Below are 288,358 nucleotides of genomic sequence, written 5' to 3' on the forward strand. Positions count from 1 at the left end.
AAGTGTTTAATAAAAAAACTGTATTGGTGTAAAAACACAAACTTTGTATTTAGTGTTAAACATTATTTACTGGTTTTTGTTGTACTGGTGGTAGGGCTTAGTGCAAGATTGCCTAGGTAGGTACCAACCACTCATCAGATATTCTACCGCAAAACTTACTTGGTATTGTTATGTTCCGGTTTGAAAGGCGAGTGAAACAGTGTAATTACAGACACATGGGACATAACATCGTAGTTCCCAAGGTTGGTGGAGCATTGGCGATGCAAACGATGGTTAACCATTTCTTACAATGCCAATGTCTATTGGCGTTAGTTACCACTTACCATCAGGTGGCCCATATTCTCGTCCGCCGATCTATTCAATAAAAAAACCACTGTATATATTATATCTTCATTATATAAAACGTAAAGTTTTTAAAGATTCAATTGTCATTTAAAAAAAACTTAATTATCCTATATTTTATTATAAAAAAAAAAAAAGTTAAAGTAACAGCCTGTAAATGTCCCACTGCTGGGCTAAGGCCTCCTCTCCCTATTTGAGGAGAAGGTTTGGAGCTTATTCCACCACGCTGCTCCAATGCGGGTTGGTGGAATACACATGTGGCAGAATTTCGATGAAATTAGACACATGCAGGTTTCCTCACGATGTTTTCCTTCACCGAAAAGCACGAGATGAATTATAAACAGAAATTAAGCACATGAAAATTCAGAGGTGCTTGCCCGGGTTTGAACCCACGTTCATCGGTTAAGATTCACGCGTTCTTACCACTGGGCCATCTCGACTTTATTATAGTTTGATGAAAAATATTCTACAGCACTTTTATGCATGTTTTATATTATGACAGCGATATAAATATTCTAATTGTTTAATTTTTTCAGGCACTTTTTTTACTTTATCAACTTTGTAACATAATATTTACATAATATAGTTAGTCCATATAGTACGAAGAATAACCAATAACACTGCAATGAATTCTTCGGCTACTCGAAGTGAACTCTAATTTAAATCTAAAGATATTTAAACACATCGCCCTCGCTCCTCTCTCCATAAATAAAATAAATACAAATATTCTCACGTAAACGAGTAACTCGAAAGCGTTCATTTACATTTGTGAATGTAATAAATGGGGCATACTCTAAATACAAAATTAATTTAAACTGGAAATAGATCGTATTTTGTTTGAGTCTATCTAAACTGATTCAATTAGAACAGACACAGACCTAAATACTTTATGAATAAATAAATTCGTCATCTGTGCGCTTTATAAAATAGTAAACGGATCGAATACAGGTTTCCCAATATTATTATATTAAAACTTCGGCAAGCGAAATATTTTGTCGAGCATTTATATTTTATTTTGGTTTTGATTTACTGGCAACAATTATATAACGACGTTCATTTATATCTAAATAAAACTTTATTTCACTATTCCATAGAACTATTTAACGATCTTTATATATTTAAATTCTTAACATTTTTCAAACGAACAGTTTTTCTTCTAACTTGTTAATTTATTCACAGCCATTTTTAACATTGTATTACGTATTATAAATACAAGACAATATGAATATTTTTTTCGAATAGACCCTCTATTTATTGCCTCAAACTCAACCTAAAAACTTTTAAAGTACACCTTATAAAAAGTACAAAAGTAATAAAGATGGCGGTTGAGATTGTATACGCAGGAGATGAGGCATGTACCAAAATATGTATCAGTGGAAAGGGTTGCCACACCTGCACATATTCTTTCCCATACCCTTCAACAGATTTACGACCAGGTATTGAACCAACAAATAAGATCATCCAAAAAATGCCTCCAAAAAATATAATAAGAGCAATACAAAAAGCTCAGCAAGACACGTCAACGTCGGCCGCGCTCCATTGGCTGCGCGAACAAAGAAATATAGCCGCACATTATATTTGCTCTCCAAACTTAAATTGTTTAACTTTCTCATTTTAAAAACGATAAGACATTTCATTCCATTGCTCTCAAATATCGTCATTGCAATAAATTAATATCGAAGGCTCATCCAAATAATGAAAACAAAATGTATAACATATAACCTAAACTAATAGTTATAAATAAATATAAATATCATAGGAGTAATTATTTGTTAGTTTATTTAGATTATATTTATCTACTTTATAACATATTTTAGTGCACCATAAACAAACATAGCAAGAGTTTTACAACTCCTGACGGTCTCGGCTCACATTCGAGCCATTGTGCCTCTTATAATTTTTATTAGGGGCAATCCGTCCGCCTTGATTTACTCCTTCCCGAACTGATGGATCTTTCATTTAATTTACGATTTAACCCTAGTATTCTGAACGTAATAAAACTTAAAAAAAAACGAGAAAAAAAATTGCCACGACAAGTCCGAAGTTCCATTTAAGAAAATATTTGAATACGAACAAAAATTATTAATTTGTTTTAAATATAGGTACGTTTTTTATGGGTATTTATATCGAAATGTTTATCATTTCAACATCAAAGTATGTTCAAGTGTATATCCACTATTTTGTGCTAACATTTCGTATAGCTACATATCTCATTTTATGAATGCAAATAAGGCAATTTAATTTTGATTGAAAGTTGTAATAAATGTGTTCATTTAAAAACAATTTTGGAAACATGATTTTAATCACTATGCCGGTAAATATTTCGTAAAATTTATTTGGAAATAAGCTGTTAATCGTAAAATACATAAATGACATAAAAATATTATTTCAAAATTATTTAGCGAGGAGGTATGAAACATATTTAAAAACTTTACACAACAAGTAAATAAAAAAAAACTGTGTTCCTAATTTTAAAATAAAAAAAATTATATGATATTACAGTGATATCAATTAATTTTATAGTTTATAATTTATAAACAACTTTATTTATTATCTGTGCTTCTAAAAAATATTTTTTTAATAGCTTCATAACATATTCAGAACGATTCTTGTGATCGTACAACTGCGTCTTATCACCCTGACAGTCACTTGGCAAAATATCAGAGATTGTTATTATTGCAATAGCTCTGCTACTCATAACACTACTGCCCTGGCAAATGTCTTCGTATCCTCTATAAGCTATAACTCCTGAACATTAACGTCAAATCTGATACAAAATCGTCTAATGTACTTTTTGATTTATTCTCGCGGTCGAAAGAAAATAATTACCATCGTGAAATACAAAAGCATAATGAAGCGGACGTTAATAAAACAATAAAATACATTCTTCCATTTCGATAGTTCGATTTCTGTTCCAAATCAACAAAAAGTTAATTCGAAGCAAAAATTTTAATTATTCCTATGTATGTCATGACCGAGCGAACCCAACACGTTCCCGGTGCGTCTCATTTGCAAGTAACAGGACGGGTATTATAGACCCACGAAGGCAATAAGATAAAAAGACGCTCAATAAGGCGCGATCACAGGCAAAAATGAAATAAATTGCCACTGAATAAGAGTGCTGTGTGCAATTGAGGCGAACACGGTCGCTCATTAGACGGGCGACGACGACGCACCGCCCGGCCCGCACTCTGAGCAGCCGCAGTCCCGACACGGGCCTAGCAGTCGCCATAAACTTTTTTTACATCAAAAACATAACACTGACATCATATTCACCAAATTCAGATTCTAAGAGTGCTACTTGCGCAAACGTTCTTAATAACACTAGTCAACAATGACTAGTTGTCAGTATGTCCTTTTGAAATAAAGCTATAAACGATGTAAATTAGCATAACAAAGATACCGATTTAGAATAACAAAGCAGTTGTTTCTGACAAGATTTCACTTTCAGTTATTGCTGCTATGTGTTTTATAAAAGAATTGGTGATGTTGTTAAAAATTATTGAACAGACTTCAAGTCGATATGGAAATTGTTCAAGCCGCAGTCTGCAGTGAAACAATGTATTAACGGCAGGAGCCACCGAAGCACGTCGTGACGAGACAAAAAGTTATTTCTCTCGTACATGAAATCGAAACCGGAGAATAATGGAAGGAATGTCGTAGTTTGCATACGGCGGAAAATTAAAAGATTTTTAGTTTTACTAAACGGGCGAATATGAAATCCTTAGAGTCGTGATCGCTTTTTAAATAATTTTTTAAATGATAAATAAAAATAATACCTAATGTTAACATTTTAAAATGAAAGTACCTAATCTAATTAAAAAAAGAAATAAAAGAAATATCACATCTACTCTGAAACGTATCAACTAACTAACTTAACAGTAATAAACATGTTATTAGTATACACATCAGTTAACGACACTTTTTGTTTGCATATAATTTAAAAATTATTTTCTAATAAATAATATTTACTCAACGATAAAACCGACTCCACAACATACTTTGTGTTGGTAACAAGGGTGGTAGACGAGTGAGCGTAGTGAACGTCACACATCTCCACGCACCATTTGCATGCACCCGAGCGCAACCCGTCGCATCCCGCCGCATCCCGACGATCTCCGCACAACAGAAATAGTATAATGTCATATCAAATGTCTCTAGACGCGTGCCGTTTTACGTGTCTCTCCACCATCGCTACGCAGAACACTCCGATATCGTGTCTCCAAAATACGGAACGGAATTGTTTTTAATAAAAGTTTAATGGGTATATGCGTGAAATTAGATTTGTATGAAATTAATTTGCGAGATATAAGAAACGATTGTTTTAAGTTCCAAATACATTATTAACAAGAATATTCTAAATTACTTTTTTGTGCTATACTAAAAACAATACAATATAGAAGTGTTAAAATTTTATTAAAGTTCAACGTGCAGCAAAAAATAAACATTGGTCATCGGTTAACTCATAAATCTACATCTCTCAAGCTGTCATTTTTTTTTTGTTATTATAATATATTTCCAATAAATCTGATTTTTTCTTATCGCCCCAATAGTCATGACTAATTGGCGTTGCTATGGCAGGGCCGCTCCGGGGTGCAGGATATAATTGTTAAGTTGGGTTTTGCTAATATAATAATACAATTTTATTACCCCGTTTCTCAAAGGGTTTGTTTCACGATGCTTAAAGGATAGTCAGTGAAACTTTGCTCAGTGCCCATCATAAGTCAATATGGATCCTTTGTTAAATTGCATATCGTCATAAATCACCTTTAGAAGAATAACGGATGAATGGAAACCGTAGCCTCAATACAAGATCATTACACAAATATAGATTTTAGTTATTTGTGCACGTACCAAAGTTATTGTGGGTGGTGACAAAAAATAAAACTGTCTTTCATTTAAAAAATTTCGCATTGCGGAAATTTTCTACGAAAAGAAAGCTAATTATAGAGATGGCTTTTTATTTTTATTCTTCACCTGCTGTTGATTTATTACCATTTCGTTTCTTAAAAAATATTTTTGTTATTTATTATGTAAGTTAGAAATATTAGTGATATAGTTGGGATACTCGGTAAAACTATTATGTAACCAAATTAATATTCAGAGACGTGCTAGTGCGCGAAGTAGCTATGAGATCGTGTTGTTGATCAAAGAGCGAAGGAGCGGGTCAGAGCCGGGGTCAGCGGCGCCATGCGTCATCGCTAACGACGACAAATGACGTGACGTGACGCGACTCAGAATATCTGGGGCCGCGTCACTAGCCCTCGTTCCTACTCACTTAATTGTCGATGTTTTATTTATATAAATTACGCATGTTTGAAATTTGAAGAATTTTAACAATTGATTTTTAAAATAAAATACGTTGAATATAAATCGGAATTGGATATATATTATCAATGTACGTTAATAAATGACATTAAAAAATAGAGGTGAGTTGGCCTGTTGCACTAAGTGTACCCGATGACAGGTGTGAAAGTATTGAGGGGACGAAGCATATTTTTTATTAACCAGAAGGAAAGTGTCAATCTTCGCCACTATCCGTCACGCTATTCGTTTCCTTTGACTCACGACATATAAATAACGTTTTAAAATAGTAATACCTTACGCCGGTAAGTTTTTTATCGAGAAATCGGAAACATGTAACATATCAACACTTACTCACTTATACGTTCAGTCTCAGTTACATATATCTATATATCTATACATACATTTATTTCTGTATTCAATAGTCGCAAATCTTAATGATATAAATAGATCAAATGTAGAATGTGGTGAGACGTTTTTCCCACAGAGATTTAGCATCGAGACGAAGCCGGCTGCACGCGACACAAAAATAGCACACATTTGTCGAAAAATAAAAATTTCCCCAAATAGACGGAAATATACAAAAATGTGAGGCAAAGAGCGAGGGGCGAACGTGCCGGCGCGCGGCGCGCAGTAATGTGCGCCCCTAATTAAAATGTTAAAAACCGACCGCTTCTGAAAAACGTCAATTTCGAAGAGATATGTGCCATCTAAAGCATCTCTTCTCATATTGTTTTTATAATTTGAGCGTACAGTAACGAATGTTAAAAATATGGTAGAAGCAGTGGGAAGGTCGTTTACACACGTTATACGTTAATTTCTTCTAATGTTAACTGTTGTTGCTTCTTCAACAAATTCTTTGAAATTTATGATATTACGTTCGTATGTGTATCTTTAAAACACGTTTTTAAGTTATTAACATGGAAAACTTTACAAGTCCTTTAAGAAATCTGTTCGCACGAAACAAATTAAATGCAGATTAAGAGAGCCGATGGCCCAGTAACCTATCCATTAGGTCTTAACCGCAGATCACGAGTTCAAATTCAAGCAAGTACTACTGAGCTTATTAGTATACATGCTTAATTCGTGTTTATTGTTTAATCGCTTGGCGGCAAAGAAAAATATCAAAATATAAGGAAACCGGCGTGTGTCGAATTCTCCAACATGTATCCCCCAACCCCAGTGGATACTTGAATAAACCCCAAACCTCCTTAACAGCAGAGGAAATTCATACATTTGATTTAACCTTACAAGGTTTGATATTTAAGATGTTCTATTCAGGAGTATGTCACACATCTAAGTTTATATTATTGTTGTAAGACGACTGTTACCAATGGTTTGTTATATAGTTCTAGTACTTACTGGTTAAGTGTACACGCTCTATATTTATTTTTGTAAAGTGGCAAAAGTTTAATCTTGTGAAGATGCGTAAGTTTTGAAATTACAACTATATTTGAACACTATTCTCCACTTAACTCACTTATAATAAATCTCAAAATATTGAGAATTAAATTACATCTGATCATTTGTATTGCAACTAGCAACACAAACATACAACGTGTTTACAATACACAGGATTATCTTGATCAGTGGTTCGTATTGCATAATATTTGTTTAATCAGATCTATCGTACTCGTGTATGCGTGTCTAAATTCAATAAATCAAGAATTTGCCTAATATTCGAGTCGGACAGCAAACGAATTGATAAATCTAACCGTTCAGGCGATATGCAGATCAACATCGACATTCATTACCTAATTAAAATCGCAAGCCCCTTCCGCTCGCAACATTTCTCCAACGCGCTGCCAATAAATTTCATCCGCCAGTCGCCCCATAACGATAACCAGTTCCTCGGGAACTATCGTTCAATCTGCCGTCGATGCCGTATGTTGATCCGGTCGTGTACCCGCCGCTCTTTGCAGACGAGCCTGTCGATTCCTATGTATTATTTAGTACCGCCACTAGAGTGAGTGCGGCGCGACACGGCCTGTGCCTATGTGTGCCTCCTCACACGCACGCACACCGCCAAAAGCGCGAATGTCTCGAGCCACGTCAGCTCAGAGATAACGAGCTCACATATTCATAAAGAATAAAGAATTATCCAGCGACGACAACGGACTCCCCCTCCCAACCCGCTCGCCCTTTGATTGTAATGCTCTCATTCACACTCTTCGGCCGATCTCGATCTATCCGTTCCCCTCTAAGAACCATTTTATATAGACTTTCGCGGCGACCTGATCGAAATTCGATTATAGACTTTAATTTATTCTATGGAAGAAATATTTCATTTCACGTCTCGGTTCGTTCATGAAACCCTTTAGCTTCTCGCGAGCAGCCATTGAATAGTTTCAAAACGATCAGTGTATGTTTTGTGATAGCAACCAGTTTTAATTCTTATGGCTTTGTAACGAAGGACCATTTAGCGACCGAGATTAGTTAGTACAAAGGCTCTATATGGAATTAACCGATCCGTGGTCCAACCCTCGAGACAACATCTTTATGGGCGACACATTTGATTCGAAAACTTGTTATGCTTCGTCCTAAATAAATTATAACGAGAAATTGTAATCATTAAAAGGATATATTTAATGTGTGTAGAGGTGGACGGCGCGATGGCGGGCAGCGCGGCCGGGCGGTGGCCGACCGCGGCCTATCTCTGCCTACATGAATGCCTGCTCTCCGGAGATAGCGCGCAAATCTTTCGACCTTTGTCGCCACTTCATTTTGCATTACGCTGGTGCATTGTTCGTTCAATGCTTTCAAGATTTATGAATTATTTTCGAAATATTCAATGGTTTGTCTCAAATTCAAAAATATAAAATGAAAATAAGTATTACTTAAAACGAAATAATAAATATAAAGGTAAATGCGCACGATCTACACCAAGGATGTATCGAGTTGCGTATCAGTGATTTGCTTCATGTGAACGATATCAAATTAGCAACCTTACTCATTAATTAGTCGTAATTCGAAAATAATGTTCGTAACCCACAAATAAGCAGTTGTAACTTTTATAACTTCAAGTGTATTTATTATTATAAAATTAACCAAATGTTACAAGAATATATGAGGGAGTAAAATTAATAATAATTACTAAAAAGTACGTAGTTGCTGTGCGCTGCGCTGTACTCTGAATTCAGAACGGGTTTACTGAACACGGTGATAAAGTTAAGCATTTCAATCACATTCCTTGATTTAATTTATTTTTGACGCAATCAACAAATATATTGCAAAGAATTTTATGTTAACAGTATCTTTACGCTTATTTATGCCAATATTTTTATTAAAAAATTAATTTCAATTATTTTTTAACAAAATAAAATATTTAATTGCCGAGACGACGCTTAGAATTTAAATAAAATTGCTAGTTTTATATTAAATAAAACTGAACGAATAAAACCTTTTTCTTAAATGCTCAGTCAAAAGAAGTCGAAAAAAAGTTAAAAAAAACATATTCTTATCTTTTATCATTACGTTATAATATGAAATCCTAAATGTTTGAAATAAACAGCTCATTTATATTAACGAATGTGTGTTTCATAACACAAGCTAAACACATAAACAATAATTTACTTCAAAAGCAGTGATTAATAAAAAGTAAAACCAACGATGTGTTGAATACAAAAAAAAGAGAAGCGTAAGATGCGTTGAAATAAAATTTTATATAGTGATCGTTAACGCGACCCGTGTCCAATATTAAATGGACAGCGGGGAAAGAGTAAAAATTAAAGACAAAGATAAATTTAGATGAAAAAAAAATGATTCAACATTGAAACTTTCACACATTCGATTGATGATCGGAATGAAATTCGATATTTCTAAAATTAAACGTAGGCGTTGCACTGTCAAATAGGAACAAACGATACTATAAAAAGGTTTTATTTAATGTGTCGTCTCAATTAAATCTTTGTTCTAAATATGTTTGTTATATACTCTTAACAATGTCATTCATACATTGGCACTGGTTGAATTATTGCCGACTGGAACCGCTATATCGACTAAAGCAATAAAAGATATAAAAAAATGTTGTTTATACCTATATATAAAAATGCTGCTCCTTAAACAGAACCTACAGATTTTATTTAATATTTATACTTGAAAACATGTTTTTATAATGAATGACATGAAGTTTATGATCTAACTAAAATAACGTTCCGTAATCTTTCTCGACGTCTCTACTCTAAGTATATATATATTTTTTTCTAAATTGTGTATAATTACGGATATTCAAGGTGTTAGGGATGGTTGTAGAGAAACTGGATTCGGAGTGGAGAAGAATAAATTAAAAGTTAAGTTATGAGCGGGCCGATCTAACAACATGAATGAAACCGCACCCCGCCTCGCCCCGCGACGCGACCGACCGCGTGTGGCCTTACCATTGCCCCGGCAGAGACGGACTTGAAACGGGAAAAAAGAAATCAAAATAATTTATCATATATTAAATCCAACATTATAGACATCGAAATCAATTATTATTTTTCTTCAAATTAAATTGATAAATTACAAAATAAACCTAGTCGATAAAGAACTTTTACATATTATATTTTAATAAACAGTTACAAATTCAAATCTTTCTTCATTAAAATGTGAGCATTGTCACGATATCTATTGCAAAAAATAATATTTCAATCATACAAACAGAAATTTAAAAAAAAAACATAAATACGTCCCTGAGAAAAGGTGAGACGAAGCGTTATCGGCGCTGGTAATCAGAACCCAAAATATTACGATTCAAAACTTGGTCAAGACCTTATATCCTGAATATAGTAACTTTGGGTACCATTAAAGGGAAAAGTGGCCATTTATAACTCGAGCTCGAAATACTTTATTTGTTTAGTCATAATAAACCGATGTTAATTAAGGAGAGTTGAAAATTAATGCGCCGTTTCTTTTTTGTATCGACCGAGGTATCATAATCTTAAAGGACCTCAGAGCTGTGTGACCGTACATTTTGAACATCGTATTGATTTATAGAAGGTTGATATGGACCGCCTGTTTATTATAGTTAGAATTTCATCGTTATATTTAAATGATTCCAAATACCAGAATGATTTCGAAATGAAAAGATTCTATTATCTGTCCCGTGTCGCACATGTTTTCGAGACAGGGAAATAAATATATTTATTTGAATGAGTACCAGTACAAAAGTGGCTTCTCGTTATGTGTCGCAATTTAATTGAGATCTTATATTAATTAGGGTTCAATGTGAGGCGAGGAGGCGAATGTGTCCGCCGCACGCAGCTTCTGCACGCAACTCACTTGCTACATAAATATTGACTCATGTATGAGCTGTAGACTGTCGAAGGGAGCCTACGCCGCATGAGGAACATAATATTTAAAAAATATATATTTAAATTAGATAATATCAATAAATCAATAAAATCAAACAATAGCCATCACTGTTATTAAAAATAATTAAATATACGTACGACATAAATTCTATAAAAATATAACTATTACCTTAGTTTTTATCATAAATCGTAACGAAGAAGTCGCAGGATCTATAATCGTGTCGATATGCAAATATAGTTGATATTAAACTTAGTTTGGCAGGCAAAATTAAGATGTCAAAGATCGTTAATAACGAGTGGATATTCGCGTTTAAAAGTCGAAGTGTCCGATGGGCGATGGCGATGGCAGATTTATTATTACAGGGAGTCATCGAGTCCTCGATGTAGGCTCGCGGCTCGCGTGCACGATGACGTGATACCACGCCGTCACGCGTGTTTACAACAACGTTATAACAAGTTGTAAGAAGCAAACTAACAAGCCACTGCAATATCTCTCCTCTGACATTAGTGAACGTAGCATGCAAGAATTTTATTATACGCCGAAATAGGATTGTACTTATTTTATTCAATTGATCAAATATGTACGTAAATATCGAATATTGTCGTATATTTTCAAATCTCATATTTTACGAAAGATGATCCATTGATATGCACTAACGAAAGTTGGTCAATTTTCGTCACGGAAAATGAGATTTTGTAAAAATAATTGCTATACTAGCACATACATATATCACTAGTCATTTTAATGTACGAATAATTGTAAAACGTAAAGGTAATGACAAATAAATATTGGACCTATGAGTATACCAGGACAGTCCATATCATAAGCCACAAGCCGCAAACAATATGAATTACAATTCAAACATTCTGTATAACAGTATTTAAACAAACATCAACTCAATCGAATTCGTGTTGCTGCAATAATAAAGTTTTCCTAAATTGATTCCGGATGAGACTCCAATAAACAGTAGATATAAAAGCAAGAACAATAAAAAAATCTAAATGAGTTAGCGATAATCTTATTGTCGTAATAAAACTTAACTTTAGGCGATTATACAACGGCGTCGTGGAAAAAATATCAAAGGTACACGAGTATTTTTTTGATTATTTTCTCAAAGATATTATGTACATATAAAACATAAAACTATCGGTTATAAAGTAATGACAGCTTAACATGTAGGTAGTAAATGATCATTTTTAAAAAAAAATTATGAAACTATTCCTGTGACAAACAGCCGAAATCCTTGTGGTTGTAACAATATTGTATATTAGACAAACTCGTTGGGTTAATGTTATATAATATAAAAAAGTGTTTTTCTTTGCAGAATATGAAATTGGGTTAATGTGTGAAATATATATAATTATTAAATCAATTGTTTGTCAAATAATATTTTATGTTATAAAAATGTTGTCTGCTAATTATTTGTCAAATCTTTTTATCTTTTTTTTTTATGGAACAAATAAAAGTGAGTGAATTATATTGTTGTGTAATTGACAAAAATTGTTTTAAAAAAATGTCATTGGTTTTTTATCAAAACTGTCAGCAATGCATCTCTGCTTGTAAACATCAGTAATTTTGAACATTAATTGAAAGGTCAAATATTTACCTTAGTCAGTTTCTTATGAATAAAATATTTTGAAGAGTGTTTTCAAAGGTTCATGTGGATTGTAGTTAAAAACATGTTTGTTAATTTATGGACAGACGGGCAAGTAGACACCCGAACGTAAGAGGTCACCTCTGCCAACCAATGCGCTGCCAGCTGTGGAATCTAAGATCTTATTCCTAACCTCTAAATGTCAGCTTAATGACATAATGTTAACTATATTAAATATATTATAAATGCCTTTTGTCGGACATTGCCAGTATATCGCTTAATTTTTTTTTCATCCATTAAAAAATATAGGAAATTGACGCAATATTTTTTAAAACAACCCAATCTAAAGAATCTATTGAAAATGTATATTGTTCATTTGAGAAAAAAAAACCTTAACAATTTACATGAACGACGTAAAAAACCGTCATTGTCAAAGCCGAGTGCGTTTTTAATACTTAATTGTGGTATTATTTCCTTTTTATTGAGTGCCATCTTCGGTACATTGGATTTTTCTGTTCTTTTTTTAAATAAGCGATGAAAAACTTTTTCAAAAGGGCTCCACTTGCACTATGAGATACGTAACGGCTTCGTTTTTACGCATAACTAACTGTACTTGTGATTAACAATGACGTTTTTTGGATACACATTTCCTAGTTTTGATCTAATCTAAAACATTATTTCTTATTTTATTCTTTTTTATACTTATGTAACAAACTAAAAACGGGAATCAAATCTATAAAATTTTGTAGTATTATATTATAAAATAATTTTAAATGTATTTTGTAGAATTCATTACTATTACAAATTTTAAGTTTTACTAGTTTGGAATACGCTTTCTGAGAACTCAATCATGTCACCACAACTTTTGTATATTGTAGGTCTACTGGTGGTAAGGCTTTGTGCAAGCTCGTCTGGGTAGGTAATAATAATATCATCCAGACCGATTTCAACCACGGCGGCCAATCTCGAGAAAGATTAGCCAACTGCGCAAGAGATAATATAGTACACAAGTGTGTGCCCAAACACAGGTGCACTCTCTATTCCCGAACTCTCGTAATCCGATGGGTCAGCAATGCGACACGACCGGATAGAGTTCAGGCGTAGGGCCAACGGCTTTACGTGCTTTCGAGGCACAGGAGTGTACATAATTCCAACTTGCGACTCCGGGTTGCTACTGAGAATTTTCTGACAGAAAAACCCAATAATTTTTTATTGGCCCGACCTGGGAATTAAACCCAGGATCTCCGGGTCTGCGGCCTTACATCAAACCCCTAGACCAACGAGGCAGTCTCGGTAGATACCACCCACTCATCAGATATTCTACCAGATATCATTCTTCCTAAAAGATTTATCAATACATTTATTTTCATAAAATCTATTGTCTTATTTAATCTCTACAAATTCCGTATTAAAATATGGAGAAGATGCATTACAGCTATTTTTTCTATAAATGCTATTCTCTATTTTTTCTATAAAATTATATATTACAAGTTGGTAAGTTACTGCTAAGCGTCGCGCATATTAATTATACGAATTAATCGATTTAAATTCGTCTACTAAATTCAAAAGTCGTTCAACTATGTTTTTTTTTAAGAATTTACTTAAAACCAGCCAGGGAAAAACAATACAATGAAAAGATTTTTGGAACCAAAAATATAATTAGTTGTAAGTTGAGATTTGTCGTACTGTGCGTGTAGTAGTGTGTATGACATAAACGGTAAAGAACGACATGAAATGACAGACAAAAAACATAATAATGTCCTTTAAATATAATATTATATATCACGAAACCAAAGCTTTATGAAACCTGATATTTTTGTCATATCTTGTTTTCTTGCTTATGAATAGAGTTACTGGCGTGTTCAGAAAAGCCATTCAATGTCTGCACAAGAGGGTAGACTGGAAATCTCTCAGTACTACTACAATATTAAACGTAATTATACAAATACATATTCATTTATAAGCATACGACTTTTGACTTATTTCACAGCCTAAAAAATAAAAATACTTTAATATAAAGACATTTACTCTACATACATTAGATTATGTAGTCTATGGTAAATAATTTCACATAAATTAACATGGTATTGCTCGTTAATAAATTAATAATCAATTTTATTATTTTATTTATATATATTATTTCAATACATACGCTGACGCTAATTTTCTAAAAATGAAAAAAAATATATCACAAAAAGCAATTGTAGAATATTATTTCAAAGGACATATTGTCAATAATAGAACAAATTAATCCAATAAATTCATAGAAAATCACTGAGTGTAAACATTTAAGATTTTGCACAAATCTAGTCGTATTTAAAGTATTGTGTTACTTGATGTATTAAATAGCCGGTCGACAATGTCGTGCGGATATTAACCCACAAAAAACGTCCTCGAATGTCCCCAGGATTTTCTGCTTCACGCTGTAGTGCACTCTCCGCGGCCGGAGTCGGCAGTTGACAAAATATTGCATTGTTCCTATTATCTACACGGTATTTATTTAAAAACGTTATTTAAATGGATGATTTTAAGCCGATGCGACTATTGTCCTCGTCTAATACGTTTACAAACGTTGCGACATCGAACGTTAACAATCACATTTAATAGCAATATGGTTACAATATTTTAATACATGTAATTTTACGGTTATAATTCTCATAGAATTAATCAATGAGAGTAGTCGTTGTCGGTCGGAGTCGATTACAATTGGTATAAACAATGATAGGTGGTAGACGATAGCGTGCAACAATTTATTACCATTATTGCTTTATTCACTTCGTTATAGTCATCAAGCTATCGAGGACCATAAATTTGAATTCTCTCTGTGACAATCTATAAAGGTAATGAAGGCAATCATCGACGGCCAGACCAATAAAATAATAGAAATAAATTTGATATGACCGACATATGTTGGCTCCAATGCGTGGCGAACCCTGTTATTGCTGTCAAGCATGCGATAAATAGTCGAATTCCATTTAATTTCATCGAACCTCTGATTATATAGTATTGGTCCGTTGGACGACAATGTGAAACGAATAACAAAAACCAATATGTTCACACCCCTTTCTGTTTTTGATTCACTCTGATGACCAAAAAGTAAATTCCAGTTTATTATTATTCCATTACCGGTCGCCCTATTTTAAAAAAATATGTCAACTGATGACGAGTGGGGAAGCGAGAATAATCTGCTACGAGCTCGGGTCGGGGCGGCGGGGAGGTCGCGACCCGAGAATATTAAATGTGTTTATATAAAATAATTTTCATGTTCGACAACTCACGACACAATGCCGTATATTTTTTGCTCTGCCGATAAATTGGAGGGATTATCATTTAATGGAGGGCTCATGTTCGTTGGGCTTGTCCCGATTCCCTATGACTGACATGATTTTATTAAACATAAAAATGATGTCGATACAAATTTATATTATTTGCGATCAATGCGAGTTAAGCCTAAGTGAAATAAATATTTTACTTTAAACGATCTATCAGATCAACGAGATATCTATCGAATGATTTAAATCAAAATATTGTTCTAATTGGTATAATCTATCTTAAATATATATACCCCCAAATTATTAAAAAAAAATGTAGTTTAATCTCACATAGTTCATAATTATTATTATTTTTATTTAATTTATTTGGCAAAAAGTTGTAAATTGATAGTTATACCGACAGGACATACTATGCGAATACGAATTTAGGTACATTACTGTTAATCTTACTTTAAACCTAAGTGACTACGCGTCATCGTGGTGATCGTGTGTCATACACGACACATACAAACGCGTGTATGAATATAAATATAAAATTATTTTGGACTTTATTACTTTTTCCTAGAATATAAAATCGACAAACCTCCGGAATATTAACCGATATAAAATTATATATAATTTTAAAATTAGATACATTTTTAAAATATTGACTTATGTTTTGCTTAGCTTAAAAAACTATTTGTTAAGCAAAACTAATGAAAATATTTTTCGGAGCGCATCAAAGAATCGTGGCTTTAATACTAAGTAAATGAGTTTTAGTAATTAAGGTAACTAATAAACAACACACGATACGTACATACAACAGGCAATGAAAGTAATTCAATTATATAATTATGTAGATGTATAAATTGATTGATTAGAATATAAACTTACGTAGTCCCAAAAGACTAATAAAAGATGTAACAAATATAAATACTATAGATTTACATCTATAGTATTTATATTTGTTTCATCTATCTATGGATGTAAAGATAAATTTTATAATAATGAGCCGAGCTGGACTAGTGATTAGAGCGCGTGAATCCTAATCTAAGATTACGGATTCAAACCCTGACAAGCACCTCGGAATTTTCATGTTAAAAGCGTGCTCGTCGGAGAAGGAAAACATGATGTATACTTGCATATGTCGGATAAATCCTCATCTGTCCACCAACCCACATTGAAGCAGCTTGCAGGGTAAGCTCCAAACAGTTTCACTATTACTGTCGTTTTACTTTTTATTAATTTTATAAAAGAAATAAGTACATCATTAACAGAAATATATTTTATTGTATATTATATCATTCAATGTTTTTTTTTATATATTCAATAAAAATACACCCTAATTTCGATCGAATTTTTACCGTTAATGTGTTTATATAAAGAGCGGTTAATCTCTATTATGAAACCGCAAAAAAAAAAAAAACAAATCCCTTATTACTGTGAATATTCTTTGTGGCGATATGAAATCGCACTTTTATTAGCTGATACACGGAACACATTGAAACTATGAGATGTTATCGTATTCCGGCGGAGTCTCCCCGTTTGTTTGCTCTAAATATTTTGCGACACAATGAAATTACATGACATCTGTACTACAAATAACGGAGAATATCTTTATTCATACCGCGACTGCAAACAAGGTCCCCTTGCATTGTCGTCGCGCGGGACGTCTGCTTACTGTCTCTGCATGTCCCTCCGCATTATAATAATGCTTTTACTAATAACACTATCGAATATAATGTTTGTAATGAATAATGTATCAATTTAAATTTGTTTGAATTTATATCAATACATTAAAGAGTTACAACTGTATTAAAGGTGACATACAAAAAATAAAGAGTAGACTTTAATTTTCCCACAGCTGGGCAAATACCGAAGCATCTTGTTATGGATCTCAGTTCAGGTTAGTGGGTGAATATCTGTGCACCTAAATGATTTATGAATTGATTTTCTTTGCGATAAATCTTTATTATTATTTGCTTTACCGTTGATCAATTGGTATTAAAATTACATAAAAAATCAGTACTGCTTGCTAAGAACCCGAAACCTTCGGGGTGAACCATACTGAATAATAAATAATTATATTACAATTATGCTGAGTATAAACATAAAAACAGCAATTAAAATGGAATCTTTATTACTTAATTTAAAGATATAAACATATATTCATTCACTTCGATATATTTTTTGTCCTAATCAAATATTTAATAAGCTAATATTTCAATAATGGTTGGAAATATTTTTGCGAGCTCCGAGCAATGACAAACTACAGCGACGGATAGATAATATTATTTTATTACAAAGGGAAAGGAAGCGATTTACAATAAATAACTTCAATATTAAAGTCCTCCCCCACATTGATATCAATAGAGCGACGACAACCCATACGCTCGCGGCGGTTTCAGATTTGCTACACATTTTCATATTTGTTAACGATATAAATGGGCAGTTACTTCTCATGAATAAAGCTTTTACTAATTACAATTCTAATTTCACAGTAAGAGCCAGATAAATAAATATTTCTATTGAACATTCATAATGACTTACATAATGATAATGGTACGACGCAACGTCCTTCTGGCCGATTACGGTCACAGCGGCCATTCTCACAGAGCACAGCAAAATGCGAGACAGATATTATAGTGCTCCTTAACAGCCTATGAATGTCCCACTGCTAGACTAAAGGCCTCCTCTACCTTTTTGAGGAAAGGTTTGGAGCTTGTTCCACTACACTGCTCTAGTGCGGGTTGGTGAAATACACATGTGGCAGAATTTCAGTGAAATTAGACACATGCAGGTTTCCTCACGATGTTTTCTTTCGCCGTAACACACGAAATAAATTATAATCACAAATTAAGCACATGAAAATTCAGTGGTGCTTGCCCGGGTTTGAACCCACGATCATCGGTTAAGATTCACGCGTTCTTACCACTGGACCATCTCGACTAACACTCTATGTGCACTCAATTTTCCTAACAATTATACGCACATAGCAATAAATATACAAACACATAAGTACGTAATTTATTCAATTTGATAGTTTTTATCAAAGTTATAAAATAAACACTGATAAAACATGCCAATTGTTGCGAATACCTGGAATCTCATCTCTCAAACGGTGAAACAGTCGTATCACCGAGGAAACCTCTATTAGTTTTCTTTACAAGTATTGACAATAGTTTCGTATGTTCGTCATCTGTGACGCGATACCCCGCTTTGTATCGCCTACCTGCTTTCTCCATTTGTTTACAAGGCTACACATACACAACAGGTGTACGGAAATAGAATTTCATATTCCACGCATTTCAAACACGAAATCTTAAAATTTACGTGCCAACGTAAAAAAACGATATAAAAAATAAGTTATCATATTCTCGCCCACAGACCCGTTATATATTCGTGACAAATTTTTACGATGATTTGGAATATTTTCGATTTTATCATAATATAATTTATCATCTAATCTTACATTAAAAGTTTTATTAAAATATTTGAACAGTTGCGTCATCTCATGGAAATAAAATTTGCTGGTTAAAAAAAAAATTAATCGAACAAAAATGTAATACTGCAAGCCATAACAATGTTTCATTCACTTTATTCTCAATATTTATATGAAACATTTTACGTATATTTTTAAAGCGATTTTCACATTCCGAATCCGAAATAAAAATGAATCAATATTGTTAATTGTCTTACAAAGAATGATGCAGTTAAAATATACAGTAATTCAATATGGTTGAAATCACAGCATCCGGTTGCTGCTCTTCCGGTCGCAGGTTCGATCACAGTTACAGATAACTATTTGGCCATAAGGTTAATGTCTTAGTTTAAATGTTTGCTTGCTAACATAAATGTTTTCTTGCAATAACTTGCTTTTGAGTAACAATATCTATAACTGCTGGAAAAAGCACCTCCTCTTAAGCTCAAAGCGGTTTGGTGGACACGCATGTAGTAAAACTTCATCTATCCTATACAAGTTTTTTTACGATAATTAAAGGAAAGGCGAAATCAGCGTTATATGAAAAAGCTTATTTATAACATCTTATTCCACGGGGTCCACTCTGAAAGATACTCAACTGCAGGGGATACTATAGTGCACCAGTTCGTGCGCAAAACACATACTCTGTATTCCATCATAATCGGGACGGCAACCTGACACGACTGGAAAGATCAGACAGGCTCCATTGATTACGTGCCTATACTTTGCGTTCTGACGCACGGAAGTTGCACACAACTGCCAACTTCCTAAAAAGTACTACTAAAATTTTCTCAAAAAAACAACTTTTATTATCCCGGGATTCGATCGCAGGTTTCAAGATCTACAGCATTATAAGCCTAAATACCACCACGTACCTCATATCCTATCAGTTATTACTTACACCGTTGGTTGCCTGGAAGAGATCGCTATGTCGCGATAAGGTCGCCATAATTGTATTTTTATTTAGACTGTATACATGTTTTGTATTTTTCTCTTCGTGGTGTACAATAAAGTATAAAGTAAGTAAGTAAAGTAAGAATCAGAAATGTATTCTACATAATATATAACAATTAAAATTTTAATTAAAAGCAACAGACAGACAAATCATCTACATCATATCGATAGAAGTCATCTTTTACTCAGAGATATTGTACGCGGAATTGAAATATAATATAATATCAAAGAATTATGACGACAATAAATATAAAAACTCCATTCAAGGTAAGAAGAATCGTTCGCAATTAAGACATAAATCATAGAGAACGCGGCATTGTGTTTGAAGGACGTTATGACTGCAGGCTACGGTTCCGGGTCGAATCACTCGCCAGTGGACATTAGAAACGGTCACCAATTTATCATTAAAGCAATTTTTACAATAATTGTTTGCTTTTATCGGCTTGCTACCAACTGGATTATGCTCTACTTAGTTTACTTCACGTTGTAAGAATAAAGTAAGGATGTACGTATGCATCAAAATTATATTATTTCACATTACGTTATGTGTTAAAGATAAATAATACATTTTATAATGTTAATTTAAAATAAAATAGCATTATAATTCACACATTATTTAATATTTTACACTTAAATATGTTTTTCATTTTATTGTCTTTATTCAAATTTATTTTAATTATGTCGACTTTAAAAACAGAAGTTTAATTTAATATAAATAATTGTACAAGAGGAAATTCGCAAAATTTTAAAAATCATAATGTAGAGCACTTAGTCGTCGTGTCCCGACTGGTCAGCGGTCCACCCACGCACAAAAGAAGCGTGGGTGCAAAGATTATTTTCATTCAATTGAACCGCATTGTGCGCCGGCGCATGCCACTTTCAGCCACCTCTTAATTATCGCACAGCTGCTGACCCCCGTCCATCTGGAGCATCACCACCTACACCAATGTGCCTGCTACAGGATGATTGCTCTAGTTATCTAAATGCTATAAACTTTTTAAACAGCGGGATCAAACTCATAGCTTTATATATTCGTATTAAAATCAAAATCGCTACAAATCCAACAATTAAACTATTTTTTTAAGATTTTGATCTTTAGTAAAAAGTCTTCTAAGTGCTGATCCATGCGGTGTTTAAATGTTACCGCTCCGCCCACACAGGTCGTAGCATGCTGTTATACAACCTATAACCTTTCTCAGTAAACGAGCTATCTAATACAAAAATGTTTTTCAGATCGGACCATTACATACTGGTGGTAGGGCTTTGTGCAAGCTCGTCTGGGTAGGTACCACTCACTCATCAGATATTCTACCGCAAAACAGCAATACTTGATATTGTTGTGTTCCGGTTTGAAGGGTGAGTGAGCCAGTATAATTACAGGCACAAGGGACATAAAATCTTAGTTCCCAAGGTTAGTGGCGCATTGGCTATAAGCGATGGTTGACATTTCTTACAATGCCAATGTCTAAGGGCGTTTGGTGACCACTTACCATCAGGTGGCCCATATGCTCGTCCAACTTCCTATTCTATAAAAAAAAAAATGCTGAGATTAGTATGTTCAAACAAAGATACTCTTTAGCTTAACATATTAATATAAGCATAGTAGCTTTCAAATTTAACATCATTACAAAATCGAACATGATCTAGATAGTTACACGATCATCCTGTGCAGTACGATGTTCCTATGATCCATGTAATATAAGGTGAGTGTCCAATGACAATAGAGAATTGCTTTTGAGTGCCGCGTGTCCGGCAAATCTCATTTGTGGAATTATCATTAACCGTATTCCATTCACCCGATCTACAAAGCCTTTTATGCTGTATTAATTTTATTTCCGTTGATATCTTACGGTTATTTACTTCGGTTGTCCTCGAAACATAATACTAACTGCTAATATTATTTATGGCCACACTTATAATAATGTTTTTGATAAATTCTCACTGATAAATTGAGATATTTCGTTACAACTGGTTTATTTATCATAATATAATGTTAATTACGATATAGTTTATGCTAATTTTATATTATTTATAAATTTTATATAAAAATATCAATTTAGTAATATTTAATGTTAATATCATTTTACAAGTTCAAATATTTCCAATGTTCTGGTACATATCATTCACAATATATAATGAAATATTAATACACTTTTACACTTAAATGTAATTTATATTATATTTCAAAACATAGAAATTAATGTATCCGTCCGTATCCGTAACAGCCTGTGAATGTCCCACTGCTGGGCTAAAGGCCTCCTCTCCTCTTTTTGAGGAGAAGGTTTTGGAGCTTATTCCACCACGCTGCTCCAATGCGGGTTGGTAGAATTCACATGTGGCAGAATTTCAGTGAAATTAGACACATGCAGGTTTCCTCACGATGTTTTCCTTCACCGAAAAGCACGAGATGAATTATAATCACAAATTAAGCACATGAAAATTCAGTGGTGCTTGCCCGGGTTTGAACCCACGATCATCGGTTAAGGTTCACGCGTTCTTACCACAGGGCCATCTTGGCTTCTAGAAATTAATGTATACTTGGGGAATTATACTTTATATAATTACATTATGTTTTTATTTATTTATTAAAAGTGGATAATCATAGCTCAGTTTTTCGAATATACATATGTATGTATTACTGGTATTATTAGTATTCATTACTCCCTGATAATGAAGATTTGTTAATAACATAAATGAAAAAATACAATCTCAAATTTTAAACTTCACCAATAGTCATAGAATTGTATGTGTCATTAATCACAGGATTGAGTCGTAAAAGCAGGAAAAATATTATCCACGTCCGACTTGCATTGGAAGGAACAATGAGGCGTGCCCTAATCGCATGCCTTATCGACACTAGCTTTTGTCTTAATTTGATGACCGGTTATTTATGTCCCTGTGCGATCAGAACTCGCCATAAATTATACTAGTTTCGCTGCAACCTAATACTGCTGTGGTTCTGTCAAAATTCACATAAATAATGAGGAGCGACGCCGGGTACGATGTTATCTGCGATTCGTGACAACTCTACGAACGGTTATAAACAAAAGGCGAACTCTAATGACTGAATGAGCCATCGTAAACCCTTAATATTTACGCGCGACTCTTTCAGTTGACTCTTTGAAAAGGTTTTATACCTCGGCTGGGAGAAGTTCGCCCCTCGCTCCCCAGGCGCCTACGCCAGTCGCGTCGCTATATCTGATTTATTCATACCACCCGATACACATGATCGGTTTTTCGGATAGCGGGTATTTTGTTATTTTTTTATTTTATTTTGCTGCTACTGCCGCAATGTTTAATTGAGTCGAATATTAATTACTCCCGATGTTACTTTTTTAATAATCTTTTGAACTGATTTGAGTTAAATGATAAAATGTTTAATCTTATTCAAGTGTTATCGACTACTAGATTCTAGTGACCTTGACCTTTCAAAGTCGTAACATCGATGTATGTTAAATAGCTCTGCCTATATAAATAGATATTATTTTATATTGACAAAGGAAATGTAGTATAATAGGATGACAATGATATATGTGCAAATATTGAGTTGCAATTAAAACTGTTGCGACTTGTTAACTAAATTGTGCTGTGTGGGTGGACAACTGCAGCAGATGCGCGACCCTTCCGACCTTCACGCTCACCCCAATATTCGCGTTAACCTCTAAACTTTTATACCACCGTTGTTTTCACAGACGCTGAAATTTCAAACATACGATATCATCTTCGAAGGAGCATCAATTTGGGGGGTCTATTTTAGAATACTAAGCCGAGTGACGCAAGTATGGATAGGTACAGATAACGATTGAATATTTATTGTTACTCGACGTTCGTCATTAAGATAGTGTCAAAACTCAATGGCGCTCACTTACCGGGTCGAACGGAGCACTCATAATTATTACTAATGCCTTAAATATGTCAAAACAGGAATCCAGGTAAAAAGGCGTAATTTACGCGCGCCCGATAGAGAATTGGCAGTTGGCGCCGTGGAGCTCGGCCGGCCGGCTTCGCGAGCGGGCGCCGAGTTTTTGTCCACTATTGTCTTTGATATAAATTTTAAATAGGAAATGTTTCTTTTTATGGAGATCTAGTTTACGGCTGACAATGAAGGTAGTATAAATCTAACTTCAGCGTCACAATACCTTTGCGATGATCGATCGATAAACATTATTTATGAACTTCCGCTGAACACGGTACAATTCGATACTGACACGACACATATTTGTTTAATTAATCTCCTATGAAAATAGGAGAACGTTGGGTTGATGAATTATTTGATAATACTAATAGTAAATTATTTCTAAGGTACATCAACGAAATGCTCATTAGTTATAGCTGTTGCGCGAAATTCTTACCCACGATTATAGCAACATTTTAACACTTTGTTCTAAATTGTCAAACTTAATCTGAATGTCTTCTTGATTTAGTTTGGAAGAAAAGCTCAACCGTTTTTTTTAATTTTTTTTAATTTTGTCATACACCTGTCAGGTCACCAATAGGTTGTAATTTTTTTTATATTTTACAACTACAAAAAATTTATCCAATCATATTTTGTTATAGTAGAATATATACAATATATAATTTTTAACTGAATTGAAGTAGGCTGATACAAGCACTTTGAAATCGTCATTTTACAACTAACCTTAATATAAAGCTACCACCGTTCCGTATAGATTCTATCGATAAGAACCGGTAACAAACACAGTAGTTACTCCTTTTCATCAATCAAAAAATATACATGTAATAATTATAAACAATGATATTTATGTCTCCATATGAACATCGGCAAATACTAACTAATCTAAAGCTTCTGACATTTATATAAGCCTCAGGTATATTTACGATATAAAAACACACATACATACATGTACAATATAGTCAACCATAGGTAATGTACAAAATTTGCATTTTAACCGATATTTTAATAAACTATGTAATTATAAAGCTTATTAATAACTTACAAATATATTTTACACAAATAAACACATATTTTAAGAATACGATGACATTGGAGATATAACAATAAAATTGCTCACGAAAAATAATTTATTAAAAGTCGATGAACACGAAATATGTATGCGAAATATAAAAATATACGCGAGCATGCCGCGGCTAGTAAGTACTAAGTTTACAGGTACTAGGTAGGTTTACAGGTATAAATAGATAATAATTAATAATTTTGTCAAAAATCTCATTTGACACTACTGTACTGTACTGACACTAACAAACATTGAATTTAGAATATTATTTTATAAGCTTCTGGACCATAAACACCGTGATAACATCAACATAGTCCGCAAAAAAAAACAATATGCATATAAAACTAAATTCCCATAAGTGTTTTATTATTCGCCTAATATGGGAAAATTAAGTTCCTACATAGGCATACGTTTGTACGCGTCCCAAGTTATAACCTACCTGTGATCGCTCATTGAATTCAAATGAGTACGTTCTGAGTACGACCCACATGGCAACATAAATAGATACCAACTCACGCTTATGACACATATTATTTACATACTGATGTGAAAAGACCCGCTTCATGCCTACTTTCAAGGAGAAATAGCGTTTTATTAACTCTACACGCTATTGTAATAATAATGCGATGGCAATTAGTAATACAAGAATTCAAAGCGATAGTTTGAAGCCGGCGAGGTTGACAAACGACAATAACTCGAAGACACTAACTTGCTGAGGTTTATTTTTATTTTCGTCCCCTTCCAGTCGATCTCTAATGAATACGGGTTATCTTCAAGTTTATATAAAAAATAAATCGCTTTTAACTGAAGAATCACGCCTTAAAAAAGAAACGCTTATTAAAATTTATTTCTTTCTCTCCTCGCGGCGCTGTCTTGTACATCGCCTCGAATAAAATTAAAAAGTCAAGAATTCTTATTTATTTTAATACAATAAACCGCAATCGCTGAATAAAGATAAATAAAAAGCAATAAAAAATAAAATCGCATTAGCAATAAACAAAATACTTCAGCGGATGTGGGCAGAGCGCAGAGCACGCACACGGACATACATGGAGACGCGGCGACGCGCAAAACGAATATTGACGTTATTGCCACTAACTTGCTATTTATAAAATGTATCTTAACGTTAACGAGAAATAATAATAGCCATTCCACGTTGTTTAGTTGATTTATAGATAACGTATTTTATAATACTTGTGTACTATAATTTTACATAATCCGATGAAAGCCTCGACTATATTAAAGAGCTCAGGCTTTATCAATAAAAAATGTTCGTTAATATTTATGTCATAATGATTTTGATAGATGATAAATTCTAATGCTGTAAAATTTCTAAGTATTAGATACTCCACGGCGGTCTGTTGGCCGGGTGTCACGAGTGCTACACTCTCTGGCGTTTTCTTAATTGTGCCGAAATATTTATTTGATTGCGAACTTTGTGGCGCTGCCGTGCAACCGAAATGGTCATCGGCATCCATGCCACCGCCACAATGGCCCCCGGCGTGCTCTGCTGCAAGCGAGAATTAGACAGCCGTGCTACTTATATCTGCTACTTCATATCAATTGTCTCTGTATTTACCTATACGTACGTATGTACTAGTGATTATAACTTTCAAGTCGTGTACATGATGCGGGTTAACCAAATTTTATACGTATTGTTAAAAATAGCAGTGCGTATTGTTTATACTTTAAATAATGTTTCTCCAGCAAAGTTTTTTGGCCGTGAGATATATAAAATTTACATAAAAAGGTAGAGTCCTAGCAATATAATATAAATTTAAATATTAACAAACGTATAACGTATACCCATTTACATATAAACACTACAAGAAGCCAGTGAACATTCCTTTAAATAGAACAGAACGAACGCGCGAGCCTTGTCCATCAAACCGTTGTCGTATCTGTGATCTAAATGGGCCACGGAATCAATACTCAATACATTCGTAATGCTGTAACTACGCCTCGTGCATGAAGCATTCGCCGTGGACGAGAGATGAAATAAAGTATGAAACGGCCGGTTCGCTGCGAACACAACTGTATGGTGCTCGAGCCAACAATCCAGATGCGAAGCGGCGATAAGGATGTCAACTAGCGCACAGCCTGTCCTCGCCGTTCCCATGATTCGCGATGCAGTTCTAATCGTTATAATTACCCTCTATCCATCAAGTAGACGTATGATAAACATGCGACTCTAGAATTTGACCGGCTATTGGTAGACGCTATTGATCTTTCCGCGACGAGTGCATTTCTTACTCGTGTCAAGTTTGAGAAGTAGCAGAGGTCATTTTTGCACGATTGACGTGTTTATGAACGTTCCGTTACAACTTCACTTTGATCCTATCCAACTTGTCACACTCGCTTTTTTGTCTAGTTTTTCACGGATACGTTAGAAGTAGCGACGTTCGTCGATCACGAGCTCGTGTTTTTATTTTTATAGCTCTAATTTTTATGAAATAACTTTCGATTTAAACAAAATTCATGGATGGTCCTAACAAAGCTGACTAATTATCGTGGCGCGGCGTGTCGTAAAACAGTGCATATTGACGGAATATAGAGAGGCCGGCACACAGTGCTTAATGACATTAATCACATTGATTTATTGTGGTTCCGAGTTATTACAGGCCGGGCGTGGCAACTAGTGTGAGTGCGTGTGTACAGCAGGGATGCGTGTATCTGTGAGCGCATATTTCTTGTATAAATGTAATTCCCAATAGATACAGCATGATTTCTTTGCTATTTCATATAAATAAAAATGTTGAATTAAATGAGTCACAAACGATGTTGATAACGGTGCAACGAAAATTATAAACAATTAATAATTTCAATCAAGTAACATACTTTTGTTTTATTAATAAACTTAAGATTACTAAACGTATTTAACGTTGTATGATTATTTAAATGAAATACATAAAGAATATAACATATAATAACATAACTAACTAGAACATCCTGTCTAATGTACGTACTTACGGACGGAGTGACGCAAATGTGTGCGTGTACGGCATTAGGCAACAATTTACGCTGTTTGCGGCGTGTTAATATTGATTGGCTCGCTTTATTTCGACTAGTGCAAATCTATCCACGAAACTAGCTCATCACATTATTCTACGCAAAATTTTGCAAAACATAACAATAAATGTGTTGCAGAAAACAATGTTATAAATGAACTGGTCGATTTACATGAATACAAGCAACGTAGCTACCTTCCACGATAGTACGTAGCTATAGCTTACGGAGCTATAAAATTTCTACTCAAGTCTACCTATAATTAATTTGTTTCAGTAATGGAATCGAGAAAAGCAATATTTGATCAAATAAATAACTAATAATTTTGTACAAATTACACCTTACATGTGAAAAGACAAACTGGCAGTGGTGTACGTAAGATTATATTAACATGTAAGATTGAATTGAGAAATGAGATTGCGGCTCTAAGTTTCCCCCCATGCTTCCGCGTATGTGGAATGTCAGCGTTCCCGCAACCCACTTCAGCCATGGGAACCATGCTTGTGCGTATAGTTCCGAACCGTGTTTACATTGTCATTTTACGTGTCGAGCGTGATGACCACGTCTCGTAGTCGCGAGCGCGCCGGCCGCATATCAATCAAGACATTATAATTTCATAATGCACGCTTGTCAACGTAAATAATACGCAAAATTTATGTTACGAGGTTCTCACCGTTCGACACAAGCGTAATGAATACATAATAGACTATCATTAAGCATGGAACAGTCAGCGATCAACTCATATTCATTTGAAGACGTGGATATAAATTCAATTAACCATTTTGTACTGAGCTACGGTCGCGGGCGTAGCTTGTTTCGTCATCCGTCTAAATATTACACGCGAATGTCCGGCATACTGTAATATATTAATGTTCAAATTGCCGATAAATAATATATGCTTCAAATACTTGTTTCGCCCTTCGTATGCACCAATCATTTGTAAGCACTTACTTTTAGTCGTGATCGAATTTTCATTTGCATAAATCCTTGCATTTAGTTAAAGTCATAGGAAATGCGTTTGCTTATATTGTCTTATCTGTTTTATTGATCTTTATATATTAGACAATAAATTATAATTCGTACCATAATAATTTTACGTTACATTTAAAAAACGTACATAGAGAATCAAAATCCATGCACGTTATTCAGACGTGTTTTGATACAATTTTTCCTTATGAGCAATCCGTAATGGACTATTAAGGTATTATTTAGATTACGTCATATTCTTTTTATATTATACTAAGCGTTTTTCAATGGGGCATCTTGGGAAAGTATTATGTCCAGTGGTAGGCTATGATTGGCTGAATGATGTACTCTGGCCCGATATCGGCCACGGCGGCATATACCTATGTGCGCAAAGACAACAGACTATCCTCATTCTCATAACGCAATGGGATTTCAATTCCGATACGACCGAAAAGAGTTCAGGCGCAGAATCAATTTTACGTGCTTTCTGAGCACACCCTTACGTGCTAACACACACACTGCTAACTTTCAGACTCCGGGCTGCTACTGAGAATTTTTCGACTGAAAATGCCAATAATTTTTATGGTCTCGACCTGGAATTTGAACCCAGGATGTCGGGTTTTGCGGATTCGTAAGTTAGCTAGCAATATAAACATGATTGTATATTTTATTAATCATAGCTTACTACATATTAAATAAATGTTTATACGAAAATAATTAAAATCTACCAACAAATAGTATAAATATAAGACAAAGACCCCATTCAGGTTTCTTCATGATGTTTTCCTTTACTATCAAGCTGTGGGATAAATTATAAACACAAATAAAGCACTTGAAAATTCATCGATATATATTTTGACCCGCAATTTTTGAATAAGATTATGTTGTCCTAACCACTGGTCCATTACGACTCTAATTAGACAAAAACAATAAAAACATCTGCAAAAATTGCGTTTTGTGTCATAAAAATGGTTACATCAAATAATTATTTGAGAACTGTTTCATATTCAGAAGCTATTAGGTTCGATTTTTATTAAGTCCTAGAAGTACTAGAAAGTGTGGATATAAGTTTATAGTTAGGTAAGTTATTTTTAATTGCGATATTATCCTTGCGTCTTTAATTGTAATCGCTTATCTCGAATAATATTAATTCTAAGAGAAAGTTATATAAATACGTTTATTATTAACAATATAATGAGCAGCGGATAAGGAGGGCGCGACCCTCCGCTGGAATGATTAGAAGTGTCCATTGTCGGTCATCATTAGCGCTGCATTACTGCAACTATTATTTTTTACCCATTTTCTCGAATGTCGAGTTGCGTTTTTTTCTCTAACCGTCCCCTTCAATTGCGCAACATAACTACACGTATTTACTCATATAATTATAGCGATAATGGTTATCTGTGTTTGACGTTCGTATCATCGTCTGTCACAATATTGTCAACGACAATTTGTTTCCTTATAAGACATAATCCATAGTTGATTCTCATTTGGAGTTAAAATTACCACTTATATTTAGCCAATTAGTAAATTCCGTGGCCAATGTTACTTACATATTATTTATTGAAAACTGAGAGGTATAAAAAATTGCAACTTTTAACCCCCTTTTCCAAGACATAATCTACTTATGTCCAAAATGTGTATAAAATCGTGTCTTTAGCTTTATTATGTAACAGTTACGCAAACACAGAAACTATCGCATTCATATGATAGTAGAAGTATTTATTATAGGCCTAGAAATAGTTATAATATGAATCAAAAACAATTACAGAACTGGAACCGTTAATAAATACACGAGTAGTGGAAGCTACGTCGGAAGTGGGTCCATCCATCATCCGCCCTGGATAAAAACGCTCGTTAGATCCCGCCACCCCTCACCCCTCAACCCCCACCTTCTCTATTAATGTTATACTCAAGTGCCTCTATTACGCCTGCCATTTATTATATCCATTTTCGCAAATTAGTCGATCACGTAAAATGATTTTCCTTAGTGGTTAATGATTAAGATATAAGTAACTAGAAGCGAGGGAAAAAGTTACTTTGATATTTCTTTTAAAATAATTGGAATATAAAGATATTCATGATATAGAAATATTTTTAACAATACCTACATACCTAAGTTAGAAGTTATAATCGTATTTTAAGTCGAAAACTTTACGAAATTTGTGAAATGATAGTACCAATATTTATCCCGAAGTGTGTGTTATGTGGTATTTATCAGCATGGTATACGTACAAAGTTTATAAAACATCAACATACTCGAGGGTGTCTTCAAGCGGATCGCGACTGAGATTGACGCGAGGGCGACAGCGCTCTCTTCGAGACACGAAAAGCTTAAAAGTATACGGAACCTAGTTGCGTATTAAAATTATTATGAAACCGCCGCACCGCGATAAGGCGGGATGATACCGGCTTAACACCCCACCCACCCCCACTATCGCACGACACTCGAATGCCTTTTCAGCGTATATCTACATGAAAAGTTGCGTCTGTGGTTTATGCATAAGTTTGTCTTCTATAAATACGTTCTGTTATCTGCAGTTGTATCTAAGCAAAATGTTTACCTCGAGCAAATGTACTTACGAGTACTTTATTATATTTTCAACGTTACTGCATAAATTATGTATATAATGTTATAATATGTTTATAGTTAATTACGAATGTAATTATAATCGAAAAATGAAGTACTTACATTAAGTTCTCGCCTCTTGCCCCTTTCTTCGCCGTGACGTGGAATGGCGCGCTCTGCAACAAATAAATAATGCATTTTAATGAAAAATAAACAATAGCGTTACCAGAAAGATAAATTTAAGCATTTCCGCCAAATTCTTATTAAAATTCACATAAGGAAGTAGGGAAACTTGAAACATTAACCAGGCAAAGTTATTTCAACAATGTAAACGTCGCCGAGCAAGTTTATGCAGAAGCTGCAATGGTAGGTATGTCGAACGACAATTATAACTTTGGCCCCGGACGCGACAGAACGTTCTGCTGCAACAAATAAAATATGTCTACGAAAACGCGCGAAGGGGACGGCACAGAGAAATTTCGTATACGAGACAAAGATAAGCTTAACCAGCACGAAATTATGAGCGTTTAACTGTTTCTAGCTGTAGAATCTGGCACAAGCGCTTCGCCGGCTCGCCAGCGCGGGTTATTTACGATGGGGAGGCGCTGCGCCCGACTCCCGCTGCACCCGAGATAGTACCTTCCCCGGAAGAGCGCACCGTCGCCGCCGCCGCGATCGCCGCGCGACAGATCCGCACCGACCACCCGCACCGAGCTCGCTCTTCCCACCGCCGACACTAGCGACATGCCCTCATGCCACAGCACGTCGCCTCTACTTGTGCAGATTGCTGCCAACCCGCACTTACTGGCGCGCTAAACGTTATTCCGACTTCGCCCCTACTGTTACTCCGTATGACGGAATCGCACAGCCAAGGTGCGATGATCAGACACAAGCGTTCAATGGTTTGCGTAATGTTACACTGAACGCAGTCGTATTTCTCACTAATTGTAAATATTTTATTAAGATACCTACACTTATTTGATTTTTTTTAAATGGTTTTTTGATACTCCAATTGTTACTTAACTTTAAAATTGTATCCGTGAAATTTAATTAACCTGCTTAAGTTTTACTATTCTACAATTATGTTTAAGTAGCTAATATTACAAATATTATTTACAACAGACCGTTTCTAACGTTCAACCTACGTAGCGTGTGTCCAGCTGCTTCAAATAGTTCTAAGCAATACATCAAACCCTTACATTCAATGTATTGTAAGGACATTGAACTTTGATCTGAGCCCATTGCAAAATATATTTTATTTGACCATTTAATGTAGCAATAGTATAATATTAGAAAAAATCAGATTCAATACAAAAAATATATTCTTTTGTATCTCTAAGTACAATCGTTGTGAACAATAAATAAATTAGTGACTCACATTCAGTAGACATTGGGATTTTTGCCCAGTAGTGGGCTACTGGGCAAAATTCTTCTCCTTTTAAAGAAAAGTTTTTGGATCTAATTTCTCCACGCTTCACCCCTTGCACTGTATCGTCCAACACATGCACGTTGTTACGTTATATTCATTTACCGCCAAAGCCAAGCTATATTAAATTGCTTATAAAAATTAAGTACCAAAATGAATTGTTGTTTTATTTATTGAAAATTATCTTGTTAAAACGAACAAATACAAACAAAACATGAATCGTAACAGTTTCCACTTATTCAATAAAACTCATTACATAACTTATATGTATACAACATATGTGTTATAATAGACTCGTTAAAGTTTATTTTTTATATATATATATATTTGTTATAAAAGTAATTTTAAGTAGTGACTATTTGAAATTGTATTTATGGGGATAGCGAAGAAACAAAGGGACGCATTACTTTATCATTTAAGTGAAAATATACGACACAGGGAAAAGAGAAAAATGTGCAAAAACCGTCTAGAGTATTATACCGAGCGCGAACCATTACTTTTAATATAAATAAAATAACAAAATATGAGCGTCCGGCCGCTGAGTGCCCCTGGACACTTTTATATATCAAGACTCACACGGACCGCTACCAATTATTTATATTTTATACTTCGAATGGTGTTTTATGAAGCTATTTTTACACATTAGCTAAAACTAGCGAGACGGCCTAAGGCTTCGGAAATAGACTAGACACAAACCTGCACTAAGTTCCTACATGAGGAAGTTTTCCACATTTACGAAACACCTTTGTTTCGTAAATGTGAAGAAAAAAAAATCTTATAATATTTGGTTTAAAAAATTTCAAAAAAACGTAATAATATCTTATTTTGTTTATTAAAAAGAAATTAGATAACTCTTGAGGTTTGTGCAAAAATTGCTTCTTAACGGTTCGTTGTATTACAATACCTAATGGTGGGTTAACTTCAGTAAATTCGTACAAGCGTGTTAATTATGTCTTCGACAGGATAAGTAGCGGTAACAGTTGTAAGGATGCGAGAATGACATAGCATTTGTGCATAACTTACCAGACTTACAAATTACATCATTACCGTCACTTTCTTTGCTAGTGTGCGTTTACACACTACACGCACAATCATAAGACTAAAAAAATAGTTTTTTAGTAGCACGTTTCAGTGCAATTATTGTTTTTAAAATAATAAAAGGGACATTAGTAAAAGTTTCTTTGTTGATTTGTGTGACTTTAAGAATAAAAAAGCCGTGGCTTGTAACGACTTGTTACTTTAATGATTTTCCCAGAATATACCTAAAAATTTGTACTTTTTTATGCAAATTAAAGAAAAATCTATGCAAGCTACACACACATGCAGAGTACCGCTTTTTTATAATGTATTTTAGGAATGTAGCTATTAATCTAAATGCATATTGAAATATTAATAATATTTTATAAAAATATATTATAAAAACGAATGTAAAAATGAGAATAAATTTGACCTCATAGTGGCAATTATAAATATTATTTTGTATGTGGATATATAACACTGAGATAAATTATATCTACAACGTGATACATTATAAAAAAAAAATATAATATTTAGAAACATGTAAATATTAGAAAGTAAAGTTGCAAAATATGTGATAACTCGCCATCACATTTATTTGGAGACACGAGACACGCTAAATCTTAGCGAATTTTGTTCGTAAGTTCGCCTTGACGATGAAGTTCCGTGATGCGTGCCCTTCGCAACCTCCTGTCAATCAACGTCAAAGTTTGATAACTTAATTTTGACAACCTCGGCCTTCACATTCCTTTACAAAATCGCTTCATAAAGGAGAAAAAATACATGATTACCGTACGCGCTAACCCTCTCATTATTATCGCTTCGATAATCGCTCCGTCTCAGTCGACTCGATACTAATTGCAGTCGATATTCAGACGAACTTACGAGGCTTCGTCTACTGATATTGTTCAACGCGTATCGTTAAGCGCCTGCAAACGATAAACGTAAGGGGAATACGTATACGTAACACGTAAACGTATGTATTGGTATGTATATCTAGAGACCACAATAAAACCGCGTGAAAATGGCAATAGCTATTCAGAGGGAGATATTAAAATGCATGGAAATAAATTCGGCGTCGCATTCGGTCGTACGGCTCTGGGGGTGCAGTAAAAATAAACAGCGACGCCATTAGAACTCACTTCCATATTCAAATTTATGAACGCGTCCGCACTGCTCGGCCTCCACTCACGACACCGGCCCACCGGTCATTTCATACGAGCGCCATAATAAATTTGACGATCAATTTAAAAATTCACCCCTGTTTTCCCTGTATTGTATACATATACGTACTCAATACTTAATTGTACGTGAAATGTAGCGATTTACTTTATTACCGAAACGGACAATACAAACGGCTATTGGCTTAGACAATGTTCGGCGACGCATCTCGAATGACCCTCGAGCACTCGATCTTACAAGATCATTAATAATTTAACAAAATTAAATTAATAACATTGGGTTAGATTGTGTTGAAATAAATATAATTAATAGACAAGAGATCGTTCACATTTAACAGGAGCGGTCGAACGACGCGTGCTTTAGCTTAAATAAACAGACGTTTTCAAAAATTTGTGTATTTAAATCGAATGTGACTTGTGTTACTGGAGCTATTTTTGTTTAACAGCCGCTCTGACGGATCTGAAATAACACCTCCCGATAGTACCGTTCAGGGAACTCACATTAATTCATATGGGATTAGGTGTCATCATAAACAGGAATTATTTAGTCAACTGAGGTTAAAAACAACAATATATTTATGTCTGTTTACTAAGAATTCCTAGTTAACGTAAAACTAATGACTTTACTTTACATGACTATACTTATACACATTTCTATTACAACACGAATGATAAGTTACATAGTGTCTGTAACAAGAAAGAATTGAAAATATTGGCAAATGAATAGTATACTGGTGGTGCAAGCTCGTCTGGGTAGGTACCACCCACTCATCAGATATTCTACCGCAAAACAGAAGTACTTGGTATTGTTGTGTTCCGGTTTGAAGGGTGAGTGAGCCAGTGTAATTACAGGCACAATGGACATAACACCTTAGTTCCCAAGGTTGGTGGCGCATTGGTGATGTAAGCGATGGTTAACATTTCCTACAATGCCAATGTCTATGGGCGTTGGTGACCACTTAACATCAGGTGGTCCATATGCTCGTCCGCCTTACTATTCTATAAAAAAAAGTTTATAACTTGAGTCATTATTTTCGAAACATATTTAGCAATAAAAATAATCCAACGCATTTATAAAAAGTACATCTTAAAGGTTCATGTTCTAAAATGTAAAAAAGCAAGGGAAAACACTTCATAGAAATTTCTTACGGTATCGTAACGACTTACTAATTTCTATAAATAATCAATATAACATGAACTGTTTATCAAAATACGTAGTTATCTATGAAATTAGTAATAATTTCATCCCACAGAGTTGAAACGCATTTAACTATTTCATCCGTACATTGACGCCGCTGTAACGTCGATGAATATTCAACGGAACAGAACAATGATAGACTCGTGGATGCAACGAAGCCGCTTTCCTGACCAACTTTACTAAATTGTTTTATACATATATCGAGTTTTAATAAATTAATTTGTATTACATTTTTAATTCATATTTTAGTAAGAAAGTTCTAATCACAATAATCACAAATATTAAAACTATTCGTTTGTTTTATTGATAGTCTTGCAGGTAAATAAAGCAATTATTATTAATCCGACATAATTATACGTATTATATGCTTGTAACTCTGAAATATTGGTTTATGTCTGTACTCTCGTTATATTGGCATACAAAAGGTATAGTAAGGTGAAAAGGTGTGGTAAGTAAGATACGATGTTATTATGAACTTTAACTTCATTATTAACGACAAAAAAGACAAAACATTTTTTAAGTTTCAATTGTTTTGATCAAAGTTTTTTGAAGCTGAATGGATAAAAAGTTAAAATAAAATCAATAGACTAAATGTCCCATTGCTGACCTAAAGCCTCCTCCTTTCTCTTGAGGAGAAGGTCTTAGAGATTATTCCACCATGCTAAATAAAGGCGTGTGAAAACACGTGTCGCATTTCATACGATAGGTAAACCTATATGCAATTTCCCTTAGGATGATTTCCTTCACTCACTTACCTAAACAAATGAAAATTCAATGGTGCTTGCTCGGGTTTGAACCCGCAATCTTCAGTTGGGATTGACTAATTCTAACCACTGAGCTATTTCGACTATATATATTTATTCTTATATGTATGAAGCATAATTTGTCGAAGTTCCGTACAGTATCTTACATAAAAATAATGATCTACTTGAACATTAACTTACCTTCCCTATTATAAAGTGAAAACAGTTTTTTTTTTTTAATTATAGTAACTAAGCTACAAGTAAAGTAGTAAAAAGCGTTAACGCTGCTTAGCCCGTACAAGGCTCGCCGGGGAGTCTCGCACGGCGCGGGCACGCTGGCGGGCAGTGACTGGCAGATTCGGCTAAATTACTTCGATCACATTCATATCAGTCTCGGCCGGCGTCCGGAGTTCGGGCCATACGCGCCGTATATCGCTCCTATTTAATTTAAAGCACACAAAACACTCGACACGGCTCCCGGCCTCCGCTTTTTGATAACGAACGCGCAGTTTTAAAAATTAAATCGCTTGATCGAATGCATCTAGTTACGGATGTCAATGTCGAAGGATTTGATTCGGTTCGTTTTTATTATAAAATGGGTATGAGGAGTCCGGGCAACATGGATGTCAGTTTTATTCAAATATTTTTTACTCTGAGACCTTATTTACCAAACTTAATTAAGATTTTTTTTTAGCGAGTTACTTTGATAGCAAATTAATTTGGATTTAGTTAATATTGCTCCGGATGTTGAGATAGCCTATGACACACAATAAATACTGTTATTGATATCATGATATATTATATAAATAAACATTAGCTAATGTTTTAAGAGCGCTGTTGTTAATAAGCTACTGCAAAACACATGCTAAGGAAAGTTCTGATAAGACTATATTTTTTTCTCATAATAAAAAGTAATGTATCAATTGACAAACAAAGGATTATAACTTACAAAGTGTAGCTTCAATTAGCGAATGTGGGAGGCTTCGCAGGGCGAGTGGCGACCGCCATCTAGCGGGCGTCAGTGCCGCCCACCGCCGCCTCGTGGCGCCGGGCGCCGAGCTTGGCCACATATCACTTATAAATATGAGGCGTTATGATTATGAAAATATGCCCCGCCCCGAATATGGAATATGGAGAGGGGGTCCCGTGCAGCGCGTGCGAATGGGCGAAGTTTGATTTATGAGCCGAGCGCGGCCCCGCCTCCCTGTCATAACCGTATACCTGGTGCGCGCGCGCGCGGCCGCCCGCCGCCCGCCGCCGCCTCGCGCTCAGTCCCGCTTCAGATGGCGAGAAGTGCGGCCGGCCGCACTCTGCGTACGCTCCGCTCTCCGAGTCCGCAAGTCGAACGAGCCGAATAGAGCTCCGCGCGAGTGAACCCCGACCGCTGAACAGTCGACGCCGAGGGCGAGCGCTCGGCCGCCGCGACGCCGCCCTTGCCATGCGCCGGCCCTGAGCCGCCAGCGCGACTCATCATGCCGCGCGTGAAGCCCGCCTGCGTCCGACGCGTCTCCATCGGTACTTACTATTCCTCTACGACAAACTTCCACAGCACATCACACTCGGCGACGTTGACATTGTAGAGTGTGGAATTAGATGGAGTCGGGCCCGCCGACGTGATACTAGAAATGTTTTAGTTTAACCGACGCGGAAATGATTCGGATAACCCAAATAAAATTCGGCATTAATAAAAAAGTGAGCACTAAAATTCGCTCTCGACGCGGTGAGTAAACAGTGCAGTGATACACAACACAACCCTGAGCTTTATGTGGAAATGTGGCGGTAGGTAGGTGTAGTGTGCTTACGCGTAGGGACGGCTCATCTGTGATCTAGATTTGCACAAACGACTCTATATTTGAAAAAAAATGTGATTATTTCCAATTATATCTTCTGAAAGCATCATAATATCGACAAAACAAGGATATATCAATTGGAAACAAAACAGTACCTATAATCGTATTTAATTTATTACAAGTTCCATATTCTACTTTGTAGTTTAGTGACATTAAATTAACTTGATAATAATTGTGCTTACCATGTGATATGCTTGCATTACAATAAACTTACGAAAAATAATATTTCGACTTAAGCTAAAAGTTACTAAAAATGGTATACATACCATTTTTAGTATTGAATTTGATATTTGTGCGATATTTGTTGTCTTAGTACTTATATCGAAAAATCATTTTAATTTTTAACTTATTGTTCGTAAACAAAAAACCTATTTGGGTAATTGTAGACGGATTCTTTATTCGATATTTCCATGTTTAATTGTTAATAATCACAAAAGTGCACTTAACATTGGAATTCCTATCAATTAATTATGCATGGACTTGATATATTCTTGTAACCTTCATATATTGAGGATGATAAAGATACTTCGAGGTCTTTCCCTTCGAAAAACACATAGTACAATATATTTATATTCTCATGAAATAACTTATAACATAACTAAAATGTAGCTTTTATTTTGTTTTGTTCTCACTTTCAAAATAAAATTGTAAATTTTAAACATCGCATTACAAAAGTTTTGTATTTACTTAACATTGATTAAAATATCGAAGAAAAAATCGACTATGCATGTAAACAAACAGTCTATTTTAAGCGTTTCGATTATATATATAAAGCTCAGTTTAACATAAGCGACGGTTAAGTAACATATTATTTTAAAAGCTTTTAAGTGGCTCTATATTAGTAGAATGACAGGCCGTCAAACTTTATTCATCTAACGGCTTCACTGTTTTATGACCGTTCTATAAATTATTAAGTAATGTTTTATCTACTAACGATTAAAACGAGCTGCCTAATCATATTCTCTATGAAATATACTTAAGCAATCAGACTTTGTTTGTTCAAATGTAATGTTGGAACTCGTTCGGGGGCCGGTTCTATTTCGTATTAAAATGAAATATGGAAGCCTTTGATTATTTGCGTTCATTTGCCTTGAATGATGAATAATAATTTGCATTCATATATATGCTTTAATAATATATATATCAATATTTAAAAGAGAGTAGATTAATTACTTTCCATTTAAAAATTTAAGCCACATATATTTAGTTTAATTAGATAAGTTAATTTATTTAGCTACTTATTTGATTCGTTATACAATAGATATTTACATTATTTATTACGGGTTAAAGAAATAAATTGGTAGTCGAGTTCAAAGTAAAAAAACTGTCATATAAAATGTAATAGATACGTTTTACTATTGAGTCTATAAAATGCTTTCAGCGAATTTTTTTGAATGTCCGAATGGGCATATTGAAAAATTTTGGTACCGATTTAAAATTAAATATCGCATGGTATTGAATATTTATGGGCGGCGTGCTCGTCCGGGATTAACGCAATGGCAGTTTTTGTGTATTTCTGCGTAAACGCGCGTCGACGCGGGCGGAGCGAGCTGAAGCCTTTGATACGGCCGCACTCCGCTCGCCAAACAAAGCTCAAAGCCAAATTGCGACAAATAGACACCTCTAATCCTCCATCTTACAAACTAAGCATTAACCGCACCGGTATCTCGCAACAAATGAGACATTTAAGCCCTTACCGCAAGATAATCCCGGATTATTATGAATGTTTTGTTGTCAACGTTCACTTTCTGTTTGCATTCGATGTAAACATTCGAATCGCTACATCGAAAAGGGCATTTAACAATCGTAAAATTTGAAATTTTACTTTTAAATGCGACATAGAAATGTTTTTAGGTAGGTATATTTAATAACATAAAGATAACGTAACGCTATGTCTCTAAACTCGATGGTGAAAGTTGGGAAATCAACGTAGTTAACTTATTTATGTCGACATATTTAAACTTAATAATGTTAGGCTTGCATTTAATTATATTTCCAAATACTTTTGAATGAACATTCAAATAACGTAAAATCAACTCAAACTACTATAGTTTGTTGCAATACTTAAGTCCGTGGTATTCTTCAATTATCGACCTTAATAAATAAAGTTTTACTATACATTACAAAAGTAATTATAAATTTTAATTTAGTATTTTTTTACTTTAATTTATTTTGCCGATATTATTAAAATAATAAAAGGTAACTGGATTGTTTCACTAATAATACGGTATTTGCTTCTAACATACCTATTTGTACAAACTATTGACATTATATAGATACAACTAATTTGCACGACATTATTTTTTAATATCTTTTACTCATCTTAACCTACTGATCTCGATATAAATAATCAAAATACAACTCTTATAAACGAAAATACGTTTTATCAATGCTTTATATACTCTCCAGTTCATATAGCAAAATGTTCGCTGTTTAGATATTACCGAAAACTAAGAAAAAAATGATATTGCAACCCTCTAAAAACTATCGAACATTTAAAATGGTAGTTATATGATACTACAACGAATAATAAAAGAAAATTCAAGAATCTATACAAATAATTTGAAGAATAAAAATGACGCTGTTGGTATTAAAAAAATCGGTTTTAAAATAAATAGAAAAGGTAATACTGATAAGTATTTTTACCTATCCACAGTTTATGAATTGTAACAATGGATGATTAGTGATGCCCCAATACCAAAGGTTAAATAGATTTCAGTCACATTGAATATAATATACTTACTTGATAATAGGTAACATGAATTTTTAATAAACAAGCCATTATAAATACGAGACACTCAAATATTATACATGTTATTATACTTCATAATAAATATTGAAAGATGTTTCATTACAATGAAATGACAAATGTTTCTATATTTTATCTTTTAAATTTATTTACATTATTACAAGTGTAAAAGGATTAAAATATTTCCTTAATTCTTATTTAGAAGTTATAACGATAATTATGACTTAGGTAAAAACTACTTTGATTCGTTATTTCAAATATAATATAGGTATATTTTCAATCAGTTTCAATGATTAATATTAATAATTTGAAAAATCAATTTAATTTATAAATATTAAATACGTAGAATATTTTGTTTGCAAATGTTTAATTGAAAACGGCCGCCATACAAACATTCCACAAGAAGAAAAAACTTATTATTGTTAAACGTGAATGAATTTCTTGTAACTACGTCAATTTCATTCGTAAACAAGTATTATATATTCATTTAATAATAAAATAACAGGGTCTGAAAATAAAATAATTCTAAAAGGTATTGTAAATTAAAATATTATCTGTGAGCAATTATCATGAAGAAACACATAGGGTGGATTTTGATGAAACTTAGCAACGCGATAGTTATTATTCATGATTCTTAAGTAAAAAGGTTATCTCGGGATATTTTGGGTATGTAATAATCGATACTTAGGTCATTAAGACAATCGCCAATAAATGATTTATTTCAATATAGGTACGTATAGATGATTATACACTATACATTGCATCTTGATACTTATAATTTTAATTTAATCAAGTTGACTTATATATTCGTTCTTATATTGACCGTTGACTTATATATTTTTGTATATTCATTTTTTCTTTTGAATAATGGTTGCGATGGCTAGTTATATAAAATTTTGTAGTTCAATATTTATTTTTCAATAATTGTACATATTTCTTGGAACCTTAACGATATCAAGTAAGACTGAAGGAACTAAAAGACTTCTTCTTCGTCGTGACACTCTTGTCAGAGCGGTCGTGGTCGCCATGAAGACTTACATTACAAGAATTATCAAATAATATTCTGATGAAATTTATTGTCGATATTTATACATTTTTAATAACTCTATAATATTCGACAAATGAACAAAAAATATCTTACAGCAGTATTGTTGTGTTCCGGTTCAGTGTAATTACAGGCATAAGGGACATAACATCTTAGTTCCCAAGGTTAGTGGCGCATTGGTGATGTAAGCGATGGTTAACATTTCTTACAATGCCAATGTCTATGGGCGTTGGTGACCACTTACCAGCAGGTGGCCCATATGCTCGTCCGCCTTTCTATTCTATACAAAAAAAAAACTTTATGAATTAACAAATAACGAACAATTCGTTATTCAGCAATTCATTAAATATAATAATTTATTTAAATATACCTAAGAAAATACTGAAATAAATTGTTGTATTAGATTTACCACAATGAAATTCAATTTATACTATATATATATCTTATTTATCAATATATATCTTCAAAAGCTTGTTATAGCAAAATATGCAATAATATTTTTATTAAAAGCTTATTTTGCGGTCATTTACACGTGTTAAATCGTTCCGCCTGTGTTTATATAACCGAACCACTCTGTGGCTTTCAGTATTAAGTTATCAAAGGATCTTTAACGTTGAATTTTATTGAACTAACGAAACGATAAAGAAAATAATTTTTTTTCATATTATTATTCGATTTTATGTGAATAATATACTTAAATTTGTTTCGTTATGTATATTATAGTATAGTAACATTCCCTAATGTCTACCTACTTGACAAAAGCCTTCTCTGTTAAGAAATAGTAAGTACTGGTGGTAGGGCTTTGTGCAAGCTCGTCTGGGTAGGTACCACCCACTCATCAGATATTCTACCGCAAAACAGCAATACTTGATATTGTTGTGTTCCGGTTTGAAGGGTGAGTGAGCCAGTGTAATTACAGGCACAAGGGACATAAAATCTTAGTTCCCAAGGTTGGTGGCGCATTGGATATGTAAGCGATGGTTGACATTTCTTACAATGCCAATGTCTAAGAGCGTTGGTGACCACTTACCATCAGGTGGCCCATATGCTCGTCCGCCTTCCTATTCTATAAAAAAAAAAAAAAAGATTTTAAGATTGAAGTACACTTTCTTGTTAAAAATGTTCTCATTTATACTAGCAGTGGTCAATTGGTTGAAATTCGACCGTAATAAATTGCTAACAAAATGAAACTTGACATCATAGTAATATAAGTTACATTGTGTTCAATTCCAATGGACTATATTTCATTTCTGATAAAGTACAAAATTCGACAACAGTTTGGAGACTATCTGCTGCAAAGCCGATATGTCTCCGGTCATTTTTTCAATGCAACAATTTAAGAGTTAGTTAAACAATACGAATGTTAGGAAAAAAAAGGGTTATCTGAAACAAACCTTGTCTAATGAGTCTCAATAAAAAAAATAGTAAATGTCAAAAAAACACTTTATTGGTTTTTAAGTTTCACGTGTGTATTTTCATTGGCGGTATGAACGTAAACTATGAATGATTTATTTTATTTAACATATTTTATAACAAATATATACAAATAATATAAATACACAAATTTAGCTTTCTGCAAACTTTCTACGTATAAACATAACCGTACCGTAACAGCCTGTGAATGTCCCACTGCTGGGCTAAAGGCCTCCTCTCCTCTTTTTGAGGAGAAGGTTTGGAGCTTATTCCACCACGCTGCTCCAATGCGGGTTGGTAGAATTCACATGTGGCAGAACTTCAGTGAAATTAGACACATGCAGGTTTCCTCACGATGTTTTCCTTCACCGTAAAGCACGAGATGAATTATAATCACAAATTAAGCACATGAAAATTCAGTGGTGCTTGCCCGGGTTTGAACCCACGATCATCGGTTAAGATTCACGCGTTCTTACCACAGGGCCATCTCGGCTCGTATAAACATAAACTGTGCCAAAACTCCCAATCCTCCGTGCGCGCAACTTTTTTAAAAAGGGTTACGAAGCTTTTTTCACGAATATAGTACCTTTAGAATAAGAAAAACTGTCTAAGCAGAACTCAAGCCGACACAATTTGGTGGTTTGGTTGGATATATATAGTACCTGCAAGCTGTATCATTAGAATCGATATTAATACACAATCGCCATTACTTTTTTTTTAATGATCTACGCTAGTTGAGCGTAAAATATTCTGCCAATGTCATCTATAAAATAGATGAAACATGAAATTTTTAAGCGATCGGTCTTACGAGTACAATTTACAGTACAAAAAGAGAACTACATTACAAAAAGTTATTTAGCTAGTGATCAGTTAACTAATGCTTCGTGTTTCATATGTCAAATCAATATTGACAGAAGAGCGAAATCAGTGTTTAACTAAACCTTCGCTTAGCAACTTTACAGTAAGGCCGATATTCAATAGATTAATATTTTTTATATATTACTGAAAACAAATGAATTGATAAAATTTGAACCAATAATAACTCATCAAATGAAATGTCTAATTAAAATACTTAGTACGAGAAATAATTTGAAATAGTTAACCTTATGTATTCAATGATAAAAAATTGTGCCTGATAAATTTACTTTTGATTTACATAAGACGACTACTTTTTTGCATAAACCCAGCATCTTAAAAGGTGTTTCTAGATTAGTTAAGTTATCCAAGTCCAGTCGTCTAAATGGTCATTGGTGTCGTAACCAATATTGATTTCATACAGTGTTATAATCATTAAATAAATTTATTTATATACCTACATACAAACTAATGTAAGTTATTCAATATTGGTCTTTGAAGAACCAAAAATGGACATGCATAGAGAACCCATCTAATTAGTAGCCTATTTTTAAATTGTAAGGACAATAATAAGAAAGGTTTATTTTATTTAGGTATATTTTTATGTTCCCACATAATATCAGTAGATATCAGTAGTTCACTAGTAATATCTGTAGATTTGGTAGATTTTCGATTAACGTCGAAGATATATCAATTAGTGCTCATGTGTACTATACATATTTAAAATATTTAAAAAAACACAATTCAGAATCCCTGCACTTGTTATATAAAATGAAGCTTAAACTCTACAATTTGAGTTGTAACTTATCTCTCTCTATGTCCCAATTATTAGTACGTAAGCTTATATTAGTTAGTATACGATACTTAGGTGCTTATAAATAAGCCCTATATATAAGCCCTATCACCAATGAATACTGGTGGTAGGGCTTTGTGCAAGCTCGTCTGGGTAGGTGCCACCCACTCATCAGATATTCTACCGCAAAACAGCAGTACTTGGTATTGTTGTGTTTTGGTTTGAAGGATGAGTGAGCCAGTATAATTATAAGCACAAGGGACATACTATCTTAGTTCCCAAGGTTGGTTTCGCATTTGCAATGTAAGCGATGGTTAACATTTCTCACAATGCCAACATCTATGGGTGTTGGTGACCACTTACCATCAGGTAGCCCATTTGCTCGTCCGCCATACTCGTATATACCTAAGTTGAAAATAAAATCACAAACTACGCCATCGACGTGAGCTTTTTGGAGATGATTTTTGATAATTAATTGGACGATTTACGAATACAAATCATTGCGTCTGTGGGTAGGTATATAAATAATAATAATAATAATATCCTGGGACTTTATTCACACACGGCCATCTGATCCCAAATTAAGCAGAGCTTGTGCCATGGAAACCAGACAACTGATATACTACATATACTACTTTTCTTTTGTAAATACATACTTATATAGATAATTACACCCAGACTCAGGACAAACAGACATGTTCATGCACACAAATGTCTGTCCTGGGTGGGAATCGAACCCACAACCTTCGGCGTGAAAAGCAGGTATCTACCAACCACGCCAAACGGCTCGTCAATTTCTGTTACTCAACTAGGTAACAAAATAGTTTGCATGTTTTTTCTTCATTTGACTAATTATGCGAACATACTATCGGTGTAGGTGCAATTTATAATGAGGCTAAATGCTTGACATCACATGGCAATAAGCACCTATGAAAATATCTTCCCATCGACACACTATCGTAAACAATCTCTCATTTCCTTTTTATGTATATTTTTTACTCAAATTTAAATATATCTTATATAAACTTAAAAAATAAATATAAAAAAAGAATCAAAGCATGAATTAAGTGGATACCCATGCAATAAATAAAATATTTTTCTAATTTTGCATAATAATAAACTGATATAATAATATACATTTCAAAAAGTTCTTATAATATTACATAGACGATAAATTATTTGCAGATAAATGAATCTAAATCATACTTATATAAAAGTCTATATTTATTTGTTATCTAAAATATATTCTATTTCAGTTGAAATTTTTAACAATTAACGCTGATATTAAGCGCTGATTATATAAACCATAATTCTGTTTTGAATAAAATAAGTTGAAATCTAAAGAATTAACGTGAAGGTGGCCGGAAAACATGAAATGTTTTATTAAAAAAATAACTTGTTTTATATATTCATTTTTTTATCGTTATTAAATATTTTCTAATTGTTTCCTAAATATCAAACTAAAAATTTCCCATTACACAATTTTATATTTATAAACCAAATAGTATTTATTCATTTTCAATTATTTATTAATATTCATAAACTGATATATTAAAAACCTAACATTTATTTGTTACGAAAACCTTAAAATGATGAATAGATATATATCTATTGTTAAACTTTCGTGTAATTAATACTTATTGAATGGAATTTTCTATTGGGAATTAATATATATAATTAACATAAATTTGAGTTATAATTATATAATTAAACAGTTTGATTTTTCCATGTGTATTAAAGTATGACGCAGATATTATTATTTAGGTAAAGAATTTTTATACTTTGTCATAAGAATCTATTACTATGTACTTTACTTAAAACAGCTCGTTCAACGTTTAACTAATTGTATTCTAATCCTCTATGATTTTAAATTGAATATCTTCCTGTTTCCAAATTACAATTTAAAATAAATGTATAGTATTTATAATGCGAAAAATGACAAACTGATTATTATTGTTTTCATTTAATTAAACAAAAAACACAAACACCGTTGTAGAGTAGAAGTTAATTTTCATAATAAATATGACGTCGTTCAACTCTTAACGCGTAGCGACATCTAGCGATGAGTAGATATAACTTTATAAGCGTAGAGAATCGTTTCGTTTTATCTATTTTTGTGGTGTTATTTAAGCACACATGAATACATGACTTTAGTTGCAAATATGTATCATATTCTTAATAAAATAAAATGAATTAAAAAACTTGTCTACATAATTTGCACTAGGCGAAAAAGTTTATAAAAATAAAGGTAAAACAACTACAATACTTTAATAATTATAGTGTTACCTACATATCTAATTTAACGATATTTTTAACACATTTTTTATCTGAAAGTCCTCTTTATTAACAAGAAGATACCATCAAGTTATAACGTATTTAGGTAAATAGATAGCATTAGGTATTTTGTATTTCACACTGAACGGATTTCAAATGGAACGCCGTGAACCAAATTAGTTTATTTAGTTTTGTGCGTGTTTTTTTTTAATTTATGCCGTTTTTAAAAACATAATTTTAATAATGTTTATTTTACCAATAAATGTATGCAGTGAACGACTCGTTAAAGGATATTTGAAAAATGTAATGCTTCAAAAAGTACAATTTTTCGTGTCAACATCTGTTGTCACTCATATACCTAATACTTATTATTTTGTACTTCTCTAATCAGTTTTCTGCACAACATACATAACTTATATTTTTGTAAAATATAAATTGTTAACTTGACATTAAAAACTTTAAATTTGCAGAATGCACGTTGTTTCGTTTAATATATTTACACTAACAGAGGAATATTTTGTTCTAGGTGAAAGTTCGGGATCCTGTTCGGAAGAAGATATAAGCCATGCTCTACACGATGAAGCACGAGGACGACCAGAGGCGCATATGTGTCCACGATGTCAAGAACAATTTGAAAATCTACATGATTTTTTGTATCATAAAAGAGTTTGTGATGAAAAAGCAATGCAAATGGGTGAAGAGAGGATGCACTCCGACCCTGAGGATATGGTTGTATCAGGAGATGAAGAAATGGATGGACCTAACAAGCGATTAGAACAAGTAAGAAGGCATCGACAAGATGCAGAAAATAATAATAGCCTCGACGATGGAGAGGCAGAAGTACCTGAAGCTGACGTGCCTCCGGTGGGTCTTCCCTTTCCCGTGGCAGGTCATGTAACCTTAGAAGCTTTACAAAATACAAAAGTTGCCGTGGCGCAATTTGCTGCAACTGCAATGGCTAATAATGCTAACAATGAAGCCGCTTTACATGAACTCGCAGTGTTACAAAGCACACTGTTTACTCTACAACACCAGCAAGTATTTCAACTGCAGTTGATACGCCAACTTCAAAATCAATTATCATTAACTCGAAGAAAAGACGATCAACCTGCAAGTCCGCCACTGTGTGAACCGGAACCAAATGCGCCTTCAACACCGGCTCGATCTCCGTCACCGCCGCGTCCGCCACGGGAGCCCTCTCCTGTCGAACCTGCTCCTCCAACTAGCCAAAACTTGCCCTCAACTCATACACATCTTACACCTAAATCAGAGCCTATATCTATTCCGAAAATTCCGACCTCATCACCACCTATGATGTCGCATCCACCTTATAGTTCTATATCGTCCTCGTTAGCATCTTCGATCATCACTAATAACGATCCTCCACCATCCCTTAATGAACCAAATACACTAGAAATGCTTCAAAAGCGAGCACAAGAAGTCCTCGACAATGCGTCACAAGGTCTTCTAGCTAACAATCTTGCCGATGAATTAGCCTTCCGAAAATCAGGAAAAATGTCACCTTACGATGGCAAAAGTGGGGGCCGCAACGAACCTTTCTTCAAACATCGCTGTCGATACTGTGGAAAAGTTTTCGGCAGTGACTCTGCGCTTCAAATTCATATTCGTTCTCACACAGGAGAGAGACCTTTTAAGTGCAATGTTTGTGGTTCTCGATTTACGACTAAAGGAAATCTTAAAGTACATTTCCAAAGGCATACTGCGAAATTTCCGCACGTCAAGATGAACCCTAACCCTGTACCGGAACATTTGGACAAATATCATCCACCACTCTTAGCACAATTATCACCGGGACCGATTCCAGGAATGCCTCCTCATCCGCTACAGTTCCCTCCGGGTGCGCCAGCTCCTTTTCCGCCAAACTTGCCATTATACAGGCCGCCACACCATGATTTACTGCCACCTCGCCCACTTGGTGATAAACCACTTCCACATCATCCACTATTTGGCATGCGAGAAGAACAAGACGTTCCGGCTGATCTTAGTAAACCTTCAATTCCGAGCCCGCCTCGACCTTCGTCAGAAATGTTTAAATCTGAACCACAAGACGAAGAAAGTCAACGAGATTCTAGTTTTGAAGAGACTGATCATATATCGCCTAAGCGAGAACCTGAAGAAAATGATGGAGGGCATGATGCTGAACAAGACCGATACCCCTCAACATCTCCGTATGACGACTGCAGCATGGACTCAAAATACAGCAACGAAGATCAAATTGGCAGAGAAAGTCCGCACGTCAAGCCTGATCCAGATCAACCGGAGAATTTATCAAGTAAGAATTCATCGATATCTGGACCAATTTCAATAGCAACGGGACTACGTACTTTCCCTTCATATCCACTATTTCCGAATTCCCCACCAAGCAGTGTCTCATCTGGATGTCTTACACCTTTCCAAAGTAATCCCAACAGCATAATAGACAGTGACATAACTCGTGATCCTATATTTTATAATACACTTTTACCGCGTCCTGGAAGTAATGACAACTCTTGGGAGAGTTTAATTGAAATTACTAAAACTTCAGAAACGTCAAAATTACAGCAATTAGTAGATAATATTGACAACAAAGTTACTGACCCCAACGAGTGTATTGTATGTCATCGCGTTTTATCTTGTAAAAGTGCTTTACAGATGCACTACCGTACTCATACCGGGGAAAGACCTTTCAGATGTAAATTGTGCGGTCGTGCCTTTACTACGAAAGGCAATCTGAAAACACATATGGGTGTCCATCGTATAAAACCTCCCTCGCAATTATTACACCAATGTCCTGTATGCCATAAGAAATTTGCAGAAATATCGATGTTACATCAACATATTCGCCTTCACACTGGCGAACGATGCACTATACCTTATGATCAAAACCAACTTAGTGAAATGAGCAATAGTCAGACTTTTAGCAATGTTTCAGAAATTACTGATTTTAATTCTTACCACACCATCCCTCCACCAATATTCCCCACCCCCTCCACTCCCGGCGACCGAAGGGCGGACTCCCGCGGAACCGACGATGAGAGCGGCCGGGACGAGTGCGAGCCCGCTTCTCGGGAGTTCGATGACGACCCAGATATAAAAGATCGTCGAACTTCGCCGCTCTCCGTCTGCGCCTCGGCGTCCGAATGCGAAGTAAAAACCATCACCACAACGGCTTCCCTCCCATCGGCGACAGGTTCGGAGAGCGGGCGGAGTGCGCGAGCCTCGCCACCGTCGCCATCACCGTCGGTGCTGTCGACGCCGCCACGGCTGCCACAACATTCGCCGCTGCCTTCACCACCTACGCCCCTTGCTGCGCTCGGTGCTCTCGGTGGATCACCCTTCAGCCCACTAGGACTTGCTTTCCCTCCCGCAGGTATGCGATAGCGGGATCTTATATATACGTCCGCCCCGGTCGTCCGCTTTTCCCCTCCTTCATATTTTCCTAATACTTTTTAACCTAATAATACCCCCTTATACCGGGCGCTAGATATAAACAATAAATCAGTTATTCCCTGGAATTTACCTAAACATTGAAAATACTAAATGTATTTATGTTCGGACTTTAATAGTAGCAATGAACAGTCGATTTATTTATATGCAGTGCGTGGCAACACAACGTGTACCATCTGCTACAAGACGTTCGCCTGCAACTCCGCGTTGGAGATCCACTATCGCAGCCACACCAAAGAACGCCCTTTCAAGTGTACCGTCTGTGATAGAGGCTTCTCGACAAAGGTTTGAATATTTTCATAAACAATTTATTCATAAATATATGACTATATTTTTATAAAGAGTATGTATTCGGTCGGTATAATGATAATCGTGTAGCAGTCATGCTCCTTAGTATGAGCTCGGATCGAATGTTTCTGGCTCATTGCCAGTTTATATTTTATTGTTACACAAATAGCGACACATCTACGCTTTTACAGCATTTTTTACTAATTTTAAACAATTATTCGATACCTTATAATAAGTATTTTACTTCGAAAAATAGAAAACGAAATGAATAAACCTATATATTTAATAGTTAAATAATATATTAAAACTCTCAAGTCAACTTTCGACTCGTTTGGTTTATCGTGACCCTCGCAAGTTTACGAGACATCGAAAAGCAAGTTGCTTGTAGAGTGAAGAACTTTATGTTCTGGTTTCATTTCATCTAAGTTTCTGTACATTAATTTTGCAGACTGTAATTACAAGTCCCTAGTTGTTGAAGTTGACGCTTCTAGTTCGCATTAGTTTTAGCAGTTGTCTTTCCTTGCACCCTCTCAAATTTAGATATAAACGATTAGCTAAAAAAATCAGTCGTAATACACTAATAAATTTAATGCAAATATGTATATGTAAAAATGTAAACATTTCATTAATAATTATTAAATTTATTTTAAAATACGTACATGTAATTAACTAATTGTTTATCTTTTTCATTCTGCTTATTACTTTCCAAGGGTTTATTTTCTTCAATATTCCACTATTTATTTTACAACGTTTAGCACGCTTTTATAAACTCGCTTTGGCAATATCTGTGAAGTTGGAATTTTATCATTTTTAACTAGTTTCCTGACGAGTTAGACATTTGTAATAAGTCATTGAGCAAAATAATATTTCAATTCGGATTTTATATTTTCATTTCATAAATATAAGTCCTTAGGTAATTTTATTAGCAAACTGCTAAGATATTTCTACATACATAAATATTATTAATACTTGATTCTTAGAAAGCAGATATAAGCAAAGATAAACTTTTTTTGTATGAATGTTTATGTATCTAAGCTGTCTCTGTTCCCCCTGTCTACATATTCCTCGCATTAACCTTAAATGGTGGATAAGTCCTTTAAACGACTTTCTTAAATGTCTATTTAAGTCTTAAGTAACAAACTACTCGATGCTCACATCGCACGGCTTTCGCTGATTTACTGCCAATGCAGGCACATTTGACGCTAGGAGAAATACAACTTACGAGTATTTGCTACAAAGCATTGTTTTTAAAATTGTATATTATATTGTTTAGGCAATATATGTTTATTCATAACAAGATAAAATCAAATAACATTTCTTCACACTGACTTATTCGAAAGTATAACGTAATAAGTAGATATCATTATTTAAAATAAAATATTTTCAAATTCGACTTCTTTATATTTATACTAGTTGCTCCATGCGGTTTCACCTTGTGGTCCGTAGTGTAACGTAATATCTCTCTCTTAATAAAAAGGCAATCTAACCCAAAAATTTCGTCCTTATATATTAGTATAGAGATATACGAGTATATCACTAACTTATATCCGCGTTCGTTTTTTCGGGATAAAAGTATATAACACTTTACGGTCCATAAGCTTTCTATACAAGAAATTACGTCAAACGGTTGACCCGTTGCTTTGAGAAAGAAGAAAAGCCAATTTGACAATTGTAATATAAAGACTTACGGATAGTAAAAAAGAATATAAACTAATTACTTTAACGTAGTCCAATAAGATTCAAGTATCCGACAATATGTATATCCGAAATGACACAGGGGATAGAAAATGTAGACATTAATCGAAGGTTACGGGTTAATTTCCGTGCAATCATCACGGAGTACATATTCTAAGCAATTGAAGACATTGTGAGAAAATGCATGCGTTGGATGAAACTCTACCCCATGTTATAAACTCGTGGAGAAGAAGCCTGTTGAAAAGCCTTTTTCTTAAAGACAGAGTTCTTTTACTGGGCAGAAGCTAAAGGTTTTTCTGCTTTAGAATCTTCAAGAGCTGTTCCTTCGCTCAATCAAGAATGTATACGTAACTACTTAATAACAAACTTAATTCACAATTGTAATCAAGTCAACTCCACTATGTTTATGGATCTTTATATATATCGTCCAGTTTGATATGTCACGTGACAGCTGATCCAAAGCATTTCTGAACGTTTTGAAACCATACAACGCAACGGGCGGTATTATAAAAGAAATCCGAACAATGTGAGCCCTGTCTACTTATAATCAAATATTTGAAGAATAAAGCAACTCGAGATCCACTTAAATAATTAATTCAATATTTTATACAATACATGAAGGTTGTTAAAAGGATATCTCTTATTTTTATGGCAATTCAGGTTTTATAATCAGTTCGACCAATATTTCAAGCAAGTAAAGCTGTGTTAGCGTCGCGGTCCATCGTCGCCACAAAAATGATAAGTCATAAAAACAACGTCACGGAAAACGATCGGAATATTAATTCATGTCGTAAAATATTTATTGCTTATAAATCCTTGAGCCTTTACCTACGCTTCTCGTCATAAAAAGATTATTTATGCTTGATAAAATAACATTTTTCGTAAGTTTCTGAAAGTGACCATGCGGGTCTCTTATCAATAAAATATAGGTTATTTATGGCGGCGCCGCGTTTATATTTAAATGTTCTATTACTCATTGAATCGATACAATTAAGTTTATAATATTAATAAATATTTAGTCATTATATTTTTAATATGAACATCCGTCGACGATATTTCAATTAAAACAGATTTGATGTTTATTTTGCATTTTAGTATACTTACCTACACACATTTTAAGTAGCATCTTATTGGTAACAAAACATGAAATATTGTTGTCGACTTGTAGTATCGATTAAAATTTTTTAGTGTCCGCTTCCTATATAGCTAATTAGATCAAGCCTACCTAAGTTTTTGAGTTGACATGAAAATCCGAAACTGACGAAACGTTTCTAATTAGGACTGCTGTACTCTCTTGAAGTACCTACTCATGGTCAATTTTACTATTCGTAACTAAAACGAATCATTTTTGAAAAAAGTAACGGGTCATAAGTAAATTAAAAGTATAGATTAGCCTTAACATGAACACGTGTGTATAACTGCTATTATGAATTTGGAATACCACTAATGTTTAAGGGACAACACGACAAACATTTATTATTTACTTATTATTTTCCGAAGAAATTTTGAAATTAATTGATTAAATAATATCTCAATACACGTAAACATTATTAGTATTTTTGGCAAGTTGGCCAATTTCAGAGACTCAAATGCCCAAAAGATATTATAGTGCACAATCGGTGAGCAAACTGATGCACTCTCGCTTCCATCACTCTTATAGTTCATTGGAGAAATCAGACTTAGGACCAACCCTAGCAAATGAGAACAACTAGCCTATCAATAACAAGAATTCAGTTCGAGTTAGACACAAACATTATAATCTTCTGATATGCACCGCTAAGGTCTGGAATACCCTCCCGACGACCTATGGGTACCTTCAAGCCTAGAGTGAATAGGCATCTTCTAGGCAAGCGTGCTCCATCTTAGACTGTATCTCACTTTCCATCAGGTGTGATAACAGTCAAGCGCTAGTATAAAAAAAAATATATTTAATGACTTTATGCATATTATAATGAAACGTACAAATTAGTACTACATATATATAATTTTATACAAACTTAAAACACTTTCATTAATTAACAATATAACCTCGACTAATACTTTGTTATTTGATGCTACTACTATTTATTTTAATTTTTCATTATTATTTTTCAAATTATTTAATCACAAGAATAAAAATCATGAATACTTTAATGTAGATTTCGGCCACGGCGGCCAATCCCAAGAGATAATTAACCAACTGCGCAGGGCATATTATAGTGCACAAATGTGTACGCAAACACAGGTGCATTTTCTATTCGCTCACTCTCATAATCTGAAGAGACAGCAATCCGACACGACCGGAAAGATATCAGGCGCAAAACCAACGCCTTTACGTACTTTCCGAGGCACGGATTATGCACACTCCTACTTCCAAACTCCTTAAAAACATAATAACTTTTTACTGGCCCGACTTGGGGTCTGAACTAACGACTATCTGGCCTATAGTACGCCTGGTCTATCTTATATCTAGACCAACCAGGCAACTATAATATATTTGTTTATTAAAGGCTTAAGACTATTGCCTGACCTCGCGATAATCTAAAGCCCTATGTGAATATGAAAAGGAAATAGTTATCACCTTGGTTACTTCCGACGGTGGTAACAAATAAATTTTATATACTGGAAACAACTGTAAATTCCACCACTGAAAAATAAATAGGTAAAAAGGCATCAACGTCATACAGGGAGGTAATATCAATATCAAAACGTAGTTTTAAAATACTAAAGCTATAGGATATTTAGGTATTTTACTTTTTCTATATGACAGTTTTTAAATGGAATGCAGTTATATTTGTAGTTAATCTGAAATAAACCTCGAATTTATTAATTTATTATTATATTCAATTCAACTTATTATTGAATTAAGGTTTTAAAATATAATTTTGTAGCAAATGAGACATTTATTGGAAAATCAAGGAATTGTTACTTTGAATAATTTTAATATAATATTAAAAATCGAAATATACCTTCTTAAAAACTAGTAAAATACTTAAAAACACGTAAAAATGTCTAAGGTCTAAATTACGATTTGTGAGTTTGTATTCCCGCTGGGTGACAGAACGGGCGAGGAAGAGAGAGCTTAGCAATGAATAGTTAGGTACTATAAATTATTCATAGACGTATTCAAAATGACATCTAAGATTTTTAATAAACAAATTCACAATAATATGCATGGCTAAAATCCACTACTAATCATATGTACACTATAAAATTTACTTTTAATACTATACACATTGCACGTGATATATACCATATAACTAGTTATATACTTTATTTTTAAATATTTCATACATTGTCAACAGTTTTTTACCCAATTCCAGACCACAATACGTTTTAATTTAGGTCTATCATTTTCAATTAAATTACAATAGAGCTTTGAAACTTACTCTTCCGTCTATTAGCAACCATTTCGTGGAATTATATTAATTGATATTTCGAAGACTGTTTTAAAAAAAACCTGTGATAAAAAATATAAGCTCGTAGGTAGGAGGAAAATTTAATACCTATTTATTATTTTATAGAAGACGTATGTACATAATCGTAATCGATCTAAATAAAATTAATGTTTGTATTGTAGAATATATTATATTAGTTATAGTACAATACATGTTTTATTATTACATTACATTATATACATTATATATACATGTACATTATAATACATGATACCGACATGTATTATATAAACAGATTTTTTAAATTAATATAAATAAACACTTTATAAATTATTCCCGAAACAAAACAATTATGATGTTGCTTCCCCTTTAGTTAATGATTGTTATTCTAAAGTATGTAATGATAAAGTTAATAAAACTGACTTACATGTCTTTAATTGAAATCCATCTTGTCGATATAATAACAAAATACTGCATACCTATTATAGTTGCAAACAAACTTTATAGCAGTATTAATTAGGTAACTTTAATAGAACTTAAGTTTCATTCCTCATTAAATACCTTAACTAGTTTTAGACGCTTCCCTCAGATATTTCAAATTCTCTTCGAACATTATAATTTGAACTTTTAGTTCCAGTATTTAAAAATAAGTAATAGAAAAATGACTAAGGACTCGCGGCACGATGTACCTATTAGCGCTGGCTGATAACGACTGGATACGGCTGGATTAATAATGTCGTCCCACACGCAACGTCAAAAACCCTTTATTCTAGCAGCGCTAAGCCGACCTATTACAAAAATCTACCTTTACTTATATTCCAAGTTAAAATATAAATTATTATATAAATATTAAAAATACACCTAGCGATGTGAAAATAGGTTATAACTTAAATACAGCCAGCAAAAAGAAGAAATGTTTACCAAATAAACGCCACTGATTAAAATATTTAACATCATAAATAAACATTTAAAAAGTGCTTTGGAGCAAATCAGTTATAATATGTATAAGAGAACAAGTTGCATGACGCGAATAGAACCTTACAAGCACATTTAAAATTACAATAAGTGTTACCAGCATTGGCATCTACACCGAAAGTTCACGCGCTGAACTATATCGATTATTCCAATCTTCTGAGCCGGCCTATTGAATCAAATTGCGAATAACATTTACACCTTTATTCTCTTTGTGATTTAGCTTAAACAGCATTGTTAAATTTTATGTTTATCAATCCGAAATTCAATTAAATTTTCACCAATCTTAAGCTTGTCCAAATAAACTATACATTAGACTATATTATTTACATTAGACTTATCCATACTTTCTTCAATTAGGTTCTTACAACCATTTAAGTTATAATTTTACAACCCATTTCATTATATCAAATAAGCGTGTCACGTTCTCCTTTGTACTATTTACAAAACATATATTAATAATTACCAAGAACATTCATCACAGTATACACCAATAAACAGTCTTTATGTAAACTATATTATTTAACGCAATCCTTACGAGTTCATATGCAAAATTCTTAGCTATATTTATGAGCTATTTTATAAAATAATATGTATAACAATAATTTATCAATGTTATAATAATATAATAAAAAAAGCTTCGGAAATTACTAAACAAATTAATTCTACAAATACTTCCACGTTAATATACAAACAAGCAACAAGGTGTTGTTTTAGGGTGCCCTAATATCATTATCATTATATTAAAAGACCAGAGTCGTGATTTCATTGTGCACATAAATATTTTTGTGTATTGCCTCGCAACTGTTATATAGTAAACTAGCCTATGGAGTAATGTCAATAACTTTTATGAAAATATTTTGTATAGGCACAAGTCTATGTAGGTAACACATTAACAGCTTTACTTATAAACGGCTATCTAGGAAGACACTGATTTCCTCTTTTATTATTAATTTATTTAATAAACTATATTATATATTATCTCTTTTACATTATTGATTTGACACTTGAAATAAGACACAGTGTTGTTTCTAATCATTCGCTAAAGAGCGTTTATAAAGTAAGACCGCTAGTGATTAACTTAAAACTATACTTTGTTAATATTCAAATTAAATTTTTAATTTTTGAAGCATACAATTAAAATATATTGAGGCAGATAATTAAAATAAATTATAAACGTCATTTAACTCAGCTATAAAAAATAGATTACTAAAAATTTAAAGTTATTTTAAAATACTCCAAATATGATAACTACCTAGTAAGTATTTGCAGTCGATAAATACAGGTAGTAAAATATACCTAGTAATTAGAATTTAAAATGGGCATTTGATATCAAAATAAAAACTGGTACGTAGTACGTTCTAAGTTTCATCCACGGAAAATCAAAATAACCACCACCCACCCACTAATGGGCTAAGACCTCCTTTTTGACCTATATAGTTAAATAATGAAGTTATTTAAAAAATATATTTTTTATAAAGTACTTAAAACGTAGACATTAATATAACAATAAAACTATAATAACAATATATTTAATAGATTTTGATTACGCTTCCCTATTTTTTGCTCAAAATGTCTATTACGTGACGAATTGGTTAATGTTCTTGTGTAATAATATCTAATTAGATGCAAACAAAAATAAAAAATAAATGTAAGTACTTTATATAGGTATCTATTTTTTGTTCGCATCAAATTATTGAAAATATATTATATTAGCGCATTTGTTAAGGATAAGAAATATATAAAATAGTCGCAAGCAAACATTAAAAAAAATTAGCTACCTCTTAACATAGTATTAATAGATAACAAATGCTATTTGTTATCTGTGTATAAAAATTATACCGACCAAAGTCACATCATAACTATCACTCCTAAAATACCTATATTAAGCTATACCAATATAAAATAGTGTTTTCCCCATTTTTTTACATTTGATTTATTGTTTTATTTGAGTGTTTATATTTAGAGTTATTTTTTTTGAATTGTGTAAGCGTGTGCGTAAATGTTGCGTGTATTTGTGGTTCCAGAGCAGTGGCGGCGGTTGCCGGTGCGGTAGGCGCACGCGCGCACCCCGCCCGCCGCACGCCACTGCTTTGGACCTCTGGAACGCCTTCGTCTACCCGGTATGCGAGAGTGACGCCTGAGCGTGGACTCTGTATTTTATAAATCCCATGACCTTTTGTTTCGAACAAACTTTTTTTTTATCTACTAATTAATAATTCCTTGACGAGTCATCGTAACTTTAGACAAATACATTTTTGATTTAATTATGCAAGTAGATTATTGATTTATTTTAATCGAAACAAAATGGTGCTGCCTTAATATTTTATTGCTTAATTAGTTTATACATATACTTACACCATTAGTTACAACGTACTAGTCATATTTCATAGTGTACGGAACTATCTTGGTACAGATACGTAAAATAGGATCACATAAGGTTTAGAGACATTTATTACAAAATATTGTTTTTTTTTACATAAGCCTGGGGTCATTTTTTACAAGTAAATAATTTAGACGAACTGCCTATAAAAGACTTACAAAAGTGATTAATTATTAGCAATTTGTGTTATTGAAGTTAACGCTACGCCCCTAATCACATTGCCCAGATGGTCGTATTGCAATTAACTATCTACATACACTTGAATATGACTAGATGTGGTAGTCGTTTTACTTATAAGTACGATAAAAATGCCTTATAAATTACAAGCTCGTATTATAATTCAAACTAGTTTGCAAATATAATTATATCATTATAAACGATATTATTTTTTGATCTTGAACGTGCTACCGATACATTCTATTTTAAAAGATGTATTTTGCTTTGTTTGTTTTTTTTTTATTATAATTTAAGTTTCTTTATACTTGATATTTTAATAGAATTTATGTCATCGTTATCAGGGTAATATGAAGCAGCACATGCTAACGCACAAGATTCGAGACATGCCTCCCGGTTTCGATAAAGGCGTGAGTGGTTCGACCGGACCGCCCAGCGAAGAAGGTCGCGATCCCAGTCCGGACCGGCGTTCATCACCTGAGAAAATGGACCTAAAGCGATCGCCGCCTGCGCACCCCCCACCCCCATTGGCACACCCACCACCTATTGACATGCCTCCTTTACCCAAGAGACCTACGGGTAAGCATTGCTTTAAACATTCATTATTATTTGTTTAAAATACTTTTTTTAATTAAGCTCGTGCGCTCGACAGAGTTCAGCCCAATAGTGGGACATTTACGATCTGTTACTTTACATATGCATTAAATGAAATGAAGACTGAGTCTAAATATTGTACCTATAACTACATTATTATATTTTAATAGACGCCAAACGATTTACAATTTCATTGTTAATAGTACCCGTTGCTCCGAGCCATCCGCCGCCGTCGCAGTCCTCCAAGCACCTCTGCGGAGTATGCCGTAAAAATTTCTCCTCTTCCTCAGCGCTGCAAATTCACATGCGCACACACACCGGCGACAAGCCTTTCCGATGTGCAGTTTGCCAGAAAGCGTTTACGACCAAAGGCAATCTGAAGGTAAATATAAATATATAATGTGATAATTGTTAGTTTTATTTTTATTTCAGCCCATAAAATAAAAAGCAAGTTCGAACTTATAAAATAAATTTAAAATGGGTTTTATATTACAGAAGTATCTATTAATTAATACACTTTGTATTAATCTATAGATATTAGATATTATCATATATCACTTCAGTATATAACAGCACCTCGCTTTTGGTATAGGTGCATATGGGCACGCACATGTGGAGCGGCGGTGCGTCCCGACGCGGACGTCGCATGTCCCTGGAGCTGCCACCGCGACCGCTGCATGAGCCGCACGATCTGCTGCGACGCCCCGACCTCTTCTACCCTTACCTACCTGCGCCCTTCCTCAATGGCATGCAACAAAAAGTAAACTACATTCCACTTTAGAAGACGTCATCACTTTCGACTAATTTCTGTTTAGAGTTTAAAGTTATAAGATGAATTTTTATTTACAGCTGAACGAGATATCAGTCATTCAGCAGAATGCAGGACAGAACGGTGTAGCCGCTAAATTCCCGGGCTTGCTCGGTTTCGGGGCGTTCGGAGCGGGACGGCCGGGAGCCGCGTCTCCGCTCGAAAGGCCACCCTCGCTCGAGGGCGGCGACGAAAGACAAGCAGCAATGCGCGAACTCGCCGAAAGAGGACGTGAATTGGCCGAACGCAGTCGACAAATGCGCGAGGATAGCGAACGGGAGCACTACAGAGCTACAGGTGCGCTTCCGGCTCACGCGCCGAATGCAGCGCAGGCGTCGCCGCCGACGCCGCACGCGCACCCGCACCCGCTGGCTTCGCTGCCGCCGCCCGCGCGCACGGAAGGCCTCACCGTGTAAAGCCATCGGTACCTAAATTAGAGCATCCGAACACATTCCATAAGACGGCGAGTAAGACTTTCCGGCGCACCCGTGCGGCGTCGTCGACGAGTCGCGGTCGACGTTACGAATTTTATACCAATATACTTATTTTGTCCAGAAAACGCGGTACGTCAAAACAATGAACAATATAATTACGAAACAAGCGCCATGCAATCGATGACGTAATGTTTTGTGTTGAGTGTAGCGCTGTGTACCGATTCATTATTACGCATAGTATTATGTAGATAATATATATGCAGTACGGGCCTGGGGCAATCGGGGGCTCATCGAGTCCCGAGTTTATGTCATTACTCTGTGATAGTGCACGATACTAGGCTGCATCCGAAGGACCTGAGACTGTTTTCGAATGAGTCAGTAAGGAGCATTACTTTCTGGGATGCAACCTAATGTGCTATGACATCTAAAATTATTATAAATTATCCCAAAAATTAATTAAATTCATAAATCTATATATGTTTAATTGTATATAAAACTGTATAATAGTACTGTAATGAACGAATAGTTAATATTATTAATAGATATTAAATTAATTATACTATATTTATACTATACTTGTAACTGAAGTGCGACGTGCATTGCATGATTTTTTTCTAAGTCACATTCCAATGTGAGGAGATTCTTTAGAAAATTACATAGTTTTAACAATTTTACGTAGTTAACACTCGCATGCTGCCAACACAACGAGCAGAAGTCAACCACGAGTCTCCTTATGCAAAGAATTTTTCCAAATTGAAAGAAATAGAATGTAACAGTAACATGAGTCAAGCCACTGCAGCTCTATGTACTCCACATACTATATTTAATAATTGTAATAGAGTTTAATGACATATTCATATCATGTAAATTAAAAAAGTATTTGCATTTGAGGTCTACATAGATGTAAGTGTTTAGAGTCATAGCTATTATATTGCTTTAGAATACTTCGACATATCTTTGTAAAGAGTGAGCGACTGCCGTTTGAAATATATAAAGTCGAAATACTTTAGATTTGTCAGTTCTACGGATCAGACTGAGCCATAACACTGTTCTCGGTGTAACGTTTCTTTCCAAATATGCATTTTTCGACGCTTTCGATTAGTGAATTGATAGATCGAGATGTTACTAGACACGATTATGTTCGCTATAAATGGACGATGTATGTTTTATATTTCAACATTATGATATATGTAAATGTCCTCCTAAATTATTTATATTATTACAAATCATGCATACACTCTTAGTATTAAAGTGACGCTTGCGAGGCGATAGGCCTTGAAACGGTTTAGTTGTATAGAGTAAATTCTCATAGCACTACGAATTATAATTTTCAAGTTGCAAATAGTTCTAGAGTAGAATTAGCCATGAATATGATGTGTCATGTCCATGTCAGTATAAACAATCATTGTAAATTATTAAATGTTTATGTAAATGTCCAAAAAGTATTCAAATTATTTAAAAAAAAAAACAATTATACTAATAATTCTTTTCTTTTTTGTTATCCTTCACCTTCATTCCTTATCCTTGTTTATTTTATCTTTTTTTAATAAATATATATAAGGCAAAAAAAAGTAACAAAATATCTTATTCAACATTTAAAACTAATCACTCATATATAACAAAAAACCTCAATAAAAACATAATATTCAGTACAAATTTATTTTAATCGAAGTTATACTTAATAAACTACTACTGAACTCTTATTGTAAAAGAAATATTCAAAGAAAATTAATTCTAATCAAATAAAATATCATAAAATCCATTTTATTATAAAAACTATAAAGGTATTTTTCACAAAATTACAATATTTAATGCAACATTAAGAGTGGAATCTATGTTATTTATAAAAACATAATAATGAAACAGACATTTTTATTTACTTATTTATTTTAATTATACAATATTATTTAGATAATTATGACAAATGTACCAGGATGTCATGAACACTCAGAAGTTGATAACACTGGCAAGTTTCTTGACACGGTTAAGAAGTAAGTCCCCTTCGCGTATGGTCGCCTGGTACAGTTGCGAGCGATCTGCGTCTGCGCCACGACCTGCGCCCGTCACTACGCAGCCAGCGACTGCATCGATGCGACACTGTAGCCGACCCGCCGCTGTGAATCTGCAATGTCATATTATAATGTTGATAAAAAAAGTTAACGAACGTTTTAAAGCAGCCTGCCTTACTTATAAACGTTGTTTACGGGGTTATTAGTTAAACAATGCTCTCTTCTTAATTATGTCAAATCAATAATTAAGGAAAGAGCGAAATCTGTGTTTTAGTTAAACAGCCTTTAAGTAATGTTTACAAGTCAGGCCGAACCATCTTACTATTAAGAAGAAAGTAATTCCGGTTTCAAACTATCAACAACATTTATATTATTGTGTATACATAAAATAAAACATAACAATATTAACGCTTTTTGTATTACCCAAGTTATACGAAAAATAGTTTTTAAATTATAGTTAAGTATTTAAATTAATGCCGTAACAATAAGTATGTTAACTTTTAAGTTGTTATAAATTTTGATAGACTTAATAGTTTTTGATAGAAAAGGACAACTATAATAATAATATTATTATTTACAATTGTAATATTTACCACTTTTGAAAATTACCAGCAACAAAAAAAAGACTAATAGACACAAACAATGCTTTGTTTGTTTTGTTGGTTTTATTAACTTTAATATTCTAAGAAACAGTTAATTTTATATAGTATATATATTTAGTCACTATATTAAGATTTTCATAGAAAATTTTCTAGTAGACTGTAAGCAGAGTAAAAATAAAGTTTATAGTTTATAAAAAATTACTTGAATTGCTCATATAAGCTACATATAGAATAATGAAGTACAAATACAAAATTAATTTTAGGAAAGCAAAGGCACACATGACATGAGAGCCAGACCCAAACCCAAAGTCAGGGTGACGGTGATGGCGTTAGAATTATGCAAACTGATAAGCAAACTGGGTGGTACCCACCCAAATGGGATTTTAGTCAACCCCTACCTCTACCCTAGTAGTAGACTAATGATTTAATTGTTATTAAAATCCATTAACTTACGATGAGATTTCCTCCTCAACAAACTCACGGGTGACGCCAAAAGTATCAGCGATATTGTCAAGGCTAAGCGACCGGTATGCACGTAGTAACTGCACATATGCTTTGATACGCGCTTCGCGAACATAGTGCTGATAATGTGGTCTAAATATTGGGTCCACACAAATTTGAGTCTCCACCTGTAACATCAATTATTTTGCAACATAAATTTATAATATCTATAATTATTTCATTTCCTAAGAGACACTGAAACAAATGCAATACTAATTGAATAGGCTGTAATATATCTATCTATTCTTTATTTGAATCTCTTCTATCAAAATATTTAACACTAAATAATTAGACAGGACATATTATAGTGTATAAATGTGTGCCCCTAATACAAGTGCACTCTATATGGGGCAATGGAATGGCAAATCTGACTTTATCAGAAAGAGTTCAAAAGAAGACCAACCAAGCAAGCTTTACGAGCTTTCCGAGGCAGAGGATCGTAAAACTTTCCAGACAACATGCTACTATGGGCAATTTCTCAACAGAAAAACCTTTTTCTTATTGGTCCAACCAACAAGACCAACAAACAAGGTAGTTGATTATAATTATTAAAACATTTATAAGTACTACAAAATACTTTACCCAAGCTAAACTTTTCATAAAGTCAGCATAACGACACTCATGTAGTGACTCAACAAGCTCTCTTAATTCAGGGAAACGTGAGCGTAGTGCTTGCACTGCCGCCCCTTGTCTTCGCAATGCCGCTTGCAGCGCATGACGTTCAAGTGCCAATGCACATGCCAAAACACAATACTGTATTATTGTTCCTGTAAACAAAATATCTCTATGAATGACAAACACTATTTACACAGAATACTTATATAATAATATTATTCTGTAATTTTTGGTTGTTCATTGAAATGTACACAGTTCTAGTACATAATAAAAATACTGCTATACCAAAGAAAATTAAATCTCACCAAAATCAACTAATTCATAAGATTCAAATGTTGAAACACAGTCAATAAATAGTTCTGCAGAATGGTTGTAATCTCGTACAGCAAGGCAGTAAATTGCTTCATATGCCTTCAGTTTGTTTCTTGAACGCCAATCACCACCCTTATCAACTAATTCATGCGCCTGTAAATATAAAATATTACTTCAATATTTAAAAAAAATCTTTGTAATAATTTTCTTACAGTAAAATCAAAAATTGGTAAATTATTTTTCTGAGACTACTAAAATATAATTTTTTTTGTACCTTAGAAACTGCTTTGCCCATGTCCTTTACATTACAGCCGTGGAAATATGCAATTCTAAATAATGCAAATATAGCATCAAGACGTCTGTTTGTTGTTAATGTAGCATCTTCATATTTAGTTGTGGCTAAAACAGTAGCAGTTTCTTTATCACCAATTGAACATAAGTAGTCCAACCTGAAATATTAAAATTTTAATTAATATATATTTATTGAATTAATTGGAGACTACAGATCGGCAACTGCAGTGTAGTAGCTGCCACCCTTTTCATGTCCTCCTGAAGGAGGCAGGACCAGGCGTACTTTGGAGGCCTATTTTCAGCAGTGCATTATGATTGGCTGTAGATGATTACTCATATATATAATTTGATATTTATGTGGACATATATCAATTAATATTTTATTGTATTGTTTGTTGAAATATACTTGGATAATAGACATCAGATAAGCATAAAAAGATATACAAAAAAAAACATCAGATATTTTGATATTTACTACAAATAGTAATGTCTTTTACATACACATTTTTGCTGACAGACATAATTTCGTGGAATACTCATTTTACGATATTACATCTCTTACCGCACAAAGCCTTAGATAATAGCACAAGTCTAATATATTTAAGAAACAAGCTTTTGAAGAATTGTTACAAAGACTGAGAAAACCGATTGGAGGTTAGAACAAGAGAGAATTTAATATCCTTAAATCCTAAAACTACTACTAGAAGTAAATACAGATTAAGCCATTATCAAATTACCGATCCTGCCAGACTGGTGTTTCAGAATCATCATCTTCGAATTTAGATAATCGATCTTGGTTTTCTTTTGCCATGTCTTCATACAATTTCTGATCCAAATTCCAGCCAAGATCAGTACAAACTTCTTTATAATAAGGAGCCATATTTCCTGCCTTTATTCCTTGGAACAATTGATCTTTAAGTTGTGGGTCATCTTTAAATTGAGGTAATGATAACTTGAACTTTATGCCAGCTAATGCCATATATTCAGGTGTTTTCCCTTCAGCAGAGAGCTCCATTTTGCAAAGTTACCGATGCACTATTAAAAGACTAAATTTAAATTCTTTATAAGATATTATGGTTTAATCATAAAAAACAACTCATAAGAAGTTTATATGATTTTAAAATAATGACAAGTCACTATTCCTTGCAAAAGATATTGTTAGGTTTACACAGACTAAGCATAATACGTAAATACAGACTATTTGTAATTTTTACAATATCAAAAGGTCACAGACTCACAGCTATGCTATGCTCTATGTTTACGAGTTCATAAATTCATACAATTATTATGAGCTTATTAATGATATTATACATGAACAAGGAAGAAGTTCATTCAATCATACAGGAACTGCAAGCCATATTTTCATCGCTCCATTTATTTTGTGTTCACACTGCCATTACTATAAAATCTGATAGACAGATTTATATATAAAAGAAAATAACTGACAGAAGTAAAAAACAGTATTGTGTATATTGTATGTATTGTAATATAATATTTATGATACTCAACATTTTTCATTAGTTGAATATTGCAGTTATGTTTCTGTAAAAATGTAATACCTAGTAATAGAATCGTAGAACAGCGCGACCATCGCATCACCGTATCTGTTCCATCGTGCACAATAAACGTTTATTGTTAAGGGTTTATACAGTCTAATACCAAACAAACTATGATATCAGTGTAAGTAGGCATATTACATGCAATTTGAATAAAAAAAATTAAATAAAAAACGAAAACATTAGTTACTCTCACCGTCGTATTATAATTTCAACGTAATAAATTAGACAAAGTATTAACCCACAATAAAAACATAAAGTAATATCTAAACTATGTAAAGTTTATATTATGTAGCGCAGTTACATAATATAATATTTATTTCACTTGTACTATGAATGCGAATCGACTGCCTCGTTGGTCTAGTGGCTTGATGTAAGGCCGCAGACCCAGAGGTCCTGGGTTCAATTCCCAGGTCGGACAAATTATTGGGTTTTTCTCTCAAAAATTCTTAGTAGCAGTCCGGAGTCTGCAAGTTGAAAGTATGTTCACTCCCGTGCCTCAAATAGCACGTGAAGTCGTTGGTCCTGCGCCTGAACTCTTTCCAGTCCTGTCGGATTGCCGTCTCATCGGATAAGGGAATAGAGAGTGCACCTGTGTTTGCGCACACACTTGTGCACTATAATATCTTGGGCGTAGTTGGCTAATCTCTATTGAAATAGGCCGCCGTGGCCGAAATCGGTCTGAAGGACGTTATTGTTACTCGCATTTATAGTAACAATAAGTAGCTCTGTTTCTTTCTCGGTTTTGATGAAATGTGGTATGTACTAAGAAGCAAGCTTGACCACAAAAAAAGGACATAGGTTACTTTTTTATATGTGACAACCTGTTCTTTAGATCAAAATGTTCTACCATAAAAAATGACCAGATTTATAACATATATACCGATGATAAAAAAGCATCCACGACATAAATTTTAAATGCATAATAATTTTAGGAATATAACTTTTGAAATTATAAATAATTTAAAAAAAGTTTTATTTTGACTTGTGTTTAAACTTGTAAGAATGTATAACAGCAAGATTTTATAATGACATTGACAGACGACAGCTAAGAAATATGTATGAACTCTAAACTATGGAGATCTGACATTTACAAAATATGAAGTGGATATATTGCGATTTAGAAACTTAGTCACAACCGAAACTAAATAAAGTTTATCTTTACTTTACTTCGTAAGAAAATGTTTGGTTGTGTTCCAACAGTTGTTTAATTTCTTAAAAATGGATATCAATCTACTAGTTGGTAAGGATCAAGCTATTAAAATTGTTCCCTCAATTGAAGAATCTCTAAATAATATAGGTCTAAACACAGACATTGATGATAGAACTTTAATATGGCTCAACCAACTGAAATTAAAATGGAAATCTTGGAAGAAATGTCCTGCAACAGATCATCATTTTGATGCATTTTTTCAGTTTACACCAGATCCATATAGAGTTTCTTTAGTATGCATTATTAAATGTGAAGAGTTTACAGATTGTAAGCCAAAAAGTTTGCCCTATTATATATTAGAGACTTTAAGCAAGTGGTCACAATCAAGTGAAATTTTACCAGAAGAAAAAATAAAACTTCCAGCTTTTCAAATTGCTATACAACAAAGAAATATACTTTTTCTCAGTTTACTTATAAAGACTTACCAATTATTTACAATTAAAGAAACAATTTTACCTACTGTTAGGAATATGTTAAAAAATGATAATTGCAAACAAGCTTCCCAAATTGTGGTAGCTATGGAGTTATTTGATGAAATACCAGTTGAAAACTTACTTTTTCCTTTAATTTTGCAAGACAAAGCTAACATGATTGATGAATATTTGTCAGAATGTCCCAATCAAGTAAGACCTCTATTACTATTTTTAGATAACTTGTTACATAAAAACATTAATATAAGAGATTTTACACAGAAGTTTATAGATGAAAATAGAGTATGCAATGTTAAATATGAAAAAATCCATTATAAACCAATTGGCAAGTTGGTTGCTCGGTTATGCAATAAATTTAACATTCCCATAGAAACATGTCAAAATCTTAGCAAAAATCGAACAAGAGGAGGCTTGAGATATTTAATACATCAAAAATATATTCAACACAATGTAAGTTCATCTGCATGGGATGATATGGTAAAAGACTCTCTCAAAAATAACACTGAATGTGCCTATGAATTTATTGATATGTTAATAGAATATGATATAAAGGAAGCTCTTAAGTGGGCCACATATTTTGAGTTGCCTGAAATTAGTCTGCCATTAGCTTTAAAAAATGTTTCAATAGAAGAAGTGCCTGCTGAAGAAGAGAACTGGGATAAACATGATGAGATAACTCAGGAATATTTTAAATTACCACTTCCTGAAAGCAGTATAAAAATAATTGATACAGGTGAAACATTTTATGATCTTGTATCTAATTTAATAAATTGTAGCATTGTAAGTATTGATTGTGAATGGAAACCATCATTTGGAGCAACACAATCACAAGTTGCTCTAATCCAAATTGCCTCTAATGATTGTATTTATTTGATTGATACATTAGTTCTAAATAACAAGCAATATTCAAGTTTTTGGTATAGATTTAATAAGTCATTGTTAGAAAATGCAGAAATAATAAAATTGGGATTTGGACTTGAACAAGATTTAAAAGAAATAAAGTCTTCAATTAGTGGATTAAGCAATATTAAAGTTAAAGGTGAAGGATTACTAGATTTAGGACTGTTGTGGAAAAGACTTATTAATTTTGGTCTTACATTACCTAGTGATAGTGGAGGTAACAGTTTAAGCTCTTTAGTACAGGCTTGTTTTGGACTTCCACTAGAAAAGGCTGAACAGTGCTCCAACTGGGAATTAAGGCCATTAAGAAATACTCAATTACATTATGCCGCTCTTGATGCTTTTGTACTACTAGAAATCTATTATTATCTGCAAAAAAGATGTGTCGAACAAAAAATAAATTTTGATGATATTTGTAATGATGTTATGTTGGAACGAAAATTAAAAAGTGTTAAAGCCACAAAGAAGATTACAGTCGCTGACAGATTATTGGCATGTACATTGGAATTTAAATCAAATCGAAGCAAAGATATAAAAATAATTGTTGAACATGAATTATCTCATTTATTGGCATATTTCAGATATTGTGGCATTGATACAATTGTTGTATCTCCATCAAAGTTGTGGCATGATACAGTTAATTTAGCCATACTGGAAAATCGTTTAATTTTAACAAATAAATTAAAATGTTCGCCCACAACCCAATTTCCCCAAAATTTAATATTAGATGTAAGTCATGGTAATATTAAAGATCAAGTTAGAAATACATTTTCCAAATATAATATAGTTTTTACACAAAGTGACCTTTTAAGCAGATGTTTACATTGTAATTCTACTGACTTAAAGAAATTGACTTCAGATGAAGTGATTGATATTTGTAATTTGTATCAATTGCCAAGTAACTCTAACACAAATAGCAAAAGATATGCAAGTGATAATGAAGAAGAAGACCCATTTTATGATAATTTTCTCAGTGATTCTGATGGAGATGATATATATTTGTCCCAACCGATAACAGCACCAAATAAATCTTGTGTAACAAGTATGGGTGCTTTAATTGATATAGACAATGTTCAGAAATTATCAACATCTTCCAAAACAGCATCTCTTTGTGAAAGCTGTGGTAAATTGTATTGGGATGAAGATGCTTTGATAAAACCTATTCATGAACTAATTTCATCTTTAAAACATTTCAGTGATTAAAAGTGCATAAAGTATAAAAGTACAAAAGATAGCAATAAAGTTGGTTAATTCATTATTTTTTTTATTTGTATAAACATAATTAATACATACTAATTGTTTATATAAAGTGATAATAATTATGAATACTATAAGACAACAAGTATAGAACTATTTTAAGCAAAACGGAAAGTTTTTTTTTCCGCCTAATTTAAATATGTCAACTTTTATATAATAAGAAAACTATTAATAAAAGCAATATTTTAATAATTCGTTTTAATTTTTGTATGTACCTATCATTTGCCATTAGCATTTAATTTCGCTTAAACAGTAATAATTTCTTGTAATGTAAAATCTGTGAATACCTACTGCCAAACACATGGCTTGATGTTCAGCTAAACATAATTTATTAACAGTTCTAAAAAGATTGATATTAAACCAAGATAATGGTGGTAATTCTTTGGTGTAATTTTGTTATTATCATGTAACAGAAAAAGCAAGGTAAAAATATAATGATGAGATAACGGCTTATCCTTTTGTAGCTATACATTATTTTCAACTATCACGCGTCAGGCATAATCAGAAACTACAACGAATAGCGTAAAACGAGTCTCTGGGCTGATCTAAATAAATGTAACGGAGCAATTTTGTTTCGACTTTTTTTTTGTAACTTATGTAAATATTTTTCGCTATTCCTTGAAATTTAAGATTTGGCCTAAAACGTCAGTCGTCAACTTGAATAACTCAACTGTATATGCTTACGGCTAATCAATCCAAGAGTAATCTTAGGTCCTATTTTTATTTATATAAATATGTGTACAAAATACATAGAAAAATATTTACCACATATAATTATCTAAATTTAAGATTATGAACATATTGTGCAAATATTAAATTATATATTTTTTAATTTTACTAACTAAAGCCCCATAAACAATTTTATTTAATACTAGCAACATAAATAATGTTTATTGTTGTGGTTGTTGTAACTAAAATATAACTTTTATGGTTTTATGTTTTTCTTTAAACAATTCAATATCTTCTGAACTCAAATTGGGATTGTCTTGTAGATTTAATACTTCTAGTTCTAAATTAGGAAATTCTTTCAATGTCGTTAATTTGTTGCCAGACAAATCCAAGTCCTGAAAAGTTATAATTGTGTTGATTAAGTATTAAACAATTTCTTAAAATATCTTTAAAGTTGCAAAAAATATTGTCATGTTAAGTGTGTTGTATGTAAGTACAGTGTTAAACAAAAATAGGAACCTTTCATTTTATTAGATTGCTTTAGGTCAGGAATTATGTGCAATATTAACTAAACAATAAAAATATTGAATATAAGGCTATTAAAGTAATTTTAGATGGTCACTACTGTTATATGGGACTCCTGATGGAAAGTCAACATCACCGTCACTGGCACTGTAAGAAATATAAATTACTTCTTACAGCAATAATGCACCGCCAACCACTAGATTTAACATGTTGTGAGTCCATTGTACATGTAATTATACTGGCTTACTCACATTGTCCATTGTGCCTGTAATTACACTGGCTCACTCACCCTTCAGACCAGAACACACCATTACCAGTATTGCTGTTTTGCCATAGAACAGTAGGTGGTACCTACCCAGATGAGCTTGCACAAAGCCCTACCATCTTTATAAAATACAATGTTACTTTACCTTACAATGTTGTAACTTTACTAAAGATGGCAATATAATAGAAGTAAGATCTTGATTGGACAAGTCAACAGTTTTGCAATAACTATAATATTGCAAATGAGGTAAACTGGTTAACTTTTCCTTAAATCCACTTTTGTAGTGGAGACTATCACCCTGGTAATCAGTTGGTAATTGTTGCTCAATATTCCATTTAGATATTAAATCACTGTAGTACCCAGCTCTCAAAGAATCTAAATCTTTCAAAGTTTGCAGATTTTCTACTACTTCTTTATGATATAATTTCGCATTTATACAATGCAAGAATACAGTTGTTGTTAGTAGTGTCCCTAAAATACATACAATACATAAACATACATTTTCTTACAATAATAATTAATATTTTATAAATATTTAAGATGTTTTCTACTTATTTTATTTTACAACAAACTTTACCTATAATTATATGATGCAATGTACAAGTGTTTGAGAAAAAAAAGGAAGAGTTAACATTGTTCACAACCTGTTTAAGAGTGTTTATCAAAATCAGCACTCTAATACCTCGACATTTTAGCAGAAAAATCTTCCATAAGAAATATTTAATATGAGCAAAACTATGATACAGTAGAATGTAATAGAAATCCTCTATCTTCCAAAACATATATAATAAATTAGCAAAAAATATTAAGTTGGTATAAAGAAAACCTAACAAGACTGATACTATATACTTGTTATGCACAATACTTACACTTGTTATCAGGTTCCAAAACTAACAATTGACGACATGCATCCAGTTGCTCGGTCAGTTCCTGTACTACAGGCTCTGAATATTGGTTTTGGAAATTAATTTTACTTTTTCCAATAAAAACACAAGGTTCATGTTGTTTGCAATTAATGATTTCTTTTTCATCATCCAATTGTGAATGCTCCATCTAAAAACATAGTTTAATTTAACATTTTTTGTGTTAATAATAAAAACAATCAATAGTTTGAACCAACCTTTATATCTAAATTTTTGTTGATTTCTTCATTATGTAACAAAATCCATAAATCGTCATATTCATGCCCATTGCAGGAGATCCATTTACCATTAATTATCTTATTATTAAAATATACTTTTATGTTTGTATTTATATAATCAATTGAAATACATTTGTTCCAAGAAATGGATGTTTTTCTTGGTGTAACAATAAATGCAACAACTTGAACTGTGGCTTTGACTGCACCTGTGAATTTTAATTATTTCTTTAAATATCAGCTATAATTGCTTGTAATATTATTATGTGGACCATACCAAAAAACCCTATATTTATCTGTAAAATTTGATAATAAAAGTTAAAGTTTAGTCAAACATTAATTTTATGTATCTCTTTAGTTTTGTTAGCAATTTATAGTCAAGCCATTTAAGCACCTTAAGAGAACCATTATAAAACAACTTGAATATAAAACATCAAATTTCTCAACTATTATCAAAATAAATATTAATAAAGGATCTATATTAAATATATAATGGTGAAAATCACATCAAAATATACACTTTTTAAAAATTAGTGTACAAACAGACAGATGCAAAACCCGAATATGATTTCATCTATTAAAAGATTTGGACAGTTACCCAACAACCATCTCTGATAAAACCAGGCACTTGTATCGTCTGGGTCAGTAAAAGCTGCACTTTGAACCATTTTTAGTTCATGCTTATGATGATTATCTTGAATAGGTCTTCCTCCTGTAAAATAGCAAATTAATGTGGTTAAGTTTAACTATAGAATAAAATAAATAAATATTAGCGGTTCCGGCAGTACCAAAGACAAATATGAAATATTTTACATATTTGTTTTAAATAATTCACTTATAATAATGACTTATTTTAGATATATTTTCATATATAATATAATATAGATTATTTTAAATAAAATAAAAATATTATAGAATAATAAAAATTTAAGGAACTTATTTAGCAAAAGTTCATAAATAATATTCAAAGAATTCATCACCCTTCAAATCAGGATATAATTCTAACAACATTTTGCTTCTGTAATGCCAAGCTGAATAATTTGAAAAGTTGTCATATAATTTCTCAGTTGTAAAATCAAATTCTTCTTGCAATGGAGGTTTGCATTGACTAACCACAAAACGACGATAATCCCACGTATGAACTAAAAACAAAAACTCCTTTTGAATAGACATTGATTTTATTATATTATGTGCTTTGACTGCCTCGTTGGTCTAGTGGTTTGATGTTAGGTCGCAGACCCAGAGGTCCTGGGTTCAATTCTAAGGTCGGGCTGGTAAAAAGTAATTGGATTTCTCTGTTAGAATATTCTTAGTGGCAGCCCAGAGTCTGGAAGTTGGAACACTCCGGGCTTCGAAAAGCACGTAAAGCAGTTGGTCCTGAGCCTGAACTCTTTCCGGTCGTGTTGGATTGCCGTCCCATCGGATTATGAGAGTGAGGAAAGAGAGAGTGTATTTGTGTTTGTGCACACACTTGTGCACTATAATATATCATTCGTAGTTGGCTAATTTCTCTTGAGATTGGCCGTCGTAGCCAAAATCGGTCTGGAGGATATTATTATATGCTTAAACAATAAATGAAACTTTTTAATTTTATTTCTGCACAACAAATGTTGTTATATGAATAATTATAAATTGGTACATACAGTTTCTTTCATCTAACTTTAGGTATGTATTGCACAATACAAGTTCCTTCTTCCAGTCAGGATCTAGCCTCGTAGTAAGCACCCATTCGCGTTGATGCCACGAACAGTATGATTTGGGATTAATTTTTAAACAATATTCAGTTAAGCTTAGCTCAGAATCATATAACTTAGAAACATTTTCCTCACTATCTTTGTTTTTACTGAAAATTAACAACATTCAGACAGCTTTATATATGCTATTAATGTTTAAATAATCAAACTGTATATTATAAAAATTACCTTAAAACAATTAAAACTTCTCTTCTTATATTCCATAGAGTATAAATATCAGGATTAGATGACAAAACTTTTGCTGTAAGGTCTAATTGTTCTTCATCTTGCTCAGCATTTTTTCTCTAAAAGTGTAAAATTTAAATATTACGTTATTCTAAAAAAGTTAATTTGAGTTATATTGTCAAATTTATTTTTTATACTTTAGTAATTATCTTCAACATAGCATGTTTAAAATGTTTTAACTTTTCTTGCCTCTCCTTTTCTTTTCTTGCCTTTTCTTCTTCAGATGTTCGGACTTTAACTCTGCCGTGCTAAAATGATATAACCATAAAATATTCGTTACAAAATATTATAGATGTTTTATGGATTTAACAAAAAACCATAACACATAACATACCATTTTGATAACTGCTATTCAAATTATATGTCCGATGTTTATTAATGTTTTAGTTTTATTGAATTTTTTTATTACCTAAATAGTTAGTCTTTTTTAAATATAAGTAATAAAATTGTATTTATTTATAAAATGTGTTTATTTCCATATAGCGTAGTTATTATTCAGCCTTAGTAAGTATATTTTTGGAATCTTCTATTATTATTACTGAAAATATTTTTTTCAAATATAATGTTTTCGTCATAAAACGGAATCAAAATCTCATTTTTTAATTTTATTTTTACTTGTGATGTAGGTTATTTAAAAGAACAATGACAATTATGAATTTTGACAATGTCAATGTTATAGTGTGTACCATACTATAGAATACATATATATTATATGATTTTAATTCTATTTTAAATTGTACTATGTGCTTTTATTCAACTTCAGGTGAATAATGAAGTATAATATATAAATGAATTATAACAAGAAATTTAAGAACTAAAAAGTTTAATTTTATTTTAGGATAAATCTATTGCGATTGATAAAAATAAGTACATTCATTATATTCTAAGCTAATTTTATCCGATGACATACCAACATGTTATACTCCAGTCCAGTCAGTCATAATGTTATCAGACATCAGTTAGAAGAAGGAACATTCTTTCAACCAAAATTAGCTCTACGAAACCAAGAGTTTAGAAATAAGGAGATAGGATATCTTTCCGTACAATAGTGTCCATCAATATAATTAAATTTAGATGACGTTTCTGCAGTTATTTATTAAATTTGAAGGAATACTTTAATACTGGAGAAAGAAAGTTAGATTGATTAAATTTGAAAGAACGCTTAGTACTAGAGTGCAAAAGTAAGACATTCGCCTGTATGAGGCGCTATTTTCAATTATTTCGTTTAATAAAAAAACAACTAATAAACGCATTGATTTTAATTTCAATTCAATTGCCATCTGACAATTTATGGAAATAAAAACGCTTAATTTATTCATTTCAGTGGGCACTTTTTCGGGTGCGGATTTATTATAATTATTATCATACTCATTATTTAATAATAATAATAATGAGTATGATAATATTTATAATAAATCCGCACCCGAATATAATTATTATCATACTCATTATCCGCACCCGAATTATAATTATTATCATACTCATTATTTAATAATAATGAGTATGATAATAATTATAATAAATCCGCACCCGAAATTAATAAACCCGAAATTTTAAAAGGAGTAATTATACTCCTCTGTGGCTTTGAGTTTGAACTCTGACAGCCGTCAGCCAGTGTATATCTATATCTATATTGACATTTATTAATTTTATTATTTAGATAGGCTTAGAAGATTATAATTCTTATTTTATATAGACTTCAATGTAAAAGAATGAATAACGCACCACAGTTTTCATTACGTTGGAATAATTATGTTAATCACGTAACTGAAGCTTTTAATTCACTCAGATTTGAAAATGATTTAGTCGATGTGACCTTATGTTGTGATGGTGGCAAAATCCGTGCTCACAAAATGTTACTATCTGCGTGTAGTAATTATTTCAAACAAATTTTTAAAGAAAACCCTTGTCAGCATCCTGTGATTATATTTAGAAACTTCAAATATGAGGATCTCAATGCTATCATTAATTTTATGTATCATGGAGAAGTAAATATTTTTCAAGAACAATTAGAATCTTTTTTGATAACTGCCGAGCTTCTAGAGGTTAAGGGTTTGACTGATAATGCTGAGGATGAATCTTCCAAGGGCCAATTGAAGATCACCGAAAATAGTTCATTAGATCTAAGTTCTAAGTCAAGCAGACCAATTGAACTACCTGTACTGCCTTCCACCGATGAACCCATGAATCTAGCCACATTACCAACAAGCAGAGATGAAAACATTCCACAAGATAACTCTGTAGTTGCACAAGAAACTGAAATTGCAGTGAATGAGCCACAACCTGAAACATCTAAACTTGACACTACAAACATAAAGCCAAAAGTAACTACAAATATTAATGATGAAATGCAAGTTGACACTCAAAGTACTTCAGCTGAAGACTTATCTGATAAAAGTAATGCAGGTTAGTCATTTTTCTACTGTTTTGAACCTTAGATAAATGTGATAAAATTATGTGATGAAAAAATAATGTATGATTAATAAGCAATAAAAAATACATCTAAGGTTTTATATATTTACAGAGTCAGACCTGGCTAAGTTTAGATGTCAACTATGTCCAAAAGGCTTTAAGCATCCAACTTCCTTGACATTGCATAAAGACTCTCATGCTGGCAAAACACAGTGTCCAGTATGTCACCGGTCATTTTCAAGATCATATGATATGAGAAGTCACTTGCAGAGAATACATCAAGGAAAACAACTAACTATCAAAGAAATAAGATATAAAAATAATAGTGAAAGTGTGGCACCCAAGCAATTCACACATAATATTTAATAAAGAATATCTGGTAATTGAGATTACCTTATCGCACAGAGTGCACATTTGTTATTATCAAATATTAACTATGTTTATAGATTATACTATACTATATTATATTTATTTACATATAACACCTAAAGTCACAAAAATTGCTCAGTGATTTAGCCTTGGTTAATTTTATACTAGTCTTACAAGAAATATTGTTTTAAATATAATTGTTTATACATTTCTTGTTTCATTTAATTTCCTCCGCACAAAAACAACTTTGACATAATATATTTGTTCATTATAAAAATATCATTTAAGTAATTTACACAATGCAACATGTTCTGATTTTATTAATTATGCTAGTTCAATAATATTAATTTAATATAATTAAATAGTATACAGCACAATTGTGTAAATAAAATAATCAGTAAGTACTGCAGATTTACTATTTTCTAATAATAATAACTACTTATTCAAAACAGAAAAATCTATTTTAAGTAACCGTTTCATTTTTTTGCAGTGTTACTTTGAAAAATGTAGTGTAGAGATAAGAAGTATCTTTGTGTACAAAAGTGTCTCAAATTGTATGAAATTGAGATGATGCTGTTACAGACTCCTTGGTAGCTGCTAGGTATTAGATTGCTGTTCATTAATCGCCTTGCCAATTTTCTGTAATGTAGTTAATCAATTATGCAAACTAAAATATTTTTAAATGTTAATAAATGTTTAAAAAACTTCAAGATATTAACGATCAACTATACTATAATATTGAAAGTAAAAAAAATGGGCCTATAGAATAAATATAAAATAAAAAATATACACGCTGGATAAACCGAAAAAAGATTTAAATCTAGCATCGAAGATCGAACGCACTAAAACATTTGGAATTACGTTTAATTGTGTAACCTTTGATAAGATCCACGCGTTATTTCGTCTGAGCCATTTATACTCATGGTAATATAATAATCATAGTTGTACAGAAAGTATATCATCATATTTTTTTAAATTCTATATACTTTCAATATTGACCGAGAAAAATTCAAGTGAGATATTCTTATTCTGTCTACTTTTTATTTTAAATTATTTGATAAAACAAAGTTCATATTTACATTTTAATAGAATTTGTAGGTAGATTATATAGTAAGTAGTAGACTATCAAATATGAAAACTAGACTGATAATATGTTAACTATTGGAATTGTGAATTGTTGTTAATTTTGAATTCCGATTAAGACTCATAGAAGAAAATTATAACAGCAACATATTTTTCCTTAACTTTCCACGTCATGTCTAGCTTTATACGACATCCTTTTTGTGGAATTACTTAATTCTAATGAAATTATTGTAGTATAAATGTAAGCTAGGGCAGGGTTGTATGTACGTCGAAGTTCGATGTTAAGGGGAGTTCGGAAGACCTCGATACTACCGTACGGTACGTAGTGTAGCCGGAGCAGGGGCGGCAAAAGCGGGGGTGGCGGGGTCGGGAGGTACGTTCAATACGCGCGCGCGCTGCAGATTTTAGTCACCAGTCGCGTTTTGACGCCGCTTACATACGGGTAGTGACGTATGAAAGAGGGCATCCATAGAACGCTCCGATATCGCTATTTATCCACATCTTTAATATGTACGTATTTAGCTTTTATTAATGAATTTAATTAAACAAAAAAGTGTTGTTAACCAAAAAAATTAAGTGAAATTACAAAAACCGGGAAATAAATATATCTACTTATTTAATATTTTGTTTACATTTGATTCACATGTTTACTCGTATAGTAAATATATATAATTATAAAAGTTATCAATGAAAAAAATAAATGTGAAAATAAACGAATAAAGTGATAGTTATGTGTGCTTTTGTAATTTTATTTAGCATCCGTAACATTATTTCATGAATCAGTCTTAAAATTTAACCAAGTAACAAATGCATTATCAAAAATATGATTTAGTACACATTTGCGAATGAATGGTCATGGTATTAAATTGGTTTCTTTTCAGTGTAATAAGTAAGTGAATATTTGATGGTGTGTCATGAACTGGAGCGAATACAGTCTAGATTTGCTCGCGAAACGTTGCGCGGCGGCGCAAAGGGGGTATTGATCGGCGGCGGCGGCTCGCGAGACGCCGGCGTTACCGCCTGCCGCCTAAATAAAGCTCTGCATGTGTGCCGACTGCCGCCCTACGTCGACGCCGTCGCCGTCGAATCCGCGTGTCTTTCGTTTTCATGCTGTTACATATTATGATGTTTTACATATTGTTACTAAAATTTCGTCCGCAATATACCTACATCGATATTATAGTTTATTGATATATTTCATTCATAATTTAACAAAATTTCAAAGACTTAGAAAAGAAGGGCTACTACACTAACCGAAAAAAATTATTTTGTGAGTAGTCAAGTTATATCGATTCCTAATATAAAATAGTCGAAGAAATTAGAAATAAAGTGACATTACAAAGTAAATAGGCGCGGTCTTTTATATTTTATATAAAAGATAGAAATAAAATAGAAAGAAAAAGGCTTGATAAAAAAGATCCCATTTTACAACGAATTAATAGTGTTAGTTTACTAAAATAAATATTATAATACTTAAATGAAACGTGAAATTCATACGTAATTAGAAAAAGCAATGATTACTTTGACGATGAATCGATAGATTTTATATTGATCTTAATGTTTGTTACAGGTGGAAATGTTAGGATAATTGAAAATATCGTTACGGAGCAATGGCGCGCATAGTGTTGGCTGGAGGAGCATTGCTCTACGTCCTAAGCTTTGCGCTCGAGACCAGCGCACTTATCCTCTTGCCACACGATGTTCGGCCTGGTCACGCTATTCGTCACTTCGTCAGCAATCATTCGCGATACACCCTGCTTGAACCTGAATATGCTTCCTACTTTACTCTTCTTGATGACGGGCTTTTGATGACAACAGCTGATCTTGCACCACTACTAAATCAACCTCTCAATCTCGCTGTTTTAGAACAGACTCCATTTAGTAGCTCTGCGCATTCGGTGCATCTTTTGGTAATGGACCGGCGAAAAATGCTTCATTTCACCGACTCAAGTGGTTTGCATGGTGAAATACCGGAAAATTCTCCACCAGGAACTGTGGTTGAAATGCATCCAATAAAAGCCACTGCGCTAGCTAACGTTGGTCCTATAGCTTACAAGATCATACATGGCAATGAAGAGTTTATTTTTGCACTTCGTGATAAAGCTATGAACACTGATTCTGAAATAAGATCAGTAATAACAGACGGTGATGTAGAAATTATCGCGAAGAAAAGTTTAGACGCTGAAACTAAAAAAAAATACAATTTAATTATTCAGGCAACAGATCTGCATGGAATTAACAAGGCGAACCTTCCTGTTAGAATTAATATCGCTAACGAAAATGACCATGAACCCATATTTGAACAAGAAATATATTATTTCGCCGTGAATGGAACTTGCGATAATAGTTGTCATAATGGTTCAGTTCATTGGCAAAGATTCTCGAATATAGGAAAAGTAAACGCATTTGATATTGATGGCGATCGCGTATATTATTCCATTAAGACTCCTACAAACCTGGCAGTTATAGTACCACAAACAGGAGAACTGATTCTAGCTGGAGAACCGGATGGACGTGAAGTCGAATTACAAGTTTTAGCGCACGACACTGGAACTCCTCCGCGAAAAAGTCAACCTGCTCAAGTTTTTATTGAATTTATTATCCGCGAACGAAAAGAGTTTCCAACACTTCACCGTGAAAAGAGACGAGTGACTCGTGCTGTCCGTCCAACGAAACGTATTGAATTCACTGAAGCTGATGGAGAAGTTGAGGGACGTGCAGTGTTTACTCTTGAAAAAGAGACCGACAGAGAAACTTTTAAAATTCGGGACGAAAATCCGTGGGTTACCGTTGAACCAAGTGGTGTGGTGAAAGTTAAAAAGAAGTGGGACTATGAAGAGTTAGGTCCTGAGAAGACTATCGATTTTTGGGTTACTATCACCAACGCTGGAAATGGAGGTAAGTTACAATTGATACACTAAAATCTTTACTTTTTAATTCCAGTAAAATGTTTCCATTAGTAGTTGTATTTATATACATCTTTCGTATCAAAATAACTTTTGTTAAAGGCACAGTTGATTAAGTATATATCTCTCTCGCTTTACAAAAACTCAAAAATCAATCAATAGAATGTTCTGTATAAAAATATAAATAAAATAATTTGCGTATTAACGAGGCTGAGAAGCTTAAGTGAATTTAATATCCACACATTCAACGTTACACCTAAAACCAATTCACATTATAGTAAAATGCCTTTAACCTAACAATTTAATTGAGATGTGTAATTTATATAATATTTTTAATTTATCTTTTTTTAATTATGTTCATTCTATATATACTGGGTTATTTATATAATTTTATATTTTAACTACTAAAAAATATAAGTTCCAAGTGTGTTACTTTAAATAATCAACATTATGGTAACATTATGTCACGAGCCCTTAACATTAACACATCGTTTTAAAAGCCGCTTTAGAATCAGAATATAATTTTAAAATGTGATAAAGTGTATATTTAATGTAGTTGCCTTTAAATAGTTTGTTGTTTGTTAAGAAAGGTACTTAATTTAAAGATATAATTTAAAGACAAAACGTCGCAAGTTGTTCTCTCTTTCTGTCATCATTGATTTGACTATCGAAAGAAGAAGATAGCATTGTCTAGCTAATTATCCCCTAAACAAAATTTATAGGTAATGACATAAGTGATGATTAATACAAGTATTTGAGGGATTAACCTACCTAGAACATTCAGATCATATTAGCTCGTTTCCAAATGACTTACGACGTTTCTTATGAGATTTTTAATTATTAAAGTTTAATCAATTCAAGAGAAAATCGCCGAGTGCTTTCGAAGAGAACGTTGACACAGCTGTAATAAATACTTTAATACGATTTGATAGATATAGAGCTATTTATATGGTATCTATCTGTCATTTTATTATTAATAAGTTTTAGTAACATGGATAATATTAAAAATTTGAATACGTTACAAAATCCATAGGGCGTTTAATATTTTAATTGGTTAACAATTAGATGCTACTGGCGGTCGGAAATCGAAATGCTTAGGTACAACATTATAATATATAAAAAATATACAATTAAAAATTTTCATTATCTGTACTCGCGTAATAGTGAGAGCAAAATGCTTAAAGAAGATATACATATCTAATGCATATTTATTTGACTATTGTATTGAAAAACTTCAAATTCCAATTAAATACATATTATGTAGTTATTAATTAAATTATATGCAGTGTTAACTTGTTTAGTAAAAAAGACATTAATTTGTATATGGCAAACTTATGGTAAACGCTCACAAGTCGCACCTGACGTATCGAATGGCCCACTGATGCATGACGTATACACGGGACCTGCAAGTAGCCTTTATCACGATCTCATCACGACTAATACAATCCCAGAAAAATCGAAAGCAATTCTGAATAGTTTTTTATGTTTTTTGGGTAGTATTATAGTGGAAGATATTTTACTGTAAAACGTTTGAGTTAAAATGTTATCGATGTACCTAATAGTAGGATGATTTTCTTGATATGAAACTAATTTCAAATACTTTCATTTTTATGGGGATAAATGCTTATAAGTTATTAGACCTATTTTTTAAATGGTAATATTTTTTCATCTCGTTTTGATATACTTTTCTTATAATCATAATTTGTTCCTTTTAATAAGTCGAATACTTTTTTAAAAATACTGATACATGTTCTTTCATCCGTTATTATCATTAGCTCGAAGCGAATGACGATGATACAATGTATATTGAAAGTAAATATATACTTATTTGTTAGAGCCGATATAGCAAGCCCAAAGGATATATTATTACGTGATTTTAACCGAAGCTTGCGAAGATTACATCCTGGCAAGTATTGATTGTGTTTTTCTGTGCTTAATTCCCAATCCCACGCTCGCCCAGCTGTGGAACATTTATAGGCTGACTTTTTACTTAATCAAAATTATTAGGATTTCTACTCGTCGAAGCAGATTAAATTATAAAAATAGACAATCTGTAACTTTTTAGGTGTTCAGTTAATATTTAAAATTCATTTTACCCTTTATGATAAAGGGCATATTATGTGGATGAAGGAAAAAAATCATATCTTCAAACCCCTAGAAGCTTTATGATGCATTAAGCTGAATGTTTATCTTTAACAAGAATTTACATAGCAATAAATATTTAATAGCTATTATAGTTTTTATATCGTAACACTTTGCATTTACTTATGTATATTACGTAGATTGGATTAAATAAATCTTGTTTGAACAGAGTATCACTAGGCAATAAATATTTAAAATAAAAATAAAGTTTCATCTATTTAGATTAACATATTTGTTAAATCAAATAAAAACTGATGTTATAGTCAATAGGTAATTAAAATTACTTATACTATTACACATTAACTACAGAAATACTGGTCTGATTTGACATAAGCGATTGTCATAATAATATATCCTATTGAAGTGATTGATAAAAAAATATATAATTATTTTCTCAATAAAATTTTTGTTTTCTAATGAAACAGTCATAAGGTACGGTATTTAAAAAAAAAGATTGCTGTAGCACGAGACAGTGCACAGGTGTTCGTGAGGTTCCCATTATAAGCATAAATCGTAGTAGCGTGGTAGAGATGCGACAGGTTGCGACCACCGTGCAGAATGCGTTGATAATCGTGGACCTGTCGCACGGCCCCGGCTATCTTGTCGATTCTACACGCTATGATCATCACGACGCGATGCCAATCTGACTCTCTATCCTATAGATTGTTTTATACGATGCAAGGGAATGGCATGTGTATCGAAACGCAAAGGATTGAAATTACTTAATGCCTTTATGGTTTTTCTTATGTCAATTTATATAAATAATGGCAGCTTTTATAAGTGTACTTTATTTGAAATTATGGCTTATCGTTTGATGCTTAGTGTAGTTACATTCGCTCTAGAAATTCGATTTGATATTATGTTTAGTTAGTTTTAAAATATAAGCATCCGAAAACTGAATTAACTGGTAAAAAAAAAACAAATTGAAAATCTCTTTTTTTTAATTGGTTTTAAATGAGAGCTTACTTATTACGCTCACTATTTTAATCGTCTTACATAAATAGAGACAGTCGCTTAAGAACAATTTTTCTGCAGATAAAACGGTGCCTTAACAACCGAATAGCATATTGTTTAAAAAAAATATATTAAATTTTAAAGTTTTTATTGAATAATTTTTTTATAGCAATCCTACTACTTTACAATATGGTATAGCTGTAAAACGATGTAGTCATTTAGGATATTAAAAAAAACTTATTACAAAACTCAATACTCCATCAGAGTCTAATCAGACTTACAAATCGTATTTCGTTTTCGCATATGAGAAATATCTTTCACTACATTTTTATATTGCGAGTACTTCTTAACGCTACACAGACAATTTATTTATAGTAATTAATTATACCAACTGTGCAATGTATATTTTAATCAATAAAAGCTTACAAGCGTCAAGAGATTCGTCAAATTTTATATCAGACTGCCGATTTTGTTATTTTTAAGTCAATACTGTATTACCCATATTTACTAGACTCTGGTATTGAAGTAAAATGTTTCCTGCCTCTATTAAAGTTAACATGGCTATTTGCAATTTATACAAACCAAAACAACTATTATTTCAGGCTACTATCTACTAATTTAAATATTTTATACGTATCATTCAATTATGAATCGTGTAGGTATGTTAGAATGGCAGATTTAATTGTATTTTCGTCATAAATTGAATTGATTCTGATTTGCTAGTATAATAATATAAATACATTGTATATTACGTTGATTAATATTCTTGATAATATTTTCATTATAAATCCCCAACAGTAGCTCACGGCCATCTTCAATATAATATAAGCTTTTCATATAAAACATTATCATGCAATTAAATAATTTTTCTTTATGATATTAGTGACTGTTTTGAAAATTACAAACTATTGAATGCTGAACCAGGTTGCAATCTGGATTAACCGCTTACTACAAACGCTGCTGAGATCACATCCTATGATCCTCTCATATAATAGAGATCTCGGGGTTATTGTGCTGCAGTGTTAATACTCTGTAGGTAATAATACCTAACATAGATAATTCCTACTAAATTAGACCTGTTATTAACTTTGGCATTTGAAAATAAAACTAAAGATAATTCTAAACAATATTTTTTTCTTGCTGATCTATAATGGTATTTGTATAATATTTCACAATCTATACGTTCATTATGTCTTGAAATTTTGAGTAATGAACATTTTCATTTAAAAGTACATAATAATAGTGTTTATTGAAGATAATGTGAATGAAGAGCATACAATATCGAGCCTCGCAAAACATTCACGGTCCGTTTGACTAGCGTTGTTAGTTAAAACGCATTCATTCAATCAATGGCAATGGGTGCGGGCGTTGGTCGCACAACAATCGGCACTGGCCAATTCCCCTCATTGTGTCCAGTCGCCACAATTACATACGCACTTCCTATGAACGACCCCACAGCACATGATCTGATATCATCTGCTGTTTTTTTTATAATAAAACTAAAACTAATATAATGAGAACGCTTTTGAGACTAAGTTTTTTCTTTGTCATAATGTATAATGTTACGGTACTTTTGTCAATCAAATCAAGTTAAATATTAACATTTATGTTGAGTAAATTTATTTCAAGTTTTTTTTAAATTGCTTTATATTGTTTAAACGTTTGTTTTGTTTTATACAATACACAAACATTCTAATTAATTACTTGTTTTTTTTTATTTATTTCATGAGACAGATATTTTTCTAGTTGCTATAAGTGTGCTCTTATAACTTCATCTAAATAGATAAAGTATTTATTTTAATAATATTGAAAACGTGTGAACGTAGGACCGTTACAGTTTCCCTACATGGGTCAAGGTATGAGTGTTTACTGAACACTTGTAAATTGTTGAAGGTTGAAGTACCCTCCTCATTGTCCATTTTGGTTTTGTTTTCGATTACAAAATATTTTATTCTTCTAGTTTTATAGGGTTCGTGCGGTAATAATAAATAGGCTATTATTAATGTATTTTATATCAAGTACTAAGTCTAAAAAAAATACAAATAATTAAATTTTCTATTTCCCGTCACTATAATATTTACATTTTATTTTAAGTTAGTTAATTTTAAGCATTTATTTAATTTCACCTGTTAGTACGTATGGGAAAAAAATTGTAAATAAATTTAAACAGATTCTATATAACCGATTGAGCATATATGCATATCCTTCTTGCTGTTGGCAATACCGTCTACGATAGTAATTTTAATAAATACTTTTTAATTGCAATAACATAAATGTTAGTTTTAAAACAGTATTTAAAAAAATATTCCTATCCAAAACGAAATTCTGCAAATAATCTTTTTGTTTTAAAAGTTGAAAAGACAGTAACTAATGTTATATAGAAAACATATATGTGTTTAGAACGCAAACTTTATCGTACTTGATCCAGCTTGTATCCTTCAAAGCGTGTTTAGATGCGTCCGAACAGTATGGTAACAATAATTTCGTAGTCGTGACTAGTACGTGAAGTAAAAGCACGTTATATAATTAGATCTAACACGCTCTAAGATAAAAAGAACACGCATCACAGCGTCAGCGTCGATCTCAGACTCTCAAGATGTAGGCTTTCACTCTGATTGTAATTTGATTGCAGTTATTTGCTCATCTTCCTAACCAGCAAAACGATACTTTTATACTTACACGCAAAGCTGCAATAGATTCACAACATGTAATCATCATTTAAGAACTAATTTGTACCAATTGTTGTTGCCTTAACGTTTATTATATGTATACATTAACGTATACTAGTGAGAACTGCCTAAGATAACGGGCATTAGACAACGTATCCGTACAGCCGATGGTTAATAAATAAATACGCATTAATTTCAGGTCAACACCATTATGACAATATTCGTCGCTATTTTAACATCTTAAATTACTTTCATAAGATGAATTCCATTCAGTTAATAAGCCAATAAAGTCGGAGTCCAACTTCCAGGCAATGTGCTGTAGTTGCCTCCGCTGCACTTCATAACGCATTGTTCACTAAGGAAAGGCAACTCGAGAGTCCTCAGAACCCGATTGGCATTCACAGTACACACCGCATAAAGTTCTCCCCTCGTCTGCGTTCGACTGTATATGAGTGGGTATTGCGAAAAATATGAGCTTAGTCAAGACTGCCAGTGAAGACTAAGTAATTGCTAGGAATGGGCACATATTTTTTATATCCAATAGGATTTGTTAATAAACAAATTACGTTTAAATGCAGCTAGTATTCATTTTATACAAATTACCATGCGATATTGTTTTGTGGAACCCTTAAAGTAAAAGTAAAGTATAAATTTTATAACAACTTAATGTTCTTTAAGAACAGAATATGAATTAGGTATTAGAAACGTATAAATGTACGATTCAAACACAATTATATTAAAAAATTGAAAAAATAATATTACATTAAAAATACTTTATAAAAATGCTATACTTTATTTCAATGTCAACTGTAGTACAATTCATGAATAGCAAAACATGTTCTTCTTTGTGCCGGAATTTATTGCTATGAGAAAGTTGAATTACGAGAAAATGTTTGACAGCTCATTAAGATTTATTACAGCTCTGAGGGTAAGGTGCAATTGTTAGATTTTTCGCCCTTGGGGAAATATGTAGAGGGTAAACTATTACGATAATGGCGTGTCTGGACGTTGTTCTATCAAATTAACTTTACAAAGAAAAATTGCTAATGCCAATTATGTTCACTGAATTGAAGACATATATATATAATAGAATATTTATAGATATTGAGACTAAAAATAAATTGAAAATACATGCATATTTGTCTAGTTGTGTGTTGTTCGTGGGAAGCCAAAACCTTTTTTATGATGTTCGCACATTGTGCTGATCCCAGATAAATGGAATAAGGAAAAAGAAATGATGATGAGGCGATTAGATGATTCATTACAATATATATAAATATAAAGTTAAAATATAATATCAAATTTTCTTTATACATCTAAAAATTATTAGACAAAGAAAATACAAAAGTTTATATGACATTTAATCTTGACTTATTCGCAAATGAATCTTATACATATTTTTTTGGCGTAGAGGTCTTAGATAACGAAATAACAGTTTTTTTATCAACGGTATTTACTAGAGTTAAAATGAGTACATTTAAAACTTAACGGTTCTTGATGTTCGTATCGTGCTTTGACTATTTAGACGATTTGTCCAAGGTAATTATTTACATTTCTGTTGGCGAAAGCCGATGAGAACTTGACATAGATTGTGGTCGTCAAACGATAAGCAAATCATTAGGAAATAAGGGTAATTTTGATTTAGCTTATTCCTAAACATTTGTTTTAATTAGTTTTATCATTCATTAGAGATAGTTTTGGAGATATTTTTTTGGTAAACATTCGTAATAACAATTGACCCTGAAAAACATATTAAGAACCTTAATATATCTGTTTAATATCAGCTTATCGTTGTTATTATTTAAGATAATTATTCATTTTTATTTACTAATGTACCAATTCGAAGAAGAAATTCTTAGAATTATTTCGTTACGACATTTATTTAGTGTGATTGTCATCAAATTTTAGAGATACATAACGCAAAATAGAAAAATAATTAGGACGTCTTACAGGGTAACTGTGTTCAACATTTACTTATTTATGACTGCCTCGTTGGTCTAGTGGCTAGATGTACCCTTTGAGGAGAGCTCCGCCGAGCCACGAGCGGAGCAAAGCACGGGAGAGGCCGCGGATGCGTTATATCAACACGATCCCGCAGCCTCTCCGATCCGTGCCGAGGACGGCCATCGCAGTGGTTTTAGTGGGTAAGAATCCCACATAACCCAGTTACCCCCCTCCTCATGGGAGCTGAGTACCTTTCTGAAGGTTTCCACTGCGTGAAAAAAAAATTGGCTAGTTGAAAGTCCGCAGACCCAAAGGTCCTCAGTTCTCAGTAGCAGCTAGGCGTCTGCAAGTTTGAAGTGTATCCACTCCGTGCCTCGGAAAGCACGTAAAGTCGTTGGTCCTGCGCCTGAACTCTTTCCGGTTGTTTATTATGAGAGCTAGGAATAAGAGAGTACACCTGTGTTTGCGCACACACCTGTGGACTATAATATCTTCTGCTTAGTGGGCTAATCTAAGTTAAAACACTAAATGACATTTTGATTATATATTCACATCACACACATATTATATCACAAAGGTACTGCAAGTAATACTTACAAATGCAAATTAAACATCAATTTCAGCTATCAGTGTTTTGGTACAAACGATTAATTCCCATTTACGAATTGAGTAAATCTCAATATTATTTTCCGTGAATAAACAGAATTTATTCCAAATAATGGAACAGAACACATTGCCCCGTTCTGTTTTGCAGCTTTGAAAGTTTAATTGGTATAAGTGAAACTATGACGTCACTATATAACTATATATATGTTATTTCTAACAAGCAAACATGGTTGACAGTTATTTGATTTAGAACATGGAACCTGAATAGTTGTAGTTTGTCAGTTTGTATTCTACTAGAGCTTGTGTTTGCTATAAATTGGACAATTATAATACAATAGACTTGGACTTATGTAAGGTATAATTACATAATTCATGTCTAATATAGTTAAATAATAACATAAATAATATCCATTCATACATTAATTAGTATTTGTTGCATTGATAAATAATGAATTTTATATAATATATAAATTGGTACACTCATACCCTCCTACTAATACTATAAACGCGAAAGTTCATGAAAATGGATAGATCTTTTTACTCTTTTACGATAACACTAATAAACAGATTTGAATGAAGTTTATAATAGAGGTAGCCTACCACCTGCCAACTCCCGTCACACGGCAGAGTAGCTGCGGGCGGAAGCTAATATTTCATAAAAATATTAAATTTGACACTTTATACAATTTAACTTTAAAAAGTATTTTTTTAATTGTTTCGAAATGAATACGAGCAATGTATTACATCATTTAAGTAATAATTCAACTTTCTTGCACATTTACATTTAATTTTTTTCCTTGTTTTTCTTCTTTTTTTCCCTTTTCTACACGTAAGGTTTGCGTTTCTAATTGGAGACTTTCGAACCCATAACATGAAAATAAATATGAACATATTATTTATTCCATCATAAATATAAGGACAATATATTAGTCAAATTAAAGTATAATTTTCAGCTGACGAGTCAGCTTAATTTTGATAAAACTTAATCTGAGCAAAGCACTAATTTGTAATTTAAAAAAGTTTTTTTAAAATATTTTCGAGTGATCGTAATGACTTTCACTTACTCTTGCTATATTTTAATTATATGTTAATTTTACTATTAACATATAATTAAAATATATCCTAACCGTTATAATAATAATAATTTAATTTGATCTTGAAATTGTAGGCGCATCTTTTTTTCTTGCCTTATCCCTAATGTACTAATATTACATTCAGTATACATTTTGAAATTCTCGTCGATATTGATTGATAGGTCTTTATAAACTAACTATAAAGTGTTAATTGACTTTTTAAACGTATCTATTTATGTGTCAGCGGTATGTTATTTGACTGTTCATTTTCTCTTATCCAGTAAGCGTTATGCCGTGTCATCACACCGCTCAAATTTGAGTCGGATTGAATTCGTAGTGGGGTCATTTATAGTTTAGTCCCACTATAGAACGAATGAGATAGTTTTAAAATAATACGAGAGCGCGCATATAATCGTGTTTAATAGCCGATCTAGCGATGCGATGTTATGTGAACTGTGTTCGTTCGTACTGCGTTTAGAAAGAGATGCACGTGTTGATCGGATACTGACGGTGCAGCTTTTGATATCATAATTAAGGCCGAAACGAAGGCGGGGATTATGTTTATTTTTTGACTCTATATGAGAGAAGAATTTAACGGCGCGTTATTATAGTGATTTATTTAGCACTGTTATAAATATATTGGTTTATAATTTAGTTATTACTTTTACGTTTATTAAATATTGGTTTTCGAATGCGGCTTCGCCTGCGTGTTAGGTAGAAGAAGCGCCGGTGTTGGTTATAAAAAGTAAGTAAGGTAGTCTATGACCATCCTTGGGGTAAAAGCTTTAAAATATAACAAATTTTATCAAAATCGGTTCAGTGGTTTACCCGCGAAAGCGTAACAGACAGACAGTCAGACAGATTTACTTTCGCATTTATAATATATGTAAAGGTTTATTATATTCGATTTTAATTTCTTTATTATGTGTACAATAGTATCAAATATTAAAAATTAGCGAGTCCACTAAAACTTGCATACTATTTTCAACTATCGCAGTAAGAAATGATTTCTTAAAAATAACTTCGCAAAGTGGCAGGCGGATGCACGTGTGCGACAATCCAGCTCCCTTGCTCTGTCGGGTTTTTATTGCATGCCGACAATTACGCAGAGCGCTCGAAATGCGTTCATCTCATTCATAAAAAGAACCTTAACAGACTCCTTTTGTTTTAATATTTTGATATGGCTCCATCATAATCATATCTGAGACCAAATGAAATCGAAATCGAAATGCCGCGATCGCTATCATTCATAGAATTGTGTCTAGTAACGGATATCTGTTGTTCTTTTATGGGCTCTCCCTTTTAGAGCTTTGTCGAAATATTTACGCCCCACATTGAACGTGAAATTTCAAACAATGAGAACGTTCGGTTTGGTTCGGCCGAGTGAGCGCATATGCGCGCCACACGTGCGCTCCGCACAGATTGAAAGAATTGAATAAATAGTTCGGTCACGGGTATGTTTTCTTATGATTATCACGCCATTCGTTTACATAGTTTTATTCATATGTTTCCTAAATTGAATACTTGCAACTTTTTAAATTATAGAGTTACTGTCTTATTGATTCAAAGAGAAAATAAATAAAATATTTTTGCATGATATTGTTGAGTTTTAACATATTAAATAGTTTTTTGAATATATATAATTGTTGGCTTCGTATTAATACTCAAATATACGCAATAATAAAATATTGAATTGTGTAAATGTCTAAATATAACGTATATTACGGAGTTACACGCTCATGCTATTTCAATACAACTTCAATATTGGTTTTTGTAATTGGAATTTTAAATGACTTCGAAGCGACACGGGAACGAGATCACATTTGAATATATTATAGGAACACATCTTACACAAAGTTTATTTGAATATTAAATCTACGAGTTTTTAAATTTATATTTACATTGTTTGAAAATAGAACACAGTACATTCTTTGTGAATATTACCAGACTTAAAAAAATGCATTAGATTTAAAATTCAATTTTTTTTGTCAACTATTTTTGAGTACTCGGTGAATTAAATAATCTACTATGTCACGGAGAATAAATTTAAGATTAAACATTACATTATATACACTTTCACCGACTAAGGATTTCGCTTAAATGAGTAAGCTGTTCAACCAAAAACCAAAGATGGTTAAAACGAAATCGACTGGAACTGTGACTGCAACCCAATTTAATTTTAGAAATAAAAGATTAATTTATTTTTGTTTCCAATAATTGATTAATTTGATGTAAACATCTTGTAAATATTATTAAATTCTTAATATAGTACATATTACCTTCTACTTTAAATTCTTAAAATAATATAGCACATACTATCTAAAAAAAAGTTTATTTAGTTCAGTCCCTAATGTAAATAATATGTTTCTGTAAATAAATCATTTTATTGGTATAGCAACGTTAGAAACAATGTTTTTAAAACGATACAGAAGCTTACAAAGACGCGTTAGAAGGCAAGTGCGGGGTCACGAATCGATCGAGACAGTCGACCCGCACTGTCTGTAATATGATACTCAATGTAACATGTCGTGAAACTGAACGGATGTTTCTTTAGATTTACACATAACGAGAGTATATTTACAATACCGCGAACTGCAAGATACAAATTAGTTTTAACAAGGCGGAGACCTATGCGCATATGCGGGTACAATCATACGCATAAGTTGATGTATACAAAAAGTATCAAAGCAATGCACGCGTATGCATATGAATAGCAAATAATCCGATTAAAACAAAGTGAAAAAAATGTATATAATACAAAAATAGTGATGGCACTATAAACCCGAGTTATAGCAAATGTATTAAGTCGTATTGTCCGAGTCGATACTATTACGTAGTTTACCAAAACAACGAGGTTGTTCACCTACCTTGCCAATGTAATGCTTGCAATATAATGTTCCATTTTTTTTCTTGTAAAACATATATTTTAATATATATAAATGTGTATTTTAATTTGCAATCTACGTATAAAAGACAACTTGGTGATTGACTGACTGTTTATGAAAAGCTTAAACAATAACACATAAAGAGTTGAAATTAGGAGACCTTCGTTTCGTAATGTCGAAATTTTGATTTGATCAATGCAATCTTTAATAAGAACATCTACCGATTAAAGTTTCATTCTTTTCGGGGCAACAGGGCATCTTTATATATAAATATATATATATATATATATATATATATATATATATATATATATATAAATATATATATATATATATAAATATATATATGTTTGATGTTCGATAAATTTAGTTTACTGAAAATGCGCTAATATGTATATAAATATATATATTGGAATTAACGGTATTATGAAAATTTAACCAATAATAGTTTCCAATATTATAATAATATTTCAATGTTAATTTCCAATATTATAAATTATTTAAGCAAAAGAATAAACTACTGAGTTCCTTGCCGGTTGCTTTCGGTACAATCTACATGACGATTGAAAAGAGCTTGTAGTGCAAGTTCTGATATAGAAGTAATGTTTTAAATATTTTAAAACAATAAAGCATGTTATTTTCTATACTATCTCTACATGCTAGCGTTACGGTCACCAGTGCAGAGTAAGCGGAAGGATGCGAGCGACTCAATTACGACGCTGCCCAGCGGAGTGGTCACATGGAAAACAAGCCGGTCGATATTATCGTACCGGCAGTTGGAAGAGATAAATCAATGGGCTTACATCAGAAAATATTATTTAAGCGAATCCATTAAAATAAAAAAATCCCTCGAGAATAAATTCTATGAAGCGAAATGTTACATTTAAAAGCTATAAATATACCAAAAATGTATATACGTGATGAATAGATGCGAGTTTGCAATAGACATGCTGATTGGCTCTATCTTATGCATGAAGTTGACCTACTGTAGAACGAGTTTTGCTTTTAAAAATCCCCTTTAAATCACCGCACGCACAGTTTCCTGTGTCATTTAACTTTGCGTGCCGCATGCGGTTCCTAATGGATTTAGTTCTCGGAAGCTATTGACCGATTATAATGCGGTAATACAAATAGGTGTACTAGAAAAAATACAAGTTTGTACTTCTCCTATTTAATTTTATTACTTTCGTGTCGTGTTAAAGATAGGTTATCTAGGCGGGTTTGTGTATAACATTTTCACTAAGATACCATCATGTTGTTCCCACAATAGCGGGATCGTGACCGCTCTGATGATCAGGAGCAAAGATAGCACTTAAGTTCTCCATCCGCCAATCACTAGGATCAAGACTGAGTCGTGAGGAAATTAGTTTTTACAGAGCGTGCCCGTCCTACTTTACTTTTGTTCGAGTGTATTCTAGCTTCTTTCGTAACAAACGTTTATTCTGACAAATGCTGGGGTTGTTAGCTCATTTAATCTGAGAGCCTTCAAATGATTAATATATTAAACGCTTAGTTTTTACATTGAGAGTTTAGTTCCCTGTTTGTTATGTTATATTATTAATAAATCTATTTTTAAATTTAATATTTCAGCCGGTTTTATTTAATTAAGGTTAAGTATTTAAAGCGAAGTTCAGGGTTAAAGCGTTATAAAAGCATTTATTAAATAAAAGATTAAATATCATGGCGTTAATGTAGGTCGACCGCTAAGCTCGACTCCAGGCAGTAACAAGTTGATGCTATCAGCCCTGCGAGGTGTGAAGAGCGGAGATACAAAGGCGGTTAGTGCAGGCCGAATCTGAACTCGAATCATCTAACAAAAGAACAATTTTGACACGAGTGTGTAAAATATCCAATGTTGTTCCTTCATTATTACCATGATGATTGATTATTACAGGATGTTTTTAAGTCTCGCATAAAAATAATACTGTAACGTAGATTGTGATGCTGTCTGGTATTAAATTTGCAGGCACATAAAAATAACATCAAAAGTAATCAAAGATAAGATACACTAAAGGCACAAACAACGCGTCTGGAGATACAGATATTTAAGAAAAAATAAGTATAAATAAATTTATACACGAAATATCATTGTAAGTAAATATAGATTTTTCAACAAAATCATTTTTTACTCGCTTAAAATATCAGTTACTTTTTTTGAACAGACGGACAATGTTATAGAACATTATATCGTCATGATTTTCAATTATAATGATAACATAATAATTTAAAAAGTATATGAACTGTTTATATTTGTCCTGCTCGCACATCGTGTTATAAAATCAGATCAGGAAGATGTAATTGATAATAATATAACGATAGAATTAAATAATCACGAACAGGAACTGTCACACTTGTGTTTATTTCGTAATAGATTGATGAACTGATAACATCTATCATCTTCTTAATGTTTACAAATACGTGTCAGTTGTGTCAAATCGGTAGTTGTGTCAATTCTGTTTCTCAGAAATGATTTTAACAAAATATCAATAAAATTAAACATATCTATATTACTACAATGCATTTCGATAGCTTAGTTAAAATGATTACTACGAAATCTATTTATAAATATAATAATAGAGACTGTAAGGTATTTTTATATAAGAAATTATAATTTGGTTTGGGTAGTGAGGCAAGTGGATGTAGGTATTAACTACCGTAACCGTAACGGTAACAGCCTGTGAATGTCCCACTGCTGGGCTAAAGGCCTCCTCTCCTCTTTTTGAGGAGAACTACCGTAACTAACTACCGTAGTTATTAAATTAAAATAAATGCTATTATTAAAATTTTAATAAAGAAAAACGAAAGTAAACGAGCTTACCTTACCTTATTTTTTTAAGAAATCTCGTTTATGTTTAGAGAAAAATAATTAAAATTTATCATTCCTTGGTTATACCAACCTTGCTATTTTTAATAGTCAAATGAATTAAAACAAAGATAAATATAGTATTATAAATATATTAATTTATTATTATGAAAAAAATGTAACGTTTTCATTCTATGTACTTAGAATTTTATTTTGTGCAATGTTTTTTTCTAGTGTTTATTTGAAGATGAGAAATGCATCGGACTGTGTATCTAATCTTTAAACAAAACCATTCGTGAGCACACTGTTCACGGTAAACACATATGGAAAAAATCCATTGGGATAAACAGAATACCAGGGGATTCGTGTCAACGGCCGCGCATTCGTACCCCGCACCCCACACCCTCCGCCCGCACCGCCGGGGGGACGGCTAAAGGGTGGCCTCGCTACTACGCTACGGTATTACTCTTACGACGAGATATTAAGATCTGAAAGACGTACACACAGACTATAAAATGCTTTATCAGCTTTGATGACTTTATTTCGTTGATTTATTGTTTTTTTAGCGTTTCAAATTTTATTTATCGCTCGTTCCCTAATAACTTCATCGTTAATTTGTTTGGAGTTTTCAAAGTTTTATATAAGTTACTAATGATCGTGTAGAATGCTGGGAACAAAAGGCGAACAATGTGTTTTACTAACTGCACGATATATTTTTTTATATTTTCTCGTCATAGAAGGAAAAAAATATTGTTGACGATTTATATTTTATTTATTATATATGATTTTGGTTTTCGATTAAAAAGAATATAACAACTAACATTAAAATTAAACCTTTACATTGCTTAGCTGCCTAGGAACGTTAGAATTTATTACATATTATGATTTCAAGACGTCTATCACCATATAAATGATCCAATAACATTTAATATGCCAACGTGATTATATTATATATAATATGGTTAGTTAGATGTATGAAGAGTATAAAAGTTTAAATAAGTCCGACACGTGATCCTCAGTCCTTGGAAGTTATTAGACAAATGAAGCAGTTGTTTCTATGTATCAAGCAAGTGTTCATATAAATTATTGTTATAGTAAAGTTACATTCAAACAGCATACTCACAACACATATGATAGTAATTATTGCTTGTACACTTTATTCCTATATGGCGTACTGTCTATTGCAGAGATGCGAGTGGTTAAGTTGAATTTCTATTGGTTTATCACTTATCGAGACGGCAGCCTTTCATCTCTGCGTTCGAGGTTTAGGTTACTTTAATAGATCTTTATTCAAGTGCCAGTTATGACCATGAGTCGATCTTATGGTTAGTTTATAAACAAAGAAATTATGAATACAACAAATAAGTTTATTTTTTTACAATTAATAGGTGTCAAATTGCAGGTAAATACTAGTTATTAAAAATCAAAGAAAATTTTTATTCATTTCGAGCTGCTTCGCACGGTTTTACACGCGTTAAACGTTCTCGCTCCGCCTCCGTGGGCCGTTGCGTGATGTTAAAGAAACCCCAAGGATTGGGCTTTGTAATGTTAAAATAAATATTTTTTCAAATCCGACTTTGTTTTTCTTTCCGACAATGTTTTTCTATTTTAGATTTGTTATACATAAACAATTAACATTAGTTGCCTTGAAATGTTTAGGGTATTAAATACATATTACGTTTTACCAAAATCAATGTCATTATTTAAAATTAGATTAAATTTTGCTTTCTTGGTTTTTTTAATTTAATTCGATTTATTGATTTAATTAAGCACAAACGTTGAAAGCTATAAAAGCGTGATAAAAATGTTAAATTTTTAAAACTTACAAAAAATACCATATCCTTAAATGTTTAGTGTAAACAAAAAATAAAATAAGACTGATAAACTGAGAAATGAGACATGTATATGTGCGTTCACCTATATGTATGTATATAAATCGCTCGATGCCATATAAATCCCCCAAACGATCTATGACGGACCATTTCTTATCCAATATCTGGCTTGAGCATTCACAAGGGATGTAGACTACCTCGAGTTGTAATCGACGACGTCCAGTCAGCGGAAACGCGGAAACATGTTATCGAGGGGTACGGTGATATATCGCCGTTTTCTTTGAAAATATATTGCACGCACGGAATACTTGTATAGTAAACTAATAGAAAATAGGAAACCATTTAGATAAATAAGAAAAAAACTGAAAGAACTAAAGACGTTTATTATGTATATAGTTTTAACTAACGATTAATTTAGAATTAAGAATAAATAATAAGCACTCATTTAGAATATAAAAGCTGTGACGGGAGCTTCCCTAAATGAATTTGTCTTTGAAACAGTTTCCTATATAATATTTACCATAATCTCAGATCCAGGCACACGCTCTGTTAATCTCGTTATAAAATACCTTTAATACAATAGACGTGATACAATGGGAGTGTTTCGCATTCTAAAAATGAATTATAGTTCTGGTTCCGCAATGCAGTGGTGCATGGGGTAGCATGAGCCACCGCGGCGCGTCGTCGGTTACGAGTACCTATATACTGCAACCCTAGTTGTGCGATAAACTCGACAAATATCCCATTCCCACTCACCAAAAAATCACGTCATTTGTATTACTCATTATATGTTTTTATCTTCACAAATATAAAAAACTAGTCAACGATTTTTTTTATAAAAAAAGTGATTAGATTAAAAGAGTAATTATTATCATAAAAAATATCGCTATATACATATATATAACTATTACAACCTATTTATTTTAAAATATTCCTAGATTTCGCAGTTGCATATAATTTGATGGTATGGTGTAATGTATAGATATATATATATATTAGTTAATATAGATCAGTTAAAATCTATATAGACTAAGGGGAGTCGGACGGATGTCGTCGATTTAGTTGTGACGGCGACGTTGCTTTCGGATTGATTGTTCTCGACACCAAAATCGATAGTAACGATTTTATTATTGTTGGCTCCGAGTTGACCCCTTCAGCGTTATGTATGTATACATGGAAAAAGTATAATCACATGTTATTGTAGCACAGTTTATATAATCAACTAATAATTTGACTTAGTCTTAAAAATTAGACAATAACTTTGTGATATACAAATATTAATAATTGTTAAAAAATTAAAAGTAAAAAATGTGTTTAAACATGATTTTATTAATCTAACATCAGTTCATTTAAGATACATTAATTTAAAAATATACGCAAAATGTGTACAATATAAAATATGATAGCGATTGCTCTTACTTAGATTTTAATCACGTCGCTACACTTTATACTTACATACTTATTTCGTGAAAGGTAGTATACATTAACCGAGCCTTCATACGTAAAGCTTAAGTTACGCTCAAAGAAAAGCTTTTGCAAAATATATTTCGAAAATTAATATATAATAATGTTATAATATAAGGATTTGAATTTCCATCGTACTTAAGTTATCAACTACCGACATATTCGACTCACTCAAAGTCAATTTTATAATGCATTATTAACTTGTTTCAGTTAGCCAAGTCAGTTGGAATTAAATTAATATCGTGTGAGTTAAGATTCCATTTTGGGATCAGCATAACTTAAAACAAGTATGACTTCGCTTAATATTTTGCTATTCCGTTGAGTAAACGTTAAATGTGTTAGAAATATTTAAATGTATTTGAGAATACTCTTAACAAAATCTACTTTATTCAAGTACTCTAAAAGTCGATAACGAGAAAGGGCTAGAAACTCAGTGGTTTTTTTTTTTCATAAAGCACGTACAAATACATGTGTATCAAAATTTCATAACTATCTTTTGAAAGCGTAAAAGCGTGACAAAAAATAAAGAAATATATTTTTCGCGTAATAAGGGTAGTATAACCAAAAGTGGTATGAGAGTACACAAGAAAAGCACAAAGAAAAAATTTGTAAAATATAATTTGCATAATTGGAATTTGGCAGTAAATTCGAACTTGAGAGCAGGGCCTACTTATGCCTACGAAAGGCGATTGGAACTATAACGTTAGGCAATGTCAAATTACAGTTTAATGGATAAAATACTGACGCAATACTTCACAAATAAGTTTCAAATACTGTTGGCGGTTGTTATTAGAGCTCATTGTTTTTTTTTTGTATAAGGAACTCATTCTTACTAATTAACGCAATTTATTTTGCTTTTAGCAAGCCTTAATGCTCGGGTGAAAGAGCGTCTATGTGCAACTAAAGGCACATTACAAATGTAAACCCTATACACTGGAATATATTACCGTCTTACAAAATACATATATTATAAGCAAATAAGTAATACGTGAGGAATCGTTAAATATATGTAACATTTATTCAAATTAGTTTTAATGATAATCAAATAATATGAATTTGTTAAGATTCAAAAATTAACAAATTATTGAGTTGATATAGTCTATTAATAAATAGTCTAGTGGCTAGAGCATGTGAATTTCAATCAGAGATAGCGGGTTCAAATCTAGGTAAGCACCACTGAGTTTTTGGGCTCAGTTTGTGTATAATTCAACTCGTGCTCGGTGGCGCAGAAAAACATCGTGTAGGTTAAATTCTGCCCTATGCGTATGTCCAACCCACATTGTAAGAGAATGGTGGATAAAGCTTTGAACCGTCTCTTCAAAAGGCAGAAAACTTTTGCCAGACATTTATTATAATAAGCATTTAATAAATAAGTAAATATATGACGCAACAAAACGACTCCTCTTTTTATGTACATTTGTTGAAACATGTATGGGTGTAAACAACATACAGTAAAACAGTACAGTAACAGCCTGTTAATGTCCCACTGCTGGGCTAAGGCCTCCTCTCCCTTTTGAGGAGAAGGTTTGGAGCTTATTCCACCACGCTGCTCCAATGCGGGTTGGTAGAATACACATGTGACAGAATTTCAATGAAAATAGACACATGCAGGTTTCCTCACGATGTTTTCCTTCACCGTTAAGCACGAGATGAATTATAAACACAAATTAAGCACATGAAAATTCAGTGGTGCTTGCCCGGGTTTGAACCCGCGATCATCGGTTAAGATTCACGCGTTCTTACCACTAGACCATCTCGGCTTATAGTTGATAGTTTAAACAATTATAATAATAGTTGTATGTTGTTTAAACTTGATAGTTTAAACAACATACAACAAATAGAAAAGTTACGGATAGTCAAAACCTCATGTTCATATATATTTTTGGAATTCGGTCTGCACAATAACATACGATCGATAAACAATGAAACCAAAAGCAATTTTTCGTTTTGGACATATCTCACTTCGATGCGTAACGGATGTCAAAAGATGTGTTCTCTTGGAACGGTTCTAATAATCGGGCGTAACTTATGAATCTTATGATGTATGTGACGGCTTCGATATTTATATTCACGATCGAAATAAGAAAAAGAGAAATGAAATTCGATTATCAATTTGTTCAATACTTTCTGCTAAGTAATATCGATATTATGATATCCAAAACATTTATGTTATCGATATTATAATATATTATTTTGATATATATTTTATTTTGTAATATAAATTCCGATAAACGAGATGCCTGTGGTTTCACGAGTTAACAACTAAATACTTGAAGTTCTGTTTCCAATACTCCATTACATATAATAATTTAAATATTGTTTTGTAAGTTAATAATTAATTTTTAATATTTATTTTAACTTGTTTATTTATGGTTGGCGATGTTTCGATTATAATTGCATTGATTCTGTAATAGTTATACGTAATTTTACACGATTTAGGGAAACACCCGACGACGTTTAAAACCCAGTCGCCTTATGTCAACTTACGTTTTATTATCGGAGCCCTTTTCAGAGTAACTTGATAGTTTAAATTGAATTTAACAAAAACGATGGCTTAATAGAGTAGCCTAAATATAAAGTCACGGTTGTCTAAAAATAAAAATTATATTCAATTAAAATTTTCATACTTCGGTGAACAATTGGCAAATGATCAAATTTCATCTTGATCCGATAATACCGAGACTACATAAGAAAGAAAATACTATTGACTAGGTACCGATAAATGTTATCAACTGATTACATTTCATTATAAATGGCGAACGTATAATCGAATGGAAAGCACAGACAATAAAAAATATACATAATAAAATTGCGAATGCAAAGTCAAGTCAAAAGCTTGTTTACTTTTGGACTGTCACAAACCTATTTTAACGTTATATTATAACTTAGTATAAAGAATAATAAAACAAATACATTACTCAGATTATCTAAATAAGCAAACGTTTTTTTTTATACGTACAAATTAAAATTTATTTAATTATAAAACTATTCACATTTTCATATAATTTAAATAGAAGTCTTATCATCGCCGCTCTGTTCCTTCCTCTACTGCGACTAACGTGAAATCCTTTCCACGTAAATTGCCACCATCTATCGTAATGTACGTGAAAATGCATTTACTTTTGTCGGCCTCGATTTTATTTTTACACAATGAATGTGGTAATCACCTCTTTTTATGTTAAATATCATGGAAATAAGGATACTTTAAAACCGCATAGATATTTGTTTTGTCAATTTAATTTAAAACTGTTTTTCATTAAATACACATGAATTAAAATTCATATTGCTTTTCTAAATATCTAAATTTCCGACGCATTGATATTCGTTTACAATTTTTAATATTCCTAACTATTATTTGATGAAAGTTTCGTAGAAATAAATAATTTTCTATAAATATTCAAGCTGTTTAAAAAAAATTCGTGCCATAAATCTTTTATCTTTTTGGTTATATGTATGTGGGTTGGGAGATATTCTATAGTAAAAAAAGGGTTTTTTCAATCGTTCCCTCCGGCGTTAGAACGCGTACATTGTCTACGTAAACACCCTTTTGAGACGTCTGCGAGGGCGCTGGGTTGATAAAACACATTTACATATAAGTCGTAACTAGGACATGCATTGCTATTTCGTTGAAAAGTTTTCACAAATGACTCAATCAACTGTTCAATTCCAGATTATATATTTTTGTGTAACCAGAATAAGAAATTAATTTACAGTCAAACCCGTTATTTAATTTTATCTTATTTTATTTATTGGAGATAAAATACAGGTTACATTTTATTATAATACATAAAATTAATATCTAAAATAGGAATTATATCTTTTATCTTAAAACATTTATTATTAAGAAATATAAAAAAACAAATATAGTGATTCACATTTACCTGGAAAATATGTTGTGATATGTGTATATGTTTGTGAATAATAAATAACACGTTTAAAATGATATGGTTTTTAGTAGAAATTAAAGCTTTTCTGGTCTCTTATTTTTTCCCATTACATATTTCGTAATTTAGATGCTTCAAATGTATCACATATCACACACCAAAAACAGTTTTTGCTTGCAATAAACGGCTTTACTTATAAACGTTATTTAAGGCTGATTTGTTAAACAATGTTGTGTTTTCTTATACACATATTGTAACAGAACGATACAAAATTGCTTTTATGAGCCTATGAAAATAAATAATATTTTAATTTGCATTATAAATATAGTTAATAGAGGTTCTGCAGTAAAAATATTCTTTTGAAATTGCATTAATTGTTATTTTAATTGGATATTTATTTTACTTTATACCATGGGTAATTATTTATAACTAAAGTTTAAGGTTATGTTAAAATAAATACAAACATACGAACATTTTATATTGATGACTATTTTCAATGCAATGTTTATCATCGTATACTTAACATCCCTTTAGACTGGTGAAAAATAAATAAGCTTAAACAACCGTGGGGAGATCACTGTCTGAGTACTGAATCCTCGGAACTCTTGTATTGCTTTTGTTTATTTAAGGAACGTGATGCTCGAACCAAGTATGTTTTATTGTAATTAACGAACACTCTTGATTGATGATAAGTAATGTTTGAGGTATAAATATGTTTAGAACGACAAAACTTCCAAAAACATTCTTTTTACCGCTTTGGAATAAAATCCCCATTTATTTATCTTTTCAAAATCTACAATAAACCATGCAGTAGACAATTTTCTACTTTTTATTTTGTATAATGTACATAATTCAATGTTTTTTTTATAGAATAGGAAGACGGACGAGCATATGGACCACCTGATGGTAAGTGGTCACCAACGCCCATAGACATTGGCATTGTAAGAAATGTTAACCATCGCTTACATCATCCTGTCCCTTGTGTCTGTAATTACACTGGCTCACTCACCCTTCATACCGGAACGCAACAATACCAAGTACTGCTGTTTTGCGGTAGAATATCTGATGAGTGGGTGGGACCTACCTAGACGAGCTCTACCACCAGTAGAAAAATAAATTATTTTAATACACAACAAGAACATGAAATTCAGGTTACTTACGTCAGTATTATATACTAAAATCTACAAAACGCACTACATCTTCTGGTATTTGTTCAGTTTTCTAAATAGATTAGCTTAGTAGTATTTTCATTTAGGCATTACAAGTCCTCTCATTTATTTGTATACATTTGATTCATAGCAGTCACATTTAAACACATAAAAACTCTTATTTCGTAGGTACTACGTCGAAAATCGTAAGAACTAAACAGTATGAACGTAACTATAATGCCGAATTATTGTAATGTTCGCTACATTTGGAAAAGTTGAAACGATATAAGAAAGTTTTCTCACAAGTAATAGTAGCGGGCGTGCTCTGGACTCAGCTGATGAGTTTAGGAAGTTCTCCACCCCTGTGTGCTTTGTTTTCCATTTAGGTTACGTTGCTAAAACGAACACGTGCCAAAACTCTTATACGATTTTGATACCTTCGATATGTTTCCGTAACTTACGAAAAGTATAACCTATTATATTGTTATATTAGGGTCAACTGTATATAGTCTTTCTTGTGCTTAAAGTTGTTAATTTATCTTGTGCTCGACAGTGATTAAAATATCGAAGGGAAATCTGCATGTGTTGATGTATTCGTATTACAGCAGTGTGAAGTGAGAAAAGCCTTATCTCAATAGTGCGATACGTACATACTCTTATTATTTTACTTTTTAATAATGTCCATACATGTCTGTTTGTCCTGAGTCTGGGTGTAATTGTCTATATAAGTATGCATTTACAAAATAAAAATATGTAGTATATGTAGTATATCAGTTGTCTGGTTTCCATAGTACAAGCTCTGCTTAGTTTGGGATCAGATGGCCGTGTGTGAATAATGTCCCAAGATATTACTATTATTATTATACATATAATTATGTTTCCCTATTTATGCTACTTTTAATATAATATTTAAATTATTAATATCTAATACTAAATATCCTGTATAGTTTAATGAGAACCTATGAGGATATTAACCCTCATGACATTAACATTTTCAGTCAAAATGTCAATAGTTTTAAGATACTAAATATCATTTATTTATTTTTATTTTTAAATTATATATAATTTTTTTTTTCGACCTTCATTAATTTAAGTGTAGTCATTTAATTGTATTGTTGTAATCGCCTATAATATATCAACAAAAATATGATGATATAATATATCAATAAATTTAATATTTTTTTTCTTGTTTATTTTGTAAATATCTCGATTATGTATAGATATAGTATATCAGTAGAAAAAATAAATACATTTCTAAAGTATTTCATTTCTTGACTTGTGACTTCTTTAAATAAATAAGAGCGAAATACCCAGTTATACACAGTCTTAGTCTAGATATACATATTTCATGTATTTGTAGCCTTAAATTTACCATAACCATATATTAGATATGGTGGTTTTTTTTACAAAAAATGTAAGAAGATCAAATGATATTTTTTTATTAGGCTTACAATTTTCTCATATCTCTACGATACTGAAATGTTCTTGTTGGCTTCGATTTCAGTGCGAAATACATATAATATAATAAATAGAAATCTAATTTCGTTTGCGTCATATTGAGCACAAATCTTGTTCGAGTATCAAGTACAGGACGTGACTGCATACTCCGTGCGGATGGTATATAGATAATGAACAAGGAAATAATATATAAGACATATGTGCTTATATTATGCTTCTGAATTTGTATTATATATTATTGAAATAGTTAAGAAAATGTTAGTAATGAATTCGTTGCAAAGTGCAAAGAACTCTAGTCCGCTGAGAATGAGACGAAGTTATTGATTTCAGCGCATTGGACACGCGAAAATTCTCGTACTATAAAAGCTTACGATGGTATTATTTAGACAGATCAGTCTGTAGACATCAATTCGTAATATTTGTAATATTTGACGAGCCGGTTGGCGTGGTTGGTAGATACGTGCCTTCTCACGCCGAAGGTTGTGGGTTCGATTCCCATCCAGGACAGACATTTGTGTGCATGAACATGTCTGTTTATCCTGAGTCTGGGTTTAATTTTCTATATAAGTATGTATTTACAAAAGAAAAGTAGTATATGTAGTATATCAGTTGTCTGGTTTCCATAGCACAAGCTTTGTGCAAGCTTAATTTGGGATCAGATGGCCGTGTGTGAAAAATGTCGCAGGATATTATTATTATTATTATATAATATGCGAATTAATTAATGTAAATATAAAAAAAAATATTCATTAGATTTAAAATAAAAATCATGTAACAATATTATTGCCTTTTCGATACTATAGTTTAAATATACAGTTTACATGAAAAATTCTATTGTTAGAGAAAGTATTTCTCAATCTGTATATGAAGGAATTGTATTGCACGTGCAGTTTACGACTGGCGTTGGCTAGTGTGTGTTAAATATAGACTACCGGACATTGAACTGTGTAGCGCCGGACATCACAGTAATGAAAGTGTCCCAGCGTACTACGTTCGAGATTTCATGAATATCCCGTATAGCGAAATTCGGCTTACCGCCTAGTTTGAAATAGTTCAGATTTTGATTTCATTTCAAATTACAGTTAAATTTAGCTAATCTATCTTCTTTATCTATAAAAAAATAAACTATTTTATTTAATACAAAAGAGATAACCATCTCTTAATTAAAATAGAAAATATAAACTTGGTTAAATTAGTTTAATTATGAAAAAGTAGAAAAACTGTTAAGTGTCGATAAATGAAGTAAATGAACACATATGTATATCCAAAAACATTACACACATACAAAAACATTCACACTCAGACATACGCTCAATGTTTGGATTAATTGAAATTAAGTATGTTGTAGTGTAATAGTAGTGTAATTTTTATCTTTTATCCACCAACAACAATGTTAATTTATAATAATATAGATTAAGTATTTACTAATACCCACCCGTTCCATTATTTTTATATTATTTACATGATTAACGTGTATTTCTCATATTAAGAGAATTGTATTCGTTTTTGAGAAATAAATGTCTTAAACCAGTAATTGAAACTTGTTATTAGTGTACACTACGTGTGTTTGTTGTTGTTGTCTTATTTGAATTTTTTAAATAGTGATTGTATGAGGATCTGACTCCGGACGCATAGTTCTTACTAGTTATTATTATAAAGATGTCTAAAAATAATGTTCACAATAACGTTATTAATGGGCATTATGGTATTACTATTAATACAAGTAAAATATTTAGACATATTTACTTACTACTAATTCTATTTACATAAACTTATGTGTCTGTTTTCCGGTTTTTATGGTTGCGTTGTTTCGCTCGCAAATTTCATTTATATATAACTAAAATAATCAGTACATATAAATAACATCTGATATAAATTAAATATTGTTATTATTTTCTATATACTTTGCTTCTTTATATGATAGACGTGGATCAAACTCCGTCGATGCTTGCTTTCTTGCTTTAATATAATATGTATATAGGTGTTTACTAACTGCCTCGTTGCTCTAGTGGCTTGATATAAGGCCGCAGACCCGGAGGTCCTGGGTTCAATTCCCAGGTCGGGCCAATAAAAAAGTTATTGGGTTTTTCTGTCAGAAAATTCTTAGTAGCAGCCCGGAGCCTGGCAGTTGGAAGTGTGTACACTCCCGTGCCTCGGAAAGCACGTAAAGCCGTTGGTCCTGCGCCTGAACTCTTTCCGGTCGTGTTGGATTGCCGTCCCATCGGATTATGAGAGTTAGAGAATAGAGAGTGCACCTGTGTTTGCGCACACACTTGTGCACTATAATATCTCCTGCGTAGTTGGCTAATCTCACTTGAGATTGGCCGCCGAGGCCGAAATCTGTCTGGAGGACATTATTATTATTATGTAGGTGTGTACTTTTAACTACTTAAAAGAGGAGGAAGTTTTCAATTGCGCTGTTTTTTTCAACAACGTTTATTAATGTCATAAGTTAATAACCAATACAGAAGCTATGGAATAGATTGAAATTCTAGCTGGGATATTGTTGTTCAAGGAAGAAACCGACTTCCAAAACAATGCATCTTTATAGTGACTTTTTTGCAAAATGTTTATCTTGCTTCTAGCGATTTAATGCTCTGAAAAATACATTAAAAATATTTAGTCCATTTGACAGGATGTTTAATTCATAGGTAGTTGACTATGTACCTTTTCATTTAAAATACAATGGTTACGAACGGTTCGTATAGAAATTATTTGTAGAGATAATAACTGTTTGTAATGTGAAATATGTAGTTTTTAACGATTTTACCGTAGCTTTGAAAAACTTGGCCTATTATTTATTCGTTAACTATATTTTGATTGACTACTGTACTACACAGGGTTATTTGATTTAAAATGAATTCTTTAATGTATCTCTGTTCATTAAAGTTTACTTAATTACTAAGTGGAGTGTGGGCACTTAAAACTACTTACATGTGAAGACCCCGATGGTGTTTTAAACCTTGCCCGGATACTACCCGCACGTTTACCAATTTAAGATAAGTTCTAGAGTGCCCGGTCGGGTGGCAGCCGTAATTAGGGCAAACTGTTTAAAAGCACATATGCAGTTCTACGTAGGTGCTATAATATATATGTATATAACTTCTGTATTTAATTTTTGTTTGTCAATTTAAAATAAGTTCTCACTTAATGGGGTGTCAGTCGTCGTTAGGGCCAACTGCTTAAATGCACGTACGTACTGTTACGTAGGATCAACAATATATACATACATATATTATTTTATATATAACTTTAGTTTTTATTTAGTACTTGTGTAAACCAAGAAGAAAAGTGGAGCCGAGATGGCCCAGTGCTAAGAACGCGTGAATCTTAACCGATAATTGTGGGTTCAAGCCCGGGCAAGCACCACTGAATTTTCATGTGCTTAATTTGTGATTATAATTCATCTCATGCTTTACGTTGAAGGAAAACATCGTGAGGAAACCTGCATGTGTCTAATTTCATTGAAACTTTGCCACATGTGTACTTCACCAACCCACATTGAAGCAACGTGGTGGAATAAGCTTCAATCCTTCTCCTTGAAAAAAAGGAAAGGAGCCCTTTAGCCCAGCAGTTTTTTTTTTTTTTTTTTATATGCCCCGGGATGGCAAATGACTCCACTCCACCTGATGGTAAGTGGTAGTAGAGTCCAAACGCGACGACGGCCAGTACAGTCGGGAAGAATGTTCTGTACTAGCCGTCCCCGCCATGCCGGCCCGCAAGATGCCTCTTCACGCCTCGTTTGAAGGAACCCGGGTTGTAAGAGGAGGGGAACACGTGAGCTGGTAAGGAATTCCATTCTTTGGTAGTGCGGCAAAGAAAGGAGTTGCCAAATTTCTTTGTGCGCGATGGAATTGATGTCACAGTTAGGCGGTGACATCGAGAACCAGCTCGCGTGGACTTAAGAAGGAAGGGGGAAGCAGGAATTAGAGAGAATAAGAGTAACCTTAACAGCAGTGAGATATTCACAGGCTGTTAAGGTTACTTGTGTAAAAAAAATTAAAGATGCATTGCTATATAAAACAACACAATTTATAATTTCGGACACATGTTTTTGTTTTTTTTTTTAAATAACAATAACCGCATCTAGAATGTAAACGAAATTACGATAGACACAATTGACTGATAGATATCTTTGTTTATTTAACGCGGTATTTTCAACACTTGCCTACCTATGTGTGAATGCAGTTTATTTAACTTTTGTATGGCTTCAATTATCCTGTGCCGATAGCACGTTCAATCCTTAGTTCTATCATACTTGGCATGGTCTTATGACCAAATACGTAGTTTATTAAAATATATAGAAATGTTTAAAACATTGGCAATGTTTTAATGATTCTCATAATGATTAAATTTATTTCAGTTCCAAAGTATTTGGCGCTTATATTACTATGAATACCCAAAAAATATCTGAAAAATATTAGACTAAGTATGTTTAGAAGTTTGTATTGTACCTTCTATTGCAGTATAAAAACGGAAAATGTTTTTTTTTACGTCCGTTTGTTATGAATCCCTCGATATACAAAAAAAACATTGTACTGACTGACTGTAAACGCTGTCTAAACTATTACACGTAGAAATTTGAAATTTTCAGGAGACCTTTGTTTCGTAATGTAGAATAAATACTATATTTTTTAACTTGTTATTATTCTGCATTACCGAAGCCGGTGAATTCAGTTGTAAATATAATTTCATTACTTAATATGATGAAGAAATTATAAATAAGCAGAATATATGAACTATTTATCACACAATAAAAAAAAACTAAAGTAATTCGATAAAATTAATAAAATTTTCTATTTTATTTTAATCATTTAAATACTACCCTTAGCAATACAGTATATTTTTTATGAACCATCGGAGGTATATTTTAGTACTAACGCGATTTATTATATATACATAAGTAGAGCATAATATTTGTCAAATTATATTTTGTACAAACATTGTAACTTAAATGAACAATTCAGTTAAATCAACATTCAATTATAAATGAATGCTGCAAAGTGAGACGCGTTCCATGACCATTTGTGACGGATCGTCACAGACGTCAGTTATAACTGACTCAGCGTCGGAATGGTGTATGGGGGATAATAAACTGCTACCGCTATTAGTAGCCAACTAATTCTATATCATTAGTCGCTGTCGCAAGCCGGCGCGTGCTTAAAGACGAGTTCATATTGTCAAGTGTCGCTGGTGCACTGCACTTGTGGACTATGCCTTCTAATAAACTCGTAATCACTGTTTATCGCCATTCCATGACCAACATAATTGACTTATTAAATACGATAACTAAGCGTGAATGAAAACGATATGACAGTTTTAATATTTCTTTGTAGATCATTATTATTGTTAAAAATCATATTTTTTTAATATTTTTTTTTTTTTTATAGAATAGGAAGGCAGACGAGCATATGGGCCACCTGATGGTAAGTGGTCACGAAACGCCCTTAGACATTGGCATTGTAAGAAACGTCAACCATCGCTTACACAGCCAATGCGCCACCAACCTTGGGAACTAAGATTTTATGTCCCTTGTGCCTGTAATTACACTGGCTCACTCACCCTTCAAACCGGAACACAACAATAACAAGTACTGCTGTTTTGCGGTAGAATATCTGATGAGTGGGTGGTACCTAGCCAGACGAGCTTGAACAAAGCTCTACCACCAGTAATTTTTTATTTAAGTTTATATATAAAAATAGATATATCAATATATCAAAGTCATTAAGTATCTGTATCGTTCTGAATATACAATATAAGAAAAATTACACCACGTAAACAGACTAGCATCCGTCATTATTTTATGATAAAAACAATTCCTTACTAGTTAACTTTAATTTGGCTTTGTATTCTAGTCTTTATAGTTGTATTAAACATATTAAAAAAATGTTTATATAATATGTTTATGTAATAGGTTCTTTTATTTCGGAAATATCTCATACCTTATCTACAAAGAAAACATAATGAGCTGTATTTCTCAAACTAAATGGTTGTTATACACGCAGGGCTTACCTATTTAAGCACGGGTATCTATTAATAAAATGGTTTCAATTTTCAAAAATCCAGAATTTGGTTTGGAATTGTATATTATCAGAATAACACCTTTGTGCTTCGGCCACTACGTAAAACCTTTGTTTAGGTTATATGTTTCTCTTCGGTCATTTTTAGTTACTCCCTTCGGAAAATGAGATTTTGCACACACATTTATTCATACACATGTTTATTAATATCATGCAATGACAACACGTATCTGTGATTAGCTGCGGCCGCAAATTGTGTAGATAATATTTTATTTTATCATATATATTACGAGTGCAATATAAATTATAATTTAGAATAAAATTTAAAGAATGACCCCGGGTCAATATATTTTTTCTTGGTGTATTGTAAGGCAATATGGCTAATGTTAGTTGTAGGGCTCTCGGGTCGTAATGAAGCCCTTTTAATTGCCACCCTCGCACCCGTATCCAGACTACAGTCAAATGACCCGACAAATTGACCGCATCACGCAATGTTAACTTACTTAATTGTTTAGGTATGTGATTTTAAAATGTCTATGCATTACTATGTTTTTGATTTTAATTAATAAATTATAAAATATTATAAGTACATTTGTCTTTCTTACTTTTCACGTGTTGGGATGTCGTTTGACCAATGAACGACAACAATGCTTTCGCTCCAGCTTGAAGAACTTCTTGAACGTGCGGCGGCAGTGGAATAATAATATGTGAGAATTCGGTCATTAGAAAAAGGGAGTTTCTAATATTTCGAAGTTTAAAATTAATCTTTATGTTGTACTTTATTGATTACTTTCATTACATTATTGATATTTCATGTTAGTAAAATTGACCGATATAATTTATGTCAAATTAATATGAATAAATATTACTATAAATCTTCGCAATTTCCAGATTTTTTTAGGGCACTTAATGAGACTTAATACTTCAGGAATTTTGCAAGTACTTTATAATTATAGGATTAAAACTTCTTCTTAAATAAAGTTGATTGTTGTAAGAAGTCGAATCGGCAACGCATTAGAGCAACACTATTTGGTTAATACTCGAACTGTAAAAAGTAAAAATAAAGGTTTGGACAGACTATACACAGCCACATACACAACTCATTATAAATTGTCATAAGTTATTATTATTAATAGGCGCCAATGTCGTTGTTTCAAATTTAGGCCATTTTCATAACGATACTCGTGCAATTAACTTTATTGAAACTCATATTGAGCAATACGTACATACATATAGTCCGTGCTATTTCTACGACGCTATATTTTTTTTAAATAAAATATGTTCCAGAAAATTAGATAATATTATAGTGCCAACCATGGGATTTAGGATAGTAATTACACTGGCTCACTCACTCTTCTAACCGAAAAAGAGCAATACAAAGTGTTGATGGTTGGCGGTAATTATTGATCAGTCAGAGGACCACCAGTCCTATCCTAACCCGGCACATAACCTGCCAATGTCAATTCACCTAGTTAGTTTTTAAGGTTAGAAGGGGTTAATTGTTTATTTTTATTCCATTTAAGTGTGTGAGTATTTATTTTTAAAAAAAGTTAATTAAAAATAATATACACAAAAATATTGTTTTATAATTAACGCTATAAACTGTCGTCGTTTCTCCGCGCAGTAATTGCTATGGCGACGGTTACTTTGTCGTGTAATATTTTCGTTTAGAGACCATGCCATGTGCAATTTCAAAGCAATTGTTAACTAGCTGGTACCGTAATTTCGTACTCGCGGTATATTGTGCGCAGTTGCAAGTTATTAATAAAGACCTCACAGTCGACTTAGTGAGCTCCGTAGAAAAATGTATTTACTAATATTGTAACCTAGTTTTCAGAAATAGCAAATGGTCGTACATTTGCTACCTTTTTCTTATTTTTACTTAGTTGTATCTCGGCGCTTAAAACTAATAACTTATGAAAACTTTTCTAAAGTTAAGTATGATAATGTGACATTCAATTTAGATTTTCATATTTATTTATGGCAATTATTCAGTATTATGATTTATTCTGCTTTATGTTTTATATAATTGTCATTAAAATTTAATTATATTTGACCATGATAAAAGAAATCTAGAAAAACTAGACTACTACTAACTATTTTAAATAAAGTGTATAAAGAGGCTTATTATAAGAATCCTTATAAGAAATATTTTCTTTTAAAAATGATAACAAGCCGAGATGGTCCAGTGGTAAGAGCGCGTGAATCTTAACCGATGATCGTGGGTTCAAACCCGGGCAAGCACCACTGAATATTCATGTGCTTAATTTTTTGATTATAATTAATCTCGTGCTTGAATTTCACTGAAATTCTACCACATGTGTAATCCACCAACCCGCATTGGAGCAGTGTGGTGGAATAAGCTCAAAATCTTCTCTTCGAAAATGGGAGAGGAGGCCTTAGCCCAGTAGTGGGACATTCACAGACTGTTACTGTGTAAAAATGATTAAGTCTTACTAAAAATTTTTTAGGTAATAAAGCGTTAATAAATATGTTTATATCATAACGGATGTAGCCCTAAGACTGGTTTTACAAAACGGTCTCTACCATCGACTTTCCTTATGTCAATTAGTAGCTGCTCGCTTATTTTATGAGAGTTTTAATAACTAACATAAGTATATATCGTTTTCATTTTGTAAATAATAATAATGAATTAATTCTTTATACTACTGATACAATCATACAACCGACAGTTCTATAGCCTCATTGAAAAAAAGTTTAAAAAAACTGCTTCGATAGATTAAATTATTTAGCTATTAAAAAAAACTTATAAGCTTAGGTCTTTGTTGCTGTCACAGACTAGACGCTTTTTTCGCACTTAATCAAAAACGCATGTCGTGTCTACACCAAGAGAAATGTAATCATTTAAATTTTTTGATTGTCATTTTGTTTTGTAGACCTATGAACATAAAAAAAAAAAATCATGTCTACAATTATTTATACTAATGATTTATTTTTTCTGTTTCAGGTAATAACAGCGTCAAAAACGTCGTAAAAATAGTGGTAACTATCATATAAATTATCAAAGAAATCGCCATTTAATACATCCATGACCATATTTAATTTCAAAACAGTTTCGGAATACGAAAGTTCTAGCCAATTCCGTATTAAAATCCGGACAAGCGGTATGTAAATAGCGCTGGGATATTTCGAGCGTGCTTAAATACGGCGTCAAATGTGATAAATGTCCTTTCAGAATGCGGTTGAATTGGGTTACAAATTATATTCTATCCGAGTGCTGCAGGTATTCAGATTTTCAGGATTTATTATCCACGGAAATGGAGGGAAGTGGCTCAAATGCTACTTAGTTTGTACGAATTTCGGAAACTTTTCCTATAGATATAAAGAGACGGAAAGTTTTGAAAAGTTACATCTAATATGCATTCTTAAGAGAAGAGATATTAAAATTCGTGTTTTTTATATCTTTAGTTTAATTTAATTAATACTTCTGTTTGCTCGCGGCTACGCGACCGCGTGGGAAGAAGCTAGTTAAAAAAGTTCTTTCTCGGTGTTTAAGCTTTCTTCCTACTGAATTTCATCAAAAACGGTTCAATGCTTTAGCCGTGAAAAATTAACAGACAGACAAAGTTACTTTCGCATTTATAATATTAATATAGATTAATATATTTTGAAATAATATAAGTATAGCATTAGTTTCGATGCCTTATTCAGTTTGTTTAACGATGAAAATATTTTCTTAAGTAAAAAGTTCTTAAGCATTTTATGTTCATTTTCTAAAAGACTTATCAAATATTATTTAATTATATAACATCGCTCACCGCTACCAATTTTAATAAACTATTACAGTTTGATTTTGATCCGGTGGGAGAGACCGAGACGCTTTGTTAATTAGAAAGTATCTAATTTTACTATTTTCTTAGCCTAATATAACTGTATCTAATTGATGGAATAGCAGCGACAGACGATGCATTTAAAAATTCGGAAAGTTTGTTATCGGACATTACGGTTTCTTTTTGAATAAATAGTCGTTTTATTTGCGTTTCTGGAAGGTAAATTCTATTAATAACGACAAGAATAAAACCGAATATAATATAATAATAATAATAAAACTGAATAAATGAAATCATCTTATAAATTATCTTAAAAATCATATTACAAATAACACTATATCTTTCACCTGTGCATGACCCATTACTGGGCCTCTTCTCCCTCCGAGGAGAAGGTGTAGAGTTTATTCCACCACGCTAATCCTACGCTTTGCGTATATATATACATATGATACACTTGTTGCAGAATTTTAATGAAATTAGATATATGCAGATTTCCTTAAGATGTAAGGAGATTAATTATAAACACAAATTAAACGCATGAAAATTCAGTGGCGATTGCTTGGTTTTGAACCTACGATCATCAGTTAACGAAAGATTTACGCGTTCTAACCACTGGGAATCTCGGCTCGACTGGAAACAACATAGGGAGTTTTAATTAACCTCTTTACATTCTCATTCGAAGCGCAAACATCTGTGAAGATGTAGTCCCATTGTAAATTCCATCTAAACGGCTTCCCTAGTTAACACTGCACCCGTAGATTCGACTTGCTTCAGACTCCAACTTATCAAAGTTTCTCCGCTTCATTGTACCGCCACAGAGCAGCAGCTTCACATTGAACGTGATACGACTAGGTTATTCATGTCTCATACGTTAACATTGCCCATTGGACACGCTCCAACGACAAAGTTAACATGTAATGGAATAATTTACAACTTACCATACAAGTTTTGAAAACTAAAGCTCAAGCTATACATCAAAATTGTAATTTAGACTACGCCTATGACTTTTGATAAAACCGATATATTTCGTAATATAAAAGTTTAAATTCTAAAGATTGCTCAGTTTAAGAATTATAAATATGTATATTATATTACATGTAGTATGTATAAAATTCGCACACATGCAAAACATGTTCGCGTATTACATAGGACATAATTTTCATTAATTTGGTTAAAAGCAATAATTAATGCGTTTAAATTAAATAGCAATTCATTACATATTATAATTGTTTTAAAAGTAAAAGTGATCTGTGTGATCGTAGCACGCTCTACGAACGTAAGATCAGAATCATTTGTCATGGCTGTCGCGTAGACCACGCGGATTCCACGAGACCTTTAGTGTACGCATGCGTAGAATGATGATATTGAAGAAGGCGAGGGGGTAGGTAGAAGCGATAGCTCCCTCCTCCTTAACCTAAAACATTCAACCTTACACGACGATATTAAAACATGACGTATTTTGAAGAATTCGAGTAATTTACGGATCTCTTCTTTAGATCATTTAAGAATTGAAATTGAATTTGTGATATTAAATGTACTAGATTTTATAACAAAACGAATTATTAATTATGCTTAAAGAAAGTTTAAATACCCTTCTTTACAATAATTTAACCATAAAATGGTTATTATATATTCTCTGATATTTATCACAAGTTCTTTATAGAGAAAATAGTTTCTTTTTATCTCAGCTACGCTAGATATTATCAATGGTTGGCTAAACACCAAAATAAGGAGTCCAGACTGCTTCGAAAATGTAAAATTCTTACAATCAGCGTAAAATCCTATTTATGGTCAAATGATAAGAATGTGTATTTAATAATATTATGCGAAATAGACAAAATTTCAGATTTTTTATTAAAATAAACTAATAGAATAAGTTACAGAATACAAATCTTGTAATTTATACATAATATTATCATACGAAAACAAACAGAAATAAATATTTACAAACATTAGATTGAAGTTTTGGCGATCTTCCAGATGTAGTAGAGTTTGTATGCAAAACATATTTCTGTGTTTTGTATCCGGAAAACTTTAGTTACAAGCATGTTGTCGAAGATGTAGTAATAAGAATATTTTAAGACAGATGTACGTAATGACAGTATTAAAGTGTACAATATCATTGTTATTTCATTTTATTTTTATAGACGATTTACATATAGGTCAAAACACAAAATAATTTACAAACGAATCAAAATATTTTTCAGAAATGTATTTAAACAGTAAAACAAAGATATTTCTTATAATTGACTAAGAAATAGTACTATTTTTTGTTGAATATTTTTCATTTAATATTCTACCTACGTTTATGAAGGAAAATACATGTATCGGAAAGTATTATGAAACATGTTATCTGGCAATATCCTTTGGAGCAAACAGATCAGATACTGGATTAGGCTTCATATACTTTTCCTTCTCCTTTATAAATCTGGCATTTATGGATTACTTTTTTACTACACAATGCTATATAAAATACTATAGCTATATCAAGAAATGTATCTGTTTTATTACCAGTAAACTAACATTAATCTGTTTATTAGCGGTCTTCCTTATAAACGTTGCTTAGCGGCTGCTTATTTGAACACTGATTTCGCTCTTTCTGAATCGCCATTTTACAAAATTGTTTAACATAAATGTAAAGCTGCCACCAGTTCTAAAGTAAGTAGAAAATCATTAGTTACTCTTTTCAAACATTTCAAATTAAAAATTATGTTAACCAAATATAATTAAATTTATATTGATCCTGCTTAAAATTCAACAAGTACTAATACAATGCTTGTTTATCTTCTATATAATCTTGTGTTGGTCAATTAAGATTTAAATTAATTAAAGTTAAAAAAGTTTTACTGGTGGTAGGGCTTTGTGCAAGCTCGTCTGGGTAGGGGTACCTACCTGTTTTGCGGTATATCATAGATATTATAATATAATGTAATAGTGGTTACCACCCACTCATCAGATATTCTACCGCAAAACAGCAATACTTCATATTGTTGTGTTCCGGTTTGAAGGGTGAGTGAGCCAGTGTAATTACAGGCACAAGGGACATAAAATCTTAGTTCCCAAGGTTGGTGGCGCATTCGCTATGTAAGCGATGGTTGACATTTCTTACAATGCCAATGTCTAAGGGCGTTTGGTGACCACTTACCATCAGGTGGCCCATATGCTCGTCCGCCTTCCTATTCTATAAAAAAAAAAGTTAAAAATATCTGATTTGACATTGAAAAGATGATGAGCATGTTTAACTAATCACTCGATAAGTATCGTTAACAAGTAAGGTCGTATATCACCAACAAAATACATGAATAAAATGTGAGGCATATCCAGTAGTATCATAATTATTGGTAACTAGTAACTAATTTCTGCCCGCGACTTATCCGCGAGTGAGAAGTGGCAGTTAAGGTAACCGATGTCCTTTTTCAAACTGACAACGTGTAAAATTTCATGACAATCAGTTATAATAAGGATAACTAATAATACACTACATGACATATTACAAATTTGGCAACAAAAGAATATTTATAAAAAAGGAGAATTATTTAAGATTCTTTACTTTATATAAATTATAGTTTGCATCCGGAAGAAGAAAAGAGCATTATGAATGAATAAAAAAAGAGCAAACAACCGTTATACAAATTTTATTAATAAGGGAGATAGCATTTTTTCTTAATATATTTTTTGTATATCTAAAATAGAGAAACAAATAGTTACGTTGTTGTTCGAAAACAGTTGGCACACAATACTTTATTTCGTATAAACTAAAAGTTGGCATTATTACGGGTTTGGCAGTACCTTTGCCGGGAGGCGCTCGAAGATCATCGAAGTAACTTTGCTATATACGGACTTGTGTTTAAGCCAAAGTATTAAGTAATGTTTCAAATTCTAAAGCAACAAATTCAAAGTTTTATTTTGTTTTTATACTTATCGCATAAAGTTGCTTATATTTTAAACAATGTTGTAATATTAAAATGTAAATGTTTTTGATGTGAAATATGTTGGCGCGCCTTTGAGTTAAGACTGACTCGTATGTCGTGACGGCAAACGTCATGTCGTTCTCTCATGCCGTCAAGTTCTCTACGTTTTGTTGCTTGTATGCGCATAATATATAAATCGTTAAATATTATTATAATAATAAGAAAATATATTGATTTCATTAACGAAACTTTCGTTTTTATCTATTGTGCTTCGTATTTATTTATTCTCTTTAATTATTAATTCTTTCAATAACTATCAATTAAGATGTTTCAAATTTTTTCTTCCTTACGACATAGTTTTACGACAACAGCTTAAATATACTATACTTTTAATTTTGCAATAATTTCCCTCAATCAAAATAACGCAGTATACTCAAGTTGGTTACAATATGTGTTTTTATTACATATACTCCTTTAACGATTTGGAAACATAATAGGGTTCTTGTGTTCAGTTGTGTGTGAAATAACCCCTGAAACTGAAGCCGCCGAATAGGATTACACAAAATGTCGGATTTATTACGGATACATATAACTAAATCCCACAGGACAAAGGGCGTACGATTGTCTGGTTTGTGACTTGTAACTCATTCCTGCATTTAGGACCAAATCATCATTCCTGCACTTAGGACATCATATTGTCATGTTGGCGATTTCTTTGTTCGATTAATATGTTATTAAAAAAGTCAACTAACAGTAAGTAACAGATTTTATCAACACATATTAAGGATATGACTCAATGTTGCTTGCCGAGATTTGAACCTGCGACTTTGCAAGCCATCTCTGCTAAAATGTGTATATGTAATTTTATTTTTAAATTAGGAAATTGAGCATTTAATACATTGTTCGATTATGTGTTTATATAATTCATTTTAATTAATGTGTTATTTCTTTATTTTCATGCTAATCTAACAGTGGCTCTCAAATGTAAGTATATAAATTGTATGTTAAAATCTGTTTTGAAATAGCAATCGATTTGATGAAATGTGATTCAGTTTCATTGTTCATTAGCCTTATTATCGCATTTCGTTGATGGTTTTATCGATAATTGAATCTTACCTAACGAGATCTATTTATCGGAGTCGGACACATTATGCGAACTGAAAACTCTGGATTAAATTCAATTCTACAAAATAGAATATTGGAAAGAAATATTGTGTTACAATCTAGACATCTTAAATGAGATTCTGTCGTATACAATAACTATAAGATATTTTACAACAAAGTAAGAATTAAATTATAAACTAGGACACACGATGGCGAGCAGTTGGCTCGGGATAGCGAAAAATAGCAACTGCTCTAATTTTGTTTGTATCATATATACGTAAATATTTTATAATGCTACGATCTAACGAAAGAATGGTCAATTTTTTTTTGTTATTAAATGAAAAATAAACTTAAAGTACTTTTAAATTTGCATTTGAATAAAAATAAAGTATAAGTTATGTAATATAATTGAGTAACTTTTCATTGGTAAATTTTACAGACACGGATAATCAACGAGTAATTATTCACGTGAAAGATGTCAACGACGAACCTCCTTATTTCATCAATCGTCCTTTGCCAATGCAAACTGTGGTACAACTGAATGCGGCTCCCAATACGCCAGTCTTTACTCTTCAAGCCAGAGATCCTGATACCGACCATAACATACATTACTTCATAGTCAGAGATAGGACAGGCGGAAGATTTGAAGTAGACGAACGTTCGGGCGTGGTCCGCACCCGTGGGACTGATCCTTTCCAGCTGGATATGGAATATGTACTGTACGTCAAAGCGGAAGACCAGGTATGTTTTCATATAATAAAAACAGTTTTACTTTTTAATCATATACTGGGAACACAGTGTTATTAAATTAGTGTTAATTTCTTCACCGAATCTTTCACATCTATGTATGAAATTGTATTGTTAAATTAAACCAATAATGATTTTCGTTCCCATTACACATAATTTTAATAATCCAACAAAGGAATATTTGCGTATGGATTCATTTCAATAAAAACATTTTTCTATCTCATAAATTTACGCCTTTCATCTTTCTATAATTTCTTTTTTATTTTCTATCTTTATCGTAATATTACATATAAAATACATTTAAGTTTACGCTACTCGAAACATTGAAAAGAAAATTGAGCTGAATTCATTCAAACAAATTTCAGAGCGGTCGTGTAGATGAGAGAAGATTCCAGTCAACACCAGAAGAGAGACTTAGTATCGTCGGTGGAAAACGAGCCCCGCAATTTTATTTGCCGAGCTACGAGGCAGAAATTGCTGAAAATCAGAAGAAAGATTCAGAGTAAGTCGTCGTCAAAATTTATATATGTAAAGTAGTATGACTCTTATTTTATTATTTGAATACACGGTCGATATAATGACGCTCATGATGATGAAGCTCTCTTGATCAATTGTGGTCTTGGCAACCGATCTTAATTAAGAATAATCAAATGGGCAAGAGTTACTACATTATTGCAACAATACTAAGTATTACTGTTAGCGGCAGAATATCTGATGAGTGGGTGGTACCCAGACGGGCCTGCACAAAGCCCTACCACTAGGTAACTAGTGTGTGCGCAAAAAAAAGTTTCCATAAAGTATTTCTTATCTAATCCGAAATAACCGATGGCAGTTCAACCGCGACGACTTTACGTTCTCGTACGACTCGTATTGAAAATTTATTAATAAAAAATACATTAATTCTTATGACCCCATTCGGGTCTTGCACTATTAAAAGCTAGCCATTAGATCCAAGAAGTCAATATATCACAATATATACTTTATAAGACTCAAGTGACGTAGAAGTAGCAATCGATACTTACTATTATTGTGCCCACTTCTAACATAAGCTTTACGTTTATTTGAAGGGGAACATATCGATATTGAAAACAGCTGACTTAGTAAAAAAGTCAGCTGGACTTCTTTACTAAGAAAAATATTTGTTGTTTATTATTTAATAGTGAATGTTGAATATATAATATTGTTTTACCAATGTTTTTAATTTAAATTTTTTATTTAATATTCAAAGTGAAGTCAAGTCTAGCAATGTCATTCTGTAAGTAGGTATCTAATATCTCACTGTTGAAATGTTGTAAGTCGACTTACGATGATACACTATTTTGATGCATGATCATTTAAGTGTTACAGAGATTATAAGTGTCAATGTCGTATATTAGGATAGTTTTGAGTCTGTACAGAATAGCTCTATAGCTCGCAAAGAAAACACTTAAAGGCATATTACGGCATAGAGCCGGAAAAATGAAAATCAGCGTGATGTTTTTTGACAAATTTGATGTTTTTTTTAGAAACATCCATACTTCATTTTCATTACTCATTACATTTTCAATTTACGCTACTCCATTTACAGACGAATATCATAACGCTCCATTGTTTTTCACGCATAATGAATTTTGTTCGATCATACTTTCAATAAATTTTGCCTCGTTAACTATTCAATTGCGTTCATCAGTTATACGAAATGTGACAATTTATACATGCATTTCTTTTTGTTGATTGTACTATGTGGCGAGTTAATTAATTGAGTTAATTGGACATAAAAAGTGTACACCATCCATCTACGCGTGTTTATTTGTTCATATATTTACTTAAGAAAGTTAATTACTGTGTGAACTGTGCTTTAAATATTTGATTGAAAATTAAATTAAAAAAATAATTCGAAAACAAAATATTGTACTCTTGTAAACGTTGACTGATCTGTTTTCCAGTTTGAAGATTAAGAGGCCGGTGTATAACCTTCAATAGCACAATGGTTTAAATGGCCTTGCGATATGAAAGTCGCAGCATCTTGATCTTGATTCCTTGGGCCGTTGTCGTACCTGTTCCTAATACAAGCTAGACACTTAAGTAAACCAATAAAAGTAAATAGGAATATAGTTCAAAAAGTTTAATTAATGCTCAAAAACATTATATGGGATTGACATCACCGTGATATTTCTTCCACTTTTCACAATGCCAACAATTTGGCAATAGTTTCGCTTGTCATCCTTCCATCGAAAAATACTTACATGAATTTAATATTTATTTTCAGTATCATTTCTGTAAAGGCCAAGTCGTTTGCGGATCGCGAGATTCGTTATACTTTGAAAGCGCAAGGTCAAGGGGCTGGCACCTTTAACATCGGACCGACATCTGGAATAGTGAAGTTGGCTAAAGAGTTGGACTTCGAAGACTTACGCCAACCTCATGTCTATTCCTTGGTCGTAACGGCCACTGAAGACTCCGGCGGTTTCTCTACTTCTGTTGAGGTACGTTGAGGATTGATTATCTTTTAAATCAAGGATCTTCAACGCCCCATGCAATCTAACACACTAAAATGTTTATATATATGAAATTTATGCTTTATTTAAACGTGTTATATGTTAACAATATTAGTTCTATATTGCACTCAAATTAAAAAAATAAAAATTTAGACATTTGCTTTCAATGCAACAGTTTTTTTTCTATATTAGTTTATTTTAATAATATGTATTACACAATACATTAAGAATGTAAATATATAATTTGCTTGGTATATTAAATTATTACTTTAGATAAGAACATATTTTATTATTAAGTTATATTTATAAATTAAATGAGTACATAACAAACTTCAGCTTACGATACGAGTGACGGACGTCAATGACAACGCGCCAAAGTTCGAGCTGCCTGACTACCAGGCGCACAACGTCGACGAAGATATTCCGCTCGGCACCAGTATCCTCAAAGTGAAGGCCATGGACGCTGACTCCGGGAAAAATGCAGAAATCGAATATTTAGTTTCAGGTAATTGTTACGTTACAGCGCTTTTAATACAACAATGTTCCTCTTCGTATATTAACGTACTTGTCGAAAAGTTTATAGTTGTCTAAGAATTAAAAGATTTATTTCGACTTTTATGTTGATACTATCAAAAAAACTTATAATATTTGCCATCGATATCTCTGAATGCAGCCAACTCTGTTAGTTTTTCAATATTTAACTTTAAAGTTAAATATTGAAATAATAAAGTTCTCATTTAAAATATTCTTTTATATCCCAAAAGAGTAGGTATTCAAACAGAAGTGCCAGTTGCGGTTCAAAATAACTTTTGAACCTCTATACATCATTAAATTATATATGTATATATATAGTACCTATAAATATGTAGACTATATGACTAAAGGACGTTGAGATATATATTTGTCACAGACGTTATATGTTTCTAATTACGATAATAATTTAAAATGTAATTTATAATTTGCCTCCTGATGATCTAATACTAGTATCATCAATCAATAATATTTGACTGGACTGAAAGAAAGTTTAGTTATACCATGAATACCGCTTACAACATTTGTTTATGCATTTCAGTTTAGAAAGCTTTCGAATTAAATATTTCATCAAATTTCAATATCTTTTGTGCAACATATTAATTAATTTTATATTAATAAATATATTATATAATAATAAGTTTGTTCGCTTAAACAATTTGTAGTAACCTTTTTTGTGTGTACCTTTGTTGATGTGTACGACTACGGAAATCTTAATGGAATCACGAATAAGGATATTTTATTATACAGTATTTTAATTTGAATTTTTCCGATAATTTTTTTTTTATTACAAACTTATTTTATACACTGTCAATCTCCATAAACTAAAAATATTATAACACGTATATTTATTTTTTTTGATTTACAGATGATCACTTTAGCGTTGACTCAAACGGCATAATTACAAACAATAAACAGTTGGACGCTGACAATAATAATGCGTACTATGAATTTGTTGTCACTGCCAAGGACAAAGGCGAGCCAGCTAAAACTGGAACTGCTACTGTTCGAGTTTATACCAAAAATAAAAATGACGAGGAACCGAAATTTTCTCAACAAGTATACACTCCGAACGTCGATGAAAACGCGGGACCGAATACTTTAGTTACGACTGTTGTAGCCTCAGACAAAGACGGCGACAATGTCCGCTTCGGGTTCGTAGGTGGCGGTACCAGTTCAGGCCAATTCGTCATTGAAGAAATCACTGGTGTTATAAGATTACATAACAAAGCTATATCCTTAGATCGAGATAAATATGAACTCAATGTTACCGCATTGGACGACGGTGCGTGCTGTGTTAATGGAGACGCTACTATACACACGTCGACTGCTGTAGTAGTTGTATTTATTACGGACGTAAATGACAACAAACCAATATTTAAAGATTGTCCTACGTATTTTCCAAAAGTAGAAGAAGGGGCTCCCAACGGAAGTCCTGTCATAAAAGTTCATGCAACGGATGAAGATAAAGGGGTGAACGGACAGGTTAAGTATTCTATCGTGCAACAACCGAATCAGAAAGGCACCAAGTTTACCGTCGACGAAGAAACCGGTGAAGTATCGACAAATAAGGTATTTGACAGAGAAGGCGACGACGGAAAATTTGTATCTGTAACCGTTAAAGCTACTGATCAGGGAGAGCCGTCGCTGGAAGGCGTTTGTTCGTTTACAGTTGAGATAACCGACGTCAACGATAACCCACCACTATTCGACAGACAAGTAAGTGTTTCTGTAAATAGCAATGTAATATTAATTATAGCTTGCATGTAACAGCTTATGCACGAGCCACTCGTCTAAAGACCGTATTGTAAAGTTATCCTAATATCTTACAGAAATATGTGGAGAATGTTAAACAAGATGCCAGTATAGGCACAAATATCTTAAGGGTATCGGCATCCGATGAGGATGCCGATAATAATGGCGCCATAGTATATACTTTGAGCGCTCCATATAACCCTGCCGATATAGAATACTTTGAGATTCAACCGGAATCGGGATGGATAGTTTTAAAGAAACCTCTAGACGTAAGTATTGATTTCGATTCGCAATAAACGAAAACGAGAGAGAAAACGTGGCGAGAACGATGAATGAAAGAGATCAACTTTACTGTAAAGTTTGGTGGATGAATGCTACCTACAGGCCCTAGGACCGATTGATTGGCACTACTTTAAGTTATTACTGTAAATAGTTCTAAATTGTCGCTGCTGTACATAGCTGGGAGGCCCGGAGGAGTAGTTGTCCATCAGGCGCGGCGCGGGGCGCGGCGCTTGTTCTTCTTCAGCACGATTACTTTCAGTTGCCGCCGGCGCCGGCTCTGCACTCAACCTTCGTTAACATTTATTTCCGCAGCACCGTCTTGCATTGACTATCTTATGATAAATACGAACTTGTGTATAATATTTATGACTGAAGTGATACTGCTGTAAATATTTCACCGTTGAAACCTATGTTTAGTTCTAAAACATGTACAGTTTCCGTAAGAGCACTTCTGTATATTTCGCACAGATTAGTTTTAAAATTTATTTTATTGTAATTTAATCGGTTGATTTTGAGAAGCTTACGCTTTTGAACATACCTATCAGTATTATGATTATGTAAGTACATGTTTTGTTACTAATCTCTGATATTTTTTGCGGAGATCCTACGTCGGGCGGTTCGATCCCTGCCTCTGACTCTTCCGGCCGCTATGACGACAACTCATAAACATGATATCATTTTATAATTATAATCATCATAATTATGGATTTTTTACAGGGTGCCACTACTTAGTATAAATAAAATTTTAGTATTTAACTGAGATGGTCAGATTGCCCGTGAGGCAATTTGGCCATCTGGCCAGTTGTGACATTATTCCTTCTGTGAAAGGGGCAACGTTCTCAAACCCAAAATTTGTACAGTCAATCGTAACGTCCATCGTTTGTAATATATTCATTACAATGAGTGTCGTTTTTTGTAGTCGTTACGAGGTCACTAAAACCTTCTTATGACAACCTGACCTTTCCGCCATGTCTTGTATGCAGAGCTGCATGCATTTGCCTGCTTTTTGTTATTTTACTTTAATTTTTTTTAATTAGTTTAGTTATTTTATTGTAAAAAGTATAAATAATGTACAGTTTATCTTTTTCCCTAATGTACAGACCGGAAATGTATAATACAGAAAACGTATTATTTCCAATTTCTTTTCTTGCACTCTCTTACATCGGCTGCTACGAGCAAATGTATTGTAAGTTAGCACGAATGATGCCTCTGCGTGGATGCGATCGTCGTGAGTGGATTCCGATATATTAGTTGACTATCAGTAACTATTTCCTCTTTTTTAGTTTTGCTTAGTGGATGCGAGGTCGACGTATGTATGTTTCTTCGATGATTTTTATTTCGAGCAATTAGCGATTCAATAATTAATATACTCTGAAAGTGGTCTATATTCGATTTATTTTTTACTTGTTTTAATTATTTATTAGCAATCAGTACTTATATGTTTATATTTGAGTTGTGTTTTGTTTTTTTTTGTCCCCGCTGACCTCTGACCCGTGTATCTGTAGCGGGACAGGTATCGACTGCGCGTGCGCGCCTCCGACAGAGGCGACCCACCCTCCTCCGCAGACGTGGACGTTGAATTAGACGTGGTAGACAGGAACAATAAGCCCCCCATCTGGGACATGACCACGTATGGCCCCGTTCACATCAAAGAGAATGTCACAGTGGGTACCGTAGTGACCAGTGTGAAAGCCAGGTTGGTATAAGGCGCAGCGGGCTCCCCGGCCCGCCGCTCCTCCACTCCTTAACACTACTAACGACGTGGTTTTGTCTGTTTCCATCGACTCTTTCCCCGATAGCGAGAAACTTACAAGTTGGAGGCTATGGCTCAAGACAAGGGCTTTCCACCCTTGTCCAGAACCGTGGAGGTCCAGATAGACGTAGTGGATCGCGCGAACAATCCCCCCGTGTGGGACCACACGGTGTACGGACCGATCTACATTCGAGAGAATTTGCCCGTGGGTGCCAAAGTGGTGTCCGTTAAAGCAAGGTGCGTGTCTAACTGTTCGGCACGGGCACCGCACGCAGCCCCCTGCACGCAGTGCGACGGGCCGCGCTCGTCTTCAGCGGGCTCGCGTTACTTCCGCAGAGCCCCCCGCTCCCCCGCCCCCGCTGACGACGAGCGCGGCGAGCACGGTGCGGACGACATCGCCGCGCGCCTCCTCAACCATCGTTATTATTTGCCTCACTCATGGTGGTTTCAGTGCGATGTAATGTTTTATGTCCGTGAATTGCAATTGCATCGTCACGAGTACACGGTCTTTTTGAGATACACGTGCGTGCATTTAGTGGGTTCACTGCTTATGTGGAATGGGGTCACTGTGACTATTCAAAAATATTTATATTACTGATGATTTAAAATATACTTTGCTATCGACTGATTCATTATTTAAATTGTGAAACTGAATATTCGAATATATATGTGATATGAAATAAACATTTAATTTTATAAATATTTTTGAATTAGCCATGCAACTCTATGAATAGTAGGTATTCTGTCAATTAATAACTCTGTGTCATATTATATTTTGCATGTAGGCATTATGCATTACCGCCCCTACAATTTAAACTTCCAAATGGAAGGTCTAGTTTTCTTCGTCTCCGACGTTCTATGTAAGCATGATATTACAATGATCGTAATGTAGATGACTTAGGTTATTTTATTTTGGATTTCCTAGTGCTTGGGTTATTCATGTTTAATTGATATATTAGCAATGAAAATAATATACAATGTAACAATGTTAGGGATGAGTATTCCAAAATACGAAAACGTCAGACAGGATTTTTAATATGTTTTAATTCCTAATTTAGTTTCGAATTAATAACAATGTTCATTACGAAATAATATAACAACTGTGTGTTGATATTAAATTTCTTATATTGATTTAAGAAGTGTTTTGATCTAAATATATATTTAAATCAAAAAATTGTTCCTCGATTGGAATATATATTGCCTTGAATATTGTTTCCATAATTTATCTTGGTTAAAAATTTCATAACAAATTATTTTAGAAAGCTTCTAATAAGGAGTTGTTTTCTATTTAAGCAATGGTTGTTCACGATGATAATCTGCTCTGCTCTTGTAAACAGAATTTAAGGCGTAAATCAAGAGAAGCTTCAAATGCCTAATTACTGCGTCAGACATTTAATATAATAAAAGATAATTTATCTAGTTGAAGTCAGAAAGGAATACTTAACTTTGTTTTTTATTACATAATACACAAAATGAAAAAAAAAAGCTTTATCATCTCCAGACAATGAATATATTTATAAAAATAAATTAAACACCAAAAATTGTTACCATAGTAAAACAAATATCAAAATAACAAAAAATAAAATAATATTTAAGTTCAACAATTAGGTTTATCATTATTATAATTAAAGAAGCATTTCACAAATTGTAGAATTGTTTGGTAAGTATGATAACAGAATGAGCATCACCGACGTACAACGGGCCACCTAATACTTAATGTTTTGCATAAATTGCATCATCACTTGAATTTTGGTCGATGGTTCACATCCTTATTGTCTATCTGTTCATCCTAAATCACACATTTCAAACTCACATGATCATGGGAAGACGAAACTTGTACTAATTCACTTTATTAACCCAAATTTTTACAAGAATTTGGCCTTTTTAACAAGAAATAAGTGTATTTTATTTGGCCTATTCATAACAGCTTCTCTGATATTAAAAAATAACGACTTAAATTATAAAAAAAAACTATCTAAATAGATAATACTCTATTCGTTATAAATAGACCGAAGTAAATACTAACTATGGTGGATAAATATTTTTAAGAAATTTAAAATATTTACCATACCTTACCACGTATCATAGTTATATTTTATTTATTTATTTTACGATTCCCCTAACTGAATGTCTTAGTAGTCGATTTTTATTTTTCATTTCATATAAAATTGTCATTATTAAACATATTTAATTTCAGTAATTCAAATTTAAATTATTACTATTCCATGACATGTTATTTTTCAACACACAAAAAATACTGTATGGATTGGTACTAATTTATTTGAAGTATATCAAAGTTTATGTTAAACAAATACTTTGTCACCCCTTTAATTACTAATATTTTTGAGTATTTTGCATTCGATGTTGTTTCGTTAAAGTAGCCGTATTAGTGAATATTTGCTTAAATTATCGTTTTTTCTATAATATTTTGGGTGTTTTTCAGCTCGGGCATTGAGAACAACCCGACCGTATTCTACAGGCTCATGCCCGGATCTACGGCTCAGACGAATAAATTCCATACTTTTTATTTACAACAAAGGGCCGACAATGGTTTTACTTGGGCAGACATTAAAGTGAATCATCCTCTAGATTATGAAAGCATTAAAGAATACAATCTAACCATTCGAGTAGAGGTGAGCCTTGCTTTAAACTTTTTTTTTTGTTATTTATTTTTTAAAATTTGTAAAAGCGATTTAAATTGCGAGGATCGAGAGGAGTTACAGAAATATTTTACTAATAATAAAAATATAATTACCTCAAACATCGATATGGAATTCATAAAAAATATAAATTATTGAAATTTGTCGAGCCGGTTGGCGTGGTTGGTAGATACTTGCCTTTCATGCCGAAGGTTGTGGGTTCGATTCCCACCCAGGACAGACATTTGTGTCATGAACATGTCTGTTTGTCCTGAGTCTGGGTGTGATTATCTATATAAGTATGTATTTACAAAAGAAAAGTAATATATCTAGTATATCAGTTGTCTGGTTTCCATAGCACAAGCTTTGTACAAGCCTAATTTGGGATCAGATGTCCGTGTGTGAAAAATTTCCGAGAATATTATTATTATTATTAAAATATCAATCTATTTTACATTGTTATCGTATTTATTTCAGCTACATTTGATAGTGTTTATAAATAAATATATTAGTCAATAACTTATTTATTTTGTTATTAGAACAACGGAGCTCAGCAGTTGGCTTCAGAGGCGACAGTTTACATAATGCTTGAAGATGTCAACGACGAAATACCTTTATTCACGGAACGAGAACAAGAGACCGTACTTGAAGGCGAACCCATCGGCACCAAGGTCACGCAAGTTAATGCCATCGACAAGGACGGCACGTTTCCTAACAATCAGGTTTGTTGAATATTTTATCTATAGGTCTATTCTAAATTGTTTTATAAACAAAGATAATGAGTGATGTTCGACCTTGAGCTGATATTAAATTTTATTGTAACATTTACCTTACGTAAGCAATTGTTTGAGATTGAAAGCATTCACAATAAATAATCAACATATAACAATATTGTTATTGCCGCCGAGTCGAACATTATATAATAAAATAATACCTAATCTACCTGAATATGAATATGACGGTTCTGATAACATAATGGAGTCGACTTTCTTCGATATTTTCTGAAACATCTCGAAAAAAGTTACTCTTACATCAAAAGTGCTTAATAGCCTATTTGAATAAATTATATAATAATAAATCAATAAGTAACTAGTTACATACAAAATTTCTGAATCCGTATCAGCGTACGTAAAGTAAATGTGGGTAGGGTGTTCCACAAGGATACATTTTCGCCAATATTTCTATTTTTTCTTAAATAATATCAACGTAATCATATTTCGTGTGAAAGATATGACGCTATTTTTAAGCAGAACAAAGGAAAGAAATGTCAAGACGTGGTTTACTACAAGTCATTTGAAATAAACCATCAACACGCTAAAAATAAAGTGCTCATGTATGTGTGCAGTATTGCTTAATGTAAATTAACATTGTTGGGCTATTTTTACCATATTCTTATTGAAGAAAGAGTAAAAAAATAAACAAAAAAACACAAAAAAGAGAAACAATCGTATTTATTTGTATTTACGCTTCTAGTTGGCTGTAGAAGTTATATTTTAGTTCAAAATTTCAATGTAGAGCTCATTTTACAGGAAACAGCATTAGTAGCCTTACTTAGTTTAAGACTTATACTATGTTTTTTTTTTATAGAATAGGAAGGTGGACGAGCATATAGGCTACCTGATGGTAAGTGGTCACCAAACGCCCTTAGACATTGGCATTGTAAGAAATGTCAACCATCGCTTATAGCCAATGCGCCACCAACCTTGGGAACTAAGATTTTATGTCCCTTGTGCCTGTAATTACACTGGCTCACTCACCCTTCAAACCGGAACACAACGATATCAAGTATTGCTGTTTTGCGGTAGAATATCTGATGAGTGGGTGGTACCTACCCAGACGAGCTTGCACAAAGCCCTACCACCAGTAAGGGCGTAACTACTATAATTATTTTGATATCCTCTGTACTGTTTGGTGGTATATGTGTTCAATGATAGTTTCGTTCTCTGTGAATAAAGTAAACAACAAAAGAAGGCTGGAATGTCATTCGTCTATAAAGAAGAATAGAAAATATTATCCGTACTCAAATAATTATGTACATGTACATACAGCGCCATCTAGTAGTAATAGTATTTACAACAAGGTAGCTTTTTATATAAAAATATGTATGTGAGATAAATAGATTTCGATACTGTTTGACCGATCACCCTGAAGCTGGCACAAACGTGTATTATTTCGTGGAAAAGATTTTTTTTATGTTATAGGTAGGTGAACAATGGTGGCAAATAGGCCACCTGATGTTAATAGGCCACCGCCCATAGACATTGGTGATGTATGAAATATTAACTATTTATTACATTGCCAATGCGCCACCAACTTTTTCCCTGTAGCTAATAGAATATCTGATGAATAGGCATCTACCCAGACAGGCTTGCACAAAGCCCTACCACCAAGAAATACAATATTCTTATAATTCGCTATTAGATGCCGAGATGCCTAGATGGCCGAGATGGCCTAGTGGTTAGAACGCGTGTATCTTAACCGATGATCGTGGGTTCAAACCCGGGTAAGCACCACTGAATTTTCATGTGCTTAATTTGTGACTATAATTCATCTTGTGCTTGACGGTGAAGGAAAACATCGTGAGGAAACCTGCATGTGTCTAATTTCATTGAAATTATGTCACATGTGTATTCTACCAACCCGCATTAGAGCAGCGTGGTGGAATAAGCTCTAAACCTTCCCCTCAAAAAAGAGGAGAGGAGGCCTTTAGCCCAGCAGTGGGACATTCACAGGCTGTTACGGTACGGCTATTAGATGGCGTTGCAGCACATCAACATGCAGGGTTGCATGAAAATTGATAAAATTATTGGACGGAACATTGTTTGTGGAGTTTTGTTTTTAAAAGTTAATTAAAATCCTTTCATTACTTTCACACATACACTTAGATAATGTATATAAAACTTATGTTCTCTGCGTCCTCCAGTACAATTAATACTTTTTTATCATATATATCAAATCGTTGTCTTAGCTTTGTTTAAGAAACTATATTTTGTGTTTTACTTTTGATAAGTTGTGTGAACTATCGGAACTATAGGAATACGATACCTTTTACATTTAAATTAAATTGTCAATGGTGTAGACTTGTAGCTATCAATACGTTTATCTTTTAAACATACTCCGAAGTAAACATACTTTTACATTTTTAAAGTAAGAAATATTTATATTCAAGATTAAATTAAACAATCAATCGAAATATAAAAAGGAAGCGTATAATATTGGGAATAATGCTACCAAAATTTAGACATCTACTCTATTAATTGAAAACTTCGTTTTGTGCGAAAAATTTACAAGACTTCCTCACTCAGCAGTGGAAGCAAGAAGGCGGGATGTTATATGTTCTATTTTTATTTGTACTATTTTATCAAGGTCCAAGCGTTTTATTTTCCTTCTTGATATTTATCAAAGGATACAAATATTAAAAAGTTATATTAAAACTACTTTCTATTTTATATAATCCAGCTTATAATTTTACCCTGGGACTAGTAACAGTCTTTAATGATTTCGACAAATTTTAATTTACGGCAGCCTTTAATTTCGTTCGCATAACTGAATATAATAATAAGAAGGTTAATACATGAACATAATAAAATAATTATTTTATTGTTTTAATTAAGTATAATTAATCACTGCATTAATCGTCACAAAGATTAACTTCGCTGACAAATACGATATATGTATATTAAGTATATGAAAAGAGAAAACTCAGTCATTTATTACTCAGCTGTTTAAGCCACCTCGGTTGTTATTAATTACATAACAGTGTCTTTGAAGGAGGTTTTTATATGTTGGTTAGGTTAGTTTATTTTAAATATGTTTTAAAATTATTTGCTACTGACCTAGTAAATGATTTCATGTTTATGTATTTAATGCATTGGTTCATTTTCACAAGTGAGTCCAATTATATGGAAATAAATCCAATACTCATGTTGTTTGAAAGCAGTGGTCAAAATATCAATTAGTGTGTGATAAACGTCATCAAACATTGCCACCTCAATGTGGTCCCGAGTATCACAAATTAAAGCGGTCGATTTAATAACATGGAAGTGTGTATATTTGATTTATAAATATCGCACACTAAATTCAAAATACTGTTTTGTTAAACTATTTCTGTTTATTAGTGCTGCTTCATGCGGTATTTATCTTAATACGTAAAACTAACATTTTTCAAAATAAAAAGTTCTTATTAGATGGTGTAATATAAATGAAAATGTTTGATAAATGAATAACTGACTGACATATCAACGCATCGTCCAAACTAGTGAAGCCAGCACCATGAAATTTACATATTTGTTCTTTTACTAGGTTATTTTATAGTATGTTAGCATTAAGGATGGATTTGTAAAAAATAACTTGTAGTGATAAAGGGAATGAAAGCTTGTGTGAAATTCCTCCTCTTTTGAAGAAAAAGCTATGGAAATTGGTATTTATCAATTCGTAACGGTGACGCGAGTTAAGCCGAGGATAAAGAGCTAGTATTTAATAGTGCAATAAAAAATACGGACAAATATGAAGCTAGAACTGAACCCGTTCGAAATAAATTGTCATGATTTAATGGTTCTTAACAGGGACAGGTAATATTTTTGTGAACGCAAGTTAGATAGGTATAACGGTATAAGTATTCTTTTATAGAATATTTGTTTTGTAGATATATATTAAAAATATGTTTAGGCAATAATTTAATATTGCACTTTGATTTTATTTTCGGATAGGTTGTCTATACATTTTTGTTTGACGCATGTGTGATTCGTTTACTACTAATGTATTTAATACCTTTTATTAATTCTTAACGGAATATAGCCAGGAGAAATAGTGCACTTTCTCTTCTCTTAGTTTTAATTTGACGCGATAGAAGAGAGAGCAGAGATAGGATTCGGACAAGCGTCACTGAATTTTCATTTACTTAATTTGTGTTTATAATTCATCTCGTGCTTGACGGTAAGGGAAATAATCGCGAGAATATCTACCTAAATTGTATCTAAATTGTGTATCCACGCATTGGAGCACTGTGCTGGGAACTTTTCCTCAAAACGAGAGAGGGCCTGACCTCAGCATATATACATATATACAAGCTGTTGCTTACTTTACAGTCAACTTTCAATCGGCAAGTACCGACAATTTTATCTCCGTCTGGTCATCATCATGAGGTTTTACTTAAAAAATGCAACTTGTATGCATAAATTTAGCTAATGTATGGACATGACAACGTAAAAAAAAACGTTTAACGTGGATCGAGCAAAAAAAAAAACAAAACAAAAGGTACCTCTAAAACGTAATATTCGTACCCTCTAATAAAAAATATAATCTCTTGACAAATTGAATTGAATTTTATAATACTTTTAAACATAATCTTTCTCGAAACATTGTGATATATGTGTATACTAGTTTTCGCCCACATGTTAGGTAAGGGGGGAAATCTTGGTGTTGGTGGGAGGGGTTGTTATAAAAAGTAGCGTATGCCTTTTCTCGGGGTTCGAGCTTGCTTCTTACCCAATTTCATCAAAATCAGTTCAGTTTTCTAACCGTGAAAGTAAAACACACAGACAGAGTTACTTTCGAATTATAATAGTATGGATTATGCGATATTCTTATAAATTAATGATGATGATGAGAGTGGAAGATGTACCAGTATGAGTAGCTACCTAAGCTATATACAAACTTGACGTAATTATTACAATCTGGTGCTTAACTGAAACTCGTTATCAGATTCAAAGAGAATGCTTGTACACGAATGAATGAATAGCAAGCGCATTACGGGTAGCGCTTGTAATCTGACGTTTCTCGTACCCTAATCGGCTGAAACGCTTCTTATGTTATTAAAAAATGAATTTTAACACTTTTTTTAATGCCAATGGCAACATTACGAAAAATTTTGTCATTATACATAATAAATTTTAGTTTATTTTTGTCTTATAGTAGGCTCTTGATTCGTGTATTTATATAATGTATAAAACTATTCATGAAGTTATCTTATAGAAGTATAAGAAAATACTTTACATATACATAATATTAAAAAAATAATGTAATTTTAAAATATAGTTCCGCGTAATACGAAACTGTACTTGTATGCTCCACACATTTACATACCACAGGCTTGCGTTACACTGAGGGTTCGTGAATATTTAATTTTAATTCAGCGAACCAGACTGTTCATGGTATTGATTGGTGTACGCTCACATAATTAGATGTGTTTGGGGTTGCCATGGTTTGACTCTCAGTGGTTTTATTATATAATTATTTTATTTTTATTTTATTGTTTACTATAATTGTAAAGTCAGAAAAAAACATAGTAAAATATTAACTACATGATCCTATCATACGACTTTTTTGCCTTTGTAATTGAGATTGTAGTCATATAGACATATCTTTTTTTTGATTCGATTATTTGTAAAATAATTTCCAACGTTATTATTATAAATCTTACATGCATAAAAACAACAAAATCAAAATATATTATTTTATTCAAGTAGGATCTTAAAAGCACATTTGAATAATCACTTTACGAGATCAAATTAAATGTAAAGCTTCCACCGGTTTTGTATGTATATTCTACCACAAAATCTGACGAGAATCTACTATCCTTTTTAAAAAATATATTAATACTTAACAATAGCTATCATATATCGTACGAAAAACTCAATATATTAAAGTGAGTTTTTGTATCCGTGACGTTCGCGAGAGCGTTTTACGTGCTTTTATTATTTTTGGGTAAAAACGTATCGCCATAAACAGAATTTCATTAAAATCTATCGAGTGGCTTAGTGATGCGTGTACAGACTGATACGAATAAATAACGCGTTTGAAAATAGTTTTATGGACGCATCCACAAAATATTCTATAATATGAATTGAATTAAAATTAAATGAAACATATTTATTTGTTAAAGGTTACTTTGACAGCGTACTTTAGTTAAAAAGTCTTAAATATAAGCTATGGACAATTTATAAGAATGTATTTTTAAAACTAAGAAAATAATTACAGTAAAAATAATAAACACAAGTGAACTTTCTATACTCTCACTCTCATGATCCGATGGCAGAGGGTTTAGGCGCAGGACTAACGGCTTAAGGTGTTTTCCGAGGTACAAGAGTGTACACACTCCCAACTTCTAGACTCGAGACTGCCACTCAAAATTCTCGACAGAAAACCCAATAACTATTTTATTTTAACCCAGAACTGGACCTGCCCAATAGACCGCGGCAGTTAGTGTGATATATATATTATAATTAATATGAATAGGTATTTGCGGGTACTTTAACTATATCTAACTAAACTTATTCTTTAGGTGTACTATTACATCGTGGACTCACCTCGGAATGAAGGCAAGGATTTCTTCGAGATCAGCATGCAGACCGGCGAGATCTTCACTAAAGTGGTGTTCGATAGAGAGAAGCAAGGAGCCTACGCGTTGGAAGTGGAGGCGAGAGACGGAGCACCATCGGCGCGGCCCAATTCTGACAACCAGCCCAACTCAGGTATGTCACCTATTCGCATTTTACTATAAACTTAAAGAAAAGTATTTAGTTCTTAAAAAGTTTTCAATGTCTCCATTTTTAAAAACAATATATTTTTTACGAGATTTTATTTTTCATAAGAAATGAAAACGATTGCTATGACACGTGACACTCTTATTGCTAGGTGACAAGCTTTAGGAATCCAATTGAATATCAATTTCAATCAAAGAGATTAGATGACTGGATCGAAATTACAAATTAATATTTCTGTTTCCTTTTTATTTTTCAACCACGAGTAAAGAAAATATAATATTCTTTCAGATTATTACTTTGATATTAAAATTAATTTAATAGAACGTTATAAATGTCTCTGTAAAAATAAATGTATATAATATTAAAATATTTTCTGTTGGTAGCCATTTATATTGACGATGAGACTCGTTAGTGTAGAGTCTAATTTACGCAGGCGTCCGAATGCTGCAATAAAACAGGTGATTTGAAATCGGTCCAACAATAGAAATTCTCTAGGGGTTGAAAGGTGTCAGTGAGCAGTGTAACGGTAGCCGGCTAATCGCTGCTGGGATCCGCATTTAAATGACCATTTTCTCGTGTAAACATTCCTGACGGAACGGACTTTTTGTCGAATTTTTCAAAGGTTGTATTTAACAACTTCACCGACCCTTTTCGAATGTTGACAGATAAGGGTCTTAATATATTTCTTGCTGTTTTCTCAGCAGTTGGGAATTGATTGCCTCGGTACGTGTGACTCTATAAATTGTCCGTTTTCGGCACGATCCTTTATTAGGCAGTCAAGTCGGCACCGCTTAACGGTATCGCGTCGCAGTAAATCAAGCAGGAGCATAATCAACCAGCGCTTCCAACGTAATCCAGCTAAGCTCCTCATCCCTGTATCTGTCTCACGTGCACAATAGCGAGCTTTGGATCAACGCTCTGCTTACTAAGTTTCTCGCAATATACAATTTCCTTAATGTATCATAAATACATAGAATCTATATGACCCAATAAAACAGCAAACTAACTACGTTTCGATCGTAAAATCATACCCGTTATCTTTGTTTACTGCTGCCATACAAACGTCGTCGGCGAACGTTTACGTTTGATATTTACTTGAACCGTTTATTTGTTTCTTATGCTTTATCAATTTATTTAAACATTTTTAAATGTGTTTATTCAGATCTCTCGTTTTTTTTACTTAGTGTCCGATTTTTAAATTAGTTTATTTTAATGATAATAAGGAGGCAGAGGAGAAAATAATTCGTCCAAGTATCAGTTATAATTTTATCAGCACATTTACATTTGATCTACATCTAACGAATTTATATATAAAGCGGCACATCTGATAAGGTGCTGATATCTGTATATATTACCGTTTTATTACTACCACTGTTTATAATCCATAAAAAATTTGGTTTTAATTTTAAGAAACAACTCACCATTTTAATCACATAAGAGTTCGAAATATAAAAAGTGAAGCACAAACAAAGGGTGTTTCTCTTCTGAAGGATACAAAAATATTTGTATTTACATATATATATGAATATTCCAAAATATCCTGCGACATATGCATTTTCCCAAACTTTTTTCACTGTCGAGAAAAGTATAAAATAAAACGCGTCCAAAACTATATGTGAAAGAAATAAAACCTTTTTCGGAGGACCTTTCTAGATACTCAAGTTTGACCTTGAAATTTCACTTGAGAAGGTTCACTTCGGAAACTTAGTAGTGCTCGCCCGAATTTCGACCCGCAAGGATTAGGATCAACATGTTCTACCCTGTAACTTGTTTCGTGCTCCATCTTGCACTAATTGTATATATAACATATACTGGATATATATTATGTACTTTTAAAAATTGCATTCATTTCAAGATAAAAAATCACAATCAATATGTAGCTTTTTTTAAGCATGGTCTTAAAAATATTTAAGAATCGTCATCTTACAACATTACATTGAATGTAAATCTACCACCCGACCGACAAAAAAACTCAACAGTCACTTTTTTCCAACAATTAAATTAAATAGATAAGTAAATTAAATACATTTGAATTTATAATTAATGCGTGAAAATCAACAAAAAACTTAAGATTTATCGTCGATATAACCTCGTATTGAGTAATATATATTGTTTAATAATGTATTTTTAACATGAGATTGTAATTTATTAATTATGAAAATGAGCTTATTTTTTATGATCTCAAAAAATCATATTTAAAATATATATGATACTGGCGAAAGTACCATAGCATACTAATTCAACAAAAAGAACTCGAAAATAATACTTTTCCACATATACATATACTTGTAATAAATAAATAATATATATATATTATCAACAAAAACAAGTAGATATTTTCGTGATGAACATTTTAATGTAAATACCTTTGTAGTAAAATTTGTTGTATTTATAAGTTTTTAGTTTGATGATCAAATAATTAATTTTTACAGGCTAGTTATAAGTATTAGTTTAATATAAACAATAACTCGGAATGTTCGTAATACGCTCTTGATACGTTGAATACCGATAGTGTTGTCATAATGAGTGCTCTGAGGAATTATTCTCTCTAATTCCTGCTTCCCCCTTCCTTCTTAAGTCCACGCGAGCTGGTTCTCGATGTCACCGCCTAACTGTGACATCAATTCCATCGCGAACAAAGAAATTTGGCAACTCCTTTCTTTGTCGCACTTCCAAAAAATGGAATTCCTTACCAGCTCACGTATTCCCCTCCTCTTACAACCCGGGTTCCTTCAAACGAGGCGTGAAGAGGCATCTTGCGGGCCGGCAAGGCGAAGGCGGCTAGTGCAGAACGTTTTTCCCGTCTGTACTGGCCGTCGTCACGTTTGGACTCTACTACCACTTACCATCAGGTGGAGTAGAGTCATTTGCCCTCCCGGCGATATAAAAAAAAAAAAAAATAAGAGTTTGTGTCGATGAAAAATACATTTCCACGTCAATCTTAAGTTTATTGTTAATCTTGAAGATAATTTGTGAACAACGCCGTATCGCCAATGGTATACGTTGAAAAAATCCATAATGACTGTGACCCACTCAAATTGATTTTTAGCATATTATGTTTCGTTAAAAGACAAATATGTAGTCGTATGATACAAAATGAAATCAGATAATTCTTTATTCAAATAGGCTTATAAGGGCACTTTTGAATGACCACGTTACAGTATTGAATTATAAGTGGTGGTAGACCGGTGATCTTCTAGTTTACCTAACCGATGGGCTTAAGCAGTTGAGTCTAAGAGGCCACCTCTTGGATGAGTCCAAGTAACTACAACAAAATTAGCAGTATGTCTAGACATAGAAAAAGTCTTTGATTGGGCTACCCAGGAAATAATGCAACTAAATCACCAATTTTGCCAGATCGGACCATCAAGGTCTTTGTCGACGGTACTAATATTTACATTGATAAATTTTTTGATTGATTAATATTGACATTGGTAATCACTTTCCATCAGGTGAGCCTTATGCTTGTTTGATTTGTATCCTTTACATACAAAAGGTTTCTTCCAGTAACAGTTTATTTCATTACAAGTAGGCTCCTCACATCGCTGTGTGACCAATGCCATAGTATGTTCGCATCCTTCACATTTTTTTTTATAGAATAGGTAGGCGGACGAGCATATGGGCCACCTTATGGTACACATGGTCACCAAACGCCCTTAGACATTGGCATTGTAAGAAATGTCAACCATCGCTTACATAGCCAATGCGCCACCAACCTTGGGAACTAAGATTTTATGTCCCTTGTGCCTGTAATTACACTGGCTCACTCACCCTTCAAACTGGAACACAACAATATCAAGTATTGCTGTTTTGCGGTAGAATATCTGATGAGTGGGTGGTACCTACCCAGGCGAGCTTGCACAAAGCCCTACCACCAGTAAATACACACATTACACATTATTATAGTACATTCGAGATTGTTAATTTTATTTACACTTTCATCACAAGCAAATTTATGATAATATGCCGTGGCTCTGTATCGTAACTATCGCGGCCGAATTGTGTATGTAAAATTAAAATATAGGAAATATATATCATATTCTATATCGATATTATTTTCTATCGAAAGCGGAAAGCACTAGTATCTCTACATGAAGAGTACGTACGGACTTATATGATCCAATCACAGTTATGATCAATCTGCATTAACAAAAGATATAAAATAAACAATAATAATAAGCTCACTAATATATTTCGCATGATTTGTGAAAGAATCCGCAATCATAAGATCGACTTTCGGTCGATTATTTGTTAGTCTACGTGAAAATACTGCTCTGATTTTAGCATAAAATAATATATTAATAATCGTTTTAATATTATTATAAGTGAAAGAACATATTTGGGGCGTCAAATCACAAAGAGGGATAAAATAAATACGAAATTATCAACGCGCGTATTGCAAAAGAGTCGCCCACAATAACAAATGGGCGAAGTGACGTCACAGTCAAAACTCGGACGGAGCAGAATTTATACGAGAGCACCCAAATTGATTTGCTTATAAAAAAAAAAGTTTACAAGATATAATCATAATTTTTTCAAGATTAATCGTATAATCATTTAAAGATTATTTTAGTACAAAAAATTTTACATCTTTTTTAATTTACATCATCCTAATTGGTAGTCATTTAAATCACTATTCTATAATATCATTATCACTTAATGAATAGGAAATGTCATGTGATTAAATCAATCAGTTTATGTTTACTTAACTAATAAATATATGTATACCTGTATATATGAGATTGACAGCTAAGTACATACGCAGTTAATGTAGATGACTGAGATCTTGTATTGTGTTAATAGGCACACACTAAGCTTTGTGTTTGATAGAATATCGACATATACATCCAGTATATATGAATAAATAGATTAGTAACGTGTTGATTGTCACCTAAAGACAAGGCTTTAAGTATAAATGTTGCTAATGGGTGATTTGTTAAACTATATTGTCTTTTTAACATTGATAACAGAACGAGAGGAATAATATAAGTAAGGTCGATAATGTCTTCTATATATTTAAATTTTATATAGTTATTTTCATCTTTATATTATAGTATATATATATATATATATATATATATATATATATATATAATATACGTTAATAAGTTAACGATTTTAGCTATCTGGTCTATACAAAGTCACATATTCGATTCTTAATTATAAGATAAGTAATTATATCAAAAGAGAAAAAAAAATTATGTTTAAATTTGCATTGTATATTTTGTAAATGTAACTTAGCTTACCTCTTTTTATTAAAATGAAAGTTGTTTTTGCTGTACTATAGATTTAAATTTTAGTAGAAATGTATTCGATTTGTGTAAATACAATGATTAGGCTCCAGTCACAAATGAAACAATGGGTCTAATCATAATAACGAAGGAGTAAATGTTGACCGGTTTCCCGTTCTAGCTTCGTTTAATGTCTACAGCGGCTGTAAGAAATTCTCATTCCTTTTTTATTGTGTCAGCTTCTTTTCCTTCGCCTTTTGTGGTGCCTACTTTCATTCGACCCACGCGCTCCGATACTGTAGTTACGACTTCATTTTAATTGGCCCGACGAAACTTTCAGTTAGAAAATTCACAATTACGTTGCTTTCGCAGGATTGTAATTTAATTTGATCAGAATAATGTTCGATTACTTGTTTAGATAAATAAATAATTAAAGGTATATTAAAACATTCAACTTAATATTACTGTTAGTTGCTATTTTATGGATAGAATTTTAATCCTTTAACGAACATTTCAAGACGAGACATACCTATAAGACAGGACATCTAAGACATTTCATATTAATACATAACGTCTATGCAAAGTAAGCGATATTGTTCGAGTTATTTCAACTATTTCCAATTACTTGGGCTTAGGAAACAACGATGTCACCAAGTGACAAAGCAATATTCCCGTGGCGGGCGGGCGGGAACTTCGTGGCCTACATTTAGCGCGCCCTCGAGAATCCATGATGAGGGCGCGCTCGAGTGCACTGCTTGCTGGGGATTACTGTCACGAACTACTAAATATTGCTGTTTGTCGTCTTAGCTTCGCCGGCTAAGATCTCTCCTGACTTCAACTTTCCTATAATAGAACAAATTGGCAATTATGTTTATATAAATATTTTATTTGGGTAAATACATTATTGAACATAATTCGAACAAATAGCTAACTTATTTCCTGAAAGCATACTATACCAGTCAATCTTTAATATTAAATAAATTTAAGTTTATTGAGTTTTTAAGAAAAGCAAAATAAATCTGATGTTACGTTTGTAGAATGAAATATTAGTAGAATGCAAAAAATGTAACGAGATTATTATTATTAATGATGTTCAAAATATATCTTAAAATTTTGAAATACTATGTCATTTATGGTATCGCTTATGACATGTTCTTAAGAGAAATGCGACGATGTCTCAGGTCTCGGAGGCGAAAGTCAAAGTAATGTATAACATTATTCATGAAAATATTTATCCATTTTGGTTAAGATCATTTCAAAAATTTTGTACTTATTATTATTTATCGTTTATAGTGCGAAAGAACTAAGGTAAAATAGGAAAATTTCTTAAGATAAAAAATACGCTTTTGTCAGTTAATGTTAGAAACCCATCAAAATAAAATGACTCCAAACAGGATTAGTTTATTAGTAGCAATAAATTAGTTCCACTATCAATCTCGCCTGGCTACATTCATCACTATAGTACCAAATTATTTTATTGACATCCGAATTACATATTCTCGCAACGTTTAAAACCTACATATGACACTTAGATGTAGATTATAATCGACGACCTACTCTATAAACACGCGGACTTTATTTAAAATAAAGCTGAATAAACATTATATATTCTGTGAAAATCTAAATTAACTTCAGCCAAGTGGACTTAATCTTTTGTATCTCTAATCTAAGATCTCGTGAGAGCCGTTTCTGCTTTGATTTATAATTTTATTTATAGTACAATATATTTTTCAAAGGATTTTACTTGTCATTAAGTCGGCTATTCACTAAATGAATCTTGATAATTTGAAAGCTTCTAAGGCAGTTCCCCCCGTCCTGGGTGGCAAATAGCTTTGTCGAGGGGTGGAATTTTCTTAAAACGTCAACTCAACACGGGCGTTTATAGCCGCCATAACAACCAGGGACCATCCGCTTTAGCCGCTATAAAAATCACCCAACATTTACTTTTAATGCCTGTTTACATTTACTTGTATCCTGAATAATTTGTCTAATGTTATTTTGTGATTAAAATTATATTGTTGTGTTCTAAAAAAAATTGTATAAAGTTTGATTTTCGATTGAAGCGTACAAGTAGCTCGTAAGTTTAATTAAAACGGAAATTCGTTCGACGGAATGGGCCGATCTGTCCCGACTGCCCGTCGACAGTTCAATAAAGGGACTCTAATTAAAAACGCTAATATCAATTAATTTGTGACAACAATGTTAACGATAAAATTACCTTGTTTCCTTTCTGTTATGATGATACATTTCATTCTTAATAGCATTTGGTCTCGTGTAATGCTATAAAAGGTAGCAAAACATAGGCGATTCAGTACAATTAAATTGGATTAGTATCAAATCAAAAGATCAAAAGAAAATTTATAATTTAGATTGGCCTGAATATTGGCCTTCCTGGTATGTACATACATGTTACCCAGCAATAGTTTGATATTGCGAGCCTGTTGTTGGAAGCATTGTAATTATGCCAACATAACATCCCAAGTAACCAATGGGAGGAGCTGGCCGAGGACCGTGCCAAGTGACGCCTTGTTCACGAAGGTCAATCAAAGCATGACAATTTTAAGAAAAACGCACGAGGCGTCATGAGTGGGCTTCAAACCCCCACCTCTCTGGGGGCGCATACACTTGTCGGGAGTGCGTCGGCGGATCTTCTCTCGCATCGGTCTTTTTAGTTATGAACGCAAGTGTCTTCGCGATGCTGCTCAAATCATCTGTTAAAGATGCAGAGGCCTATTTATTATTAATTACCATGCACATAACGTGATGAGTATTTTTGTAAGCTTAATAGTAGTTCGCCATAGATAATTTATTCAGCAAGTAATATTTACATTATTAACATTAAAAAAAAAAAATATAGGTATAGCAGTCGGCTAAGTCGGCTAAATGGCCCATTTAATCAGATATTATTGTTACCATTCCACGCGATCATGATTTGTTCAGTAGCTATTTTTAATTGATGTATTAAAGGCTTTTATGTCAATAATTCTGTGATAAATATTTATTAAAAAATGTAAATAGAAAAAAAAAGTTTAACTTGGTAGTAGGGATTTGTGCAAGCCCGTCTGGGTTGGTACCACCCATATATACTACCGCCAAACAGTAATACGTAAGTAAGTGAGAGGACACAAGGGACATAACACCTTCGTTTCCTAGGTTGTTGGGATATTGGTAATGTATGAAATGATCAGTATTTCCTACGGCGTTAATGTCTATGGGCGGTGGTGTCCACTTACCATTAGGTGGTCCATCAATCTACATCAAACCTACCTATAGTATAAAAAAAAATTGGTCAGTACTGCACAATGGCATTTTAAGAAATATCAAAAACTTGTTCCCGCCAGCGGCTTCGCCCGCGTGTGAGGATTTCAAACACTGTCAATGTGTCGCCAATGTCGAGAGGCGAGGCGACGAGGACCAAGATTTTATGCACATGTCCTCACTCATCGTTCACACACGATAATCATGGCGATACAAAGTAGTTCCATTTTGGTAGAATAGAATTATATACTACCAAATAAAATTGATGAATGAATTTGTAAAATTGATATTTTTTAAATTATAATTTCTAATACTTAAGTAAGCAAGTCGTTATGACGTAAAATACAGTTCAATGCGATTATAATCACTTCTCTGAAATTGCTTTACCTAAATTTTAAGGATGACTTTAGATACTATAGATAACATCGCCGTCCGCGCCGAGCCGACGTGGTTAATTTTCCGGGTGTAACGAGATAGCAACTGAAGGGACTGCTCGTTACTTTAACCATTTCGTTTTTGCCAAGAATAGTGTCTTTTACAATATGAAATGACGTTCTTTCGTAACGGTATCAGTAGGCTATGGTCGCATTGGAGGAGAGAATCAGACCTGGGCGTGGCGTTGTGAGTAATGGAACTTTGAGCCCGTATGAGGAGGGTCCACTTATGTCACGGAATGCTATGATTGATAATGCTTTCCAGGAAAAACACTGAGCCTTTGTAACATTAACAAATATATTTGATACAAGTATTGTTTTCGGATGTATTTATGTCGAATGTCCTTGTAACTAAAGTTCCTCATTCACAATGACAACAGCAGATATCATCCTATTCATCATTGTATGTATATACAATTAGATTCTCAATATAATCTAAGATTCCTAAATAAAATATATTATAATAAAGAAGGTTATATCGATTACAATTCATAATATATTTTTAATAAATCATTTAATATTATTATTCTAAATATTTCGTCGCGTAAATCATTACTGTATTATTACTTACTACTAAATCGGATAATATAAATTTCATGTAAAAAAGCTTTACTCATATACTATATTATAGTACAGTTGACGTACGGTGCTATATCGTTTGTGCTATACAAAATAATCCCTAATTCCTTATAAAAGTGTTATTGGAAGTGACTTTTTATTTCATGTTGTTTAATAAGTATTAAAGTATATTTGTGCTTGTTTTTAATAATATACAAAGACACAGTATAATAAAAATATTTAAAATACTAAAACAATCACAGTAATTACATTGAAGTGCATACTATTTGAAGAGAACGCGTAAGTACGCGATATACGCGGCGCTTACGACTTTTTGGGCGCGAGTTATTATCGAAGAGCAAGGTAAATTGAATACGCTGTGTTAACTCATTAAAGCTTACCTACATTTATTTAAAAGCGAATAGAATGGAGTGTAAACATTGCTTATGCTTATTGAAAGTTGAAGAATCTATTAAATGTACTGCTTGCTTAAATATATATCATCATGGCTGCGTGGGAATTTCGCTTACAGATTTTAAAAAGATTCTACCGATGAATAAAGCTAAATGGAAATGTCCAAGTTGTAAACAGACCAAAAAAAATAATAATATAAGTCCCATTACACCTAATGTCGCCAACGAAACCAATTTAGATCTTGCACAGCCCTATTCGACCTTGAATACTAAATCTATAATAGACCACTTTGATGAACGTTTCACTCATTTAAATTCATCTATTGAATCATTTAAAAGTTTTATAACCAATGAGTTTAAAAAAGTTACCGAAACTGTAAACGAATGGACAAAAAAAATTAAGCTCGTTGAATCATCAATTGATATGGTCATGGATCAAGTTAATAATTTTGACAAGGAAGTTACAAAAATACATAACATCGAATTGGAGTTAAATGAGCTAAAGAATTCTATGAAAGATTTAAAAGATAGCCATTACAAGAATGAACAATGGGTTCGACGTTCAAATATCCAAATTAGTGGAGTTCCCCAAAAGAAAGGCGAAAACCTTATACAGTTAATAAAAGTGCTCGCTGATAAGTGCAATTTCCCTTTGAACCCGGTTACTGACATAGACTTTATCACAAGAGTAGCGACTAAGAATGATTCCAATGACATCAGGCCTAAACCAATTATTTTAAAAATGCAAGCTCGTTACAAAAAAGACGATTTTTTGTCATTGCTTCGAAAATTAAAAACTATAAGAGCTTGCGATATAGGATTTTCAGGAATGCAAAATCAAATTTACGTTAATGATCACCTTTCTACTCGCAATAAAAGTTTATTCAATGAGGCAAAGCGAAAGTCAAAGGAAAAGGGTTATTTGTTTTGTTGGGTACGTAACTGCACGATTATGGTTAGACGCACAGAAAGCTCGCCTGTCCTGCACATCACTTCTGAAGATTGTTTAAAAAAAATCGTATAAGTGCGAAATTGTTTTATTTAAAACATAAGTTTCAAGTGTCTAATTTTATTTTGTTAGTATTTTTTCATAACTTTACTTTTTTAGTTAGTGTCCATTTTCATGACTTTTTTAGTTATTATTTTATTGTTAGTGTTGTATATTCTTTTATGATTTTATTCGTTTTATCTGAGCAGCGTTCATTGCGGGAATCATTTATTTATGACTTATTAGAAATAGAAACTATGAAGGAATTTTTATTACAGATATGTAATATATACAATTATTATTTGTGTTTTAAGTATTCAACATGTTCTTAAATATTTTTTATCAAAACGTCCGAGGTTTACGGACTAAAACTAATCAATTTTATAAAAACGTGCTTAATTGCGATTATGACATTATTTGCCTAACAGAAACTTGGCTTTTACCTGGAATCTTTGACAGTGAAATATTTGATGCTCGATATAATGTTTATCGTAACGACCGTGATTACGAGCAGTTAGAAATGACAAAGGGAGGTGGTACTCTGATAGCGGTCCGTCGCGAAATTGATGTTGATGTGAGAAATGTTCAGTTGCCTAATTTTCCTAGTGCTGAAGTCACTTATATAAAAATTATAACTAAACGCGGTATTATTAGGAAAATTCTGCATCTTTTTTGTTGTTACTTTCCACAGAATAATTCTCAAACGGATTCACAGCTTAATTTTTTTGAATTTATATCTGATTTGATTATAGAAAATTCACAAGATGATATAATTATTACAGGTGATTTTAATATACGAGATGCTGTTTGGTCATTAAATAATTATAATTCAATTTATATTTTAAATCCCTCGGAATGTCTCCTTGTACATCAAATATTTGTTTTTATGAATTTTACTGGATTACAACAATTAAATTATATTCTTAACTTAAATAACAGGCTCTTAGATTTAGTACTTTCCAATCTGAATTGTAACATATCTCGTGTGGACCCTTTATCAGAACCTGATGATGAACATCATCCTTCCCTTTGTATTAAAGTTGATATGAATACCATTGAGCGAAATTTAAATCCAGATATTCGTGTTGTACGTCGCTTTCACAGCGCTGATTATGATAAAATTAATTTTGAATTAGCTAAAGTTAACTGGCAACACGAATTTAAAAACAAAGATATTAGTCAGGCAGTTGATACGTTCTATCTTATCGTAAATCACATTATAGAGACATTTGTCCCGTCTAAGTGTATAAATGAGATCAATAAATATCCACGCTGGTTTACGCGACCCTTGATAAAATTAATTAATAAAAAATTAAAATTCCACAAAAAATGGAAAATTTATGGCCAACAAAACGATTATAACAAGTTCTCTGAATTACGTCTACAATCAAAAAACTTAGAAGGAACGTGTTATAATGAGTTTCTGGAACGAGCAGAGAATAATATTCGTTTTAGCTCAAAACAGTTTTGGTCCTATATAAAGACTAAAAAAGGTCATACATCTGTACCTAATGTAATGTATTTTAACTCTCAGGTTGGATACAATGGACACGATATAGCAAATATGTTTAATTCTTATTTTCATTCAGTTTTTGAGGATAATAGTGGAAATCAAACAATGGATCACTATTCTACTAGCGCAAATCAGACTATCATCAGTTCTATCGAGATTGTTGACAAAAAAGTAGAACGATATTTATCGAACATAGATACATCCAAGGGTTATGGTCCAGATGGAATACATCCCATTTTCTTAAAAAACTGCAGTAAAGTGTTATGTGTGCCTTTAACAATGCTTTTCAAAAAATCATTGGACAACGGATTATTACCAACTATTTGGAAAAAATCTTTAATTACGCCGATTTATAAGTCTGGAAATAAAAACGATATAAAAAACTATCGCGGTATTTCTAAATTGTCAGTTATTCCAAAACTTTTTGAAAAGATTGTCTATGATACGATATTTCCATTATTAAGGCCTCTACTTACCTGTAACCAACATGGTTTTATTAATAAGCGATCCACTGAGTCCAATCTGTGTGAGTTCTTGCATACAGTATTAAGTGCTATGGAAGTTGGTTTCCAGGTAGATGTCGTATACACTGATTACTCGAAAGCATTTGATAAGATATCGCACAATTTGTTATTACAAAAACTTAACAACATCGGTATACATGGTGACCTTCTACGTTGGCTTACATCTTATCTCCGCGAAAGATCTCAAGCCGTTGCTATTAAAGGATATACGTCTAGTTTTATTCCTGTAACATCGGGTGTACCACAAGGTTCTCACCTTGGCCCTTTACTTTTTAACATTTTTATTAATGACGTAACTAATTGTTTCAAAAATTCTCAAGTTTTATTATACGCTGATGACACTAAAATTTTTAAGATAATAAAAAATAATCAAGACTGTTTTTATTTACAAGAGGATTTAAATAAATTAGGACAATATTGCATTGCTAATAATTTGCAGCTTAATGTTGACAAGTGCTGTGTAATTACATTTTCGAGAAAAAAAGAACAAATAATTTTTGACTATTCCATATTTAATACTAAATTAAAAAGGGTAACCGAGGTGAGAGACCTTGTGGTACAACTAGACAACAAACTTATATTCGATAAGCATATTGAGGAAATAGTGATGAAGTCGTATAAAATGCTTGGATTTATCTTTCGGCAAGGGGCAGACTTTAAAAATATTCATACCTTTGTAATTTTGTACAATGCTTTCGTTAGATCACATTTAGAGTATGCGTCAACTGTTTGGAATCCACAATATGCAAAATATGTCAACTTAATTGAAAATATACAAAACAAATTTATCAGGAGGTTGCGATACAAATTTACTTTTCCTGACTCTGTTTTTATGCCACTTGAAGAACGTAGAGAACAAAGAGACCAAATGTTTCTTTACAAAATATTAAATAATTTAATTGATTCTCCATATCTGCTCAGTGAGATTTTATTTAAGTGTCCTCGTTTTAACGCTCGCTCTCAGGATACTTTTTCAATACCTATTTATAAAACTAATTATTTCAAAAATTCTTTTATTCTAAGATCTTGTAATAGTCATAATAGAAAATACAACCACATTGATCTGTTTAAAAATAGTTCAAGTAAATTTTATAATCTTGTGAAAAATACTTATTAGTAATTAACCATAACCATATTTACGTTAAAATTTTACTTTGTCATAAATAGTTATATTTTATGTAACATCAAAATTAGTCCACTTCCCTGTTAAAACAGTAGTGGAAACTTAACTGGCATAAGTGTTAAAATATGATTATTATATTAAGTTGTAATATACGATATGCTGTATGTTTCCCTAATAAATAAATAAATAAATAAATAAATAAATAAATATTTGTTTCATTAACCAGCTAGAGTCTAATTGCAGTTGTGGCAGTGAACTAATTACCGTAATGAACTGATTCAGGCCTGCTCATTATATAAATGAGCAATGGTATCAACGTATTAGTGATATTAACATATAAGTGTTACGCCTTTGTACTATTATATTTCAAACGGTCAAATTAAATTAGGTTTTAAAATAAATATATTATGTCGTATAGAGAAAATATGAAGCGTCAATATCCGCATTAATATCATCATCAAGCGATCCTGACCCCTTGGGCTATTGTCGTCCCCACTCTTAACACAATCTGTACGCTTAATTGGAGGGGTAAATAGAAAAATTAGTAATTCCTTAAAACTGCGCCGTGCTATTATTATTTAAGAATTATATTTATATATACAAAAAAATATATGCTTTGATAAGCTTGTACAATGTCTGTTGTAACATCCATCAAGTATTCGGTGCTAATGAAATTTTTACCAATCCCACAATTGCGTGAACCATTTAACGTTAAGAACACACTCTCACACGATCATCGGTTAAGATTCACGCGTTCTAACCACTAGGCCATCTCGGCTATGTCTGCACAGCTGAGCTCGATTTGAATAGTAATCATGAAATGAGCACATGAAGGTTCTGTGATGTTTGCTCAGGTTTGACCTCATAATCTTTTGCTAGAATTTTCTAGTTCTAGCTCCTAGAACATCGCCACTTCTAGAACACAGCCTTCCTTTTTGCGTGTTTTAGACACAAACCCTTTCGTTGTTTTATCTTTATAAAAAATTCAGTATAAAACGTATATAAAACCTGTATATATTGTTTGTTTTTTGGTATTTATATATTTTTATAAATACTATTAAACGATTTTTAAATACTAATATATCGAATTTTAACTAAATTCTAAATATCGTATTTAGTAAGAAAATGTCGAAATGTGAACAAATCGGTGCTCTGAACAAGTTGGTCTTAGCATGGTTAGGGGTGAAATTAGCTGATGGTTAAAGTTTCAAGGTTTGGTTAATTATTGAGCTTGTAAACGAGCGGTTTTAGTCGTGATGAGTGGTGCGCGCTAATGGCTTGTAAGGAAGGGTGAAAGCGGTACTTCTTCGTGTAATTCTTATTAATCGTTCTAATGTAAATATTTTTGTTACTTCTTAATTAAATTATTTCAGAACATTCTTAAATAATTATTACTTAATGCAAGGGATACGATCAACATAAGCTTATCGGGCTAGTAGCAGGGGAATAATGCGATATATATTTTTCGTTTACTGTATATTTATATGACCTACTTTAGTCACATTATCATAAAATATAGCTTAAAGTATCCACTGTATAGTAACAAAGAAATATACCACGTCGCATCTTAATGTTTCCAGTCGTTTTTGCTAAAGATTTCATACCAAGACAGTATATAATGACTTATTGGTAAACTGCATAAAATACGTAATAATAAAGATGTAAATTAAATTATGCGCATGGCACATATAATTAAATTGACAATTAGAAATAATAAAATTAAAAAATTAGCTGAAATATAAACATTTAAAGCGAAATCTGCGTTTGAATATATTGTAAAGAACCATTTAATTATCAAAATCTCACATGATATAGAATGAAAATAAAACAAAAAAAAATTTTATCATAAAATATAATTATTTACAGCGTCAACTCTTCTCGAATAAGATTAAATATTTATTCAATATATGCCAATAGAACGTTATCATCTTATTTTACCTTGTAAACAATAAAGTTAGACAAATAAATAAATCAAAATAATATATTTCGATACAAACAAAATTATAAGATAAATATTAACTCCTCCTATTATTTGACGACGATAATTATTTAATATCTTGGATACGGGTATAAATATCAATTAAATTGTTTTTAATGGAATTATAAATATTGGGCAGACAGACGGTTTTAGTAATTTTATTCTGGAATCTCTGCTTTTAAAACCATAATATGTGATGTATATTTTGAACTCAAAGCAATTCTGACATAATATTGTCCAATGTATTAAATTATGACAATTTTTTTTATATATGCAAGGACTAAAATTAAATTATAATATAACTGTATTTATTTTATTATGATTATATTTGAAGTCTGAATTACACTACCCGACATCGCACCAGAATTCAAAATTCTATCCTCACCACCTCGATATCTGGAAATCCACAACAGTGGGTTTTTTAAGGCATTTGCTGGCTCGCACAACCGTTCTGTGGAACCAGCTTTCACCGACTTTTACGAACCGATATGACATAAAAACCTTCAAAAAAAGAGCGTACTCATTCCTCAAAGGCCGGCAATGCACCTGAAAACCTTCGAGTGTTGCTTATGTCCATGGGCGGTGGTAGTCACTTTCCATCAGGTGAGCATCACGTTCATTTGCTCTTATAAAAAAAAAATCCTTGTTTATAGAAAAGTTCATAACATCATACATGTCCTTGAATAAGGCACATTGAAAGCTTTAAATGGTAACTTAATATAATATAAGCTTGTTTCATTTGTAACACAATATTGATTCTTAGTAAAACAAACAACATAGTAATTTAAAACTTTCTTCTGTACTTGTTTATTTTGTTTCGTTCAAACAAAGTTCTTAGAAGAACACATACACATTTGTACATAAGTGTGTGTGACGTATGTACATATATTTCCAATCGTTTTGTATACGCACAAGGATAAATAATTATTATTAATAAGAGAGTTTCGATTTAGTTATATTTGAGTTGTATGGGTTTGTAAAAACGTAATTACTTAGTTTACTGAACCGGTAGTAGATATACAATTAATTTAATCTTATAAAATTATGATTTCAAATTATTATGTCGAGGTAATAATAACTTTATATCATTCTTTATCACGTTATTTCTAGGAAAATATATTTAGGTATCTTAGGTAATCAATGATAAAAGAAATATCTCTTACATGAAATATGGCAGAATGAACAAATGATTTATACGATCTGTGAAAATAATACATCAATATATGAAAAGCAATTTAATAGATTGTCAAGATTTATTTCTATTTCGTAGAATAATAGATAACGAAATAATTGCAACTGTTCTAAAAATAATAATTTCTCTGTAAATCATCTTTAATTAATCACAGTGGCCATTAAGATCGTTTGTGTAAAAGTTGATTTAGAAACTTTGTAAGTAAATCGCGTTGTGAATACTAATGATAATGATTAACTTTACTTGCTTCCCTAATACACAGTCTTAACTTTTGATTGACTTTCATTTACTAAACATTAATATGTTTTAGTTTATTGGCAAGAGTTAACATGATTTTATGCATATTTTAGGAAGGCCGACCATATGCTTCTGATGTTAAGTGGTCACTTTCATCCGCGTTAAAATCTGATGTATAAATCACTCATCGTCAATGTTAAAACCACGGTATCTTTGGATATTGTAACCTGTTCTGACTAGCTCAATCAAAATTGAGTTTGTTGGTAGTATAATTAAGAAGTGGTACTACCCACACAAACTCAAAGGGCTTGTACTCACCCTTACCGCTAGTTATAGTCAATGCTTGCAATGTACATACATATATTAATTGTAATTTTTCTTAAAACTGTTGTGAGATAAAAAAGTAGCAATCATGTTAAACGAGGACGCTAATTTTGTGGAGGTTTAATAAAAAATATGTATTCATGCTTTATATATAAAGTTTTACCACCGAGAATAGTTAAAAAATGATTCATATATATAAAAGTACTTCGATTTAGATTGGCTATTGTATAGGTAGTTAAAATTAGTCGCGCCACATTATTAAATCCACTCTTTAACAGACCTTTGCCCCGCAGAGCATTGTGCATTTAACGGCTCTTAATAAATTTTACTTCTGTGTAAACTTTGATTAAAATTAATAATACAATACAATTCGATTAATAACTTACCGTATTCTGAAAACAATAATACGCAGACGAAATAATTTCAAAGGCATCGTAACAATGCCAATATGTGAGAATTAATTACATAAAGTACTGCATCATACCCGTCGTAAATATTGGTGCGGTAGCTCGAATTACATAGTAACTTTTAGCGTACGTCGAGTTGTTGACGCTAATGCCTTTAAATTTATTATCATTGTTTACTAGAGCATATCTAATAATATGAATTTTCTATCTAATATGCAAGTTCATTCTTTGACTCAATTATTTAGTGATTATTTTTTTTTAAATATATTTCATATTTAATATATTTTATAAGTAGCAAATAATGAAACTGGTACACAGTAATATATTTATAATTCGAATAGGGAAAAGGTAAAACAAAAAAATATTGCATAAAAAGTCATAAAATAGACGCGTGAAGTAGAACTAAATATGCGGTTAACAATAAAGTTACAAGTACACATAGAAAATAACATTTATTTATTACGTTACCCAACATATTGTATATGCATACAATTATTTAAACAAAAATATTGAAATTGTCAAAATTTTTACTTTTTTGTCAAATTTTTATTTTATTGAAAAATATAAGCTAGTAATTAAATTTAAATTAGTCAAAAATTAAAATATTAAGTATAGAGTCATTGTAATGTGTACATTCGTGCGTATTCTTTGTTTTTTTTATAGTATATCTAGGTGGAAGAGCAAATGAGCCACCTGATGGCATACATAAGTGGTCACCAACGCCCATAGACATTAGCATTGTAAGAAATGTTACGGCTTAAGAAGCCAAGGTCTATGGGTGGTGGTGACCACGCGCCCCATTCGTAAATCCGCTTCCCTATGATATAAAAAAGGAATATAAAGTCGAATGGATATCCTTCTTTTACAATTTGACGAATAAATAAGCAGTTCACACGTGTCTTATGCATAAAATGGATTTTAATATTTGAGATTATTAGACTTGGCTATCGTTTGACCAATCACATACTTTATGTATTTCAGTTTTTGATCAGAAGCCCCAAAATTTCCGCAGCAATGGGATTATGTTAATACCTTAAAAGTTGCAAGAAGTTATCGAACAAAATTTCACATATATATTTTTATCCAATGTAAATAATTTATAAAAAAATATATTTTAATTTTGTATATAAAATACAAAAAAAAATATTATTTGCCAACTTTCATGGGGATTGGTAAAAATACAATTATACTTGTTATAATTGTTCCACGTTGTTAGATGCTGCTGCAGTGTCGCTGCATTCATATACCGTTAAACCGAACGTTAATTATTATGTATATATACAGGCAGGGCAACGTTTGCCGGTTTGGCTAATTCCTTATCATATAAAAACAGTAATGGGTTGAGTGTAAAAACTTTGATATTAAATTTTACGAAAAATATATATTTTTATAAATAAAAACCAAACTTAATTGCAATTCGTCATTATCGGGATGTTTATTGTTATTTAAATTCAGTAAGATAGACAACCGCATTTACGTGCGAAATAAATGCGAAAGTGTTAAATATTCCATTTCGTGTAATTTCAACTCATCCGCGAGCGTAAAATTGACGCACAAAATTGCCTATCGAATCGGCTTATTACGAAAAGCGCCAGAGTGCGGAACTAATTGCGTTTATTTTGTAAATAAACCAGAATTTCATCAGGCAGCTTCCGTTTATACCTTTTAAAATTTTCGCCAGTACTCGATGTAAGCAGGTGTTCCAATAAAGGTAGTCGGTGGCTTCTTTCAGCTCACGTCCCCCGACTTGTAACAGCGAGGCACTTCGCTTATGTGAAATACCGTCTTTATGGTTACTTATTGTCGTGAATATGGCAGCAGCATTGAACATTTATGATTTCTTCCTTGAATTTGCTTGTTTCTTTTAGTAAATATAATATTCGTGACCGATTTTATTGTCCTTAATAGAGTAAAATAATATATTTTGTTTTTCATTAAACTAGCATTTTAGCGCGAGTAGAGTAAAAATAAGGCTGAAATTAAGCGCAACGTTTCTATATGATACGCTTGCGTCAATACAGTACTTAAACTTTGACTTCTAGCAAGTCGAAGCAATCAAAACAATTTTTTTTTTTGAAAAATGATCAGAAAATATATTATTATTATTATATATTTTTTACATCAACATGAATATATTCACCTAATTTTCAAGTATGTATGTAAAGTATAACTAGAGCTTACGAAAGGTACGAACGAATAAAAAATACGTAATTCAGAGGTAGCTCTGCGTCTTTTACATTCAAGGTAATAGAGTTACGTATGAAAGCGTCGAAATTGTTGAATTCGAGTCTCGTACATTTTCTGGCTGCTAAATCTCGTATATCCTGTTACGAATAAACTACACAAAATAGCTGTGTGTGCCTCTGAGTAACTCCGACTTGCCGGCTCTAAACCTTCTTAAGCCTACCTTAATCCTCCTGCCTATTGAGCGCATTTTCTTGTGTTCGCATCTGGCGCCTCTAAGCTAAAGTATCAACACATGCATTATATGTCGAATAAAATAAAAATGAATTGTGTGATATACGTTACGCATGACGGGGAATCGTGGAAATTTTAACGAATATCGTTTTAATTTTTATTGTTTTACACATTTAATATACAGATTCTCAACATATATTTTGTATTATTTTTTAAACCTAATTTAAATGTCGTGCAAAGGTAGTGCCACAATATAATAAGTAGAAATTATGTATTCAAGTGGAAAATATTTTATTCTTATTACTTATTGATCAGATTTTTAAAGCATTAAATCATATAAATCCCGTGCAAGCTTATTTCTTAAATAATCTATGACTACATACCCAGTTTATGTGTCTTTATTTTGCTTATATGGCATTTAGTTAGCTAGTCCTTTTATTAATAAATAATAGATAAATGCGTCACACTCTTCTATCCTTAGGATAACTTGTAAAGGTCAAGAAAAACAAATACCTAAAATACACAGAAAAGCCACTACGTAACTTTTGTAAACATTTCTTATCATGAGGAAATAGCATACGTGACCGTAAGAATAATACTCTCTGCCCATACATTTTTCATCAGTTGAATAAAATCTATTTTTTTTTACATGTAGTTTTCATTTTTTTACAAGAAATTTCTGAAAGTCAATCTAATTCTTCAGATTAAAGTTAACAATTGAAAACTCGGGCCTAAACGTTTTTAATTTGTCTTTCGAATATTCGTATTGTAATTAATTGCTCCAATTTGAGAGCGTTACGCTCAGTGCACTTACCTTGTCGCAGTCTAAGGGAAAGTTTGAACGAAGTTAGTGACGTAACTACATAGAGAACATCATATACGAGTATAATAAGCCTTTGTTTATATTTAGATCTTTGTCGCAAGATTAGTTTTATTCAGTTGGTAAATAAAATGCAAGAAATCGATACATAATTGTATTTCGTAGTACGGCTTTGTGCGAGCTCGTCATGGTAGGTACCACCCACTAATCACAAATTCTACCGCCAAACTGAAATATTAACGTGAGCGAGACATTGAAACAGGCACAAGGGACATAACCTCTCAACCCTGGGAGTTGGTGGCGCATCGATGATGTAAACAATGGTTAATGTTTCTTACAGTGTGAATTTCTATTGGCCATAATGTCCATTTACCATAGCCCATTTAACAGTCTGCTAATTTTAAATACATATTGTATATACACATTACTTTTCTTTTCAAAGTTATTATGTTCAAACTTTAAAATACAATGAAATAGTTTTGAGAGATGTCCCTTGCGGCAAATACAGTCGACAGGTGTAGTGCGCTCCAATACTAATATACGAGAACGTGACTGCTAAACAATAACTCCGTAGAAAAATTACGCTATTGTGTTGTTGCGGTTGACTTCACAGTGTATAATATTTGAATAGTTCACTGAGGAACTGCCAGCACCCTACTTTTCTATTGTTCATTTTTGGTTATATCGTGACAATATTCCGAATCTTGAAAAATTGATGTCTGTTTGCGATTAATAGACTTCTACAACGTTTGCCCGATTACCATGATAGCTTACACATAACGTGTATTTTCTTGTAAAGAATATCATTAAACTATCTAATTTATTGTAAATTACTGCTAGTTGGGACTGCAGCAAATCATATTTTATATACCATACAACTAATATAATTGCAGAATCACAGCGTCTGCCGAATGTTACTATTACGTTGTATTTATATATACAGTATGTAATTTTAAAACTTGTTAGGGTTTTGTGTAAGATAGTCTGGGTAGGTCACCACAACCCACTTGTAATATGGTCTACCGCCAAAGAACAACACATAGTATCGTTGTGTTCCCGTTGGAAGGGCGAGTGAGGGACATGGCATCTTAGTTCAAGGTAGTTGCGTATTGGATGAAACTGGTTGTTAATATTTCTTACATTGCGAAAGTCTATGGGCACTGATGACCACTTACCATCAGGTTGCCCACTTTTTAGTTTTCGATGTCTTAAACTTACTAAATGCAAAATGCTAGCTTAGAATAATGTATTGATTAGAAAGACATGAGTGTCTAAATCGCGCATCGCTTCCATCAGCTATCATTTGCAGTACCGATGACATAGTATCGCTATACATCTTGAATCAACAAGATTGCTTATCGGGTGATATTTTGTAAAATAACTTCGCGTCTTCATGAGTCTTCTATTAAAATACTGTCTTTATATTTACTATCGTATTATGAAAGTACACACATTATACAGTTAAATGTTGCTTTTAGTTAATGTAAAGCAACAGCAAACATCTCAACATTCAAAGGCAGTGGAAGCTGATTGGGTTATTTTATTTATCATTTTGTGCCAATTGTGTCCTTAGGAATATTAAACTGGAAAAATTGTGTTGCAAATGAAAGTAATGTGCATGAGATTTCCTTTTAGGACTTAGAGTGTGAGTAATTCGAGTTGGAGGTCCATTCAAGTAATATACGTAACATTCATATGAAATTTAAGCATCACAATATATACATGAAAAATTCAAAGGTTATTTTAAATATCTACGCTTATTTGAAATAAATCTCTCCCTCCAGTATCATACTAAAATTACAAAATTGGTACGTTTTTTTTGTTTGTTGTTTCCGAATTTACGTTCAATTTAATTAGGCTAATATTTTGTATATCTTTGAGATATAGCTTGTGTTCGAAGGGAAATTTGTTAGTCCGGGAGCGCCTTACAATTGAATACTGCTAACAATATAACAGACATATGAATACTTTCAATGAAAGATACGTAGATCTCTAAAATGTCAACTTAGACCAATTGTCCATCGCTATTTTGGGCACGTATTACATAAGTCTTATAATTACCCTATTCATATTAATATATGAATCAAATATTTAGCAAAGGGATTTTTTATTTATTTACTTAAGTTTATTAAATGCTAGCAAATACACGTTAAAAATAACCTTTAGGGTTAATCGACATTCAAGACGGCGGCTAATGTTAAAAATTACAATAACGCTTTACTTCGACTATTTTATAAAATTATTTAAACTAAATACTTTTCCCGTTTAGATCATTCAATTTAATCAGGTATTATAGGATCCATGTCTGAATGCATATGTATAAACCTTATCAAGTATTTCATATTATATAAAAAAAAAACTGTTAAAAAAGGTGTTTTATTGAGCCTATTCCATTTATTATTTTATTTTTACAAAAAAGATCATACTATTCTCGAAGTTGTACCTAAATCTCAAATCATGTCTATAATGCCTGGTAAATCTTTAAAAAATGGCTGCAATTTATGGAACTCGACGATTTCAATTTATATATAATCCCTCGCTCGATAGAAACTAATGCAATTGCATTGGTAATATTGAAGTGCGCCAGGAATTTTCTTTTGCAGTTTCAGATTATTTCAAAGACGTATTTTTTATTGAGAACTTTAGTTAGGTATTGTAATGATTTTTAACTATTTTTTATTTTTTTATACATTATATGTCATTTGAGTTATTCAAGAATTTTACTTATTAAATAATATAATAAGAATAATTTTCGATACGTAAACATTTTAGTGTGTTTTAATCCGTGGAAAAGGAAAATATCGTGAGTAATCATAAATATTTAATAAACTTCTGATACATATATGTATATCTCGTAATGGAGTGGTGAAATACAGTCCAAACCTTCTTCTCACAAAGGGTCTCCTTGTTTGTGGGTTTTAAGTGGATGAGAATGCCTGTGTCCAGGAAATTTCTATTAGCATTTGCTTGTTATATTTGATTGTTTTTTCATTGACTGTTTGCGAAAATTGAGTAACTAATTTTATATTCGGTTGAAATTCGATATATACATTGATAGTGTTAGAGGTTTTCGATGAGTGGCTGATAATGTCGAAACGCTGCCAACCTTTAGTCATAAAATGTTATGTGTCTTCTGCATGGAATAGCATCGACTTACCTTTACGGTACGGCATAGTAAAAATATACATTGTTTTTTCGATTTACTATTTGACAATAGACACTGACTTCTTTTACAAAAACATGACTAAAAATAAAAATTTATTTTCAGGTAATAATAGCTTTCAGGCCTTCAAAGCAGCTATCGCGATGCGTAAGTCAAATATATTACTTTTCTTATCGCGGAACAGTTACATAAGGCAGGGATAATTCTCTAAAGTCTAAAGACTAAGTTTAATGTACAATCAATGTATATGTGCGTTAATTAGTTTTTATAACCCTGGATTGACTTTTGAAAACTTTGAGGACATTCATTATTGCCTAAGACTAATTATCTGTTAATTACTTTGGTGTTCGTATCAGGACTCCCGTGCTACCGTTGTTCGTACATTCAAATAGAATCGGAAATGTAGTTAAAATATATAATAGAAAATGATGCGTAGAAACGAACCGTTAACAGGTCGATTATGCGAATCCATCAAGTGCGTACTCGAGCGAGCCGGGACCTCTCCGCCGTGTGCCTAATGGCGGGTCACGCATTTAAATAGCCTGATTACGATCGGATCGCTTATCATATACATATTCACATGAAATTAATTTACATTATTTCACGTATAATTTGAATTAAATCTGCACTGGTTTTTATTACGTTAAGTAAATATGGAGTGATTTATATCCGACGTGTATAATGTCGTTACAGTTATTTCGCAAATTTGATTATTCAGAGGTTTTGCAACAAGATACGGTTGCATTTTAAGTACATTAATTTTTGGTTGAAAACTGGACAGTGATTCCCAACGAGCCAACGAAAATAATGAAAATGTATCCAGCGCATTGTGTGTTAAAACGTATTCAACTCCGACTCTGGGTCTTAATTATTATCTATTAATTAAATTCCGACGGTAATATTTAATGTTTTTTTTGTAAAGATTTTAAGACTGATAAACTTATTTAATATTTATGTGATCAACGTTGGGTAGTTTGTAAAATTACAAAAGCGCAACTCACTGTTAAAGCCTTTTAAAATAAGTAATATGAACGCGTTTAAGCTTCCGTACTTAACAACCGCATACTGCAGCACTTACTTTTATTGCATCGTTATAACATATTCCTGATTTTGTTAATTTGAATATATAAATATGTTTCGCTAAACTTACATATATCACACAAATAAAATATTGGATATCCTGAAATCATCACGAGCTTTTAGAATCAGAGCTTGTAAATAATAATAACTTTATAACGACTCATTTTATTTTCAACAAAATAAAGCGATGGTGATAAAAATACGTAAATTTGTAATTTCAAAAGAATATATTTTTGCTGGACGTTGTCGTAAAAGGAAGTAAAATAATTTAAAAATTTGAATCTACGGAGTTGCTTTTTGCAATTCATTGTCTGCTGGAAATAATTAACTGCCTGACTCGACATAATCTTAAGCACCTACCTAAATCTCGGGTCGTTACAGTAGATATACAGTTCTACCAACTTCAAAAAAAATAATCCTCGTGATTGTAGTCAAAATGAAAACTTTAAAATTTCATGACGTGCTTGATTTGCATTAAAATTTCCATTCCAATGAGCCAGCAACTCAAAATGATTAGCAGAATAGACAAAATCCCTTTTAACGTGCATTAGCATGCGACTATATAATTTCGTTGGAGCGGGCGTCATTGTTTGGAGGCGGTAATTTATATTGTGCTTGCTAAATTAGCGAGGCCACAGCAGCCCAGGTGGCGCCCAGGGCCATTACCACCGGGATTTAGTTTGCGAAGCACGGACTTTAACTAAGACCGAGTAATCTTTTGTGTAATTGTCGTGGCCATTAAAAATATATTAAGCTCTATGTTCCTAATTTAATCTGTGCAAATTAACAAATTTTCATTATCGTTAAGTAGTAAATTAAAGTATCAATTAGTAAGTATAAAGATGTACATTTTGGTAGTTCCGTTGAAAATTTTTTCATTAAACTAGTCAAAAAATTGTCTATTTTGTAGATTTTAATGTAATTTAAAAACACACACACTTGCAAACGACATATTTTCTATGAACTAACTATTCAGAATGTAACCTTGTCGGTTCTGCACTTCAATTATAATACTTGGAAACACACTACCAACCGTCGGAGCCGTCTGGTTCTCCACATCTTTTCTTATAGCACTTCAACATTTTCATTTTGTATAAACTTTAGCCTTGTAAAATATGCGAGGTATATTCATATTATTTTACTACAGCCCTTCTGACATTCATTTTCTACCCGTTATATGATTATGTGTTAATTTCTGTAGGGAACACTGCAATGTCAATTATCTTCCTCTAAAAAAAGCAATCTTATTTTGGAATTGATTCAATACGAAAAGGAAAACTCAACTCAATTTCATGCAACGAATATTTCGAAATGTTTTTTCCATTTCCTTGACCACGCAACCAGCCAGCAGGAAAAACCTTTCCCGCGCCCACCGTGATTTTTACATCCTTACTGATATCCATATTTATCGGTAGCCGTAACAAAATATTGTATAAAGTTATACATACATACATACACATATACTTAGTAGTTAGAATATAAAAAATAGTAGTTTAATATTGCCAACATAAAAATTCTTTTGTTTTACGTTTATATCATACAATTTGAATTGATCTACCCTTAAGTATAAAAAAACAGTTGTTTCATATTAATCTGGCAAGCAAAATTAGCACGATGCAATTAATTAAATTAGCACGGGCGCAATGAAACCGATTTTATTTATTTAAAATGTTCTAATTAATATAAATTTGAAAATGTGACAATTGTACGATGTTAGTAATAAAAGTGATTCATAATTTCACAAAATTAATAACGATACATCAGTATGGTTCGATCATCCAACAGAAGGTGTCACAGCGGTAGGTACTTGTCATCGCTTCGAGAATTTAAGGTTGCGTGGTGCAAGTGACCATCACATAACAAGCACGTATTCGTTAATTTTCATCGAAAACATCATCATCATCATCATCAGCCGAAAGACGTCCACTGCTGGACAAAGGCCTCCCCCAAGGATTTCCACGTTGGCCGATCTTGCGCTGCCCGCATCCAACGGCTTCCCGCGACTCGTTTCACTCGTTTCGAAAACATAAACGGTATAATTTAAAAAACATTGTAAGGGAAATGAAAAATGTAATTTAAAAAATCTTATTTAGAAGCAACGCTGCGTACAAATTACTCTTCGAATTTCAATCGAGATTTTCAATTTAATTTGCTTACACTTTCATAGCAACTTATTACCATAAGTCTTGCTTTAAATTTGCCTATAAACTAGTTCGTTTTACTTTTCCGTAGTCAAAAATAATATTAATAATATCGCACACATTCTTAGAAAAAAAACATATGCATTTTATATAAATTATTTTCAATAGTAAATGTTAAAAGGCACTAATTCAAAAATAAAATAAAATGATACATCACAGAGTTTTATATATCATTTTATTTTCTTTAATAATGTAAGTAAATTAGAAAAAAAATCTTAAACAGTATTTAAAATTAAGTTATCTCTCTTAATTCATTCTATTTGTATTGTTAATATTAATTTCTTTGTATAAGTTTGTTTTAGTTTATCAAATTTTATTACTAAATTTTAGTCATTTAACATAAGAAGTTTTGTTTTTTGTTTGAGTTGTTTAAGTATCATTTTTAATGTGTAAAATCTTTAATTTTAATTTTATTATATAAGCTGTTAACTACTGACTATAACTGAGTGAGCCCATATACTTATACCTCGTGTAATGTGCTTAAAGCTTATGATATGTATTCTTTTTATTATGAAATATATTATTCTTTTTATTATGAATATATGTATTCTCAGAGGGTGGATCTACCAGTTATCTGTCCGATAGCTGGTTGGAATCACTACGGGTACGCGACCCCGGACTGCTCTAGCTACTAGTGTCACATTCCTGTATCTTCCGTGATCACAGTATCCTCACCCCTCTCCTTGATACGTTGTTTCCCAAAATTATCCCAGCGTCACGCCAAAGAAGAAGGAAAACTAATATTAAACCCGGAGCGGTGCCTCCGTTTAGGCGTAAGCCAGTCACCTGCGGCCAAACCAGCACCACACGTATTGACTTGTCATTCCTGCGGATCCTGCTGGGGAGGAGGAGAGGGTGGCATGGGTACTGGGCAAGCCCGTGTTGCCATAAAGTCGCCTGGCCCAGGCGTAGCAGCATCCACGGAGAGGACACTTCGCTCACCTGTCTTGCAGGTGGAAAACAACACGGAGAGTGGCAGTCACCGGTTATAAGTCAGCACGAATAGGCGTAAGTGCGGACGCCAGGGGCCACTCTTGACAGTAGGAGGATCCATCGTAGATCCATTGATCAGTTACCGCCTGCTTTAAGTCGGGCAGCCCCCGATCAATAAGGTACTGATCCGCCTCAGCGTTAACTTGTTCCGCCTGGGTGAACGGAACACAAGCCTTACAGCTAGACGTTGACGCTGTGACATTAACCACCTGCTCAAAGAAACAAAAATCTCAAAACCCACAACAACGCTGCTTACATGCGCTTTGCGACATGGAATGTCCGAACGATGAGGACAGGCTTCCCGAACACCTACGGAAGCTCCGATTGCGCCCAAAAACTGCGCAAAACTTACAGTATCGACGTGGAGCTTAAAAGGCTCAAAATCGATATCGTAGCCTTACAAGAGACCAGAACTGAAGACGAAGGGTCTTTGCGTGAAGCTAACTACACTTTTTACTGGAAGGGCAAGAGTTCCTTGGAAACACGAGAGCATGGTGTAGGTTTCGCGGTTCGAAACCATCTCATCAACGCCATAGAGACACCTGTAGGCGTTTCCGAGCGGATTATGGTCTTGCGTCTAAACACAAAAAGCGGCTTTGTCACGCTAATTTCCGCTTACGCACCGACGCTTAGTTCAAAACCTGAGACCAAGGATCAGTTCTACGGCCAGCTCGATGAGACAGTGCGCAGGGTGAATCCAACTGACAGACTGCATATTTTGGGTGACTTTAATGCCCGCGTCGGTCAGGGTACATCAGCCTGGCCTGAATGCCTCGGTGCACACGGCATAGGCAAGCTTAACGACAACGGACAACGACTGTTGGAGTTTTGCTCAAGGCACCAGCTGTGTGTTACCAACACCTTTTTTAAAGGCAAAATGATGCGGAAAGTCTCGTGGATGCACCCTCGATCTAAACACTGGCACCAATTAGACCTTGCTCTAACAAGAAGGAGGGATCTACGGGAAACGCTCCACACGCGGGCGTTTCACAGTGCCGATTGCGACACCGATCACAGCCTCGTCGCTACTAAAGTCCGACTTGTCCCTAGAAGAGTCCATTCTTCCAAGCCACTCGGTCGAAAAAAGATAAATCTTTTCAAGACTCGTGACATGGAAGTAGTGGAGTCATTTGGGGAACTCGTCCGCGAAGAAGTTGCAACTTGGGATAGTACGGCATCAGCGCGAGTCGAATGGGAAAAAGTCAAGTCTCTTCTCACTGACACTGCAGGCAAGATTTTTGGCTATCAAAAGGCAAAATCTTACGACTGGTTTCAAGAAAACGAGAAGCACTTACTTCCCTTGATTGACTCGAAACGCCAAGCCGCTTTAAATTTTCGCCTTAACCCTTGCGATGCGACGCGTAAAGATCTCACGAAGGCAAAAGCCTCACTCCAGCGTAGCACGCGCTTCTTTGTAAATGCGTATTGGACAGAGCTTTGCCAAAGCATCCAAGCGTGCGCAATCGCGGGGGATATTGGCGGGGTGTACGCGGGCATCAAAAGAGCTCTTGGACCTACTCCAAAAAAGACGGCACCTCTCAAGGAAACCGACGGTTCTGTTATAACAGACAGCACCCGTCAGATGGCAAGATGGGTAGAATACTACAAGGGGCTCTACTCGTGCCCAGTGGATATTCAGCCAGAAGCAATGGAGCTTGTCCCGAATCTGGCAACTTGGCACGAGCTAGACGTTGCACCCACAGTAGAGGAACTTTATCTGGCCGTCAAGAAGCTCAAATGTGGAAAGAGCCCCGGAAAAGACGATGTTGTCACCGAAGTCGTCAAGCTTGAGTGCCTCTTGCCCATCCTTCATAACCACCTGGCTAAGTGCTAGGAAGAAAACTACGTCCCTCAGGATATGCGAGATGCTAACATCGTCACTCTTTATAAAGGCAAAGGCGATCGTGGCGACTGCAACTGTTACCGCGGAATATCTCTTCTTAGCATCGTCGGTAAAGCCTTTGCCAGGGCCATTTTAGGCAAACTACAAAGGCTCGCCGACCGCGTATACCCTGAGGCACAATGTGGTTTTAGGTCCCAACGGTCAACTGTTGACATGATATTTTCACTCAGACAGCTACAAGAAAAGTGTAGGGAGCAACATACCCCCCTAGTCATTGCATTTGTAGACCTAAATAAGGCTTTTGACTCCGTGAGCAGAGAGGGGTTGTACTCGGTTCTTGTCAGAATTGGATGCCCCCCAAAACTCCTAAGGATAGTGCAATCGTTCCACGAAGGTATGGAAGTTACCGTCCTGCACAATGGCAACGCATCCACGCCATTCGACGTACGCCGTGGTGTTCGTCAAGGTTGTGCACTGGCCCCCACCTTGTTCGGAATATTCTTCTCAGTGCTTCTGAAGGTTGCTTTTGGAGATGAACAGCAAGGCGTCCACTTACACACGCGAACCGATGGTAGGCTGTACAACATCTCAATGCTCAAGTCCAAACGCTACAGGGAGGACTTATTTGTAGATAGTCTCCTCTTCGCTGACGACGCTGCCTTCGTTGCTCATGACCAAGCTCAACTCCAGAGTCTAATGGACAAATTCGCCAGAGCGTGCGACCTCTTTTCAATGTCCATAAACTGCAAGAAGACCGTTATTTTAGCGCAAGGATGTTTAGAGCAACCAGTCATCTTGCTTAACGGCGCACCTTTACAGGTGGTTAACAAATTTTGCTACCTTGGGTCGCATTTGTCGAGCAATCTCTCGCTTGATGCAGAGATCGACTTCCGCATCGGCAAAGCAGCCTCTACGTTCGGGAGGCTCTGTTCAAGGGCTTGGGATAACAGACACCTTACGGTAAAAACGAAAATGCTTGTTTACCAATCATGTGTCCTAAGCACACTCTTGTATGGAGCAGAAACGTGGACAACGTACGCAAAACAAGAACGCCGACTAAACACATTTCACTTGCGCTGTCTTCGGAGCATTCTGGGCATCACATGGCAGGATCGCGTGACAAACGAGTCTGTTCTAGGCGAGGCACAGCTGCCTAGCATCATGGCCATTCTAAAAAAAAAAACGGTTACGGTGGCTGGGACACGTGTATCGAATGGAGCAGACCCGTCTTCCAAGGCAAATACTACTGGGAGAGGTTGTGGATGCAAAGAGGTCTGTTGGGCGGCCTATGCTCCGTTACAAAGATTGCGCTAAGCGTGATATGGTTGCGTTTAACATCCCTAGCAATCGATGGGAGGAACTGGCAGAGGACCGTGCCAAGTGGCGACGCCTTATTCACGAAGGTCAATCAAAGCATGACAATGACTGGTTTAAACTACTAAAAGAAAAACGCACTAGGCGTCATGAGCGGGCTTCAAACCCCCGCCCATCTGGGGGCGCATACACTTGTCGGAAGTGCGGCCGGAGGATCCTCTCTCGCATTGGTCTATTCAGTAATGAACGCAAGTGCCTTCGCGATGCCGCTTAAATCATCTGTCAAAGATGCAGAGGCCTATATATGTATTCTTTGTTGGCGATCCTATTAAAATAAAATAAAAATACAATGTGTAAGGTTTTCGATAAATTCTCTTCAAAGTTATTGTGAAATACGAATAATTTGAACAAAATCAACAGTATGCTTGCAAGATTACTCGCACACGTGTTTACTTTGATGTTTTAATAAAATATTGGGAACTGCGAATATGCATATGCATTTATAATAATTTTATATTGATATTTGTAAAAATATTTTGCATTCATCAAAATTAAATCGCTTCGCCCGCGTCATAGTCGAAAATCTCGTTAAACTTATTTTAGCTGTGATAAAGCTAGAAGAAATAACTAAAATACTTTCGTAATTATGATATATGTGCTATTATTATTATTCTAGTAAAGAAAAAATATATACTGAATTATTTTATAATGACTTCTTATATATTAGGCGTAGTATTTCCATTTCTTAGGACAACGATCTCTTTGATCTCATGACTCATACGTGAACATGGTTCTTATACTCGTAGTTGATCATGGCTAAAGCAGCAGCAAGTAATAGAAAACATACATTTTTTAGTTTAATTTAGCAGAAGGACACTCCGGAAAGTCTGGATACTGAGATTCAGAAATTGATGTATTTAGCACATCGCCTCTATGGGCTAATAAGGCCGCAACATATAACAACAAAAATACGTACGTTTTAATAACTTTTGATAGAATTAACCGATTTTGATGAAATAAAAAACTAAACGGAACCTTGAAATACTTCTTATGATAATTCAGTTATCTTGATTTGGATTTTTTAGCCGTTTCAAAGATTAGCATGGACAAACAGACAGACAGACAAAAAAAATATGTTTTTTTTGATTTTGGTAACATGATTTTATTAACATGTATAGATAAAATTATTATAATTTTTTTTTATTAAAAAGGGTCTTTTTTCTTTTTTATAATTTTTTGAGTGTTTTTATACATAAATCTATTATGATAAGAGAACTTGACGACGACGTTGTACTATACCGACGCATATCAACACAACGTCGTATAAATAAAATATTTTATATTTTTTTATGGTTTGAATATCTTTATTGAAGTATACACACAAAAGAAATTGTTTACATTGTTGTAAGCGATAGTCTTGAAGAAGTAAGTATCGTAGAAAAAATTTGACCCCAAGAATTTCGCAGTCAAATCATTCATATTTATGTGTATTTCGTAATGGCCCTGTCAACAAAATTGAATTAATTTACCGCTTTCATTCATCTTTTATGTTCGTTATAATAGATGCGAGGATCTAAAAATTTTATGTAATTCAATTTTTTTCTAAAAGGCATTCTTATTCGAAAAAAAATATTTAATTTTAATATTCTACAAGATCGAAATAGGCTCACCTTCATTATATTACAATTATTACGTGGGAGATTAAATGCTTTGTTTAGCAAAGGACCCAGAACGAAATGTTGACAGGGCTTGGTAAGACTGTAATTCCATAATTTCTTAGTTCTGTTGTTTTTCTGCACAGTTCCAATGACAACTTTAGCCTAAAACCAAATTATATATATATATATATATATATATTAATAATTGTTTTGTTTTTAACAATACGAACAAATAAAACAAACATTGTGATTATAATTCATCTCGTGCTTAACGGTGAAGCAAAATATCGTGTGATGCAGGTTGCATGTGTCTAATTTCATTGAAATTCTGTCACATGTGTAGTCTACAAACCCGCATTGGAGGAGCGTGGTGAAATAATCTCCAAGCCTTAGCCCAGCAGTGGGACATTAACAAGCTGTTACTGTACTGTACTACTGAACGAAGAAATATACCTACGTTTTTAACAGGACAATCTGAAGGCATGTCCAAAATAAATGGTATGTTGGACATATTATGAACATTCTCAATTCGTACTGTACCGCATTCGCCTCGCTTTGGTCCTTTACATATTTCATATTTTAAAAACTCTAATTTATACGGTCCCTGTAAAAAATATTTTTGCATATCATTATTATATAAAAATCCAGTGTGCGTCTGTTATATGGGAGTGTCACTTGGGTGACACTTCGGTTAGCTATTTTTGGACTTAGTAACTGGCGCTGTTGACGATATCCATAATTTTTATAGTTCCGACTATTTTTTTTGTTCGGATTTAGCTCATAAATAACATAATTCTTAGTTTTCCGCTCCAACAACTCTCAATATATGCTACATACATTATTTAATTTAATATAAAGTATTTAATTTATTATATATGTATCTCTTCTTTTAATGACTTTTTATCATTAAAAATTTCCATATTCGGCGTATCTAAAGAGTCTACATGATATTAATAGTAATTTTGACCTAGTTTTAAGTTTTTTTATACAGCAACATAAGCTGGAAAACTAGACCTACTATTTTCGTAGTCCAATAAAGTAAACAAAATTCGAGAGTATTTCGATTTTCATGCATCTAGCTTTCATAAATTTCAAAATATTGACTTTCAAACACCCGGTACTATCCTCTATTCAAAACTCCATGATGACTTACCGTCGCTGTCAAAAATGCAATAAACTCTCTAAACCATTAAACTTAGCTAGTTTCAAAAAAGCAAATTCTTAATGATTATATCAATAAATTAAAAATATAGATATACATATTTAACTAGACATGTAATTTATTTAAATGGAATAAACAATGTATCTGATTTAGTATAAGATTATGTTTATAAAAATACCCCACTGTTAAACATGAAATGTTTTCTTATTTTAACAATCAAATGATTGCTTTTTGTTATTACTAAAAATGACTTGCTATTAATAATAATAATAATAAATTTTTATTTACACCCAAATGAATCATGTACACAATTTGTTTGCAGTATTATCTAAATCTAGGGTTTTTATGTACATCAGCAAATAAATAAAATATTATTATTATTAAGATAATTCTATTAAATCTGCAATTCTTTTTTATTCTTTTTTAATTGTAGTGGATTGAGCGTTTTAAAAATCAGCGTTGCTTTGTTTTGATTTGAACCTGCAATCTTTAAGTGTTTTAACCGTTGGGCCACTTAAGATATATAAACGTTACGGTTAACAGGAATAAAGGAAGATTTTCCCATCAAGACCATCATTTATCTGATCGGTCGGCCTAAAATTCTTTTTAGCTTAAATTTCCTGGCTAGACTAAGATTAAAATTGGTGACAAAATTCGAATGTACGTGCGTTTGTACGTGTTGACACAGATTAAATGGTTTAGCGAACTCTAAGGTTTTGAAACTGCTAGTATTGCTTCGGACACATGTCCTGGAAGTTTTGGAGTTAGACAGCATATAAGATACCGTAGTTGGGGTGACTCTACTTTGACCGCTGACCTAGTAAAGTTTGCTTACACGTAGTGAGATGAAGATGCCATGGATGTTTTGGGATAAAAAAATATGTAAAAAGGACATGATCATCAATGCCATGCGAATAAATTAATATCTCATATTGTGCACTTACGTAATTTTTTTGATGTAGAATTTCAGTTGCTGGAACTTCATTTAAGATTATTATTATTATAATATACACAAACCAAGTCATCTCGAATAAATAATACTGCAATATGTTCAACTTTTCTAATAGTTGTCACCTATATATAGCTAGCATAAAATTGTGAACGATTTTTGATCAAATGATTTAGCCACCGGAACATATTAGCTTATTATGGCTAATGAGTTTATTGTTTAATCATAAATAATTTCCTGTTATTTGTTAGATTTGATCGTTTTGTATTTGATATTATTGTTATTTAAAAAAATACCTTTTCCGTAATGTATGTATTATATATTTGGTATATGAATTCATTATTTACTTATTTCGTTATTTTTGTTTTCAAAACAATTAAATAGTAAATACTATCGCTTTATTTTTACTTAGCATGTGTACAATGAAAGCCTTTTGACAACATTGTTTAATATTCAGAGAATTATATTTCATCAACCATAGTAATTTACACAAGGGATCTCACTTCCCGTATCAAGCGCGTTATTACCATTATGCTATATCGCACATAACTTTAAGCGTCATTACCGTTTTTTAATAATTTCTTTCAAGCTTTTTTAATATTGCTGGACCTAGGAATTTTTGTCAAGTGAAATTAGTTCAAAATAGCGATAATTTCATATATATATATTGTAATGTAAGATGAAAATATATATTGTAGCGTTTTGTTTTTGCATTTTGGATGAAACGTCGGGATACAATTTAATTGATAAAATTTTTCACAGTTTTAATAATTATCCAGATTATCTAATCACTGAAAGGGATATATATATTTTCGGCAGGCTTTTTGGACTTACCGTGTCCATTGATGAAATACTTACAATATTTGAACAATCTTGTTTATTTTATCGAAGCTTGCGGGCGCAAATCAGAGTAGCACGTAAGAGTTTTTCAAATGCTTAATATGTGTTTACACTCCATCTCAGTATATAGTGAAGAAAAACATCGCCAGGAAATCTGCACGCTTCGTAGGGAATTCCGAGCCAATTCGTTGTAAACGAGCGTGAAGCATTAATACTTAAGCTTCAAATCCTTCTGTAATAAAGTGAGGGAAGGCCTTTCTTCAGCTGCGGGACATGTAACAGTATAGTATTTGCGAGGCATTTGCATACTAATTTAGACCTTCATACAAATACAATTTAAATAATTAAAAACGGAACTAGAAATTACCCATCCTTGTCCATTCTCTTTGGTCATTAAAACAAAAAAAAAGAGAAAACTAAAATGAAGTCTTGGTGGCACCGGTATAAGATGGGTGTTTTTTTGTTATTTTGCTACGAAATCCTAAAACAAGCTTTTATTAAGTTTTTAAGTTATTTTTATTGAATCGATTGTATTTTTAAAACTTTACTGTTTTAAAATTTAAAATTATTCGCAAATCAATGAGTGAATATAATAGTTTAAAATCTTAAAAACATATAAAAATTAATATATTTTTAAAAGTTGATATAATTATGAAAGTTATGATCATATAATGTGTGTAAAAAAATATAACAAAAGCGTGAGCAAGTTGGTGTACGTTTTGATGTCATTAGTGCGTTTTATTTTTGTCTCATTTCCGCAGCGGAATTCGCGTTTCAGCTTAATGCATTAACCCATTACGTATCACCTGCACCATCAATCCTATTCTTTCCTCATTACTAGTGCTCGTTAATTGTTCTATATGATTTTTTACGCATTAACTAACGTATTCTATAAATTTATTGAAAATTACATGTTCATTACAAAGGTTTATTAAATTGCAAATTTTAATGTGGTTTCATAAATTTTTATTTATACTGTTTCGTCTTCCTTTCTGTCCAGTCTTTGTGTTATGTTAAAAATGTTCGTATTTTAAGTGACATCATAAGTATTTTGACTTAGTAACACGCATTTTTAACTGTGATTCATATTGCAAAGTTCTTTACCGTTTTCAAATACAAGTCTACACTCGAACATACGCTTCTATATCTGATTCAGTCCACAGACTCTCGACCCCTCTGTTTCCCGGCTTATGTGGCGATCACTGGGCTTAGTCTAAATTGCAATGAAATGAACTTCCGAGCTTGCGAGCTCTGGAAATTTTATTTAAGGATTAGGTAAATATTTGAACTTGTATGAACTAGTCTACCACAGTTTGAACTTCGGATACTACAAAAGGTTGTTGCGCTAACATTAAAGCGCAGTGAAAGCGACGTAAGCCGAGGGGAGATTAATTATTATGTTCGCATTACATTGAACATTATTTATTTTTACAGAAGTAACTATAGAATTACTTACAAGACTTTAAATTGAACTTGAATACGTATATTATTATCGGTTCTCGCTTATTCTGAATAAAAAAAATGGTTTAAATTGATTTAGAGTGTCTGTCGAATTTATTAACGGCTTAATAAAGATCTGTTCCCGAGCCGGGTTGAATAAATGTGAGGGCCTAATACGCCTTGCCTTCGTCTACGACCGCTGTCGGCTCGGTATAAGGATACCCGTCATATTCTCACCGCAATTTCGCTATTCATATGGATAGTGTGCGGTAATTTAAATATAACGTTGTGCCATTCCTTAATAACGCGTTTAATATTAAACTTTGCATATGAGTCATAGTGCGTTTCTTTTGTACAATGTAATAGCTATAGTCATATTATTATCGTGAGGAGGTTGTTTGATTATATCTACTGGATCGATTTGATAAAATTTTTGACTTAAGAATGACTTGAGAAATGTCTTGTTTATTGAAAAAGGTTTTAGACTATATATAGACCTTATAACATAACGTTGAACGCTAGTATTGTACAAATTATTTATATAAATAAAATATTCCATCACATTCTAAAAGGGAAATGTTACCAATTAAAGCGCTAACATTTCGACTGTTATCAAAATTAAGACGTCTGTATAATATCAAATCTTTGTTAATTTATTTTTTAGTTTATTACCTATTTTTCATACATATGAAATATATTTTTCCATATTAAGAATATACCTATAACATACTAACCGTAATTGCATTTAATTACTACGTTACATTGGAATAGTATAATTTATAATAAAATTAATATAAAAATGCTTCGTTCAAAATAATTGGGACGTGTTGTATATGAAAAAAATTGTCTAATAGAAATATCATTCAATAGATTACGAAACGGTCGCGGTTCCATATCTATGTCGTATTATCTCTTTAACTATTTGTTCAAATTATATGCAGTAAAAGGGAAAAACTTTTGTTTTAAAACACTTGAGACGATAAGTTTACTTATTTTGATAAGAATTCATAATTGTCGATAATATGACCAATAAACATGACCTAACGATTTAAATTATTTTTTTTAATGTAAAAAACTACTTTTTGTGACTTAAATATAAAAGTTAGACATATGCTGTCGCTGACTTTTTTGTAGGCATTATCAAGTTCTACAAATTTTCTCTAGAATTCAATCATCTATCTCTCATCGTTAAGGCAGCGTTCGTAAGAAACGTTTTCGTTCGACCGTTTTTTCTTCGACTTACTTTGCAAATCCGACTACCACGAAAAAATCTTTTTATTTTTCGAGTTTTTTATTGGTAAAAGAATTTTCAAAATCAATTCAGTAGATTCAGAGATACAAACTCAAAAACTCACCAACATTACCTCTTTATAATGTTAGTATAGATAATATTAATAACCATTAAGGCTATTCTTATTCAGTGTTATTGTTCCTTATATGGAAACGTAGTGTAGTTGTATTGCCGTTGCTTTTAATGTTGTATTCAATGCTTCATCAATTACATTATAATATCCACCTCTCGTAAAGACGTCATGAAGTACACCATCGATCAAAATAATGTAGCTACTGATTGGAATTTTCACAAGGTATTTTCTTCGAGCTTGTTTATAGAGCGAGAATTGGATAAGAAGTATATCCTTCGAAGCATCGCTAGACCACTTGAGAGAATTCGAAGTGTGATGAATGATGGCGTCGTAGCCGCGACTCTGCGCTCATACCACCGCATGATTGATAGTGCATTACTATGAAATTAGCAAAGAAATGCTTAAACTATTTATAGGATGCGCCAACATTATTCCTCTTAAAATATTAATAGCGTAAAAATCCGCATACAAATTCGTTTTGTTTGATATTCATTTATATTCAAATTTAATAAAAACAATTTACATTTTTATCAGCTTGCTGTGCTATGGTCACCAAGTGCGAATGAAAATACTAAATGTTTATATGAGTAGCTATTACGTAGAAAAAGTCTTAACGTGTATATATATTTATTTCAATAACGGAATGAATTAGAGGAAACGTGTCTTAAAATTGACCCTTATCAGAAGTTTCAAGAGATGGTAAAACTCTTTAACTTTGACGCTATTACCTCTAATTCTCAATACATTTTATTGCTTTGAATGTAAATGACATTATTTATGACATTCAGGAATCATCTTAAACGGGAAAATTTTGTTCGACTAAAGAAAATTATAATATTTTTCACGTAATTTAGGTGCTATTCAAGTATGGTCTTGTTGATTAGATTAACTCATTTGTCGTCGAAATGGGAGTGGAAGTGAAGAACACCCTTGTGACTTTTCTGTTCGCCAGGAAAATTCGCAGTTTACCTTCCAGTGGAGTGTTTGCTTCGTTTTATCGATTTAACGTTATTTTTATTGCCACAATCTGACCTACCTACTCTTGGAGCTCTCGCCGATTGCCCCAAATATTTTCAAGAGTTCTTCATAAGGCTTCGACGAATTTTGTACCGTAATGAGAAAAAAAGTCAGCATTTTTTCCAACTTTTCTTTTACTGATAAATAATAATATGGCACACTACACACCTACAGCTTACAATAGAAACTTGATTGGTCACCTCAATTTAGAAGGCATTCCGGTGTTAACCTCTAGAATTCCGGAATACGTCTCATTCCGGACCCGACACCGTACAAGATCTGTATAACCATTTATATTAATATGTCATGCGAATTGTTGTAATATGATCTCTATTGGTGGGATCTTAAACTTGTTTAGTTAAATATACTTGTACATAGTATACTATATTAATTGCTATGCAATGTATTGATAATGCATAATTAATCGTTATTAGATAACTATATTCGAAGTAGGCTTCGAAGGATTACGCATATTGAGTTAATAGATACGATGAGATGACTAAGTAACATGACTATAATTTTTCAATTTGACTAAAAATATCTTATTCAAGGATATGATCTAAATGATACGTTTCCAATTGTTCAACAATACAGTATATAGACAACATACACACAAAACATACAGTACAGTAGTACAATTCCAAATGTTGTGATACTACAATACATGTAAATTATCACATTCAAATAATGAATATTGTCGTATGAATTCGTTATGTATAATATTAGATTTAAATCATAAATTTCTAACGCGATCGCAAGTTATTCAACTATTTAAATGTGTTGAAAATTTTCCAATTAATTATACAACAGATAAACAAGGTTTACCATATAGATGATGTAAACTAACTATGAAAACCGTGAAATATTAAAAATTTTGGATATAAAAATATTTAATGGCTTACTCTAGTAGAAATTTAGATAAGAACGATAAGCACTAGTGCTTCATGAATGAGTGAATTCATCTTGATATCTGGAAGGAGGATTTATTACTGCAGCGCAGTTAGTAGTCGTATATCATGTGCACGAGGTCTTTGAATATACATACCTTTACACAATAGAAGTATTTTCATATTAGAAACTTCATTTTACCGTAAGCGCCTTAGACGGGATATTGCGTCTTATTTGAAGATAAAATAACATTATATGCGTTCATTATTCATTATATTTGAAATTCTATTAGGTTTTTTAGAGATTAGATATAAATGTATTGCGTAACATATATTTTTTTTAGTTTAAGTTTCGTTCTGAAATTACATATATTTAATTTGTATTGTCAACATATTCACAGAAGATTACTTAAATACTACACTATTATAAATATTACTTTCAAAATAAATTCACATTCGTTTATTTAATATAAAATCATCACACTTACTTATCGATTTCCAAAATGAAAAACAACCACCAAATTATAAATCAAATCGATCATCTTCATCAATCAAAATCAAAATTATAAATCAATTAAAATAAGTTTAACTTAGTCATATCTGTCCTGTACCATTTCGCATTCATCTAAGATAAAAAAATGAATCGGAAATTCGAAGCGATCAACGTCTGTTATAAATGCATATCATTTGAAATCTATAAAACATCCCTTAATCATATAATACAATTCTTCTGTTTCGGTATATATAATATAAGGATTACTTGTTCCTGCAGACATTAATAATTCCTACCAAGTTAGTAAGAACCGCACCCGTGAGATTATTACCGTCAGAGGTAGCGGTTTCATAATAACAATCGTCCTTAAGGTGTAATTTGTGCTGAAACGACCACTCAAGTACCATTAAAACGTTAATTTTAATTCTTTTGTTAATTATCTCTTCCGACAATTAGAAAAGGGATGCCAAACCAAGTAGTCCTTAGGGAGACTTCTATGTATCTGTATTATAGTGTCAAACTTTATTTATTCTAGTTAGGGGTAACCAGACGAAAGATTTGGACTAACCGCTTACATAGACCTGAGAGTCGTCCTTTCTAGCGCAAGGGTGCTTCAATTAAAACTGTTTAAGTTCGTTTAAATATTTCTGTCTGTTCAGCGACGCTACATCGCGCTATATTTATACAAATCATTAAGTAAATATAAAATTCATTTCCTTTTCTCATTTGTGTAATAAAATGTTAAAAAGCTACGTTTTAAGTTTGCAGATAAAGGTGAATCTTCAAAGCATACTATTAATCAGCTTTATTCATAAAACGAGATATATTTACACAAGAAGCGCGAGCAAGAAGGTTTTAATCAATAAACTCATTTGAATATATATAGACAAGTATGCTCAGTGGACAGAACATTTTGAATTACTCTTGATTTACTCGGGATAGCTAATAATAAAATATACGTTTTTACGAGGTGCTAAGAATTCATCTTGTGATTCTAACGATTGATGATTTTGATAAAATCCACGTATCGGATGTTAAAATAACATAGTCGACATTTCGAAGTGGATTAGCATGGTGGAAAAAGCATTTAATACTTCTCCTTAAGAATAAAGAAGATCCAATAGAATAGCACATTGAAAAGGAGTTTTTTTTAAATATTTTAATTCGATATGCCTAGTTTTCAAGTTGTATTACAAAATAACTCCTATTTGTTTAATAGTATTATGTACGAAAATGGGGCTTAATATAAAAACGATTTACGTTTGTGTGTAAAAGAAAAAATTATACCTACTCTAACGAAAACATACGTTTTACAGTATAGATCACGTGATATCGTGTTACTAAACAGAATACGACAACATTTAAACCGTTTTAGTGCCCGATATTCTCAGATTAAGTCCCAAATCGCTTTTCATGTAAATGAAAAGGGAATTTTGAGGGAGTGTTTCCCTTGAGCTAAATTTTAATTGTTAACGTATTCCTGAATTATTTAATAATTATTTTAATTTGCAGTAATAAATATGTGTACGAAGAAACGGGCATTTCGTAACACATCGAAATAGAACTATATTGTTTTCTTAAACTTTAGGTCGAAAAAGAAAGAAAACACAACTTAAAATATGTCGTGATTTGTTGTACACCCACTTTTACACACACCTTTTTACTGCTTTATAAATCTCCTCTCTCCTTTATCTAAAGGTCTTCTGAAGAGATCGCACTACGATAAGACTTACATACCAATATTTTTTTCTATTTGTCAACTTAATTTTTATTCATACATTTTTGGCTAAAATAAAGCTTCTAAAATTAAAAATATGTAATAATAAAATTCTATGTTTTTACAACATTTTTTTTTCTTAAAAGTTATATTTGCAACTATTATTCTATTTTTAATTAAATGTTATTGTGTACTTTGAATAGTGACCGCGCAAGTAAAGTTAAATTAAAATTCTAGTTTTGTTTGCAGTGGCATGACGGTATTAAATTGAAATTACGCTTTGTGCTGAGTAGTGCTATTTGTAAAACAAAATCACTTACTCTTCTAACATTTAGTTTTTCAGTCAAATATAACTACTAAAATATCAAATATACTACCTTACTTGGACCATAATTTAAATGATATATACTTTTAAATGATTTTGTTAATATTGATAAAAGGCTTGTTAATAGTTTAAAGTTGGCAATAACTGATTATTTTTCTTTTGGCGTACAATGTAATGTCGTCCAGACCGATTACGGCCATGGCGGCCAATCTCAAGAGAGATTAGCCAACTGGGTAGGACATATTATAGTTGACAATTGTGTGCGCAAACACAGTTGCATACTATATTACCTAACTTTCATAATCAGATGGGACGGCAATCCGACACGACCGGAAAGAGTTCAGGCGCAGGACCAACTGCTTAACGTGCTTTCCGGGGCCCGGGAGTGTACACACTTCCAACTTCCAGACTCCGGGCTATAATAAGAATTTTAGACAGAAATACTCAATAACTTTTTACTGGCCCGACCTGAGATTTGTAACTTACATGTTGCCACTAGACCAACGAGGCAGTCAAAAAGTATTAATGAATAATATACGACTGATTTTTTATGTTATAGGTCCACTTGCCTGATGGTTAGTGACCACCACCGCTCATAGAGATGGCGGTGTAGAAATATTTACCTTAAGAAATATTCCTTACATCGCCAATGCGCCACCAACCTTGGGATCTAAGATCTAACTCATTTTTAAATCCGGAACGCAATAATACGAATTAGTGCTGTTTAGCGGTAGAACACGTGATCGATAAAATCGAACAGAATAATGAATAAATTATTCGTATGTCAAAAGCAATGATATAATTGATAGCAAATATGATAGTGATTTATCAATAAATACCCATGACAAAGTTTAACGTGACGTGATGCAATTTTGGTTGACAAATTACCATTAATTACAGCGGTGCACGGTCGTGACTAAAACAATGATTAGTGAAATTAGTCCAGACGCGTAACCCTGTATTACGAGCGCATTCAACGATAATTATGTAAATAGCCTGTTCAGGGATGCACGTGTCGATGGAACGTCGTCTCTTATAACGCGTATATTTAACGAGCGCGCAATATGCATTCCACGATAGTTTATGATATAACACAAATTTTGAGTTATTGTCAATACGCGCGATGCGACACAGGCATAAGAGGAAGATGAATACGCTACTTAATGGCTGCTGGCAGCTATTAATATTAATTTATAAAGACATTTTCGGGGCTCGGACACCTAGTACAGACTTATTTAATGTTTGCTTAAACCTATTAGGTCTTCCAAATTATCCATTTAAATTAGTCGATACATAAATGCCTATATTATTACGTTAAGTACGCACCTTTAGGTGAATGACCAGTCGTTTCTAGCTGCTTTTAATATTAATTTCTAAACGTATCATTGAGCTTGAAACACTATTATAGTATTCGCTTTTACTAATTTAGTCTCAAATCATCGATTAAAAAATTGTCGATACATAAACCTTTATTATTAAATAATATTTGTTAAGCCATTTTGAACCTTAAAAGTTTTTATGAATAATGGTATAAAATATCGATAAGCTCAATTTTACAAGTAAACTTTCAAGACTCTTTAACCCTTCAAGGGGTGTAAGGAAAGCCTGTATTTTTGTTGAAGATGGCAAGAAAGATAAAGAACAATAGGATCTTTATTATTGTTTCAAAAATAAATTACACTAACTATTTTCCTTTTCATTCATTAAGGAGTTTGAAGTTAAATTAAATATAACTTTAACAAAGTTGCAGTTATTTGTTTCTATGTATTTCTCATGGATTTTATATTTATTATTTTATATTAGTAAAAGCCTTAATTAATGAAAAATATGAAGAAGAAAGAATTTTTTTAATGGATGATTACTCAAAGGATTCAAAAAGAAAGTAACATAATATTTTATCTTCATTTAGCAGTCTACGTGCCTCTAGATAAGCGATTGCGTAATGAAATGATTTGTGGCGGTAGCTTCCTTGAAGTAAGCATATATGTGCCATAGTTAAAAGCAAAAATAAAAAGTTGTTTATAAGTAATGTTCGTGGGTTAGATATTTAAATAAATATGAAAAGGTGAGCAATTTTTCGACACCCCGGTGATGATAATGACGCAATATATCAACGAGCCGAGAGGGTAGGTAATTATTAACGTGATATCCGGCGATTCCATTTGTTTGTTTATATTTATGTTTCATATTTTCGTCAGTTAGCGTGTGGACAGTAGGTTATTTCGTTTGGCGCTGGGACAGCTCGAATGATTTATTGTTGCGTTGAATATGCATGTCGAGATGAAAAATGACGACAAACGTGCGATAGTTAGTGTGTGCGGATGGATAGGATACATCGAGGAGCTATTGCAGACCCCCCCCCCCCTCGTCTGTACCGCGCTGAACACGTCACATTGCGGAAGTCGTTAAGAAGATAAATTGGAAAAAGCAGGATTTCTTAATCCTTTTAAAAGTAAAATCCTCTTCCTCGTTTTCAAAATGTATTCTTATTTTATCGTTTTTATTTTATTTTAATAAATAACAAAGAACGTTTTTTTAATTATTAAAGTGTATCTTTTGGCGAAACAATAAAATTAGATTTACATGGCTCGTAAAAATACGTCTTTTATAATGGTGTTATGGAATTTCGTTTGACCTCAATGAGGTAAACTAAATACATAAATATTCAACAATATCTGTCCTTGATATTGTTTAAAATACATTTAACATTTGAATGAAATAAATGTAAATTACATTTTTGCAAATAAAAAACAAAATTAATGAAATAAAAAAATCTGGTTGGTAATTAAAATGTACATTACCTCGAAATAAGATGAAATGTTGTTTCATAAGTTTTAAGCCCCGTGTAATCCACACTGGAACATCGCGAAGTAAGCTCCTAGTGAGATATGTAAGTATTATCACTATATTACGTATGTCCCAGTGAAACAATAGCGAGTAAGTTTCAGTTTTGTAGCGAACCGGCTCAACGGTGAAACTTGCTAGGTTCATTAAGGGCCAGCGCATATTCTGTAGCTACGTTTACTGTTTTCCCTGCGGTTGTTCTACTCGTAATATTTTCCTTTTAATTACTTAGATTTCTGATGTTGGTATTAAATGGAACATTTTTTTTTCCTCTTTCGGTCGAAGTTTCATTGGCGTAGCTATTTCCGGCCTAGCTTGTTCGACAAAAAATGTTTTCTTTTTAGTTGTAAAAAGAAGGTTGGTAAATTTTTTAAATTTTTTCTTTCATTCTGGTTTATGGTGAACTTAAGGATTAAATTTAATAGCTGAATATTGCGTAATTATATGATTGGATCATGAAGGGTCATTGTGACCACCTGAATCCCTCAGCCCCTTGTTTATCGTTAATTACATAAAAAAATTAATTACGGGCGAAGGAAATTTCTAATGTTACAATCATTTAACATTATTAATAAATTCAGTTTATCAATATTTCAATATATAGGTAATAAAGGTTATTTATAAAGTACCGCGTTCTAATTGGAAGCCAATTAAAGTTATTAAGTTATAACAAATAAATTCTCAGTATAAGACCGGATGGAGGAAGTTGTCAGTGTTACATTTCCGTGCCGATGAGCACCTACGCTTGATTGGATTGGATTGCGAGTCCAGTGTTTTCTGACATTTGTATACGATAATATGACTTATGTAGTTTGCTAATCTTTGATCGGTATCTGTGACCGAGATTCATCCAGAGAGAATTTTGTTTAATATCTATTTCTGTTTTTATTCAATATTTAGAATATATTGGAACTTAAAAAAATTATAGAGTATTCTCTATTATTCAATAATTTTAAATCTCGTATGAGATTCAGCGTTATTCTAACGCTAACTGACTACTGAATGAGTTATTAGCTTATTTAAATTAGTACATCTTGCGTTCTTAATATAAATATTAAGCTTATAAGTAATGTTCCTGACTCCATAGGTAGTCAACCGTTAAATATATATATATATATATATATATATATATATATATATATATATATATATATATATATATGTATCAATGTAGTTTGATCTACTTAATGAAATTGTTTAATGACAACTTCCTAATGCTCAGCTGTTGAATTTTAAATTTGGGCACAAAATGAAGAATTCCGTGGAATTTTATAGTTGATTCGTTGCAGGCAATTTTTTGTTAGCAGAATTACATAGATAGCGTGCCCTGTCCGAGGTGAAATGAGGGTCATTAATGAGTTAAAGACTATTGCTAACTCCATGATGTCTAGCTGTTTAGTCTCAAATTTGGACACAAAATGGAGAATTCCATCTTACAGTTGATTCATTGCAGACTTATTTTGTTGATAAAGTTACACAAATAGCGTGCTGTGAATGAGGTAAAGTGAGGGTATAAGGAACACATATATCTATAAATTCGATGAGTTTTTGAATAATATTTTCAATCCGATCGGGTAGACGGCTAGTAACATTAAAATTTTTTTTACGTAATAGACAACTGTAAAATTAGACAAATTAGGTGAAGGTGAACAATACATATAACAATACCTCAATTGCAAGGTCCGTAGCTCATTGGCAATTTAAAGATTATGTCAACGATAAAAGAGCTTGAAGTTAGTAGTCGTTAATTTTAATCCATAAAGCACAAACTTAAATGTATATGATTTTAATATGTGTGTTTTTTATATATATGACTAATGAAGCAGTAAACAGTATCTTAGTACTAGTTTCCTGCCGGTTTCATTCGTTAGAATGTTTTAAAATTACGATTCATAAGTGCTTGTACTAGAATAAAGTATGTATTGATTATATAGCATCTTTTAAAATCAATTCTCTCTTAATATAATCTGAAACTCATTTGTTTCATAATGATTGGTTGAGTAGTTAAGACGTGAAAGTGTGACACACAAATAAACAAAGTTTCGCATTTATAATAATTTTTTTTCTAAAATATAGGCAAGCGCTTGACTGTTGTCACACCCTATGGAAAGTAATGTTACTGTCTAAGGTGGAGCGCGCTTGTCTAGAAGATGCCTATTCACTCTTGACTTGAAGGTTCCCATATTGTAGGTAGAGGGGAAAACGGAGGTCGGGAGGGTATTCCAGACCATAGCGGTGCTTATCAGAAACGAAGCAAATCGGTTCGTAAGTGTCTTAAATACGTCAACTACGTACGTGTGCAGATTTTTTATCTTTAGATAATCCTTACTTATAAATGTAGTTTAGTTAGTAACATTAACAATACACTGATTTATCTTTTTCTGGCATTATTGATTTACCATTCGAAAGAAAAAGACACATTGTTTAACTAATCACCTAAACAAATTTTAATAGGAAAACGATAAATGGTCCATGTGTTTGTCAAAATTTCGACTATTAATAAAAATGAATATAGCACGGTGCAGGTGATCCGTCATATGTTACAATTAAAACTGAAGTAAATTGATTTGCAATAAAAAATATTGTATCTGAAACGTAAATGGAGCGTAAAGTCGATTAGCCATTCAAATAGAGGCATGAAAAGAGCTAATCCCGCATTCGGACTTTCATTTTATTTCAGTTAGCAAGAATCTCGAGAATAAATAAGTTTTATTCATATTTTCATCTTCTGAGAAGATTATAAAATTTTAGTAATCGTACGAAATCGAAAAATTTAATATAAATCGTATCTTAAAATTTATTTGTTTGTTACAAACCATAGAGTACCATATATTTCACCAAAATCATTTTCATGTAAAATAACGCCAAAACGAGTACATATTGCTTGCACTATAAAAAGTTATCAGATTTTATGAAGAGCCAAGCTCCTAGCTCTACACGACCTAACCTAACAATCTTTATATCTCTTTATAGCGTTCTGCATGAATCCTAGTCTTAAGTTCTCTACAAACTGTACACCTTAGCCAAATGTGTGGCCTGGCCGTTTCGTTACTTAAGGATCTTGTTGTTTGTAAGGAATATTGCCTGTGTGCTAATCCTAGCTTTCACTTTCCCTAACTGTTTTGAAGATCATCAGACAGTGAGTGACGAAATCTGGGTATTTAAGATATTAATCTTATATAAAGTATAATAACTGTACATTTTAAACTTAGCATGTTTAACAAGTACACTATTGACATCATATCCTGAGAATTTGGGCTTTCTCTGTCCAGACCGAATCTATAAGGGTACACAAATACGACGAAACCCTTCGAGAAAAGGTGCATTGCGCTTCCGTTGTTTCGTCTTAAGCGGGCACATATAAAAATTTATCTACCACCTATATTCCATTAAAAAATGAATAGTGTTCAACTCAGTACACGTGACGGAAGTCAAATCTTTTATGCGTTTCATATTAAAAACGTATAGGTTTTTTTTTATAATTAATAGGCCAGCGTTTGACCGTTTACTTGCCTGATGTTAAACATCGACACGGTCTAGGATGTAGCACGCTTTCCTATAAGAAACCTGTTTACTCTGGATTTGAAGACGCCAACATTGTAGCTATCAGGAAATACGGACTCAGGTTTAGGTACGTTTAGGTTAGCTATAGTAACGTCTTATTCAAATTGCAAAAGTTCAAATGCAAATGTGTGTGCGTGTGTGGACGCGTTTGCGCGTGTATACGTAGATTCAAATTGTCCACAAAGGTATTGATTACAGATTGATAGAAGTTCTTAAAAATATATATTATTCTTATATAATTATTCTTTAATTAGAATTGAATTTTTAATTAGATTGAATATTAAAATAGTATATAGTTTTGGATACGATATCGATGAATTATTACTTAGAAATTACTACATCTTCATACAACTGTATCAGATAGATAGCTTTAAAAAACACGATTCCTGTAACAAATGTGTATGAAAACATCGTGGATGGTATGTAATTATTTTTTCGACGTTAGCATGACATCGAGTTTGCTGTTATAAGATAATGTTTTTCTTCGTAAATCGTTCTACACTCTTTTAGTCCTTTGTAAAAATCACTGAAAGTTTCGAAGGTACCCTGCAAATCTTGTTATATTTTCTTACAATTTAAATGTCTTTGTTCCTTTATATGTAAATGACCTTTCTTATAAACGTTGCTAGGCGGCTTTTTATTTAAATCGATTTTACTGATTTTCACTCATTATTGATTTGACCTGCGAAAAAAGAAGAGCACGATATTTTTAAAGATACATTGTTACAGTTTGATGTTTCCCTTCACCGCTGATCACGAGATGAATTAGAAAATACAAACTAAGCTTGCTAATTTAACTTAAATTTAGTGTTCCTTACCTGGGCTTAATCATGCAATCTTCGTTTAACATTTACATGTTCAAACGACTGAATCACTTCATTCGTTGCTCTTTTAATATTTTTGTAAAAAATATTCAAAATGAGACTCGCACCACCTATGCTAATGATATTAGACCATAAACCTCAGCGCTAGTATCAATGACAGTACAAAGCTTCAACTCTAATGATGATTTCTAATGATGCGTGAACTCATAGAAAAATAATAAAGACAAGCATTCATTAATAAAAGATATTGTACACTCGTGTAACTCGCTTCGTGCCTGTGTGATGTCAAAATAAGCAGGAGTTTCTCAATCCGTATGCATATATTATAATTACATATTGGTTTTCGCTCGCGGCTTAGCCCGGGTGTGAGAGGGCGGTAAGTTTTAGGCTTTCTGTGCCCTTTTCTGTACCGATGGACAGCCTGTATGCAAAATTTTATGACGATAGATTGGGTGATTAAGACATGATAGCGTCACAAACATACGCAGCAAACAAACACACAAATAATTTTTAATATTAGTAAGGACTTATTTTTTTACGAATGTTCGGAAAAAGCTTTTTATGTTTATAATTTTTTTTTTTATAATTATTGTTGTGTTGGGTACAGTGTATGTGCAAGGTGGCCTGTCTCAATGTAATTTGTTTTGTGGAAATAAAATGCCTCTCAATAACAACGTATCGTATTTTACTGCCTTCTTTTAATTCATTTAAGCTATATATAATAACAATGTGACAACATAAGTCACGAAAATAATCGTTTATCTAATTTGTCGTATAATATTTTAAATTATATATTAAAACAGTATTATATATTAAAACAGTATGTCTTGTGAATTAGTAGTTATTAGATAGGCAAACATATAGATGCGACATTTTATTTAAAAAAATGCAATAAACGTATATATTTATTTGTTTGTTAATTGAAATAGCTTCGTCGCATTTTAATTTCAGTTACTACATCTGTTTGCGTTATAGTTGTAATAAAAAAAAATCCAATTAAATCGTTTTGACTGTTTTAAACGCGAACAACTAATTTCAAATAACGTTCCGTGTGTTCTATATGGCTATTAAAACTTTCCGAGCGTACAAACGCATATATAATAAAAAACATTTTTTTGTTGAATTAAATGTTTGCATTGCTCGTAGTGTTCTGATAACTATTAAGCGAAGATAGCGAATGCAATCAAATTGCCCTTAATAAGTGATGGTATTGTTTCGGGCAGTTATTGCGATTCCGTTGCCGAGACACGTTTGGAATAAATTAAACTGCAATTTGGGGCCTTTAATAGGGAGTGTTGTTGCGCCTTTGGTTAGACAGCCACTGGTGCAGCGATATGAACGGCATTCGAATGAATACACAAAGGCTATGCTACGTAGGTAGGGCATCGGTAATGCACCAGAGCAGATGATTGTTCTAAGTCTCTGTGGACCACTTCGGTGCCCACCTTTGTTGAGTTCGTTTGCTACATTAAAATAATAATCCCATTTTCTTGGATATGTTTTGAAATATCTCAAATAATACATGTTTTTTTTTTTTAATAAAATTTCAATAAAAATTATTGGTTGAAATTATAACCTTATATAACATTATTGTTTCTTAAATCAGTAGACAAAAAAAAAGACAGTGCTTTGTAGTAATTATCCTATTATACTTAAACTAATTACACAATACTTACCTTAATCTTCAGAATAATAAGTAAAATACGTGCAATGTGAAAATAAAAATTAAAATACATTATCAGTAGTATAGTTTGGCGATGTAGATAAAACATAGAAATGACATCGCGCGTCGAGGGGCGTATTAGGGACGCGTGGGTGAAATCTGATTTTTTGCTGGCTTGTTTTTTTGGCTCTTAAAATTATACTAACTTTCTAGATTCACATATCATTTAAAAGTCATTTTAATGGGCTTTAAACCTAACATAAAATGTTCTTGGTGCCTGGTAATGGTGTGTAATGGTGTTTTTTTTTATGATGGTGGCAAATGAAGTCCCTTCGAATTCGTTTCGTCATTTTTCTAAACTACAGTGACATGGAGTAACTTTAGCATGCGTACCAGAGGTTCGATGTCAATACACAAGCGGAGAAGGATGTTTGTGTATCAGCATTCCTGACCTGAAACGCAATGTCTACATTAGGTATACAAAACCGTCGCAAATATCACTAATTTCAATCCTCACTTTAGTAAACAAACTATAATATTATAAATATACGCTAATTATTTTATTATAAATACAATTTAATTTAAATTATTTCATTATAACCATTCAAATATTTAAATTTTTAGCTCTCAGATTTTCAGTGAGTTGCCGAAAGTAGGATTTATTGCTTGTTGTAATTTATTAGCCAGCTGGATGATATAAATCACACAATTTCAAATTTGAGATTATTTCTGAATTAAATTCATTATTGTACTCTCATATTTTTTTCTAGTAATTAGCTTTTCATTTACTCGTATAAAATGTTTGATTAGCATAAAAAGTTGTAGACATGAAACAATTATCTGTACATACAAACACAGTTGAATTTAATCCAACAGTATAAAGACTTCTATTGTGGGATTCAAAGAGGAAAGTCAAAACCTCTCTAGTTTTATCTTTAGTATCATCATATCTATTATAAACACGAAATCGTGAACAGTTAAGTTCGTTATTAATAAGGTGAAAAAAAGTATTCGGAATTTGTATCAGGCACGCATTGTTATCTGGATAAATTCTCGTCCGGTCGCTGGAAATATTACGGAGGAAATATCTCTTCCAACTTAATTATGTACTTTTAAAAAGTGTTCAATATTCATTTTGATTTTCGCCGAGCAGGCATTAAAATTCATAACTCGACTATTATATTCATCAACATCTGCCGCCACTGGGTATTATCTCGAACTCTGAGGAATGCATGAATTAATTTAAATAGAGGTAATTATTTTAATTTGAATATTATTGATGAAGTTGATAATTATAAATAGAAATATATATATCATTTATCATATATTTTTTTTAATCAAAAATATATTCTCAAACAAAGATTGTGTAATCACGTAAAACATATTTTTCAATATTAAGAGCCAAATACTTTTATTTCATAAAATTATATCTGTCTTTCGATCTTAATTAGAAAAAAAGTTAATTAATATATTAAAATACTGAAACTTAAAACAAGGTATGAGACCTACCTCGAACGACCAAGGTATAAAACTTACATACGGATCTCCATTATGACAGTAAGAAAACTTCTGTTACCTCAATTAGTAGTAAATCTCTCGAACATGCGAGCGGAATGATAGTACTTTTTTTTATTTAACATTGTTCACCATCTTAATCATGCATCCAAATTGCCTTTGGTGAAATTTTTACCCCTATTTTTTGTATTATCTTTGCTCCATTTTGGATAAAATTTTACAAAAAATGAACATCAAATTACGAATAATGTACATCGGCGACAACAATCAAATACTCAGCAATATAGTTATATATTGCTTAGTTCTTTCGAATGTACAAAATATCATTGCTATCATTTTTATTGTTATCATTCACAACTCTCTTTAGCATCTGTTGATAATACGCAGCATGACATTCGTATTTAATTTGAAATGTTCCGTGAGAAGTACATACCGTATAGTTTTATGTAGGTATATTCAGTTTGTTGGATCGTAATGCAGTCACGTCTGAATAAGCTACGATCAAGGATATAGGACAGAGTTGTAAATTTATTATAAATGATAAACAATTAACAAATCTATCTTATATATATATATATATATATATATATATATATATATATATATATATATACACTGGCCTCCAAAAAAATCGACCCACCTACATTTTTTGTAAAAAAGCTATCGTATGGTTTTAAACTACCACATATTTATATTTTTAAGATTGATAATGAAAAAATGCAATTGTAGGATTGTACAAAAACAGAAATAGTGCGCAAAAAATAGGTTTTTAGGTAAATATGTGACAAAACACGAAAACACAAAATTTTACGCAATTTTATTTTTTTGTGTACAAAACGATTATGCCGTTTGTTTTTAAATTTGAGTGCCTAAATCTTACTTTAATAGGGAGTGTTTCCTCCTCTTGACCTAATCACTGCCTGCATACGCCTATTAAGTGACCTGATTAGCTTTTTAATGTCTTCCTGTGGGGTCCGTTGCCATTCTTCAGTTAGGGCAGCTTCCAGTTGATTCAGGGTTTCTGTAATTGGATTTCGTGCTCGAACCATACGTTTTAGCTGGTCCCAGAGGTGCTCTATCGGGTTTAAGTCCGGACTATTGGCTGGCCACTGCATAACTGGAATTTCGACTTCCCTGAGATAGTCTTTAACAATTCTAGCGACGTGAGGTCGTGCGTTGTCGTGCATAAGTTGGAAATTATCCCCAATATATCCAGCGTAAGGCATCACATGAGGCTCCAGAATGTCCGTTATGTAAGTTTCAGCATTAACAGCACGATTACGGAAAAAACCAGCTCTGTGCGTCCCGTCAAAGAAATACCTCCCCAAAACATTGTAGAGCCTCCACCAAATCGGACTGTTTCTCGAATGCAACACTGAGAGTAGCGTTCTCCTGGCCTTCGCATGACGTTACGTCGTCCATCAGAGCCTACTAGAGACATTCGGCTTTCATCACTGAACAATACTGTCTCCCATTGGTCCAGTGTCCAATCGACGTGCTGCCTAGCAAATTGTAGTCTTGCTTGTCGATGGGATGCTGTGAGTTTTGGTCCTGTTGCTGGCTTGTGAGGGGTTAAGTTTTGCTCTCGAAGTCTTCTTCTTACAGTATTTTCACTCACAGATACTCCACGACTTTCTCGGAGTCTACCTTGAACGTCAACAGCCAAAAGATGTCGGTTTCTTAAAGACGTCAAACCAATAAAACGGTCATCGGTCGGGTTCGTGACACGCCCCCTGCCAGATCCTGGTCTCCGGCGATACTCCCCAGTCTCCAAGTAGCGTTTGTACACTCTTCGCACCGCTGAACGACTTAATTTTAGTGTTCTAGCCACATTTCGCTAACTTAACCCCTCATGAATAAGAGCTAAGACTTGAGCAGCTTCTGCTTCAGTAGTATCCATTTTTTATGTTTAAACTTATTAAAATTATTGTTTCAACAAAGTTTCATACACTTAATCAATAATAAACATCGAACCGAGATGACTCCGCGTTAAGAACTGGAAATAAACTAACCATGCACTTCGTGCACAAAGTAACGTTTTCTTATCAATACTTTAAAAATATTCCAAATATCCTCAATAACACTTACAACTCCTAAAATCAATATCAAGTGGGTAATAAAATGTTAAATGTATGTCCCATAAGTAAAACAATCCACCTAGGTCGTCGCATAGTTAAGATAACAACTTTGTAAGTAAAAAAATACGGGTGGGTCGATTTTTTTGGCGGCCAGTGTATATATAAACATTGTATATATATAAACATTGTATTTCAAGTTACCGAATCATGTATTTAATGATTATTTCACGAATGATTACTGTTATATTTCACGTATCATGTATTGAAAAATGTTTGATATTTTTCGTGAAGACTACAGTTTCCATGATTACCTAGAACGTATGGAAATCACGTCCCGAAAAAATACATATTTTCTATAACGCTCATAGCGTATCTCGTATAAATTCGATGTCGAGTTTCACGAGTAGTGCACGGGTCAATATTAAAAAATCATTCAGCTTTAAGTTTCGTCTGTGCGTCCTTTTATGTATTCACTTTCAGAGGACTCTTCCCGAGGTAAATTGATTAAACCGCCTGAGTGCTGGTTCAACGTGCAGCATTCTTTAATGCTTTGTAAAAGGTTATCGCGGATATTACTTTCATGTCATTTCTCTTATTTTCTGTTATTTAAGAGGCACGTTTTTGCACTCCATTTTCAATTTTCAGTCGAAGAGTCTCGATAACGAGCATTCAACAATCCATTCGTGGATATCGATAGTATAGGACTTTAAAATATTTCAATGTATTTTAAACATAGATTCATTAAACGTCTAATATACCTTCATTACGGTCTTTTCTTAAAATCAGAAAAGAATAAAAAACTGTGCAGAACTTTTTTCTGTCTCTTGACTTTATACAGTTGAAGAACAAAATGAAAATTATACTTCGTTCATTTATCTTTTAACGGTATTAATTTTAAAAATACTTTGAAAATCGAATTTTCATTTTATATACATAAAATAACAAGAAAACGCATTACCTGGTAGTTAGTCAACAAATCTTTAAAAATTCGGATAAAATGAAAATAACGTACAAGGCGCAATCGAATTTCGATGTTCCAGAACGTCGTTTTGCAGGTCATTTATGCACAGCTTCCTTTTTATTCAAATTTGTTGGAATAAGTTTCAACGATAGGAGTATAAGATAAAAGCTATACAATTTGCATATTTATAAATTCGAGATGAATTTAATTTTTTAAAATACGATAATATTATGTTAATTTATTAGAAACATTATGTTCAGTTATTTATTTCTATTTCAATATATATTTTTTATGTTGCCTCATTTAAACACAAAGTCTGTGGTTGAAGAGTGAAGGCGACTGTTGCTTTACTGGATAAATACGAATAGGCAACGAGCGTAGAGTGGTTCTAGCGCTTTTGTTTTATACACTGAAGTGCTATTTTATCGCTTGGACGCTTTTGTCTAAACTCAAATCTACCGTATGAAGTTGTATATGATAAATTTGAATACGTAGTTCTGATCTCGGAGAGTTATTCACTTGTGAATAGTTTCATGGCAATATTGTTTAACTAAAATACTGTTCCTGGGCGTCCCAGTTGTTAACAAAATATACTCTGTAGAATCTATTTTCGTGGGATACGACCATAATTATGACATTGTATCAATGCTTCGAAATTATAGAAACAATTTAAATAACTATCGTTTCTCCCAGTCGTATAAATGGTCGTTAATTTGCTAAAAATGTATATTTTAATTTGCATGTTTCGAACTTTTTTATTTTTTATCGAAAAAAATTATCTCCATTTTTTTTATTGAAAACCCTAAAGCTCGGCAATAGTAATTGACAAACAGAAAAAAAGGCACTGAACGGTTTTTGCCTATTTATATGTAAATTATAATCAATGTTAGAAGTTAAACTACTTGGAAACCTATAACAAGAACTATAACTATAGAACTAATGTTTCTCTTTAATTAACTAGAAATAAGACATGGAAATTATCGAGGCAGCAAGCCGCTGTAATTATAAAGTTTGTTATTTAGGTAACAGTGTGGGCGAAATAAGTAAAGGTAATCTAATCTAAACGCACTTGTATAAAACTTTACGTAATTATACCTGTTTGCTAGCAAGTGTTATTAAACTAATATGCCTATGTACTAAATTCTAAAACAAAACAGGATCGTATTAATATTTTGATATTAGAAAGCATTCGATATTCCGAATTTGATTTGCGAGTAATTCTTCATAGAATAAAATATGCATAAAATGTGCGCGCAAACGAAAGAGATTTCATTAAATCTGTCTTTAAAAATAGAAAAATCCGTTTTTGCTTGGAATTTAGACAACCCGGCATTGCGAAATTTTAATTAAATCTGCTTTGATCACAAGAGTGGAATGTCTCTTCGGTGATGTGCTAAGTCCTTAATAAAATAATTGATTACTACTTGCTTTTTAGTTTTCTGGTGAAAGATCCTCATCCTGATATTATTATAAATATATACTTCTGTATAAGCTTAATCTTAATACACCCGAAGTTACCTGTATGTGATCGTTATTAGTGATAAGACCTTTTTTTTTTAACGCTGGAAAAACGATGGAACGGAACAGTGGGGGGGTATGTGGGACTCGTGTCGTGGGTGTCCAAGGCGCCGAGTGCGCCCCGAACATCGGGGGCACTCGGCGCCTTGGAACACTAAAAAACCAGCGGTACCCTTTCCGTCTTAACGAGGAGCGCCACGGGATCGCTTTCGCATGCTACCGTGGCGCTCTGACGGCTGCCCCGCCTATGCGGGCCTCCATTCTCTAGGGAGGGTTCCCAGGGTACTGTGAACTAGTAACCCTAGTCCCGGCGGCTCCGATTGTGGCGGGGGGAGAAGGTGCGCATAGCGCCTTTTTCTTCTCCCCGGTCTTTTCCGGCGGATCGGGTCTGCAGCGGCATCTTCTTCCCGCGCTCGCTCCGCAGCCTCCTTCTGTGACATCACACGGTGACGGTCGCCGCGTTCCCTCGCCTCGGCCCGGAAGTGGTACATCTCGCCTGGAGTTCCCAAGGCGGGTCGCCCGCGAGGAAGGTCGCCGCTGTCCAGGACACCGTACTATATCCCCTGATCGCCCTCACCGCTATGACCTTCTGCGGCTTTCGCAGGAGGGCCCGGTTTTGTGCGGTGAGTGCGTCCACCCATATTGGGGCACCGTACAGTGCCATCGACATCACTACTGGGCCTGCACCTTGATCACCGTCCCGTGGACGGTGATACTCGCCCCGCGTGGGGGGCCTCTCCCTGGTGGTGGACCGTGGAAGAGGAGAGCCTCCGTTTTGGAGATGGAGACCCTCAGGCCCAGCATTTCCACTCGGTCCACGGTGATTAGTAATAAGACCGCCTTTGCATGAAATTTTATATACTTGAGCAGAATTTGTCACTTTTTAAATAATATATTTTTTTATTTATCTATATTTTGAACAAGTTAAGAAATGTTGTACAACATTGTATTTTCGATTTGTTACTTCAATTGTCTATTCTGTTAAGGGGTACCGTAGTTTGGGTGTATTGATAACGTTGCGATGACTTCGTTTGAGCAATATCAATTAAGGCCGCACGACGTGCCTGCGATAACGAAGGTAGCGTGACGCACCCTACTCCTCCGATACGAACTTAAACTGCAATTTGCAAAATATGAAACGTGATATCGCCTAAACAGCCACTTGCCTAAAGAGAGTCTTGCGAGCTATTGTTTACAGTGCATTTATTAAGATCATCCCATCGATTTTCGACAGCGACCGCATGATTTAAACTTGTGCTTGTCTAAAGTAATCAATAAAGACTTGAAGAAGATCACCTGTTCCATCGTAATAAATTATAAGATAATATATTTAAATTTCTACGTAACTGTACTTGTATAATTTATGTTTGATATAATTAATATTGTAACTTAGGATATATTTGAGAGCTTTGCTTTCATACTAAACAGCTAAGCCGAGATGTTTCGAACCCCGGAAAAGGACAAAAATTATCTGTTAACTCAAATTCCAAGTGTGTTAAATATAAAGTAAGTTAGTTGTCGATCGTGTAACTTTATATGATTTTACACGAACGAATGTAGTAGTATAATATACTCTGTATTATACTATATACATAATAAAATAAAATAATAATTTTTATGCTTTTTTCGTTTCTTACTTGTACCAGAGCAACCGACGTTCATCTTGTGAATATCTTACTAGTTAATAATTATGATCGAACTTATTTCCCTTGAGTGGCTCTGAGAACATATATCCAAAAGTTCTATCATAATCCGTTTAATGGATTTATAGAATATTATGGATTGAAGTTATTTATTTATATTTAGATAAAATTAAGGTGTTATTTTGGCTTAAAATATAATTATTATAAGTAAACAAATAAGAAGAAACAAATATAATCACGCCATGCTGCACTTAGTGCTAAAACGTGTTATACCACATCCTATTATTCTTATGCATTCTTACAAACATTTTATAATATCTTTCTGGATTCTACCGTTTCAAATTTAAATGTGCAAACTACAAGAAAATGTATAGAAAGAAAAACATGAAAAATTAAATGACATTTTAAGTAATCGAATAAGATTAATACTTTACTGCATAAATGGCGTTACCGTCTCCTTTTTTTTTTTTTTGAAAAACTGAAATTTATTCTGTGATTTATTTATAACAGATTGAAACATAACGTGGAGGCCGTGGACATATAAAGATGACATATTATGTCTATTATAGTAATGTTATAGTTCGTCTGAAAATACCCACAATGTGTATTTTTAACTGAATTCGTTGACATGAACAGCGTGATGACGATGCATTTTTATGGTAAACATGACGTAATTCAAAATTGATACTCTTGGTTTGACTTAAGATAAAGACTTCAACGGTCAACAGCAGACACTATATTATGTATATTAAAGCTAGTTTTTAAAATGTTTTTTTACAGTTATAACGAACCCTTTTAATTATTATGATTCTTGTTAAATACAATTCCGAAGCGTACCTGGGAGTGGCCATTATCAGACACAGAAGATATCTGAGAATCCTTTCACTTCTCGGATAATGTTTGATTTATATACCGGTCCAGACTCTCTGTGAGAAACGTTTGTCTATTTTGTGCCCATTTATCAAGTTAGAAACGGCTGTAGGACGAACATGCTCTGTTATCATTTGAGATTTCGCAATCAACAAGGGTCCGACTTAATTAACTTCTGTTATTGGCCTTGGGAGACTAAGGATATGCCCGAGGCTGCTGAAGACACCTTTGCCGCCTATCATCCTGCCCTTTGACCCTTCACAGATATAAACATGTGAATAAACAAACAGAATATTAGCAATCTTCAAAGTAAATAAATTAATGACTAAATGTTTCACTTTAAAGATAATATTGTTTATTATTTTAGTTTACTTTAAAAATGTATAAACGCATACAAACATCATGGGAGTCAAACATAGCGGTTCGATAGAATTGAAACAAATTCACGCAGTTACAATTTTATTGCGTTTCACAAACTCTAAATTATTCTTATAGCATAATTTTAGGCTAGTCTTAACAAAACAATCAGTAATATTAAAAATGAAAAAAACGTACGAACAGTTCGTAGCGACAGTTCTTAGAGTTGATGTTAGTATCTTTTATTTTTTGAGCTTGATGACAGTGCTACTATCTTTATATAGACTATATATTATCTAGACTATATCAGTGACTGTTTCCGACATATATATTAACGACATTATTTTAATAACTTTTTCTGAAGTTATGTGATATAAAATTGAATTGAACATAGTAGAAGACAAAACTATAATAAATGCAACAAAAAATTGTAAGAGATATTTATATTTTACGAAAATGACATACTAAAACAAATATTGTTATGAGAAAACATGGAAGAGATCACACCGCATTAAAGAAGTGCTAATAATGTTTGAATAAAACGCATACAAAGATCTAGGCGTGTGCTTAAGACTAGTAGCTCTACGTGTACTGGCTGGCTATACATATATTATGCGGATAGACACCGCGTGACCAAGAAAATCTGTTGAAATTATGACAAATAGTATTATCATCAGCTCATGTTAGTCCACTGTTTGACGTAGGCCTCTCATACCTAAAACATGGATAAAATAAAACCTTATTATATATTTAAATAAATACAAACACTTTGAAAGCTTACAGTATAAGATTTATATTTTTCTGTGTATGATAAACAAAATAAAAAAGTGAAATTAGACACACACAGATTTCCTCACGATGTACGCCGAGCACGAAATGAATTAACAACACAACTAAACACATGAAAATTCAGTGGAGCTTACTTGGGCTTAAACTTGCAATTATCGCTTAATATTCACGCGTTCCAACCACTGAGCCATCTCGGCTTTCCCGGAAAAAAGTCTGAAACTCTGATGAAAAATGAGAAACAAATAAGAAAGATAAATAATATACAACTGTAATATAAGTACCTTACAAAGCATTACACATTTAAATACTGACTAATGTTTTGACAAAATATACCAAATAAACAACAAAAGTATCGTATTGAACTTTTGCCACGAATATAATTGCTGAACAAAAATTTGCCTCGGAAATCTTATTTGTCCAAAGCAGGCTATTGTTAAGTATTCATAAGTAAGCGAAAACTTGGACGACGTTCATTGTTCTATATTTCATTATTTCAGTAATATTTTAAAAGGAGAATAGAATTTAATTTTGAAGATATTATAGATCGGTTATGTACATGGAATACCTTCATATGTACATTATGAACATACAAATTAATTGAACTGGTTTTGAAACTTCGTTAGGAATTCTGCATTCAGGTTTCAGGATTAAACATAACCACGCACAAAACAGCATTAGATCAGCTTGCTGGAATAAGTTCTAGATATATGTAGGTATATCTTTGGATATATAGGACATGTGATTAACAAATAAATGTTTTTATATGATTAGAACCATGAAATATACCTTTCATAGGCATATTTTTATATCATTGCTATAAAACAAAATCCATTTCGAAGAAATAATAAATCAACCATTATTTTTCTAATTAAACAGGTATGCGCTCAAACATAAAAAATTCACCATTTTCCTCTTCCTTTCCTCTGTGGCACTACACTGGAGATACAAAGCAAAATCGCCATGCTGGGGTCATTCGGTGCGACCTCAATCTAAGGGATTGCATCGACGCTGTTATAAAAACAGCTTCACGGAAACTCGGGAGTTCTGAATAAGGTGCGGCGTTTTTCACGTCACAACAACTTTGCCTGTTGTACAAAACACAGGTACGGTCCGACGTTGAACATTGCTCACACCTTTGGGATGGCTCCCATACATAAGTACTTACTAAAGGCTTCCGATCAGTTGCAGCGACATGCGGTTTACTTTATTGGCGACGTAAAGGTCACAAACACCCTCGAGCCTTTACAATTGCGTCGAGAGATAGCACCTCTGAGCTGCTCGCTTTCTATCGACTGTATCACGGCGACTGCTTTGGGGAATTATTCTCTCTAATTCCTGCTTACTTCCTCCCCTCATCCTCCTTCCTTCACAAATCTACGCATACTAGCTCTCAATGTCATCGTCCAACTGTAACATCAATTCCATCGTAAGAAATTTGGCGACGCCTTTTTTGGCACACTTCCAAAAGACCAGCTCACGTGTTCTTCTCCTCTTATAACCTGGGTTCCTTAAACGAGAGGTGAAGAGGCATCTTGCGGGCCGGTAAGGCGGGGGCGGCTAGTGCAGAACATTCTTCCCGACTGTACTGGCCGTCGGTGCGTTTGTACTCTACTACAACTTACCAACAGGTGGAATAGAGTCATTTGCCTTCCCGGCAGATATAAAAAAAAAAAACTTGTGTCGATATATATTTGATAAGCAGTTTACCCGCGGCTTCCCTTGCGTCATAATTGAGAATTATTAATATCAATTGCCATAGATAACTCTTTCTTCACAAATGAAGAATTTTCATATTAACTTTCAGTTATTCCACATTCCTTCAGTTATTCAATAGTTCTTTATTTTTATATAGATCAAGTCTTTAAAAGAGGTAAAGTAAATGAGTTAGTTACTTTACCTAATAAATATGAAATTCCCTAACAAAGTTCCTTAGAAAGAAGACGCATATATTTTCCCTGTTATTTAGCGGTGATTAATTAAGACACATTTTGGAAGATGTATACTGAGATTGATATTTTTATCGGCGTGTTACGGATTTCGTCAGAACTCACTGGAGCGTCAGCTGCAAATGACGTGGCTGTATCTGCTCTGCAGGCTCCCTTTTATTTATGAGCGAGTTAAGCGGCGCTTATTACATTTGCGGATGGAAGACATGTTTCATATTCCAGTCTTTTACTTAAACTTATTTCCTTAACGCTTATTGAGTTGTTTCACGGAATCGACGTTCTTATGTTCACCGTAAATAGGTTATATATTTTCAATGAGATGAGATGAATAACGTTGATAATATCGTGCAATATAAAATTTAAACTCGATGTAAAGGTCGCAATAGCTTGAGTATATACTTAACCATTAAAGTACCTTCGTTTCAGAAGTGACGTGTTTCATTAACGTCTTAATATATATGACCGTTTTTGTCTTTAACTTGGCAGAAACTTATCCAATGTTTTCTCATTGGTTCTCAGAATTCCCTAAAACTTTGCTCGTTCCTGTCTCGGCGGGTGCCTCTACGAATTACGAACTCGGCACTATTGCCGATGCGTGTAAAATGACTTTACGAGAGTCGTAAACTCTGAAATATGCGCACCTCTACTCTACTTGATTCCTCATTTTTTAATTAACAAATTGATAATTGAAAAACTTTCAAACTAAGGGGAGTTGTGAGTTCAGACGATAAAAAACGATGTCGACTTGCATTTTAGGGCAGGAAAACAACTTTGATTATATATCACAATTCTTATTCGTGTGGTAACTTTATTATAGCATTCACCTAATTTTGTTTTTACTAGCCGACTTTTAAAATTGATGCTTGTATATGTTTTCCTATCGCCGTTTACACGAAATCACCTGAACAATTTGAATTGTTTAAACTATGTTCTATTAAGATATATCCCTAGGTGGTACGATATATTTTTCTTTCTTTAATAGCTCCGATTTGTATGTTGCGTGACCCAATTTAATTACATGCACTGACCACCTTTATAAGTGGCGCATTGACGATGTAAGCAGTGGTCCATATTTGTTATGAACAAAGATGATCTAACCATCAGGTCAGCCGTCTCCTCGTCAGTCTTTCTTTATTTGAATGTACCAATTAAATGCAACAACATAAAAATTAAGCTACTCCTTGTTAAAAAACGAAACAGTTCCTGAAACAAAAAGTACCTACATTTCGCCGTTTAAGATCGTTGTAATAGTTGATTTTCCATTGGCACTTGATTAAGTTACTCCTATTAAACCTCGCCCTGCCATCGCTTGCCGAAGGGATAAGACCGTCTTTTACGTAACGAGGTTAATATCCAACAATTCAAAGTCTTGGGATTAATTTTATTGACCTCAATGTTACCGCGTTAGTTACCTTTTGAAAATGTGTTTTGATGGAGATGACGTGCTTTAATAGGTATTTAAGAAGTTTTAAAGCAATCATTTAAATTTGAGTGTCATTTGTTATTTTATAAAACTAGCGCCTTATCGGGAGATGTATTTTTCTGTTAATTAATTTGATTATTTCAATCAAATCAATTAACAAAGTTATTTATTCAACATAGAAGCATTAGAGTTATTGATTGTCAAATTAGAAACTACCACTAGTTCGGAAAAGAAATATCCTAACCTAAGAAATAATATTCATGATATCTGCCTTTATAACGTTTTTCTATAATTATATGACAGTATTTTTTTAAAGGCAACTATTTCAACTATGTTACGATCGTATAATTTATAATGGAATATTATGTTTATGATAATTTATTATTTAATGATAATTTATTTTTATATTATATATTTTGCTAATTTGTTGGTGGAGTCTAAACGCTAATAGTTTTACATGATTGTCGTAATGGCGGCGCGTATTGCGATAGTAGAAAAAAGGAAAGATCAAAATGTTAAAAGTTCCACTATAAAACCACTAGTTAATAATAAAATTTTGAACAAATATCAAATGACATGGTTTAATGTAGTATTTAATTTGATATGTGATATAAATGTTGAAAGCTATTTATTGAAATATTAGTTAAATTAATTCGTAATAAGTTTGATAAAAATGCACCGATTCTGTTCTAATAATACTACCTAACACAAAAATATTATAAATACTTTAAAAGTCTAATTTCATAAATACATAATGTAAAATGATAAGAAATATTGATATGATTACGCTGCGCAAATTGTAGTGTAGGTAGACGAAGCAGCCCTCGTCTGACGATATATCCCATGCCCACATGTGTATATCCTACACACGTGCAAACATTTACATAAACAACACTAAAACCAATTTGCACAACCCTTGTACTAACTATTAGTTTTCTTTGGAAAACTTTATATTTTTTAAATTCTCATTATTGAATCAGAATTAAAAAAATATAAAGTTAAGTATATATTATAGAGAAAAATTACAGTGATAAAAAATATCAGTAACAAAGATTATATTAGATCATATATTTTGTATTACTAAAAAAAATATATAAAATTAAATTTCATTTATATTTGAAGCAAACAATCCTATTATACATTATTCTTCTTGTAATATCCATTGGGCTACATAAATGAACAGCTTGCTTCTGATTCGATATTAATTTTATATTCAATTTTGTTGAAAAGAAAAACCAATTCTACAATAAATTTCCTAAACATTATACTTTGTATGTTACAGAGTCTCTGAATTTGATTGCGGCATAATTCCTGAAAGAGGCTTTCGTCCAACCACTACACCGTGATTAATTAATTTGAAAAAAATAAACTTCAGCCGCTTATTTTCATTCCATTAATCTAATTTTTTTCAAACATCTATGTCATTTATTAACCTCGTGAGAGACAGTAAAAGAGAAGATGAATTAGCTAAAGATAACCCCGGAATATAGAATGCGTGGATTGTCCCGAAAGATTTTGGTTCAAATCTGGAGAAAAACTTTTTTTATATGTTACGTTAAATGCTTAAACCAGACGAAGTTTTTCCACGTGCGAGTATTGGGAGCACAGTGTTAAAATAAACCCAATTCTTCTTCTTAAAACGAGAAGATGGCTCAGCCCAGCTGTGGAACATTTACAGCCTGTTACTTACGGGGTGCTAGAAAAAATAAATATTGTGGGCTACATTTATTTTACTACACATAATATTGAATGTCTAAGGAAGACTTTCTTCATTAGAACCTTACATAGATGAATGTGTGATGTGAAGTACAATTAACAAGGTGAATAATATATTTATTATATAGATGAATCAAGCTATTGTCTGAAAATATTTTCCGTCCATAACAGTCGCTTATATTGGTTCATTATTAAGTTTTGGATTTATTGTCATTAGGATCAATATAAAATGTTTATGTCGTTATACAATTAATTGGTTTACGCGGCGCATGCAAGTAGCACTCTCAGTTGACACGTTTTTTTATTACGCTTCATTTTCAACAATGATAATGATATTATAATTAGCCAATTACACAAACTCGTATTGAATACGTTCAACAGTTTTTGAGCTTGTTGCGTTCAGATAGATAGATAAAGAGACTTTGGACTTTGCTGTATGATATGTATGTTGTGAAGTTGGAAGATTTCACGAATGAATATTCGTTTTTTTCATACAGCATATAATTTAAATGTATATGATTTTTACTTGCGGGTTCTTCTCGAGGTCTGGTAGAGTCTATGTTTCGATCCGAGGTTATTAAAGCTTTAGATATTTATTTTATTTAACTTGTAAAATTACTTTTAAAGTCCTTATAAGAATAAATTTGAATGAAGTATATTTTTGATTATGATAATTTAGCTATTTATAATAAATATTTTACATATATTGTATCCCAAAAATCCTTGGCTTCTAATATTGATAGTTAGATTTTTAAATAAATATCCGGTGAAAATTATTCTCAATATAATTATATCATTTAGATATTATATAGACGTGGCTTACACGCTTTATTCAAATATATTGAGCTTCATTAAAATCTATTCTAGTATGTACGTGACGCATACAGATAGACAAACGGTATTATCGAAAATTGTTTTCAAAGCCTCTGCGTCGATAATAATGTAATCCCAACGATTTATCTTGTACGGCCACTGGGATCAAATTTATTGTTTTAAGTATTTTATATTTTTGTAATTTAATTAAATTATAACTTTTACGTAATGCAAGTCATGCTATTTTTAACAATAAATATAACCTTAATATAAACCTATTAACTTATTATAAACCAATCATGTTGTAGAACCTTGCCCACAAAAGAGTTACTGACTCTATGCGTTCGTGTAATAGGAGTCAGTATAATATATACAAAGTTTGTCAGGAATTGCTAGTTGAATATAAATGTGATTGTAATACCGGGCGTTTTGCATGGTCTAAGTCTTCATCATGGGTAGGTTCAACACATCAATAAATTACTCTACAGCCAGACACATGTACAACATTTCTTTGTTCTGGTTTGAACGGTGAGTGAACTAATATAATATCAGGCCTGTGATATAACATCTTAGATGTCATGGTTGGCGGTGCATTGGCTATTTGAGGATTGGCTTATACATACTATGTACATATTTTTATTTACTTCGCATAATATCACTCCGAATATATCTCATTATAGACATGTGAGATCGCAAGAGTTTTGTTCTCGATTATCTGTTTATAGATGATTGACATTTCAATTTAAAGTTCCAAAGACATGTTTGTTGTAGACAATCTGTTTGTTTATGAATATAATATATTAGTCAAATCAAATTTCAAATATAGAAATAATATTCAATCCATACGGTTTTATAAAAAATATATATAATTTTTACAGTACAACTTACAGACAGATAGATTTATTTTCGCTTATGTTATATTCGTATAGATGAATATTATACATTTATAATAATAACTTTCTTTATTAAGTGAAACAATGACTCAATTTTTTAGTTGTACAGACTTACTTTCTATGACAGGTAATATAAAAAGAAAACAAGCTTACACTACATGGTCTTAATTCTAATATTACGGTAATTTTTTGGTTTTTAATGTATGTTTGCAGAATTGTAAAATATTTTTAGTATTTTTCATTTCAAATTGCATATGTTACCCGACTACACAACCTTAATAATAATTCTTTTGTGGGACAATGTATATATACGATTTATAATAATACGCCAGAAAATTTTTAAAAATGCCGAATTGTAAAATTTTCGTATATTAAGGTTAAGGAACGTTTTGTTTCGGTAAAGGATATTATAAAACTAATTATTTTTTTTATGATAACATACCTCGGGAATGAAACGAGACCACCCAGGCCCTTTTAAATAAATATTCATTGTCAGCGATTATTGATGAAAAATAAAGGCAAAATTTCTCTGAGCTTCTTTTGCCGAAGCTCCTCAGATTGGAGGCGTTTCATCCATTCATCATCACTGAAATTCTGCCACATGTGTATTCCACCAACCGCATTGGAGCGGCGTGGTGAAATAAGCTCCAAACCTCCTTCTCTCCTCAAAAAAGGGAGCCTTAGCCCAGCATTGGGACATTCAGAGGCTGTTACTGTACTGTACTGATTTATAATTAAGTATTTTGTAAAAAAAAAAAACAAAAACAAAATTAAGGAATTAGAGCAAGATAGTGACGAATGTAATCAATACCTTTTTTTGAAAGAGTTTTCACGTCTTTACGTCAAGAGCAATATATTTTATAAAAAATATGCCCTCTGTAGTTAAATACTCGTATATTGTACACAATTTTAATGAAAGAACTATAATTATACACAAATGACACTAAGCACTTTATTTTTAAAACTTTAAAATTAATTATTATTGTATCTTTCGTTACAGGTAAGCACTAAGCACCAATATTTCGAACAAGTCGTTACCACAAACTGTTACAACACAACATTCAAGGTAAGATTATTGTTAGAAATCGTATAACATATAAATTTCGATTACAATGAAAATCAGACAATATAAGTCAAGAAACGCAACACAGCATTTTCATTATTCTCTCATCTTACTCTACTTCCAAAGACGTGTGTTTTACTTATTTTGCTTTATATTGGTTATATTTTTCATTCGTAATGAGGGACATACTTCCTACCTTTGAAATAATATATAAGATTATAAGACGAATCCGGTCTGAAAGACGGTCTGGGTTCAAACCTCGGGTCAGGCCATTGAAAAGTGATTGGGTATTTCTGTCGACAAATTCTCCTTTCTTGTGACTGTCGACTAGACTTCTGGTTATATCGGATTGGCCAATCTATCAAATATCATTATTGAGTGCACTATAGTATGTCCTGAGCAAAGGACTATTCTCCCTTGAGAATAGCAACCACCTAAATCGGTTCATACATAATATCTAAATAAGACTTTTTTTGCAGAAAATTTTTAGCTCATTTTTTACCTGTTAGTATTTTAAACGAGTTTAAGCGTAACATACAACTTCCCTATCTATATACGCGCAATACGCGACAGTATAAAACGACCGAAAGGTCTGCGGTGCGGCCACAATGTTTAATTTAAATTCGCCAGATTTTAAATTTAAAAATTAAAATTATGTTTTATTTGTATAATGGTGTTTTATTTAAAAATATAAAAACGATTATGGTAATTAATTCCGAATAATTAAATATATTTTAATATTTCAGTTTCGTTTTAATAATTCTATTTAAATAATAAAAACCGGCCTAAATATTTTCTCAATGTACGTTTCAAATAAGAACTTATATATGTATAAACAAATGTAATGAGAAACTTCTACTTTTTTTTTAATCGGTTTAAGTTAAATTTACTGCTCATTTGTACTTTTATAGTAAAATATAATTTATTTAACATTTTTCAGAGTACACGTACATATGTACATTTTCATATATAGAATATTAACAATGTATTATCATTAAGGTAATCATTAAAACGTTCAAACGGTATGTTACAAATTCCATTTGAAGATGAGCGAAATAGCTAAATCAATAATAATTTATGCTGAAATGTGAACAATATGCCATAATCACGATGAAATATTTTATAATTAAATTAAGTCTAAACCGATTAATTGAACTGGTTAGAACCAATCAAACGTAAGTTAATTATTATGTATTAAATATATATAAATTATAAATATTATAACATTTACTTATTTAAATCATTAAAATGAAAAAGATTATTTGATATAGTCGCATAACATATTTATCCCAATTAAACATATTGTTTATTTATCAATCTAGTTTTTACGTTGATCATTCTACATTTTTTTATTTTGTTTGACTTATTGATATATTTGTCATAGCTTGATAGTAGCAAAATAGTACTGTTAGGTTAAAATTGTATGATCACGATCCAAGCCTTATTAATATATAATGTATATATGCATCGTGAATGTATAACGTATACAATATCAAAATAACGAGTATGTACATATCTAAATTTAACTTCCATTGATTTTCAGTTTTTGTCTTCTGATATTTCATTTAATATTAATAAAAGTCATAGTATTCGCGCACATGCAAAAACTTCGAGAATATAATTAGTCTAATTAAAACTTTATAATGGCAAGAAATAAGGACGTCTGTTTCGCTTCGAAGGGAAGCGTTTTTAAATCGATCGTAGAGTTTTGTTCTTTGTAAACGTGTATACTCATAATAATTTCTTTGTTAATGATCGTGATTGTATCGCGAGCGTTGAATAGAAAACCCTATTGTTTGTAACGTTCGAATAGTACATCTAGGCTGGTAGTCTATCGTTGTGTATCGTTCTACTGTTGAAGTCAAGGAGTGTCCGGCGCAGCAAAAAGCGTAAAGCGCATTGTTTTCACGTTCGTAGAGGAAACGTTCAGCGCCGACAGGCGATGGCTGGGTCTAATGGACCGCTATTTACACTGAGCCAGGCTTTTATGTTAGTTACACCGAATACTGTTTAAATCGAAGTGTTTAAAAATAACTTAACAGTGTAAATTCAATAGGGGGTTTATTCTACTACTTTAGTTGGGTTTAACACCATTTTACACCATTTTACTTTGAACAAAAATAAATTTCGAAAAAACTTCGGCATCGATATAAAAGTATTAAGAATTTTTTACTATGTTTTTATAACAAAAATATGTATGTATTCATGCTTTATTTAAGTAGATATTTATAAGCACTTTTGAATCATTCGTAATTTTAGAAGATTATAATAAATCTTAAGCTAGTAGCGGTTCGGAGTTTAACGAGAAGTAAGAGATTCATCAGTAAGAAACTCACTAGCTACGCCTTTCCACTTAAAAAATAGATAAATAAATGAAATACAATATTTAGTTTTAGATCTTTAATTTTATGGTGGATAATATGCATTAATTATTATTAATATTTACATCATACATTAATTTTTTAATTTTTTTCATTACTAAAGTTGAAATTGTTCGAGCGTAGTAAACATGCGATTAAAAACTGTATTTGTTGTTAAAGATAAAATGTCTCACAATTTTTAAGATTCTAAGCTCAACTTATTTTTGTACACGTACAACGTTTCTAACGTATTACATATTACACAAAGACTTTTACTAATAAGGATGAAACGTAGGTTTCTATGGTCGTATGAATAATAAATTATGTCGCCTGATAGTAACACAAAAAAATCATGATAAAACATTATTGCATTTTGGTATATTTTACCGGAAATATTAAACGATGCAATGAATTCGTTTTTTTTTCTAAAACTTATCAAGAACTCTCATATACGAGCTCATACGAGTCTTACGTATTCTAATTTTGAATAATTTGAGCAAGTTGTTACAGACCTTGTAGATGGGTAAACTTTCAAATAATTTTGAGTTTTAACCTTGTTTTAGTATCTAAAGGATATATAAGAGAAACTATAGGACTTATATACATAACAAAACGGTTGACAACGGTCAAAAATAAGTGGCATGCTTAAAGCATTATTGAAAGTCATGTTTTCATTGTGAGTGAAAACAAATAATAGACCTAGACACATCAGCGAGTTTAAAAAAAAAATTGTGTGAAACAATTACGCTCTCAATTCTATTTGTAGGAAAAATACGTTTCGTGTTTTATTTAATCTGTAGAATCTATTTGAAAAAATTCATGCGAACAGATTCAAAATTTAAATTATAAATATTTGACGAACAAAAAGTATTTGAACAGCTTTTGTTTTATAAAATAATAACAAAAATGTTCAATAATATGTATCACAAGTATATTAAAAACAAAATATTCTGAAAAGAATCTTATAAATAGTATTAGGAAATACAATGAAAATCATTTCATTTATATATATTGTTTAAAAATTTAATCAATGAGAGGTTATTTTACGAATACATTTCAATATAAATTCAAAAGTATATTAATGAATAGAACGTACAATAAATCACATTTTATTATCATCATTGCTGTTTTCGGTTGAATTTTACTTTATGCGGAATGTGAATGAAGCAATAAAAATTTAGTGCATGCTATGACAGTAATTTTCGCACTGTCAACGGTATATTTCTACAAACATTTTCTAGGATAGTGCTCGTCCGATTTTATTCTATATAATATTATTTAACTTACAACTTTACATTTAAACAATCGATATTAATATTCCAAATACATAAGTTCTGTATAAACATTTATTTATATTGAAGTGGTGATTTATGATTATCATCGATGTCTTTTATCTTTCATTCTATTGCTTAGCGAATGACTCCTTCATAGACAGTAACTTGCTACGTTCTCGCCGTCAATCAATATGGTCAAAATCTTTGCAACTTGTGCTAGCTGCTGACGTTTGATGAATAGTCACCCTTTACTGCTATTTCTAAGGCTGCCTCTTGAAAACCTTTCTTCCCCAACAGTTATCGGCTTTTCAATCAATATAACCGGCCCATTGCCACTTCAGCTCGCTAATCCGTCGCTATGTCAGTCATTTTAGTTTTATTGCGGATATTTTCATTTCGAATTCTGTTTTGCAAAGAAACTTTGAGCATAAGCCTCTCCATAGCTCGTTGATTGCATTCGTCAGTCAAGTCTTTTTAATTTTTATATATTTTTTATTTTTGTCATAAAACATTTGACCCGTTTTTCTCGTCCCTCTTTTAAACAATTGTGTAGTTACTGTAGTTTATTCTTTTGATAAATAAACTCGAAGTTCGGTTTATTTGATTAATGGAGCGTTGCTTCGAATTTATCTTAACATTTAAGTAAAACATATATATGTTCTAGATAAGAATCTTATGTACAAAGTAAATCGAACAATCGATTTTAATAAGCGCCGCGCTTTTATCTGACAGATATATATATATATAATAAGAAATACCAAACTGGCCGGTTCTATTCACGATTATCGGTCATATAACATGCAAGAGCCGCGGTTAAGGCCAGCAATAATATATAGTTTTATTACTCTTCTACACTTGCCGTTTTGATCTAATAGTACAGAAATTCATTTCATAAACTCAGAATCCGAGGTCCTGAGTTCAAACTCCGAGTCAGATGATTAAAAATGTTATGGACTTTTTATGTCAAGAAATTCCCGGAATCTAGAACAGTGTTTATCCTCCCATACCTCACAAAGCACGTAAAGCCGATAGTCCTGAGCCGATCTCTTTTCCGTCGTGTCGGATGCTTCCCATTGGATTATGAGAGTTGAAATAGAGAGAGTAATTGTGTTTGCGCATACACTTGTGCAGTATAATCGGTCTTGCGTTGTTCGCTTTCCGATGTTTACACAGTTATATAAATTTTTTTTATTATATAAAGTTATATTGTTTTATGTAATTAAATATATTTGATATTTTGATTTATATTTCATGTTAATGAGCGACTATGATTTCACTTTGTATTCGCAGTTTAACATCGATAATATGAATAATATCAAGTGTGGCGTATGCATTATTCCCCTCTAATCAACGAAGTCGACTTCGAACTTGATATCTTACGAATCGTCATCTGAGATGCTAAAGTTTTATGTAGTAGTAGAAGATGAACCATCCAAGTGTAGATTGTACGGTTCGGCACACATACATATTGACTTTGTATTTGTTCTTTCTAGGAAACTAACTTTGCTCACCCCTTTTGCTTTTCGCAATCGCACTGATATCTCGTTAAGGCAACGTGGGTGGGTGTCAACATAACATGGAGTCATAAAGTCATAGTTACAATGGTGTTCGCACCAGAGCCAACACGGAATTATATTTTTTATGTTTATGTTTTGTCATGCTTGCAATATGGCAGAATAAATTTACCTTTATATCCTTAAACAGATAAATATAATATGCACGGAAGCTGTTTTCTAATAAAACGTGTGCTTTAATACATTTTATGTGATCATCGTGTCTTATCTATATTTTTTCTCCTTAAAATTTAATTAAATTCAAAAATAATAAAACCCACATTATGTACAATCATTGTTTACTAATGAGAAAAGTTTAATGGGTAGTTTTTTTAATAGTTTTTTCTGGGAAAATTTAACTTTATTTATTTATTTATTTATTTTTTATTTATGTACCAACAGAGTATACAGAAAATTATATAAATGAAAAATGTGTACAAAGGGAATTAATTAATTTAATTATTATTAATTGCACAAACCCTTAATGTCATCGGATGAAATATGAGTTTAAAAAAAATAAGTAAACCCTACAAGATTATAGTTAAATCGAAAACGCTGCTAGCGTTCGTGATAGTACGGTAGTAATTTTTAATTTTGATTTTTATATAAGTCCTCAATGTGAATAACTCTTACGTTAAGTTAATCCATTGATTAAATCATACAATGCGAGTAATTGACATTTGTTGGGAATCATTATACAAATATTAAAGTTTGTCCATTAGCAACAAAACTACGCAGCTTCAGTCTGATAGCAGCCGCGAATCTCTGGGGAGGTTTGAAACTAATAACGCGACTTAATATCCGGCTGCAACTAGCATTTTCATAAAATAAATAAATTTTGTTCCCAGAACGGCCCTAATAATCACGGCGAGTCCAGAAAATGTTCTGATTGCAACTGATATAAAACAAAAATATATTAGTTAGTTAAAAGATAGTTTTTATTATTTAGATTGAATATACGTTATCATTAAATGATAGCTCAGTGGTTGAAACACGTAATTGTTAACCAAATTTTGCGGGTTTAAACCAGGGCAGGCACTGAGTTATCATGTGCTTAATTTGTTTTTATAATACATCATGCTCCGCTGTGGATCCACCAATTCAGCAGTGCGGTGGAATATAATCTTAACCTTTTCAAAAGGAGTCCTGTGCCTTTATCTTTTACCCAGTAAAGGAATAATCACATTTCATTTAATAATTAATCTTTGATCTCCAATTTGTTCATGAAGTCCAATTTGTTCTAAATATAGTTCCATAGACACGATTATAATATATAACTTGTTAAACTAATTCATAGCAACAACTGAAAATGACAGCTACAAAATGTAATTTTGATGTTTGAACTGAGAAGTCTAATGTTAACTCTTATTTAATCCTGTACTGCATTGTACTGGTTATTGGTTGCTGTGTAAATTGCGTCCACTCATCAGTTCTGAGAACGTCTAACTGATATTTTGCTGTATAAATATTGCTTATTCTACTAGGAATACGGGTATTTTCAAAGCAGTAGCTTTAGCAAATAGGCTAGCGATCTCAAGGGACATGAGATCATAGAGTATATGATTAGCAGATCAATGAAATTTCAAATTGAAATGAAGAATTAATAAATATAATTGATAATAAACATGTGTAGCTTCATTATTAGGTTTACAAAAAACACTATTTCCCTCTGAAGAAAATTATAAATATGTATTTAAAAAAGATCTCCTTTAAAGGCAATTAAAAAAGTTATATTTGATTTTTACATCGAAAACAAAAAAGGTCTGTTTAGGACATTTCAATTTTTGCTAAAGTAGCTTTGTGGTAATTCTTTAAAACTTGTATGCTTCAGTGAATATTCTGAGTAGCACGCGCACATTTAATTAAAAATACTGGAATTATGAAACTGGTGCAGGCGGATACTACATTAATGTTTGTTGACGCAGCAGCATTTGGTGTAGTTCGAGTGTTCGGTTATTATTTTTTGGCTGTGTTCCATTAAGAAAGGAAATGATAGTGTAGGCTTAGTTTTGGTGCGTCAGGCGTCATTGCGCGTGAAGGCGGGCGGGCGGGGCGTGCGCGGCGGCGGGCGGCCAGTGACACGTCGGCCTGCATCGTGGTTACGCGTGCCGAATCTCCCTGTACCGCAACTTTTCACCGCGCGTTTGTTGCCTATAAATTCATTATAATATTTCTGTATCATTGTTATGTGAAAAAACTGTGCTAATTTGTGTGATCATTTTGTGGAAAATCAAAAGTAAGATCGGTTTGTGTAAACATGTTTTTTTTGTTGTTAAGCAAAAGTAATTTTATTTAAGAAATTAAATAATATTTATTATCTGTCAAATTTTTAAGAAGTTAATTAAATTATAAATTTGCTCCTTTTCAACTCTTACTATTTGATAACACCTTATCGCTCTGTACGCTCAAGAGAGACATTAATGAAACTAAATGGCGGAGCAACCTAATTTACATAATTAAAGAAAAAAAAGGTTACTGTTTTCAATATTGCCACAAACTTAAACAGTAAATATATTTTATTTTTTTATTTAACTAATTCAAAGTATTAAAACTCAGGTTAAAAAAAGGCATAATTTATTATATATCAAATACTAATACTAATGTTATATTCGAAACGTCTCTAAATTAATATTTAAAATGTCATATAATATGTATATAATATATCCTCGATTCAAATATCTAAGAGAATGTTCAGTTTTCCGCACTTTCAATCAGTCTAACCATTGTTAGCACAAACCATGACAATGGAAACCGTCTATTATGAACCGAAGATTATCTCAAAAGTCAATGGTTAAAGGAAAAGAGGCCTAAGTTACGTCCACTTGTTTTCCCTTCTTCACAAATAACTTTAACTCATATAAATACATTTTTTCCCAATTTATATGTAAGTTATGAAAGTGTGCATTGTACGCATACGTATACGCTTGGAAAAGTCCAACGTGCAAAAATGACATTGCAATTTTTACTTCCAATACTGAACGTTTAAAACTTTCACGTTAACAAAACGAATTCTCCTTAAGATGCATAGGTAACATATTTCTGCGCTCTCATATTTTACAGTTGCGCACAGGTGACGCCAGAGAACATTACTAGCGAATATAATGTAAAGATATGTCACCTGAAAATGCTAATGCAACTGAAAAGTTTCTAGAACTTCGAGAATAATTTGAAATCTGCCGTGAATGTTTGCTCTTAGTTATTCAAATAAATATGCGATCCTTCCTTAAAGAAATTTTTAAGTAGGAATCTTCAAGAATTTTATTTTTTTGTAAAAGATGCCATTTAACGAATTAAAAATGGGTTTGTTTAAGAAATACTTTTTTTTATTATTTTAGATTATTAGTTTTAGATTATTAGTTGAGGCGACGTGTCGTATAGTCTCGTAAAAGATAATTCTATACATCTGACTCGTTACAAATGCAAGCTTGAATTTCACCTTAAGCCTTCGACATAATGACAAGATTATACGGAGGAACTAAGTAGTTTGTACAGTATGGACGTTTTTATTGTATTCCTTATAATTCCAATATAATTTTACAAAATACTTGATAACGTGAGAATCAGGTGGACGAATATTTATTTTAGCCACTTTTATTATATTTTAACTACAAGCTCGTAACTTCAAAAATAATGATATTTAATCATTCTTGTCACCATTCTACGCGGTCATGTTTTGTGTAGTAAATTTGTATAAATAAGTCCTTAATATAAATAATTCTTATATAAATAAAGTATTATATTAACATACATTATACATACAAAATAATGTTTCATATAAAATATGAGTATTGGTTTCCCAATACAAAGCTCGGATGTTTGTTTTTATTCAGGTAAATATATAACATGTTATAATAAAGTCAGTAAGTACTGCGCCAAGCAATCTTTTTACCCGTACTCATTGCTACTCGCAATACATCATACCGCACGCCCCATATCTTCGCTACGCTATCACGCCCCACAGCTTCTTATATGTTTCTCTCACATTCCTAGTGATATCACCGAAATTGCTGATGCAAAGTATGAACGGAAATTGAAATTTTTACTTACATATTTTTAAAAAAAAATCCAATTTCATTTGTTGCGGTAACGATAAACCGACTTAAGGTTATTCTGTTGCTCACTTATCAAAGATATACATTGTACATACGTTGTTTGCCTTTTCTGTTGACATTTTGAAGATCAATAAAACTGTAATACAATGTTTGTTGCTTTGGTGTATATGTTAAAGACCAATGTCTAACTACAGACTGGAATCGAATACTTATATTGACGAACTGACAATATCTCAGAAAATATACAATACTAGCTAACCCGTGCCCTCTTCGCTGGGCGATAAATATTTTTACTTGTGATCGATTGGCCGAACATTAATAAAATTGTCTCGCGTATTAGATATTTTAAATTATCTCTTATATTATGTAACCAAAAAACAAACTGTAAAAACAAATTTTATATAAATTAAATATATGAATATTGGTAATAAAGTAATTTATTTCTAAATAAATTGAGGAGTTGTATATGAAAAAAAACCGTCTGATAGAAATATCACTCAACATTTACATACAGTACAGTAACAGTAACACCCTGTTAATGTCCCACTGCTGGGCTAAGGCCTCCTCTCCCTTTTGAGGAGAAGGTTTGGAGCTTATTCCACCACCCTGCTCCAATGCGAGTTGGTAGAATACACATGTGGCAGAATTTCAATGAATTTAAACACATGCAGGTTTCCTCGCAATGTTTTCCTTCATCGTCAAACACGAGATGAATTATAAACACAAATTAAGCACATGAAAATTCAGTGGTAGATCCAGAAAATACCCCCTACAACATCACAAACTTTACCTCTATAATTTTTCTTACCTTTATTATATTAGTATAGACGTTAATATGTTGTATAAGTAATTTTCGCCCTTGTAACTATACAACTGTTGGTTTGCGTGAATCCAGAAGAAATCTAAACTCCTTTACGATTTTATTGTGACTAGTATAAAAAAGATAATGTTATAGATGTGGAAACGCCTTAGACACCTTCAAGTAAATCTTGATACGGACTTATATTATGTACAGGATAGATGATTTTTAAAGATTGTTTCTATCTATCTCTCACTACTCACTTGTTAACTATCATTTGTGAAATTGGATAAATGTAGGCCGTTTTGACAGTAAATAAGAACCAATCCATTTCAACCTGTGGTTTTCGTATGAGCCCACTAGGCAATTTTTGTTAAGCGCATCTATCAATGGAGCACGTAAGCTCCTCAATCAGACCTGTGGAGGTGGAGAACTAATTCACTATCAAAAGCATTCCCCAAATATATATTAAGCAAAAGCCACGATGAGCTAATTACATATGATCAAAATTAATTAGGAAAATATTCACTTTGATGAGATTTAAATGGACTATTCATTTTGTTTGGTTCTTGATTTGCTCGCTTTTTCAAATTCTGAGTACATTTGATAAGTTTTAATGAATAGCTTTTTGAAAACACAGGTCTAAAGATTTTTGTGAGAAAAAGACATGATAAAAACCTTGAAGACGGTTTTATTTTGCTGTTGACATTTTCTCGTAATTGTTAAGACAGTTTTAAGAAGAGTAGTTTAGTTCTATTAAATTTTGAAGCTCTTTAATTAATATTTAGACATTTTATTAATTTTATTTATATATATTGATAAGGTGTTATATATGAAAAATCATGTACTTATCTCGTTTTTTATTTCATGAATCGTAAACGATTGTCAATTGAATTACACTTACTCGTTCGTTTCAAGATCATTAAGTTTTAATATCACTTGCAATAATTTATATTAATTTTATTTGTAATACGATTAATACAATAAAGTCTCATAAATTTATCAATAAATTTAATTTGTGAAGATATTTCATTGAATCATGGCATTGTCTATAAACATTTATATTAATGTTCTGTTAATTGCTATTGATTAATATACTTTAGTTTCAAATATTTGAATTTAATTTGAACGCTATAAAATATTGAAAATGAGAAGAGAATGCGATAAATTCAAAAGGAAAACACGCGACTTTTTAATATTTGTGCTTTTGGTCACAATATTTTAGAGCAGATTTTATTTCGTCGTAAAACAGAGAGTGGTTTCGTAGTTAGTTTTGAAATGAAATATTATTTGAAAAATAAAAGTCAACGAAGTGTGTGTCGTGCTCAGTGTGCGGTCGCCGGCAGTGTTAAGCGATATGAATGAAACAATTTTTCCTGGGATGACACATGTCTTACGTCTTTGTTCCTGTGCTTCCAATTGTTCTATTGTTTTTTTTTTTAATAACTGAACTTGCATGAAATTCTCTTTGGTATAGTTCAATTGTAGGATTAGTTATGTATTGTTTAAAAGGATGTCAGAAACAGACGTCGTTAAAACTGCTTTCTTGGCTTAGGATCTTTTGGTTACACGCATATGATTAATATCTGAATTGAGCGTAGGATTATAAGATATCGTGAAATATCGAATTCGATTCAGTTACTTGGCAATTGCGATTGCAATTGAAATTATTTCCATTTATAATAACGAAATTACAAGAAATGAAAAATATGTAGTGTAATCGGGGCACTATGAAAATCACTGTGCTTTTTTATGCTTCATTAGTGGTCATTATTTATTCAATTTTTCAGCAAAAAATATTTTACACGAGTGATTGTATAATTGCAAGACTTTATTCGATGTAAGACTTCATTCGTGGGACTCGTGGAGAAACGGTTCTATGTGTAAAGTTTTTAAAGTGAAAATGATTTTAACTAGGACAAGCCATCGCGACTTGAAGTGGATCTGAAAAAAATTTATGAGTGCAGTTTCATCGCTTCACGCAGGACCAAAATGGTATATGATCATATTAATTTGTCTTGGCGTGTTAAATGCGTCGATTGGCAGTTAAGCGAGAGAGCAGCATCAAGATCAATATTTTACCAAACCACCAAATCACCAAGCATAATCACAATACACTTTCTTTAAGTAGATTCTTACAAGTGCTTTCAATCGTCATAGGACGCGTATACATAAGATTCAAAATCAATGAATGCTATAATAATTACAGGCTTTTTTGTTCTTCTATATGAACTGATATCGAATCGTATCTACCAATGTTTTTTTAACTTGATATTTAAATTTATAAATCGGTAAAGCTAAAAGTATTTGCAAAATTTTATAAAAGCGAATACCTTTTTATATAAGTAAATCAGAACGTAGCTATAATTTATATTTTTACCGAACATACATAACATATATATATATATATAAATATAAAGTAACTATTGTTGCTTATGAACAGATTTCGGTTATTTTTTTGTGTTCCTTTCAGTGTAATTTTAAAGTGATTCCTGTCAACTTCATTGGTTAAGAAATCGAAGAGTTTTTATTTCATCGAGCATCATAAATTCCGGCAAATTTTTAAAGTAGGCACAATATTTTTTTTGGGAAAAAGATTTTCTTTTTTTTTCGATATTGTTGAATAGCGAATAGTTGTAAGCTTAGCATTGACAGACTCATTATTAGAGGATTGATTGTCATCTGTCAAACGCAGCTCTTATGTATTGTAAGACGAAATAGGACTTTCGTAATTTCCAGTTACTATCCGTGTTTTTGACATTACACGTTTATGTTGTATATCTTATTGATAATATATTTTTTCCATGCCAAGTCAAATCATCCACCGACCCGCATTGAGGTGTCGTGATGGAATAAGTTACAAATTTCAAAAGCAGAGCAGATCTTAGCCCAGCAATGGGAACATTGACGGACATTTACTTTATAATAAGAATTATATTCCTTTTATAAAGAAACTTTTAGGTTCCATTTAATTTTTGTTATATAAGTTACGTTGTTACTTACATACTAGGTATCATTATTTAACAATTACACGTAATTACAGATGAAAAATTAATTTGTTTGTTCTACCGGGTAAAACATTACACGAAGTATTATTAAAATTAGTTTGTAATATAATCTACAGTAAATAATTTATAAAATATGTTTAAAATGAATTATTTTTTATCGTTAATAATTGTATTAGTATTTGATTTTAACAGTCAATGCCCTAGTTAAGAATTAAAAGACTTTATTTGTATACTTTTAAAGCTTTTTTGGCTTCGATTCAATTTGAGAGTAAACAATTCAAACAAAATTGTCAAAAAAAAACCAGTTCATTATATAAGATTAAATAATTTAACAAATATATGATTGAAATGTAATTTTAAAATAGTGTTGTATAGGTACTAAAAACGATTTCTAAACATTATAAAATATTTGTTAATAATCTACAAGTTTGTGATTAATTCACAAATTCATTTGAAATTACTTGATTTAAATAAATTGATTTATTTATTTTAATGAATACATTTTAATCTTACGTTATAACATATAGTTTCGTAACTAAATACCGTTCGGCTAAATTGAAATGTAAGTTTGACTGAAGAGGCTGACTGGTCTACTAATAAAGTACTGATTGGCATATTCATACGCTGCCCCACTCGTACGGCTCGTTGATCTGCCTCGGGACATTAATACCTATTTGTCAGCTGTCAGGTATTGATTGATATGCGATAACGTAATTACTTTAACAATATTGCTTATTGGCTATGCTTCTGCTTCACATATACCTTGTAATGCGATGACGACACGAAACGGCCACGACTATGTTCAAGTTAAACATTTCATATCGATTTGATCCAAACTATATTTAGATAAGAACGTTGGCTACGTTCTGTTGGTTATGGTTGGTTGGTATCGTTCATAATGGCGAGTAACCCCTCGCCATTACTCATGTACTGTAAAAAGTAAAAATCACTTCTTAGACTATCAATGCAGACTAAAAGATTTTGTTATGCCCATGTGCTGATTAACTAACCCTTAAAACCGAAATACAGAAAAGTGAGTTGGTGGCAGTCGGGACCGAACAAAGTCCACTAGAAAAATTATGAAAGAAAAACTTTTTTTTTTATTTTATATTGTAAGTCTTAATATTAAAATCTACTGTATGTATTGTTCTAATAGAAAATACTCTTCTGCTGTGAACGGTTGCTTTAGAAATAATTCAATACCGTAACATAACGATTCAAAAGTGCTGCTTTTATGAGCTTACTCGAATAAGGAATATTTTGTTTTTGACAATACAGTAGGAAAGCACAATATGAGTGATATTACAATACATGAAAAAAATATTAAACAACTAGCTGTGCTGTCCCCCGCGTGCAATTTAAAGAAATCTCTAAAAGCAGACTTATAATATTTCAGTATATTCAACATTTTTAGTTTTATTTTCGTGGGATATTAGTATTTATTGGCTTTCGCCGCACCTGAATCTAGATAGGGCAACATACAATTGACCATTGCACACTTGGTCATTTACAGCATTAACAACTACGTGGATGACGGGGGCATCTGAGCTACAGCATCGTAGATCGAAAGACTACACCTCTTGGTTCAACCCATTCATGTGTGAACTTACATAATGCTTATATAATGAAAAACACACCGTAATATACACACACCGTAACAACATTTCATGATTCTTACTTTAAAATCACAGATTTCCATACAACCATTTAACCTTTAACAATACTTACACGCAAGCGAAGCCGCGGGCAATAGCTAGTTAAATATATAGTATCGAAAAACAAAATAAATGTGTATTATGTATATTGTTTTTTTTTACTTATATTGTAATATGTACTGTTTTTTTAATAAGCTACTACCCTAACCTAACAAATATATTACAAATGAATACAGACAGAGGCTCACCTAGTCCCTGTTCTTGTCCCAGGGAGCGCCATGCGTCTTCGACATATGTGCGTTCGCTGCAAATAAGTCAATGATATAGGCGCGGCAATCGGAGCGCTTTACATATACGCGTGGGCACGTTTAACCGACATGTACCAGCATCAACTATATTAAATAGGGTGCAGAACCCTATTTCACTTCTTCACCTTACACTGGACAAAAACTAATTCTCTGAAAATGTCCATTTTTTAACTTTGTTTTATTTCCATAAACTTTTAATCAACATTTTACAGATTATCATTTAGAGGTAACTATAGCTTCAGCCAATTTAACTGAACAGTTATTTTATAGCATTTTATCAAATAAATGTTCGACATGATTCTTTAAATTGACATAACCGTACCGTAACAGCCTGTAAATGTCCCACTGCTGGGCTAAAGGCCTCCTCTCCTCTTTTTGAGGAGAAGGTTTGGAGCTTATTCCACCACGCTGCTCCAATGCGGGTTGGTAGAATTCACATGTGGCAGAATTTCAGTGAAATTAGACACATGCAGGTTTCCTCACGATGTTTTCCTTCACCGTAAAGCACGAGATGAATTATAATCACAAATTAAGCACATGAAAATTCAGTGGTGCTTGCCCGGGTTTGAACCCACGATCATCGGTTAAGATTCACGCGTTCTTACCGCAGGACCATCTCGGCGACATAACTTTTTTATTTAAAAAGCGATTGAAATAAAACAAACACAAACTTTTTAGTGAACGGTGGTTGAAGCTGCACCCAAATCAGAAAGGCCGTTTTAATCAAGATTAGCGTGGACAAACGCATAGATAAACAGACAAAAATTCTAACGATAATTGTTTTCGGTTCTATTGCGTTGTTAACAGTTTTACTCATATATATCATCCATGTACAGACAACGAGCACATTTTTATTATTATTATTATATATATAGATTAACCCCAACTCTAATAATAATTAAACACTACTGCACATTCGCATCAACTTATTAGAATCTGTGGCGATTTGGCACGGCAAAAATATAAAAAAAAGGAAGATCAAATTCTTACTTACAAAAGCATCTTTACGTTTATCTATACCTATAATAATCTTTAAATATGTTTACTGTAAGTAAGAGGTTGTACTGTGTACAGATTCAGGTTCCATTTAGTAGTTAAAAACCTCCATACTATTTCCATTCGTCCCCCTCGAGATAACATAGTGACTTTGATATTTTAGTTGTTTAGGCCTTAAAAAAACTTACCGATTTCGCCTTTCCTCGGGGGATGAACGCAAGACGGAAAACCAAATAAACTACTCTAGACCAGTTGACATATTGCTAATACATCTTTGTAATTGTAATCTTGTTTTTTTTTTACATATAAATGAAATCACTAAATTATTAATATTTTAACTCAATATTTTAAATGCGATACTATGTTTGTTTATTTGAACGTTTTCTTGCCTCAACTACACAAAAAATCAATATGAAATTGTGCATATAAAGTATATGTCAGGAGTTCAGAAAAGGACATAAGAGGCTTAACCTTCCAGCCGCTCTCCCTGCATACGCAACCGAAGCCGTGGGTGAAAACTACTATAAGATAAATTCATATTAATCGATATGTGAAATCCGGGTACCCTCAGTGTTGTGTAACCGCAACACTATAATTTTAGAGAATACGCGTCCTGTATTTCTAAATTATATGTCATGTTCACGTGAGCGCTTAAGCCTCGTATGAATAATATTTTATGCAATATTCTGTAATCAAATGTAGTCTTCACTATATCAATTTTAAATGAAAGCGTACACACGGCTTAGCTTGTATGTAGATAACAAATGGACGTCAATTTCAAACGAATACGGATATAATTTATCAATTAATAAATGTATACAAAAAAGTTGATTGTCCGATCGTTTTGATGCGAAGGTACAAATTCAGTTAGCAGATTCAAATAAACGAAATCAACAGATTTCGTTTTTGATGTTTTTGATTATATACACAGTGTTTAGAGCCGATGGGATTTTACGTGTTTTGATCATTAAGTATCGAAGTGGTTTAGAACACGTGTGTTTTACACCAATTAATTTTTACGGAATTCAATCGAAGGGAAGCATTGTGACGAAGTCTGCATATCCTTAAAAAATCTGCAGCTTAATCAGCATTGGATTTGCAGCTTGATAAAATAAGCTCCAAGCCTTCTCCTTAAAAGGAGAGAATGCCTTAGCCCAACAGTGGGATATTTACTGGTTGTTACATTATTTTTTTACGTTTAAAAAGTTATTATTAAATAAAGAGTAAAAACTGATGATTTAACTGACTATCAAAGTATATTTTAAATATTCAATTTGTTAAATACAATTTGTAAATTTGGTTTATATTTTATTTTAAATTTAATGGTTTCGTTTGTTATTTTAAGTTTTAATACGTAACAGATAAAATACATTTAGTCCGTGATCTTTGTTTAGTATGTACATAAACGAATAATATAAATAATAATAAAATTAATGCTTTGACTACATAAACAAAGGCCAGTTTATATCGAAATTCCAAACTTCATCAAACTGCATGTAGCCTCAAATCCTGTACAAACATCAAATAAATGTATACAGGGAATCGTAAATAGTTTTCCATCAAGGTGATTATGATGTAGGCAACACTGATTAGATATGTTCATTTGTTTCAATATTTCAAATAGGCAATCTGGCAAATTGGTCACTTCCATTGGCAATGTAAAAATATTAACCATCCCTTACATCGGTTATACGCTTTAGTAACTAAGACTTTATGTCCCTTGTGCCTGTTGTTACACTGGCTCACTCACTCTTCTAACCGCCATACAACAAAACTTAATGTGGTACTATACGATACTCAGACGGGTTTGCACAATGCTCCACCAGCAAGTAGGTTTATACAAAATATGTAATGTAATAAAAAAAAAGTAATTTTTCTTTTTTTCTTCTCTGCCTATTATTTTAGCATTATTGTGAGACTGATTATATCGTAATAATCGTAATAGCGTAACTGAATTACCGAGTCAAAGGAAACAAAAGGTATTGTTATCCACATAAATGTTAAATCTCGATTCAGAGGTCAGGTTTTTGACATAAAAGGGTCTCTTTATTGGATTATATGTGAATTGATAAATAAAAAGAAATTGATTTATCATTTATATTTGTCTCTAACAAGCTCGATTTAATATTTCATGTGATTCAGAAAGTTTCGAATTTAGTTCGAAATTATTTCTAAGTAATAGGTATTCGTAACACGTTTGATAAATATTTGTGATGAAATTCGCCAGTCGGTAGTAATATATTTCTTAATATCGTCACGAATTTGTAGACGAAAAAATAAAGCAAACACAACATACGAGCATACGTGTCATTCTCCGACGATATTGAAAAAAATAACATGATATTTTTTCATGCTATTGTTTTGCTTAAGTTTTTTAGGATTCTGTGGGTAAATAGTGTCAGTAAAAGAAAAAAATTCAACGTTTCGGTACATTCGTATATCAATAATCATTTTTACACACCTACGTTGAGAAAATTGCGTATAAGAAATTATTAATTACAATATTTTTTTATTTAGAATTAAAGTTAATTTATTTAATGAAAATTGATTGATGATAATATAAAAGTCTCATTACCTACTTTATTAAAAACATTATTTATTTATTTATCGATTCTTAATGTTTGCAATAAAAAAATAATATTGAAATAAATTTCGACTAACAAAATACTCGTCAGCTTACAACTTAATAATTAATCACGATGATGTTAGTAAGTGTGGACTCACTAAATGCTTCAGAACTTTGGCGTTGAAGCATAATTTCAGTTTGATCGTAAAATGTAACAGCTGCATGAAAATGATGATAGTCCTTTAAATCGACGCAATGGGACATTGAAGAAGGCCACGGGTAAGGGAAAAAGAAAAAATAAACGACCAAAATACAAGCTAAGATCGTTCTGTGAATGAGCAAAACCATCGTCCGATGATACGGTTGATGTTGAAGAGGGTCATCGCCAGTCATCTCAGCAATTACCAAATGAAAAGTAATTTTATTACACATTGCGTTAGAAGGTTTTTATACGATTTCAATCGTTATTATTTTTGATTCGTTATTGTAAGAAAAAATACAGAATAAAAATATTTGATTGATGAACTTCTACTTCCTCACAAATGGCAATGTCTTGAAAAGTTCATTATTTACGTTCATAGTGCGATATGAAATTCGAACAACAGAAGCATAGAAAAATGCAATCATTAAGCTGTCATGTGAACAAGAAAATTCAAACAATAAGTTTCTTATAATTAGGGACGTAGGAAAGGGCTGTTTACGTTGATTCGCATTAAAAGCGCGAAGAGAAAATAAATATATAAGAAGTGTATAAAGAAACCCTGAGCTTTTGTTGTTTTACATGTTTTTCTAATTTTTTTTGTAAACACAGATATTCAAACCAACATAAAACTGCTTTATATAAAATATTTAATAAAAGTTTAACTTTACTCCAAAAACAATTCTTATTGGTCCACGGGGTAGGTCTGATGAAAATTCCACGAAAACTGAAATTAAGGGTATTTTATGTAACAATTTTTTTACAAGTTGTGAACAACAAAGTGTCAGAGGTCAACAATGACGGTAATCACTGACTGATTCTCAATTATGTTACCTCTGTTAATTTATTATTTAATTAAATAAATATATCAGTGATATTTTCGTACATATTTAGAAATTCAATCAATATGAATAACAATCCTTAAGCCAAATTATATATATTTAATTTCAACCATTGATCTTACTAATATTATAAATTTAGTATTGGGTGTTCCTCACTTTTACTTAGATTTTTTTTCTGTGTAAAATAGATATATCAATTAAGCGAGAGAGTAAAAAGGAATTTGATATGAGTCTGTACTCGAGTCAAGAAGTTAACTATGTCTCTTTAAAATGTCTACCGAATCGAAATTGCTTACTAGTGGTAAGGAATTGTGCAAACTCGTCTGGGTAGGTACCACCTACTCATCAGATATTCTACCGCAAAAAAGCAGTACTTGGTATTGTTGTGTTCCGATTTGAAGGCTAAGTGAGCCAGTGTAATTACATTGGTGGCGCAATGGCGACATAACCGATGGATAAGATTTCCACTTACCATCAGGTAGCCCATATACTCGTCCGCCTACATATACTATAAAAAAATATTAAAATATTTAATTCTCTATTTAAGTAGGCAATTTATTATAAATTAAACTTGATTTATAATGTTACAACATATAATATATGTATGTGAACTACCAGCGTTTTGTATATGATTCAACCGAGAAAAGACGTAGAAAGAAGCAATAAGTTGTTTTTTTTACAAATGAAATACAAACCCAGCTATGTAGAATACTTTTTATACTAGTCGATTGTGATCGTTGATTATATTGATCAAAAAATGTGTCTGCTACGATTAGCGAAGTAAGTGCGTCTAAGCTAGTATTGCATATATTGAATTCTGATGCAGAATTCTGAAACTATTAGAGCTTCATTATTGACATAATATGGCAATATTATTGAACGTCGATACCTTTGATGTTTCAAGTGTAATAACTTTACGTATCAAAGAGTACGTCGACTTAGTATATTCCATTCCAGAAATCTAATTAGGAAGCTACTAGGGTGGCACGATCGAAACTAATGTATACAGAGGACCGATTTCTTTGACAAGATTAAGAAAAAAACTGCTTTTGCATATATGCGTAAAATCATCCAATTTATCAAGCTTGATTCTTACAGGACGTTATCTATCCTAGGTAAGTTGGACGTTTTTTAATTATTTTTCTTTTAATTAAAATCATATTAATATAAAATTCTTTTCTCGTCTTTACAAATGGCGTAATTAATTGAAATTTTTTAAAATTTCCTTTAGTAAACGGTTTTATAGGACTCGAACTGGCTTATAAATTAAATCGGCACCAACCGTAGTCACTCTTTATCGTTAGACCATCTCTCGTCTCATAATAAAATGTTTATCGCTAAGGGAGTGGCACGTGGATAGCAAATAAAGCAAAAGTATTGATTTAAACAAGTTTTTTATGAAGTTTTTTATGTAAAAAATTACCCAATATTATATTTACCCAATAATATATATTGAATATCAGTCAACGAAAGTATGTTGTGTCACCGCTATTGCCAACAGTGACAGTTCAGTCGCAAGACTTTACGTGCTTTTTGAGGCACTGGAGTTTAAACACTAATCAACAGCCAATCGTTGTCCACTGCTGAACATAGGCCTCTCCCAAGGTGCGCCAAAGCTCCCTGTCCTCCGCCTTCCGCATCCAGTTGGTGCCCGCCACCTTCTTAAGGTCGTCGGTCCACCTGGCTGGAGGGCGCCCTACGCTGCGCTTGCCGATTCGCGGTCTCCACTCTAGGACTCGTCTGCTCCAACGGCCATTTTTTTTTTTTTTTTATAGAATAGGAAGGCGGACGAGCATATGGGCCACCTGATGGTAAGTGGTCACCAACGCTCTTAGACATTGGCATTGTAAGAAATGTCAACCATCGCTTACATATCCAATGCGCCACCAACCTTGGGACCTAAGATTTTATGTCCCTTGTGCCTGTAATTACACTGGCTCACTCACCCTTCAAACCGGAACACAACAATATCAAGTATTGCTGTTTTGCGGTAGAATATCTGATGAGTGGGTGGTACCTACCCAGACGAGCTTGCACAAAGCCCTACCACCAGTAAGCCATCGGTCCTACGACATACGTGACCAGCCCACTGCCACTTCAGCCTGCTAATTTTGCAAGCTATGTCGGTGACTCCGGTTCTTTTCCGGATAATCTCATTTCTGATCTTATCCTTCAAAGATACTCCGAGCATAGCTCGCTCCATAGCACGCTGAGCGACTTTGAATTTGTGGACTAGTCCCGCAGTTAGTGTCCACGTTTCGGCACCGTATGTCATGGCAGGTAAGACGCATTGGTTGAAGACTTTCGTCTTCAAACATTGCGGTATAGACGACTTGAGGACTTGACGAAGGTTGCCAAATGCTGCCCATCCCAAGCAAATTCTTCGATCGGCTTCCTTCTCGAAGTTGTTCCTACCGACTTGTATTATCTGTCCTAGGTAGGTATATTCACTAACAACTTCGAGAGGTTTCCCCTCGACGTATATCGGTCCCGGCACGACATGCCTATTGAACATGACCTTGGTCTTGTCCAAGTTCATACCGAGACCGACACACCGGGAAGACTCGCCTAGGCTACGCAGCATTTCGGTGAGTTGTTCCAGCGACTCTGCTATGATGACGATATCGTCGGCAAATCGAAGGTGTGAGATGTACTCGCCGTTTACATTGACTCCATACCTAGTCCAATCCAGCGTTTTGAAAACGTCTTCCAACGCGTTGGTGAACAGTTTCGGGGATATTATATCCCCCTGTCTCACCCCTCTGCGCAGTTGGATCGCCTTCGTCTTACAGTCCTGGATGTGGACAGTCATTGTAGCGGCGTTGTACAGACATCTCAGTACCTCGATATATCTCCAATCGATATGACATCTCTGCAATGAGTCGAGCACTGCCCAGGTTTCGATGGAGTCGAAGGCTTTCTCGTAGTCCACAAATGCCATACACAGCGGCTGATTGTACTCTTCGGTCTTCTGCACAATCTGCCGAACAGTATGGATGTGGTCCACGGTGCTGTAGCCTGATCGAAAGCCGGCTTGCTCTGGGGGCTGGAACTCGTCAAGTCGTCTGGCGAGACGGTTCGTGACGACTCTTGAGAACAGCTTATACACGTGAGTCAGGAGGGAGATTGGTCTGTAGTTTTTCAAGAGGGTTTTATCACCTTTCTTGAAAAACAGTACCACCTCACTCCCGCTCCACGTTTCCGGGGTCTTGCCATGTTGGATGACGGAATTAAAGAGGCTTGCTAGCTCTTTCAGGACCGGGGTCCCGCCTGCCTTAAGCAACTCTGTTGTGATTCCGTCATCTCCCGGAGCTTTGTTGTTTTTAAGCTGTTCTAGAGCCGCCCTAATCTCTCCTTGGTCAACGACCGGGAGCTCCTCGGAGTAATGGCGCATAAGAGGGGCGCGCTGGTCATCAATACTGATTCCCACGGGTTTATCCGATCTTGAAGAGAACAACTGCCCATAAAACCTCTCTACTTCTCCGATAATCTCAGGCCTAGAGGTAACGACCCCACCATTTTCAGTTTTAAGTTTTGTCAGACGCGGCCTCCCAAACTTGGGAGCGAACACTTTCGATCCCCGATTTTGCTCAATCGCAGCCTTGATGGCACGGGCATTGGAGCGTCGGAGATCGCGTCGCGTCAGCGTTTTTATTGTTCGGTTTAAGGCCTTATCTGACAAAAACGATGGTAGTTCTCGTCGTTTTCTCATGAGCTCGAGTGTCTCAGCAGAGAGTTTTGGTGCGTTGTCCCTTCTCTGTGGCGGAAAACACTTGCGGGATGTGTTTTGCAGTATTTTGACCAGCGTGTCGGTTCTCTCATCAATGCTGCTTATGGTTTCCAACGCGGTGAATTGATTTTGAAGTTCCATTTGGAACTTTTCGGAGCCTTGAGCAGCTTGGAGCATGGTAGGTCGGAGAGTAGACCTCATCATTCTCGATCTTTCGGCTTTTAAGTTGATATTTAGAGTGCCTCGAACCAAGCGGTGATCACTTCCGGTATTAAACCTGTTGATCACTGAAACATCTCTAAATATGTGCCTTTTATTCGAAATGATAAAGTCTATCTCGTTCCTTGTCACGTTATCGGGGCTTCGCCAGGTCCACCTCCTCTGAGGCTTCTTTTGAAAGAAAGAATTCATCAAAAAAAGCTTCTGCGCTTCGAGAAAGTTTACCAGCATTTGCCCCCTGTGATTTCTGCAGCCCAAGCCGTAAGGTCCGACTTTCGATTCACCGCTATCTTGTACTCCCACTTTAGCATTAAAGTCTCCCATAACAACATTGTAGTGGGCCCTCGAGGTGTCGTTGAGGGCCTTTGCGATGTCCTCGTACATCGCTTCGACCACATCATCAGAGTATGTCGAAGTTGGCGCATATACCTGTACAACCTTCAGGGAGTACCTGTCGGAAAGTTTTAGGACAAGGTACGCTACCCGGTTCGACACACTACTGATTTCCACAATGCTGCTAATGAGATCCTTTTTGACTAGAAAACCGACACCACCCTGGGAGAGGTTATCACCTTCGCGGAAGTAGAGTAAGTTACCGGACTCTAGAGTTATCGTGTCCTCCCCCTGTCTTCGGACTTCAGATAACCCCAGTATATGCCAGTTTATATAACTTAACTCTACTTCTAATTCGGCGAGGTGATGGTCCAGCCTCATCGAGCGTCCATTATACGTTGCCATTTTCAGTCGCTTTATACGGTAGCCTGCCGTGAACCGGTGATTCTTAGCCCCCCCTGCCCTGCCGATACCGCGACCGCTACCTTGGTCGGGCCTAGCGGGCTTGCCGGTAACTGGGGGCCTTTTTTTGGGCGCATCTGCCATTTAGGGAGGGGTTTGCCCATACTCGCCGCGCTGGGCAGGCGTGTTGGCGAGCGCAGTAGGGGGTAAGATGTTTATGGGAGGGGGGACGCTGCTGCCCATCCCCCCTTTTCCCCGTCCCTCAGTCGCCTCTTACGACACCCACGGGATGAGATTGGGGGAGTACTATTCTAAGCCGGTACTCCACGGTGGAAACTAACAAACTACAACTAAACACTACCAACTAACAAACTACAACTAAAAAATTCTTGATAGTAAAACCCAGTGGCTTCTTACTGGCTGATCATTAATATCCTTAAAATCTGTAGCCTAATAAATTAGTCTTTTTAGATTTGAGGGCTAACATGGGACCTGGTTAAGAACATAGGCGTATTCATTGAGGGTTTTAAAAATATGTTGATGTATATTATATCGTGGGGAAGAGCTAATGTTTTGTAAATGTTTTAAATAATATATCAGATTAATCGTTTTGAATTGAGATCATATATGAAATGGAGCAATTTGTTTTTCGATTAGAATTAAACAAAACATTTTTTTTAATAGAAGCATTAAAAAATCTTATACGTTTCTGGTCACGTTTAGAGCTTGTTATTCTTGTTAAAAACAAATGATACGAATTTGTTCCGCTCTGTTGGAGACAACTAGGGTTGTGCTTGGAGTTTACGTTTCGACGTCCGACCTAAGTTTATGGTTACTTGTGTTGTATTATATTGAACTTCGTATGTGGCGTGGGTTATTGAGTTTGTTCAGTGTGTTTGACTTGATCTATTATAATATTCTCATATTAGCTACTGTTACTTTTCATATAAGTAAATAAGGTTCTATAACATCACTTGATTAATGTTTTATAAGCCAAGATGGTCCAATGGTTAGAACGCGTGAATCTTAACCGATGATCGTGGGTGCAAACCCGGGCGAGCACCACTGAATTTTCACGTGCTTAATTTGTGTTTATAATTCATCTCGTGCTTGTCGGTGAAGGAAAACATCGTAAGGAAACCTGCACGTGTCTAATTTCATTGAAATTATGCCACATGAGTATTCTACCAACCCGCATTGGAGCAGCGTGGTGGAATAAGCTCCAAACCTTCTCAAAAGGGAGAGGAGGCCTTAGCCAAGGTATGGGACATTAACAGGCTGTTTCTTTAATGTTTTATTATTAATATAATATTGTATTTAATTTGGAAGCTTCTATTAGCAGGCAAGGTTATTTTAATAAAAAGTAACAAACTGTAAATGCCCTACTGTCGTATTGCATGTTTGAGTATTTGCAACATATTCTACATGTAGCAAATACTCAAACATGCAATCAATCTTACAAATAAAAATAACACCTTAACTGTAGTCATTCGATATGTAATTGAATGATAAACAACTGACTGTGTTTTCTTTACACTCGTTTTAGTAGTATTTTTATAATGAAAAATATAAATGTGTATGTTTCGAAGGCTGTGAAATGAGAATTGAAAAGTTTTCGCAGACCACATCGTGCCGATACAGTACTCTCACGAGGTGCCGGGTGTTAATTCGATTATGCGGTTAATACATAAACCGCATCTGTTGAGCTTTTTTATTATAATTATGATAGTTAAATAAAAAAATGTTAAGTTTAAGCATAAATTAGATTACTTAGAATTATTGTTTATTTATGACTCTGTTTATAAGAACTAGATAAATGTTAGTTCACTTTGGGGTAAATAAAATATAAGCCGAAATAGACCGAAAACAATAGAAAGTTATTATAATTTGTAAAACATTTGTATTGTTTTTCTTACTATTTAGGATTATCCGCGTAATACACGTATTCGCAGTTGCCTAGCAACCAAATACCGCGATTTATTAAGATTTTGCTGTACGCGTTAAAATCTTTTTTAATGTGCAATGACGTCTTCCTGATCGATTTCGGTCAAGTTAGCCATTCTCAAGAGAGCCTTGCCAGCTACGCGGGGTCGATATATTTTTTAATATTTGATCTATCAAACTTAAAAGAAAATAGACAAACGTATGTTTATTTATTTTTTATAAAACTGGCTGGAGCTCAATTTATGAATCATCCTCTTAAAATAATATACGTTTCTAAAAATGATATGCATTTCAAAATTCTTGTTCTTTTTTGTTCATAATTTTTATATTGTTCGTAAAAAATATTTTTTTACATATTTTTCTTATTCCTGAAATACTGTCTAAATAAATTTGCAGACAATTATTTATCGCTACATGTATCTACTTTCCGCTACACGCAAATACTTTATCTTCGTTCTCAGTGCATTTCCAATGAACGTAGAACGTAAAGGTTATCAGTCTTTTTTACTCTCTATCCATGTCCATAGATCAATCAATCTTTTCTAAATCTTTTGAATTAAAAATGTTCTTTGATAGAATGTTTGATATAGTGTTAAAGAAGTGTAGAAAAGAGATTATTAAAATAAAATGATAAGTGATATATTGTAGCGCTGTTCTCTTGGGAATATTATTTAAATGACTGATTCAACGATATCTTTAAATGTAATGAATAATTTAATGAAAATGTTTTATATTTGCAAAAGTAGAAACATAACCTATATATTATGTGTATTATCATTATAACTGATAATTTAACATTAATAGTACACACATAAATAATACATTAACAGTAAATAAATAATCATAATACAAAATGATATTGCAAACGTGAATATCCTCAACGATACAGGATACTTTTTTGTTCGACTTACTGTCCAATTAGATTAAGTTTTGAGAAAACGAGTTTGTATTTTTTTTTACAATTAATAGGCCAGCGTTTGAACTTGAATACTTAAAGGGCAATTGAGTACTATATAAGTTTTTATATTAATTATATAATCCAATTACATTAAAACACCATGTATAATGTAAGTATAATGTTACTAAGTGTGATCAAATATTTACCTAATGTTAAACATTTCACATGACTACTTTTTCATTCGAGGGCATGAGTAAAACCACATTTTCACGGAAAACGTGACAATTGTGGTGCTTCTTTGTACCTTTGAAACACAAAACCAGTCGTCCGAACGAACGATATACACCCAACGGCGAACGATAATGCAACCAATGCTTTTCACGACAAAAAGTCGTTTCTCATACATTTTATACGTTAATAATTTTTATTGTCTATCCGCACGAAGCTGCCCGTTCGTGGCTCTGGCGTATTATATATATGATTTGTTTTTATACAAAATATGGCTTTGAATAAAGAACGGAATGCGTGTTTTGGTAATTATAAGACTAAATCATTTTTCCCATTTAAAAAAAACCTTTACGAAATTTAGCAATTTATGTTACAACTTTTACAAATAAAACTAAACGACGAAGGCAGACGTCATGTCTGGGTATGTTTATTTACTTCTATAAATACATTTTGTGTACAAGACGTCCAGTGATAGTTAAATGGTGTTGTTACTAAATAAACCGTAAATAAATAAAAGAAAATATTCTCCTTTTCTCAAATATTTATGTATTCCAGATAATAATGGCCAATAAAAATATGCTTAAAATAAATAGTACCTACAAAACTCTTCTGCATTAATACGAGTAAATACATATATGTGCAAACTTTCATGGTGATCAGTCAAGCGAAGTGGAAATCTATCCAATCAAACAGATATACCAACATGAAATTTAATATATAAGATATGAATTATATATTCTGACAATAAAATAAAAGTCGTGAATATTGGTTGTCTAACATTAAAACTTCGCTTATTTGATAGCTCGAGTTGAAGCAGCTTGGTACATACGTAGTGGAATACCGCTAACTGCGTGCTTTACCACATCCTCGATCGACTTACAAACTACTTGGCATTCACTTCCGAACTGTAGCAAACGTTAAAGGCTGTATAATATGTTCAGAGGAACACTTAAAGTACTTCAAACATAACTTTAATGAGGGTACAGAAATTAATTGTTCGGATATTAATTGGTTCTTTTATCCCTGTCATTAGTATCGATACTGATAGAGTGATAGATATGGTAGAACACGGATAACTGTTAGTCTAGCGGCTGTAAGGTTGCAGGTCACGACGTACTGGTTTCAAATCTCGAGTCGGGCCGATCAAAAAATATTGAGTTTAGGAGTTAGCGTTCTATAATGTAATAAAACCTACATACTTAATGCTAATGCTTAATGCTTAAAAAAATTAATGAAATCGGTAATACATTGCATAAATGATTAAAAAATTATAGAATTAGTGTTTGTTGATTTCCAAGCATGATAGATAATAATAATACAATTGTATTTATTTACTATGTAACTTAGTCGGCAGAAAAAGTAACTACTATCGGGCGGCAATCCGATACGATCGGAGTACTCGATTCCGGTCGGATCTGATTGTGAGAGTGAGGGAATAAAGAGTGCACCTGCGTTTACGCATAAACTGGACTATAAAGTGCGCAGTTAGGTAGTCATTCAGGTGGGGCGTCTTTATTTGGCTCATCGTCATCATCAGCTGCATAAACTGATGATTTATTGCGTGTAACTAAGTACTGCAGTGTCACAGTCGACTTTTCTTTCTGAACTCATAGGAGGCATATATAATTATTTAATGACATTATTTATTTCTTGATGACAGACAGTACATTTTCTGAAATTCCTAATGAAGCGTGACGCTTGAGTTGGTTAGTAATCAATACATTACTTTTTTATTGTTATAACTAATATATTCAAAAGTCAAAGATCTTTATTAAATATAGAAGCGTTACACATCCTTATTGATTTTCACAATTCTTCCACCGGTTCGGAAATAAACACATCCGACCTGAGAAGAACCGGCGAAAGAAACTAAATATTAAGACTAATTGAAAAATCTATTATTTATTTTGTTTAACTATTGACTAAATATCAGCAATGCATTAGCATTTTATGAAAACACTATGTTCTATTCCGATATGAATAAATATATATTACATATATTTATAAAATTATGCTACATTTTGTCTTTTTATATAAACTGTTTTTAATTTATTTACTGATATACGAATTACGGTTAAATCGCCACGTCTCGCATAGTCGTTATCAGACATTTATAAAAGAAATATTTGCTAACAACACTTTAGTATTTTTAAATAGGTACAAAATGAAATTGAATTAAAAGACCGAACTCTCAATATTTAACAGAACTATATCGTATACGTCTCTTTATCTCTATCTATTTTCATCGCGCTTTCCTGTTGTGGTTGCGATATTGAAGTGAAATTTATCCATCATAATAGTTTACACTCCTGAAACAAAATAAGTAGTGTATTAGAGCTTTCTGCAAGCTCGCCTGGGTAGGTACCACCCACTCATCAGATATTCTACCGCAAAACTCGTACTTGATATTATTGTGTTCTGGTTTGAAGGGTGAGTGAGGCAGTGTAATTACAGGCAGGACAGGGACAGGGACATAACATCTTAGTTCCCAAGGTTGGTGGCACATTGGTGATGTAAGCGATGGTTAACATTTCTTACAATGCCAATGTCTATGGGCGTTGGTGACCACTTACCATCAGGTCCATATGCTCGTTCGCCTTCCTAATCTATAAAAAAAAAATATGGCCGTTGACTGAATATTAATATGACAAAAATTTTTGGGTCATACCTATGTTGGTCGTTGTTTTCCTTAACATAAGGTAGTAGAATTCTATATTAAAGTAAAAAAGTGAAGTAATGGCTTGTAAATGTGCCACTGCTGGGCTAAGTCCTCGTCTGCCCTTTTTTGAGGATTGTATTTGAAACTTATTCCACCACTTCTCCGCCTATGTGGGTTGGTAGATAGACTATAATTAAATTGTATTTTTTTTTAAACTTTATAATTTAAATTGTCAGCACCAATGTTATTAAAATTATTTTGTTATTCATAATTATAATAAACCAATATTTTTTATTATATTGAAAGGAGGACTAAGAATTGAAGATTACTTTATGCTTGCGTAACATATACTCAATTTTATATTTTTCCACTTTGACGCAGCGCTTTCTATATAATGTTGGTAAAAATTCATATGATAAGCTCCTTTATGCTGTCGAGTGTCATTCCTTGAAAAATCTATGCTTATAAACTTTGAATTTTCGTAGAAATATCAAACAAAGAAAATACGTATTTGAACTTAACTAAGCATTGTCAAGTTTTATTTAGCACGTGTACATCGGCACAAGATTCGCTTATTTGAAAAGCCTTTCCTCGTATTTATATGAAATAAAATCACAATTGATTTCCTTTTCCGTCGTCAATTTGTAGATTTGAATTGTGCGAAATTGGTTTATCCAACAACGCCATGATTGCATCAGCGATCCGAGTTATTGAACCGTGAGTTGAAAACTTTATAGGTAGTTGCGAATGCATTGTACCTTTCCTATATTGTAAGGCCGAAGTTGACGAGTTCGGGTCACTTAATAATATTTGGACGGTCGCTTGAATACCTACTGGCTACAGAAACACTTTATGTGTTTATGAAATCTGATTCCATATTCATATCGCTTTGATACTTCCTTTTTATTTTTCACGCTTCAAGCAATCCTTAACGACTACAAATTTTGTGCATTGAAACAAGTTTTAATTTTTTCTTTCATTTTTAGTTACATTTGCACATCCCGTGCAAACAGTGTGTAATGGATACACTCGGAAATCGCAACATATACACTATTTTTTATGTCGGCACACATTTCGCATCCTAACGTTCTTTTTTGAAACGTATTTCATACAAAAAGTAACCTACAGTGGAGTGTTCTGCAGTCAATTTTATAATGAAAAGGAATTTTATACTACGTTTATTTAAGAATTAAATATAAATCATAAATGTGTGAAAAAATTAATTAATCTTAGTTACATAAAAGTTCTAGTTGCGTTTTTAATTTAGAATATTAAATTTGTATTTAAGACAGTCAGTTCTCTATGTTTCTAAATTAGGTTTAGTAGAGCTGCACACTTTCGTAAACGCAATGTTTCAATGTGGGAATAGCCGTCAAAGTGGCGAAGAATTCGATTGAATTTATAGTTCCTTTTATTGCGACGGAAGTGGAACTATGGGACTAGAGTTTCCTATTGTTAAATTGGTTTCTAAAATAGATTTGAATCGAAATACGATCATGTTTTTTTAAATATCTTCGGAGTGTGTGTTGAAAATGTAAAACGGAACGTGACTATCGAGCAACATTATTTATCATGTACGATACATTCTATGGAAACAGTTTTTCGTGGTATGAATTTGCAAGAAAATAAAATTTTGTATCGTATGGGCTAACATTAGTGTATATAATCATTTTAAGCGAAGCTAAATAACTCAAAGAAGCATGGTCCCATCGCTCACTTGTTAAACATTCATTTTGTTTTATAAAAGTATTTTTAACGAAACTATTTTCATCATGTGCAAATGGACGCTACTCTCGTCATCGCTTTTTCATGAAATGAGATGCCTTTTTAAAGCTAGTAGGTCATATTCGTGAAACATTAATTTTAAAGTATTTAAATATCTAAAATTAACTTAACATCATAATAAATTTATTAATAATAATATTTTTGTCGAGAGCGTTTACATAATTTCATAGGCTTGCAACAGTCAGCCAGTGGGCCGGTTCATAAGTCAACTATTAATAGCACCCTTGCGTATGTCCCAAACATTAAAGCTAACCTCTTAACCCACTAAACGGGGTCTTTATTGATCACTACTTTTGTCTTCCCATTCTGCGTAATGTTCTATTAACTGTGGCCATTGTTTTTGTCCGAAATTAAGAACCAAGATGCGTCGTCTTGCGTACTTCCCATTACGAATGTGAATGAACGTTACGTGTGAATGTACAACTGAGAATTGCCAGTACAAGGAATACATACATAACATACATAACATATAAGGTGAATAAATGATGTACCAAAAAAGATAAATGTAACTTTTCTCTATCTGCCAATCTATTTGTCTTATCGGGATTTTCGTGTAAACTACTGACGATGTTCAACCAGATTTTCGATCTCGAAGAATTTCAACTCCCTTGAGGCATTATAGACTATTATCATTGCAATCGGCTTAATAGTTGAATAGCAAATGTGATGTGAGATTATTGAAAAACATTAAAATATCATCTAAAAGTATTATTCAAGTCGATCCCGTAGAAGATGCACAAAGCCCTACTGGTGGTAGGGCTTTGTGCAAGCTCGTCTGGGTAGGTACCACCCACTCATCAGATATTCTACCGCAAAACAGCAATACTTGATATTGTTGTGTTCCGGTTTGAAGGGTGAGTGAGCCAGTGTAATTACAGGCACAAGGGACATAAAATCTTAGTTCCCAAGGTTGGTGGCGCATTGGATATGTAAGCGATGGTTGACATTTCTTACAATGCCAATGTCTAAGAGCGTTGGTGACCACTTACCATCAGGTGGCCCATATGCTCGTCCGCCTTCCTTTACTATAAAAAAAAAAAAAAAAAAAAAAAAAAAAAAAAAAAAAAAAAAAAAAAAAAAAAAAAAAAGAAAAGTTGTTCGCCGATGGTACATCATATTTTAAATATTCAATATCATGCACTGCATTAACTCGTGTTACACGCATTTATGTATCCAAATTAATTTTTCTTGTGAAAAATTGTGTGAAAAGTGAAATATTATTTTTAAATTGAATAATATGTTATAAACATATGTATACGTTATATACATGGGCTGTCGCTGGTTACAACTGATTAGTATGCTAATTGTATTCACATGGTTAGTTATAAATTTAGGTAGGGCGATTTCCAAGCTTCTCTGGATCGGTACTGTTCTCTACTAGTGCTGTCAAATTACGTTGTTGTGTTTCTTTATGTTATGCAATTAGTATACTTAATGACATAGTATATGAGTGTAATGAACTTAAAGTACAGTCATCGTATGTTCCAATATTAAATAAGCAATTACGATATATATATATATATATAATTGTTACCCATAAAGTTAGCTTGTTATCATTTTAACGAATATCAGCGAAAATAATTTTACGGCAGATTGAGAGAGTGAAGTACTTGAATTGGATTGAAACAGCTTTTTATACGGAGAATCCAATATCGTAGAATATCTGAATTTGTTGTAGTGGAAGCGTTCTGACAATCACCGAAAGCCACGCCTTTTCTGGCGCCTTACTTCCCATACTTACTCGACACGAAAAATAACATGGATTATTTTTATTTTGGAAGTTCTTCAACAAGTCATTTTGTGGAACGCTTCGGGGACCATAGCTCTTTTATTTGAAGACCAAGTGTGTACATTTTGATTGAAATGGCGACAGTATGAAGCGTTGAGAAACAGGGTATACTTATTACGGGCGAAGTAAGTTCAATCTCTTTTATCGCAGGGTTATAGCGGGGAGAATTGAACGCTGTCTCGTATCCCAGAGGCTCCCGAAGCGTGCCAACTCTACCGTAAAATTATGTTAAACTTTGTGAGCGTGCCTATATTGTTGTCATTCTTTCTATGGTATCCCAGTTCATTTGTCTTCGAGGAGAGAGTTTTATCAACTCTAAAGGACTTCGTTCACAGTTAAGAAAACCAAAACTTATCTAATCTAAATAATACCAAGTAATTGAGATGTGAATGTAAATTTATCAAAGTTTGAAATATAAATTGTCGTTAACATCAGCTTAACATTTCTGTGTATAAATCTGACTAAATCGTTCATGTTCATTGGTCACCTATTACGTCATCGGTTGCTCTCGACTTGACTTAAAAATATATAATATAAAGATATTTATTATAAAAAATAAATATTGTTCATTAATATGAATTAATTTTAAATTAAACAAAAAATAATAGGTTTGTGGAATTTGCGGCGCACCGCGTGGTGTCGTAATTATGGCGTCACTCGGCTAAAACGGGGAAATAAATTGAAAAACCGACTCGCGGTGAAAATGCACACCGGAAAATATCTCTCGCGGCACTTGCCCACGACTGACAGCACCAACTTAATGTATTTATTTTAGCCACAGCGCTATTGTTTTAAACAAAAATTTACGCTCTAGCCGTTATGTATTGTTACGCCACTAGTAATTGGTTCATTAATGTTAATTAAAATGATGAAGTGCCAGCTAGCTACTGTTTTCCTATAGGCCTGTGTAAACTCCTGATTGTTGATCAATTTTAAATGTTAATTAGTATAATATATTTGTTGCAATCGCTATAAAGTTAAAATAAAACAATGAAAATTAATATTTCGTTGCATTGTTATAAATGTAATTTTGCTTCAATCGTATAATATGCTCACCATTTTGAAATTCCACACAAGGAAAAAATTTCAATATGATTAGTTGGATTAAAATATCGCAGTATTAGATTTAAAATGTTTATATTCTACATGGCAAGTAAAAGTTAGGAAGATACATGTATTTACTACGGAGTTGCATAATGCGCACGAATTGTTTCTGAGGCGTATTTGCCCTATTTTGCATATTTTTTGCACGATTCGATGCATTTTAAATGTTTTCCTACACTTATATTTACTCTAATCTAAGCTTTGAATCATGGATTAACATGAAGTATAATTTTTAAATAAAAATAATGTTTTGATCAAGTGAGTAACAAACACTTTGGAATCATTACTTTGCAAGTTTAACATATCATTAATGACTTGAAACTTCACTATTTATTTAGATAAAGAATGATATAAAATCATTTTATAGGTTTATCTACAAATATAATTAATTTTTAATATGTTATTAATTGAATTAGAAGTGGTTTTAAAAAGAGAATATAGAATTACAAATATTTTCGCTTTTGTTCGTGTAAACGTGACACAAAGTCAGTGTACGTTTTCGCTCGAGGTGTGAAAAAACTAAATAGAATTCCGTGAAAAAGGTTATCAGCAATTCCAGTCGCTAGCGCAGCTGAATAGACCTTACTCAACAATCGCGTGTTATAAAGCCGTATCAAAGGAACCTTTAGCGAGTAAAGCAATAATTATACGCCAATGTGAAGTGCTTAGTTGGTTAAAGATAATATTAAATGTAAACGAGGCAATCATTATATTATATTATGGTAATAGCATAAAGCGTTTATAAAATTCTACGCTGTCAGGATTATATTTTCAAAGAAATTTCAGGATATCTTTTACAAATCATTTGATGTCGAGATACAGAATGAATTAAAATAATTATCAAAAGATTGCAAAGTAGCTATAATTTAAATAAGTAAAGTTAATTATGAAAATGTTTAATAATAGATTTATTACTTTAATTATATAAAATAACATTAACTTTCTAATAGATTTGATTAGGCTGTTGCATACTAGTTCCTTTAACAGTTTCACCGAAACATTATAAAGATTCCGGTGGTTATTTCCTGTACTCATGTAAAAACGTATAATTTATGAAATAATGTTAATATTTTTAGCGACCATGATCTTCTGCTTTTCATTAATAGAATATTCGTAAATGCATAGTAAGTATGCGTCTAGTGTGGTCTTGTCTTGTTATGATTGTTGAAAGAATTATAATGAAGTTGTTGTAAACAGTATTCACAAATATGAATTAGCAATTTAATATTAAGACCTATAAGTTGTAGACTCGATACCGTAGTTCAAAATTGGGTGCTCTGTATATTTCGTATAAAAAGCTTGTATTTTTTTAATTTACCTACAAATGTTGAAGTTCAAATCTTAAATGATGTAATATACAAAAACATAATTGGTCAGTATAAATTTATTATGATATACAATAGTACTAAAAAAGTAATTTGGATATTCACTCTAAAATAATAAGGAATACTTTATGAGAAATCAATAAAGTGCAGGAAGGAAACGACGAAAACCGCTAATTTAATGTATTAAATATCTAAACATGAAATTCTATTAAAGAGACTAACTAAGTAAAAGTTGGATCAGAATAATCATGATATTACTTAAGCCACAAATCCAAACATTTTTTAAAATAGTGCTAGAAGGTTCGACCGTTTTCTTATACAAAACGGCGTGACTGGGCCGGCCGCGATAAATTATCCATTGTTGGCATGCGAATTCAACAAGAATCGTTTTTGTTCGATTCTTCGTGTCGTCGTCAATAGAAAATTTATTACCCATTGCCTACTGCCGAATTTAAATATGGCCGATAATATCACTGGACTTAAATATTCTGCGCACTCAGGTAGAGATGGTAATTCTTGGCTGTATTTTCTATACTAAAGAGAGTAAATTTTCCTGCATCATTTAACACCCCAAACATTATACTGCTTTCCTGTGAACGTATCGCGTTATATTTAAAATTTGGTCTTAAAGCGGAACATTTTCGGTAAATTTAGTAGAAATAAATAAATGTGGAGAGATACTGCGAAAAAAAACGATAATGGCTCCTTAGCGGTCGTATAGTCTAGACATTTTAATTACTTTATATATATGAACGTATATAAAGTATTGTAACAAGTTATTGAATAACATAATATGTCTTTTGACTTATTTTTATTTACAGTTTGTATTTTGAGATTCTTATCCCATGTAAATAAAATTTTGAATACCAGATGATTATCTCATTGGCTATTTTTTATTTAAACTATATTTTAATAAATATAAAAAAATAAAGGTTCTTCTATGGTAGCCTGGGTACTAGCACTTACTGAGTTTATCTGTCTTTAATCAATAATACTTCGTGTAGCTGTTTAGTGGATAGAAGGTTGAATGAGCGAATTTTATTAAAAAAAGAAACATAAAATCTACATATGGCGTAAGAAGTTGTTATATTTCTTACATGGTACTGTAATATTTATGTGCAAAGATGGTAGATTAGTTTGTCTGCTTTTCTGAGATAACTTAATAAAAAATTCATACGTATTTGTAGGATTCGTGGTCTTCGTATATTAACTTTCATTCTAGCTTGTGTCCTTTCTATGTTGTCAACCAACAGACAAATTGACTCTATTTTCTTCAATCAGTCCTCGTTTTTAGTTTGCGTGGGACGGAAAATCATTTATCATTTCCGTGCCCGATTTTTCCTTTGCTAAGTACTAAGATGTTTATCAACCAAGTATTTTAATTCTATAACTTATAATAACACAATAAACGTTCCTGGTATTTTTAAATCTATGATATGGCAACTATATAAAAGTAAGTGCGCTAAATGAAAAATATAATTTGAATAATATTATGTTGTAATTGATAACATTTTGTTAATACATCTTCATAAGAAAATTGTATTACTTTATTAAATACGTTGACAAATTGATAATCAAAATATTAGCTGAAAATATTAAATATCACTATTTACTAATAATATAATACGTTTACGAAAATTAGTCAATTTGTCGATTATAGTAAATCTCGCCGAGTTTATTAAAGCATAAGCGATTAATTGATTGTCAAAAACAGTAATCACTTTGATCTAAATCTTTTTACTAGAATTAATAACTCATTAATGACTGCCTACAACAGTGATGTAAGTTGAAAGCTTATTAACATTTGCACGTTAGTAAGCACGAAGTAATCGATAGCTGGAAATAGCCTGATGTCTTAATTATATTAGTTTTACTTTTCCCGCAGACTGTGTGTAATATATGACTATTTTATAACATTTAAAATAATCATCGTTAACAGTACCAGCTGTGAGCAAGTGATGTATAAAATGTATAAAAAGAATTACTTGTATATAGGTTGAATAAAGTATTTACTTAATTAATTTTTCATTAGTTTCAGTTTGCACTAAAACAATAAATGTACTTGTCCTCTAAAACGTACCCATTGTTGTTTCTACGTATATATAAAATGGCAAAGAAATGTGGGTACGCCTTGCCTTGGAGCCTTAGCGTAGTTTTTCTTTTCTTGTATTCGTGAGCATAGGATAGCGTAGCCTTAATTAGTATATGTATACAGGTACATACATACGTTCTTGAGTTTCTTTGTTTTAAATGGAACGAAAACGGCTGTTTTAGCAACATGTCGAAATAAAGCGATCGTAACACTTTAAAAAAAAGCTTTTTCGTTATAAGACCATAATTATATTTTACTTAGTATTTGTTAACTGGTCTTGTTACTTATGTAAGTTAAATTAACACACGGAATTATTTATTGCGAATAGAGTAATCGCAAATAATATTAATTAATTTGTCTGTTAATTAAATAACTATACTCACTGGTACGCAAGTTAATTTTGTTTTTTGAAATTAATGTTCATTTTTATATGCTAAATGTGCTTTATTTTTGATTTATTAAAATTATTTCACAGTAATGATTTTGTAATACGCTACTTTTAAAAGGATCTGTCAAGGGTTAAGCTCGGTGGGTCGACTGATTTTTCTTTTAAGAATTGTCAGTTCAGCCCATTAAAGAAATTCAGTACGCTTGGCACTATTCCTTTAACGTTAATAATTCAAAATAGTTAAATCATACTGGTTTTTCTTTGTTTATTAACTTCCAATGTGTAAGTGTTTGTAATTAATCATAATTAGGTTTTGTGTTTATCAGAAGAAATTCAAGGTAATTAATTGTATACCTAATATAATATATACAATACGATGTAGCCATTAAATTCTCTTTTTTTACTCGAAAATATTTTCGCAGTCTAATATACGGATAAAATATATAATGCAAACCAATCATGTTTTCAGAAATGTAGCAATTTCTATATAAAACATAAAGTTCAAGTTATAATACGTCGGAAGAACTTTAGGGAATGAATAAAAACAATATTAGAGTTATTTATATTTGTATAAAACCACATAGGGAATCAGTAAATGAAGTGTCTAATATAGATTTGATAGGATGAACAAAACAAGTTGCCCTTAATGTCCGGTCGAAGGGACTGCGTTTGGAACGCGTTTGGACGATGTTTGGAAGAAGAATTTACAGTAAAAATATTACAATTGTATTTTGGCTGTACTAAAAAACATATTATTATAAACTATATAATTATGTTAACACTGAATGTGATAATTTTGTGCTAATCTGTATTTTAAATAAAGATTTTTTCAATCTGTAATAATACGTGTATAAGTGTAGTGTAATGACTGATGCCGCATACTTTAGATCAATTTTCAATGTTATATTTAGAATCCAGAGAAGTATTGTTGCTACATTTTTTTTACTTTTTAAAATATACATTTAGCAAAATTTATAAATGTTATTTGCAAAAAATAACACAAATTGAATAATAAGATCAATTATTATTCCTATTGAGGAAATAAAGAAAGGAAGATAATACCGTTGTCAAAAAGTTATACCATAATAACAAAAAATTAAAAAATTCCACAGATAAAAGATTAATTGATATTGAAATATACAGTCATGTTCAATAATTTTCTGTTTGTTTATTTTTTGTGACGATTCGGTTATTCTTTTATGAATTAATTCAGTTTGAATAATTTAGGTATATGTAATGAAATAATAAATAGTCAGTATAAAAAATAAATCTAAGCTTTGTCTACCTGGCCGTTATCAATCATGGTATTCTCAAAGTTGACCAGAAAACAGTGCAGGAGGTACTATGGCAGACAATGTTGTGTGCAGACAAGCGCTCTCTATTACCTCACTCTCATAATTCGATACGACTACAATCTGACGTGATCGGATAGAGGTTAGGCGTAGGACCAACGGCTTTACGCGCTTTGCGACGGGATTGTAACAGTACCAACTTCCTGACTCTGGACTGTTACCGACAGGTTATTGACAGAAAAAAAAACACTAGCTTTTATGACTCGATGTAAGATTAGGATATCATGATCTGTAGCAGTACAATCTGGCATTTAAAATAATGCTTGATTGATGCTTCTTTATTGATATTTTTAATGCGAATTTTAAATAGAAGTATTGTATGTCGGCAATTTAACTTTTTGAATATTTATATTCAGGTATTCAAAATAAATGAATTATTTAATATAACTTTATATGAGATAAACCGAGAACAGATTTTATACAAAATAAAAGAAAAAAATAATTACCAATACGTGCTGACTCTGATGAAATTGGTGTTGAAAATAATGTCCATATGAATCGTCGACAAAGGATTATATTATGAAGTCAAAAAAAAGTCTTAAATTCCATATGCGAGAAATGCATATTTTTTTTTTAGTTATTTGGCATTGGTAGTGGTCTCTGAGTTGTAATTAATCTGGCTTCTCGTCTGTTCCCGGAGGCTTTAGTATTTAGCAATGGGAGTAATGAGCGGCGGCGTTCTCTGAGCCGTGATTGGTGCTTTTAATATGCAAAGGCGCACGATAACGGTCGGCAAGTCATGTCGTTTTCAAAAGTATAATTTCACTATTTTTATTACTTTTTATTAACTTATTTTATTTCGAATCATTGGAGTCGAATTCGTTAAATTGAATCGATCCTTTAACATAATTTGTGGTTCACTTAAGGTCCGGATATTATATTAAAGTGGTAATCGGTAGTTAATCTTTGTGAGACCGCTAAGCCTGGAATATTAAAGATTTCATTAAATCGATTTCATTTAAATCTTAGTGTTCGTAACTGCTATTATACCTAAATGTATTGTCTCATTTTTAATAATATTCCATACTATGAGTACTAATACATAATACTACGGCCAGAACATACACTTTGATTATAATAATTATAACATTCAAAGGATACACGCTTTAAAATAGCGTATCGGCGCTCGTGGATTTATATAATATTTGATATCATATAATATTTCACGTGTAAGATAGAAAGTGATTTCTTATAGAATATCGTGATTGGCTTGATGGTGTGACGTGTCTTGAGTTTTCCCTGTGATGTCATTTATCTCGATCGATTTGTCATCCCCAAATTTCAATCATTGTATACATCGTTTTATAGAAAAATCTAGCTTATTCTTCTAGAAACCGTAACATGTATGTACATAGTTAATTGTATATAATATAGTATTTAGTAGTATCGTATAAAGAGTTAGAAACATTATCTACGACATATTTTTAAAATACTGAAATCCGATTATCTCTTTTAGTTAAAAACTTAACGTGTCCAACAGGAAATAGGATTTGCAACTTAACGTGTTGGAGCTCAAAATGTAAAAAATCGGATGTAAGAACATTGAAAGGTTTGCTTTTTACTCTATCTAGAATTAAATCAAGCCACAGCCAAAGTAGCTTAGCTAAATGTAGAAATGTTATTTAACATTTCTATTAACAAAAGTTATCGGTACATAAATACGATTATCGACTGTTCGTCGAAATTTTTAGTTTCTAGCCTACCCGCTTGATTGAAAATTTACCTATTGTTAGATATCAAAGTAAATAAATTTGACGAGCCGGTTGACGTGGTTAGTGTATGCTTGCCTTTCACGCCGAAGGTTGTGGGTTCGATTCCACCCAGGACAGATATTTGTGTGCATGAACATGTCTGTTTGTCCTGAGTCTAGGTGTAATTATCTATATAAGTATGTATTTACAAAAGAAAAATAGTATATGTATTATATCAGTTGTCTGGTTTCCATAGTACAAGCTCTGTGCAAGATTAATTTGGAATCAGATGGGTGTGTGTAAAAAATTATTAAATGAAGTATTATATAAAAGTCTTAATATTATTACTGATTTATATGATTATTTTACGTTATGTAATTTTAATGCATTTTTAACTGATGGTGGCCACATATAGCATTGGATTCACCAAGCGTTTTTGGTAGGTTTAACTAACACTAATTCGGAGATTTATATTAATTATTGGGCTGTTGGTATACCAACATAACATAACGTAACCACATAAGATACGTTTACATTTTTGCTGTATTGCTATAAACCAAACACAGTCATAAGATTATAATAACTTCTTAAAGCATGTCGTAAGGCGATTGTAGATTGACATCAGATTAATAAGTATAAATACAAAAACTTAATAATTGCAATAAAAATGAATGAATGAATAAGTATAATTCATTATTAAATACTGTCAAATGAAGCTCTTTGAATTTTGTTTATGTTATAATATCCTTTTATCTGCCGCTGGGTTATTCCGGACCATTTTTGACATTTTTTTTTTTTTTTTATATCGCCGGGAGGGCAAATGACTCTACTCCACCTGATGGTAAGTGGTAGTAGAGTCCAAACGCGACGACGGCCAGTACAGACGGGAAAAACGTTCTGCACTAGCCGCCTTCGCCTTGCCGGCCCGCAAGATGCCTCTTCACGCCTCGTTTGAAGGAACCCGGGTTGTAAGAGGAGGGGAATACGTGAGCTGGTAAGGAATTCCATTTTTTGGAAGTGCGACAAAGAAAGGAGTTGCCAAATTTCTTTGTTCGCGATGGAATTGATGTCACAGTTAGGCGGTGACATCGAGAACCAGCCCGCGTGGACTTAAGAAGGAAGGGGGAAGCAGGAATTAGAGAGAATAATTCCTCATAGCACTCGCCGTGATACAGTCGATAGAAAGCGCTCAGTGCTGCTATCTCACGACGCAATTGTAAAGGTTCAAGGGTGTTTGTGACCTTTACGTCGCCAATAATGCGTACGGCACGTCGCTGCAACCGGTCCAAGGCCTCAAGTAGGTACTTAGCGGAGCCATCCCAAAGGTGCGAGCAATATTCCACGCAAGACCGTACCTGTGTTTTGTACAGCAGGCACAGTTGTTGTGGCGTGAAAAAGCGCCGCACCTTGTTCAGAACTCCGAGTTTCCGTGAAGCTGTTTTTATAACAGCCTCGATGTAATCCCTTGGACTAAGGTCGCAGCGAACGTCAATCCCCAGCATGGCGATTTTGCTTTGCATCACCAGCGGAGTACCACAGAGGGAGGGAAGAGGGGAAAATGTTGACTTTTTCGCCGTGAGAGCGCATACCTGTGTTTTCTTGGCATTAAACTCAACAAGATTATCAGAGCCCCATTTGGCGATGAGATCTAACGTCCTATCGAGTTCAATGACAAGATTCTCCCGCCTCTCCTCAGTTTCCGCCCGCCCAGCCACTGCGCGTCCGTGGTATCCACCATGCACTGTACTATCATCTGCATAGCAATGTATGTTCCCAAGGGAGAGCATATCATTGATATGCAAAAGAAAGAGTGTGGGAGATAGCACAGATCCCTGGGGGACCCCAGCATTCACTACATAGAATTGTGAAGCGCAACCATCTACTAAAACACGAAGGCTACGCTTGTGTAGGAAGCTGGCAATCCAGGTGCATAGCTGAGCAGGCAGACCATATGCCGGTAGCTTGGAGAGAAGACTTCTGTGCCAGACCCTGTCGAAAGCCTTGGAGATATCGAGGCTGACAGCCAACGATTCTCCATGCTTGTCGATAGCTTCACCCCAGAGGTGTGTTACGTACGCTAGAAGATCACCTGTGGACCGTTTTGGTCGAAAACCGTACTGATGATCATTAATTAGACAGTGATCTTCTAGGTAATGGATCAGTTGGTTGTTTAAAATCCGTTCCATCACCTTACAAAGTACTGAGGTGATAGCTATTGGCCGATAATTTGCCGGGTCAGACCGATCCCCTTTTTTGGGAACCGCTTGCACATTAGCTCTTCTCCAAGCCTCCGGCACACTTCCCGAAGAGAGAGAAAGTTGGAACAGGCGCGTTAACACAGGAGACAGCTCCGCTGCGCACTTCTTCAGCACTATGGCTGGTATTCCATCGGGACCGCTAGCTTTCCGTACATCAAGTGATTGCAGCTCCGCACGCATATCACGTTGCCTGATTTTAATGTCAGGCATCGTATGGCCACATGCATGTATTGTAGGTGGCAGTGCACTACAATCATCGATGACGGAATTGTCGGCAAAGAGTTTAGCCAGGAGATCAGCTTGCTCTTGCGGACTGTGAGCTAGCGATCCGTCCGGATTTCTGAGCGGTGGCAGCGAAGGTTGGCAGAAATTGTTTTGCACAGACTTGGTCAGACGCCAGAAGCTACGGGAGCCCCTAGGATGCGAAACAAGGTCATGACCAATCCGTACAATGCGCTGTGCATCCGCTCTCGTGTATGCCTTTCTACAGGACTTGGAATTTTTATTATAGTTTGCTTTCAGTGAGTCAATGTTAGATGCCCCGCTAATGCAGCCGTTGATCCACTTGCGATATGCCGCCTGCTTAGCTGATACAGCATCGGCACATTCACGAGTGAACCAACGGTTACGCGTACTCCTACTGACGAGATTTGAGCTAGGAATGTAGTATTCCATTCCCAGCATGATCTCGCCAGCAACAGCAGCGGCACTAGCTGTCGGGTCATTCCCACTGAAGCAACGTTCCTTCCAAGGGACCGACGCATAGTAATCGCGCATACCGTCCCAATCCGCCGACTTATAGTGCCAAACGCGACGTTTGCATACCGCTAGTGGCGGCAGCTTGGCCTGTGGCACTCTGGTAGAAATAAGGCTGTGATCCGAAGAGCCAAGAGGAGCCTGAACCACAACCTGATATTCCACCGGGTGAGAAGTCAGCAGAAGGTCCAGTAGAGAAGGTGCTTGCCCATCAATGTCTGGGATCCTGGTGGGCTGATCAACCAGTTGGGTCAAGTCATGTGTGAGAGCAAAAGCATGAGCAGTCCTTCCAGCATGGTCAGTTTTGAGGGATTTCAACCAGGATTCGTGGTGAGCATTAAAGTCCCCCAAAAACACCAATTCCGCGTTAGGAAATTGCTCTTGCGCAGCATTTGCCACCCGACTAAGATGGTCAAATAGTCGGCTTGTCTCCAAGTCACCATTGTGGGATCTGTAGAGGCACACGTAGACTCGGCTCTGACGAACCAGGTCCACACGTACCACCAACATGGAGAAGGAGGGGTCCTCCAAGCAGCGCAGTCGGTGACAGCAAACATCCGTCCTGACGAACAAGCATACTCCGGCTTTCGCTTTGAAGGATTCTTCAAGCGTGTAGCCGGGATATTTAGTTAACTATCATCCTTGCAAAGCATAACAATCGGGGCGCGCGGCAATACTCACATAATCAACTTTAGGTTATTGATGCTATTAATAATTGTATTAATTATTTTATATATTTACTATATTTCTCTCTCTCTCTCTCTCTCTCTCTGTGTGACTATGTATTTTTTGTCGTTCGATAACATAAATTATTATAAAACCCTAAAAATCAGCATTAGAAACTGGGTGCCCGACAGCTTAGGCTTTTAGTTTGCTAATATACGTAGAGTATCTTATCCGTATAAATAAATTACTCGTTTTCTTTATTTCATTACTAAATTTTTCAACTTGTTAGAAATGTGAATACAAACCATATATGTGGTTCAAACAAAGGCTTATTATTATAAATTCTATAAATCGTAACAATTTAAAAAAAAACAGCTAATAAGGTCAAGTTGAGGAGGGAGGAGCTACTGTACAGCCCCGACTCCCGGGGCTTAAAAGATAGGGCGTAACCCTGGGGCCGTGGATGCGTGAGGTGGGGGCCTCGCATGTCTTATTCCAGACGGCACTGAGGAGGACGGGCCGGTATGCCCTCGCGCTGCCGTACGCATTAGAGTGGAGTGCTATTACCTTTGCCCCCTGAGGAGAGCTCCGCCGAGCCACGAGCGGAGCAAAGCACGGGAGAGGCCGCGGATGCGTTATATCAACACGATCCCGCAGCCTCTCCAATCCGTGGCGAGTACAGCCATCGCAGTGGTTTTAGTGGATAAGAATCCCATATAACCCATTCCCCCCCATGAGAGCTGGACCTTTCTGAAGGCTTCCACTGCGTGAAAAAAAGGGAGGAGCTACTGTGAGATGCCATTAAACAACAATGCTTTGCCCAGTGTGAAGCGCGAGTGAGCCAGTGTAATTACAAAACGGAACAATACAACCTTGTTCCACATAATGAACATAAAAACTAAGATAAACACTGTAGAAATTCACAGAATACTTAATTTTCTTGCGCCTTTTTAAGTCGTGTTCTCATATAATTACTTTTTAATCGTCTGCCATTGTTTTCTTGATACTTACGTTAAGTATAATAAGTATGTTCAAGAATAAACCTTACTATGTCAATTGTAATCTTATCATAATATATGCTCGCTTATTTTTATTTATTTATGTACACTTTATTGTTTTAAATATTAAATAGTACAAAATGTAGACTATTGCATGCCCTACAACTGCCCTCGAAGCGTGAAAAACAGATACTAATGAAGTTGAATAAATGAATACTATGTCTATAAATAATATAATAAATAATTAAATGCATATATACCCATATGCATATTTAAATACATCGAATACTATAACTACAGACATTCTTCTTATATCATTAAAATATATAGGTCTATTATATATTAACTGAAACACATGTCTGCTTCATACAGTTTGTCGTAATAGTTGACGTTTATAGTTACTGCTTGGCTCCATAGGATCGTAGTATGTACTTACATACTACGATCCTATAGCTATAAAACCGCATGCTATGCTAGTAAACACAAGTGTGTTTACTAGCATAGCATGCGGGTTTTATAGCTAAAACAACAATCACTTCCAGGCGACCCTTGGGGCGATGACATTATGTACTAAAATTTGCTAGGTATGCCTATGCTATAATGCTAACCAATAGTTAAAAAAAGTATATTAATAAAATAAATAGGTAAATATTATAATTAAATCAGATATAAAAGGTTAGTAACAAGTAATGCGTTTTTATCTAACCGATATCGGCCACGGTGGCCGTTCTCTAGGGAAACAAGCCACTTATTTCAAAATATTAAAAGATTGAGCATGTCGAATATCTGATGCCAACGAATTCCATATAAAACTACCTTTTATAATTATATGAGTAATAATGTGATAGATAACAACAGCTCAATAAAGTGGCTACTATTTAAAGCATTATTTAAATCTTGACTGGTAGTCCCTGAGATTTGGGCATTCAACTCATTATATAAACTTTATTTGTATATATCATATATTAAAGATCAATAAAACTATGCGTTATTTAATCCGTGAACAAGTTTTATCGTTAGATTTTCATACTTGGTATAGACTAATACCCTCGAACGAATTTTTGTATAAACAATAAGATATGATTCACTGTATTAAATGTAAGTTGAACAGTTTAATATCGTTTTACATAAAATATGTGCTCCGTTTATTGAGTTTGGAAAACAAGTCGAGATAGTTTGTATTTGCTCCGAAAAACAAGTATATTATCAGATACTAAGATCAAAGCTCGTTTCGTTTTCACATAATTTTGTGCATTAGATAAATCGTTGTTTATTTTGTTCATGTTTATTAAACAAGGATTAGTTACATTTGTAAGATAACGTAAATTTAAACACGGATCGATATTTTATGAATCTTAATGGATGATCGTGGGTTCAAATCCAGGCAATCACCACTAAATTTTCATGTGCTTAATTTGTGATTTTAATTATCTCGTGCTTTACGGTGAAGGAAAACATCATGAGGAAACCTGCGTGTGTCTAATTTCACTGAAATTCTGCCACATGTGTATTCCACCAACCCGCATTGGAGCAGTGTGGTGGAATAAGCTCCAAACCTTCTCCTCAAAAAGAGCAGAGGTCTTTAGCCCAGCAGTGGGACATTCACAGGCTGTTACGGTACGGTACGATATTTTTAAGAGCGCCTTTTGGTAGTCGTTTGATAAAATAGTATTCATGCAATGTGCAGCGCTTGTTGAAACCTCAGGGGAACTGTTTATATAGCAGCGGACGACAAGTCGAGATATGCCAGTATAAACGTGATAGCTTTCGCGTTTAGTTTTACCGACCTAATTGCAATTTTGACATAAAATACACCTGCAAGTAATAAAACTTGACTTTATCCGTTGCACATTACAGTTGCGTCTCCGTAAATAGGTACGTAGAGGAGCGTGATGTTAAATAGTATAACCTTTCACGATAAATGGTCTTTCTCACGTAAAAAGATTTGTTCAGAATGAATTGGTAGATGAGCTTAGTGCGTTCCAACAAACAAACTGTTCAGCTTTATATATTATTATATATGTATGTATGACATAAGGGTCTACTTTGAGAATTATTCAACACTTCTTAGTGCTTACGTCATCGATGTGCCGCCAACCAACGAATCTAAGATGTAATGTCAAAATACTAATAAAATCGAGATAAACGAGTACGATGTATTGCTGTTTCATGGAAGAATAATATACTAATAATTCTACCACCGGTAAAACTTAATATAGTTTGTATTTATATAACAGAGAAGGTGGTAATTTTGTCTCATTCACGTAAAATGTTTTCACACTGAAAATTTGTCACGTTCTAAGTGAAGCTATGTATTTTTCATATTACTCTACCCACATAGTACCCATATAAGGGGTAATAATATTTCTCTTTACGGTGTCTACACTTGCGATTTGCGATAACGCAAAGAGCTCACGCCCTCGTTTTAAAGTAGCAACGACATGAAGAGATTAAGTCCAAGTTTGTTACATAACTGAACCCTATTTAACAAGGTTTTTGTTTAATTAAAACTGAGAAAGAAAGTGCTAATTCTGTCCATTCACATAAAATGTTTGCACTGTTAACATTTGTCACGTTCTAAGTTCAGTTGTGTATTTTTCGTATTACGATTCCAGCATAGTGTCGGTATAAAGACAATACTAGTATTTAGCTTTCCTTTCATACTTGCGATTTGTAATGTCACTATTTGCTTTTATAATAAGGGTGTTGCGTATTTTATCTTTTTAGTCGAGTGTTTTTATCATCATCATAAGCATCAAAATAATTATCGGCAAGGCGAAGGCGGCTAGTGCAGAACGTTTTTCCCGTCTGTACTGGCCGTCGTCGCGTTTGGACTCTACTACCACTTACCATCAGGTGGAGTCATTTGCCCTCCCGGCGAATATAAAAAAAAAATCTACAATCTTCGACGAATATACTATAAAATTTATATGTGGATTTCGTTTATCCGTATAATTGAAATAAAAATTATGCCACACCGTATCCGTGTCCTAAATTTCACAAATATAGGTAGACGTGATGACAAGTGAAAATAGGATAACCAGACTCGGTAAATATGAACATTATTATCGATTAACTGAATAAAAAATATATATTTTGTATATCAGTTGCTATTTATTTTACCGAATTCAAACTATTTGAATGTATAAATATTTATATTTAAATTACTGAATTTATCCTTAAACTTTTTTATATTTTGATTATTGGTACAGTTCAATACAAGATACAGTCATAATTCTTGTTTAAACAAGGCGATATTATTAATTAATGATCTTCCGAGCAAAAAGGTTTTAACGTTCATTTAACACGTAACCTAATTAATTTATTTATTTTCATTTATTTATAATTCAAATTTATTTATTTTACCAGATAAATCAGATTATTCGTTATTCAAGAAGGTTCTTATAAGCGTTTTGGATCATCATGTTGCACGATTAAATTGAATATAAATCTTTAAGCACCTTTGATTCATATTACAGAATTAAATTAAATTAAGCTACCGATTCGGAATGTTTTATTCCACCGGGAATTATCGTTAAGAACTTTAGTATTTACTTTTTTCTCAAACGAAATATATATTCAACCAATACATTCTTTTTATTTTAGATGATCCCATTACTCAGTAAATGTACAGGTTATATAACTTACGCTACGAAACTAAAAAGAGGATAAATAAATAACAAATATGGCCACCACAAGACGCTCAACAGATTTCTAAAATCGAAATTCATAGTTATTGAAAGAATTTATAATTAAAGAAAATTAATAAAAATACAAAAACCGAGTTTCGTTAGTAAAATTAATATATTAATATATTTCTTTTATATAGCTACGAAGTATATAGTAAACGGACACGTACAGGCGGGAGAGTCGAAAGTGAAGGTGGACTTGACGGTATGTGGGAGCGTCATGACGTTTGCCGTCACGACATACGAAGCTGTCTTAACCCCAAAGCGTGCTAATTTAGGTTCCACATACAAAACGTTCATTTAATAGATCTTGTACACATAGTATTTGTATGTTTAAATAATATTTATACCCAAGAAGAACCGAATTATGTGGAATAAGTTATCTTAAGAGCCTTTACCATAAGCACCAAATCTAACAAACTTTAAGATAAGTAGGTATTATATTTATGTAGGTAAAAGGCATGTTTAATCCGAATTTAACGTGATGAAAACCGCAAAGCACTATTGTTAATAATTCTCCTATTAGTTAAGTTTCATAAATGGATTTGACGTTTAAAATGCCATCGCGTTCATTAACGTTATTAAATATTATCGGCAAACCATATTTCATTTATATCGAAAATTTTGTAAGATTTAAATTAATAAGCCAACTATGGTAGGATGTGATTGTATTAAATACTATATATATGATAATTAAATCGGGCATTACAGTACATACATTATATATTTTTAATAGGATCATTTGGTCTATTAATAAAATTAAATCACATGTCAAAAAACATTTATAAACATTTATTACTTCTTTTATTATATATAAAAGACTATGTAGGTTATAAAGCGTTGAGTTGGTATTCGTTAATTTTCATGCAGGATGAATAATAAATTAAATTATATTTAATTAACATACCTAAATAAATTGGTGTGAAAGAGTTACTACCTACTATCTACATTCTGAACCGCCCATAGACATTGACACCGTAATTTTATTTTACCATCCCTTACATCTAACTAAGATATTTTATATTTTATTACAGTAAATAACTAAATTAAATTTTGTTTGTAGATTTTACTTATAAAAACGACGTAACTTCACTGATTAAAATGTGTATATATCATATTTACAATTTATTAATTAAATACATTTTTAAATTAAATAATTTCGATTTTAAATAAAATTCAATTACATTTTCTAATAATTGTGGAAGTTTTAGTTGTACATTGTATATTGAGTATATATCGTAAGGAATATAAATATGTGTTCCTACTGAAATTATATTTGACAAAGCCAAATTAATTGTTTACATTGTTATCTTAAGCCCACAGTCCTAATAAAAGGTTTGATGGGGGTGCAAATATGTCTTCTTATATCTGAGTTCAACTTAATATTTTAGACGAATGCATTATAAATTTCTTTACAATGTTTCGAAATGATGTCTTTACATTTATTATTCATTCTTTTACTGAACACTCCGACATTTACATTCGAAGTTGGCATAACCGCCATTTAAACGGGAAGACTTAAGACGTCTTGTTGTGTAACTTGATTATCGTAATAAGATTTTGCACTCTTCTGTTACGCCATATCCTTGCAATTTTAATTTATTATTTGAAGTGAAAATCATTAAACCGTTCGAATTTCGAAAGTTAGTAATCTATTAATATAAGCTTTAAGCGTTTGTTACAGTTTGGCCGCAAAATTTAAAGCGTTAATTAAAATATTAGTTTTCAGATCTGGTTTACGAAACGAAGAGGGATGAGAGGGACTGCTTAATGGGTGGAATGAAATCAAAAGTGCTTGTAGAGTAAGGTTGTCGTCACGAACCCAGCTTTGTTAGAAGGGCCTTTCACGCTACTTCACTACAGCCGACCCAACATATTTGTATTTTGTTCACGGACTTTTCGAATATATTATTTTGTAGGCATATTGTACAGATGCGGCGGATAGCTTGTTGGTTATTATGAAAGAATAATATTGTTCGAAACGTATAATTATACGTTATACGTAATATCTAATATCTAATATAATTGAACGTTAATATTTTTTTATGAAAACTTATTTAACGAATAGCTGTTTTACGTGGTTTGAGCCGTAGTGCGGGCAAGTGAATTGTTATATAGTCTATAAAGACAGAACATTTTTTCCAATAGGACAGTTAAATCTGAAAGTCAAAAATTCTGATCCAAACAAATTTTTCAATTTATAGAATTTCACTAGAGTATGAAAAACATAAAATTTTATCTTAAAATGTTATGAGTAAAGCTAGGAGTAGTTAGAATTGTGATCAGTTCTCATAAAGTCGGGTTGATGCATTTGAAATATAAAAGGATATAACGTCTCCACATTTCATATAGTCGCTGAAGCACGTACTTTCAACATACGTATATCAAAATGCATCAGTCTCATTCCTTATACAACCCGTACGTGCACATACATACATACGTTGGTAATTATTTACTATTGTTTTAATTAAATTGGACGTTTAAATCACAGTTGAGAATTGTTTTCATCGGTATAATGATAAATCATTTTCTTATAGCTTTCGTAAAATAAAAAGAACGTTATTTTATTTATAGTTTGTAAAGTACGCAACGTTATTAAATAACAGAAATATAATTTATCGTAGATTCATAATTCAGCAAGCATCCTTGAGATATTGGAGTGCTTAATTTTTATATACGATTCATCTGCTGCTTCGTTGAAATGGCAAACATCGTTAAAACATGTGAATATTATGGAGACATTGATGTACCTTATATTATTTATATATTTATATACCTTCTTTTATTAAGCCGAGATGGCCTAATGAATAGAACGCGTGAATCTTAACCGATGATCGTGGGTTCAAACCCGGGCAAGCACCACTGAATTTTCATGTGCTTAATTTGTGTTTATAATTCATCTCGTGCTTGACGGTGAAGAAAAACATCGTGAGGAAACCTGCATGTGTCTATTTCATTGAAATTATGCCACATGTGTATTCTACCAACTCGCATTGGAGCAGCGTGGTGTAATAAGCTCCAAACCTTCTCCTCAAAAAGGAGAGGAGGCCTTAGACCAGCTGTGGGACATTAACGGGCTGTTACTGGCCTTCTTTAATATTTGCGTTGCAAATTTAAGTAACGTATTTGCCTAACAATGAGGTATTTATTTGGTGCATCTATCTACGTCTAACATTAATAAATAAGAACGACCACGTATCCGTGCTATAGATCAATATTTAGTGCTTAGAATTCATTTATCGGCATCAATGTTTGACTGAATATTGCACCAGAAAAATGTCTGTACTTCTTACATCTTACATTCAGTTATAAATATATTTTCTTGTTAGATTAAACGTGTTTTTATTAATAATAAATAAAAAAACAACGATTTAAATCGATATTAGATTACTTTTTTGCAGTATGATGAATGTAAAATACGAGTATCAAGATGGAAGTAGAAAGCAACGTTATTAGGTGTCATATTTAAGTGACAACATTATGACGCAAAAATGTTTCATTTCTTTTACGTGTGAGGTAGTGTGTTCTTTTCTTATTCTAAATATTACTCTTTGGTGACATTATGGTTAGTGTTGATGAAAATAGTTTCAATGTAGTTTTCTATTATAAAATATATGCGTATAAACACATCACGCGTACACTATTTATTTTAATGGAATTCGATAAGCAATTATTTACATCTCGGAGCTGTATAAATATGTTTACTTTCACTATTTTGTATTGTGGTAAGGGATATAGTTTTTCAAATACAAATTACTTAGAATGTGTATGTTTATTCAGTACAAACATAGATTGGATTTTAATCCATATCTAATAACAGATCAGTAAACTGTTGTAGTATAAGATATGTGTTGAATTCTTGACTTACTTTACGTTATGTCAAATTAAAGAAAATGTATAAAAGACCGAAATATAATCTTTAAATATTTGTAAACTTGATTTCAAAAACATTGACAACTCAGATCTCAATAACATATTAATTCAAAGGGCGGCGGACCCGGACAGGGATTTAACAATATCTTATGTCATAATACAATACAATACAGATACTCTATATTGTACACCATTGAAACATATACATACAATAAGGCTGTCTTATCGCAAAACATATTGGCTTTGTAATCTGTCTGAAACTGCGGTTTCCCTCGTGTTAAAGGATTATAATAATATATATACATGTGCATTTCTCATACAGAAAACGTGTATGTATAATTTTATGATCGGTTGATTAGTTAAAACGTGAAAGCGTAAAACTAAATCGTAGTTAGGAAGTTCAGCAAAATGATTAAAGGGTTGGTAAGCTTTATAATATACATGACGTTAATTACAATAATATCAATTTATTTTTGCAAGTTTGGTGTATTGCTGAATAGCAGTTATACAGTGAGCGCCTGGACTTTTGAATATGCTAAAACGATAGATATACGTATGCCAGCTTGCTTTGCAAATGTGCGTTTAGCATTTTTGTTGTTCGAGGCCACGCTTCGCGTTGTCGATCGGTCTGCGCAAACAAAAGAAGACAATTTACATTTTAACCAAGCGATAACTGGGCCCACCTGACTAACTTATTCCAGCTGCGTTTTTAACTTTGAAGTGTTAAATAACTTTTGAAACTTGGGCTAAGAATTTTCTCCCTGCTTATTGGTTTTTAATACTGGTGTTTTTTATTTCATTCGTTTTGTTAATTATGCCCCAAAGACAAATTCAAAAGGAAATTTGGCGTTAAATTAAGTTATTATATAAAATATCTTAATTTTTTTCAAAATCCGTAATCTAAAGCTCGGCTTGCGAGAAAAAACTTTTAAAATCATCGATTAAGTAGGCTTAATATGTTGACAACTAAACAAAAAATTAACTGGGTCACTAATTCAAAAACTGAATCTAAAATTTATAAAATCAATTAAAAAATACAAAACAACGGTAAACCGTAAAAAAAAAAACTTGTATTTAAACTTTTACTTAAACATAATGAGTATTATCTCAAATAAATCACGAGCTAGAGCATTGCATTTATTGCGAAGCGTAAATTAAAAAAGTTACACCAATTTTCAGTGAATTATTGAGCACAGTTGTCTGCCGGTTTCTAGGGAATACCATCGTCGTTCGCGTTTCGTTCAATTTTAAATGGAGGCTTATTCAATCAAATATTGGACGGTGATTTACTTATTTATGATTAATTTATTAATGTGAATATGGTCCAGGACAAAACATTGTGTAGTTGTTAAATTAGTGATAATATTTGCGGTGGTGCGGTCGGGTGTAATGGCCGTTAATAGTGTACGCGCGCGCGGGAGAGTGACCCATGGCTAATTCTCCAGACCTGGGTTTGCTTGCTGCTAGCCTTCTTCGGCTCATTATCGGTGAGTTTTTGTATACAGTTATACACAATATATTTTGATATGTTAATAACAGTAACGGCTACCAGGAAATAAAAAAATAACTCTTTTATTATTATTTATTAAATTTTGAAGTGTGTAAGCTAAAACCGATGCAAGATTACTGACAATTGAAAAGCAAATGTTAAAGTACTGAGTGTATTTTTTATACTTCATTAAAAATTTTGATTTTAATACATTTATAATATCCGAATGCTTTATTTTTCTGTTTTGAAGTTTATAAATGCTTATGTATACGTTAAAAATGAGTTTATTTTATGGAATAGAGTGACAAGTAAAAAAAGTCGTTTTATGCTAAATAATAATGATACTACGTAATAAATTGAGTTTTTCTTTATCATTTGAAGCAAATAAATTAATAAGTAGTTTCAAAGTTGCCTTACTGGCATAATATACTAGGCAAATTCAGTAACAGAGAGTTGCTCATTATTTAATAAAACGTAAAGTGTAGTGCCATCATCAAAGCTTACATTTTTAGTATTCTTCAATAATGATGATGTCTCCCTTGCCAATTTCGGCCACGGCAGCAACCATCTCTCTAACCAACTGCGCAAGAAATATTAAAATGCACATGTGTGTGCGCAAACATAAGTGAGCTTTCTATTGCTCCGCTTTCATAATCCCATGGTATGGCAAATTTGTTACGACCGGAAACATTTCAGGGCCAGAATCAAAGGCTTTACGTGCTTTCCGAGGCACAGGAGTGTGAACACTTCCAATTTCCACGTCTGCGTTCTGCTATTGAGAATTTTATTGACAGGAAAACCCAATAACTATCTGAACTCAGGATCTCTGGGTTTCCGGCCTTATATCTAGCCACAGGTTAAACGAGTCAATTCTTCAAAAAAAAAAACACAAAATCATTCCTAAAAATAAATTCTTAAGAAATCGTCTCGAAAAATCTCGAAAATTCGGTAACAATATAACAACATATTGAATCGCTTAAGTCTTTCATCATTGTGGGCTTGAAAAGTAAACGTATCCTGTTCACAGGTATGTAGAATATTAGGGAACGGCGACGGTCTTTACTTTTACAAGTTTTAATCACCCTAATGCATCGCTTAGTTCGCACAGCTTACAAATTCTCGGATGAAAACTATATGTTTAATTCGCTCACATGACCTAACATTCTCCTGTTAACGCTGGCTGTTAGTTCAAGCTGTGCTTTCTAATATTTTTTTCTAGATTGCTACTAAAACAAGTTTGCCAGAATTATAAAACTTTTACGTAATTTCGGTATTATTACTCCGGTAAAGTAATATTGTTAAATTTATAGCTCCCATAACAGTGTAATGTTTGGATTTATATTGATATTTGAAATAAAAACTGAAATGTATAACTAGAGAATTATATATTTACAAATTGTTGAAGTAATAGATAAGTGCACGACACGCCGTACCACCAAGTAAAATATATACTATTCTTTTTGGTTGCGATAAAACCGATGGGAAGTTTTTACTCTACCACTCTATCTTAAGTGACTTCTGTAACCTTCGGAGCATGAAATGAATTTGTAAATTCTAATTGTTTAGACAGCTAAAAAGCGTGCTTGAACTTAACCTAACGACGTCTATCTTAGCCTTGGTATAACATCGCTACTTAGCTAATATCTTAACAAAATATGTCATACTATAATAAAAACAAAGCGCCTTTCTTTGTCGATGAAAAGAGTTAAATATACAAATATAATTATATGTGATAATTGATATTATCATAATAAATATTTGAATTAATAAATAATTTTCGAAGTAGGCCTGTAAGCTTATTACCTGGGTTTTTGATCGATGTGCGAGTAATTGACGTTGTTTCTGAAATAACTGAAATGAATCTTTTAATAGCATTTCGCCAATTTATCTTTTAACGAATAAAATTAATTTATTTGAATACCTCTATAGAGGGCCACGTCTGTTTGGTATTTTTTTTGTTATATGATGAGGGGTTATTGTCTTTATTATTATTTGTGTTATGTTAATATAAATTAGTTATATATGCCAGAACTGACAAAGTATTACGTTTAATTGATCTAGTCAACTAATTTCTTGTACCTTCTGAAGTCGACATGTTTTTCGAAATATATTTATGTTTAAGTGACATAAGCTGTTCAAAAGTATATACTTATAGAGAAACTTACTTAACATAAGTTTAATATGTCATGGAAAAACATATGATAGTGTAATTAAAAATATTTATTTACTTACATACTGACATACATAGTTATTTAAAAAAAGCAATCTCATTCTGAGATCAGGCAGATAAATGTTTATATTTAGGAAAGTCTTGACAGTTCGAATACAACTATCTAATAAAATATAGATTTGTTCGTGTGTGTTGTAGGTACAGCGCCATACATTATGTTTCGTCACAGTCTTCTCTAATCTGAAGGTCGTCTGAAATAAATCGATTTAAGAGAAAATAAATAGTCTTTAATTTTATTTGCAACATTTTTTTTTGTTTGTATTTATAAATTACTGTATTTATTTAATATAAGCAGACCTCCAGCTACTGCTGTACTAGTTATATAGATCATGTAGCCCTGGCTTTGCAACAACAGCATGAACTAATTACACATAATTATAATTGTAGAATTTTAAGAACTGTTTGATAAGATCAACATCTTGATTCATTATTTTCATATACCTATTTGTAATGATTTACTTATCTTAATTATTACTATTTTTTTTTGTCTTAGTCGATAGAAAACGTAATAACGTTATCTAATTTCCACAATTTAGTCTTAAATTATAATGTATGTCTCATTTGCTTTAGTTTTATGTTGAAATTATTTTCACTATTTTTTATTTATATTTTCATAGTTTTATATTTTTGTAATTTTTATATATATACTCTCAAAATAAGTAAAAGGAAAAACAAAAGAGAGCGATTTTCTCAATTTAGATGGAAACTTCATTACTACCCTTCCTTTCTTCTCGAATATTCCGCGCAAGCGACAGTGTGCTGAATAAATATAAAACCTTTGTATTTTATACTACTAACTGCTTAAAACCTGGTTAGTTTGAAACTAATATCAGAATTACCTGCATGTAGCAGCTGGAACGGTGAGAACGGAGTTTATCGCGCGGAAACCTGGAAACCACCGTGTGCTCTAGATAATTGGTACCATAAATTAACTCTATAAGGTAACGTCAAACGCCAAACTCAGTACACTCGGAACTTTTAAGTTAATTAGCAACGTCGATAGATAATGATTAATAATCTGTGCTTATTGCTTGTGACTCTCGTGAATTCTTTTGAGAAAAATGTAAGATTTCCGATAAACTATGACGTTTAAAATAAAGCGATATTAAAGTTTCTTGGAAGATTTTTTGTTAGTAAGTAATTTTTTACGGTTTTTTATTTCTCTTTTAAAAATATGCTATATATTTTTTGCAAATAATGATTTCCTGTTTAAATAATTTTAAATAATGTCATTTTTATAAGATACTGTATGGCTTTGGAAACGTAAATAAATGTTTTTATTGTACACATTTGAATGACCAAAATTTGTAACTATTTGAATATATATATATATATATATTTAATATATTTATCATACGAGCATTATTAATGCAATTTTCATACTCCAGCATCCATTTTGACTGGTCTTTTGTTATTTTTTTTTTAATTTGAGTATTTCAACCATTTACTTTAATATATTGCAATTATTATTAAAATTCTAGGTAGCGTAAGTTTTACCTGAATGACCCTGCTGAGCACAAATGTATATAAATGTACATAAATTATGTATTTTATTAGTATCGCGTGAAATTTGGACTTTAATCCTTGCGCTTGATGTTTAAAATTATAGTTCAATAAGTAATAATTATTGTTTTTAATAAAATAAATAAGCACAAGTTTTGTTTTGCTAATGCAAACTGCAATTTTAGCAGTACCGTCTCGCGGCAGGTCAAGAGGCTATGAGGCGCCCTCGACCCCACACCAACTAAGACCTGCTTTAAACTTTTTGAAATTCCACAGTGGCTTTCATTAAGCCACGATAAGACTTTAGTCGTCATTTGTGAAAAGTATGCCAGGTAGCGACATAATGGGTACTTTGAGATATTACACAATATGTATGGAAATACTATTGAATAATATTAGTAATTAATTGAAATATTATGATTCTATGCAGTGTATTTCAATATCATATTTTGGGTGTCGCTCTAGTGTGTGTGATAAAGAGCTTTGTGCACATTATTTTGTAAACACAAAGGATTTCAGAAGCAGAGAGATAGGATCTGCATACAGTGATGCTAATTTGGCCCCTTTGTGGTTGGTATCTCAGAGTTTTGCTTGTCTGAGGCGCCGTCGATTCTCAAACAACAATTGTATTGAGCTCGGTGCCTAGATAATATGATATTTAATAAGAAAGGTCCGTGCCGCCGCCGTCCACTCGCACGCGGAATGTTGATGCGATCTTTTGTATTACCCCCTTGAACTTTATTCTCCCTGAGCGACTGCTATAAAATATTGTCCGCATAACTTATCTCTTCCCGAGATTTATTCGCGCAAAGTTAAACGTCTACGTAATTTTGAAATTTATTGGTTCAAAGTTTCAGTGCTTTCATATGATTATACGCTTTGTTTTTCTCGTGCACATTGCGCAATTTTATATATAAATCTAATGGTTTCATTGTAACTATTCCACATGAGTTATTATTAAGCGAAATAAAAAATATCCTTTTATAAAATAAAGTTAAAAATCGAACTGGACTCGCACCATATGTGGAACGTAAAATTCTTAATTGATATTTGAATTTCGATATAATATTCAAGTCACGAATAATTCATTGACCACTCGTTTTGAATTCTCAATGTGGGCTCGACGTGATGGTTAAGTTAGACTCATAATTCAAAACTATATTGTCAGGTTTGAAACCTAATATATTACTTTAGAGGAAGAGAGATGGACTCGCATATGTGATTATTGTTGTAAAACTAACTTATAACACTGTTAGTAAGTCAGCTTAATAACTCAAATACAATGTTGGGTAATGTACGCTTATACAAGCACCTTTGCATGGTAATTGGAAAACTGAAATTATTAAGTAGTAATTGAAATTTGCATATAGCGTAAAGTATAGTACGAATTCCATGAGCGGGAATTAAACGCTATCAAAGTAACAATGATTTTTCTACTTATATTAATTCTTATCGTTTTTAATGGCTCTTGCTTCATTGTTCAAGTGATCACCGGTTGATGATCTTGAGGTCGTAGATTCTAATTTCGAATCAGGTCGGAAATGTTATCGTTTTTTTTCTGTCATATATTTCGCAGTAGCAATTTGCAGTTAGAAAGTTAGCGGTGTTCCTAAGCCTGATCGGATTGGTGCACACACTTCTGCCTTATCTCTTCTGATCTGTAAGCGAAATGAAAAGTCAAAGTTTTATTATGCTATTTACAAATGTTCCACCCACCTTTAACTAATAATAACAAGCCGAATATTGTGTTTATGAATCGTTACGACATAATCCATGTCTTCATATATATAATTTTTTTTAAACAATTATGGTATGAATTGAGGGCTTTATAAATTGTGGTGGGAACATTTTTTTATGGGACAAATTTTCCGGATATAAAAAAGATTATTTTTGTAAGTTTCTGTTCGGCTTTGTGCTACGTGAAAAATTAGTTTATTAATATAATACTACGAATATTTTCTATATTAGTTTGCATATGTGTATCATTAAAAATAAGGTTATGTTACTTGGAAATAAATATGTTTTTTTCTTGTAGTTACTGCCGTGAATACATTTTTAAAGCTAAACACTCAATTAAACAACTGGCTTATAATCTTTTGATAACTCAACAAGGGATCAACGTTGATAATTATAGCTTAATCCTATAAGCGACAATTTGATGTGTTTGTTTATAGCATATTTCATATTAATTACTAATTTCGAGCAGCGGCTACGGCCAGCTGCGACCACAAACGGGTTACTGTGGTGAACACGGCCTGTCTACCTGTCTGCGCCAGCCTTTCTCTGTAAACCAATTACCGCACCACTGCACTTGATGTGAAGTCATTCCTGATGACGTCCAGATATGTTCTAGGGTTATTGCAGTTAACGGTAATATTACAAATGGGTGCAAACTTGATGAAAACCTAATATATCTATCTACTATTTTGTTTTACATAAATAATGATAGAACGCTTTGTTTTTGGGGTTAGTGTCGTGTTTTGAATGCATTTATATATTTATTTTTTTACTAGGCCACGTAATTATCGAGTATTAATTTTACAAAACCGAAAGTTTATTATTACTTATTATTATCTACATTAAAAATATGATATATATATTAATTAGAAAATGCTTAAACAGCGACATCTATGCCAGTGTATGTACAGAGTATCCTCCAGCTTCCTTCTATTTTTGGTGCTGCCATCTATGAAAGTTGCACGTTTTGGGTTTTGATTCTTGAACCCTCCGCTAGATGGTCTTGGTTTAACTATTGTAGCGCCCTCTACGCCAACGTAGCTGAAGTCTACAGATATAAAGAATTCCTTGAACATTAATGTGACGTACATGAAGTTTGCTAGAATTTCCCTAGATGTCGCCACCAATTTTATGTCGTATGATCGCTAATAACTTGTCTATATCTAACTGCTAGCAAAGTCTTTCTTCTGATTAGGGAAAAGTTTAGAACTTTTTCACCCTACTGCGTCCACTCTGAGAAACATGCAGGATATTCATAATAAGTTGGCCGCCAATCACAATCTAATAATTATTAAATTAAATTCAGAGTGCGCCTCGAGTATCTCTTACACGCCCCGATGTGCACGCGATCTCTATTCTATCTACAATGACTTATTGTATTTAATTCTTTTTGTGTTATAAATATTTTACAAATTATTATGACAAATATAAAATAATATGATTATTAATAAAAGCGCTGTCAATTTTTTTTCATAGCCCTCCCTTTTCATCCATTTTTCAAATATATATTTGAAGAATGGGTGGAAAGCGAAAAATGTGCTTTTATAAAACATCCCCGTGACAGACCTAGATGATTTGTAAATATAATTAATTATCGAGAAAAAATATTCTTTTATGTTTTTGATTAAACATAATCCTAGAAAATATAATGTAGTACTTATTATCAACTAAACGACTAAATGGTTCATTTGCCCAGAGAATCGGATTTGCGATTCAAAGGGGAAATGCTGCTAGCGTTCTTGCCACCATTCCACGCGGTCATGATTTGTAATATTTTTAATTTTTAGTTGTAATTATTTAAGGCCTTACCTCACTTGTCAAACTAACCGACTAAGTATAAATGTAACAAAACCATGAATAAAATATATATGCGGCAACGAAACGAAATACCTACCTAACCTATAAACTTACAAAGTTATTTACAAACCGAAAATAAATACGTATGTACGTAGGTATGAGTGTTTTCAAACAACCTACTCAACTACCCGTTATAACATTTAATACTTTATTTTTATCTTTTGACTGGTTTTTCCCTTACAATATAAAATAAAGGTTTAGTAATTTTGTTTTAAACAAAATTAAAATTCTCTTGTTATTCCATCGACTGATATCGCAGCTCATTTATTAATCTTTAACATTATAACTGCTTTTCAAATGTATGTTTTATTGTTCGCTAAATACAAGTTATATTTCTCTTAATAATACTCAAATTATGTTGTATTCATAGAATTAGAAACTTAACATAAAATTAATACTTAATTACTTACATATTCTTCATCGTAAGCGTTATTGTTCGAAGGAACAAAAGGTTTGCGGAATCAACCTAAAGTATAACTAGATATTTATTTAAATACTAACTGTGCCTGCGGCTTACCCGCGTATAACTTATAAAAATGACGAAGAGCCTTTATGACTAAAAGACTTATAATTTTTCAGTATATACAACATTTTTAGTTTCATTTTCGTGGGATATTAATATTTATTGGTTGTCGCCGCACCCGGATCTAGGATAGGGCAACATACAATTAGCCATAATAAAAACAGCATTCGTTTAAATCTATTCCGACATACTTAAATGTCTTTCCCTGAGCTTTATTTATTGTGACTGCAAACGATACCTTCACAGGAAATTGTGTCCTTTTAAAACTAAAATATAAATTTGTTCTTTTTTTTCATATGTACTTATTATTAACTAAACGACTAAATGGTTAATTTTTCGCCTAGAGAATCGGAATTCAAAGGGGAAATGCTGCTAGCATTCTTGCCACCATTCCACGCGGTCATGATTTGTAATATTTTTAATTTTTATTTGCATTTATTTAAGGCTTTATTTCACTTGTCAAACTAACCGACTAAGTATAAATTTAACAAAACCATGAATAAAATATATATGTGGTAACGAAACGAAATACCTATCTAACTTAATTTTAACTTACAAAGTTATTTACAAACCGAAAATAAATACGTATGTACGTAGGTATGAGTACTTTCAAACAACCTACTCAACTACCCGTTGTAATAATATGTCAAAAGTATAAAAAGTACTAAAAATTGTCTATGGTCTCATCTCGATATCTTTCATAAGAATTAATATTTTATAAAAACGACATTGCAAATAATACATTATTTCAGAACGAATTTGTATACCAGCATAAGCTAAACCCTATTAAATATGATTGATCATATACATCTGAGTTCAACTTACATTGGAGGTATCTAAATTTCTGAAACTGTCCATTTTTAAAATTTGTTTTGGTCCTATAAAGTTTCTATCATCATCATTTTTCAGACTATCATTTATAGGCAGCTAAAGTTTTAGCCAATTCAACTGAACAGGTTATAGCTATTTTATCGAATAAATGTTCGATGTGATCCTTTAAATTGACATAACTATTATTTATGAACCGATTGAAATAAAATAAACGCTAAATTTTAAGTGAAGTTAGCCACAATGTATTAGTAAAAACCGCACTCAAATCTATTAAGTAGTTTCTAAGATTATCGCGCACAAACGCACAGACAAACAGACAAAAACTCTAACAATAATTGTTTTGGGTTATATTGCGTTGATAAAGGCCCCCCTGTAATAGTTTTACCCATATATTATTAGATCTCTCTTTCCTATTTAAGATAATTCGTAACGAGATCGACTGTACTTACTTACTTGAAAAGATATACTATCGTATTCCAAGGCGCAATGTTCGTAGTTTTCTGGGCACTTTTGATGTCAGAATATCAAAAACGAAATTAGGATGTAATGCACCAATGCCTAGATCATCACGGTTGTACAATGGTTTTTGTCAAGATCTAGATATTTTCAATGACTCTGCCATGATTTATCGTAAACGGGCGCTAGAATTGTTGAGAGATGCAAATAAATAATAAATAAATAAATAAATAATAAATAATGTTATCTTAATTTTATTTTGTATTAATTAGTATATTTTTAGTAATTTTTTTTGTAACGTAAACTTTGCATGAATTTAATGAATTATTTAATTTTAATTTGTACCTATATCAATTTCAAACTATTTGTGTTATTAATTTTAATTTTATTAAGTGCATGTTTATTTTTTTATGATCTTTAATTTGTACCAATTTGGACTTTTTTTTTTTTTTTTTTTAATCTTTCTACTCATGTTTCTATAATTATGTGTTAATGTATTTTTAAAACAAATATTGTAATTGTTGTGGCTACTTTAAAAAGCTTCACATGTTAGCTATTTTCACTAAATTGTTTTACATTTGTCATTAAAACATGTAGTAGCTACTAGTGGTCCTTAAAATAAATAAAATAAAAAAAAAAAAAAAAAATATCTTCCATGTACAGACAGCGATCAGTTACACATGTATTGTATAGATGTTCCAATAAACATTTCTTAAATAGCAATCGAAATATTTCGTATGATCGTTTGTGAAACTTATCCGTTTCATTTATTTTAGCTCAGAATAACACTTCGACAGGACTACCAGTACGACTATGACAGGACAGGACAGGTCTCCGTTGGGTAATTTATAATGAGGTTCATGTCTTTAAGAAAATCTTTTCACTTTTAACATAAAGACTTTTTGTTGTAAAACTTTTTCTGACGAGTTGGGACAACATATTAAAAATTCAATAATATTTATGTTCTTAAAGTGTGTATAATGTTCGAGTTTTTGACGTTTTGCCACGTTTTAAGGTCTCTTGTGTTTTTATATATTATTTATGTTTTTGTGTTTTTATGTCAAATATGTGTGTCTTTTTCTTTCTATATGTATGATTGAAATAAATACTTGGGAAATATTTTTATAATAATATGCACACACATGTTTATAATAATATTTTAAGAGTAAATCTTTGAAACATTATCATTACAGATATCTACAAAACTATAAATAAATGAGTATTTAAAGTATTAAAATATATTGAAGATTTTATTTTAATTTCAAACCAAAGGTTGTACACCTTATAAAGTTTTTATGTAGTTCTCCAACTATTTCTTATTTCATTTATTTAACATTGAAAGTACAGTGATCTTCAACAAATTAATATTTTTAAAAGTTTGCGAGAGTTCGGACGCAATAACGTCGAGCCTAAGTTTTCTAATAAAATCTTGCAACTAAAAAAAAGGCAAGCCAATTTTTGTCTTTTAAAATATTGTAGATAATGTCTCGATGTTGGTCCTGTTAAATATTTCTAGTATGATTTATTGGTGTGTTGAGTATTTTCTTTATTTTGACATAAAGCACAGTCAATTATAAGTGAGTATAATATAGTATAGTACATCTATATCTATATATGGGCGATAAAAAAGTATAATGTTAGACTACATTTTACACATTTTCCTTTTTCTAGAATTAAAAAAAAGACCTCACTGTTTTAGTAATGCTTGCATGTTTTCTTTTATTTTAGCCTATTGTGCGTGTTATAAATTATATTAACTTTTATTATTTAAGTAATTTTATCTCCTTTTATCTTTTACTGCACTGAATGTCGCGTTTGTGTTGGCAGCATATGTACAAGGCGTAGACTGAAAAGCAGCCTAGCTGAGACTACGACCTTTTCACCAAATTATGATATTGTTAACTCTTTTTTTTATGGTTGATGTACCTTAATTTTTTTGTCTGTTTTTTTTTTGGTGAATAAAGTTATTTATTATTATTACATTTTATTTTTACATATGACATTATTATTATTTTTTAATCGTAGATGAGAAGATATATATATACATAGAACCGGTAATATTCAAATATACCTGAGTTTTAAGATTCGTTTAAAATAATTAAAAAAAAACACTATTATTTTTATAGAATTATTCATCATCTCTCTCTCTCTCTCTTTCTCTCTCTCTCTCTCTTATCGCCAAATTCGATTCATTTGTTAAAATTTATTTTTTAATCTTAACTTTTACATAGTCTTTGATACGCGGCACTCTATAGCCGATTTCCCCACTGCCTGTGATTACACTGACTGAGCCGTGCCAGCTTGTCCCAACCGTCGAACGATACCTCGGATCCAAAGTCAGTAACTTCATAGATCCATGTCAATTGTCAGTTGTTGAAATACGTTGCCATGCATTTATAGATTTTTAGAAACATTTAAATATATCTGTATTCAATATATATATAAACACTACTAAAACTATAATCAGTTTTCGCTTCGCCTTAGTCGGGCAAAAATAGAACACAAGTATTTAATTATTACTTTTAAGATAAGCAACTACCAACATTAAAATATAGCTTCCCGTAACAACAAAGTGTATTTGATATTTATCTGCAAAGTAATCAATTTATATATTTTTTTGTTTCAGGTAAGCGAATCTTCTACCTCCCAACCCTTCGGCTAAATTTATACGATACTTATTAGTCCTAGTTCCGAGATAAAGGTAAGCCAAAAATAAATTAGAAAAACGGCTTCTTAAAAAAATTATCTGTATTCAATATTTAAAAAAATACAAAATATTTATTGATAACAATATTGTAAGATCCAAGGCGAGATTTTTTTGAGAAAAAAATAAATTATAGCAATTGCCTTTATTCCTCACTTGCTTTTTGCAACGAAAATTAGTTTATTCATAACAATTTTCAAAATCATAATCAATTATTTTGGCCTCGTCTTATTTTAGAGCTTATGTTAGTTTTACATTACAGGCGAAATATCATAATATACCAATTCCGATTCCCCTTGTATTTAACGAAAGGCTGGTCGGGACACTGTAATAGCAAGTTATGTTTATGTTATCTTAAAGGCGGACTTGATATTACTTTTTGCATATTAAAACTGAATATAGAGAAATCGTGTTTTGGCTATTTTCCCTATAATAATAATTTAGTTGAATGAAGACCGTTGCTTAAGTAAATTCGAAAATCGAAGCTGTTGACTTCGTTGTTTATTTATTAACTTAATAATAATAGGATGATGTAATTATAAAAATGTAGTTTATATAGTCGAGATGGCCTAGTGGGAAGAACGCGTTAACCGATGAATGTGGGTTCAAACCCGGGCAAGCATCACTGAATTTTCATGTGCTAAATTTGTGTTTATAATTCATCTCGTGTTTGACGGTGAAGAAAAACATCGTGAGGAAACCTGAATGTGTCGAATTTCACTAAAATTCTGCCACATGTGTATACCACTAACCCGCATTGCAGCAACGTGGTGCAATAAGCTTCAAACCTTCTTCTCAAAAAGGGAGAGGAGGCCTTAGCCCTGCAGTGGACGAATGATATAAGCCTATGAATATAGGCTGTTACTGTAGTTAGTTTATTGACCTGAAGCTGTGCCAGCGGGGACATTTTAATTTTGTCAAATATATGCTATGCATTTTTTAGATTTTTATAAAACCTTTTTTTTATTATTTCGCAGTTAAGAAAAAGCTTTTTATTTAAAATAAAATTCCTATTTTCACTATTTCTTTTTTACATTCATGTACAAATCTCTATATGCCATGTACAAAAATAGACTTACAATATTTTGGATGTCGAAAGTCTATTTCAGATATAAAACATTTTGCAATAAATGTAAAATAGAATTTTATAAATAGAAATATTATTACTTGTATTCTTCTTTAAATGTTTGTGAAGAGAATTTATTACAGGTCAAATATTTTGAAATGGATGTTTGAATGCATATACATCTCCCTTTGAAAAGTATCTTAGAAATATATGTCCAAGTTACATATTTTTTCTATATATTAATAATAATATTTTTTATTACATTCCAATTTCAAATTCGTATATCTCATTTCGCGTACGTATTTTATTTTTATATGTTCGGACATAACTTATTTGTTTAATAACCATTTTGATGATTTTGCGTTGGTTTAAGTATAGCTCCAAATTGATCCCGTCTTGATTTGAAGCGAAATTTTAATTAAGACCAATTTTTTAAGTCTTGATTCGTTTTTTTATGCATGTTAATTATTTTATAATATATTTTCAAACGACGTACCTAATGTATTAAAATGGATGTAGAATACTAGATCAGTTCTCGTCTCATTCGTATATCAGTGGTCATGAACAAGTTACCGAGTCGCCGGCGATTGTTGCGGCAGGACGCTGCTACCATTTCCATGTTCAATGTCCACCATTCATCCTGCCAGCGCACAACGTGAATCGTTATTGGAGATTTATCTTGGTAATTATTGTATGTACATTTTTGCTGCGTTAATTATTAATGAACCGCTAATATGTTTAAACCTAGTTCGTTAGTATTGAATAAGAGAACTCGCGTTGTTCTTTTTCTAATCTCCTAGTCGAACAAATGGCGAATTTTTAATTCTAAATAAGATTATTAAAAAAAATATGTCAATATATCATGTGACATCCAATAAAATGTTGTTCTTGTTATGAGAAATATTTTTTTAATATTATTAATTAATAACTAATTAAAAGTTACAAGGTAATTATTCAGATATCGAAATCGCGCTGACATTTCCAAACACCGATGGAGCGATTAATTAAAAAAACATATTTCACTTAAAAGACTAACGTTTTTGTAATATCTTTAATATTAATAGATTTCCCAAGTTTATATATATGACCGATTATTCATTGACGATATGTAAAACATTACAATTATGTATAACATAAACATAAACATACCCAGCAAATTCGCTCCAGCAAACACTTGAACGAAGTTTCATCAGCAAATCATCGACACGATACTCGAGAGACGCAAGTTAGAACTACCCTGCATTGCAATATTTAGTATAATTTTCATAATTACTCTGTAACTCGACTGTAAAATTAAACATTAAAATAATATGAAGAAAATGTTAACAAGAATTAGTTCGCGTGTATAAAGTTTTTTAAATTTATATCTATTGTTTTAATAATTTGCTATGAAATTTCATATATCAAATTTATAATTGTCTGTGTTTCATTGTAATGCTTAATAATGTTAGCGTTATTCTTGAAATGACAGATAATTTAGTTAATTTATTTCGTAACGATCGTTGCTGAAATTATTTGCTATTAACCAATTGATTAGCCCTAAAAGGTTTAAATAAAATAAGTCAAACGTTGACATTATAAGTAGGCTCACTTTATGAAGTTTTTAAATTTTTATGATTTATTTACTAATAATAGCAATGTATTTAAAATTACTAAAGCGTAAATATAGTTAAATTTATTAACAGCAGAATATTGACATAAATATTATTTTATTTAATTTTAAACAACTAAATATTTTTAAAAATTTAAAATAGGCTAAAGACTGGCAATAGACTACCAGATGATAAGCGTTCACCACCGCCCATGTACATCGGCACAATAAATGGTATCTTGAACTGAAAATGAGAATTGAACAAAGCCCTACTACGATTTAAAACAAAAGATAAATTAGTCTACGCTTTTACTATTCTTTCACGACATTTATTTTGTGTCATTTACAATATAATGAATTTCGGAAGATTAATCTTTATATAGGGAACATTTTGAGTAGGGAACTAATAAGTTGTCTCAATATTGCCATCGAAAGGCTCGGACTGAAAGTTTTTATTAAAGGTAGAAAACTCTGATTCTGGAACGTGAAAGGCGTCCTTGATCGGTGCGCATGTATGCGGCGATTGATGACCGGGAGCGGCCACGCCTCTCCTTCCGTTTTAGTAAAACTTACGACTATTTGAAGTTTAGTTGTAGAAATTTACTTTTATTAAAAATCCACGAATCTAGTTCAATACTAAAATAAAAAAAATAATTATATATTCTAGTAAATTTAAACATTAAAATATAGTAAAGCTCTGTTATGTAAATTAACTTTATTTATTGTAATTATTATATAATAATGTATACATTCTATCTAATGTACATTTTAAAGTCTCTTTTGGCTTCGCTTATCCCGCTTTTAATAGGTTACTACCATTTAGTAGTTTCTGAAAGGAATCGCATTGCAAATCCAGAGAATGTGTGTTCGGTACTAACAAGAGCTTAATTTGATCAGTAAAGTAGGTATACCTTGAAAGCGCATTATGTTTGAACTATTTGGAGTTTACAACGAGGCGAATACATTAATGTTGCTCTATTAACGTTATATGAACCGGCCTATTATTTGAAATAAGCATAACCGCTTAATTTGAGAATATTTTAGTGAATGAAAATTATAATAAAATGTTTATTTGAAAAAACTGGTGTAGTTTTTGTGTTCAACCTTGACTTAACTACTGTACTTGTGGATAAATCTAGTCGACTCTTGTGCTCTGTTTCGGCGTTCGCGGCCTTTTTCGCATAATTACAGGAATGCATTGTGTGGGACGACCGCGGCATGTTCGCCGTTTACCTCCGTAATTTCAGCTAAAGTAGAGCCACGTGAAAGCGGAGAAAATAAAGCTTTCATCTGGAAAGCGGTGACATGTGTACTTCGTGTATAAAATTTTCAGAATTCTTTTCTTTTAAATAATTTATTCGTTTATTTATTTTATTTTAAGTAACAATCCTTTTATTATTGACAATTTCCCGTCGTTTACCAACTTTATTCAAATAGACTTTAACAAACACTTTTGAAATATAATTTTGTTCGTTCAATATTAAATTATTATTGGATTTGATTATACCGAGAAGATCTAAGCTATTGGGTATTATTTACAATTAAATAGTATTTCCAATAATCCAAATATCGTATCTCCATGTAATGGTAATCTCCTTCGAAATTACTTCGACCTTGTTGCCCATTCTCAATGAAGTCTATACGGCCAAGAATGCAGTGCAGGCAAGCAGCATTTTCGTATACAAACAATTTTCTTGAATTGAAATAAGATAATAATAATAATATCCTGGGACATTTTTCACACACGGCCATCTGATCCCAAATTAAGCTTGTACAAAGCTTGTGCTATGGAAACCAGACAACTGATATACTACATATACTACTTTTTTTTTTGTAAATACATACTTATATAGATAATTACACCCAGACTCAGGACAAACATACATGTTCATAGATGATAATTCTAAGATAATCATTTTACGATATTTACGTCTTATTTTTCGTGTATCATTACGCTTACACAATGAAGGTCGTTATTTAGTCTTAAAATAATTAATTCAAAATGAGCTTCTATAGGGATCATTAACCATAGCACTGTAATCTAATGTAATTTAGTGACGTTATAATCGATACAATTATACCGCAAACATTTCGGATATAGCGTGACGGTTTATGATGACATGAAATATAGCTATACAACTACGAGATCGACCATGACTGACTAATCTCTTATGGAAAATTTCATTGTTAGTTTGAAAATGTACGTGAAATTATTTTCTTCTAAAAGGTGAATCGGTTTCACAAAAAAAATGAATAGGCGAACTTTTTAAGTGAATATTACCATTGAGAGTATTTAATCGTTATTTATATTTAACCTTACATCAAAACTTCGTACACTTAAACCAAATATTTACTTAATATAATAATAATATTTTATTTATTTCTGCACAAAAAGTTTACAAATTAACATATAACATTTATATATCAGGTAAATAATGTGAAGACTGCTGCTTGCAATAGATAAACTGTTCTACAAGACACCAGGCCTCTACTCCCGTTTATATGAACAAAAAAAAAACAAAAATAAATGTATAAAGTGAGAAGTGAGAAATAATAAAAAATATAAAATGGAACAATTATGATGTCCATGCTTATGTGAGCGTGAGTACGTGTGAACTAATATGTTAAACTATTGTCAATCATGTATATTTTACATTGTCTTAACATTGTGCATCGTATTACAAATAATAAATAAATCTATCAAATTAATTCAGTTAGGAGATTACTATTTAAAAACTAAGGTTTTTTTCATATTTTAGTCATTATATATTGAAAATGCGATGAAACTAACGCAAAAAAAGAATATGAAAATTAAATATAGGGAAAATAATTCGAAATCAGACCATTGCTAAATACACGTAAAATACCATTTAAAATCAGTTACAACATGGGTTTAAACAAAGTAAATTGTATCATTATAAAATATGACTAAAATATTTAAACTCAAATTGAAAGAGAAAAAGAAATGTATACCTTTAACTTATACAAACGAAAATATTGCATATTAACTAATAAGCATTTAACTCATACCAAATTACAGTTAAAACAAAACTTACTCATCATTCATACTTAATGGATGTAATTTTTGATTTTTTCCACCTTCACCACATCTCCACCCGAAGAGTCGGTGATTTTATCAATTTATTTTCAAACATTTCTAATTTATTCTTTCAAAACACATCAATTGATTTATTTATAATTTTACAATGTTTTGATCGACTTATAATTGTATTGTATAAATAAAAATCATTGTTTACTTTATTCACGAAAATTATTATTGAAATACGAGAAATACACAAAACCCTATTTTCCTGTAAAAAAACAATGAAAGGGACATGAACAAATGCCTTCCTGTTTGTATTCCTATGATTATCGTTGTCGTCAACAGCTTGAGTTTGAATAATAACCATTTTATTCAGAACATTATGGTGCCAATATAACATTGAAAAACAATTACATAGGATTCAATGCAATACTTTTTTACGAAAGCAAAATTTAAAGATGTTGATTCCTGCTTCCCCCTTCCTTCTTAAGTCCACGCGAGCTGGTTCTCGATGTCACCGCCTAACTGTGACATCAATTCCATCGCGAACAAAGAAATTTGGCAACTCCTTTCTTTGTCGCACTTCCAAAAAATGGAATTCCTTACCAGCTCACGTGTTCCCCTCCTCTTACAACCCGGGTTCCTTCAAACGAGGAGTGAAGAGGCATCTTGCGGGCCGGCAAGGCGAAGGCGGCTAGTGCAGAACGTTTTTCCCGTCCGTACTGGTCGTCGTCGCGTTTGGACTCTACTACCACTTACCAACAGGTGGAGTAGAGTCATTTGCCCTCCCGGCGAATATAAAAAAAAAAAAAAATGTTCATGTTATATTTTCAAACTTAATTAACACGTTAAACAATAATGTTATGAGGATACATAGCTGTAATTTGCAATTTAGTGTCGCATAAAAGGCTAAAATCTCTTTGAGTAATGTTAAGCTGTGTAATGGCTACTTGGTCATAAAGAGCACCACTCGTGAACACTGAGCAATACCGGCGGCGATCTGTAGTGAAATACATTACTGAAAGCCGACGCGCGACATGACAGTGGCCAGACCGGCGTAGAGCGAACCTGAACCCATTATTATGAGTTAGTGTGCTTATCAGTGACAGTTTTAAATTCCGTTCCAGTCAACTCTCGTCCTATCTGATGACGCAAATCACGGCTGTGTTTCAAGCGAGTTAAGGTTGTCTTATTTTTGTAATTTATTTATTTGCCCGCAAGCAATAAATGGTCAAATTTAACGCATCGTTACATGTGCTGTTGTTTATGACGTGTGCAATATTTTAACATTTCGTGTTCGTTCGATGCACCTTCAATTTTGTTTTCAATGTACTCTCTGTTACATATTTTTATAACTTTATATTCATATACATTTTGTTTTAACCTACAAATATAATCAAAAACTTTTAGGTTAGTTTTGATCCTTATGAAACTTTTTTCTATCGTTTGATATATTTAAGAAAATTTGGGTTGGAGTGATATAAATATGAACGATACGAAAATAAATTCAGAACTCAAAGTTCTTTCAAACTTCAATATAAAGTTTTTTTAGTTGATTATAATAATACCCTTATACTTTTTCAGCAGAAACACATGTTTTAAAAAAATGTAATATATATTTATTCATATCTAAGACAAATATGAAAACAGTTATCTTTGTAATAATATTTTCTCTCGTACTTTCTGTGCGTCAAGATTTACAACTCGACGAAACGATAAGGTGCGAACGGAAAGGTGACAAACCCTTAGAGTTTGAGTCTGCACACAGAAGCTGTGTTGTGACTTCCTGTACAAAAACTTGTCTGACCCCATTCTGTTCTCAACGTGTATTTTGATTTCATTTCGCTTGCAAATCTCTCTACGACGCGACCTTAAGGCCATTTTTACAAAATCCTCCTAGTAATAATCTTATAATATTTTTCTACTTTCGACTTAAAAATTCCTGATGTAGGCAGTTCATATAGTCAAACTATAATTAACTGTAATAAATATACATGTATCTTCTTACAGATTTTTATATAATTCATTAAAGTTGCACATTCAAGTTAAATTTAATACTGACGTATGCAACCCAAAATATGAATCTAGTTTTGTTATATTCAACGTCAGTTAATCAAAAATATAACAATAACTAATTGAAAAGGTCGATTAAAAATGTAAAAAATAACATATGAGTTTTCATTTGGTTCTCATCTCGCTTTATTGATAATAATTTAATTAACCGATCGACCGATCTTCAATTGATTATAAAACAAAAGCTTTATAATTGAAAACTAAATAATGGTGTATTATTACAATTTATAAAATGTCATGTGTGTTTTGTTATGTAAACATGTGATTATATATTTACATATTTTTGTCCAATAAAGTATATGAATTATCCAAATACACACACACGCACATGACCCAAATAATGATAAAATTCGTATGAATTTACGATCGTATTCGGAGGTGGAAGTTCAAAAGCTTATTCATAAATTATATCCCGATCCTTACTTGATTGTATATAGACTACTTACTTGGGGGTTCGATTTTATGAGGAGCATCTCAATTTCCTCTCGGGGGTGAGCAATTTCCTAGCGTTTGTCGTTTGGCTTGCAAACGGCTAGTCTTTGCGTCGACGGACGTTACTAGAAACTGCATTCATAAACGCCCTCATTCTAAAATTCTCTTACCACGTATTTTAGTCATTCTGACAGACTTCACAGTGGATACAATTACAAGCAACGGCTTATTGTCTAATTGACGTCTATCCTCATAAATCGCTTGTAAAACACGAAGTAAAAGAAAAGTTATATTCACTAATCCTCGACGATGTTGCCCGGGAGTAATTATCACAGCATGCGAAGGCAAAGCTACGTATTTAATTTGTTATATTTTATACCTTCTTATTTAATAAAAATAAATATTTTTATTAATTGTAATGAAAAGATATAAAATCTTTTAAAATGTACTATTAATAATTTTTATTACTGAATTATAATAATAATTGTTATCCACATTGAAAGTTTTTAAATCTAAAGCGATCTATGGGTATTGTAAAAGAAATATTAGTCTAATAAAAAATCTTCGCAAAATATATTTCTTATTAAAGAAAACAAATGTATATATACATTTGTTTTGACATATATGATCAAATGTAATCCTTTCACATACGCTTAATATGTATACTTATTTATGTCACGTCCTTTATATTTATCACGTACTTTGTTATATAGGTAAACTTTTTAACAATTGCTTGTGTGAAAAAGATAAGGGAGTTGTCAAATTGAGAATATTTCAATTACAGTAGAAGTATTTCAATTTTTATTTCAATTACTAGTGGTAGGGCTTTGTGCACGCTCGTCTGGGTTCACACACATTCATCAGATATTCTACCGCAAAACAGCAGTACTTGGTATTATTGTGATCCGATTTGAAGGGTGAGTGAGCCAGTGTAATTAAAGGCACAAGGGACATAAAATCTTGGTTCCCAAGGTTGGTGGCGCATTGGCTATGTAAGCCAAGGTTGATATTTCTTACAATGCCAATGTATAAGGGCGTTTGGTGACCACTTACCATCAGGTGGCCCATATGCTCGTCCGCCGTCCTATTCTATAAAAAAAATACCCTAGATTCCTTTTGCTGATTACTATTTTCAAAAACGTCTATTTATCTTCATCTATTACTATGTCTGAAATGAATGGAACAGTACAAACGAACGATGGAACAGTAAAAAACTAATATATTTAGTTTCAGTACAGATATTAAATAAAAACTTGTTTTTAATATAAACTTATTTACTACCGGCTGTTCTCTGCAACATCGTTTGCGACAAAATTATACTTTTGTTTTGATGAGTTAGAATGAATGTGTAAGCCAGTAAACTAATTTACCGAGTTCCAAGAAATATTGTGTCCTTTATGCCCACATATGTTTGTCTTTTTTTATAAAATACGAGGTGTGTTTTTATAAAGTGGAGGACCTTGCGTCTGTATTTACGCTGGCTCACTCACCCTTAAAATCGGAACACATCACTACTAAGTACTGCTCTTTTGAATTAAGAATATGTGATAGGTCCTGTCTACCTAGCCGGGATGCACAAAGCCCTATCACCAAGAAAAGTCTCTGTGTGATTGCAACATAGTCTAAACATCAGATTTTTATGATAATACATATTATGTATTGCGGTAATTACAGAGTACAATGATCTAGTATATTCTACATAATATCCGTAATAAAATTTAATCCAATAAACCAAAATTATATAAAAAATTAACAAACAAAAAACATTGTAGTACCTCTTTCTTCTCTGCTTATCAAGCAGTTTTATAGGTATATTTTGGCGGGTATTATCAAATATAACATACGGTG

The 288,358-nt window shown here is 32.6% G+C and overlaps 6 protein-coding genes across 8 annotated transcripts; 4 read left to right on the forward strand and 2 right to left on the reverse strand.

Moving 5' to 3' along the window:
- The first annotated feature begins 38,589 nt into the window (after positions 1-38,589).
- Positions 38,590-63,934, forward strand: LOC126781431 (homeotic protein spalt-major-like). Of its 3 annotated transcripts, XM_050506411.1 has the most exons (9): positions 38,590-38,815; positions 48,806-50,572; positions 51,470-51,649; positions 51,878-52,011; positions 60,086-60,181; positions 60,960-61,194; positions 61,413-61,591; positions 61,802-61,969; positions 62,059-63,934. In XM_050506411.1, exons 1-9 carry the CDS (start codon positions 38,773-38,775, stop codon positions 62,431-62,433), a joined length of 3,177 nt encoding a protein of 1,058 aa, XP_050362368.1. In that variant the 5' UTR covers positions 38,590-38,772; the 3' UTR covers positions 62,434-63,934. The 3 variants fall into 3 exon arrangements, with proteins under 3 accessions (XP_050362368.1, XP_050362369.1, XP_050362370.1); XM_050506412.1 differs by lacking the exon at positions 60,086-60,181; XM_050506413.1 differs by lacking the exon at positions 51,470-51,649.
- A 162-nt stretch (positions 63,935-64,096) lies between these two features.
- LOC126781443 (26S proteasome non-ATPase regulatory subunit 6) lies at positions 64,097-67,949 on the reverse strand. Its single transcript, XM_050506430.1, has 6 exons — positions 67,519-67,949; positions 66,765-66,939; positions 66,484-66,643; positions 66,146-66,330; positions 65,516-65,691; positions 64,097-64,573 (listed from the first exon to the last, which is right to left on the reverse strand). Exons 1-6 carry the CDS (start codon positions 67,794-67,796, stop codon positions 64,399-64,401), a joined length of 1,149 nt encoding a protein of 382 aa, XP_050362387.1. The 5' UTR covers positions 67,797-67,949; the 3' UTR covers positions 64,097-64,398.
- Positions 67,950-69,403: 1,454 nt separating this feature from the next.
- Positions 69,404-72,137, forward strand: LOC126781433 (exonuclease mut-7 homolog). The gene has a single exon (XM_050506415.1). The coding sequence runs from the start codon at positions 69,559-69,561 to the stop codon at positions 72,082-72,084; it is 2,526 nt and encodes an 841-aa protein (XP_050362372.1). The 5' UTR covers positions 69,404-69,558; the 3' UTR covers positions 72,085-72,137.
- Positions 72,138-72,202: 65 nt separating this feature from the next.
- LOC126781435 (geranylgeranyl transferase type-2 subunit alpha) lies at positions 72,203-77,322 on the reverse strand. Its single transcript, XM_050506419.1, has 10 exons — positions 77,049-77,322; positions 76,852-76,962; positions 76,658-76,773; positions 76,379-76,578; positions 75,716-75,877; positions 75,334-75,447; positions 74,718-74,944; positions 74,467-74,650; positions 73,743-74,068; positions 72,203-73,202 (listed from the first exon to the last, which is right to left on the reverse strand). Exons 1-10 carry the CDS (start codon positions 77,049-77,051, stop codon positions 73,050-73,052), a joined length of 1,596 nt encoding a protein of 531 aa, XP_050362376.1. The 5' UTR covers positions 77,052-77,322; the 3' UTR covers positions 72,203-73,049.
- Positions 77,323-78,343: 1,021 nt separating this feature from the next.
- LOC126781445 (zinc finger and BTB domain-containing protein 14-like) lies at positions 78,344-79,703 on the forward strand. The gene is made up of 2 exons (XM_050506433.1): positions 78,344-79,120; positions 79,239-79,703. The coding sequence occupies exons 1-2, from the start codon at positions 78,427-78,429 to the stop codon at positions 79,490-79,492; spliced, it is 948 nt and encodes a 315-aa protein (XP_050362390.1). The 5' UTR covers positions 78,344-78,426; the 3' UTR covers positions 79,493-79,703.
- A 1,293-nt stretch (positions 79,704-80,996) lies between these two features.
- Positions 80,997-141,005, forward strand: LOC126781114 (neural-cadherin-like). The gene is made up of 16 exons (XM_050505936.1): positions 80,997-81,088; positions 82,149-83,476; positions 123,041-123,052; positions 123,612-123,913; positions 124,285-124,421; positions 126,168-126,384; positions 126,733-126,901; positions 127,796-128,646; positions 128,760-128,951; positions 130,470-130,660; positions 130,764-130,777; positions 130,843-131,239; positions 133,161-133,350; positions 133,896-134,078; positions 140,639-140,828; positions 140,992-141,005. Exons 2-16 carry the CDS (start codon positions 82,189-82,191, stop codon positions 141,003-141,005), a joined length of 4,347 nt encoding a protein of 1,448 aa, XP_050361893.1. The 5' UTR covers positions 80,997-81,088; positions 82,149-82,188.
- The last annotated feature ends 147,353 nt before the right edge of the window (positions 141,006-288,358 follow it).

The sequence above is a fragment of the Nymphalis io genome, chromosome 3, assembly GCF_905147045.1.
Source record: "Nymphalis io chromosome 3, ilAglIoxx1.1, whole genome shotgun sequence".
Lineage (NCBI taxonomy): Eukaryota > Metazoa > Arthropoda > Insecta > Lepidoptera > Nymphalidae > Nymphalis > Nymphalis io.

What these genes read in the sequence shown, in the direction of transcription:
- LOC126781431 (XM_050506411.1), top strand. Translation starts at nt 38,773, where the DNA reads ATGCCGCGCGTGAAGCCCGCCTGCGTCCGACGCGTCTCCATCG. An exon ending in GGAACGCCTTCGTCTACCCG is followed by an intron (nt 60,182 to 60,959) that starts GTATGCGAGAGT and finishes CATCGTTATCAG; the next exon opens with GGTAATATGAAGCAGCACAT. An exon ending in CGACCAAAGGCAATCTGAAG is followed by an intron (nt 61,592 to 61,801) that starts GTAAATATAAAT and finishes CTTTTGGTATAG; the next exon opens with GTGCATATGGGCACGCACAT.
- LOC126781443 (XM_050506430.1), bottom strand. Translation starts at nt 67,796, where the DNA reads ATGGAGCTCTCTGCTGAAGGGAAAACACCTGAATATATGGCATTAGCT. An exon ending in TGGGCAAAGCAGTTTCTAAG is followed by an intron (nt 66,644 to 66,764) that starts GTACAAAAAAAA and finishes TTATATTTACAG; the next exon opens with GCGCATGAATTAGTTGATAA. An exon ending in GTTGAGGAGGAAATCTCATC is followed by an intron (nt 64,574 to 65,515) that starts GTAAGTTAATGG and finishes ATGACATTGCAG; the next exon opens with ATTCACAGCGGCGGGTCGGC.
- LOC126781433 (XM_050506415.1), top strand. Translation starts at nt 69,559, where the DNA reads ATGGATATCAATCTACTAGTTGGTAAGGATCAAGCTATTAAAATTGTT.
- LOC126781435 (XM_050506419.1), bottom strand. An exon ending in GAAGTTTTAATTGTTTTAAG is followed by an intron (nt 76,579 to 76,657) that starts GTAATTTTTATA and finishes GTTAATTTTCAG; the next exon opens with TAAAAACAAAGATAGTGAGG. An exon ending in TAAAGTTACAACATTGTAAG is followed by an intron (nt 73,203 to 73,742) that starts GTAAAGTAACAT and finishes ATAACTTTTCAG; the next exon opens with GACTTGGATTTGTCTGGCAA.
- LOC126781445 (XM_050506433.1), top strand. Translation starts at nt 78,427, where the DNA reads ATGAATAACGCACCACAGTTTTCATTACGTTGGAATAATTATGTTAAT. An exon ending in ATCTGATAAAAGTAATGCAG is followed by an intron (nt 79,121 to 79,238) that starts GTTAGTCATTTT and finishes ATATATTTACAG; the next exon opens with AGTCAGACCTGGCTAAGTTT.
- LOC126781114 (XM_050505936.1), top strand. Translation starts at nt 82,189, where the DNA reads ATGGCGCGCATAGTGTTGGCTGGAGGAGCATTGCTCTACGTCCTAAGC. An exon ending in ACGTCAAAGCGGAAGACCAG is followed by an intron (nt 123,914 to 124,284) that starts GTATGTTTTCAT and finishes AACAAATTTCAG; the next exon opens with AGCGGTCGTGTAGATGAGAG. An exon ending in GTTTCTCTACTTCTGTTGAG is followed by an intron (nt 126,385 to 126,732) that starts GTACGTTGAGGA and finishes AACAAACTTCAG; the next exon opens with CTTACGATACGAGTGACGGA.